Source organism: Hemiscyllium ocellatum, chromosome 10, assembly GCF_020745735.1.
Source record: "Hemiscyllium ocellatum isolate sHemOce1 chromosome 10, sHemOce1.pat.X.cur, whole genome shotgun sequence".
NCBI classification, from domain to species: domain Eukaryota; kingdom Metazoa; phylum Chordata; class Chondrichthyes; order Orectolobiformes; family Hemiscylliidae; genus Hemiscyllium; species Hemiscyllium ocellatum.
The window spans coordinates 112,680,527-112,959,890 of record NC_083410.1 but is presented as its reverse complement, the minus strand read 5'-3'; the positions used below and the strand labels follow the sequence as shown (position 1 = coordinate 112,959,890).

General features: G+C 41.0%; 4 protein-coding genes across 7 annotated transcripts in view; 3 read left to right on the top strand and 1 right to left on the bottom strand.

Annotated features, from left to right (window-relative positions):
• ehbp1 (EH domain binding protein 1) overlaps positions 1-46,722 on the top strand; it is a 389,620-nt gene extending 342,898 nt beyond the window's left edge. For all 3 annotated transcript variants that reach the window (XM_060831882.1, XM_060831884.1, XM_060831883.1), the window contains 4 exons: positions 22,200-22,299; positions 25,730-25,803; positions 45,278-45,392; positions 45,602-46,722. In XM_060831882.1, coding sequence (XP_060687865.1) covers positions 22,200-22,299; positions 25,730-25,803; positions 45,278-45,392; positions 45,602-45,692 — 380 coding nt within the window. In that variant the 3' untranslated portion in view covers positions 45,693-46,722. The remainder of the gene's footprint in view (positions 1-22,199; positions 22,300-25,729; positions 25,804-45,277; positions 45,393-45,601) is intronic.
• A 6,574-nt stretch (positions 46,723-53,296) lies between these two features.
• Positions 53,297-55,500, top strand: otx1 (orthodenticle homeobox 1). 2 transcript variants are annotated; one of them, XM_060831118.1, is made up of 3 exons: positions 53,297-53,393; positions 53,562-53,713; positions 54,793-55,500. In XM_060831118.1, the coding sequence occupies exons 1-3, from the start codon at positions 53,297-53,299 to the stop codon at positions 55,498-55,500; spliced, it is 957 nt and encodes a 318-aa protein (XP_060687101.1). The 2 variants fall into 2 exon arrangements, with proteins under 2 accessions (XP_060687101.1, XP_060687100.1); XM_060831117.1 differs by having other exon boundaries at positions 53,297-53,411.
• Positions 55,501-84,854: 29,354 nt separating this feature from the next.
• Positions 84,855-208,854, bottom strand: wdpcp (WD repeat containing planar cell polarity effector). Its single transcript, XM_060831175.1, has 19 exons — positions 208,746-208,854; positions 207,843-207,938; positions 185,299-185,382; positions 181,225-181,269; positions 180,608-180,658; positions 178,879-178,949; positions 178,565-178,624; positions 172,591-172,705; positions 170,885-171,018; positions 156,662-156,853; positions 150,356-150,965; positions 146,096-146,284; positions 142,679-142,802; positions 136,127-136,190; positions 130,759-130,861; positions 97,807-97,963; positions 86,973-87,073; positions 86,309-86,340; positions 84,855-85,090 (listed from the first exon to the last, which is right to left on the bottom strand). Exons 1-19 carry the CDS (start codon positions 208,852-208,854, stop codon positions 85,040-85,042), a joined length of 2,388 nt encoding a protein of 795 aa, XP_060687158.1. The 3' UTR covers positions 84,855-85,039.
• A 19,689-nt stretch (positions 208,855-228,543) lies between these two features.
• Positions 228,544-248,785, top strand: LOC132819550 (malate dehydrogenase, cytoplasmic-like). The gene is made up of 9 exons (XM_060831116.1): positions 228,544-228,633; positions 233,568-233,666; positions 234,432-234,528; positions 235,760-235,935; positions 240,298-240,420; positions 241,649-241,825; positions 243,537-243,650; positions 247,001-247,090; positions 248,460-248,785. Exons 1-9 carry the CDS (start codon positions 228,631-228,633, stop codon positions 248,583-248,585), a joined length of 1,005 nt encoding a protein of 334 aa, XP_060687099.1. The 5' UTR covers positions 228,544-228,630; the 3' UTR covers positions 248,586-248,785.
• The last annotated feature ends 30,579 nt before the right edge of the window (positions 248,786-279,364 follow it).

Here is a 279,364-nt window from a genome sequence, read left to right as displayed (position 1 = left end):
GCACTTTTAGCTAGAAGGTAGTCTTTCCTCTAGCAGATCATATGCTACAAGCAATTCAGAGATATCAGCTGGACCATCCCATTGTTCTAAGCATCTTCAATCATGGAAAATCCCCAGTACCATCAGAATCCAAATAGGTGGCTGTTGTTGCATGTTGATCATAAATCCTTTATTTCTCGCAATCTCACTTTAAAAACTAAAGTCAAAATCTATGAGGAGGTTGCATTGGTTAGAGATCTTTTGGATCCACTCTTGTTAAAGTCAGAATTGGCACCCAATGAGTATAAAGTTTGAGGAAACCCATAACTCATCTAATCTAAATCAAAATGGGAAATCACGTAAGGCACACAAAATTAAGATTTGGATGTTATATTTTTAAGTCACATCTATGATCTAGTATGCTTTTATAAGCATATTAGAATATTATTCTTGAAACACATTTAAATAACCACCTTTTTGAGATTCCACTATGGTGATGAAAGGATAGAAGAGTTGTTGTCTTGGCTTAATTCATCCTAAAAGAACCCTACTTCAGGACACAAATTATGGTACGTATACTAGTAAACTTCTGAAAGTCAGAATCCTAAACAGTGCATTCTGAGAGAGAATACTATTAGTAAGTCAAGCAATGTATGAACATGCCTTACTGTGCTTATGTTTTTTGGATAAACAGAGATTTGACAGATTCACAGAATTGTTGCAGACCAGAAGGAACCAATTCGATGCATCAAGCCTGCAATGGCTGTCCAAATAAACAACTCACTTTGCACTATTATCATCATCCGCCTGTAATCATACATATTCTTCCTTTCCAGATAATTATGTAATTATTTTTAAATGCCTGGACTAAACCTGCCTCCACTCCACTCTCAGGGAGTGCATTCCAGATTCCAGCCACTTATGCTTGAAAAGATTTTTTCTCCTTTTGCTATCAATTTTGAATACCTAAATAAAATCTACTGTTCTCTGAGAACAACAATCCCAAGTTCTCTAATATCTCTTCATTACTGAAGGTTCTTCATACCTGGTACCGGGGCACTGTAGCTTTTTGAAGTTCAAGTACAACAAATCAATACCATTACCCTCTTCAAAATGCTCTTTAGTTAATTCTGCATAATTTTCTGTAAAGGAGACAGAGGGTGATGGTATAGAGGGTTACTTTTTGGTCTGGAGGCCTGTGACCAGCGGTGCCGGGTCCCCTAAGTTTTGTCATTTATATAAATGATTGGGATGTGAATATAGAAGGAATGGTTAGTAAGTTTTCAGCTGACACCAAAATTGCTGGTAGAGCAGACAGTGAAGAAGGTTATCTCAGAGTACAACAGGACCTTGATCAGGTGGGCCAAGGAGTGACAGGTGGAGTTTAATTTAGATAAATGTGAGGTGTGGTATTTTGGTAAGGCAAACCAGGGCAGGACTAATACGTTTAATGGTAGGGTCTGGGGAGTATTGCCAAACAAAGAGACCTTGGGGTGCAGGTTCATAGCTCCTTGAAGGTGGAGTCACAGGTAGGTAGGATAGCGAAGAAGGTGTTTGGTATCCTTGCCTTTATAGATTAGTGCTTTGAGTATAGGAGTGGGGATGTCACGTTGTGGGTGTACAGGACATTGGTTGGGCCAGTTTTGGAATACTACGTTAAATTGTGGTCTCCCTGCCTTATGAAAGATGGTGTTAAACCTGAAAGGATGCAGAAAAGATTTACAAAGATGCTGTCAGGGTTGGAGGGTTTGAGCTGAATATGCTTGGGCTATTTTCCCTAAGAGTGTCGGAGCACGAAGGGTAATCTTATAAAGTTTTGTAAAATCATGAGGGGCATGGACAGGGTGAATAGCCAAGGTCTTTCCTGGGACTGGGGAGTCCAAAACCAGAGAGCATGGGTTTAAGGTGAGAGGGAAAAGATTGAAAAGAGAGTGATGTGTGTACAGAATGAGCTGCCAGAGGAAGTGGTGGAGACTGGTACAATTACAACATTTAATAGGCATATGAATTGAAAGGGTTTAGCAGGATATGGGCCAAACAGGACTAGTCCTGTCAGACAGGACTAGATTAATTTTGGATATCTGGTCAGCATGGACCGGGACTGAAGGATTTGTTTCCATGCTGTACAGCTCCGTGACTCTAAATGCACACTTGCTTTCCTTATTTAATCCATATTTGTCTATTTGACTAATGATTTTGCCCTGAATTATTGTTTCAAAAAGATTCCCCACAGCTAACTAGTCTGTGGTTTTGGTGTGTATCTTTACATTCATTTTTTGAATAAGGGCATAATGTTTCAAATTCTGTAGTCCTATGCCACCAACATTGAGTCTAACGAAGACTGGAAAATTTTGGCCAATGTGTTCACAATTTCCACGCTTGCTGCCCTCAATATCCTTGAATCATCTCATCTGGTCTTAGTACTTTATCAACTTTATGTACATATGAACAGGAGGAGGCCATTCAGTCCCTTAAGCCTGTTCCACCATTCAATGAGATCATGGCTGATCCGTGGCCTATTTCCCTAATAACAACTTTGTTATTCATTGACAGGATGTGGTTGTCACTGGCTAGGCCAGCATTTATTGCCCATTACTAATTTCCCAGAGAACAGTTAAGTGTCAGCCCCCTTGCTGTAGGTCTGGAATCACATGTAAGCCAGACCAGGTAAGGAAGACAGTTTCCTTCCCTATAGGACATTAGTGAAACAGATGGTTTTTTTCTAACAATCAACAATGGTTTTTCATGGTCACCATTAGATTTCTAATTCCAGATATTTTTTATTGAATTCACATTCCACCATCTATCATGTCAGGAGTCGAACCTCAGTTCCTAGAACATTATCGAGGTTTCTGGATCAACACCACAAGGCAAAAACCTTCCCCACAATTTGTCTATATCAGATTTAAAATTAACAACTGAAAAGTCTATCATATATCCCTTCTTCAATGCAAATCCTTCTAGAGTAATAATAATCTCGTCATTCATTGTGACTTGGCTAGTATCTTCATCCTTGGTAAATATGAGTGCAAACTACGAATTTAATGTCTTAGCCATGTCTCCTGCCTCCTTACCTGAATTCTGTTTTCAGTTCCTGATCAGCTCCTTTCCTCCTATACCTCCTTGTGCTATATAGAAGACTTTGGGATTATTTTTTGTTAGCTGACAGTCTCAGTTCATTCTCTCTCTCTCTCTCTCTCACACGCACACGCACACATACACACACTTGCTTTTTCACTTCCTCTCATGTCAAGTTTTGTATTTTTTATAAATAATTTTCCATTTTTGGATGGTCAATTCCCAATTTCCCTTCCCTCTTAGTAGAGACGATTTTGCCAAAATTATCATGACATGTCATATGAAGTCTTAATGACCAAAAAGAAAGCAAACTTTATGTCCTATGGGCAATTTTCATGTTAGGTTGTCTAACTGTATGATATTTCCCACCCTCCTTCCAGTTCAGCCTCTATCTGGAGTTGCAGCAGAACAGACAAATGAAGTTCAAAACTGCATATTTTCCATGTAAAATGATGCAACTCTTTGTGAGCAAATCTTGTGAAGTACTGGCTGGCACTTGTAGATTTTTAAACGCATATTCATAAATCTATATATTGGCAAAGTGTGTCAAATTTTGGGAAAACATTGACAAAGCTTTGTTTTAATATTTATTGCAGCACTGATTTTGAAGAAGGTAGTTTTAAAGCAAGCTGACCATTTTGTCACTGGTCGTTCAGTGTACTTGGATTATGATTTATACATCTTGTTTACTATTCATATTTATTAAGATCTTGGATGACTTTAAAATTTTGTTTTTCTCATAACCCAAGGAAACACTAATTCTCATCGTAGTTTGACTGAAGATTTAAACCAAAGTACGTGAGGTGCATAAAAATGTTCCCTGCTTAGAAATACAAACAGCATAGACAGGCTCTAAGTATATTATCAGGCAAGTTCTTTCAGAAACGTATTGCTAAAGAAGCTTAACATTAATTATTGTAACTTTGGGAAGATTACATCCACACTAGCCTTGTAAGAAGTAGCATACACTTCTTGACCTCGAATGCTACAGCTTTAAGACATAAGAATGGCATTTTACCAACTTTAATGGGATAACCAGTATAATCTTTCAGCAGTAAGGGAAGAAAAAGTGTTCAGAGCATAATACCCTCAGAGTTCTGTTGGAAGCTGTCCGTGATGTCTGTGGTGATCATGCTGCATTTGTCTGCGTTTTTGTATTTAAAAAATTTGAACAAAATTCTACTGAAAACTTCACATTGCCTAGTTTTCTTCTGGGTTGGCAGCTGTAGTCACTTGGTCTTCCAGTAGCACCTGCCTAAAGCTTTCTGTAGACATTCTTTATTTTTGGCTAGATTCATTCCAGTGGGCTCCAGGAATGAAGTAGTGTTTGCCAGGACCATACCTTCAGAAAATCAAGATCTACTGCTATTTCAGAGCAAATAAATCTTTCATCTATCCCCAGTCACAATCCACAAGAAAGGGGAAAAAAAATTATCATTACGTACTACCTCGCGTGGTTTCTGTAGACTGGATTGTCAAACACTTTTTCGCTAAGTCTGGAGCTTCACTGTGGTGAGATATGTAGTATCAGTTATAAGTCTTCCTATAAGCTGTCAGTTTAAGCATCAAACAATTTAATACATCAGTAATTGAAAATCTAAATCTATAATGCCTCCAGCTTTAATTTGCAAGGAATTATTTTAAAGTTATATTTTCTAAAATACAAGATCCCTATTGATAATCTGCAAGTCAGTTTTCAAATATGAAACATTTCTTTTGTGTGTCTATATTTATTTACATGCATGTACCTTTTAACTATAAAGTTTGTTCGGGCAAAATTTATGACTGAACATGAAAAAAATGCACAAAATTGGTTTGAACTCTCAGTTCAGATTCCAAATCAAGTTAAAAATATAAGAAGAAAAAGCCATCCCATCCCCCAAATGTGTAGCCATCTTAGCCATGGTGTCAGGCTTCAAGCATTCTTTAACAATCAGATGAAAAGGGATTTTAGAAGATTAGTGGACGGGATGCTGAAGGCATTGTCATCAAATTTAGAGATGCACAGTATTTACTAAATTTTGGGAGTAATTTCAAAATGATACTTAAAATAAAATGAATTTTAATTCCTAAAGGTTCTTACGTCTGCAAACTGCTACGGTGTAAAATATCCTTACAAGAAATAAATATTCGAGTGAATCGGTACTTTTAATTGTTACATTGTGAGTAAGCGATTGTGTGTGCCATGTTGTGCCAGCATGTGATCTACCAGATTAACATTCTTAAGAGAAGGTTTCCTAGATCAAAACAGTTTGCTTTACTTGCAGGTCTTTGACCATACTGCCATGAATTCAGTTAGGCAATAGTATAATTTAGAAATTTCTTGTTAATGAAAACTTAAGACTGAAAAGATTAAAAGGTTTGAAAGGACAAAAACTGTCAAAATGCAATGATGCTATTATTTGTTAACATTTTAAAAATTAATTCATTTGCTCAGTGTTATGGGCAAAGATAGCCAACATAACCCATTGTTATCCCATAGTTAGTATTTTATTTTCTTTCACTCTCAATTTATTTTTTTAAACAGCTCTTTAAACCTAAACCTATGTTTACTTTTGTTCTTGATAATGACTTAGTAATTAATTTGGTTTAAGATGTGCTTTCTTCTGCATGATTACACTTTGTATTATTTAACAACCCATGTTTTAATTGTGGAACTAGGTACATGTTTTTATTTAAATCCTTTCATTAAAGCAAACAAGACTATTTATTTTAAATGTTGGACGGAGTAATTATCAATGTCCAGGTCTGAAATGATGAGTGATACTAAATTAAGAGTGGAAAAGCGCTTTTCCAGCAACACATTTTCAGCTCTGATCTCCAGCATCTGCAGACCTCACTTTCTCACCTAAATTAAGAGTGGACCAAGTGTCAGGAAGTCAAGCGAGTGTGTGTGTGTGTGTGAGCGAGCGAGAGAGAAACAGGAAGGCAGGTTAGTGGTAGAAAGATGTGACAAGTATGGGCATTGGGATGTTGCAGAAATCTGGGTTCTCATACCAGATGGCTGGTGAAAGCTTCAATCTGATTGCTTGGCTGTCCTGCATCAGATCAATACTATATTTGTGCTCAACATTTGCATCATTACAGGGACTCAAAGTTCTTGAGCAAAGTATAGAAAAATATTAAAACTGTGAAAATTGATAAGACTGGCAATAACTCATTTCCCTATAATTGTGGATTGTCAACTAGTGAAGAGAGAACTTCAATTTACAAATTTCTTTAATCCTAGAACAAAGTGGTTATGTCACAGTTGTTATCGGTGTGTATGCCTCATGCATCATCTATATGGAACGTGTTGGCTGCTAATATCCTCCATGACACCTTCCACGACCAAAAAATGGTTTGAAATGGTTTAACCCCAAACTCCGCAATACATTTTAAAGGAAGAGTACACAGGGGATATTTCAAGGGCTGCAATTTAATCTCAAGTGTTCAGGTGACTGCTTTTTAGCACTTGCAACTTTGAGGTTATCTAAACACCTTGATGAGATTACTGCCATATAATCATTCTGCGTATCCATTATTTTGTATGTAATTAGTTTCTTTAAGATCTAACTAACAATACACGTAATAGACAATTATTCATTTCCTGTATTATAACTATTTTGTCATTGGCTTTTTAAATTTATCTAGTCAAAGATTAACCCAATGTCAGAATGTAGCGGTGATCATAGCAACCCTTTAAAAAGCTTTGTTCAGTTGTAAAGCTGGAGATGGTACATGCTGCTTCTTAATTGGCCACTGTATTGATGTTTTTTTTAACCAGGTTATCACTTAATTGTATTGAATTAGTAACTAGAATGAAGGATGTTCGAAATTACCTGCAATTTTTGATTTCAGCAAAATACTAAAAACTGGAATATGTGGCAGTGTGGATCTTGAGCTTTGTTACCTCTTCTTTTTCAGATGCAAATTCTGACTCTCAGAACTTGGTTTAAATGCAAATGTTTGAAATACTTCCTGGTTATGCCTAGTAAATGCTTGGTAAATTTGTTGCACTACATGTCCCGGAGAGGTAACAGTCAGTAGCTAATGAGAGAGGTGGAGAAAATTATGCAAAGAAAATTGGGACTGTCAACAGACATTGGCATTTCTTTTGTGGAATACTTCTCCTGGTGTTTTCTCACTTGAGATCAGTCATGTTTACTGAAGTGTAGCCCAGTGAATATGAAAGGATGCATTTTATTTTGTTTTCACATTTGGAACCTGTAGAAATGTGAAAGTGACAATTTTGAATACTTACCACCAAGTCCTCATGTGATCATTTTAAATCGTACTTAAGTGTACTTTTAAACATTTAAGAAAAGATTGTTAAAGTAATAATCAAGAAAATTGGAATTCCTAGCATCATTGAGATTACCTTTGTGGCTTAGTAATGTTCCTTTTAAATTAAATTGCACTGATCCCCTTTGATTAATCTAATAACACATCTTGTTAAAGTGCTTTCCAAAATGCCATGCAAGACAAGTGATGTATAGCTATACATTAAACTTATGATTTTTCTCTTTGTAAAACATTTTCAGATATTTAAAATGTGTACTTTGTGACTCTCTATCCCAAGGGCTTCCTGAAACTTTGTGGTATTGAATTGTACATAACTATATGCAAATCTATTTACATGGGAATGGGGTTTTGAAGTCCTTAAAATGGCAAGTAAGTTGAAGACAGGAGCCAAGAAATAAATGAAAATTTGCCTAAATCCATCAAATAATAGAGGTAGTGTTAGGGCTATCCATGGTACTGAGCTAAACAGGGGGATTACTCCTGGGTTTTGCATCAGTTGTTTTCAGCTGGGTGGCCTCACTTGTCAAGACCCCGTTTACAGGAGAACATTCACATGGCACATCAAGAAAAGAGATGCATTTTAATGCCATCAAAGCTCAAAAATCATTCATTAATATATTCTCACTCCTCAATTGTTGATCATTTTTGAAGCATCTGGTCATTAAGACTATAGAAACCAAGATGCAACTAGAACAGGAACATGAACTTTAACAAAGCTGATCAGACCTGTGTGTATTTATAGCATTCAGGATGTTAATGTCCATAATTTCTAAGATAGATACTACAATAGTTAAAATTATCCCTCTTTAGTAACCTGTTGCTACTTTGTTTCTCAAATAAGATTACTGAGAGGTTGATCAGTTATATTTTACTTTAAATAACTTGAGGACAGTAACATTTCAGAACTAGTGACGTTTTGAATGCTGGCAACCTAGCAGAGACAAAATCCTTTTAAACAGCTTGTGAAATGCAACTTTGAAATGGTGCTTTGAGAATGAGCAGATTATGGCTTGCCTGGTGACTCCTTCCAGCTCCCTGGGCAATGAGCTGTTGACATTCTTGCAGGTCATCATCCAAGACAGGAGGGCAACTGCAGGGATTTAACAGATAAATTCATCCAACAAGACCTTTATCCATTTCACTACTATTTTGAAATGTTGTTTGCATGATAGCAGCATCAGTAAAGTCATTTTGTTTATCAAAAGAAACCCGATTTGAGTGGTCAGCAATGCAACTCCTCATAGCTCTTCTTTATGCTTGTCTGATATTGGATGTATAGAGTTCAGGCTGAAACATTCATTTCTGTCCTTGGAAACTTCAGAAATTTAAAGTAGCTTTAGTTCTGAAAACTGCTCCAGTCAAAGAATAATTGGGATGAAATCAATACATAATAAATTTGATCAATATTTTTGCTATCAGCTTATCAATCTTTTGGTTTAATTCAGAATTTTCTGTTTTTAAAAAGAAAATCATAATTATTTGCTGAATACAGAAACTTGCTTAAGGTTTAACAGAGAAGAGACACCCATAGACTGCAGGAAAAACTTCCCATAATGCAGTGTGTAAACTAAAGCTAACAAACACCCTGCTGGGTTGAAAACGCCAAAAGACAAAAGCACAATGAAATAGAGAGCTTACCACCGGCAGCTTTCAAAACGGCAAACTAGGCAAACTATACATCTCCACCGCTCCAATTTTGTCAGAATGCTAATGAGCCAGCTCTGATCTTTACTCGGCTTCCCGTGTTTTCTACATCTTCAAGGACCACATGGCGCTAGCAAAATAAAGACAACTAAATGAGAATTTTGAACACTTTTTGTGTTCAGTCCGAGTGCTTTTCAGTTGACTTGCTCATTGAATATTCTGAACTAAAAAGGCTGCAACAGGGGGTTTAGCTATGAACTTTTTAACTGGGTAAAATTTATACAAAAGTAAATTAGTGTGACAGCGAAAATATGAGAAAAATTTCTGATTAATTTCCACTTCATAATATCAATGACATCTTTGGTTCCACTTATAGTTCTCCTACAAGGGAAGCTGATGAAGAGTGAATGAAGCTTGTGTTCTTCACAGTGAATGTTTAGTGGTTTTTTAATAGCGATGTACTATATAAAGGCACCAGGAAGTACTCTGCATTAGCAATTGAGATCAGTAGTTAATAGGATGATGTCTTTTAGCTTTTGTCACAAGATTATTAGGAAGGATGGATTTTCCATCTCATCATTCTATGCTTTTAAGGGCCTGTTGAACATAAGTGTTAAAATACAGGTTTCTCTGCACTATTTTGTGTATACAGTAAAAGCCTTTTTACAGTTTTACCAGGTGATTTTGTCATTGATCTTTTATCTGCTTCCTTTGCTATATTAATTACTTGAAGGGTTCTACTTTTCACAATAGCCTTGATGATGTGCCTATATACAAAGTAGAAGCAGACCTGAGCATTCACCATTACTTGTCAGCATTTGTATAATGACATTAGACATTACAAGTTTTAATCTCTCTTTGTTTGACTATTAGGGTGATCAAAAGTTAATGCTCAGTAAATTGTAATGAGATTGAAATTATTATACTCTGATAAAATTACAAAGCTTTATAACGTTGATTTTGTTGGAAATTTTGTGGAATATTTTCCTACTGGTTATCGACAGAAATGTTTCAGTTACTCAGGTTTTCAGAATTTTTTCGCAACTGGGGAGAAAAGTATAATAACTAAAGGAGAACTAAGTAAAATTGTTTGCTATGTATGGCTGTTTCAATTTTATGATTTATTTGCTTAAATCATCAGCAACAGTAAGAGGGAAAATTACACATTAGTTTAATTGAAACACCAGTTCGTTGATTTTGTTTTCAAGTTTATCTTTATTAATAATTTTCAAATCAATTCACTGAAAGTAATCAACAGTATATCAAATAAATTGTTGGTGCCATGACAACAATATTGTTGAAGTACTACGTTGGACAGTGTTACATAACTGAAAGAAACAAGTTGGGCAGCTGCATTTAAAGTACTGAGGTCAGAATAATTTCAGGTTTTGTCCAGTTTATCTTTGAGTGCTTGAATAAGTAATAGCATGCGAAAAGGGGCCACCTGATCGTGTATACCAGTAATCATTCCTGTTCATCATGAGGATGCTTTTCCGAGGTAAGAAACATATTTGATATTATTTAAAATATGCTGAGCTATCCTATTGTTCACTGAAAGATACCTTATAGCACAAGGTTCTCAATCCATTTTAGTTATGGTAAGTCTCAAGCTGAAAAAGAGCTGCAAAAGAGACAGCACTTAAGAGCATGTGAAGTGAAATTAAATTAGTACTGTCTTCTAAATCTCTTGCAGCCAAGATTTATTTATTCTAGCTGATGTTATTAGCTGAATCATGTTATCCCTTCGTATGCAAGGAAATGTTGTTTACTAAGGGGAATTACATGCCATTGTCACAGATATTGTAGAATAAAAATGTGACTAGCTGTAGTTACTTTCCTGTAACAATACAGTACTCTGTGATAATACACATTTTGAAGGGTTGAAATAGAGAATCTTGGTAGATGCCTGGATTTTTTTTCACACGTTGCATATCTAGCCAGGGAAAGTTAAACAAGCAAAAATTTGTTATGTTCGTTTTTTGTGTTTTTTTTAAAACACCAACAGAACTAGTTTTAAACAACAAAAGCAGTGTGCTTTCATATCTAATCTCGAGATTAGGTATTGTGACAGAAGCTAAACTGCCTTTTTATGGTGCCAGAATACAACCTTTTTTCTCCCTAACAAGACTGGTCTACCACCATAGCCCACTCAACATAATTAAATCAATCCTTTGTAGTTGCCATTTTCTCCTCTAGTGACAGTGCTAGATCTGATTATATGCTTCATGCATATTCAAAGTGTGATGCTGACAGCTCTTTAATGAGCTCTTACTTAATCAGTAGGAACAATGTCCATCTTGTTCTTTCTTCCCTTAGACATTAGAGGTAGAAACAATCAAGCAAAACTGAAACAAGGCATTCATCTGCAAAATATTGTTCTTTTAAAAGTATGTAAGCCTGCAAAGTTACATTCTGCTCCATAAAATACTGATCGACAAATTGGATTAATATTATTGGATTAAATAACAAATGGTTAGAGTTGAAATGAGAAGCCCTTGTTTTGATCAGACATTAATATTTTGTGTAATTTGATAAATCTGCTAAGTCTTCAGTTGGAGTTATTAATAACAAGATTGATTTATCTTTGGTATTAGTTACTTCCAGTAAGCTGTTTTATTTTGAAACAAAGACTTAAACAAATACATCAATCTTTAAACTAAAAAATGCTTAGTTCTTTTTGGAAATAATCCTGCATGATTATTTTGGTACATTTTTGAATGGACAACTTGCCATCAATACGACATATCCATATGGTAAAAAGAACAGTAAGTGCATTTGAAATGCCTTATTATGGATTCAGAATAATTTCTATTTTTGCCCATGTTTATTTAGAACCATAACTGTGTAGTATTCACAAATACTAGTTTTCCCTCCTCCTCCATTATTGTTTCCTATGTGATATTTTTTCGTTTTTAACTATTTAGGGATTTGTGCTTGTAGGCAAAACATTCCATGTGACTATAGGTACTGTTACATGGATGCAACACATTTTTAAAAGCTATACAATCTTTATATTTTTGCATCAGATGGAATTCCTTATGAAACTCGTTATTTTTAAAATTAAGTTGTTCTATTGAGAACTACTTAGTTCTAATTCTGCATCTTTTCTCTGTCTTTAAGTCTTACATACAAGATTCTTTGTTTGAAGAAGTTCATTAGCTCAAAGAAGTAATAATTGCTGAGTTTGAATAAAATGCTGCAGATTGCAAAGACAATTCGGAATCTCCTACTTGTTACGTATATATCAACTGAAATTCAAAACAAAATCGGGCAAATACGTTGAAATGTAATTTCGTTCTTAAATAAACAAATTGTTTAATGTCCAATATTTATAATCAACTTTGCTTTGACGAATGTATTTGAAATATTTGATTGATTTCATGATCGACATTAAATTATGTGTGTGATTAACAAATTAACTGTTGTTGACTGTGACTCCACCAGCATAACACAGCTGGCAGGATTAGTGTTAATGTTTGATCTAATTTATTTCCTTCTTCATGTGGCAGTCATATGCAAGACCTAATTTATTGATTTGTGTAGTTTAAAATGAGCTGCTTTGCTGACAGATATTGATATCATTACTTCTATGGTTTCCTGCAAAAGTAAATTATCTGCATTTCCTTAATAATATTCAATATTATTCAGGGTAGGCTTCCCCAGTGAAGTATTCATTAGCTAATGGTACTGAATTCTCTCAGGTAAAGCATTTTTAGTGTTTGAAAATTAAATCAATTTAAAATTGATTATTTTCTAGTGTCTCTTTGCTACACAGCTTTCTTAAACTGTTTTTATATAGGAGTAAGACATAGTTGCCTTTTCTCTCCAGTGTTACAGACAGATTGTTGGAACTCCTCTATTCAATAGCCGTGTCTATAATGAGGAGAAAGTCATGTAAAATGACAGAGATATTTGTATGTACATTTTTGAGTTCTGAATTCCATAATGACCTTCCACAATTGGCCTTTATGAACCAGTTGTGTTGGTGGAGACAGGATTGGGAGAACTGTAATGTAAGTAGTTTTAAAGTAGTAATTTTAAAATTGGTGTCAGTGGAGATGTCCTTACATCTCATCTTATTAGTCTACTTTTTTTCACTTTACAAAATTCTGACCTTTCACTTTTTTAAAAACCCTGAAAGAGTACCTAACTGGTGCAGTTGTTTAAAAAATTGACTTTTCCCCACTGAGATCATAATTTGAATTAATCAAAGATTGATTGGATGGAAATGTTTTCTCTTTGCTGGGCCCCATGTGTAATGTCTTTCAGCAGTTTCAACAAATAGTGTCCAATAACACAAATTACTCTTAACACAAAATGGAAGCCTCAAGATGTTATTATACAACAAACTTTAGATTGGTACTTGGTGGTTTCTAGTGCTCTTTGATGATAAAGCTATAAGCTGTAGTATAAGAGGAACTGATTTCAAACAAAGAGCAAGATCTCTCTCTTCCTGGGAGTCTTAAACTGCTGTCCAGTGCCAGCTCAGTTATGAGCAAAGCAGCATTGTACCAATGCTGGAGTTATAGTTAAATATTCCCGACTTTGGGGTGGGGGAATCTTTCTCATGCACATTATCTAAACTTCAATAATTAAACAAATTATTTCAAATGGAAAAATGCTCTATTCTGGAAGGCTGATATTCTTCAGTTAGACAAGAAGTGAATAAGTAAGTAGAAACCTCTCTGTTGACAATGCAAGTCATTGAGTGATGTTGCAATTCGTAGGCACTTATTCTGATGAATGGTCAGCATCCATTGTCTATTTATTGTGGCGCTGGAAAAATTAAGTGTTATGTCATAGATTAAGAGCAAATTCATTTAATCTTAGAACTGTAAGAAATTGTTATCTAAGAAATGTAAGGTTTCAAATGTAATATCAGAGCATTTAGAAATGCATGATATGACCAAACAGAGTCAGCATGGCTTCATGAAGAATTCTTTCAGGATCTAACGGACAGTATAGATAAAGGTGCAACAGTAGATGTAATACATTTGGATTTTCAAAAGGTGCCTGATGAGGTGTCGCACATTAGGCTTTTTCATAAGAAGAGTACTTAGTGTTGGAGGAAGTATTTAGTATGGCTACAAGATCAGCTAGCTCATAGAAGACAGAGTTAGAGTAAGGAGACACTTTCAGTCTGGCAAGCTATAACTGGTATTGTGCCGTGGTGGTCAATGGTGGGGCCACAATTATTTACAACATCTACTAGTCGCCTTGGTGAGGATAATGAATGAACTGTCACCAAGACTGCAAATAAACCAAAAATAGATAGGAAGACAAGGAGTGAGGATGTCACAGAGTCTGCAGAGGGATAGAGACAGGTTATGTGAGTGAGCAAAAACTTGGCTGATGGAATACAGTGTGAGAAATGTGGGATTATGCATTCTGGCAGAAAGAATAAAGGATCTTAATATTATGTAATAGAGAAAGACTGCTGAAAGCTACAGAACAAAGGAATTTGGGAGTTCTTGTTCATGAATCTCAAAAAGCTAGCATCTAAATTCATAATAAGGAATAGGAACGGCAAGTGGACTGTTGGCCTTTATTTCAAAGGGAATGAAGTATAAAAGTAGGGAGGTTTTGCTAAAACTTGCAAGGCACTAGTCAGACCATAGTTGGAATATTGTGAAAGATTTTGAACCCATTATCTAAGGAAAGATTGGAGGCAGTCCAGAGGAGATTCATCAAGCTGATAAGTTATTGGGGATTACCTTATGAGGCAAGATTGAGTGGATTGGTCATGTACTCATTGGAATTTAGAAGAATGAGAGGTGATGTTATTCAAGCTTTTAAGGTTTTTAGACAACTTAACAGGGTAGATGTGGCGGGGATCCAAGATGGCAGCAATCTAATCGGTCTGCTGTGCTGGGTTCTGCACCATAACCAAAGTAAAGTGGTGCTCTTACCCTGCCCCAATCCCCCACTAGCCATCTATAAGAAAAATCGGGAAAATAAAGTAAAATAAAACCCCCAGAACCTTTTTAAATACTGATCTTAACAGTTTGAGAAGAAGATGAAGACGAATAAAGGTAAGGGAGTGCGAGGATCGCAGCAAGAGGGACACTCCCCTACAGTGCTGAGCACACCCTTGGCCATGGACCCGACTCCCACAGTGGCACCTTTGTACCCATTGGAGCAACAATACTTAGATCTAAGTGTTTGTAAGACTCAGAGAGAAAATCGAGTCGGTGGTGGAACCGATCTCTGCCATGCTACAAAAGTATGAGCAGGAGATCCAAATGCTTGATTGACACTTTGAAGCGTTTGAACAAAGCACCGCAGCGTCGGAGATTGTGGCGGAGAATTCGGAGGGGAGGATCCAAATGCTGAAAAGCCAAGTTTGGCCTGGTCCAATAGGACCCAATGACCTCAAGAATCGAGGTTGAGGGAAGAACTTATGGATAAATGGGCTCCTGAAATGTCAAGAAGATGAGAACCTGGTCAGCTTCCTGGACCAGTGGGTCCACAGCTTCTGGGGCTGAGAATCGTGTCAGGCCGGATGCATGTGGAGCGGGCCCACCAGATTGCAATGCACAGGTCCGGGTCGTATCAGCATCCCTGCCCGGTCCTAGAGCGACTCCAGTGTTACAAGGACAAGCAAATGATAATGGAAGCCTCCAGAAGGCTGGGAAAAGACTCGCAGGCCCTAGTGTACAGGGGTTGAACATTATGTTCTTTCAAGACTTCTCTGGGGTTGTAATCAAGAAGAGGAAGTCTTTTGATGAAGTCAGGAAGAGGTTGAGAGACCTGAATATCCAATACACTGTGACGTACCCAGCTGTACTGCGCTTCGAACCATGGAGGTCTGTTTAAAACTGTCACTCAGCAGACAAAGCAAGGGACTTCCTAGACTCTTTGAAATAGTCTGGGTCAGAGAAAACTATGGAATGTTACACCCCTTACTCTCTTGGTTGTTGGGTTAATATGCTTGGCATTGCTTTGATGTAAAATTCCTTTTTTTTACTAATTCCTGTTATTCCCTTCCTCCTTCTGGGTATGGGGTGGTTATCGCTTTTTTAAAAGACAAATGGGGTTAAATATGGAGTTGTTTCCATTAGGCGAGGAGACTAGGACTTGTAGGCACAGCCTTAGAATTAGAGGGGGTCAATTTAGAACAGAAATGAGACATTTCTTCAGCCAGAGAGTGATGGTCTGTGGAATTCATTGCCACAGAGTGCAGTGGAAGCTGGGACATTGGGTGTCTTCAAGGCAGAGATTGATAAATTCTTGATCTCGCAAGGAATTAAGGGCTACAGGGAGAGTGAGGGTAAGTGGATTTGAAATGTCCGTCAGCCATGATTAAATGGCAGAGTGGTCTCGATGGACGAATGGCCTTGCTTCCACTCCTATGTCTTATGGATCCGGTATCCCTTCTTTTCGGATTGCCGAATCTGCCTTCACTAGATGAACGCGGGAAGAGATTATTCAATGTTCTCATGTATTGTGCACGGAAGAATATTTTAATGGAGCTGGACCTCGGAAACCACCCCAGGTCTCATGGGTGGCATAGATTAGTGATGGAGCACCACCCTCTGGATTTTCTTACAAATGTGATGCACCAGAAAATGAAACTATTTTGTAAGACGTGGTGGCCCTTCTTAAATTACATAGACATGGACTTGTCAGCCATATTGACCAGGGCCTATGTATAGCTGTGAATGCCAAATTTGGCAGTACAGTGGCCTTAGCAGGGGAGGAAGCTTGAATAACTGCGGATATAATAACTGATGTTCCTATGGACGGGAGCCTTGGTGGGTGCATTAGATGTGGAATTTAATGTAAGTTAATTTAAGTTGACTTTATTTCATTTGACCTAATCTAAGTTAAGTTAGTCTAGTATAACTATGAGCCCACTGACTTCTACAGCTACCTAGACTACACCTCCTCCCACCCTGCCTCCTCAAACATTTCATCCCTTATTCCCAATTCCTTGGCCTCCACTACATTTGTTCCCAGGATGACCAATTCCACCTCAGAAAGTCCCAGATGACCTCCTCCTTCCACAATCGCAACTTCCCTTCCCACATGGTTGACGATGCCCTCCAGCACATTTCGTCCACTTTACGCACCACCATCCTTGAACCCCACCCCTCCCAATGCAACAAGGACAGAACCCCTGGTCCTCACCTTCCAGCCCACCAACCTCCGCATGCATCACATCATCCTCTGCCACTTCTGCCATCTTCAAACGGGCCCCACCACCAAAGATATATTTCCCTCCCCACACCTACCAGCATTCCAGAAAGACCATTCCCTCAGTGACTCCCTCATCAGGTCCACACCCCCCACCAGCACACACCCCACTCCTGGCATCTTTTCCTGCTATTGCAGGAAGTTCAAAACCTGTGCCCACACCACTCCCCTCACCTCTGTCCAGGGCCCCGAGGGATCCTTCCACATCCATCAGAAATTTACCTGTACCTCTACCAATGTCTACTGCATCCATTGTACCTGGTGTGGTCTCCTCTACGTTGGGGCACAAGAACACCTTGCGAATTGTTTCAGAGAACATCTCTGGGACGCCCAGACCCACCAACCCACCGCACCATGGCTGAACACTTCAACTCCCTGTCCCACTCCATCAAGGTCATGCACGTCCTGGGCCGCATCCACCGCCAAACCGTTACCACCCGACACCTGGAGGAGGAACGCCTCATATTCTGCCTTGGGACCTTCAACCACGTGGGATAAATGTGGGTTTCAACAGCTTCCTCTCTTCCCCTCTCCCAAATTATTCCAGTCCCAAACCTCCAAATCGGTACCACCCTCCAGACCAGTCCATCACTGTTCCTTCTGACCTATCACCTTCTACCTCACCTTCATCCACCTATCACTTTCTCATCTACCTTCCCCAACATCCCCAGCCCCACCCCTTCCCATTTATCTCTTACCCCAATCCACAAGCCTCATTCCTGATGAAGGGCTTATGCCCAAAATGTCGATTTTCCTACTCTTCAGATGCTGCCTGACCTGCTGTGCTTTTCCAGCATAGAACATAGAACATTACAGTGCAGTACAGGCCCTTCGGCCCTCAATGTTGCACCACCCTGTCATACTAATCTGAAGCTCATCCCACCCACACTATTCCATGTACGTCCATATGCTTGTCCAATGATGACTTAAATGCACTTAAACTTGGCGTATCTACTACCGTTGCAGGCAAAGCATTCCATGTCTCTATTAAGTCACCTCTCAACCTTCTTCTCTCTAACGAGAACAGCCTCAATGCCCTCAGCCTTTCCTCATAAGACATTCCTTCCATACCAGGCAATGTCCTAGTAAATCTCCTCTGCACCCTTTCCAAAGCTTCCACATCCTTCTTATAATGCGGTGACCAGAACTGTACACAATACACCAAGTGTGGCCGTATCAGAGCTTTGTACAGCTGCAGCATAACCTCCTGGTTCCGGAACTCGATCCCTCTGATAATAAAGGCCAAAACACTGTATGCCTTCTTAACAATCCTGTCAATCTGGGTGGCAACTTTCAGGATCTGTGTACATGGACAGCGAGATCTCTTTGCTCATCCGCACTCCCAAGAATCTTACCATTAGCCCAGTACTTTGCATTCCGATTACTCCGGCCAAAGTGTAAACTCCATTTGGCACCTCTCAGCCCAGCTCTGCATCCTATCTATGTCTCTCTGCAACCTACTACATCTTTCGTCACTATCCACAACTCCACTGACCTTAGTGTTGTCCGCAAATTTACTAACCCACCCTTCTAAGCCCTCACCCAGGTCATTTATAATAATGACGAACAGCAGTGGTCCCAACACCGACCCTTGCGGTACACCGCTAGTAACTGGGCACCAAGATGAACGTGTTCCATCAACTACAACTCTCTGTTATCTTTCAGCAAGCCAATTACTGATCCAAACTGCTATGTCTCCCACAATCCCATTCCTCCACATTTTGTTTAATAGCCTACTGTGGGGAACCTTGTCTAACGCCTTGCTGAAATCCATACACACTTCATCAACTGGTTTACTCTCATCTATCTGTTTGGTCACATTGTCAAAAAACTCAATAAGATTCGTTAGGCACGACCTACCCTTCACAAAACCGTGCTGACTGTCCCTGATCAGGTTATTCTAGATGGTTATAAATCCTATCTCTTTTCACCTTTTCCAACACTTTACCAACAACTGAAGTGAGACTCACTGGTCTGTAATTACCAGGGTTGTCTCTACTACCCTTTTTGAACAAGGGAACCACATTTGCTATCCTCCAGTCCTCAGGCACTATTCCTGTAGACAACGATGATTTGAAGATCAATGCCAAAGGCTCGGCAATCTCTTCCCAGAGGATCCTAGGATAGATCCCATCGGGCCCAGGGGACTTGTCTATTTTCACATTCTGCAGTATTTCTAATACCTCTTCCTTGTGAACCTCAATCTCTTCTAGTCTAGATGCAAGTGTCTCTGTATCTTTCTTGCCAACATTTTCATTTTCTAGAGTGAACACTGTCGAAAAATATTTATTTAGTGCTTCCCCTATCTCCTCTGACTCAACACATAACTTCCCACTATTATCCTTGATAGGCCCTACTTTAACTCTCGTCATTCTTTTATTCCTGACATACCTATGGAAAGCCTTAGGGTTAACCCTGATCCTAAAGCCAACAACTTCTCATCTCCCCTCCTGGCACTTCTGAGCTCTCTCTTTTTAGGTCTTTCCTGACTTCCTTGTAACCCTCAAGCTCCCTAACTGAGTTTTCACATTTTGTCCTAAGCCGCCTCCTCCTTCTTGACCAGGGATTCCACTTCCTTAGTAAACCATGGTTCACGCGTTATATCTTCCTCCCTGCCTGACAGGTACATGCTTATCTAGGACACACAGGAGCTATTCCTTGAATAAGCTCCACATTTTTAATGTGTTCATCCCCCCTGCAGTTTCCTTCCCCATTCTACACTTCCTAAATCTTTCCTAATTGCATCGTAGTTTCCCTTCCCCCAGCTGTAACTCCTGCTCGGTGGAGTACACGTTCCATCACTAAAATAAACCTGACAGAATTGTGATCGTTGAGTCCAAAGTGCTCACCTACTTCCAAATCTATCACCTGGCCAGGCTCGTTACCCAGTACTAAATCTAAAGTGGCTTTGCCCCTTGTAGACCTGTCTACATACTGTGTCAGGGAGCCCTCCTGCACACACTGGACAAAAACTGATCCATCGATGGTACTCATACTGTAGTGATTCCAGTCAATATTTGGATAGTTGAAGTCCCCCATGACAACTACCCTGCCTCTCTCACTGCTATCGAGAATCATAGGAAACACATTTTCGACTCTGATCTCCAACATCTGCAGTCCTCACTTTCTCCTAGTCTAATATAATTTAAGGTAATTTAAACTAATTTGTTAAGTTCAATTATTTATCGAATTGTAACATGGAAAGATTGTTTGTGATAGTTTTCATTTGTTTTGTAGAATAGTAGGCAGTTTATTGTTAATGGTTTAACAAAAGATTGTTATACTATCTTTTCTACATTTATAATTTTGTAAAAAATGAAAACCTTTTTCAATAAAAAAAACAGGATGGAGGCGGTGAGGGTGTTTTCCCTCGGATAGTCTAAGACAAGAAGGCATAATCTCAGAATAAGGGATCACATGTTTAAGACAGAGATGAGAAGGAATTTCTTCTCAGAGTTGTGAATCTATGGAATTCTTTTCATCAGAGAGTTGCTGACTGGGTCATTAATGTAATCAAAGCTGAGATGGATTTTACTAAGATAATCAAGTGTTGGGGAAATGTAGGTAAGTAAATGGAGTTGAGGATTATCAGCTCAGTCACTATCTCATTGATAGCAGGGCAGATTCGATGGTCTGAATGGTATACTTTTGCTTCTATCTTTATTGCTTCCAGATGTGCAGTACTATCTTGTACAGGCAAAGATTAAAATCTTTTGCTCTCATGTTTTTAGATTTTCCCTGCTATGTGTCCAACTGCTTAGAGTCTAGATTAACTGTTTAAGTAATTTACTTTTGCCCATAATAGCTCTGCATTTTGAAGTATTTGTATAATGTTCCACTGGGAATGTACTTAATTCATGGTGAAACGCTGTTCTTAATGTCCAGAATTTAACACTGGTGAATTTGTCTCATTTATTTTGCCGGATACCTATTGTTATGTTCTTCTCTCTCTCTTTCTAATTTAATTAACCCTCTCTCTCTGATGCAATGGTAAAAGCTATATGAGATAACTTCTGATGAAATGTTAAAAACCTGAAATGTTAACTGTTTCTCTCATGACGGATGCTATCAGCCTTGTTGAGTCTTTCCTGTATTTTCTTTTTTATCTCTCATTTCTTGTGTTGGCAGTATTTTGCTTTAATGTAGTGTTGGGAGCCCTTCTGCTGTTTTGCTGCATCAATAACATTTTAGAGGAAAACTTTCATCAAATACAGAATTTTGATTAGTTTTTCCTAGTAATGCAACTATATTTAGTCTGTGCCCCAGTTTGTAAACAGGATAACTTGCCAACGATTCCTCTTTGAAGTTGTTATACAGATATTGGAGAGAACAGGATTATGCTTTGCTATGTTGCATATCAATGTGCCCAGTAATCCATCAGTATCTAATGCCATAGCTCCATATGAGTAATTGCTACTTGGGTAAAGCAATGGCTATAAAATCACACCAAACATGGAGCCAAACCTTGAAGGGAGAAGAGGGATATGTGTCAGTGAGGGTGGAAGAGAGAACCAAACATGTGAAAGTATCTGGTACCATGTTATAGATTGGGAATTTGAATTCATAAATAGAAATAATGATAATTTACCAGCTGTATATCTGGGTTAGACTGCTGTACTGAACATCTGGAGCAAAATGTAAACACATCCAATGGGCAGAAATGCAAATTTCTTCAAGCAGTGAAAATACCATGCCAACAATGGAAATATCCACCAGCTAGAACTTGCTGCTGTGCTAACCAGCAGTGCTTGGAGATCAGTGTGATGTGGTTCACAACAAGGGATGACAAAAAAAAGTGAATGGAAGTGATAGTAAGGATCATCCAACTTCTGTCTATTAGCTTTCCAACAATGCCCTGGAAATCAAAAATACTGTTTAGACATAACTCTGGATTTAATTTTTGAAATATAATTGTTGTATTATCTTCTTTGATTAAGTTTCGTTCCCAGCTGGAAGATTGTTGGAATGGTTGTGATTTTTTTTAGGCTTTTGTATAATTCTATTCCTCCACTTTCCAGGAAACAATAAAGAGAAGGAAGAAGCTATGATGCAGGAGTGGTTTGTGTTGGTGAATAAGAAGAATGCCCTCATACGGCGACAGAACCAACTTTCACTTCTGTAAGTGCAAATGAAACTAAGCTCATTTGTTTGAGGAATCTGTGGATGTGCCATATTGGATGTAGAAGTATAATTCAAGACTTTAGAGATAAAGAGCAGTGACCGAAGTTTTGAAAGATGTGGGAAACATGCTTATACATAGCAGCAATACAAAGCTGAGGACAGCACGTTTGGTCAGGTAGGCTTTGAGGAGGCGGGTGGTATCTTCATGATTTAGGGGTAGCATATAAAGTCTGGAAGGGAGTGAACAATAAATAAAGGCAGACAGGAGCGTGGTAGACTGGAACAAAAAAATTGAGGCGTAGATATGGCAGAAGCAGCAGAATGGTTGATCTGCTTTGGGACATGAAGACATGTGGTTGGTGAGGGGAGGGGTGTGGTTTGGGGGTTTGGTTGTATGGATGTGTCCCCACATGCTGATGTATGGGGAAGGACATGGCTAAGCCATATTTGACAACAATAACCAGAGTAAATGCTTATCAAGTGTGTTAAAGTTCACAGACTGGCTGTTTGACTAATGGAGATGGTGAACATGGGAAATGGATCAAATGGAAATAAAGAAGGGAAAAGAATTTTTTTTATATATCAGTGGAAGTGTTTGTATCATCATGGGTAAACCAGACTCAGGATAATGATTGTGATGGATTCAATGGATCATTTTGTTGCCAGGATGAGAAAGATGTTAATATGATTGGGGCTTGGCAGAAGCATCAGGATAAGAAGGGAAGAGGAATCTTGAAAAGCTTAAGGAGGACTTTGGTAATCAAAGCGCTGAATAATGTAGTTCCAAAGGTAGGCCATTGGGTCGAAGCATTGATGAGAAGGGAGATCAAGAGGACACCCAAGTGTGAGAAAGTGACTAAGAAGTGGGTTGAAATTCCCAAGGTCAAGCTCCCCTTGGTTTAAGAATAGGGAACAGAAAGGAGGTAGAAGATTTCATTAACAAGATGTCTGTCATGCCTGGGGTGGGCAGTTACATTAGTAGGACATAAGGAATGGAGATGTCTAAAGTGTCTAAATGTGGTAAAGAATTAGGGGAAAGATCAAAGTGTGACTTGTAGGAAAATGTTATTCAAGCAAGGTGATTATTGGTGTGGTAGGTGGTGTAACATTACACCAAGAGACAGTGTTGGCACGATTGATTTCATTACATCGAGATGTTAATGCTTTCCTCCTGAAAAAAGTAATGTATGGGAAGGCTGTAGATATTTTTCATCAACTAGTTCAATGTGTTATGACACCTCGTGAGTAGGTGGAACTTGAACGCGGCCTCCTGGTCCAGAAGTAGGGACACTACTGCTGTGCCACAAGCAGCGCACCTTTATGGGAGGGCTGTATCATACATAGGAACAACATAGGAATAAGGAGTGGCAGTAGGAAATTCAGCCATTGGAGCCTACTCCGTCATTATACGTGATCATAGCTGATCTTATCCTGGTCTCAATGCTGATTTTCTGCCTGCTCTCCCATTTTATCCCACTTTTCATCAGAAACATATCTATTTTTTTCTTGAATCTGTTGATTAAATCTGCCATCACTGCACTCCAGCAGTGAGTTCCAAAGATTCACAATTCCTGCAAGAAAGCAGGTAATCTGCAAAACGAAGAACGTCTGGCTTGGAATTCACTGGATATGAGATGGTGGTAGTTGGAAGGTATGGGTATTAAGCCAAGAGATGGAAGATATCACAGTTCAGTCACATCATATGAGACTTGATTCATAAACATGATAGTCCTAAATTAGAATGGCTCAGTGGTTAGCACTACTGCCTCACAGCGCCAGAGACCCGGATTCGATTCCAACCTCGAGACTGTGTGGAATTTGCACATTCTCCCCGTGTCTGCGTGGGTTTCCTCCGGGTGCTCTCCGATTTCCTCCACAATCCGAAGATGTGCAGGTCAGGTGAATTGGCCGTGCTAAATTGCCCGTTGTGTTTAGGTGCATTCGTTAGAGATAACTATGGGTCTGGATGGGTTACTCTACTCTTCAGAGGGTCAGTGTGGACTTGTTGGGCTGAAGAGCCTGCTTCCATACTGTGGGGAATCTAATCAAATCATTTGGGGGCTTCTTTAAACAATATGCCTTTTACTAATTTTTTTTCAGAAAAAGTCTATAAATTAATCAATCTATTAAATTTAATTCAATCTCTAGCCTAATTAGGATTTCAATTTGATTTCTGCTTTAATAAGATAAGTATCATAATTACATAAAATCATCCCAATAGCTGCAAGTCTTTTGGTTCTTTCTAAAATTGTGAAATTTGTTCTTCTTAAATTATCCTTTGCCCAATATCAAAGAATATGGTGAGCAGCGGGGAAAAGTGAAGTTGAAGCAGAAGATCAGCCGTGATCCTATTGAATGGCAGAGAAGACTTGAACAGCCATATGGTCTAATCCTGGTCCCATTTCTTATGGTGGTCATCTTTGAAGTTCTGTTTAATGTGACTTTGCCAATGATACTGAACATCAGAAATTCTGTTCGAAATTTTGTTGCCTGTATTGTGCACATCTGGAAATCTGCACTTCAAGACTTCAGCCATGGCTTAGATATCTCTAACTATTTTAATAAGATACCAACTTATATGCTTTCACTAAAGCTGCATTCATAATGACCAGGTATCTCTTTAAATAGCATTATCTGCCAAGCTGTCTTCCACCCTTTCTTCCATTCACTCAGGATTTATTCGTCATCCATTTTTTTTACTGTATCCCACTCAAATCTCCTCAATCACTGAAGATTCCTTCAAGGAATTTATTTCCATAATTCAAATTGTAGATATAACATAGTCCCCATAACAGCTCTTAACTAAATCATCTTCATCTGAGGATTGAACCCTGTTCTCCTATCAAGGATGTTATCCTTATGCTGAACAAAGTTAAAACGTGCCTTTCAACTTTCTTCTTTCTTTATTTCAAACCTGAGTTGTCAATTCTGTAATCTTGCCTGCTCAAGACTCACTGCATTTCCTCCCACTTGATCTCAGCAGTCACTCTTGAAGTTTCAGGTTTTTATAGCACTGACTTGGCAATGCCTAATTCTTGCTACCAGTTTGCCTTTCTTCTCCTAGTTTCAACCTGTGAGTTTGAATGTACAAATTGATTTGTTTTAACCAACATATTTCACGACTAATCAGATCCCACCTAAAGATAAGAAAAATCTAAAGTCTATCTAGTGAAATTGTATTCTGTCCTAAGTAGTTACGTTGAATTTACATTAATGCAAATGACATACTGTATGAAATACAGTGCACTTTTTAACTGCATAAACTAGCATACGATCAGTGAAGGTTTGTGTATCAATTATTTGGAGTAGATTAAAGGTTTCAGAAAAGACAATAGTAGGTTTCAGTAATCAATGAATCTTAAAGGTTGCTTTTAGTCAGTAATGATTTGTTAATTACTGTATTGATGAACTTTTTTGACTTGCCTAGGGAAAAAGAGCATGATCTTGAGAGACGTTTTGAGCTGCTAAATCGAGAATTACGAGCTATGCTTGCAATAGAAGGTGAGTGATTAGTGGTTATTTATCAAATTGTTCAAAATTATTCCGTTTCCTTTTCAAATTCTTAATTTCAAAATTTTGAATAAGTCAACAACTCTTAAATTTTCCTTGTCGAAATGCTCTTCATGGCAAACTCAGTATCTGACTTGCAAAGAAACTGTGTGCACTTTATTTAAAATTTAAATTTGAATTAATATTGTTGAAAATCGTAATAGCGAACTCTTCGAATAATTGTAATATTCTAGATGTTCACATGGGCCCCTGTTATTTTCCCTCTGGACTTGTGGTTATGTCAGGGATAAAAATGTGTTTAGAAATCCTGCAAGTTCTTGTCTTTCCCAAGTTAAATGCCACCTGGTATTGATTGCGACTTTGCCTGCAAAATAAAACAATTACAATCAATGCCAATTAATTCTACTGCTCAGTATTGACCTTGTTAGGCTTTGACTGAGTACAATTATGTCGTACTTCACCTGATAAGATGTCTGAGCCATTATAAATCAATTCTAATTTATTTCCCAGGTTCTGCCACTGGCATATATTTGTTCTGGAATTGGTTCATTTCAGTATTTCACCGTCCATTTTGCTAGCTAATGTGCTGTTACCAAGAGTGAATTCATGATAACAATTTCTTTATAAACCCAAAAGGAACAATTTTTTGGGGTGTGGAAAGATATATATCACACACTGTGCATTTTCTCAGAACATTATGATCAGAAACTCATGCAAGTTAGTCCCTCCCTCCCCCCCCCCCAATGAATTGCATGCATAATCAATTGGTCATTGTCCAACTTGTTAAAGTGTTTATTGCAAGTAACAAATTATCGGTTGTGCCAATTGTTAATCTGTTCAAAGAATAGTGTTGGAGAAATGGTATAAAATTATACAATGATGGAGAAGTGAGAATGAATTACTTTTGATTTGTCCAGTGCATCTTTTCTCCCGTGATGTCATTTGTAGGGGAACAAACATGTACAAGTAAAGCTCTACTATTGCTACAAATTTGCATTTGTGGTGAATTTACAGCGGATTCAGCTCAAAGCATCCAGAATAAACAATCAGGAGTTATTCTCTGTAATCGTAGATAAGAGTAAAAACTCCCACATCATTTCTTGTATTATTGGACTGAAATTTGGAGATTAACATCAGGGAGCTATAAACAACATGATCCAAATCTCTGACTGGATTTAGCCTAGAAAAACTGATGGTGCATGCATTGGCACACAATTTATTATCTCCTAAGGGATAACAATTCAAATCGTCCTGCCTCAAGCTGCATAATCAAAATGACAATTATATTCCTTAGCATGTATTTAGGAAATTATTAATCTGAATTACTGATTTTGCTAAACTTTTTAATTTTATCCAAAAGAATTGTACTCATTTTTAGACAATGTATTTAATAAATAGAAGCGAAATAAATTGTTCCTTTCTTCGCTGAACTTTAAAATAAATTTTGGTGTTCTGCTGCTTTGAGAATCATGAATATATCATCTTGGTTAATGTTTACATAGAACGATATAAATAGCATTCATTGTGTAAAAAAAAATGAAATGATCAGTCTTCCCAGTTTCAGTCCCAAGGGTTTTCCAGTTCTGCCAATAGTACAGTGACCACTGATGACATGATGGTGAAAAAGACTTGTGCAGTCAGTGGTCCCATTCAAATCCATGTTTTCCAGACAAGTATGCTGATTTTTCAGTCTGTTGATGACAGAGTAGAGTAGACAGTTCAGCTTTCAGCTAAATGTGCAGAGCTCATTGATAGTATGGGAAGGCAGTTTTATCAAACTGTTTTTGTCCTATTGATGTCAGTAAGATGTAAGCACTTGTTAGTGGGATCACTGACCATCGTGTTGGTTATGTGTGGACAGTTTCACCTTGACCACTTTTCAAAAGTTATGTGGATGCTTTGTAATCTCTGGATGGTCAGTATTCTGTATGTGCTGTAGCAAACAAGAAACTGTGGTGGAAATTTGAACAGCCAATGCTGAAATATACATTGCCATTCAGCTTGCACACTGTGATGAGATCAATAGGCCTATCAAATATTGGAACGTGTAGATAGAATAAGGTTAAATGTGATACCCAATCACTTTCATTGCAATGGATTCAATTGCAATTTGCATTACAGCATAGGATGCACTTAATTTGGAGTAAGGTCTCATCCTATTGTGAAGGATTTTGACTGAAGTTTCCATTTGTATCATATTAGTTCTGAAAGAGAGTGCAATATATTGTTGCATTCAAGTTCGTGCCCTTTTTGTAATTATATAAATCGCTTAAACTGGAGCTAGATAGATTTCACACAATATATGAAAGATTGCACCTGTTTCTAAGAGATTTACTCAGTCAAGCTTTATTTTCAATGTTTCTCATTTTATAATCAAGTTAAATTCATATGTTTGTTTAAAAAATAAACTTAAACTCACCCGGAAATAGTTTCCTGTCCTTTGTATATAGCATAAAATAGTTGTTAAAAGACTGTCCAGATCTGACCTGCTCCATCTACTGTCAGTCAGATTATTACAAATATCTTCCAACATTTAAATCTTGGTTTCTCCCCACTTTGTCTTAGAGGCAGTACAGACCATGATGTGGTCAGTGAAGGCAAATAAAGTCACGGGAATTCTAATTAAAATGCTCCATATAAATTAAAGGAATCCACCTTATAAACTAAAGTATTTGTATAAAGTCCCTAAATGAAAGCTTGTAGATTTTTTAAATGTCAACTAGTTTTTGCTGGCAGCATTCATTTAATTGTGCGTCTAGTCAGATCATGATGTTTTATGTCTGGATTGAAATAAAAATTAAATGTGGTATTCTGATCTAAAGCAATCTACTGACAACATTTTAACACAAAAAATTAGCATGGTATATGGAGGATATTTGAAAACTGTCTCTGTTCAAAACGTAATATTATCTACATAATTATATCACAGCAATATCAAATGTATGTTTTTGCCGTTTTGGACATCAGTAAATACCTATCATTGGTCTTGAGTACTGCTCACGTTTTGTTTATACATGGCCTAAGGATAGTCTCTAAAACATTCTGTTTTTTATTGTTAACTCACGAAATGGATCTTACTCTGGATTTTGCACTGCTTTATTCATTCTCAGTTTGTAGTTTGAAGTGCAAGCTCTTCTAAAAGGATTTATGCATAGGTTCACTATTTTTGTAGTTACGGTTTATATGATAAGCTTTTTTATATTTAAAATCAATATGTAATCCTGTGAAGGAGCTTATCCCCCTAAAACCCCATTTGTAAATCTATTTTAGCTTTGTTGCACGGTGCAGCCACAGTATTCCAGAGATTGATTAGGTCCAGCAGTAGAATCCTATCAAATGGACGCTCTGATGATGCTGCACACACTTTCTGGAACGCTAGTTGACTGGGACTGAAGATAAGACCAGATTGCAATCCCCAGTGCATCATTCACAACAAAATGTTAATTTTCAGAAATTTACAGCCTAATTCATTGAAACAACAAATTCTAAAATACAGCATCCAGTTGTTTGTACTTTTAGTTAGTATAAAATAGTAAAGTCAACCATTGACTTTGATTCTATGATATTGTCAACAATATTTTATTTAGTCAATTAAAAATCAACATAAAAATTATCATTTGGATACATATGTGTAAATTCATTTCCATTTTACTTTGAGGGAATTTTATTTTGGAATTTGTATCGAGTTTGTATCTGCTTATTTATGTTAAGCTTTCTCTTTTTAAATTTTAATTGATGTTTTAAATTAATGGGAAGTATGCCAATAGGAAGTAATTTTTGATAAATGTTAAGTTTTTTCATAGTCCATTGTTATATAATGAGCCTTCAATTCACATTATAGAACAACAAATTGCATGGATTACACCAGCTATTCTTATTCTGTTGCCTAAGTAGCAAAATATAAAGTTTATGCATATTACTCTTTTCAGATTAAAGCTGACTTCATTAAGGTATAGTTACTGTCTACAGGGGTGGGTGGCAAGGAAAGAATGATGGAGATAGAGGTATGTTTATTCACGATGGTCTAGCCATCATTGTGTGGGCCAGGCTTGATGGATCAGCTGGTCTTTTCATGCCTGTGAGCTCATACCTGTCACACAACAGGTGAGGTTTATGCTGAACATTCAGTTGTAATTACACTCTTTTCATGTTCTTTGGATACTCTGTCTTTTAACCATTCTACCCTTGAGTACTGAAGGCGTTGACTTGCCTAGTGACATGTTTCTGGTGGCAACTTTGGTAACTAGCCTGCATCTCCCCTCTGAAAGTTTGGGTGGTGAATATTGGCTGGTTTTCCTATAATTAAGGATCATTGCAATCAAGCTTTAAGCTGTCTCAATATTAGATATCCAATTTCTAGCAGGTAGATTTATTCAATTGTCTATGATTGTAACAGGCTTTCAAAGGAGAGGCCATTGTAAAGTAATAAGATCATGATGTGAATTTCTTACAAAAAGTATGTTGCATCCTCAATCTGTTCACATTGAAAGTTGGAATTTTTATTATTGTATTATTCAAGGTGTGTTGTAGAACATTACTAAGTATTTTGTCCATGCTCTACATGAGTCAGCCCTGTTTTATTTTTCATTTTACTAGTAAAATGCTCAAAAGCTATGTTTAAACTTAAAAACGTCCCTGAACTTAATCAAATAATGGAAATTTTCTGTATCGAAACCTGTGATTCAGTATATGGGTAGATTTTACAGAGTAGTTGGAATACAAGTGAATAGGCCTGGTTAAACTAATGCTCTTCAGTGTCATGTTTGTTAGAATAGTTGTACAAGTAACATCTCAAGGCACTGGATCAATGAAGGGTCCTGACCCGAAATGTCAACTTGTCTTCTCCTCTGATGCTGTCTGACCTGCGATGCTTTACCAGTTCCACACTTTATCAATGCTGCCTGCGCAAGATCCTGCAAATCCACTGGGAAGAAAGAAGCAGTAATACCAGCGTCCTCGACTAAGCCAACATCCCCAGCATCAAGGCACTGACCACCCTTGATTGGCTGCGATGTGCTGGGCACATCGTCCACATGGCCAATATGAGACTCTCAAGCAGATGCTCTCCTCCCAGCTCCAAAATGGCAGGCAATCCCCAGGAAACGCTTCAGGGAGACCCACAAGGCCCCACTGGGGAAGTACAGCATTCCCCTGACACCTGGGGATCACTGGCCTGAGACCATCCAAAGTGGAGGAGGACCATCCAGGAAGGCGTTGAGACCATGTCCTGAAAAGGTGAAAGCCAGGCGAAAATAGTGAAATGTGCGCACTGCCACGGAAACATCCCACCCACCCCTTTCTATGACCCCCACCTGCCCCAAGTATTAACTGAGCCTGCAGAAGCCACATCGGATTATACAGACATGTACAGATTCACCCTGAGAGTGGAAAAGAATGTGAGGGACCACTGATGATGGTGATTATGATATCATGTAAATTAGAGCATAATAACCATAGACCTTTGATTATGTGCAGCTTAGTTATGGGTGACATAGTGGCTCAGTGGTTAGCACTCACAGCGCCAGGGACCCAGGTACAATTCCAGCCTCGGGCAACTGTCTATGTGGAATTTGCACATTCTCCCCGTGTCTGCGTGGCTTTCCTGTGGGTGCTCTGGTTTCCTTCCACAGTCAAAGATGTGTAGGTTAGGTGAATTAGCCATGGGATATACAGAGTTACAGGGATAGGGTTAGGGGATAGATCTGAATGGGATGCTCTTTGGAGAGTTGGTATGGACTCAATGGGCCAAATGGCCTATTTCCACACTGTAGGGATTCTGTGATTTTAGTGTAGCACAGGTATACCAAGTGGCGAAGCTTCAAGCCTTCCCAGTGGCTGACAATTTACATATTTGCCTGTACATTATTTCATTCCCTTCCCTCATTATGAAGGTGTTTTTGTCTGCTAACTTCCTCTGAAGTACTGTTACAATCTGAGTGGTTATAATAGAATTATACATTTTTTTTGTTTTCTTCAGTCACAACTTAATTTGCAGTGACTTAAATAAGTTAGTTTGGTTAATTGATCTCCATCCACGTGGGCTTACAGTATTGTCAAGAAAATACTGGAGAAATCGATGGAACTAAAAGCTGTCAATTTCCCTGGACTTGGTAGCTCACATTCTAGAATTTTAAAAGAGGTCACTGCAAGATAGTGGACGCGTTGATTATGATTTTCCAGACTTCTCTAGATTCTAAAATTTTTTTTTGGTTTTAGTGATCAACATGTTTGGACATGTTATAGCAAAGCCCTATGGCAGCTTGGATTTGAGCCTGGGCCTTTGGCACAGAGGATGCTAAAGAGAGCTCCCTTTGATCCCTATTGTTATTGTGTATAGATATTATTAATCAGCTTGTATGGACATGTTATTACACACCTCTGGAGCAAGTGGGACTTTACCCTAAGTCTCCTAGCTCACAGATGGGGACACTGCCCTCCCTCCCTCCCTTGATACCTGTTATTAGTTTGTATGTGAGTTTGAGTGTTAAATGATTTTGTGCATTGGATATTAATTGAGAACTCACTTGTACTCCAATATATAGGCGAGGCTGTTGTGACATAGTGGTAATGTCCCTTCCTCTGGGCCAGAAGGTCTAGGTTCCTGTCATTGAGGTATGTCTGAGCATGGTTTTTTAAAATGTATCTAGGAACAGGCTGTAACTCAGGTTAGGATTGGAAGTGCATAATATTAATGTATGCCTTTGTAAATAAACATTTGGCAGAGAATAAAGACCAGCCTCCCACATATCCTTACCTCCTGGCAGCATTTACCCTAATAAACCCTTCAGAATTTGAATAATTTCACTGATCAATGCTTATTCTGCTGCTAAGTTCTTAAGAATGGTTCCTTGCACACAACCTCTCCACACATGACAACTGTTTTCCCAGGAAGCAATCTGGTGAATCTTCATGACACCCACTCTAAGATATGTAGATATTTCCTCAGCTAGAATGACTGATAGTTTACACTCCAGGTATCATCTCACTAAAGCCTTTTACAATTTCAACATGACCTCCTTACTCTAACCCTTTATGATAAAGAACAATGTACAATTACCCTTTGGCTGTATTACCAACATGCTCACTGTGATTCACATAGAACTCCCACATCCCTCTCTGTGCACCACTTCTTCTTTTAAAAAATATTCTGTTCCACTAATCAATATTGATATGTGCAAATGAACTGTGTGTTTTGACAGTGGGTCACATGGGTCAGAAATATCTCAAGTTTGATTCCTATCTGGGCAGTATTTACTGACCTCAATCTGGGTAACAGAGAGGTTGACATAATTGGGCTCAGCATTCATTGGCTAACAAGTTAGCAGTTACTTCAGGTTTCTGGTTTTTTTGTGTGATGTGGAGATGTCGGTGTTGGACTGGGGTGGACAAAGTTAAAAATCACACAATACCAGGCTAAAGTCCAACAGGTTTATTTGGAAGTACTAGTTTTCAGAGCACTGCTCCTTCATCAGGTGGTTGTGATCCCATTCCCTGACAAAAGAGCAGCGCTCCAAAAGCTTGAAATTCCAAATAAACCTGTTGGACTATAACCTGGTATTCTATGATTTTTTGCTTTTTTTTAAGTGTGCATGGCAGATAAGAACTGGGTTAGTCTGGCTGTGATCTTCTCCCCTATCCCCTTTACAGAATAACTCCTTCATGGTTACTAACAAAACTAGCATACGAACAATGATTTGTCTCACGTATCAGAAAAAACGAAGAGCTTGTGGGTCTGAACCCCTGTTTAAATCACTGCATTCAGGATATATGAGATGCATAAAAATCGGAAGGAAAAGGAAATAATCATTTTAGTTTCATAAATTATATGAAAAGGAAAACGAACATATAGTGTTCATTTCTATGGCTGTGTTCATTCTTAGAGGGGATTTGAGGAAAATGTTTTCATCCAGAAGCTGATGGATATCTAGAACTCTCTGCTGAAAGGGCTGGAGAGAGAGGAGCCCTCACAATATTTAAGAATTATTTAATTGAACACTTCAAATGTCATTGGATACAAGGCTGCAGGCCAACTGCTGGAAAATGCGATTCGAGTAACTCTGATCTTGATGACCGGCATGGAGATGATGGGATGAATTGCTCATCTACATGTCCTAATGCTTTCAGGGATCTGTGGAAATGCACACCAAGATCTCATTGATCCTCTGTGATTCCTAGAGCTCTGCCATTCAACGTGTACTCCCTTTCCTTGTTAATCTTCCTAAGCTCCAGGGGACAAAGAAATCCTAGCCTACCTAGCCTCTCCTTAACTCAATCCCTCCAGTCCAGCAACGTCCTTGTACATCTTTTCTGCACCCTCTCTCAAGTCTAAGAATATCCTTCCTATAGATGTGTGACCAGAATTGTATGCAGTTTTCTAAAAGTAGCCTCACCAATGTCCTTTACAGCCAAGACATGATGTCCCACTCCTATACTAAGTGCTTTGACCAATGAAGTACGCGTGCCAAGCACCACCTTCACCCCCCTGTATACCTGCAACTCTGCTTCCAAGGAACTATGCACTTGCACCTCTAGGTCCTTTTGTTCAGCAACATTTCCCAGTCCTTGAACATTTTTAAGGCAAAGGTAGGTAGATTCTTGTTAATTAAGTGAGTGAAAGGCAGGAATATGGATTTGACATTACAGTCAGATCAGCCATCATCTTATTGAATAGTGGAACAGGCTTGAGGGACTGAATTGACTACACTGCTCCTAATTCATCTATAATGCATTTAACAAATATTATTCAAGGCATCGAGGTGATTTCCATTACTCCTCTTCAGAATAGTGCCAAAAGATATTTTACATTTGCATGAAAGAATAGGTGATGGCTCCGTTTAATGTCTCATATGGAACAGTGTACCTCTGACTGACCATTGCTCCCTCAGTACTGCACTGAAGTGTCAGTCTGAATGATGTATGCAAGTTTCCAGAGTAGGAATTTATTCCACAACCTTCTGACTGAGTGCTGTACTGAACTATGGTTATTTTTGGCCACTACCAGACTCTCTTCCTCCACGTATTGACTAGAGGAGATTGCCACTGCTGCCACAAGGCCCACTGCCAATTTCCTGTTGGCAGTGATGGAGATATTGGCAGTAACCCAGAGGGTATGGCAGCTTGCCAAGTGGCACTTCCATGCCAGTATCTATGTGTACTGGGCATAGACAAGGTGACCGGCAGTTAGCTTGCGGTGGGATAGGGTGAGGTATGGGTCAGTGGTAGGTTTAAGCATAATGAGTTTGGGATAGGGACAAGATGACTTTGTTCCATTTTTCACTGATTTCTTACTTGATTGTTTCTGTGATTAGCTCGGGTTACAGGTTAAAGGCATGATGTGACGGTATTGAAAGACTTTTTTTTGTGGATCAGTGCCTGAACATAAGTTAGTTTAAAAGAGGGGAAAGGGAATGTATTTGAAGAAAATATTATCAGCATGTAAGTAAAACATTGAGTTGAAAACAGGGGTATTGTTGCAGGCTAGGAATGATTTTAACTATTTACCTGTCTACAAACCTCTCTTATTATTCCTCCATTCCTTGTACACTTGGGGGAATTTCCAAATTTTAAGTCATATGATGCTAACTGGAGATCTGTTACGTCATGTCTCCCAGCCAGATGACAGCTGCTAAAACTGACGTATGCAGTGGTGGCAGCAGGTGACACTCTCTGTGCTGGGGACAGATTGAAATCCTTCCCATTTTTGAAGGTAAGCTCTGGAGCTTCAACCATTGCAATCAAACTCAACACACATGTCAGTGAAACAATACTAGCTTGAAGACTTAATACTGAGAATCTCCAGCAGGCTGCACTGTGCATGTTCTGTATTTGAGCATTTTAGGAAATGTATTACATTTATGAGATTGGATGGAGTCCATGGAAAGTGTGTCTGCTTTCAATGTATTATAACCCCATAACTTGAATGCGCTGGAGTAATCACATCAAAATACTTTGAGTAAGTTTACACAAAGATCTTACAACTATTATGTTAAAAATTAAGATGGTTCATGAAAGACATTCAATAAAACAAGTGAAATTGCTTCAACATTGTCGACATGTTCAGAGCAAGTATTTACTTACTATTCCTTTCAGAAATGCTGAATATATTGATGCCTGTGAAAGCAAATATTCAAGTTCAGCAGCTTGTCCAAATTAAATTAGAAATATTCAAAAAGCTGAGATTTACCTCTGGTTTGGTGGCTTGCTGGAGACAAACTAGCACAGAGCCTTATAGACAGGAACGTTATGAAACCAGGAAGAAAAGCAACATGAAAGGTCTAGTAAAATACAACTCTTGAAAAGGAACCTGTACATATTGGCCGTGCTCTAACATGACTCAGACAGTGTTCTGTTTTCAGTATTTGAAATATCCTGTTTGCTCAACCTGGATAGATGCAGAGAGGGTTTAATGGTTGCGTTAAAGACAGAAATATGAGACTAATTAATAAAGAAGTGAAGTATCAGGAAGGAAGCACTTTTTGCTTTCTATTTCATATTTTCTTGCATTTTATTTTTTTATTTAGGTTTTTAATCAGTAATAGGTTGAAACATTATGGGTGGCAGACAGGAAAGTGAAGCTGAGGCCAGGCTGAGATCAGCTATGATTGTACTATATGGCAGAGCAGGCTTGGGGGGGCTGAATTGTCTTTTCTGCTCCTTGTTCTTATGTTCTTATTACTAATTTGTTTATTGCACCATCATAGTTTTGGTATGATGAGAGTAATTAATTGTCACAGGTCTTTACCCTGTGGGGTGTGATAATATCTCAATCTATCCACTTATCTAATGTTCTTCAAGTTAATTTTAATAAAACATACATTTCTAAGTGTAAATACATCAATATATTTTCCACTATCACTAAATATTCTGCAGGTTAATGTAAGTAATTGAATTAATTGGTATATCAACACCAAGTGCTGTTTTTACTATGGCAGCAATATTGTGTGGAAAAGATGAGCAGAGGCGAGGGTTCATTTGAGGTTAGTGGTGGTTTAAACTACTTTGGCAGAGGGATGATGTAAGAGGCAAGGAGGAAGTACAATATGGTGGTGGTATACAACAAGCATAGAAAAAAATCAAGTCAGTCTGGATGGCAGAGCTTTTATATGGTTAAAGTACAAAGGAATATGGAAAGGCTGAATTGCATTTATTTTAATGCAAGGAGTGTTATGAGTAAGGCAGATGAATCAACGGTGTTGACTAACATGGGGATATGATATTAATGCTTTCAGAGATATTTTAAGTGTGGACAGGAGTGGTAGCTCAATATTCCAGGGAGATGAGGTGTTGCTGTGTATAAAAGAGGAGGTAGTGTCGCAATAATGTCAGAGTCAATTACTGCAGTAGAAGGGGCATCAAAGAACATTACAGCACAGGACAGGCCCTTCTGCCCTCCAAGCCTGCGCTGATACAGTTTGCCCTTCCATGCTAAAACTATGTTCACTTACAGGACCCGTATCCCTCTGTTCCCTTCCTACTCATGTGTTTGTCCAGGTGCTTCTTGAATGTTGCTATTGTGTCTGCTTCCACCCCCACCACCAGCAACACATTCCAGGCTCTCACTGCCCTGTATGTGAAAAGCTTGCCTCATCTCTTTTAAACATCCTCCCTCGGACCTTGAACCAGTGTTCGCTGGTAATTGACCCTTCCACCCTGGGAAAAAGCCTCATACTTTCCACTCTATCCATGCCATTCATGATCTTATAAACTTCTGTTAGATCACTCCTCAACTTCCTGCATTCTGGTAAAACAAATCTTTCTCCATAACTAAAATCTTCCAGACCAAGCAACATCCTGGCAAACCTTTTCTGTACCCTCTCCAAAGCATCTATATCCTTCTGATAGTGTGGTGACCAGAACTGCATGCAATATTCCAAGTATGGCTGAACTAAAGTTTTATAAAGCTGCAGCATAACATGCGAATGCTTATACACTGCCATTTCCAGTTGAAGACAAACATGCCATCAGCCTTTTTTAACTACCTTATCTACCTGTGATGCCACCTTCAGCTGCACACCCAGATCCCTCTGCGTATCAATACTCCTAAGGGTTCTGCCGTTCACTGTATAATTTCCACCCGTATTTGACCTTCCAAAACGCATCACCTCACCTTTGTCCGGACTAAACTCAAACTGCATTATCTGCGATGGTTCCTTAACTGAGCTATATGGGTAGTACCAAAAACAAAAAGGGGACAATCACATTGATGGGAATGTATCTTAGACCCCTCAAACTGTCAGGGAGACATAGGAGGAAAGGTGTGGACAAATTTCAGAGAAGTGTAAAAATAAGCAGGTAATATTAGGAGAGGATTTAAACCTCCTGAATAAAGTCTGGGATGGACAAAGTATGAAAGGCTTAAAATGTATCCAAGAAAAGCTTTAAGCCAATGTTTAGCAAGTCGTACAAGGGAAGGAGTGATGCTCAACTCATTTTAGAGAACAAAGCTAAACAAGTGATTGGAGCAGTTTGATGATAGTACCCATAACTCAGCAAGATAGAGAATCATGAAAAAGGACAAAGATGAACCAAAACTAAAGTTTCTGAATTGGGGAAAGGCCAATTTTAGTATAAAAAGGCAGGATCTGGCCAAAGTGGATTGGAACTTTGTACAGTTCTGGCCGCCCTTCCATAGGAAGGATATTATTAAATCAGGGTGAATAGCCAAGGTCTTCTTTCTAGGATGGGCTAGTCCAAAACTAGAGGCCATAGATTTAAGGTGAGACAGGAAAGATTTAAAAAGGACTTGTCAGATAAGTTTTTCACACACACTGAGCTGCCAGAGGAACTGGTGGAGGCAGGTACACATACAATACTTGAGGGGCATCTGGAAGGGCATATGAATAGCAAAGGTTTAGAGGGATAAATGCTGGCAAATGCTGGCAAATGGGCGCAAGTCAGATTGGGATATCTGGTCAATGCAGATGAGTTGGACCAAAGAGTTATATGACTCAATGAATCTGCTTCCAACACCTCTGTAGAAAGATAATTCCAAAGATACTCGACCCTCTGAAAGGAAAGAAATGTTCACTTTAGTTCTGTTTAAAACGGGCGATCCTGATTATTTAACTGTGACCTCCTAGCTCTAGATTCTCCTGTAAGAGGAAACATCTTTCCACATCTTCCCTGTCAAGACCCCTCAGATGTTTCAATCAAGTTGTCTCATGCATTTCAGAATTCCAATGGATACATGCTTAGCCTGTCCCACATTTCCTTATTAGACAGTCCATTCATTCCAGATATTAATCCAGTAAACCTTCTCTGAACTGCTTTCAACGCATTTACCTCCTTCCTTAAATAATGTGACCAAACCTGCAGGTAGTATTGCAGAAGTGGTCTCATTAGCTTCCTGTATAACTGAAGCATAATCTTGTTACATGCTGCAGTCATGATCATGTTGTTTCTGGGAACTTGCTGGACCAACAGTGGCTGTATTACCGAATTATCAAAAAAGGTGCTTATTGACTGTAAAGTGCTTCAGTCATCCTAAGGCTGTGGAAGGGACAATCTTTCTTTCTCTTTCATATTGACTGTTTAATACCAACTACATTAGGCCTCAGTGAGGGCAGAACTGCTCAGCTTCAGGTGCTACTGAACTTTACCCTGAACAACTGCCAGAATTCTCCTCTTTGTGCGTGACAGATTCTGCCTCTGGTGCAGTCATCACCTGAAAGGGAACCTTCCATCCTGTATCCCAACCTGGGAAAATGGGTTTCAGTTGCAGTTAGATCACAGCATTGAAGGTGTAAGGCTATGGGTCAAGTGCTGGAAAGTGAGATAGGATAGTGAGGCAGTTGTTTTAGACTGGTGTAGGCTCGATTAACTGAATGACTTTTTCCTGTGCTGTAGGCCTTTATGACTGAAGATGCAGCCCTCGACATCAGCAGCCAATTCCTCCATTCAGAATATTACAATTAAACTTGAAGTTTCCTATCGGAAGGATGTTGTGAAACTTGAAAGGGTTCAGAAAAGATTTACAAGGATGTTGCAAGGGTTGGAGGATCTGAGCTACAGGGAGAGACTGAACAGGCTGAGGCTGTTTTCTCTGGAGCATCGGAGGCTGAGGGTGATCTTATAGAGGTTTATAAAATCATGAGTGGCATGGATAGGATAAATAGACAAAGACTATTTCCTGGGTGGGAGAGTCTAGAACTTGAGGGCATAAATTTAGGGTGAGAGGGGAAAGATTTAAAAGAGATCTAAGGGGCAACTTTTTCATGCAGAGGGGGTGGTATGTGTGTAGAATGGGCTGTCAGGAAGTGGTGGAGGCTGGTACAATTACAACATTTAAAAGGCACCTGGATGGGTATATGAATAGGAAGGGTTTGGAGGGATATGGGCCAGGTGCTGGTAGGTGGGACTAGATTGGGTTGGGATATCTGGTTGGCATGGACAGGTTGGACTGAAGGGCCTGTTTCCATGCTGTACGTCTCTGTGACTCTCTGACTGTATTCATCTTTATTCTCTTCTTTTTGTGGCATTATTCTATGTTTCACACCGTAGTTATCCTCAAAACTCTCAGGGCACTCATGGCTATAACTTTCTATTTCTGTACTAATTAATTATTAGAAGCCCTTTTTGCCGTATGTATCAAACACCTGATCCAAAAAGTTATAACTTACACATACGATTTAATTCTTTGAGCTAACTTATTATCTTTGAGTTAACCTTTTCCAGTTAGTCTGAGTGTTTTCTCTACATCCTCCTTGATGACAGTCACTCTCCTCTTGTTACCATATCTCCTGGAATTAAAGATCAATCTCCAGGTCACTGCTCAGTACAACCCTGGAGAAAAATCTCCTCATTGATACAAGCTGTTATCTTCGTCATGTGTTCCTTGAACATTTCACTTTCCAAGACATAAAAATGACGGGATGAACACAACTTTTTGGCTGACAACCGTACGTCAGACAATTGGGGAATGAGTCTTTTTAACTTTCCCGTCAGTGTAGGAGGGCAGTGCATCACGGGGATGGTGGATTTCCTGACCAATGCAGGGTGAGGATGGGAGCTATCAGGTATTGAAATTCCCAGGAATAGATTTGATTACAGCTGGCAGCCCTGATCTCTGTAACCTACCTCTTACTGTCTTGCCTCCTAATATCGACATCTCCAGATTTTCATACAGAGAGATGTCCAAGCATCAAGAACAGGCCATTCACGCTCTCTAACTGCTCTGCCATTCGGTTAAATCGTGGCTGATCTAATTGTCACCTCAAATCGACATTTCCGCCTATCCCTGATATCCTTTCCCCCTTTTGATTAACAACACCCTGTCCACCTCTGCCTTAAACATCTTCAGGGACTTCAGCGTTCCACCACCTTCAGGATTAGTCTTCCAACGCTTCAAGGCACTTTTGAGAGAGAAACAAATCACTTCCACTTTGTTTTAAATGTACGAACCCTGGTTTTAAAACTGCAACCCCTATTTCTAGATTCTCGCGGCTTCTCTATATCCCCCTTGTCAAGATCTCTCAAGATCTTATGTTTCAGTGAAGTCACCTCTTTTTCTTCTGAGGGGGGACAGGCCGAATCTGTCCGACCTTTGATCGGAAGAAAACAACAGTTCAACAGGTGACTGCGAGTTAAAGTTTATTAAATATTATTTGACTATTTCACTGGATGCAGGTACCAATGATAACGCCAACGTTTATTGGCGATCCCTCTGAACCGAGGCGGCTTTCGGGTTGTTTCCCAGAGACCATGTATTTTTGGTCTGATGATAGGTTTCCTTACCTCAGGGCGATAGTGAATGAGGTGGATTTTTGGACAGTCCCTTGCTGATACCCGCCTGATATATTTGAAAAAAAACTCTAATCAACCTGTTCAGAGATATAGACCTATGGAGCAAGTAGGGTTTAATCCCAGGCCTCCTAGTCCACAGGAACGGCACTACCGCTGTGCCACAGGAACATTGCAGATGTATTTCCCCTCCCCACCCCAAGCTGGGATTGAATCTCTGTCTCCCCTTTCTTCATTTGGGCCTTAGATTGTCCGTGCATGAGACAATCTTTCATTTAGCCACGTTCAAGTGTTGAGTATTTCTAAGTGAGTCGATCTGGCCAGAATGCTGCCTGGCTCCAAGCTCGGAGTGACTCGGCTGTCACCTTTGTGGGCAGATGTATCTAAATTCTCAACTTGTAAATCCAGTGAAAAGCATGAGTCCCGCAGGACAGGCCAGCTCGCAGAGAGCTGCTGAGCGGGTTTGTTGTCTCCTGTGTATTCTGCCTGTGCTGGGGGAGCTTGCTGTTGTTTGTAATGGCGCATTCTTGTGTTGCCTGTGAGGATTGACATGGTAACGGTGATGGGGATTGTTGGATTTATCTGAATGCAGCAGCCGTGTGAGTTTAACTCAGAGCCTAGGGCACTGCTGAGCACTAAATGCGAAGAGATTGCACACTCTGTTTGGGAAGTCGAGAGGGGGTTTGTTTCGTTACTTTTGTGTCTTTCCATGTGAAGCTGGTCTGCAGCTCCCCCCTCTCCCCCCCTCACCCCAACCCCACCCCCAGTATTTACTTTCCTAATGAGATGGGCGGTCCCTGCCGCAGAGTGACAGCTCCAACCACACTCTTCCGCCAGCATCGCTCCCTCCTTCACTCCCTCTTTTACAGCCTATCCCTCTCCCAAATATCCCGCTCCCTCCTCCCCCTCCTCCCTCCTCTCCCTCCCTCCTCTCCCTCCTCCCTCCTCCCTCCTCTCCCTCCCTCCTCTCCCTCCTCCCTCCTCTCCCTCCTCCCTCCTCTCCCTCCTCCCTCCTCTCCCTCCTCCCTCCTCTCCCTCCTCCCTCCTCCCTCCTCTCCCTCCTCCCTCCTCCCTCCTCTCCCTCCCCCTTCTCCCTCCTCTCCCTCCCCCTTCTCCCTCCTCTCCCTCCTCTCCCTCCTCCCCCACCTCCCCTCCTCCCTCCTCTCCCTCCTCCCTCCTCTCCCTCCTCCCTCCTCTCCCTCCTCTCCCTCCTCTCCCTCCTCCCCCACCTCCCCTCCTCCCTCCTCTCCCTCCTCCCTCCTCTCCCTCTCCCTCCTCTCCCTCTCCCTCCTCTCCCTCTCCCTCTCCCTTTCCCTCGCCCTCTCCCTTTCCCTCTCCCCCTCCCCTCCCCCTCCCTCTCCCCCTCCCCCTCCCTCTCCCTCTCCCTCTCCCTCTCCCCCTCCCTCTCCCTCTCCCCTCCCCTTCCCCTCCCCCTCCCCCTCCCTCTCCCCTCCCCCTCCCCCTCCCTCTCCCCTCCCCTTCCCCTCCCCCTCCCCCCTCCCCCCCCTCCCCCTCCCCCTCCACCTCCCCCCTCCCCCCTCCCCTCCCCTGCCCTCCCCTCCCCTCCTCCCCCTCCCCTCCCCTCCTCCCCCTCCCCTCCCCTCCCCTCCTCCCCCTCCCCTGCCCTCCCCTCCCCTGCCCTCCCCTCCCCTCCCCTCCCCTCCCCTCCCCTCCCCTCCCCTGCCCTGCCCTCCCCTCCCCTCCCCTGCCCTCCCCTGCCCTCCCCTGCCCTCCCCTCCCCTCCCCTCCCCTCCCCTCCCCTGCCCTGCCCTGCCCTCCCCTCCCCTCCCCTCCCCTCCCCTCCCCTCCCCTCCCCTCCCCTCCCCTCCCCTGCCCTCCCCTGCCCTCCCCTCCCCTGCCCTCCCCTCCCCTCCCCTCCCCTCCCCTCCCCTCCCCTGCCCTCCCCTCCCCTCCGCTGCCCTCCCCTGCCCTCCCCTGCCCTGCCCTACCCTGCCCTGCCCTCCCCTGCCCTCCCCTCCCCTCCCTTGCCCTCCCCTCCCCTGCCCTCCCCTCCCCTCCCTTGCCCTCCCCTGCCCTCCCCTCCCCTCCGCTGCCCTCCCCTCCCCTCCGCTGCCCTCCCCTGCCCTGCCCTCCCCTCCCTTGCCCTCCCCTGCCCTGCCCTCCCCTCCCTTGCCCTCCCCTGCCCTGCCCTCCCCTCCCGTGCCCTCCCCTGCCCTGCCCTCCCCTCCCCTGCCCTCCCCTGCCCTGCCCTCCCCTCCCTTGCCCTCCCCTGCCCTGCCCTCCCCTCCCTTGCCCTGCCCTCCCCTCCCTTGCCCTGCCCTCCCCTCCCCTGCCCTCTCCTGCCCTCCCCTGCCCTGCCCTCCCCTCCCCTCCCCTCCCCTCCCCTCCCCTCCCCTCCCCTCCCCTCCCCTCCCCTCCCCTGCCCTGCCCTCCCCTCCCCTGCCCTGCCCTCTCTCCCTCTCCCTCTCCCTCCCTCTCCCTCCCTCTCCCTCCCTCTCCCTCCCTCACTGCATATCTTTCTGTATGTCTCACTCTGCCTTTGGGAGCTGTAACCTTTGTGTTGAGAAAGGGCAGTTACATCAGTGACCATCGGAATCCCTTGGAAGCGGCACCTGGAGATGCATTCTCTTTATTAACTCGAATCTCAGCGGCTCCTTGACTCCACTTTCAGAGCCTTCCCAGAAACACAACCAAAAACAGAAGTTGCTGGACAGTCCTCAGGATATGAAACATTCACTCGGATTTCTCTCCACAGATGCTGCCAGATCTGCTGAGCTTTTCCAGCAACTTCTGTTTTTGTCCGTTTCTGAAATCCAGTATCCATAGTTATTTCGGATTGTATTCAGAAGCTCCCCCTCGCCCCTGTGATCGCTGCTAAAGTTTAGCCGATTCCAATAAAGTGTGTGTTGACCCAAACTTTGTGAAGAGTTCCTGAAATTCACCTGCGATTATCTCTTCAACCCTGACCCTCTTTGGGAAGTGGCTTTGGTGGAGTTTTACTATTTTGAAGGGATAGCAGGGGTGTAATCTGTGGATTGGCCTCAATATTGCATCCCATGAGCGTTCTCCCTCCCTCCCTCATCCACCTTTCTTACCCCTCCCCTCACTCTCCCTACCCCTCCCCTCACTCTCCCTATCCCTCACCTCACTCTCCCTACCCCTCACTCCCCCACCCCTCACTCCCCCACCCCTCACTCCCCCTCCCCTCACCTCACTCTCCCTACCCCTCACTCCCCCACCCCTCACCTCACTCTCCCTGCCCCTCACCTCACTCTCCCTATCCCTCACCTCACTCCTCCTACCCCTCACCTCACTCTCCCTACCCCTCACTCCCTCACTCCCCCTACCCCTCCCCTCACTCCCCCAACCCCTCCCCTCACTCCCCCAACCCTTCACCTCTCTCTACCGCATCTTCCCCTCTCCATCCCCCCAAAAATCACAAGCAGCTGAAATTCGTTGGTGTGTAGTGCCCGGAATCACAAATAAAGTCAAAATGCCCGTCACTCCCTTCACCCTGGAGCCGGGGTTTGGGTAAAAAGGATGGGGGTTAAAAATTGAGGATGACACCAAATAAACAACTAAATCTGAAAGAACCCTGACCCGGTTTCCAGCGCCAGTCTGTCAGTGTCTGTACTTTTGGTGTTGGCATCTTTAGTTTTCACTTGGTGACCCGCTAACGTAGCCACCTTCACAACCAGGTTAGGGTCTGGAACTGGGAGCAGGACTAACAGACATGGAGAGTAACTGATTCCTGTTGTGTTTTCAGACTGGCAGAAAACAGAAGCTCAAAAAAGACGTGAGCAGCTCTTGCTGGATGAGCTAGTTATTCTGGTCAACAAACGAGACGCACTTGTCCGAGATTTAGATGCACAGGAAAAACAGTAAGTTACTAAATTGAAAGAAAAGTAACTTTGTCAACATGAAAACCAGTTCTTTCAGCTGCACGCTATCTTCAAACTTTCCTGGTTGAATAGTGCTCAGTATGTAATCCTGCCCAATCTAGTTAGTTTTTGAAGGTTGTGTTGATTAATTGTAAACTGTAAAACTCTGAGTGTCTGAATTCCTGATGAAGCCTATCTGTGTGTTCTAGGGCGGAGGAAGAAGATGAACATTTGGAACGAACGCTCGAACAAAATAAAGGGAAAATTGTCAAGAAAGAAGATAAGTGTCTCCTTCAGTGAGAGAGATACACAGGAGATCTCCCATCGTTTAGAACACACCTTCACTCTCATTTTAATAAAGTCTCTGATGGATTTGAATGATATCATGTTTTATGTAGATCGTAAACTGTTGTAATGTTTTCTGTTCAGAGCATTTAATCGTCCCAAGGCCGCGAGTCCGTGTATATGGCTGCATTATTATGTCGTTTTTATGAAATTGTATTTTGTAAAAAAAAAGAAAGCCGCGTGTAATTGTTTATTTGTAACAGTGACATTTAATATTTTATCAGTTACATTTGGGAAGCATTCTCTCTTAGAGGAGGATGAGAAAAACAACACCAAATCGCTGCGAATGGAGCAGGACTGTTCCTAATTGTTTCTTATTAACACTGACTCGACTTTCTGATGATGGGACTGATCTGCCTGAAATGGACATTGGATCAGTTTTCAGAGACTGTAACCCGGGCGGGGGAACGGGTTGAGCGGCTTTTCCAAAATCACTATCAGTTGAGAAAAGGATAAACCTCTACAAGAAACAATCTCTAAAGTTCGGGATGTTTGAGCTTGCTAGTCGCTGCATTTTCATTATCTAGGTTTATTTCCATTGAATATTTCAAAGTTCCATTGGAGCTAAAAAAAAGTCCGATTTTTAAAATATAAATAGTTGGCTTTTACTGGGCGGCCATGTTGTAAATGATATTATCTGAAGTTAGATTTAGTTTAAACTCAGAAAAGGGCTGATAACCTCGCACCGGCTGGTGCAGTCGGTTCATAGTCTGGTGTTTTCTACATTGTGTATTGATGACCCTGGACAGCGCGAGTTGCTTGTTTGAGCTTCAGGAATTTTGCTAAAACGTTTTTGTTTGGCTCGAAAATGCTTGTTGTTTGTCTTCCGAAAGCAAAAGCAGTTCTTTAGAAGATCGGAATCATTTTCAGTAATTTTCTCTGCACCAATCCGCCGTCAGCTGAAGCTGCTGCTTGAAGGAAGAAATATTTCTGTTTATTTATTCCAGGACCATCTCTGAATCTTGAATAAAAAGTGAACTTTGAAGCATTTCATGTGGACAGAATTTGTTGTTTTACCTTTTTGATGTTGATACAGAGTTGCGCTTTCTACACGGAGTTATTTACACAATTTGTTTTCAACATGAACAGCTACAGCAAAGTGATTTGTATTGGGACATAATTCACTTCCAATTGAAACTATTTAATGCAGAAATAAAAGTGTTCCTTCATTTCAACTAAACTACTCTTAAGTTTTAACGATTCCACGTCAGCATTTCCATTCTGGTCGATAAAAGCTGGATGTCCAGAGCATGCTCGAGTCTGAAAAGATGCCAATGAAGCATCTCCCGTGGGCAAGGACTGCACAGCAGTTTTACCGAGAACTCCTCCCGACAGTGACCCCCATTAGTTCAGAAACTTGGGCCGGGAGGGTCACAAACTCAAAATCGAAAATACAAATCTTTGTTCAAAATCCCACCCAAACCCTGACGTTCGTTTTCCAGTGGGACCTGGCTGGATTACTCCTCCAAGTCCTGCAGTTTCCTCATGTGCAAGTGAGCTCACAGCGAGAATATCTGCAGCGACTGACTCTCTTTCTAATGTTTTAATATCTGCCAGTCTCTGCCTGTTGCAGCAATTTATTAATATCGCACTGACAACGACATCTTTAAAGCAATTAAACGGATTCTGTGTTTTTGTTTGTAATGAGCTAATAAATATTCGAAGCTGAACTGGACAGCTTGATCAGTGGCTGATGTTCCCTCTTTATAATCGTCTCTAAATGAACTCGATGTCTTTCATTCTCAAACCCTGCAGCTGTCAACCAGGAAATGGACCAAGCATCAAGCTAAGTTTTAAAGTGTGAATCTTGATGTTGTTTAGCGCTGTCACAGGAATGCTGAAAAGACTTTTCTGTTGGAGATTTTTTCCTAAAACAATCTGATAGGATACATTCCTTATCCTACACCAATCACATCAACTCGAGATTGCAGCTGTTCGGAGTAACTCCGTGCGCACATTCCAAATGATTACTCTGTTACTCCCGAGTTTAATCGGCACCAAAGATTTGGGGTTTTCTGTAAAGGTGTAACTTTGAAATGATTTTCCTGTGAAGTGATTGCAGTAACCCTAAAGCGCCTGCCGCCCATACACTTTGTAACATTGTAGAACAATACTTTCAACTCAGGACGCAAATCATTTAAAATCTCTTTAATGTGAACCCCATCGGTGATTATTTCTCGCGCATTCTGAGACCATGTCACACATTAACATCCTCCGAAGACTCATGAGGACAGTATCTTTTTAAAATTTTGATTAAAGCGTAGACTATTAATTTGATTACGAGAAGGCAGAAATAATTTTACAGACACTTCTGGTTAGGACCAGAACTTTTAGTCCGAATTTAATGAATGAAGACTTTCTGTTACGATCACCACCAGCTCATCCGAGCCGCCGCCAACTGTTATCGACGTCCCCACGAATTACATTTATTTGCTGATATTTTTAGTTTGTGTCTAGTTTTCCAGGACAGCTCTGTACCCTTTGGTCGAGCCTGTCACCTTAATCCATGCAAAAGCAGACTTTAAGGGACAAGCACAAATCAAACAAGCTACACAAGTTTCATTGGCAGGGTTTTTAACATCAGATATAACCGTGCAGCGAAAGCGACATCCATGTTTCATGTCAAATATGTCTGAACCAAAATAAGAATTTTATTTTACAAAAGCTGCGATGCCAGCCATCAAAACACAGGCATCATTTCACCCACAAAATTGGCGCTAATTATTCAAACTTCCAACTGCATCGTAAGCATAATGTTGCACTGGAAAATCCTAAATCATTCCCAAATTCCTATATTTCATTCATTCACCGCCTGGAATTATTTACAGTTAATAGTCGTCATCTTTTCTGTTCTTACCTGTTTATTCCTGACCGCCCACAGTCAGCAGCAGATTTTCCCAAACTCTCTGAAAGGGCTAAACAGAACAGAGGACTGCAGTTTGAAAACTTTCCCGTCCTTCACCTGGTGAATGAGGAGTTGATGAAGGGATTTAGTCGCGATCGAGACTGAAACAGTCTCTTGTGAATTTTACATCTGGGCTCTTTGAAGGATTTAAATGCGACTGTAGGTGATGATCACTGGGATTTCAATTCCCCCCTTTTCCACAGAGACAGTTACACAATCCCAGATATGATTCCCATTCCTGTCTAAAACAAGTTAAACCAAGTGTGGCCGCTACAATCGGCCGGCCGTTCCGCTCCGATACCACATTATCCCCCATTTTTAGTTTTGTCTGTATCAGATCTTCCGCAATCTTTGACTTTTACTTTTGATGCAACAACACACATCTCTCTCTCACACACACACACACACACACACACCCCTGCCCCAAACTAAGGTTTCAGTCTCGGCTGTAAGAAAATTCGCCTGCAATTTCGGATTAGACAAATACTCTTATTACAAAGGTTACTGCTACTTGATACCATAATACTTAACACAGGCTTGATCAGCGCATCTTAAACAGAGACTTCATACAAGAAAAACAATCGGTAAATCACTGGTATTGCTCCAGCAGTAAACTCGATTGTGTTTCACCGGCCAAATTAGCAGGATGTTTTGTTTCCTTAATGCTAGTTAAAAAACAGGATTTTAAAAATGCATATCTTCTAAGTATGATTCAAACAGCGCAATACAACCCAAGGTTTAGATACAGTGCAGTACAATCCTGGCTGAGAACATGATTATTCCAAATAGTAAAACACAAAGTATAGTTCTGTTATCAGTTCAGTTAATGGAACAATAGGAGAACAGCCCGAAACTGTGCAGGCGGTGTACAGAATGAATTAATAATGTTCATGTGATCTTTTCCGAAGGCATGACTTTATTTTTACGTTTAGCAAATACTGATGTTAATCCCGAACAATTTCTAATTATTTCGAACGGTTGGTTGGGCCTTTCTTGCTCATGGTAACGAGATCTTATTATTATCATGGAAATTGCCTGCCTCAGTGTAAAATTATGTTCCTTGAAGTTTTCACTTCTCAAACACAAGCGGAAAAAAAACCAAAACAAAAAAAACTTCTTGAAAAGTGCATTATTTGGTGAGTTGGAACTGAATTGACCGCCGGTTCTTTTGTCAGGAACGGTGCTGGTGTCGATGACTTTAGTGAACTATTGGGAAAGTCCTTGTAAAATCTGCCTTTGATGAGCTACTCCGTAAAGGAAAAAATGTAATTTCGTGTCTGGCGGTGGGTTTCTTTGAACATTAGCTCGCTTTCAGCTCCCGCTTCAATTAGAATGAGTTGATTTTCTGTGAACAACAAAAGAGTGGCCAAAGCCTTATTAAGGTCTTCAGAAGAACTCACCGAGCTTTTCAAAAACAGTTAAAGAAACACTGTGCCCCTCCATGATATTCTGTTACCGTATGTTATTTGTTCACTAAAGAAAGGTGACGCTTGTAAAGTGGTTTCTTTGATAACCAGCAGCCGACAGTACTTCTCTAATTCATTTATTTCCCGCGTCGGCGTACTTTTTCTTTAGAAATTTCGATTAAAGGCAGTCTGCCCCATTAAAGTTTACGCTGACTATTCCGAAATGTAAAACTAAATGGGGATTAGGCCGTCATCAATATTCATGAGAACGTACAATTTCAAACACAAAAAAACTCGACATTTTTAGGAGTAATTATTTTAAAACTACAACTTGAAATTCCGAACATATTAAAAATCCGGCCATTGCTATTGCTGCCAAAGCCCGAAACTTGAGAAAGAGAGATCTCCTGGTTAAAACATTCGTTTACGTTAAACTAAGTTTAAAATATTCTCAACGGATCCCTTCCCAGAACATTGGGAGAACCCAGCCCGATGCTGATGTCTCAATAGAGGTGGATACATTTCCTTTATTTCATTATTGTCACAGAGAACTTCTAAGGAAAATGATGTGGACAGTCCGGTTTAGTTTCTCGCAGGCGATGTCTGGTGTACAACAATTCTGTGCATTTCGCCCACATTTCCTCAGGATTGAGAAACAAGATACTGAATCGCTGCCAGTTACTCTGATGTGAGGTGACAGAAAACCCAGTTTATGAATGTTCTCTGAATTGTTTCGCCTGACAACAACCTGCTGAATGTCCACAGCAATAATTACCTGCTGTAATTAACTAGTGTCCGCTCGGGTTTCTTAATGAATAACTTTGCAGCTTGTACCGAATTTACGAGTTCATTGTAGCTGACAGATTGTGACTGATTACTTCCAGAAGAGCTTTTTACCAAACGATGGGCAAGTGTATTCCTCCTCTGGGAAAGTAGTGCCCGGGTGTCACCTGGAGACGAGCTGTCAATCATGGCCAAGTCGCTGGGTGATTGGTGAAGGGCGGATCATTGTCGGGCAGTTCCGCCAGAGCAGCGCTCACTTAGAGAAGGCAGCAGCGGCTGGAGCGCAGTGATCAGTCTCCATTGAGTCAGGTACAAACTCTCAACAACCTGCAACTTTCGCTTCTCCAGCCTTTTTGCCTCGCTGCAAAGTTTCTTACTTTGCTGTTTGTTTCGTTTCTGGGTTTATTTTGTTGGGGGCTGAATGGGTAGTTTATTTTAGTCCCACGCGCTCTAAGCTAACCTTGTGTCATGTTGTGTTGCAGAATAGACAGGCTGCTGCTTTCATTTACTGAGTTCCTGTCTCCGGGCCTGCTCTAAAAGCTCCTCAGGTGAGTCTGAGACTTTGCCGTATTCATTCATGTTTTTTTTTAAAAGTCTCAACGAATTAACGTGAGGCAAAGGAGTTTTTTTTAGTTTGAAACTGAACTTCCGACTGTGAACTAACTTGGAGCTGCTCAACTACAACTGGCTGTAGTTAACTTTGAAAATTTTGTGTTTGTGTTGTTAACTAATTCAATTTTGTAGCTGACCCGACTCCTCCTAAAGTGCTTGGATCGTTTAATTTGTTTCATTTTCTCACTGAAAATTACAGCTGCAGCGTCCAAGGGCCGATTGAAAAGCTTGAATCCACTTTAGCGGCTAATTGGAGAGGCGTGTTTTGCGTTTTTTTTGTTCATTTATTTTGCTGATAAGGTTCCTCTTTAAATTGTCTCCCCCGAGGTCTAATCTAAATTGTAATTGACTTAATTTGCACACAGCTATCGCCTTTTAAATGAGAGCACGGTTTTATCTGGGTCCCGTGGAGGTGAAAATTCAGTTTAGGAAACTGTTGATTGAGAATCGCTGCAATTCCGGCGGCTGGTTAATTTCCCCAGTAAGTGGCCTGATGTTATCGTCACCGTGTGGAGTATGACTTCTATTAAAATGTCAACATTGAATATTCAGGGTCGATCTAATTGTTTTTTTAAATTGGCGGCTGCTTTTTTTGCAAAGAGCTAGTAGCCTTTCCCTTTAGTTAACAACCGATTCTTCAAGGTTTTTTTTAAAAAAAACCTCTTCCAAGTGAAATGGTCACCTGTTTTTCCAAGCTCCAGTGTCAGACGATAGGAACGAGTTTAATTCATGAAACTTGAACAGAAATATTTATCATTTTGGTTTAGAGTCATTGATTTTTTTATATATAAAAGAAAACCACTCTTTCCCTGAGGCACAATCTGCAGGAGATTTCACGATCGTATTTTAAACGGGGGCTGAGGACAGGAAGGCAGTTTGAAAACTTAGATTGAAATGCATTTTAATGAAGACAAACTTCTTGCAACCTCAGCTTTATCACGAGCCTAAAATTTCATTAGTGTCCGATTTTTTAACTGTAAAACCGTTCCAGTTTAAGCACGAATTGATTTTAGAACTTTCGTGGGAACGGCTGTAGTGCTTTGTCGGTGATAAATGGAAAATTGAAGTCCCTGTTTGTAGCTCGATTAAACCCCGTTCTCATTAGTTCATCAGGACGTGGCGACATGAATAATTCTTTTAATCGCCAACCATCCGCCGGTTTCAATACTGGACAATATTCACTTCCAAACGAGTGGTGTTGGCTGTAATGTTGGGCCTTTCTCTCACTCGTGATACTGAGACATCTTTAAATTTAAATATTTTTAAATGTAAACGAGCTGGTGAATTTTGACCGTCCCTCGGCCGTGAAACATTGTGGCCAACTGTGTGCCCCTACGCGGTAGAGCTGAGTTTGAATTTCTTTTCCTGTAATTTCAAACTTTTATTTCGCCTAGAACTTGAGTATTGTACGAGTTGTTACTTTTTTAACAGGATCGTGTTGGCCAGCAGCTTAATTTTAAGAATAATCAATCCGGCCGTTTTAAATTCACTTGACAATTTCCACTCCTAATGAATTAGTGACCTGTTCGGTTAACGTCAAGAAAAGGCCGAAATCGAACCATTTTGTAAGTTTCTGGATTTATTTTTCGAAATGCTAATTTCCGGTTAAATTGCCAAGTCAGATCTAATGCTTGTTTATGATATTACAGAATGCTTTAATTTTTTTTGGGAGTGGGTTTTTTTAATAGGCGCTTAGAATCTGAAAGCAACGAAAAGAGACCATTATTTTTCAGCCGAAATCTACATCTTTTTCTCTTTAGCAAACCCGGGAGGAGACCAGGCTCGGCCTTTTGGGAGGGTCCCCAGGACCAGCCGCACTTTCTCTGGTTTGGGGGAGATTACCGCTCGTTAGTATGATGTCATACCTCAAGCAGACTCCGTACGGGATGAACGGGCTCGGTCTGAGTGGTCCCGGAATGGAGTTACTCCATCACTCAGTGGGATATCCTGGTAAGGGGCCGAATGTTCGCACACGGTGCTGCCTCCCGGTTCGTGTGCACTTTTTTTTAAACCAAACCCAGTGGTTTAAAGTGAATTTGCACCAGCGCTCGGAGGGTGTGGGGTTGTGGTTGTGGGGAGATTGAGGGTTTAGTTTAGTTTTTGTTGTTTTGTTTGTAGCGGCCCCACGGAAACAGCGGCGGGAACGGACCACCTTCACCCGCTCCCAGCTCGATGTGTTGGAGGCTCTGTTTGCGAAAACTCGTTACCCTGACATCTTCATGAGGGAAGAAGTGGCGTTAAAAATTAACCTTCCCGAATCCCGAGTACAGGTGGGTCCCAACCTGCGATTGGAGTTTTATCCCTCACTTCCATCCCCACAGCCCAGAGACTTAATTCCTCCAGTAACCAACCGGCAGAGACAGAAGGTGGTTTCTGTCAAACACTCAGGTAACATCTGAAACATTAAAATCGTGAAATGCCGAGCGGCCTGGAAACTGTCCCTCTTTCCAACAAAGTGGATTAAGGATTGGCTTTGGGGGTGACGGCGGCTTTAAAAAAAAATCAGTCAAGATTCTGTTGTAATAACTTCAAAGATCGGAAATTGAGGGAAATGTGAAAATACACACTTGTAACGATTCAAATTCTCTCTCACATCACTTGGAGACATAAAACGGCGTCTGAGTTTAAACTCCCGGGTTTTTTTATTGAAAGCTCTGGGCTATTTGAGTTATTCCGGGCAAATTCCCGGTTGGAAACTGGCCACGTATTTTTCGCGACTTAACGAAAGATCCGTAATCCCTTAAAAATCAAACTTCACATTTCCTTGGAATGAGAGAATCTGTTTTTGAAACAGTTTAAAATTCCCAATCTTTCTCCTGGCGCCTCGTTCATTTGATTTCAATCGCTCTCATTACTAACCGCGCGGGGTTAAAATGTTAGTTTGATCCAATTGGTTTAGAATCAACGAAAATGAGTGAAGTTTTTGGCTTAAAAACGGGGCAATTATCAACATTCCCCCCAACCTTTGAAGAGGAACCCAGTCCCTGGAAGAACCTGGTTCTGGGGAGGAAGCCGCTGGAGAAACTGCAGTTTTGGGTTTTCCCTTTTTGTACAAAAATGGAGCAATTGGAAAGACTTTTCAAAAACGCTCCGTGATTTAGTGAAAATGGAAATTCGCTTTTCCTGCTCTTTGTAAAAGTTTAAATCCCCCCAAACCGCGAGTTTCCTTCCATCGCCTTTTATTCTAAAACCCGGGCTGGCGGGTGGAGTAAGTGGCAGCGACTTCCCTCTTTAACCGGAGGGAGGGGACCATCTCTCCCCGGGAGGGGCTGGGTGGGTGCGGGGGTAGTTCTCAGTCTGACCCCTCTCTCTGTGCTCTCTCCCCTCTTCCCCCCGGCTCTGTCTCCAGGTTTGGTTTAAGAACCGCCGAGCTAAGTGCCGCCAGCAGCAGCAGAACGGGAGCAGCAAGGCGCGGCCTCCTAAGAAGAAATGTTCCCCGGGCCGGGAGAGCAGCGGCTCGGACAGCAGCGGGCAGTTCACGCCCCCGGCCGCCTCCAGCTCCTCGGCCAGTGGCCCCGGCACCAACTCAAACCCGGCCTCTGTGCTCAGCACACCGGCGGCGGCAGCGTCCATCTGGAGCCCGGCGTCCATCTCCCCGGGAGCAGCGGCCGCCCCGGAGCCCCTCAGCGCCGCCGGTGCCTCGTGTATGCAGCGCTGTCCGTCCGGCTCCAGCGGCGCCTACCCTCTGCCTTACGGCCAGAGCAGCGGCTACAGCCAGGCCTACCCCACCTCGTCTTCCTACTTCAGCGGCGTGGACTGCAGCTCGTACCTGTCACCCATGCACTCTCACCACCCGCACCACCCTCACCACCAACTCTCTGCCCACGGCACCACTGGCCTCAGCCCCATGAGCAGTTCCCCAATGCCAGGGCACCACCTCAGTCAGAGCCCAGCTCACCATCCTCACCAGGGCTACAGCGGGCCAGGACTGGCCTTCAACTCCGCTGACTGTCTGGATTATAAAGAGCAGGCCACGTCCTGGAAACTCAACTTCAACACCACTGACTGTTTGGATTATAAAGAGCAGGCTCCCTCCTGGAAGTTCCAAGTTTTGTGAAACTGTTTCCCGCTCCAGCCTGGAGCCTTTTAATCGCTCTCCAACCCAATTTTCCGAACTTGTTGCTCCTCTGTTCTGATTTGATGGGGAGAGCAGACTGGGACTTCACGTTGTTAACTGTTTGCTGGGTTCACTTCCATTCTCGGTGTTGGCAGTCAGAGCTGGTGTCTGTTTTAATTGGATCATGCTGAGTGTAGGTGTTTGAGACCGAACCAATCTCATTGTCATGTCCTAGGATGCAACATAATTGTACAACCCAAACCTGCTCAAACCTTTCAATAAAGTGTATTGAATGAAATGTCCAGTGGAAATAGGCAATTTTTGACCTATACAACTTCTTTTAAACGAATTGAATTCGTTTCCTTTTTCTCCGAAAGGAGGAAAAATTAACGAATTCAACCCTGGTTCATGTCCCTTAGTTTTAATTAAAACTAAAGTGCCAGTGAAGTATGGTATGGAGATGTTTGTCTCGATGTTGGTCTCTGGTTGTTGTAGTTGGGAGGGGTGGGTGGGTGGGGAGGGCACATCTTGTAAGTGATGGTGCCGCTGGGTTTTTTTGGTCAGTAAATGGAGCTTATTTTGTGAATTAAACATTTCCTCAGTGCAGTGTCTGACAGTCTCCAAGGCCCGGCTATTCTGTAGGAGACAGAGGATAGAGCCCACGTTGGATACATGAGGTTAATCCCCAAATCTATCGCATTTACGTGGGCTTTTCAAATTGCCTTGTTAAAGTTTTGGAAAAAGCTGCAAAGTAACTTCTGCGATTTCAATAAAGTTCAGTTCCTTCCTGCTACTTAAAACATTCCGCCGCCCGTTTACGGACTCGTTATTGTAACAAAGTAACTAAAACAGAATTTAAAAACCCATCCATTCCGTTGCTGATGAGTCGTACGAACTAATATATTCTAACCGCTTCGAGCTGGTATCGGGTTTGGATCGAGTTGTGACCAAAATGTTTCAATAATTTAATGTAGCACTTTGAACATATTTGTTTTATTTCTACCGAATACGGAAAAAAAAACTGAAAATGATGCATCGAAGATACAAAAGTCGCTGGATGAAGTTCCTATCGGGTTTAAATACATTCCCAATCTGGAGGCGGGGTGTGTGTGGACGGAGAAACAGCGTTTCTGAGGCGGCCATTCGATTGGAAACGTTCACAGCCGCTGAGTTTCTCCAGCAGCTTCTGTTCGGCTCTCTCCCCTCCGCTGTTTTTTATTTAAATATTTTACACATTAAGCACTTTCCTCCATAAGCAAAGAGCGCGGTTACCACCGTCTCGGGTCTAACAATTAAACATTCTCCGATTTAAATTTTGAGAACACCGATCTTAAGCTCAAATTAGTCTTTTAAAACGAAACCTGGACGTGACCTAGTAAATGGAAGGAGATACAGGTGTAAAAACCTAATGAGTGAAAAGGACAGGTCCATTTGACTCACTGTTTTATAAACTCGCTTTACGCCTTTTCCTTCCACACTGAGTGGTGGTGAGGTGCTGCGTGTGACTGGGTTCATTGATGTTAATCGGAAAATATGACACGCAATTTGGTAAGTGACATAATGTTTGAGCAAAGTTACTCGATTTTGTTTTGTCACCAGATTTTGCAGCAAGTCATGGAAGGAGCAATAAAATATACATTTCTAAAGTTGAAATGAAAGCTTGTTTATGCTAATTTAATCACAGATCAGTAAATCGCTAGAAATCAGCTTAAGACTAAGGATAGTTTCTTTATACAAAGTATGTAAAGTCTATCCATTTATGTAATGGATACATCTGGTTTACTGCAGCTCTGTTTAAGTACAGGAGTCATTATGTTAAACGCCAGTATGTTTTTCTTTGCAAGATGCTTTGGGTTTTACTTTGGCCAGTGCTCTATTTCCTTCCCTCCATCTCGTTGGTGCGAAGAGTTGATTTGGGATGGGACAATTCTGGTTTGTAGATGGAGAATTAGATTAAGCAAAAGATGCTATAAACGTCACCAAATAAGATTTCATCTCGCTACAATTAATTATGTTCTGCTGATCAGGAATCCAGCGTACGGAATCAGGAGTCTGGCGAATACCAACTTGCTTCTGTGTTGCTCAGGTAACTTTGAGAATGTCTCCACCCTGTCAGCTGATGCTATCGCTGCAGCATTAGTTCCTCCTTTCAGTCCGTTTGGAAAGTCGGTTTGGATGTTGGTTTTGACGGTGGCATTGTTTAATCTGCAATTTGTGCTTCATTTTTAATATTGTCAGAGACTTCGGTGTAATACATTTCAAGAGTAAATGTTTTCAAGTATTTTCGTCACTTCCCATTCCAGCATTCAATAAACAGTCACCGTCTGAATTAGGACACAGACCTTCACTGTTCTCATTCTCAAACAAGGTAATGGGGAAAATATCGAGCGAGTTACGTTGGTCGATCAATTTTGAACAGATTTTTTAAATACCTGCAAATTTTCTGAGGAACATGAAATAGATTAGGGCAGTGGGAGGCCATTTAACACCTTGAACATGCTCCACCATTAAGTTGTGATTGCTCTGTTAATGGACGCTTTGTGCCTTCTCAATCCTTCAGTTTGCTTAATAAATTATTTGCTTCTGCCTTAAATATCTTTAAAGACTCAACTTTTGCTGCCTTTTGAGTGAGTTCCAAAGATTCCCTCAATCCTCCTCCTCTTACGTGGGTGATCCCTTAACTATTTTAATCAGTGACGTTTTAGAGTTCCAGTTTCTCCTAAAGGGAATGTTTCCACTGTTTACTGTCATTTTGATTTATGTTTCAAATGTGCCTCTCTCAAACTCCATAAGATTAAACCTAGTCTGTCCACCATTTCCTCATAAGACAAGCTGTTATTCTGTCTTATCAGAACTGCTTCCCTCATACTTTTTTTTTAAAGACCAATAACATCCAATGAACTGTATAACTGAAGCATCACCTTCAACCGCTGAATGCCATACTGTGGCTGCATCCTGATCTTTTTATGCACAAGGTCTCATCCTTTTGCACCTTGGCGGTCTCTCGCCATTTAGGTGACTTGCCAAAAGGGATGATTTTCCCAAATTATATACACTTGTCAGATTTTTGCTCACTCTTGATCTATATCCCTTTTTGTAGCCTCCTTTATGTTCCATTCTCCACTTGCCTTCCTATTTATCCTTTTGGCAAATTTAGTGACAACACTGTCCTTTCCCGGTACCTTCTTTAAAATGTAATAAAGAAAATTGAGGGCCCACCAATGATTTCTGTGGCATGTCACTTGTTGCATTTTGGCAAGCAGAAATATTCCATCTATACTTTCCATTTCCTGTCTGCCAGTCTTCTATCTATGTCAATGTTTTACCCATACATCATTAACATACCCATTAACATACGTCATTAACTTGTGCATTTAATCTGGACATGGCACCTTTTTTTGTCAATCTAAATCCAAGTTCAATACCACCTCAAAGGCTCCAATAGATTTACTATACGTGATTTTACTTCACATGTTCACTCTGCCTGATTACGAGAATTTATCCAAGTGCTCTGCTGGGACATCCTTATGGCCAAAATTAATCTATCTACCCTGCAGTTTCCTGCTTTCTATCTTCTCTTATAATGCATAAAAAGTCATTATTATTATTTATACCTAGCTTTCTCTCAAACTCTAATTTTCTCTGCTACATTCTTTACATATTTCGTCCAGGTGCCTGACCTGCCAACCATCTTTGTACGATTATATGTTGCTTCAGTTTAATTTTAATTTTTTTATGGTCGATCTTCCCTTTTTTAGAAATTTCTGTATAGATCTTGTGTATCTTTTAATATCTATCTATCCCTGTATTTCTGGCTTATCCTGACTTGCCAGTTCCACTTAAGTTCTGCTCTCGTTGCCTCAGCTGCCCTTAAGTTTCAAATACCAGCCATGGATGCACACTTCCCTTCATGGAAACTGTGAAACTCCATAATGTTTACACCTCATCACACCTTCACTGATTTGTAGGGGGCACTCGGCTCATCAAGTCTGTACTGTTCGAGATAGTTAGTTAATTAGCCAGTTTTGAGAAGGTTTGTAGCTCAGGTTGAGGTTCTGGATGTAGTTTTATTCACTGAGCTGGAAGGTTTGTTCCCAGATGTTTTGTCACTATCTTCAGTGAGCCTCCTGACACCACTTTGTCAGAAGGTAGTTAATTACTATAAACAATATCATAATTTTCCAATGCTATAAAATTTATGAATAGAGCTTTAGATGTCTTCAAGTTCAGGAACTAATTTCTCTGAAATATATGTAATGCATGTTACACTTTGTGTAATTGTGTGCAAATACTTAATGTTTTAGCATGGTGCTGCATAGAAGCATTTCTATTGCTTTAAGTGTCACTGAGCTTAATAGAATTACCAAAAGCTTCAAAGGGAAACTTGAGGAAAATGAGCTGAGAAGTGGCCCCAGAATTTGGTATCTAAGCAATTGAGAGAATGGTCATGGATGGAGAAATAGGAATCAGGTGTCCAAGGCCGGAGAGTGAGTGCTGATATCTTGGGTTGAGGGGCTGGGAGGGGTGGGGGACAGGACTGTAGGTAGACTTAAATAATGGTGAGAAGATGTTGCTTATTGGGGGGTGGGTGGGCCTGTGGTCAGGAGACATGGCAGTGATGGGAATGGAACCTGCAGAGTTTGTTCCTGTACAACTTTAGTTTAAAGGGGAGGCTGGGTAGCAGGCACAAGTCACTGGGCTTGAATACACCAACAAAGATCCAGAGAGGCTTCAGTAGCAGGTGAATGGAGACTGGGTGAAGTCAAGAGACATTAGAGGTTGGAATAGGTACTCTCTGTAACTGGGTATGAATGAAGTTGGAAGCTCTCCTTCAATCAAATGTGACACAACTGGTTATAGTTTGGATTATTGCTGGGGAAGGGAATACAGTTTAAAATGAGGATCACAAATAATGGCATTAGTTTTTCCAATTTAATTGGAATCTTCTGTTCATTTAACACTAAACACTAGATAAATGGTTTGATAGTTTAGGAACAAGTGGAGGAGTTGAGCTGGGTGCCCATCTTCAAATGAGGACTAACTGTGCCTTCAGATATCACCAAGTGGCATTGTGTAGATTTTAAAAAGCCAAGCCCAACAAATCTGTTGGGGATACTGAACATTAGAGGTGCAGGAAGAGAATCCACTGCAAGTGACTCTGCCTATGGAGCCAGGTGAAAGTCTTGTCTTGCTCAGTGCCAGCAGAGGGGGTTAGGAAGAACTATATCGTTACTGTCAAATCCTACAGATAGTCACCTTTGCTTCCTTGTCCTATCACCGTTTTGGGATGTTGTTTGTGAATTTGGCTGTTCTGTTACCCTGGCAGGTGTAGTCTCCCGATGAAAGGATCCTGATTTTAGATTCAGTACAAGTTGGGAAGAGATTTAAAAGGTAACAACATCTTGAAGGACTTTGAAGAGCAGACAGATTGAGTGTGGGACAGCTTTCTTTTCAATACAGAATAATGGCAGTTTTAATAGCAATCTAAGAGTAGAGTATCATTTGGCTAACACTGAACTCTGGAGCAGTTGAACTGCTCCCATCAATATTGCTCAACTTGGGTACCAGTAGTTTTGAAGTATTGAACTTGTTAGCTTTTCATTTGGCTTTATTATATTAAGGCTTGAGTTGTTCTGCATATATTGGATTGTTTTTGCTTCACTTCATGAGGTTTTAAATAGTCTGGGGCATAGTTTTCCTACTGTACAGCATGAAGGAATGCCATGCCTTTTCACCATTTAAAGGCGGTAGCATTGTTCTTCCAGTTTGCTCAAACAAACCAGTTCCACAATCCTCCTTGAGCAAATTTTTGAGCAATATTTGTAACCACTTCATTCCTGCCTGCAATTGCTTCATGCCCTACAAATTGCAATGTTTAGGTATGTAGAAATCTTTGGTCAAGGTGCAGTTTGTCCAATCATTTGATTTTTACAGAATGAAAACTTACTTTTCTTAAAGTAATAGATCAAACCATTTGTGATTGAGGTTTGGTTAGTAACTGTACCTGTAGGTTTAGTATTCATCTGATTCAAAGGGTTTTTATTGCAAAAGACAATGCATACAAACCTACATCAGATCAATTGCGCCTGTGCCTAGAACCAAGGATGGATCCAAACCAGTACTAGCCTTGTTTCCAACTATTATAATTACTTTTGTCTCTGATCCCCCAAGCTGATTTATAATGAAGAATTTGCCCTGGATTTTTTCTGATAAATGTATTACACAATCGGAAACTTGCAACAAGGAGTGACGGGACTCGAGGTGATCATAAACTTGCTGGAAGTACACCTAGTTGAGCGATTTATCAAATTTGGCTAATTTTTTTTCAAACTTATACTTTTAGCCACTTTACCCAAGTGACAACTCAAGTCAATAACTTGATTTGTGACCCAATGATTTGAGTTTGTAAAATTAAACACTAGTTTTTTTTGGATAAATGTTCTTTGTTTGCAGATGCAATATGTCTGTTGAACTTTGTCCTTGCAGAAAAATATAGACGGTCATCTGGAGTAGAGGTGAGGAGTCCTGAAAGGCCCAAAAATGAATTATCTCCTTGAATGGTTTCACTTTGTGATTGTGCTGCAAGTCTGTGCTGTGCTTAGCTTTCATAATCTTTTTCCTCCCAAAGAGAATTTCATGTTCCAGCCAGTCTAGGAAATATCTGCCCAGAGGAAGGGAGGGATTAAAAATAACCCAGCTATCACTGCTGTCTTTATACCACACCTAATTCAGGAATAACAGCAAAGGGAGGAGGGGTGGGGGGGATATGATTTTTTTTGCCTCTTTCTTGCAGTAATGCCAATACTACTACCTTTCCTAAACTGAATAGGCAGTAGTGGATCTGCTTCTTGGCTGATTGACCTACACCCTTTCACTTCAGTTTACCCACTGTGTGGTTAGATGAAAAACTAGTTCTGAGGAATTTCTCCCATGGAACTAGCAGCTTTTTGCACTCTATACTACGAACAAAGAATGGCACTGCACAGGAACAGGCCCTTTGACCCATCAAGATTGCTGATATATACCTTTTCTAAATGAAAAACCTTTTTGCTTTTTAATGTGGTCTGTATCCAGCAGCCATACGGACACATACAGACACACCTTAACTATGAGGACAGATTTTAAATAGCAACATTTAACACCTTCAAACATCTTAGGAAACTTTCTGCAACGTCTCAAACCTTCATATCCTCCTTGGTGTGGTGATCAGCACTGTATGCAATCATCATAAAGATGCCTAACTATAGGTCATACAGCTGCAACATAGTATAGGGTATAAAATTGGCAGGTCCTGGCCAATTTGAGATCTATCTTGATGACCTTATCCCACTTGTGTTGCCAATTTCAGGGAGCTCTATGCCTAGATCCCTATGCTATTGCCATTGACAGTAAAAGTGCCCTCCTGCATTAAATCTTCCAAAATGAGTAACCTTACATTTTGTCTGGATTCAACTTCACCTGCCATTCCTCTGTCCAACACTCCAGTCTATCCCTTTTCGTATTGTATCCTCTGGAAATCCTTCTCACTTACTGATGCCATCCCAATCTGTTGTCTGCAACAGGCCACCTGTAGTCTCCTCCTTCAAGTCATTTAGTAGAAGCAACAATGATCCTTGCAGAGCCCCACTAGTGGCATAAATATACCACTATAAGTGCTGGAGGAAACATCACAGAAGCGCTTCACAGGAGGCTCCCAAGCACTGAGGATGTCACCTAGACAGTGGATGAAACGTCTGCAACACAAATTCCCAGCTCGGTGAACATGACCACAACGTATTCTCTAATTTCCCTACCACTGATGTTAGGCACACTGGCCCCTAATTTTCTGCATTATCCTGGATACCCTGAAACAAAGGAACGACATTGCTTATTTTCTGGTCCACTGAGATCTCTCGTGACTAAAGAGGACACAAATCTTTTGAGATCCAACAATTTCCTCACTCGCCTCCCTCAGCATTCTGGGATAGAACCTATTGTGTCTTGGTGACTTGTCTATCTTATTGCTATTTTTTTTGGAAAAAAAAACTCAATCCCACTTATATATTGACCAGCCCCAAATTATCTCTCCTCACATGATTCACCACTCCTATGTCCTTTTTTTGTTTATGAATAGCCATGCAAATTATTCATTAAGGATCTTGCTTACATCCAGAATCTGGCCCCCCTTCCCCTTCTCCATTGTCTCCACCCCCCCCAACACATACATACCACAACACACGCTTGGTTGTCTTTTGTCCATGAGTAGGCCTACTCTTTTTTTCCTCACTCCTCTTGCTCATACCACCTCGGGATTGTTCTTTTTTAATCATGTTTGCCAAGGATATTTCACAGCCTCCTAATTCCTTGTTAGTTAGTTCCTGCTATCTTTGTATTCTTTTGAGGCCTCTGTCTTCAGTTTGCTAAACCTTGTATATGTCTCCCTTTTTTTTGTTCCTTTTTGACTAAATGCAAGAATTTGCTGCTTCATTGTATTACCCCCAATTTTAAAATACAAATGTTCTGTTTTTATCAGCTTGGGGAATAGGTCCACACTATGGGAGTGTAAACAGCTCCCATTGGACTTCCTTTGCATGCTTCCACTAGGTGTTGTAACTATAAACAAACGCTGGGTAAGTTGATCTCATCAAGGAGCATTCCTTTGTGTTGAAGGTAGAACATTTTTTTCCTCTCTCCAAATTGTCGATGCATGTGTTTTTCCTGCTTTGCAAACCTTCTCTGACTGCTAGCCACAAAGTGAGAAATGAACAAGTCAAAGTTAGGTCTCACCTCAGTTATATATTGCAAAATATATAGATTCTGCTAAATGCATAAATATATTTCACTGGTGTGAAATATATCATAATGAATTATTAATTTTAATCTTTCAAAATATAAATTAGCCTGGCAATGAATCAACGTAATAAATACCTTTTTTATTCAGATGTTGAAATTTGACACCAAAAAAAATTTGCCTTAATTTGTTTGGACTCTAATTGTGCTTTCCCTTCTGCGTGCTGAATGCTTCGACAAAAGTTATTTAACTTTTATATGTTTTCTTTGTATTACTCTGCTATCAGACCCTGAAGGGGACAATGCATTATACTGATTGGCTGCTAATAGTTTTTAATTGACTTGGTTATAATGATTTATAGAAAAGTTATGAAAACATTTTTTAAGCTTGAACTCTCATTTGGTTTCTTGTATTTAAATTATTTTAACTTAGCTCACCTCCCAAATTAAATTAAGGCTGTTCAATAAAATCACAAGGTTTTGTTTGGTATACCCATTGATTTCTAATACTGAAACTAAGATGTTCAGTGCTGCTTATTGTGTTGAATACTTTGGAACAGTCTCCTGTCCTTCCTAATCTCAAACTGTCAATCTTCACCCTACCCCGCTCCCCCCACCATTTTCTCTCCCATTTTTGGACTGGGGTGGCCAGAGTTTAAAAATAACACAATGCCAGGTTATAGATAAACAGGTTTATTTGGAAGTATTAGCTTTCAGAGTCCTGTTCCTTCACCAGCTACCTGATGAAGGAGCAGCGGTCCGAAAGCTAGTGCTTCCAAATAAACCTTTTAGACTATAACCTGGTGTTGTGAAAGCTTTTTTTGATTCAGCCAGTGCAGGAGCAATGGGCCAACTGGTAGCCTCCTGAAGTCTAACAGATAATTCAAAAGCATCATTCAGCTTATTTTCTCCGTCCCATTATGAGCACAGTGGACACTGTCTCTTCAATTTGTGAAATTGTCTCATGGAGTCCAGAGCCCAATCATCATCATAAACAACTATATTGGTCCTGTGCCTGTTAGCAGGTTGTTATCCAATCATTAATGCCAACAATTTAATTTGATCAGCTGAGCTCACAATGGAGATCCTTCTGTGGTATTAGGAGTTCCTGGTTGGGTCCCTTTTCCCCGTCTTCAGGTACAGGATCTCTTTGCAATGCTCACATCAACTGGGAAAAGCATTCTGTTCGTCAAGTAAATGCAAGTAAGAACTCAACACTGCTTGTGAATACTTGCTACTCAGTTTACTATGAAGGAAAGTGACTTGGTTAATGCCCTTGAATAAAGCCAGTCCCTGATTTAATCGACTGAGTCATCAGAGGAAGGAGAGTTTTAATTCTTTTCATAAATGGATTAGTGGGTGAGAAATCCAGTCTCTCTCATATTTTTTTGGAAGAGGTAACCAAGAACATTGAAGGCAGTTGTGGATGTTGTCAAACAACTCTGTCCATATAGACAAGGTTCCACTGGTAGACTGGTTAGCAAGGTTAGACCAAATGGAATTCAGGGAGAACTAATCATTTGGATACAAAATTGGCTGAAGGATTTTTTTATTGGACTGGAGGCCTTTAACCAGCAGTGTGTCCACTGCTCTGTCATTTTATATAAACTATTTGGATGTGAACATAGGAGGTATGGTTGGTCAGTTTGCAGATGACACCAAACTTGGTGGTGTAGTGAACAGTGAAGGTTATCTTGGAATACAATGGGCTGAGCAGTGACAGATGGAGTTTTAGATAAATATGAGGTGTTACATTTTGGAAAGGCAAAATAGGATAGGACTTATACACCCTGCCCAGATAGGGTCCTGGAGAATGAACCAGCAGCCCAAGGGCTCTTGTTCAGAAACATCCTTCCTTGAAGGTGGAATTGCAGGTAGACAGGATATGAAAAAAGTATTTAGCATGATTGCCTGTATTGGTCAGTTTGTGGAATATAGGAATTAGGATATCACTGGTTATGCCACTTTTTGATCACTGTGTTCAATTCTGTTCTTCCTGCTATAAGATGTTGTGAAATTTGAAAGGGTTCAGAAAAGATTTACAAAGATTTTGCCAGGATTGGAAGATTTAACAAGGAATCATTGGACTAAAAAGGGTCATGAAATAGCCTTAGCGAGCAGAATTAAGGAGAATCCCAAAGCATTTTATTCTTTATAAGTAATGGGTAACTAGAGAGAGGATTAGTCCACTAAAGGAAAATGAAGGAAGGCTGTGTGTCAAATCTGAGAGAATGGGTGAGATTCTGAATGATTACTTTGCATCAGTGTTCACTGAGGAGAGGAAAATGATAAAGGTTGAGATTAGAGATAGAAGTTTGATTAGTCTGGATCATGTTGACATAAGTAGGGAAGATGTGTTGGGTAGACTAGAGGTTATTAAGGTGAACAAATCCCCAGGACTGGATGGGAGGTGAGAGAGGAAATAGCTGGGCCTTGACAAGTATTTTTGTGGCATCCTTAAATAAAGGTGAGGTGCCAGAGGACTGGAAGGTTGCTCATGTTGTTCCCCCCTTGTACAAGAAGGGTAGTAAGGATATGCTGGGAACTACAGACCAGTGAGCCTGAGGTCAATGGTGGGAAAGTTGCTGGAGAAGGTACTGAGGGATAGGATCTATTTTATATTTAGAAAAGAAGGGCTCATCAGTATTAGGCAACATGGTTTTGTGTGAGGGAGGTCGTGCCTTACCAACTTAGAGTTCTTTGAGGAAGTGACCAAATTGATATATGAAGGAAGAGGTGTTGATGTCATATACATGGACTTTAGTAAGGCGTTTGATAAGGTTCCCCATTGTAGACTAATAGAGAAAGTGAAGTCCCATGGTGTGCAGGGTGTTCTAGCTAGGTGGATAAAGAACTGGTTGAGCAACAGAAGACAGGGAGTAGTAGTTGAAGGGAGTTTTTTGAAATGGAGAAAGTGGTGTTCCACAGGGGTCAGTGCCAGGGCCACTGTTGTTTGTAATATAAATAAAAGATCTGGAAGTGGGCACTATTGGTATGATCAGCAAGTTTGCATATGACACTAAGATTGGTGGAGTAGCAGAAAGCATATGGGACTGTCAAAGTATACAGCAGAATATAGATAGACTGGGGAGTTGGGTGGAGAAGTGACGGATGGAGTTCAATCCAGACAAATGTGAGGTGATTGTGTTTAGGCAAGTCTAATTCTAGAGCGAATTATACAATGAACGGAAGAGCCTTGGGAAAAGCTGATGAGCAGAGAGATCTGGGAGTGCAGGTCCATTGTACCCTGAAGGTTGCTGCACAGGTGGATAGAGTGGTCAAGAAGGTATATAGTGTGCTCGCCTTCATTGGGCGGAGTATTGAGTATAAGAGCTGGCAGGTCATGTTAAAATTGTACAAGACATTGGTTTGGCCACATCTAGAAGACTGTACAGTTCTGGTTGCCACCTTACCAAAAGGATGTGGGCACTTTGGAGAGGGTGCAGAGAAGGTTGACTATCCAAGACCCCTTTCCCAGGGTCGGGGAATCCGAAACTAAATGGCATAGGTTTAGGGTAAGAGGGGAAAGATGTAAAAGGGACCTAGGGGGGCAACGTTCTATTATGCAGGATATTGCATGTATGGACTGCCAAAGAAAATGGAGGCTGGTACAACTACAACACTTTAAAAGGCATCTGGATGAATAGGAAGGGTTTGGAGGGATGTCAGCTAAACATTGGCAAATGGGACTGGATTAATTTGGGGTCTGTTTCTGAGCTGCATATCTCTATGACTGTGTTCAGCAGATACAGGTATTTACAAACAATACTCTGATAAATGGGCTAGGGTGTAGCTAGTATAGTGTAAATTATCACTGAATCCACACGCTGTTTAACTAAATTTAACTGTTCTACTTCTATTATAAATCTGGCATTTGGGAATGCAAATGCCATCTGTAACATTTTTATACTTTTGGGTTCAGTTGGCTGGCTTGTGATGCACTGATGTTGACACCATAGCTTCCATTCCAACCATGAAGGACTCCTTCTCGACCTCTCCACTAGCCTGAAGCGTGGTGACCTTTGGCTAAACCATCACCCATTGTCTGAGTGTCCCTATGGTCTGATAGGACTATGGTGATTTTACCCACTTAAAGATTGAAATTGATCACTGTAGTGTCAACATTGTATTCTTTGACAATCAAGTTTTGAAGAAAACAACATTTAGCTGTATCACCCCATCCAATTTTTCAGACTTTAAAAGCCTGCTAATGTACCTTTTTTTTAACCGTCTCGGGCGAAGATATTGATGGTCAAGCACTGCACAAAAGGATAAATTTTCCAATGGTTTTTTTTTTGTGGTGTACTTAGAAGGTACTATTGTCTTTAAACGGGGTCAGTGATGGGCTATGTTATAAATAGAGTCAGACACAGTGAATGCTTCAAAGTGAAAGTAAAATGAATATCGGTTTGCATAAAGATACCAGTCCCCAATGTCCTTGGGGCATTTTGGAAGGATGGTAGGTTGCTAATGATGTCTGCTGCTGAAATTAATGGGGGTCTCCTGATTTGTTTCACAGGCTCATCCTGAGGACAATGAGAAGCTGGCAGGATTTCAGCATCTGTTTCCTCCAGTACCAGCTTCCTGTGATGTTCTGGTGTTGAACTGTAGTGAATTCTCACCACCGGCTTGAGATTCTGTTGTTAGTTTCCAGGAATGGAGAACTTTTAAATATCTTGTATACAAGGAACCATGACATTGGACGGTTCTGTAGAATACAAGGTGTTTGTAATTGCAGTGCTCTGGTGCTTGTAACTTGAAATGTTGCACACAGGATAACATTCAACCCACCAACTGCACCAACTCTCCAAATGAGTTTCAGGATCTAGTGCCTTTCTCTCCACCTCCTTGAACCTTGGGTGGTCATAAAATGGAAATAATACTTTCCCTCAAATGCAATTTTTGAGGAAAACCTATTTTAAAAGATGCACATTTTTGGCCATTCCTAATACCCTCACTGCATAAAGGTGATTTTTAATTTCATAATTTAAAATAGTTGAGCTCTGCATTCATTAGATCTCAAGCTGCATTAAGACACTTCCAGACTTCTATATAAAACTGAAGTTGAATCACTCCTGGGATCAACTCCAGGTGCTATTTGGGATGTTGTAGGTAGACTTTTTTTTTTACTGCCAACGATCCTTGTGCGTAATGATCTGTATTACAGATTCTGGATGTAGAAGGAGATCCATTTGATCACTTCAGGAGAAGTGGTTAAAGCTTGAACAGTAATGAAATAGGAAATAAATCTCCATAACACAACACATGACAAGTAGGAGTAGACCCGGTTTTTAATTCCCTGCTCACACAATCCAAGGTTTCCACTTTAGCTACTCATTTTTTTAAATGTAGCCATAGAAACTTTTGCTGTTTGTTTTTATATTTCTTGCCAATTTACTTTCTGAACCCAATTTCTCTTTCTTTCTATATTAGCTCTTTTGTCATCTGCTACTGGTTCCAAAAGAAAATCCCAATTCTCTGACCTACCATTGGTTTTTCCCTTAGTTTTGATTGGATACTCTCTTGATCATTGTGGCTTTTTATATAAAAAAAAGGTTGGTTTATTCTTTAAGTTGTTTTTTCGCTGGAATAAGTTCTTGCTGAGTGTATTGAAATAACTGCTGAAATGTCTGCCACTGCTCTTCCATCTGCCACCTTCTCTTTATTCTATTTTCCAAGCTTGCCTGAGACCATTCTTTCTTCTTACCTCTCCAATTGCTCTTATTTAAGTTGAGGGCAGTTGTCTGAGCCTGAGCTCCTCTCCCTCGGACTGAATTTGAAATTCTACACTAAACATTATTCCCTACAGGACCCATAACAATAAGATCTCTTATTAATGCTACTTCATTATACATTATTAGATCTAAAAGCACCTGCTCCTGGGTAGGATCTGCAACAAACTGGTCTAAGAAACGTACATTGATACATTCCAAAGACTGATTCCAAATCCTGATTTGCTGTATCAGCACTCCCCATGAATTGTCCTACCTGCCTATCTTCTTTTCCACCTATCTCTCTCTTTCACCCCCCCCCCCCCCAACTCACCTATTGTACTCTATGCTACTTTCTCCCCATCCCCATCCTTCTCTCACTTATCTCTCCACCCTTCAGGCTCTCTGCCTGTATTCCTGATGAAAGGCTTTTGCCCAAAACGTTGATTTTATTGCTCCTCTGGTACTGCTGTGCTTTCCCAGCACCACTCTAATCTAGACCCTGTATCTATATCACTGCACTGAAACATTCCTTAATTAACACTGCTTCCCCCAGCTACTTCTCCTTTTGTCTATTTTTCTGGACATTTAAGACCCTTGAATATTGAGTTCCCAGTTTTGGTCACCCTGTAACTATGTCTCCATAATACCTATTAGTCATCTACTTCATTTATTTTTATTTGTGTAGACACTCCTCTACCTTGTTATAGATGGCAGTACAGTGGCTCAGTGGTTAGCACTGCTGCGTCACAGCGCCAGGGACCTCAGTTCAATTCCCACCTCGGGCAACTGTCTGTCTCTGTGTCTGCGTGGGTTTCCTCCCACAGTCCAAAGATGTGCGGGTCAGGTAAATTAGCCAAGCTAAATTGCCCATGGTGTTAAGTGCATTAGTCAGGGGTAAATGTAGGGGAATGGGTCTGGGTGGGTTGCTCTTCGGAGGGTCGATGTGGACTTGTTGGGCTGAAGGGCCCGTTTCCACACTGCAGGGGATCTGATTTCTTAACTTAAGGCTCTTTATCTAGCATTTTGACTTCTCGCTATCTGTTTTGGCTTTGAGTATTATTCTGTTTAATTTCTTTTTTTGTGCTGTACCTGTGAACACTTGTTGTTCATCTGTTCATTACCTTGCACATCTGCTCACTTGTTTCTTTTTAAAATTTTAAACTTCCCTCAATCAAACCCTCCTCCTTGACACTGCGCAACACCCCCCCCCCCACACACAACTGTGCAACACCCACCCCCCACCCCCAATCACTAATTGATTTAATGTTAAGTGTATTTCCTGAATGTACTCCCTTCAGTTGTAACATCTCTTGAATTAAACCATTTGGCCAAATATGAGACATGGCAGAAATATCCAAAAATCTTCTGTTTCCCTGTAATGTCAGACAGGTAGAAGCATATTGAAGGGTATTAATCTCCCACTGCTTGTCCACTCTGAGACCATCCTCCCAATTGAATAATTCTTCTAAACCTGTGAAATCAGCAATTTCATCTAATTTCTCAGTCACAAACATAATATGTGAGGGGCACAAACATAATATTGAGTGGTACATTTTCTTTACTCATGGGTTCAGCAAATGCTCTTTGCGACCTAATGAAGTATCCTCTCCTTGAGTTGTTGCTCAATAATTTGACTTTGGAGTTGGTTGGGACACTTCAACATCCTGTAGAATTTTGAGTGAAACATTCTACTGAACGGTTTGGTTTCTGATGTACAGACAACTTCTTCCTCTGGGACAATGGTGAAGTCTAATTTTCTGATATGCCACTTTGGAAGATTGGCAAATCTTTAGCAGGACTTATACACTTAATGGTAAGGTCCTAGGGAGTGTTGCTGAACAAAGAGACCTTGGAGTGCATATTCATAGCTCCTTGAAAGTGGAATCATGAGAAGATAAGATAGTGAAGGTGGCGTTTGGTATGCTCTCACTTATTGGCTAGAGTATGGAACATGGGGATTGGGAGGTCACGTTGTGGCTGTATAGGACATTGGTTAGGCCACTTTTGGAATATTGTGTGCAATTTTGGTCTCCTTCCTATCAGAAAGATGTTGTGAAACTTGAAAGGGTTCAGAAAAGATTTACAAAAATGTTGCCAGGGTTGGAGGATCTGAGCTATAGGGAGAGGCTGAATAGGCTGGGGCTGTTTTTCCTGGAGCGTCTGAGGCTGAGGGGTGACCTTAGAGGTTATAAAATCATAAAGGGCATGGATAGGGTAAATAGACAGTCTTTTTCCTTGGGTGTGTTGAGTCCAGAACTAGAGGGTGTAGGTTTAGGCTGAGGAGGGAAAGATATAAGAGAGACCTGAGGGGCAACTTTTTCATGCAGTGTGTGGTGCGTGTACGGAATGAGCTGCCAGAGAAAGTGGTGGAGGCTGGTACAATTACACCATTTAAGAGGAGTTTGGATGGGTATATGAATAGGAAGGGATTGGAGGGATATGGGCCAATTGCTGGCAGATGGGACTAGATGGGGTTGGGATATTTGATTGGCTTGAACTGAGGGGTCTGTTTCCGTGCTGTACATCTGTGATTCTACAACTCTCGATGAATGAATGGATTTGGGTTTTCTTCTGAAGATATTAATCTTGCAGTTGTTTCAACAGTAGTTTTTGACTGTTTTTCTCAAGTTATTTACCTGAAAGTTATTTTTGTCAATGTAACTGCTTTTACAGTTGTTTTAAAGTTCTTTGATCACATCAATTACACTAAATGTTGAATCTTCACGTTTTCTAAATATTGTAATTTTCATTTCTGGATAATGAATTCAAATAAAATTTATTCTCAAGCATTTTGTTTTTGAAGTTATTTGTTGTTTCCCTTTGGCATTTGTCCCAATATATGAAATACACAAACAGTAGTGTTTTTGGTAATGTACATGTTCTATATGACCAAGTAATTACATGAATCTTTAAATTTTTAGTGGGTGATCACTATATTATTTTTAAATATGTGTGCAGCACTGTTTGCGTCTCTCCACATGTACATAAGGGTTTATAGGGAAGCCTTAATGTAGAGGTTGGCTCTTGGCTTCTCCTGAACCTGGTTTAGCAAGGACAACTCTTGCTGTGGTAATTGAAAAGTTCACCATTCAATGACTGATGGGTTTGTCACATGGAATTTGTTTGTGGATTACTATGGTCTCTGTTCTGTGGTACAAAGCAACACTTGTGAAGGAATAAGCTGTTCACTGATACCCAGTTCAAGTTCTGCTAGAGTCATTCAACTCTTGACCTCATTACAATTTTTGTTCAAACATGGAGAAGGAGCTGAATTCCTGAGGTAAGGTGGCAGTGTCTGCACTTCATATCAAGACTGCTTTTGATTGCGTAGTATCAAGTAACCTGCAGCAAAACTGGTGTCAATGGGAATGGGGGGAACTCTCTGGTTGCAGTCACACTTGTGGAAAGGAAGATGACTATGGGCTATTGGAAGCCAGTTATTAGAGTTCCAGGACAACTCTGCAGGAGTTGATAGGCCCACTCACCTTCAGCTGACCTTCCCTCCATAATCAGTTTGAAGTGGGGATGTTCACTGATGATTGTATAATGTTCAGCACCATTCGTGACTCTTCAGATACTGAAATGGTCCCTTTTTATATATCCAACAAGATCTGGATAACATCCAGGCTTGGGCAGAAAGAGCAGCAAGTAACACTCATGTCAAACAAATGCCAGGTATCACCAATGCCATTACAAATAACCATCTTCAACAAGAATGAGGTGGTGGTGATATAGTGGTAATGTCACTGACCTACTAAGCTAGAACCCAGGCTAATGTTCTGAGCATAGGGGTTCAACTCCCACAATGGGCAAATGGTGAAATTTAAATTCAAAAGAAGTGTTCTAATAGTGATCACGAAGTGAGTTTTGTAAAAACCCATCTGATTCATTAGATTTCCTTCCCTGAAGGATGCTATCTTCCTTATCTGATCTGGTCCACACGGACTCCTAACTCGTGCTTTTTAAGATTAGATTACTTAGATTAGATTAGATTAGATTACTTACAGTGTGGAAACAGGCCCTTCGGCCCAACAAGTCCACACCGACCCGCCGAAGCGCAACCCACCCATACCCCTACATTTACCCCTTACCTAACACTACGGGCAATTTAGCATGGCCAATTCACTTGACCTGCACATCTTTGGACTGTGGGAGGAAACCGGAGCACCCGGAGGAAACCCACGCAGACACTGGGAGAACGTGCAAATTCCACACAGTCAGTCGCCTGAGTCGGGAATTGAACCCGGGTCTCAGGCGCTGTGAGGCAGCAGTGCTAACCACTGTGCCACCGTGCCATGCTGTATTTGACTCTGACTGCTCTCTGGGCATTTCAGGATAGGCAATAAATTCTGATCAAAACCTATATCCCAGTATAAAATAAAAAGAGAATCACCACCTTTAATGTTCAATGGCATTGAGATCACCAAATTCCCCACTATTAACATCTTGCCATTGACCAGAAAATGGACTAAGCTAGACATACAAGTTCAGAGGCTAGGAATCCTGCAGCCAGTAAGTCACCTCCTATTTCCATAAAGCCTGCCCATTATCTACAAAGCACTACACAGGAGCAAATGCCTTCCATTTGCCTGGATGGATGCAGCTCCAACAAACACTCAAGAAGCTTGAACTGCACCAGGACAAATCAGCCCATGTTTGCTTGAGACTCTATCCATCACTTTGAATCGTAACTCCCTTCACCACCTATGTACAGTATGCACCAGTTATAGGTGCACTGCAGTAACTCACCAAGGTTCTCTGACAGCACAAGGTCAAGGGTAGAAATGCATGGAGCACCACAATGTAAAAGTTCCCCTCTGAGCCACACACCATTCTGACTTGGAAATATATTGCTGTTCCTTCAGTGTCAGTGGGTTACAATCCTGGAACTCCCTTCCTGAACACCACAATGGGCATTCCTTCACCCAAAGAGTGCAGTAGTTCCAGAAGTAGCTCACCTCCACCTTCTTTGCAATTAGAGATGTCCGCTAAGTACTGATCTAGACAGTGAAACACACCTCCTATTTGTGAGCCAACAAAATGTTCTACACAAACTTTCACTTTTTGGTGACTTGTAAAACTGTGGTGCCAAAGTGAAACTTTTCTCCTGAACTGAAATCTGATTCTGAGCTGAACACTGAAAAGTGGGCCTGATCTGTTTTCTTTGTGTCATAAATGTTCAACTTCATAAACAACAGTTCATCAGTTAACACCACAGGTATTCTACTGGGCACTCAACTCAAATGCCTTCTTCAAAGTGATTTATTTCATTCACCATTCCAGATGATTTTCTGACCTTTTCTACTTTAAAATAAATTACATTCACAGTTATATTCCCTGTAAGTTTACCTGCCACTGTGCAGATCTCCAAGGGCTATAGCCAATGTGTTGCCACACTGATCATGTGCATCAAGTAATTGCTTCACAGAATGAAACCCATGAATTTTACCTCTGCATTAAACCCCACCTTCCCAAATGATGGTAATATATCATACACCTTTATCACTCCATAAAATGAATAAAGTACTGGCTTTGGTTTTACCTTTGCTTTTCTCTGGTGCTTTTGACGCCAACTTTCTGACATTCAGAGCGTCTCTAGAAATAGATATAAAAGCAGACACTGTAAATCTGAAAGTCAAACATCAAGTACTGGAGAAACTCAGTGGGTCTGTTAGCAGCTGTGGAGAGAGAAAAAGAGTTAACGTTTCAAATCCGATATGACACTTCTACAGTACAGACCAGTTCTGAAAGAAGAGTCATATTGGATTTGAAATGTTAATTCTGTTTTTCTCTCTCTCCAGCGATGCCAATGAAAGAGCATCCAATAAAGCCTATATTTCTTTCAGATAACACCTGACCTGTTGAATATTTCCAGTATTTCAGCATTTCAGGACATGCAGCATTTTTCTTTTGTGTTGTTGCCTTTGTTATTGCTTTGTTCGGATAACGTGGATCAAGAAGCAGGAGTATTCATCAGCTTGGTTTGAAAAGTAAACCTACTTATAGGGTTCATCATTGGTTGCATCAATGCTGAGAGATTCTTTAGATTTATTTCCATTTGAAGTTTACTTTTCAGGCAAGATCCGACTACTAGTGGTCAATCATCTGATACTATATTCCTCAGGCAAATTACCAAGAGTTTGTGACAAATCAATATAATCAGTGAGTTCTGTAGCTCAGGTTTCTGTTTCCCTGACTGTGGCCAACAAACACTTGACAACCACATTCCTTGAACTGAATGAAGACAACAATGAAACAACACATTATTTTCCCCTGCTCTGTACTTCACTGTCATCAACGGTTTGCAAAAACACCTTTATCAATTAAAGTGTGGTAGAGTTACTTTCTCCTTGGCTGAAGGTTTTGACATTATTTGACCACTGCATGAGTAAAAACTGTACTTATAATTGATTCCATTAGCATCTGGGGAAATGTACTTCTGACACTGATTATAATTAGCACTGAGAACTGGCTGTTTCCCCAACTGTTTACCCAGAAGGCAGAGAAAAGCTGCAGATTCCAGAAACAAATCAATTATTTGATTTTGTAAGTGCAGTTTTCACAGTTTGTCTGATTTTTTTTGATTTTGGTACCTCTGTTTTGACAGCACCATATTCTCTTCCTCAAAGATTTTAAACCATAACTACAAATCTCATCTGCTGGTTTTCTGTGACTGGTCTTATCTTTGATGATTTTGTCAATTACCAAAGTATCCTAACCCTGGGTGACCTTAATTTCCTCAAGCTAAGCTTTGGGAGGTGTGAGCCATCAACTATTGCTGCCCTTGAATCTATTGCCCCTTTCTCATTGGCCACTGTTCTAGGCTGAATGAAACTGCTCATTAGCTGTTGCAACTTGTGGTGGACTTTGAATCTACATCATCTTCATTGCACAGACTGCCTATTTCACACTGCCCATTTCCTCCCTCCTGTTCCATCTGCTACTAAGTTTCCCTCTTCAGTTTTGTTTAGCACCTCCAGTTGATGTCATCCACTCTCCACTATCCATCAGTGTTATGTTTTATTGTCATGTGTATTCAAATACAGTGAAAAGTTTATAAGTTGCTATTCTCAGTGCCAACTTAGGTATAAAGTTACTTTAGTACATCATCTTAGGTACAAAGTAGAAAAAATGAAGAAATAAGGTTAAAACTTAAACTTTACAGTTCTTCTTAGCATAAAGTCAACAAAATAAGGAATGACAGTCCTTCTTTAGGCACAGGCCTGCAGATGTTCCATGTCAGGCTTCCCTACAAGGGCTCGATTCTCGCCTTCAATGCTGTGCTCGCTCTAATCCTCACACTGGGCCCACACTCCTCGACAATGCCATCTCATCATGAGAGGTCGGTCTGCCTCGCCAGACACCTTGCTGCAGTCTGCCATCTTAGCTCACCCGCTGCCTCCCCACTGATCGCCAGAGTCAATGTAAATGCATTCCAAATCCTGCTACACCAAAGGTATCCAGCTTTGTCACAGGTCAGTGGGAATCTGGATATCATGGATGAGATGGGTTTTGATGAAGGAGGTAATATTTTTATCCAGGTGTATTTTGATATTCCGAGCACAAACAGCTTCAGTGAAATTAAGACAGTTTTTATTTACTCATGCCACAGTTTTCATCAAGGTTGTGTGTCAGATTCTGTGCACTAAATTTCCCTTTAATGTCCCAGAAGATAATTTGTAGCTGACAATAAAAATCAAAACCAGAAACAATGCTAACAAAATGGCCCAAAATAGAATATTTTTAAGTAGAGTCCAGATTATTATTCCTCAACACCATACTCATCATATTAAAGTGCATATCACTTTTTGTCTCAAATTAAAGCCTCACATATGGTCTCTTTAGGATGCAGGTGACTCGGAGATGGCAAACTTAGCAATGGAAGCCCACAGTGCTCTCAGGCCACTGCACCAATGTCCCCTCGGAGGACGGCCAGTGTCAATATGTAATCAGCCTTCTTAGCAGAGTCTGAAAGGGTAAATCTGTTTTCAGTAGCAGTAGTAACAGGATAGGTCAGAGTCAGCATGGATTTATGAAGGGGAAATCATGCTTGAAGAATCTTCTGGAATTTTTTGAGGATGTAACTCTGAAGATGGACGAGGGAGATTCAGTAGATGTAGTGTACCTGGACTTTCGGAAAGCTTTTGATAAAGTCCCACATAGGAGGTTAGTGAGCAAAATTAGGGCGCATGGTATTGGGGGCTAAGTACTAACTTGGATTAAAAGTTGGTTGGCTGATAGGAAACAAAGAGTAGTGATAAACAGCTCCATTTCGTAATGGCAGGCAGTGACCAGTGGGGTACCGCAGGGATCAGTGCTGGGACCGCAGCTTTTTACAATATATGTTAATGGTATAGAAGATGGTATTAATAATAACATTAGCAAATTTGCTGATGATACTAAGCTGGGTGTCAGGGTGAAATGTGAGGAGGATGTTAGGAGATTACAGGGTGACCTGGACAGGTTAGGTGTGTGGGCAGATACAGTTTAATGTGGATAAATGTATGGTTATCCACTTTGGTGGCAAGAACACGAAGGCAGATTACTACCTCAATGGAATCAATTTAGGTAAAGGGGCAGTGCAAAGAGATCTGGGTGTTCTTGTACACCAGTCAATGAAGGTAAGCATGCAGGTACAGCAGGTAGTGAAGAAGGCTAATAGCATGCTGGCCTTCATAACAAGAGGAATTGAGTATAGAAGCAAAGAGGTTCTTCTGCAGCTGTACAGGGCCCTGGTGAGACCACACCTGGAGTACTATGTGCAGTTCTGGTCTCCAAATTTAAGGAAAGACATTCTGGCTATTGAGGGAGTGCAGCGTAGGTTCACAAGGTCAATTCCTGGAATTGCGGGACAACCTTATGCTGAAAGACTGGAGCGACTGGGCTTGTATACCCTTGAGTTTAGAAGACTGAGAAGGGATCTGATAGAGACATATAAGATTATTAAAGGATTGGACACTCTGGAGGCAGGAAACATGTTTCCGCTGATGGGTGAGTGCCGAACCAGAGGATAAAGCTTAAAAATACGGGGTAGACCATTTAGGACAGAGATGAGGAGAAACTTTTTCACCCAGAGAGTAGTGGCTGTGTGGAATGCTCTGCCCCAGAGGGCAGTGGAGGCCCAGTCTCTGGCTTAATTTAAGAAAGAGTTGGATAGAGCTCTCAAGGATAGTGGAATCAAGGGTTATGGAGATAAGGCAGGTACAGGATACTGATTAAGGATGATCAGCCATGATCATATTGAATGGTGGTGCAGGCTCGAAGGGCAGAATAGCCTACTCCTGCATCTATTGTCTATTGTTTCCAAATTCACCAGTACACCATTGTACTGATAATTAAAGTGGTTCTAAGCTTGAGTCCTGTCTGCGCTCTGAAGGTACGCTGTGTAATTTTAACAGGTTAAACATTAGCGGTATGCCAGTGCAGTAAACAATGGCTGACTGATAACATTCCCAACTTCACAGCAGAATATACAGGTTTGAGCATTCTTCAGGCAATCCCATGATTTGACACATTTGTGTCAATTCTGGCTCAGTTAGTACAGGGCACTAAGCAGCACAGGTCAGAAAAGTTAATGGTTTGATCCTTGCTCAGTATGGATTTAGGACATCTTAAGCACGATGGCAGTGGGTCAGCAGAATTATCTCAGAATCCCTGAACGAGGGAAGGGGGAAATTGGTTTTGGGCTTTGTTCCTTATTGCTCTCCACATCGGTCAGCATTCCAACACCTAAGCAACATCCTTTCTGCAAATTGCACTTATATGTGTGTTCACCTTTCAGTCATCACAACCCGATCTCCGGGGAGATTGGTGCAGTGGCCTGAGAGCATTATAGGCTTCCATTGCCAAGTTTGCCATCTCAGAGTCACCTTCACCCTAAAGAGACCATATGTGAAGCTGTTAGTTCCAGACAAAAAGCGATTATGCACTTTAATGTGATGAGTATAGTGTTGAGGAATAATGGAAAGCAAGATTTTCTGGACTCTACTTCAAAACATTCTATTTTGGACCATTTTGTTAGCATTGTTTCTAGTTTTGATTTCTATCGTCAGCTACAAAGAATCTTCTGGGACTTGAAGGAGAAATTTCATCAATTACATCTGCAAACATACATCTCAGCTCTTCTCATTACAGATGCTGACTAACATGTTGCAAAAGTCCTATATTACTGATTTGCAGCATTTGCAGTTTTCTTACGACAGTATTTATTGTGGGTGTTATATTTTAATATTTAGCAAGTTATATAGTACAGTACATTCAAATCCATCATTGGTTTCATACAAGACATTTTTACCATACTTTATATGAAAAGGATTCAGATGTCACACAATAACATAATATCAAAACATTAAACAGGTTTGATAATATCATAGGCACTGGGATATTAACAGAGAGCTTAAAAAAATATTGTAAGGACACTCATTGAAGTCCGTCATGTATGTTATGACTATATATATAACATACTCCGGTGTTTAGAAATTTGGAATAAATGGAACTAAATGAACACAAGAACTTTGAGAAATGAAATAATTTTGATCTTATGCAGATTTTTCACATCAATTTATGCATTTTAAACTCAAATCCTCTTAACGTATAAAGCAAAGAAAAATGCTATGCACGAAGGATTATACACCACTGATTGATGCTAGATTAATCCCTCATGCAGGCCATCATCAGTTTTGACAGAAGCCATGAGTGAAGTGGACAAAAATAGTTCTTGTAGATAAAGCATGTATTTCATGTTTAAAGTCAAGGCATTGCTACAAGCTGCTTATTCTGAAAATGCAACAAGAACTTTACTGCAGCAAAGAAAAGGTATGGTTTTCAATATAACCTGAATTCAAATTCAACAGAAAAGAATAGTGGTATTTCTAATGACAACCTTGTTTCTAAACACTGCAATAAGAAAATAGTTAAAACAAAGATAGACAGATATATTGGGGAGGGGGATATAAGAGGTCTACAAAGATATCAAGATGGAGAATGGAAAAAAATTCTGTCTGTAAAAGCTGTTCCTTTTTTGAGGCATTTTAAGTGTTGGAGCTGATTTCCTCTAATTCCAGGAGCAGTAATTGCTGTTTTATAAGCTGTTGCATTGTTTTGGAAAAAAAATCAAAGCAACGGCACTTTATAAAAAAGAGGAAGCAAGACAAAGGCAGAAACCACATGGTCAGTGAATCTGCACAGCTACTGCCTTTACTGTTTGAGTTCAAGTATCTCTAGACATCGGAATGTATCTAAGAAAAATTAACAAACAGCAAAATTCCCAGCTGACTTTGGAGGAACCTGTGTGGGTGAGCTCACAGCATGGGAGCAAGTGCATAGTTTTTTAGTGTAATTGTGCTGTTCTTTTTTCTTTCTCTTAAGAAGCAAATATGGCCTTTAGAAGACTAATATGCTGTTCCTGTCAGATGTGGGAGATTAGGTAGAATTTCTATGTTACCAAGGATTATGTGTTTGGTTGGGAATTCCAATAGATTGCAATGTCTCCAGATCGCAGTGGAGGAACACTGGGATCTTGGCGTCCATGTACGTAGATCCCTCAAAGTTGCCACCCAAGTGGATAGGGTTGTTAAGCAGGCATATGGTGTTTTGGCTTTCATTAACAGGTGGATTGAGGTTTTGCTTCAGCTCTATAAAACCCTGGCTAGACCACACTTGGAATATTGCATCCAGTTCTGGTCCCCTCATTATAGGAAGGATGTAGATGCTTTAGAGAGGGTGCATAGAATATTTACCAGGATGTTGCCTGGATTGGAGGGCTTGTCTTATGAAAAGAGGTTGCGTGAGCTTGGGCTTTTCACACCCGAGAGATGGAAGAGAAGGGATTTGATAGAGGCGTACAAGGTAAGAGGCATAGATAGAGTAGATAGCCACAGTCTTTTCTCCAGGGCAGAAGTGGCTGTTACGAAGGGTCATAATTTTAACGTAATTGGAGGAAGATATAGCGGAGAGTCAGAGGTAGGTTCTTTACACAGAGAGTAGTGGGTGCATGGAATGTACTGCCAGCGGTGGTAGTAGAGTCAGAGACATTAGGGACATTTAAGTGACTGCTGGACAAGCCCATGGATGGCAGTAAATTGAGGGGTGTGTAGGTTAGGTTGGTCTTAGATTAAGATAAATGCTTGGCACAACATCGTGGGCCAGAGATCCTACAGTGTGCTGTACTGTTCTATGTTCTATTGCATCAATCGGTTGGACTAGCAGTTAGAGGCAGAGGAATTTACAGGAGCCGGGGTGTGATAGATGGCAGTTATAAGGGAGAAAAACTATAGACAGAGTCAGGTAGATGGGTTGCCTCCAAGAAAGGTAGGAGAAGGAAGCATATAGTGCAGGTGTCACCTGTCACTATCCCCATATCAAAGAAGTATGCTGCTTTGGAACACATAGCGGATAATGGACTCTCAGGAGAATGTAACACGAATAGCCTGGTTTCTGGTACCAAAAGTGGCTCTAATGTAACGAGGAGTATGTCAGGTTCCAAGTGATCAACTATGATAGGGGAGTCTTTAGTCAGGGGCACAGACAGTTGCTTTTGCAGCCGACAGCAAGAAATCCGACTGGTGTGTTGCCTCCCTGGTGCAAGGATCAAGGCCATCTTGGAGAGGGTGCAGAATATTCTCAAAAGGGACAGGGACCAGCAGGAGGTCCTTGCACACATTGGAACTAATGGCCTTGGAAGGGTAAAGGATGAGATTCTGAAGGGAGAATATAAGAAATTAGGCAGGAATTTTAAAAGAAGGTCCTTAACATCTGGATTACTCCTTGTTCTATGAGGAAGTGAGAATAGGAACAGGAGGTTAGAGCACTGGACTGCATGGCTGAGGAGCTGGTGCAGGGAAGAAGGGTTCACATTTTTGAATCACTGAAATCTTTTCTGGGGTAGAAGTGGCCTAAGAAGGATGGATTGCACCTATACTGACAGAGATTTTATAGAGCTGCTTGGGAGGACATAAACTAGAAAGGTGGGAGGGAGGGTTGGGGGGACACGGGGGATAGTGAGGAAAGAGATCAGTCTAAGACTGGTTTGGTTGGGAAAAGGATAAAGTCAAACAGTCAGGGTAGGCAGGAACATAGCAGAGAACAAGATGGACTGATAAATTAAATTTCATTTATTTCAATGCAAAAGGCCTACCAGGAAAGGCAGATGAACTCAGGGCATAATCGGGAACATGGAATTGGGATAACATAGCAATTATAAAGTCATGGTTCAGGGATGGACAGGACTGTCAGCTTAATGTTCCAGGATAAAAATACTATAGGAAGGATAGAAAGGAGGGCAAGAGAAGAGTGGGACTGGCATTTTTGATAAGGGATAACATAATGGCTGCACTTAAGAAGGATATGTCCAGGGAAGTTATTTGGGTGGAACTCAGAAGTAAGAAAGAGATGTTCTCCTTATTGGGATTGTACTATAGACCACCCCCCCACATCCAAAATAGTCAGTGGGAAATTGAGAAACAAATTTATAAGAAATCTCAGTTAGCCATAAGAATAATAGAGTGGTTATGATGCATGTATGGAATGAGCTGCTGGAGGAAGTGATGGAAGCTGGTACAATTACATTTAAAAGGCATCTGGAAGGTATATGGATAGGAAGGGTTTAGAGGGATATGGGCAAAATGCAGGCAAATGGGACTAGAGTAATTTAGAATATCTGGTTGGTATGGACAAGTTGGACCGAAGGGTCTATTTCTGTACTGTTCATCTCTATGACTCTACAACAAGCAAGTTGGTAAAAAAAACTTGACAGATATGGTATAATGTGGGAAAATGTGCACTAGTCCATTCAGACAGGAAGATTAGAAAACCATTTAAATGGAGAAAGATTGCTGAGCTCTATGGCACAGAGGGATCTGGGCAGTCTGGTATGTGAATCAAAAAAAGTTGGTGTGCAAGGACAGCAAATAATCAGAAAGGCAAATGGAATGTTGCTATTTTTGCAAGAAGAATGGAATATGTAAGTAGGGATATTCTGCTACAGTTGTATTGGATATTGGTGAAACCACAGCTGGGCACTTTGTACCATTTTGATCACCTTATTGAAGGGAGGGTATAATTACAGTACAAGTAGTTCCGAGGAAGTTCAACTGACTGATTTCTAGAATGGGGTTATCTCACAAAGAAAGTTTGGACAAGCAAGAGTTCAGAAGAATGACAGCTAATCTTACTGAAACAACCAAGAAGCTGAGAGGACTTGACAAGGTAGATGCTGGAAGGATGTATTCCCCCCTACGGGAGACATGGGAACTAGGGGACACATTTAAAAAATAAGGGGCTTCCCAATTATGATGGAAATGGAGAAGGATTTTTTTCTCTTTGATGGCAGTTTGTCTATGGAATTTTCTTCCCCAGACAGTGGAGGAGACTGGGTCATTGAATATTTTTAAGATCAAGTTAGACAGATTCTTGATTATCAAGGGAAAGTCGAATTGACGTCACAATTAGATCAGCCATGATCTTATTGAATGGTGGAGCAGGCATGAAGGGCTGAATGTGCCTACTCCTGCTTCTAATTTGTACATAACAAAATGTTAACATTGTGAACAAAAGATAAATGGATAATGAAAGGATATAAATTCCTTCACATTTGAAGTCACGATCAAATAAATTCTGTCCATTATGAACTTTATTCATATTCCAAACAATGATCAACAAAACCTTTGCCATTTTCTGATTAATGTGAATCCAAATCTTGCAGTTCTTTTTCTGGGGATATACAGAGAATTTACTGAATGAAGTGGAAGTAATTCAACCATAGCAGTGTAATGAAATAACTTTTACCTTATATAAGATATATTTAAAAACTCATCTAAAAGTGTACCAAATAAGCAGGTCTGTTATCAATATAACCACAGGATAGAAGCAATGGAAGATTAAGAATAAAAGATTTTTTCAGCTTTTTGGAGTTGGTGCAACATTTTCTGCATTACCTGGACTTTTTGATAATATTTATACAATGGAAACAGTGAGATCCTTTTTAATAGACAAACGTAATGGTAATTAAATAGTATCACTCTTTGTCTACCATGTAATTTAGAAACCAAAACTGCATTTCACACTAGGCCAAAGTGTACCACTTTCAGAGTGCTGCTGTTTTCAGAGCGCTGCAAAGGAAGAACACATTTTAAATAAGCCTGAAAACTGAAAAATTAATTAATATTAATGTTCAACTACATTACAGTAATTGGTACCTTAATAAACATTAATAAGAAGTTCCCAAATAATCCACACAGCTCATTTGCACCAAATCTAATAAAAATGATCATACGGCTTCAAAGGTTTGAAGGTATCAGTCTTATCCAGCGTCTGTGTGATGCAATGTACACTTAGAATCGCATTTAGCACTGAGATGGTGTATGCAATGCTGAAGAACTCAATTCCCAGTTTGGCCAATTTCCAGTATTAGGAGTGGCTACCTACTTAGGATCATTTCTAAAACATGGTTTCAGAGGAGCCCAAAGTTTTACTACAGTCAGTGGGATTTCAGACTAGGGGAAAATGATATGGGTGGATTTGTTGTACTTGGGAATTGGATCAGGAATGAATTGAGTGACACTGTCACTGTTGGGCCAATGTGCACCCAACAGAACTTTGCTTTTAAGTGAAAATGACATTATTATTGCATTCTATAAATGTACCAAGCTCATTTGGTTGTGAAAGAGATTTCAATTTTTTTTGATACAATCAAATTGTCAATGTTCAACAATGTCAATGCAAGTTCTCCTGCAGCTTGCCATTTTTCCAAAATAGATTTCAAATGTAAATGTAACAGAGATAGAATGAAATTAAATTTAATTTTTCCAAACAAATATGTTTTAGTAATCATATATCTGGCAATAATCTACAAAAAACGAACATATTCAACTCGGGAAACAAAAACTTCAATTGACTCTATTAGTTCTGATCTAAACAAATGAAACAAATGATTACTTCTCAGTTTAATGGGAGAAACTGTAGGCTACTGAGCCCATTCAGTACGTAGATATGCGTATAGATTAGGCAGAGTAAGATTTAGAGTGATCTCATGTTTAAGTAAAAATGGACAGACTGCATAATGCAAGTTTTTGAGCTATTTAAGTATGTTTTATAAAGATACTCATATAAAATTACTATCTATTACAAAGAACTCTAAAAGCATTGCTAAAATGAAGATAGAGATAAAAGGTTGCCCTTAAAGTAACTGATGCCCATGAACAATATTAAAACAAAATAATTAGAGTTCGTTACAAAAGTTGAGTGCTGCTGGACTTGAAATCGACTTGAAATGTTTTTATTTAAATGATTTTCTTGCAAATATACAAAATTTAAAAAAAAATACTTACCTGTGGGTCTCCTTCTCCATCAAAATTATTCCCTTAAAAATACACAAGGCATTAAAGTTATCTTCATACTGCATTATTTTAGCATTGCATGACATATATAAATTAATGGCTATTACATTTGAAAACAAATGCACTAGTTGTAATTAAATGAAAATACTAATAGCTTTAATTGCAAGGATTGAAAACCGAGAAGTTATTGTGGTGTCGCCACTAAAATATCAAAATTCACTGGAGTGCAAAATGATTATTACTCAGAATTAAAATGAAATTACACAGGAATTAAAAGCCTACAATACATTTAAAATGTTTTAAATTCTAACTTGATAAAGTTAAAAATCACACAACACCAGGTGGTTCATCACCTGATGAAGGAGCATCGCTCCGAAAGGTAGTCTGCTTCCAATTAAACCTGTTGGACTATAACCTGGTGTTGTGTGATTTTTAACTTTGTACACCCCAGTCCAACACCGGCATCTCCAAATCATAACTTGATAGATGTTTTGATAAATATATTACTGTTACCCTGTGAATATTTCTAATTTTTTTTTTCTTTTCATTCTTTCATTCTTTTTATTCTTTCAAACAACTAATCACAAAACTTTCAGGCGTGAGGGCATGTTTGTTTACCAATCTTTTGTTGTAGCTTTTTATATCACTCTTTTACCTGTCTGGTTCCAAACCAAAGGGTCAGCTGTCAGGGCTGCAGCATAGGTATTAAACCCAAGTTCACTCCCTATGTCACCGGTCATGTTATGGCATGAAGACCTGAATAGGATAGAATCAGAAAACAGCACTGAAGTCAGTCTTGTTTATTTACATCAATTAAAGTATCTAGCTGTCTGTATAATTCACCAGTTCAAAACTGCACTCCTTTTCATCTGAAGGCTTTCTGTTTACATCTTAAGCACTGGTTTGAAAGGTCCATTACCCTTTTGATTATTGAATAGGTGCCAGTTACTCTACATTTTAGCCTTGGGTTCTCATCTTTCAAGTAGCCAAGAGTTTTGTCAAAAAGAATGGTTTGAGGTTTTATCTATTACAATCTAACAAAAGAATGGAATGTATATTAAAAGCACTGTCCTGATACTGGAATGCAAACAGTGAAGGACAATAAACTTCACTCCATCTTTGAGATAATTTCTGCGTCAACATCAGACTTCACAGTGATGAGTAGGGTGCCTCGCTAAACCAATACTGTAGAGATGAAGAAAACTCAAAAAGCAGTACAGAAACACGTTGATGTGCAGTTTGGTGTCCAGGCAAATTAATGATTTATAAATTGAAAGTATCAAAGTATCAACCTTGAATTTTAAGTTGATATGGCAGTTCTTAAATTCATGAAATATTGACATTGATTATAAAAATAGGCTGTGAAAATAGAAAACACAAGAAAGTATTATCCTGGTGTTATCAAACTTAGATTTTGATCAAAAAATTGTCAAAGATTTAAAATCCCTGGCATGGGTTGAAGCTCAAACAGGAAATGTTTTGGATTATTAGATGATCTTTTTTATTCAGAATCAGCAGTTCTACAGCTCTAACTAGATGATATAATTTTGGAAAATTTTTTAAAAGTTCTAGAAATTGGAGCATTGTAGGAGTTGATCCCCATGCCTAAATGGATGGGTCTTCTGTGACTCCCTTAACAAATCTGGTAAACATGAAGAGCAGTTGGAATTTGGGAGGGTGGAGATTGTCCCTTCAAGGACTGCCTTAGGCCATTCGTAGACCTGATTTTACTGAACAGGGCAACCCTATACTGTAAAAAATGAGGTCTGCAGATGCTGGAGATCACAGCTGCAAATGTGTTGCTGGTCAAAGCACAGCAGGTTAGGCAGCATCTCAGGAATAGAGAATTCGATGTTTCGAGCATAAGCCCTTCATCAGGAATAGGAGAGAGAGAACCAAGCAGGCTAAGATAAAAGGTAGGGAGGAGGGACTAGGGGGAGGGGTAGTCCCTCCTCCCTACCTGTTATCTTAGCCTGCTTGGCTGTCTCTCTCCTATTCCTGATGAAGGGCTTATGCTCGAAACGTCGAATTCTCTATTCCTGAGATGCTGCCTAACCTGCTGTGCTTTGACCAGCAACACATTTGCAACCCTATACTGTAGAAGACCTCAAATAGACATTGGACTCATCAATTGAATATGCACAGTTCCAGATGTAGACCCTGGTTGCCTTTTCTTGTGCTTACTCCAATATAATGGAGCAGTGAGCTTCCCCCCTGCAATATGAGGCTTTTTAAGGCCATTAAACACAGTCCGCCTAGTGGGACCTCTAGGCATAACTACCTGATAACCAGGCCCAGATGAATTTCAGAAATTTTCCCAACTTTTTCTTTGGATCATTTAATGGAATGAAGCACATCTAGCATTAGTACTTAGCAATAGAAGTAGTCTCATCATGGATATGTAGAGATACTACACACTTTTAAATAACAGTATAAACAGAAATCCCACACAGAGCTCAGTAGCTTCTAAATCTGGGTCTTCCTCATGTTAAACAAATACATTTTTCTGCCTATTCCTAAACCTTGCTGTCAGTTTTTATTCTGAGCAGTACATGTTGATGCCTTTTTGCATTTACGACCGCAATGAACTTGACTGATATCAAGCTTTGTTTTAATGGCTGACTGTTGACAAATGATAAAGATCTGATAGCAATAAAGCTACTTTTTGTTGTTCAAATCTTTCTGTAAACTGAAACTTAGGACCTGCTGCTCTGATTTATCCTCTGACTGTGAAATGATTATGCTCTTCATCAGCTTTCCGTCAGCCAAATGAAGCTTCAAAAATGTTGCTGCTCCATCACCATAAGCTTTACTGGCTAGACAGAAGAGACAATGAAACTTCACCTGAAGCCAGATAGGCTGGGGGTTAAAAAAAATGGACTGTTTTCTTCACAGCCCCATTATCTTTGCTGTAGCATCTTGATCAGCTTTCTAAGACACTGTTACTAATACTGCCCAATGTTGTAAACTGCTTTTTCTTTTGACAGTCAAATTGCTTTATCCTTCTTACTTTGTGTTTTAAACAGTTTAAGCTAATCCATCCTCTCAGTCAATGGGCCCTTTCAAATTGACTGAATTTGGTAGGAAGAGGATAGATATATCTGCATTTTTCAGAGCTTTGATACTTTTACAGTCACCCTTCTGAAAGCTTCATCTTTTGTAAAACAATTTAAATCTATGAATAAACTGCAATTTCACAAGATATTACACTCACAGAACATTATATGTCAGAAAAAGCTGTCATAATGCAAACGTTCTGGATGCATCAGATTTATCTTATTGATAAGTAATTTTGCTAGTCACAGCAAATAAACCTGCAGCTTTAAGACATTAGATTGGAGCATTTTCAGTTCCCACCTAGCTATAAATTGCCTCAGAAAGTAGAGCATCTTCATCTCATGCTCTGAGATGTGGTTGGTCTGAAAAGAGATGTATTTTGTTTGAACTGTGCTTTTCCTGTTGACTGAAAACTATCAGATGGACAAATTGCCATTATGGATTGCAGAATCACAGAATTGTCACAGCACAGAAAGAGGCTGTTTGGCCCATTACACCAGTACCGAGTCCATTCCCCCCAGCTTCTGCCCAGAATTCAGCACAGGTTTCCTCATTAGGAAACAGTATAATTTCTTTTTGAATGCTTCAATTGAAACTGCTTCCACCCTCTCAAGCAGTGATTGCAAAGCTTAACCACTTGTTGCACAAAAAGATTTATTATGTCACTTTAATAAAAAATATTCTTGGTATGCAGACATTTTTGGTTAGGTCAGCAATTATTAATCATATCTAAATGCCTTTGAGAAGTTAGTGATGCATAAAAAATTGTACATTTGAATTTTTAAAAAGTCTTTGATACAGTAAACTTATGATCAAATGAGAACTGAATGGACAGTGAGGTTAAAAAATGGAATGGGGGCTACAGGTAGTTACAGTCTAGAATTGGTGGGAAGTGGCAATCCGTGGGACTGATGCTGAGGCCATTGGTCATGATTACATCAATGATTTAAATTCAGGAATTAAAAGCATAACTTCAAAATTTGTGAATGACACAGAATTGAATTGTGTAGTTAATACAAAGGAGGAATGTGACAAAATGATGGAAAACCATCTTGATACATGTGAGGGTCTGCACTTTTGCAGAAAGAATAATATTTTTGGAAAACAGATGTTTAAACGGGCCAGAGAGAGGGATTGGATAATGTAGATATACAAATCAATAAGTGATTTAACATTGTTCTTTTTATGGCTTTAGCAATCAAAGTATTTATAGAGGGAGAGAGAAGCAATATTATTTAAATCTGCAATCTAGGGATATGGATTACTATAACCGGTCTGTTTCCATCTTCTAAAACTGGATATTAAAGCACTGGAAAAAATGCAAAAAAATCTTAATAGAATAATAGCAGAACTGAATGATCATAACTGTCGGGACAAAATTGACATGATAGGCCTCTTTTCTCTAGAAAATGGAAGACTTGGGGTTAAATAAAAATAAAGTACTGTAGATGCTAGAGATTGAAATAAAGACAAAGTGTTTGGAGAAGCTCAGCAGAGCAGTATCAATGGAGAGTGAAACAGAGTTAATGTTTAGCATCTAATATGAGTTTGTTCCAAAGTAGAGTGGGCAAGACCAGAACTTGGGGCCCTAAATATAAGATAATCATTAATAAATCCAATAGAGTCTTCAGAAAAAAAAACTTATTTATACAGACAGCAGGTACAGTATTGAATTCACTACCACAGTTCAGTTGAACAGCAAAGGAACAATCAAGGGGAAGCTTGCTAATACACAAGAGGGAAAGGAATAGAAGGATCTACTAATAGGATTCAGTAAAGATGGGTAAACACCACTACGGGCCTGTTAAATTGGAGGGCTTACTTCTGTACTCTAAATACTTTATAATACTTTGTAAATGAACAGATTTACAGTATAGATTATGTTAATGTTCAACATTCATCCGATAGGTGCAGTACTCTCTCAGTCTCATGGTGAAATGTCATCCTAAGTTTTCTGCTCAGGTTTCTTGAGTAGGACTTGAACCTCTACCTGTGTGGCTCAAATGTAGTTTCCACTCCACCAAGGACATGCAAGCCCTGGGCCTCCTCCATGGCCAAATTCTAGCTACTCAATGCCTGGAGGAAAAACACCACATCTTCCACCTTGCGACCCTCCAACCACACGGGATCAATGTCGATTTCACCAGTTTCCTCATCGCCCCTCCCTCCAACCTTATCCCAGATTCAACCCTCTTTAACTATCCTACCTATCCTTCATCCTTCCCACTTTCCACTCCGAACTATCACCATCATCCCAACCCTTCATCTACCTATCGCATTCCCAGCTACCTTCCCCTCGCCCCACTCTCTCCCATTTATCTCTCAGCATTCCTGGACCCCTCCACATTCCTGACGAAGAGCATCAACTCTCTTGCTCCTTGGATGCTGCCTGACCAGCTGTTCTTTTCCAGCACCACACTTTTTGATTCAGACATAGTGAACCAAGGGTAACACAGAACTATTAAATAGATCTATAACTCTGCCTGGGCATAAAGCCATCATTGCGGAGTTACCATCCATTATGGCAACAGCTCAATTATAGTTGATTTCATTGAAGTGAAAATTGGGCTACTTTGACAACATGATCAATATGTAATACTGGTTTCAGGCTCAGATGAATTTGTTTACATTTAGATGCTGTCAGCCAAAACATATGGCTAGATTTTAAACTTTCAATCTGGATTTACAGCATTGTTCTTGTGGAAATGCTTAAAATAAGCCATGACCCGACTGGAGTAGATACTGCGACGTCCAATCCAGGTTTTAATTAATCTCTATTTCTGAACAAGTGAGTGATTCTTGTAAAAAATGCAATCATTTACATTTAGGCAGAGGCAAAGAAAAGCTCAAATGTTTTTGAATACTAGCCTCAGGAAGATCTTGAATGACAGGTATAGAAAGGAAACACCATCATTGGCACAGCAGTTAAACTACATTCTCCTCACTCTGAATTGAAATGTTTCTAGTTCATAGGCAACTTATTATTCACAGAATTAACATTAAACCATCTTGCAAAGCAGCTTTATTATTTTGAATGTATTTTAACTGTTCACTAGCTATCAGTCACTTTAAGAATATTGTAGAATCCTGATCTATTTGACTGAGCAGTTTTGTGTCATAAAGGATTCTTTATGAACTGATTACAGTGGGTTTAACCAGGTCAACTCGACAGGCTCAGAAGACTTTTGAACCTATTCTAACCAAATTGTTACTTAGTGATACAGGTCTTGGGTATTGCTGTAAAAGGGACTGCTGTTGAAGATTTACATCCTGCACTCATCAGGATAGATCACAAGAATACCCTTCCTCAAAAGGAACAAGTTGTATTAAAAATGAGAAGTCGGTGCTGATTGGTGGGCAAGTGAACTCTGATTGGTCGAGTATTGCCATGGCGAATATACCAGGGAATGGCTGTGCATTAAGCTTCTGATTGGTTTAAAAAGATGTAATGTGTGCCTATGTTCTTTATTTGCAAAGGATGGGTCATGTGTGTGAGCATATGCAGCCTATGGCACATGTAATTATTTATACTGCGAGTTGGATTGAGTACTAGAATAATCCTTAACACAGTTAGAATTGGATAGCAAGTGTTTTCCAAGCAAGAAATCACATCTAACTTGGTCACTACATTCTGAGTTTTGCCAGTACAGGCCGGGTGATTGCAGAATTATATAAGTGGCGAATATAGTTGCTATTGCAAAGTAGCAAAGTGAAATGGCTAGCTTTGCACATTGTTCACATTTTTGAGACACTTAACCCTTCCAAAATAATCAGAAGTAAAGTGGGCACTTCTCAGAAACCTGAAATTGCAGGCAGGCTTGGTCCGTTCATGGGTTTGCATGATATACAGTGGGCAATGATCTGATCAGGGAGGCTACAATCCTGCAGGATGTCCATTTCAGTATCAAGCTTGCATGATGAACAAATAGCTCCAATCCTACTTACAAGATCGATGGTGAGGCCAATCACATAGCCCATGGAACTATATGAATCCAGCGCATTAATTAACCAGTGTAGTTGGGCTTGTTATAGACAGTTAAAAATCACACAACACCAGGCTATAGTCCAACAGGTTTAATTGGAAGCACTAGCTTTCGGAGCGACGCTCCTTCATCAGGTGGTTATGGAGGACACAAGTGTAAGGCACAGATTTATAGCAAAAGTTTACAGTGCGATGTAACTGAAATTATACATTGAAAAATACCTTGATTCTCTGTTGAGTCTTTCATCTGTTTGAATACCATAATAGTTTCACTTCTTTCATGTGTAAATCATAAAATTTTTTAAAAAAAGTTGCATTCTCAGGTTAAATGTAACAATTGGTGATAGCTAGACAATATGTTGAAGGTGTTAGCCCCCTCTGTTCTCTGTCTGTGCCATAATGTTTAGATTGATTCTAATCTAAAACAGTGAGATAACAGAATTTTACATGAATTCATGTGGTTTTTGAGCAAAGTACAATGTGACGGGCACCTGGAAGTACTCAGGGATGCCCTCATAAGAACGGGATATGATGCTCAACTCATCGACTGCCAGTTCTGACGTGCCACAGCACGGAACCGTAATGACCTCCTCAGGAGACAGATATGTGCTGCAACTGACAGGGTACCCTTCGTTGTTCAGTACTTCCCAGGAACTGAAAAACTACGCCATGTTCTTTGTGCCCTGCAACACATTATCAATGAGGATGAGCACCTCGCCAAGACCTTCCCCACACCTCCACTGCTCGCCTTTAAACATCCGCCAAACCTCAAACAGATCATTGTTCGTAGCAAGCTGCTCGGCTTTCAGGACAACTCCATACAACCTGTAGGCGCTGCGAGACGTGTCAGAGTGTGTGGACATTGATACCACCATTACACGTGGGGACACCTCCTACCATGTACGTGGCAGGTACTCATGTGACTCAGCCAACGTTGTCTATCTTATACATTGCAGGCAAGGATGCCCTGAGGCATGGAACAATGGGGAAACCGACCAAAGGCTACGGCAACGGATGAATGGGTACTGCACAACAAATAACAGACAGAAGGGTTCCCTCCCAGTTAGGGAACACTTCAGTGGTCCAGGACATTCAACCTCGGACCTTCGGGTGACCATCCTCCAAGGCGGACTTCGGGACAGGCAGCAGCGAAAGGTGGCCGAGCAGACACTGATAACTAAGTTCCATACCTATAGGGAGGGCCTCAACCGGGACCTTGGGTTCATGTCACACTACAGGTGACCACCATTGCACTATAAACACACACAGGCACTCCTATGCACACACACATACACACGGACACTCATATAGACAGACATTCACACACATCCTTACAGACACACACACTCCCACACTCACACAAGCATCCTCTCAGAGACTTAAGACACTCTACACTCACATGTACACTGTCTCTCACACTCACAACCCCCCAAGCCAGCCAGCCAGCCAGCCAGCCAGACACACACACACACACACACACACATTTTTTTGTGGGGTGAATTTGTACTTGCAGAGTTACATTGTACTTCGCTCAAAAACTGCATAAATTCATGTAAAACTCTGTCATCTCACTTTTTAGATTAGAATCAGTCTAAACATTATGGCATTGACAGAAAACACGGGGGCTAACATCTTCAACATATTGTCTAGCTAACACCAATTGTTACAGTTAAGCTGAGAATGCAACTTTTTAAAAAACGTTTTGTGATTTACACATGAAAGAAGTGAAACTATCATGGTATTTGAACAGATGAAAGACTCAACAGACAATCAAGGAATTTTTAACGTATAATTTCAATTACATCACACTGTGAACTTCTGCTGCAAATTCTGTGCCTTACAATTGTATCCTCCACAATCACCTGATGAAGGAGCAGCGCTCCAAAAGCTAGTGCTTCCAATTAAACCTGTTGGACTGTATCCTGGTGTTGTGCGATTTTTACTTTGTACACCCAGTTCAACACCGACATCTCCAAATCATTGTTATAGACAGGGATGGAAGGCCCAATAAGGCACATCAAGCAGAGCTGCATACGTCAGGAGATTACTTCAGGCTAAAATAGCCAAACATTTTGAGTCTAAACTGAGACAAATATCATGGATGCATTCACAAGGAAACTAGATAAACACTAGAGGGTGGATAGCTTAGAAGGATGCATTGACAGAGCCCGAGAAGCACACCAATGTCAGGAAAAATGCAGACTACAGAACATTTCTTTGTACATAGTTTTGTTTTCTTTTCACAAAAGAATTTTGATCAAACGAATCAAACAACCACGAGGAAACTGCAATCGCAATATGGATGTCAAAGTTCACAAGCACCATCTGTTCCTAAAAGATAATACATAAATAACAATACTGTACAATGGTTCCAACACAGATCCTTTCCCAGTGAAAACAGGCATCATCAGAACAGGAATAGGCCATTCAGCCCCTTGAGCCTGTTCTGTATGTCATTCTGTATGTCACATATTGTGCATCATTACACCAACATTATACTCAATCTTCCTTGTAGCAGTGCAGGTTTCCCTCAGGTGTGGTAATAACTTATTGCACTGACAGGACTTTCTGTTCTCAACCAGTTGAAGACCACAATCAGGACACTAACACTTCTGTAAACAGAGCTACAAATAGCTTGAGGATGAGGAACCTGCTGGTGCTCACTTTAAGAACTACAATAAAATTGCTGAGTTCGCTGAAATCTGAGAGCATGGGACTTACCCTGAGCACTGGAAGATGAAAGTCCTGAGCTAACTCACACCACAATGCCTTCAATCGGGATTCATGCCTAAGTGTTGGAGAATGTCCCTCATTTCCCTTATCTTTGAAACTAAAAGCTTATATGAATGAAGAGATCCAATGTGCTAACTCAGCCGATGGTGAATTGTATATGAAGAATAATACAGGACAGAACAGGCCCTTCAGCCCTCCAGGCCTGTGCCACTACATTTTGCCCTTTCATGCTAAAACTGTCTTCACTTACAGGATCTGCATTCCTGTCCATGTACTCGTTCAGGTGCTTCTTGAATGCTGCTATTCTGTCTGCTTCCACCACCTTCCCTGGCAGCGCATTCCAGGTACTTACCACCCTTTGTGTGAAAAATGTACCTCTCTCATTTCTTTTAAACTGCCGCCCTGCCCCACACCATCCCACCCCCGGAACCTTGAACTTTTGTCTGCTAGTAACTGAGCCCTCTACCTTGGGAAAAAGTTTCATCATTTCCAATCTGTCTATGCCATTCACAACCTTACAAACCTCTATCAGGTTCCTCAACCTCTTGAGTTTCAGTGAAAACAAACCCAGTCAATCCAGCCTTTCTTCACGTTTTCTGCACCATCTCCAAAGCATCCACTTCCTTCTGGTAGTATGGTGACCAGAAGTGAATGCAATATTCCAAATGTGCCCTAACTAAAGTTCTATAAAGCTGTGACATGACCAAACTACCCTTATACTCAATGCCCCTTCCAATGAAGGCAAGTATGCCACAGATCTTTAGTTGAACAGGTTTTTGAGAATCAGACACTAAACTCAAAGATTATCTGGTCCTCCCCAGACTCCTCCACTGTGCTGAAGCTTGGATATTTTATAGATTCTATATCAAAGTCCTCGGACAACACCATTAATGCTGCTTTAGCAGGAGCTTTCAAATCAAGTGGGAGGACAAAACAGCAAAGATGGGAATTCTACAAGACACAGACAAGTCAAGTATAGAGGACATGCTAATCACCCTTTAGATGAGATGGAGCAAACATCTAGTCAGAATATCAGTTACAAGACTGCTCAAACAGGAGTTCCTCTCAAAGCTAGTTCAGGGAGCCAGTTCACATGGGAACCAAAGGTTCAAAAATGATCTCACTCTATAATATACAAGGGAGGCAGATGCCTAATCACAGCCAAAACGGCAAATCATCGAAAAGAGTATCAAGAGTTTCCAATCAACAAGAGCAAATGGCCAGAGAGAACAGAGAGAGATGGTAAAAGGAGGAAGATACTCAAGTCAACAGATTCCCCACCCCCATCTCTAACATGTCCTCACTGTGGGTGGGCCTGTAAGACTCACAAAGGGAATCTTGACAACCTACAAACCCACAGTCAAAACTGATATTTCATTTCTACCCAGCCATCTGCAAGAACAAATCATCCTTGGCACAGGGATACCTAACAGAGATAGAAATATTCAGTGCACTCCAAAAATAAATCATCAAAATACCCTGGACAAGTTGTAGCTTTAGAATTTTTGTATTTTTCTAAGAACTGGAAAAGTGGATGGGTGGACTGGCATCACACACTATAGGGAGAAAGTGAGGACTGGAGATCAGAGTTAAGAATGTGGTGCTAGAAAAGTACAGCAGATCAAGCAGCATCCGAGGAGCAGGAGAGTCGACGTTTCAAGCATAAGCTTCATGATGAAGAGCTTATCACTCACTATAGTGCAGTCATATTTCTTACTTTTCAGTAGGATTGTTCTGTGCACCAAACTGTAATGAATGGTTGCTGCTGCAGTTGTTTGATCCTGAAGAAAGATTCCTGCTCTTAAATGATGCAGAGGGCAGTGCTGCCTTGTCTCCTATCAGAGGATCTCCTCCATGTAAGCACTCCAGAGTTTCTGTGAATACAGAAAATTATAAAATTTAGGTTTAACTTAAAGCACAAATAGAAACAGAAAATATTGGAATTATTCAGAAGACCAGACAGCATCTGTTGAGAGTGAAACCAAGATAATGTCTCAGGTTAATAGAAAACATTAGAACCATACCTGGTTTTAAACATGTAGCAAGTTCAGACAAAGGCAATGAAAAGGGAAGAGGAATCAAATGTGAGAAAAGATTGACGATAGGGTAGAAGGCAGATGAAATTAAATAATGATCGTGGAAGGTGAAATACAAAGGCAATGGAACACGTACAGAAACAAAAGACAGATCTAGACAAGCTGCGAATGATAATTGTTAAATGATTACCAGCATGTGCTGCTGAAAAATATATAGAGGAATCACATTGTGAGGACGGAAAGCCAAGTTAGAGGGTGTTATGGACTAAAAATATTTAGATTAAATTAAGCAAATGGAGATATTTTAGAAGTGGCTGATAAAGATCATAACTAAAAGTGCTTTCTAAAATAATGAGTTTTTAGTTTTCTTTAACTAAAGAACTATATCATGCTCTTAAATTGATTGCATTTTAATGTGAGAATACTAATAAGTAGTGCTACAATCACTTGAACATCGTTGAAAGGAAAATCACTTTTCACTTAGTACAAATGCAAGGATATACTACAGGAAAAACACGTGTGCTGATTGGTTGACAACCAGACACTAATTAGCAATGGCAACATTTTGGTCAATGTGAGGTGACTTCCCAAATCAGCACCCTTTATTTCCTGTAGCAGAAACTGTTGTGGTAATTTGAAATTTGGCATTCTTGCATTTAACTTGAAGACGGCAAAATGAAAAGTTTTGGTAACGTTTTTCTTCCCAGCAACAGTAGTAATAGAACAATAGATTAATTCTTCATATTGACATATCTGACAGATTTAAGCATAAGTAAACAGATCAAACATTCTCTCACTGTATCTCTAATAAAAATTAAGATTTTTGTTACCTTCAGGTTTTTAAGAAGTATTTTAAAACAAAGGACAAATCATAAGATTTGAATTAATATTAATAAATGATTAAGTCTTCTGTCTTGAAATTGAAACATTAAAGATATTTTCAGTCCCATATACACTACACTATTCCCCTTAAGAAAATGACTGTAAATATTTGTTAAGTAAACTCTTTGCATATTGTGAAATGTTTGAATTATACCATAATTGAGGTATATTTATTTTGTGCTTGCCATCCTTATTGTATAGGAATACCTGAGATGTACAAACTAGGAAATTCCTAGGTTCAAACTGCTATAAAACAGTGGCACTGAGTTAGGTAGTGGAAGCCACAGAAATTGGCTTCAGGTTAGGAACATGGGACTGGGATATCATAGCAATTACAGAAACGTGGCTCAGGGATGGGCAGGACTAGCAGTTTAATGTTCCAGGATACAAATGCTACAGGAAGGATAGAAAGGGAGGCAAAAGAGGAGGGGGAGTGGAGTTTTTCATAAGGGATAGCATTACAACTATGCTGAGGGAGGATATTCCTGAAATACATCCAGGAAGTTATTTGGGTGGAACTGAGAAATAAGAAAGGGATGATCACCTTATTGGGAGTGTATTGTAGACCCCTTAATAGTCAGAGGGAAATTGAGAAACACCCTTGTAAGGAGATCTCAGCGATCTGTAAGAATAATAGGGTAGTTATGGTAGGGGATTTTAACTTTCCAAACATAGACTGGGACTGCCATAGTGTTAAGGGTTTAGATGGAGAGGAATTTGTTAAGTGTGTACAAGACAATTTTCTGACTCAGTATGTGGATGTACCTACTAGAGAAGGTGCAAAACCTGATCTACTCTTGGGAAATAAGGCAGGGCAGGTGACTGTGGTGTCAGTGGGGGAGCACTTTGGGGCCAGCGACCATAATTCCATTAGTTTTAAAGAAGTGATGGAAAAGGATAGACTAGATCTAAAAGTTGGAGTTCTAAATTGGAGAAAGGCCAATTTTGACGGTATTAGGCAAGAACTTTCAAAAGCTGATTGGGCACAGATGTTCGCAGATAAAGGGACGGCTGGAAAATGGGAAGTCTTCAGAAATGAGATAATGAAAATCCAGAGAAAGTATATTCCTGTTAGGGTGAAAGGAAAGGCTGGTAGGTATAGGGAATGCTGGATGACTAAAGACATTGAGGGTTTGATTAAGAAAATGAAGGAAGCATACATCAGGTAAAGACAGGATAGATCAAGTGAATCCTTAGAAGAGTATAAAGGCAGTAGGAGTACACTTAAGAGGGAAATTAGGAGGGCAAACAGGGAACATGAGATAACTTTGGTAAATAGAGTTGAGGAGAATCCAAAAGGTTTTTACAAATACATTAAGGACCAAAGGGTAACTAGGGAGAGAATAGGGCCCCTCAAAGATCAGCAAGGTGGCCTTTGTGTGGATTTGCAGGAGATGAGGGAGATACTAAATGAGTATTTTGCATCAGTAGTTACTGTGAAAAGGATATAGAATGTAGAGAAATAGATGGTGACATCTTGAATAAATGTCCATATTATAGAGGAGGAAGTGCTGGATGTCTTGAAACACATAAAAGTGAATAAATCCCCAGGACCTGATCAGGTGTACCCTAGAACTTTGTGGGAAGCTAGGGAAGTGATTACTGGGCCTCTAATTGAGATATTTGTATCATTGACAGTCACAGGTGAAGTGTCAGAAGACTGGGATAGTCAACATGACTTGGTGTGGGAAATCATGTCTCACAAACTGGTTTTTTGAAGAAGTAACAAAGAGGATTGATGAGGGCAGAGCGGTAGATGTGATCTATATGGACTTCAGTAAGGTAAAAGCAATGACTGCAGATGCTGGAAACCAGATTCTGGATTAGTGGTGCTGGAAGAGCACAGCAGTTCAGGCAGCATCCAAGGTGCAATGAAATTGACGTTTTGGGCAAAAGCCCTTCATCAGGAACAAAGGCTGTGAGCCTGAAGCGTGGAGAGATAAGCTATAGGAGGGTGGGGGTGGGCAGAAAGTAGCATAGAGTACAATAGGTGAGTGGGGGAGGGGATGAAGGTGATAGGTCAGGGAGGAGAGGTTGGAGTGGATAGATGGAAAAAGAGACAGGCAGGTAGAACAAGTCATGGTGACAGTGCTGAGCTGGAAGTTAGGAACTAGGATGAGGTGGGGGAAGGGGAAATGAGGAAACTGTTGAAGTCTACATTGATGCCCTGGGGTTGAAGTGTTCTGAGGCGGAAGATGAGGTGTTCTTCCTCCAGGCGTCTGGTGGTGAGGGAGCAGCGGTGAAGGAGGCCCAGGACCTCGATGTCCTCGGCAGAGTGGGAGGGGGAGTTGAAATGTTGGGCCACGGGGTGGTGTGGTTGATTGGTGCGGGTGTCCCGGAGATGTTCCCTAAAGCACTCTGCTAGGAGCCGCCCAGTCTCCCCAATGTAGAGGAGACCGCTTCGGGAGCAACGGATACAATAAATGATATTGGTGGACGTGCAGGTAAAACTTTGATGGATGTGGAAGGCTCCTTTAGGGCCTTGGATAGAGGTGAGGGTGGAGGTATGGGCACAGGTTTTACAGTTCCTGCGGTGGCAGGGGAAAGTGCCAGGATGGGAGGGTGGGTTGTAGGGGGGTGTGGACCTTACCAGGTAGTCACGGAGGGAATGGTCTTTGCGGAAGGCAGAAAGGGGTGGGGAGGGAAATATATCCCTGGTGGTGGGGTCTTTTTGGAGGTGGCGAAAATGTCAGCAGATTATTTGGTTTATGCGAAGGTTTGTAGGGTGGAAGGTAAGCACCAAGGGCATTCTGTCCTTGTTACGGTTGGAGGGTTGGGGTCTGAGGGCGGAGGTGCGGGATGTGGACGAGATGCGTTGGAGGGCACTTTAACCACGTGGTAAGGGAAATTGCGGTCTCTAAAGAAGGAGGCCACCTGGTGTGTTCTATCGTGGAACTGGTCCTCCTGGGAGCAGATAGGGTGGAGGCAGAGGAATTGGGAATACGGGATGGCAGAGGTGTAATCCAGGTAGCTGTGGGAGTCGGTAGGTTTGTAAAAAATGTCAGTGTCAAGTCGGTTGTCATTAATGGAGATGGAGAGGTCCAAGAAGGGGAGGGAGGTGTCAGAGATAGTCCAGATAAATTTAGGGTCAGGGTGGAATGTGTTGGTGAAGTTGATGAATTGCTCAACCTCCTCACGGGAGCACGAGGTGGCGCCAATGCAGTCATCAATGTAGCGGAGGAAGAGGTGGGGAGTGGTGCCGGTGTAATTACGGAAGATCAACTGTTCTACGTAGCCAACAAAGGGACTGGCATAGCTGGGGCCCATACGTGTCCCATGGCTACCCCTTTTGTCTGGAGGAAGTGGGAGGATTCGAAGGTGAAACTGTTAAGGGTGAGGACCAGTTCGGCCAAACGAATGAGCGTGTCGGTGGAAGGGTACTGTTGGGGACATCTGGAGAGGAAGAAATGGAGGGCTTGGAGGCCCTGGTCATGGTGGATGGAGGTGTAGAGGGATTGGATATCCATGGTGAAGATGAGGCATTGGGGGCTGGGGAAACAGAAGTCCTGGAGGAGGTGGAGGGCGTGGGTGGTGTCTTGAACGCGTGTGGGGAGTTCCTGGACTAGGGGGGATAGGACAACGTCGAGGTAGGTAGAGATGAGTTCAGTGGGGCCGGAGCATGCTGAGACAATGGGTCGGCCAGGGTGGTCAGGCTTGTGGATCTTGGGAAGGAGGTAGAACCGGGCAGTGCAGGGGGATTCCCGGACTATGAGGTTGGAAGCTGTGGGAGGGAGGTCTCCTGAGGTGATGAGGTTCTGTATGGTCTGGGAGATAATGGTTTGGTGATGGGGGGGTGGGGTCATGGTCGAGGGGGCAGTAGGAAGAGGTGTCCTCAAGTTGGCGTTTGGCTTCAGCGGTGTAGAGGTCAGTGCGCCAGACTACCACTGTGCCCCCTTTATCTGCTGGCTTGATGGTGAGGTTGGGATTGGAGCAGAGGGATTGGAGGGCTGCGCGTTGTGAGGGTGAGAGGTTAGAGTGGGGGAGGGGGGTAGACAGGTTAAGGCGGTTAATGTCCCGGCGGCAGTTGGAAATGAAGAGATCGAGGGCAGGTAATAGGCCAGCGCGGGGTGTCCAGGTGGATGGAGTGTGTTGGTGGTGGGTGAAGGGGTCCTCGGAAGGTGGGCGGGAATCCTGATTGTGAAAGTAAGCTCGGAGGTGGAGGCGATGGAAGAATTGTTCGACGTCACGGTGTGTATTAAATTCATTGATGCATGGAGGGGGATGAAGGTGAGTCCTTTGCTGAGGACTGATCGTTTGTCCTCAGTGAGGGGGAGGTCTGGAGGGATGGTGAAAACTCGGCAGGGCTGGGAGCTGGGATCTGGTGTGGGTGTGGAGCTGGGAGTGGAGCCAGTAACTGAAGTGGGTGTGATGGTGGAGGGAATGGGGGTGGAGTCATGAGCAGGGATAGTGTTTCCCTCGGGGTTCTGGGGGGTGGGGATAGTGACAGTGGGGTCTGTGGGGGACGTCAGCAGAATGCAGGTGTGTGGCGCTGGTGGGGGCGGAAGTGGTGGTGACCACGGCAGTAGGGACGGCGGAAGTCATTGAGCGTGTGGCATCAGCGATGATGTGAGGGGCGGACGTGATGTCATGTGTGATACATGGGGAATTGTGAGGGGCGGAAGTGGTTATGGGAGTGGCCGTGATGAGGGCGGAAGTGGCATCATCAGCGTGGGGGTGGTAGCTGCATCAGCCGCATGGCTAATAGCGTCTGAGTTGTTTCCATGGCCGGGGGAATCTTGTGGAATGTTTGAGGAGTGCTGGTTATGGAGGTGGGTAGATTGAAGTTTGTTGTACTTACAGTTTTTGATGTTTGAAATGGAATTGAAATACTATTTGTTGAGAGTATGAATTCTCCTGAGGATGTAGTACAGAGTGGGTCCTTTGCAATTCTGAGAGAGTGTGGCCCTCAGCTGAGGCAGGGCTGACTGTAGAGAGTCTCCTGAGGATGTAGTACAGAGTGGGTCCTTTGCAATTCTGAGAGAGTGTGGCCCTCAGCTGAGGCAGGGCTGACTGTAGAGAGTCTCCTGAGGATGTAGTACAGAGTGGGTCCTTTGCAATTCTGAGAGAGTGTGGCCCTCAGCTGAGGCAGGGCTGACTGTAGAGAGTCTCCTGAGGATGTAGTACAGAGTGGGTCCTTTGCAATTCTGAGAGAGTGTGGCCCTCAGCTGAGGCAGGGCTGACTGTAGAGAGTCTCCTGAGGATGTATTACAGAGTGGGTCCTTTGCAATTCTGAGACTCCTGAGGATGTAGTACAGAGTCACTTCAGTCAGGCATTCGACAAGATTCCACACGGGAGACTGGTTAGCAAGGTTAGATCTCATGGAATACAGGGAGAACTCGCCATTTGGATACAGAACTGGCTCAAAAGGTAGAAGACAGGGGGTGGTGGTGGAGGGTTGTTTTTCAGACTGTAGGTCTGTGACCAGTGGAGTGCCACAAGTATTGGTGCTGGGTCCTCTACTTTTCATCATTTACAGAAATGATTTGGATGCATAAGAGGTACAGTTAGTAAGTTTGCTGATGACACAAAATTGGAGGTGTAGTGGATAGCGAAGAAGGTTACCTTAGATTACAACAGGATCTTGATCAGATGGGCCAATGGGCTGAGGAGTGGCAGACATGAGTTTAATTCAGATAAATATGAGGTGCTGCATTTTGGGAAAGCAAATCTTAGCAGGACTTATACACTTAATGGTAAGGTCCTAGGGAGTGTTGCTGAACAAAGATACCTTGGACTGCAGCTTCATAGCTCCTTGAAAGTGGAGTCACAGGTAGATAGATAGTGAAAAAGGCTTTTGGTATGCTTTCCTTTATTGGTCAGAGTATTGAGTACAGGAGTTGGGAGGTCATGTTGTGGCTGTACAGGACATTGGTTAGGTCACTGTTGGAATATTGCGTGCAATTCTGGTCAGGGTTCAGAAAAGATTTACAAGGATGTTGCCAGCATTGGAAGATCTGAGCTACAGGGAGAGGCTGAACAGGCTGGGGCTGTTTTCCCTGGAGCATCAGAGGCTGAGGTCTGACCTTATGAGGGTTTACAAAATTATGAAGGGAATGGATAGGATAAATAGACAAAGTCTTTTCCCTAAAGTGGGAGAGTCCAGAAATAGACAGCATAGTTTTAGGGTGAAAGGGGAAAGATATAAAAGAGACCTAAGGGGCAATCTTTTCACGCAGAGGGCGATATGTGTATGAAATGAGCTGCCAGAGGAACTGGTGGAGGCTAGTAGAATTACAACAAGGCGTTTAGAGGGGTATTTGAATAGAAAGGTTTGGAGGGATATGGACTGGGTACTAGCAGGTGGGATTACACTAGGTTGGAATATCTGGTCAGCATGCACGATTGGACTGAAAGGTCTGTTTCCGTACTGTACATCTCTATGACTCTATGACTGGGGGAAGAAAGGAAAATTTGGCAAAGTTCCTGTCCTCTATTTCCTTTGAATGACCCTACTGCTCTGCCAGGTGTATTTATTTTCTAGTCGACCTGTCAGAGGTTTCTTACACAACTCTGGACCAGGTGGTTCTTGAACTTGGGTTTCGTGGCTCAGAGTTAGGGACATTATCAAGCACTACAAGAGTCCCTTCTTGCTAGGCATACAGTGAGGATTCAATTTAACTCAGCTGTAATGTTCGTATATAGGAATATGCTGTTGACACTCGATGTCTAGGATCAACACATTCCAAATGGACTTTTACAATTGATACAATTGGGTACCTGATCCCCAAGGAAACCATACCCCTGCAAGAAGTAAATGCTTTCAGGAAAAAAAGGCAGGGGTCAGTCTAAAGGGGAAGGACTAGAAAAAACACTGTGTGGTGCACAGGTATGATGTACGGGTCACTCTGCGGTCTAGGTGTGAAGTAAATCAAGATAAATGTTACACGGGGTCCATCTGAAATGTAGTATCAATTTTGTAACAGGCCGTTTCAAACCAGGACTTAGGAGACATTGGTGAATAAAACAAAACTGCCCGCGATCTCGGAATATGACTCAATGGTAATGAAACATGGCAGAGTACTGGGAGTTTCAGTTTGCATCTGATGGTGCTATATGTGACTCTCACATACAGGTAAAATAAACATGCTGCAAATACGTGAATTAAACGCTGTTAAAATGTTTATAATGTCATACCTGGCTTCACATGTAATATGCAAATTTCTATACACCTAGGCATAGGTTTCTGTCAATGTTAATACTCCCCCACTTGTTTGGAATGTGCTACATTATTCAGAAATACAATTGTAGTACAAGAAGTTACGTCAGCATAGATTGCTAGAGGCTTACATTTTATTTGAAGCAAATCAGAGCTTTTTGACTTTGATGATGGTTTTCTGGCAGTCTAGAGTCCTGTTAAACTAGTTATGACTCACTGTACTGATGGTACTTAATCTACGAAAGGGGCTTGGAATCTCGCAGGACTCAGTTATCTGCCACGGTTTGATAAAATTCATGAAATCCCATCTTAAGGTACAGTTTTACATCCACTTTAACCAGAAGTGCAATTGGGCAGCAGCAATAAACAAGGTGAGAGAGTCAAAGCTACTTCAAATTGTACTGCAGGAAATGCAGAAGACTCTCAGAGCTCCCTATTTTCATCACCACAAACAGCACCATCCTGTGACCAATCTGAGAACCACCAAACTCTCAGAACAACAAACAACAGAGGTCCAATGTTTTTCCAATTGGGTTCCCAGAGATGCTTTTCTAAATTGTGAGGTAAATTACAACATTGCTGCAGACAATTCAAGCACAATTATTTTGACATGTATATGGTTTATATCACACATTTTTGAAAGGAATTCAGAAGATAATTAAACAGGAAAACATTAATTAAGATTAGTAAAAATAAAAATTACATACATGCGACGCCGAAGAATTTTGTTTTGTGTTGTTCCGTTAATTGGTGGTTAAATGTGGTAGGCAATAAGGAGTGTCAAAGTTTAATGACTGAATGAGAATAGAAAATTCATGAAGCATATGCAATATAGGAAAAAAAAATCAGAAAATGCTGGTGCAATCAAGTTAATTTGGAAATACAATTGTACATTTTCAAAATAAAAGTGAAAAGAATTAGCCTATATCCTGATGCACAAATGTACCTCTTAATGTAGTATCACATTATGCAGAATATGAATGTCCCAGGTCTGAATGTGCTAAGTTAGCTGATCTCAGAATATGACCAGGAAGATATTTGGAAACATTTCTGATCTGAGAAAAATCATAAACCAACTACTTTGACTATCCCTGATCGGTATGTAATGATTCTTCCTGAAAACAGCATTTGTGAATTTTAAAAATGTTATTCTTAATACATGGGATGTAGTCATCGTTGGCTAGGCCAGCCTTCTTGAACTGCCACAGTCCATAGTGCTGAAGGTAGACCCACAAATTCCTTAGGGAAGGAATTCCAGTCTTTTGATTCAACAACATTGAAGGAACAGTGATACATTTCAATGTCAGGATGGTGATTGGCTCAGAAGGCAACTTGCAGGAGATGATGCTCCCTTCTGTCTCATGCCCTTGTTCTTCCAGATGAAAGTGGTTATGAATTTGGAAGATGCTGCCAGAGGAGCCCTTGGGTAATTTCTGCAGTGTATCCTGTAGTTAGTACATACTGCTGCACCAAACATCAGTGGTGGAGGGAGTGGATGTTTGGGATGTGGTGCAAATCAAGCGGACTGCTTTGTCCTGGGTGATATCAAGCTTTGAGCGTTGTTGGAGCTGCACTCATCCAGGCAAGTGGGTAGTATTCCATCACACTTCTAACTTGTGCCTTGGAAGTCTAGCCACATTTTATGTATGGCAAATGCAGTTGACATTCTGGTCAATGGTAACCCCTCAGGACGTTGTTAGTAGGGCAATTCAGTGATAGTAATGCCACTGAATGTCAAGGGGTAATGGTTAGATTCTCACTTGTTGGAGATGATCACTTGCTGGCACATATTTGGTGCAAATGTTACTTGCAACTTTTCAGCCCAAGATTGGATATTGTACAGGTCTCACTGTATTTGAACATGGACCGCTTCAGTATCCAAGGAGCGACAAATGGTGCTGAACATTGTGCAATCATCAGAGAAAATCCCCACTTCTGACCTTATGATGTAGGAAAAGTCATTAATGAAGCAACAGAAGATGGTTGGGTCTAGGACACTACCCTGAAGAATTCCTGCAGAGATCTCCAGTAGCTGAGATGATTGACCTCCAACAATCACAGCAATCTTCCTTTGTGCCAGATGTAACAGCAGCCAGCAGAGAGTTTTCCCAATTCTCATTTACCCTAGTTTTGTTAGGATTCCTTGATACCTTATTAGGTCAAATACAGCCTTGATATCAGGGTCAGTCACTTTCACCTTATCTCTGGAATTCAGCTCTTTCGTCCATTTTTAAACAAATGCTGTAATGAGGTCAGGAGCTGAGTGGTCCTGGCAGAACCCCAATTGGGCATCACTGAGCAGGTGCTGCTCAACTGCACTGATGACATGTTCCATCGCCTTACTGATGATCGAGAGTAGACTGATGAGGCAGTAAGTGACCACTTGGATTTGGGCTACATTTTGTGTAAAACACATACCTGAGCCACTAGCTTATGGTGTTTGCATATTCTCACCGTGTCTGGATGGGTTTCCTCTGTGTGCTCCAGTTTCCTCCCATAGTCCAAAGATGTGCAGGTTAGGTGGATTATCCATGGGAAATGCAGGGTTACAGGGATAGGGTAGGGGATGGATCTGGGCAGGATGCTGCTTGGAGGCTTGGTGGATTTGATAGGCCAAATGGCCTGCTTCCACACTGTATGGATTCTATGATTTAAGCATTTCTTGTTATCATGGAAAGTGAATCAAGTTGATTACAAACTGTGATGCTGAGGATCTCTGGAGGAGGCTGTTTTGGATCACCCACTTGGCACTTCTGGCTGAAGATTGTTTTGTGATTCAGCCTTATGTTTTGCACTGAATGTTGTGCTCCCCCCTTATGAGGATGGGATAAATTTGAGATCCTCCTCTTCAGTGAGCTGTTTTGTTGTCCACACTATTTATGGCAGGATATATCAGGACTGCTGTGTTTACTTAGAACTAATCTGTTCTGGCATCACTTAGATTTGTCTATCTTTTGGTGCTTATGCTGTTTGGTGTGCAATTAGCCCCGATGTATAGCTTCATCAGGTCAAAACCTCATTTTTAGTATGCCTGATGCTGCTCCTTCCCTTTCCAATGAACCAGTATGGATCCCCTGGCTTGATGGCAATGGTAGGGTGGGGAACATGCTAGGTCATGAGGTTGCTGATTTTGTTGGATTACAATTCTGCTGCAGAGCCACAGCATCTATGGATGCCTAGTGTTGAGTTGCTAGATCTGTTCAAAATTAATTCTATTTATTTCAGTGAAAGTACCACATACATGCTGGATGGTATTCTCAATGTGATGATGGGACTTTGTCTCCACAAGAACTGTGTGATGATCTCTCTTACCAACACTTCATGGACAGATGCATCTGTGGCAGGCATCTGACACTTGAATGTTGTTTGAAACATAGAAAGTAGGAGCAGGAGTTAGCCATTTGGCCCTTCGAGCCTGCTCGACCATTCGTTATGATCCTATCAAATCATTCAATTAAATAGCCTATTCCTGCTTTACCCCTATCCTTCGATCCCTTTAGTTCCAAGTGCTATATCCAACTCCTTCTGGAAATCATACAATGTTTTGGCTTCAACTGATTTCCGTGGTAGCAATTTCCACAAGCTTACCACTGTCTGGATGAAGAAATTTCTCCACATCTCAGAACATCTTTCTTTAATAAATAAGAATGTTAACTTCTATCCTTAGGAAATCTAATAGAAATCAGGTCAAAATTGGCTAATTATAAACTACTGCTCATCAACACTTCAGGAATAACTTGCTCTGTCTGTCTACTTTTGTGATTAAGGATAATAAATTAAAAATTATGTTAATTGGAGTTACTGTGAATTGCAGTCGGCTGAACACAAAACAGATAATTTCTAATAACTTGCATTCCATGGACGCCACTTGACAGTGATAGTACCATGGATATCAAATATGTCTATATAACGTGAAGTACAAAATGCGCACAAAGCAAAAATCAAGTCTGTTCTTTATGGAGTTTCAACCAGTAGTTATCTTTTTTTATCTCATTTATGGCACAATAGGATTTCTATATCGCCTCCAGAGATTTGAAATTTCATTCTCCCAACACACACATTTTCTGACCCTGCTGAGTGAGAAAGTTTACTGGTTTTACTATAAAACCAAATCTGCGCAATCACATATATTGATAGGATGAATATGTAGAAATTTTAGAATTAATCTATAATTAAATCCTCCCCCCAGAATGCATCCTGGGACTGAAATTCAAACAGTGACCTTCAACTGAAAGTCAACCTTCCAATGATCTAATTCCATTCTTTTCAATTCTTAAAATTTTATTCCTAACACAAAAGATTTTAATTTTTGTGGACATTTGCATCATGATATCAGATTGTGAAAAATGTAAATTTTCCTCCACATAATTTTGATATAGCAAAAACATATAAACTTATCACATTTACTTATTAACATAGTAATAGATGAATGTAGTTGTTATGAACCAGACCAAATCTCAATATATATTTAAAAAAAAGCTTAGACTTTAACCTTCTCTTATTTTAAAGGTAAGTGAAAGGTGTTGCATTCCAGATGCAATTTGATTGGTCAAGCTACTCAACTTTAAGCAAAACACATTTTAGTTTTGCACTACAGTTAAAACACAGACAAAACAAAAACAAAAGAATTGGCGTACCTGTATCTTTATCGCAACACTTAACAAAATTGTGTGTGTATATATAAAAACTACTACTAACTAACTGTTCCAAAATACTAACATCCCATAAACACACCTTTGGCAAAGTCAAATTCAGTAAAATCAATTGTCTCATACGCAATTCTAGCAGCAAGAGAAATAAAGCCTAGCTGTTGAACTGTCAGTCAGTACTAATGTTCCAGAGAAAGGAATCAGAGCTTCCACATCCAGCTTCAAGACCCCAGCAACTGCTGAAGCAAAACTAAAAATCCTATTTCTATGGGAATGTGACTCCACACATTTAGGCTGCTTCTATTCTAACTTTTAAAAAAAACTCAAGGCCTCACAAGCTGTTTATTGGCTTTGAGCATACAGCTCAGAACCTCTGTCCTTTTTTTTAAATGAAGAAAGGTTGATACAAAGTACATCTCTTAAAGTCAAAGCATCATCACATGGTGAACAACTCATGAACGTATTATTAGTTAACTGATAGGATGGGAGATCATTTAAGGACCATTGCAGGATTGTTTTCCTGCTGACCATTGATCAATGTTACTGTCCTGGGAGCAGTCAGATATTCAGCTGGGTAGCTGAATGATCCAATCTTGGCATTAAAATCAAAGTGAGATAGGAACATAGGAGGAATAGGGCATCTAGCCCCTGAGCTTGTTTGCCCGTACGAGATCAGGGCTAATCATTTTGCTCAATGTCGTTTTCCGAAACTATTCCCATACTCATTAATATAAATCTTGAGTATTCCTAAAAGAAAGTCACCTTTTGGTAAAGTTTTTTTTTACCTTTCACTCCTTAACACACTTCACAAGAATATAAATTTATGGGGGAAAACCAGCACTTATACAGCATGACAAGAGAATTGGTTAGCAAAATAGACTTTGATTGGTAGAGGGGTTGTCATAAAGAATGCACCCATTAGTGCTAACTGACAGCTAACTTTATTTATATGTTAAACCAGGCAGGTTGACTCAGATTGGTTTGGGCATTTTCCTGAGAAATGAACCAGTAATTAGCTGTCTCCTATTGAAAATGTGCAATGATGAACAGTTCCTTTCTGTCTACAAATAACTGGGTCCTATGTAACAGTATATGCAGCTTTTTATTACACACAAGTATATGACACTGCAAGCCTGATTAACAAATCTGAATTGATTATCAGTTTAATTCCTTGCACATTCAAGATTATCCAACAAATGTTGTCCAATTGCAGAGTCATGTCGAACAGCAGGCATGTTGTGAGGTTTGTAAGTGCAGGCTGATTGGATACGATCAGTATCTTGGTTGTTGTGAACAGCTAAATGGATGTGCTACTTGACACTAGTGGTCAACAGCCTACATACCTGACATCATGCTGCCAATAAAATTCATAGAACACATTACTCATTCGAATCCTTCTGGAACTGTCTGGAAAGTCAATCCTTTACAAAACCAGGGAAAGTAAAACTTTAAACTCTGAAATGATATGGACCAGCAATGTAAAAAATATTCCATTACCAAACATATATTACAAAAATCAACAATTGGAAATACAAATAAGCAAACATCAGATCATATTCAATTCAGATCATGAATTTTTGCCGGCTTATTTAATCTGAGGGAAGAAAATAACCACATGTAAAACTTTTTAAAATGTCTTGCTTGAGGCTCATTATCTCAATAGTCTTCCTTGTGTTCTACTCATACTGCAGAAGTTAAATAATGTATTTACATGCATATTATCAATGCCTTTCAGCATTTTTACATCTGTGACTGTGACTTTCCCAATCTTTGTATTGACATTAAGTTTTCATAAATTCTGTGCATCTTTTCTCATAAATTAAAAGTTTCACCATTCCTGTCATCACTTTTTCAATCCTTTCAAAAATTCAAACAGGAGAGCAAATACTTCTCTTGATAACTCTAGTAGCACTTAAATAGTTTTCAGCATGAATACTGAAGATAGTTTGATTCAAAATAACTGCCTCAAATTAAATGGATTAGTCATAAGTATAGTGATTAGGGCCAAGATGTAATGTTAGGTGGGCAATGGGAGGGTGATGGCAGGTGAATCCATTTCCTTCCCATTATTGATAGAGTGAAGCCTCAGCATTCACTAATACATAAGCTGCAAATCCTTTATTAAACAAACAAATTAGGAACAGAAGTAGACCACTCAGTCCTTCAAGCCTCATCTGTATTCAGTATGATCATGGCTGTTCTGATTACTTTAAATACTGAACTACTCCGGGCAACCATTTACCCACTTGCTTGTCAAGAATCTACCAACCATCTATGATACAGTTGAACTGAATTAGAAACAATCCTAATTCAAAATCAAAACTGATATTGTTGAATTTAAGGAGATGCTTTATTCTGATGCATCAACAAACTATTGGAGAAGTGAACATTGCATAAGTGCTTTGAAGAAGGACACTACAGCCTTTACCAGATATCTCACAATAAAGTAGCTGGTGCAGTGGGAAGTTCAGGCAGGCAGATGGCTTAAGGGTTGCAACGGTCACAGAATTGACATTGGATATAATGCAAATGTGCTAGCTATGAGGTAATATCAAATCGAACAGCTTACTGGTCCGCGTTGAGGCTATAACTTTGGTCTGCCTTCTGCTGTAAGAAGCTTTAAGAAGGCAATTTATTATATTCATTGCACCTCACATCAACAAATCATTTATTTTGTTCCTGGGATTGCCATGATCCTGGAACTCCAGGGATTAGATTAGACTTACAGTGTGGAAACAGGCCCTTCGGCCCAACAAGTCCACACCGACCCGCCGAAGCGCAACCCACCCATACCCCTACATTATTACCCCTATCTAACACTACGGGCAATTTAGCATGGCCAATTCACCTGACCCGCACATCTTTGGACTGTGGGAGGAAACCGGAGCACCCGGAGGAAACCCACGCAGACACGGGGAGAACGTGCAAACTCCAACACAGTCAGTCGCCTGAGCCAGGAATTGAACCCGGGTCTCAGGCGCTGTGAGGCAGCAGTGCTAACCACTGTGCCACCGTGCTGGATGCTCCTCCAGCAGTACAAATATAAGAACTGCCAGCATTTAATTGCTCTTGAAATGTGGGACTGCCTCCCCTGGGATCTTAATTCTAGCTGAAGGCCTGTTGATGGCCTCACCAGAGTCTGACTGGGGTGTGCTTTGGTCGAACATCCAGAAGAAGCAGCATGTCTCTATCACAGCCTCTCCAGTCAGCTGCAAGATCTCTGCTGCCATAACAGGATCCTGCCCATTGACTGGTTGAAGTGGTGTTTTAGTGCTATTTTGCAAAAGAAAGGCCTTTAGGTTGGACAGTTTAAGTACTCAAAAGACTAATCTGATACGCTGAAGCTTTATGATTTTCTTCACAACATGCAAAATTATGAACATTTACACATTTTTTGCACACATTATTGTATATTGCTTGGAGGTTGAAAGATCTAGGTTGGAACATTTAATAAATGTAAAGTGGTTGAAAACACACTGATGAAATATCATCACTATAATTTGAAAGCTATGTCCCAAGTACAGTGAAGACAGTTATCTCATAATGATTGGGTTTTTAGTGTATGCAATTTAGCTACAACTAAACGCACAGGGCCATGTTCAAAAGGTGTTATGACAAACTACTGACCCTCTTGAGAACTTCAAATTTTGTATGCAATCTTATTTATGTGAACAGAAAACAAACTCCATCATACCAGTATAAATTATCCATCTGGGAATGCGACAGGCATATCTGTATAGAATTCCTTTATTGCAGAATACAGTCCTACTGACAATGTAATTCAAACCCACTGGTTGCAGGTCACACTATACAGATATCAGTCCCAGAGAACATCCGCAACATAACCAAGGCAAACATCATCTTAGACTGGAGGTTGGCTAACTAGGTGCTATTGTTTAAGAAAAGAGGTAGGGACAAGCCATGGAACTATAGACCAGTGAGCCTGATGTTGGTGGTAGACAAGTGGTTGGAAGGAATCCTGAGGGACAGGACATACATATATTTGGAAAAGCAAGGACTGATTAGGGATAGTCAACATGGCTTTGTGCATGGGAAATTATGTCTCATTAAGTTGATTGAGTTTTTTGAAGAAGGAACAAAGAGGATTGATGAGAGCAGAGTGGTAGATGTGATTTATATGGACTTCAGTAAGGCATTCGACAAGGTTCCCCATGGGAGGCTGATTAACAAGGTTAGACCTCACGGAATACAGGGAGAACTAGCCATTTAGATACAGAACTGGCTCAAAGGTAGAAGACAGAGGGTGGTGGTGGAGGGTTGTTTTTCAGACTGGAAGCCTGTGACCAGTGGAGTGCCACAGGGATCGGTGCTGGGTCCTCTACTTTTTGTCATTTACATAAATGATTTGGATGCAAGCATAAAAGGTACAGTTAGTAAGTTTGCAGATAACACCAAAATTGGAGGTGTAGTGGATAGCAAAGAGGGCAGATTACAACAGGATCTGGATCAGATGGGCCAATGGGCTGAGAAGTGGCAGATGGAGTTTAATTCAGATAAATGCAAGGTGCTGCATTTTGGGAAAGCAAATCTTAGCAGAACTTATACACTTAATGGCAAGGTCCTAGGGAGTGTTGCTGAACAAAGAGACCTTGGAGTGCAGGTTCATAGCTCCTTGAAAGTGGAGTCACAGGTAGATAGGATAGTGAAGAAGGCGTTTGGTATGCTTTCCTTTATTGGTCAGAGTATTGAGTACAGGAGTTGGGAGGTCATGTTGCAGCTGTACAGGACATTGCTTAGACCACTGTTGGAATATTGTGTGCAATTCTGGTCTCCTTCCTATTGGAAAGATGTTGTGAAACTTGAATGGGTTCAGAAAAGATTTACAAGGATTTTGGCAGGGTTGGAGGATTTGAGCCTTAGGGAGAGGCTGAACAGACTGGGGCTGTTTTCCCTGGAGCATTGGAGGCTGAGGGGTGACCTTATAGAGGTTTACAAAATTATGAGGGGCATGGATAAGGTAAATAGGCAAAGTATTTTGCCTGGGGTGTAGGAGTCCAGACCTAGAGGGCATAGGTTTAGGGTGAGAGGGGAAAGATATAAAAGAGACCTAAGGGCCAATTTTTGCACACAGAGTGGTGCGTGTATGGAATGAGCTGCCAGAGGAAGTGCTGGAGGCTGGTACAATTGTAACATTTAAGAGGCATTTGGATGGATATATGAATAGGAGGGCTTTGGAAGGAGGGCTAGGTGCTGGCAGGTGGGTCTAGATTGGGTTGGGATATCTGGTCGGTACAGATGGGTTGGACTGAAGGGTCTGTTTCCATGCTGTACATCTCTATGACTCTAATATCGTCAAAATTGGCCTTCCTCTAATTTAGAAGTTCAACTTTTAGATCTGGTCTATCCTTTTCCATGACTACTTTAAAACTAATAGAATTATAGTCGCTGACCCCAAAGTGCTCCCCCACAGACCCCTCAGTCACCTGCCCTGCCTTTTTTCCCCCAAGAGGAGGTCAAGTTTTGCATCTTCTCTCGTAGGTACATCCACAAAAAGAATCAGAAAATTTTCTTGTACACACTTAAATTCTTCTCCATTTAAACCGTTAACACTATGGCCGTCCCAGTCTATGTTTGAAAAGTTAAAATCCCCTACCGTAACCATAAAGTGTCCTCAGCAGGACAATATTGAAGTCAATAGTATCTGCTTGTACAAGAAAAGTTTGTATGCAATTTTTAAAATAAGTCTTCTGGGCTGTGGGTGTCACTAGCTCAGCCAGCATTTGCTGCTCATCCATAATTGCTCTCAGGGCACTTAAGGGTTAACCAGATTTCTGAGAGTTTGGAGTCATATATGGGCCCCGAGTTCAATGACATGACCACTACACCACCACCTCTCCTCAAATACTACGAAATAAACACGAAGGAGACGCTGCCGGAAAAACCCCAGCTTCAAAGAACAGTAAAACATCAGTAAAAGCTCAGCCATCACTATTCCTTGGCAGCTAGATAACTTCTTGCTGATCAGAAACATTTTCTTGTTGCAATTGTAAAACATTCATACTATCAGTCAGACTGGTAACTAGATTATTCTGCTTGTCAAAAATACTCTATTATGACAACAATTATTGAGATAGGGAAGCCTCTGAGGCAGTGGCCAGAAAGAAAAACTATTCTGTCATCTTCAAGGTAAAAGGCAGCATAGATACATGCAGAGCCACCTGTATCCCTCAAGGCTGCCTTGTAGATAGACTCTTCAAAGATTTGAAAACTAGAACACTTCAAACAGATTTCATTCAACACAGCAATCAAATACATAGTCAAGGTACAGGTCTATACGATGCTGCAAAATCACCTATGTTACAGATATTGTTATATGGCATTGGCCAAGTTTTTGATGACTCCATATATTAAATGACAACATAGCATCAATATTGCAAAATTTCCAACTTGAATCAACAGGAAAGTTCTTTTTTCAAGAGAAAATTCTAACAAGTACGTACTTAAAACCTTTTAACTTTTTTTACCTTCCAAAAAAGTTTCCCACTAACGTCTCCTCCTTAGGTTCTGGCATCTACATTAGACCCAGACTGAGACAGTGAGAAACCAACCTTCACAGACCAAAAGGAAACCATCAGTAACTGACTCCCACACAGTAGGAGCAACCAGCTGGTATACAACCCCTGCTTATTGATCAATGGAAAGGTAGAAAACAAGGAAGATCAACTCATCCTCTTGGGGGTGTCCCCTTGCCAAATGTACCAAGAAGGTCAACAACATTTAAAACATACAGAAGTAGACTAAATCCTATTGTTCCCAAGGTACTGTTGTGCTACATGTTAAAGGAATTCCATTAATTCTCAAGTTCTGAGTTCTGAGTAAGGGTCACTCGATTTCTTTTATTAACTCTGATTTCTCTCCACAGATGCTGCCAGACCTGCTGAGCTTTCCTACTAATTAAAGGCTTGCAACATCAATTCTCAAAGAAAGCTTCAACACAATTTGATTTCTTCAAATCTGTCTTTAAATTTTAAATACCAAATATTGCCAGGAATTTCTATCTTGCAAACAAGATACTTTTGATATCACTCAAAATTTTAACAAATTGTTGTCATGACAGCAATAAGGTGAAGAAAATGTATAGGGTTTCTTCAATTCCATGTGATTCGACAAACAAAGTAATGAAGAGAATGTTTGGAAACTGTAACCCTGATAGAGAAGGCATATTTTTGTGCTAATTGTAGCATAGAAACTTTAGTGACACTGACAATAATAGCTGGAGGCAGGGAAGCTTAATGTTTACTTGCCTCGTATACCTGTCTTACTGGGTATTAAGCAATATAGAAGAGTATGAACTTGAGTTCAAGTCCTGAAAATTAACAGGAAATACCTGGAGGCAGTGAAGATAAAAGGGAAGGCTCATTACAAACATGACTTAAATGTATAGCTTGAAACATGATTGACAGATCAGAACTCCTATTTCAGGGTGTTACTAAGGGGACAGTAGACAGTGCACTCTCTAATACAGAACTTAGCAACTGCCCTTCAGTTCCTGAAGTTCCATTGTTGCAGAAACAGACACTTCAACAGAATGGAAGCTTTTTTGCTTGTAGGCATTTAGCTGGATAGCGTGCCACCAATGTAGCAATCTAAAGATGCCAATTTAATTAAAACAGTTTTAAGTGCATTGCCTTTATCAGTTAATGAGAGCTTTCCGTCGTAAATGGGTATGTTTAGCTACACAAATCTAAAAGATGTAAAGTACCTTTTGACATACTGTATGATCAGATATGGGCCAAAGGGAATTTAATAGTTAAACTAGAAAGACAATCAGCATACTGAATACTTTAACCGAAATCATAAAGACTACAAAAGAAGTGCTAAGTAGGTTGAGAACTTCATCACAGGAAAGAGAGAGAGAGAAAAAAAAATCAGAGACACGAGTGACAGAGCTCACTGTAGTAGCTAATCGCACAGTAGAATTCTCAGAGTGTCTACAAGAAGCATCATATCTTCCTAGCATTGAGAATAGGAATTCAGAAGGGACGGGGTGGGGGTCATTGAATGTCCCCTTCAGTACAAGATTGATAATATAGAAGGAGAGATGGATCATATAATATAGAATAACTCTCATTCTTTAATAGAGACTTCTATAAAGATATCAAGATCTTAGTCAAAATTCCATTTTGATCGACATCAGGCCTATTAAGACGTTGCACTGAACTCTTAGACGTGACTTCCACCACACACTAAACTAAACACCCATTTTATCAGGCCTCACTTAAATTGCAATTGTGGTTGGTATTTTGTTGCTGACAATATTAAAATAATGGATTCAGCTTGCATCCTTAATTCATTTTCTAATATGCCAGTGAGATTTTCATAATGACATTTATCAATAATATAATTTGACTTCATGATGATTTCATTGCTTAGAACACATTCAGCACCAAATTGAACATGGAATGAAGTTTTACATTGGGAACAATGCCATATATCCAGCCAAACTGATATTTTAAAAAGATCAATTAAAATAACCATGGTCTCACCACCAGACTTAGAACCACATTAGTATACGGTTGGGAATGAATTTCCAGGTGACCCCATAAAGTTTCATGACATGAGGTCAAGCATGGACAATGAGCACCCTCCAACAACCCTGGCTTCAGGAGATGAACAAATTTAGAAGCATCACTGCTGACCAAGTTGGCCAAGTCCTAGAGGACATTGCTGCTAGAGTTTGCAGCAGATCAGGGAACTAACAAGAGTGAAAAATCTACTCGATTTCATCCTCACCAGTCTTCTTGTTGCAGGTGTATTTGTTCATGATAGAATTGATAGGAGTAACTCCAGAGTGCTTATGAAGGTGAGGTCCTACCTCCACATTGAGGATATGCTCCTTTGGATTGCGTGGCCGTACCAATATGGTGAATAGGTAGATTTCAAACAGATGTGGCAACTCAAAACTAGGCATCTGTAAGGCACTGTGGGCTATCATCAGCAGCAAGACTGTACTCTACCACAGTTGGTACTCTCATGGCCTGTGATACCCTCCAAACTTCCATCATCATCAAGCCAAGGGATCAAATATGGTTCAATGAAGAGTGCAGGAGGATCAGCACCAGGCATGTCTAAAAACAAAGTGTCAAACTGTTGGAGCTACAACACTAGACTATTTGCACATCAGGCAGCAGAGGCAACATATAATAGACAAAGCTAAGTGATCCCACAGCCAACAGATCAAAGCTAAGCACAGAAGTAAAAAAGTATTTGGACGAACACTTGAAATGTCATGACATTCAAGGCTATGGGCCTAGTGCAGAAAAATGTCACTAGTGTAGGTAGTAGTGTATTTTTGGCAGTATAGACTCAATAGATTGACGAGTCTCTTCTGTACTATATTATTCCATCATTTTATGTCCTGTTACATCCATTTGTGAACTGTGCTAGACAAATGACTTATTGGAGGAGATTTCATAAATATGCACGTGCTTAACAATGGGGGATCTGGCACATCAATGCAAAAGAAATGGCTTAACCATTTGTAAGCATTTTCAGTGATCAATCCATTTCTGTCTCCTCCTCAGATCCCTAGCCAAACTGCCTACTTCTGCTCCTATTTCATATGTTTGTAAGTCAGAATTGTGATGGAATATTCTTCAAGTCCCTGGAGTGCAGCTCTAATAGCACTGAAGAAGCTCAACACCAGAACAAAATGGCCTCTTATTTGGTCCTATCTAACAATGTCATCACACTGTTCCTCCACCAGTGCACAGTGGAGCAGTGTGTATGATCGACATGTTGTACTGCAATAATTCACCATGGTTCTTCAGACAGCACCTTTCAAACCCATGATCCCTACCATTGAGAAGGACAAGAACAGCAACCATCCATCAGTACTGCTGAATCCCACCAGATCCCAAAACTCCCTCTCTAAAAGCATTCTGGGTGTGCTCACACCACAGGCTGCAATAGTTCAAGGATGAAACTCATCACCACTTTCTCAGCAACGAGGGACACGTAATAGATGATAGCCTAGACAGTCCACGTCCATTAAACAGATTTTAAAAAGTAATGCCAAGAAAACGATCAGCATTTGGCATAATTTTTCCTTCGAACTGACAAGAACTTCTGGAGTTTGGTGATGTGCAGTTAAATTCAGAAATCCAGAAAGATCTCCAGAGGATACAAGGAAATTCTCCATATTGCAATCAGTTGGGAATCTATAAACTGATGAAAACTTACACTCTTCATCTATTTGTAAAAACCCTTAAAACTTTGCATGCTGTTGAATGAGGTTTAAAAAGTTCATAATCACTCCTGAACACACTTGCTCTGAATAAGTACTTTTATCTTTGCTGAATGTCAAATTTCGCCCAAATTTAAGAAATTCCACATTTTAAAAAAAGTGATATTTTATTTTCTAACTTAATTCCATATGCACATCCCACTTATCAGCAAACATTTAATTCAGAAGGAGAGTTATATCAGACTTGAAATCTGAACTCTGTTTCTCCCTCACAGATGCTGCCAAACGTACTGAGTTTCTCTAGTAATTTCCATTTTTGTTAATGATACACTCCTGTTTTAGACCTGAAAAACCTCTTTCTTCAGTCTTACAACCTAGAACATAGAACATAAAACATGACATCGCAGTACAGGCCCTTCGGCCCTCCATGGTGCACCGCCCTGTGAAACCAATCTGAAGCCCGTCTAACCTACACTATTCCATTCTTGTCCATATGTCTATCCAATGACCGTTTAAATGCCCGTAAAGTTGGCGAGTCTATAACTGTTGTAGGTAGTGCACTCCACACCTCGATTACTCTGAGTAAAGAAACTACCTCTGACACCTGTCCTATATCCATCACCCCTCAATTTGAAGCTATGTCTCCTCGTGCTGGCCATCACCATTCGAGGGAAAAGGCTCTCACTGTTCAACCAATCTATCCCTCTGATTATCTTATATATCTCAATTAAGTCGCCTCTCAACCTTCTTCTCTCTATGAAAACGGTCTCAAGTCCCTCAACCTTTCCTCGTAAGACCTTCCCTCCATACCAAGCAACATCCTAGTAAATCTCCTCTGAACCCTTTCCAAAGCTTCCACATCCTTCCTGTTATGCTGTGACCAGAACTGTACGCAATATTCCAAGTGCAGCCTCACCAGTGTTTTGTACAGCTGCAGCATGACCTCATGGTTCCGAAACTCAATCCCTCTACTAATGCAATTAAAGCTATCACATCGTATGCCTTCTTAACAGCCCTATCAACCTGGGTGGCAACTTTGAGGGATCTACGTACATGGACACCGAGATCTCTCTGCTCATCTACACTACCAAGAATCCTATCATTCTCCCAGTATTTTACATTCCTGTTACTCCTTCCAAAGTAAAACACCTCACACTTTTCTGCATCGAACACCATTTGCCTCCTCTCAGTCCAGCTCTGCACTTATCTCTGTCTATCAGTAACTTACAACATCCTTCAGCACTATCTACAACTGTAGCAACCTTAGTGTCATCTGCAAATTTATTAATCCATCCTTCTACACCCTCATCCAGATCGCTTATAAAAATGACAAACAGCAGTGGACCAAAACAAATCCTTGCGGTACACCATTCATAACGGAATTCCAGGATGAACATTTCCCATCAACCACCACTCTGTCTTCTTTCAGCGAGCCAATTTCAGATCTAAACTGCTAAATTGCCCTCAACCCCATGCCTCCGTATTTTGTGCAGTAGCCTACCATGGGGAACCTTATCAACCACTTTACTGAAGTCCATATAAACCACGTCACTGGCTTTACCGTCATCCACCTGCTTGGTCACCTTTTCAAAGAACTCAATAAAGGTTTGTGAGGCACAACCTACCCTTCACAAAACCGTGTTGACTATCCCTAATCTACTTATTCCTTTTGAGATGATTATAAATCCTATTTCTTGTAACCCTTTCCAACATTTTACCCAAAAGCAAAGTAAGACTCACTGGTCTATAATTACCAGGGCTGTCTCTACTCCCCTTTTTGAACAAGGGAATAACATTTGCTATCCTCCAGTCTTCTGGCACTATTCCTGCAGACATTGACGACAAAAATCAAAGCCAAAGGCTTGGCAGTCTCCTCCCTGGCTTCCCAGAGAATCCTAGGATCAATCCATTTTCACACTTGCCAGAATTTCTAACATCTCCTCCTGTGAACCTCTATCCCATCTAGTCTGTTTCTCAGTATTCTCCTCGACAACATTGTCTTTTTCCAGTGTGAATACTGATGAAAAATATTCATTTATTGCTTCCCCTACCTCCTCTGACTCCACATACAACTTGCCACTACAGTCTTTGATTGCCCCAATTTTACTCTAGTCATTCTTTTTATCCCTTATATACCTATAGAAAGCTTTAGGGTTTTCCCTGATCCTATCCCCAACAATTTCTCATGTCTGAGGTCATCTAAACCTGAACTGTTGGTGCTTTAACTTGAAGCATGTCCTCCTCTCCCCATCAATCCTGTGCTCACTGATCTACACTAGCTTCCAGTTAGACAGCATCTTAAGTTTAAAATTCTTGCCTTGATTTCAAATGATTCCATGTCCTCACTTTTTCCTATATCCATATTCTGCCCTAATCACACAGTCTTCTGAAATACCCACATTCTTTAATTCCATTTTGTTAATGTGATCAGAATTAGGGACCATGCTTTTAGCTGCTTGGGCATTAAGGTGAAGTTTCCTCTTGGGCCTCATGAACTCACTTTTCTCCTCTCAGAAACATCTTAAAATCTTTCATTTTGACCGAACTTTAGGTCATCTGGCTTAATATGTCCATACATGGCTCACTGTCACACTGTTGTAAGATGCTATTGTGAGGCACCTTGGAACAATTCCTTGCATTAAACGCGTTATATAAATTGCCAATGTTATTGCCATGACAAAAGAACCTGATGTTGTGAAATTAGAACACCATGTCTCAGAGATTGCCAGATCTTTGCTGCCAGCCTTTGAAATCAGCGGTGAGAAATGTTTCGCTGTTAACTGCAATATCTAGCCTAAGGTTTTAGAAAATGGAATTCAGTACACTTTTGACATTGGAGCACTCTGGAATGCTGCTGCAACGACACTTTCTGTGCAGTGGCAGGCACATCATTTACAGGCTAGACCAGGTGTACCTCAGGTCTAGTTGCTTTCTTAGCACTAAGTCAACCTCAGAACTATTGTATCTGCCTGAGACAATACAGCAAATGCATTGCACGTGCAGCAGCCAGATGGCTATACCTCAAAATAGAAGAGTATTAGCCCCCTAATAATTCAAGTGGAAGCTGTTGTCAGTCAGGGGTGCCAGTATTCTGAGTCAAGGGCAATGTCCATTATCAATCCAGGGTCTCGGTATGGCCAGCTGTCCTGGGACAGTCAGACTCAAGTGATCCATCTCATTGCAGTGTGGGGTTTGGCCCAGTCAATCCCACTGTTCTGGTATAAACGGTCAAGGGATTTGGGATCATGAGATGGAGAATATGACAGAGTGGTCAGAGATCTGGTAAGTCATCAGTTGGGGTTGCCCACTCAAGACAGTCAGGGGGCTGGGGTCATGGCCAGTCCTGTGGTTTAGCAAAATTAATGCCGGGGTGGGTATTGGCGGAAAATGTTAGGAAGGTGAGAGGATTTAGGAAGCAGAGGGAACAAGGATGGTGAAGGAGCCGTTTATTGTACAAGTCGAAGAGCTGATAGTGAATGAGAGGGGTCTGGCAATAAGTGTATATCACCCTAGTTGCTTCAACATGAGCAACATAATGAAGGGCATGATGAAACTGCAGTGACACGGCTCAGGGGGTAAAGAAGTTGAACTTGCAATTTGAGGAGGTGAGTGAGAACATGTTGGTGTTCAGTAGAGATAGGCTGTCCAGGGAGTGCTATGTGTCAAGCCAGGAAGTCAACGTGCCCAGCATCCGTCCATGATCTGCCAATTGCTAAATGCAACCTACAAACTGAAAAAGGCTGAGACCCCAACCATAGTCGCAGAGTCACAGTTTGCCTGATGATCAGAAATGCAGGCTTTACCTGCAGTACATGAAAGGAATGCATTATAGAACTATGTGGAAGGAGGGCTCTTCTGAGCCTGGAGGCCCTTGCCCTGCAGGTGTGTCAGAACATGTCTGAACAGTTTAATTAAAGTGAAGTAACAAATAATAAAGTGTGAATGTTGGTCACAAGCAATGTTGACCATACCACTGGTCCTTGCAAAATTGCAGACAGACATCACTGTGAAGCAGAAATAATCACATGCAACATTAAAAGAGGCACCTTTGGGGCACAATGCACACAGCTAATGCAAGCCATTTGAGGACGCAAAGGGGCATCAAACTGATTGCCTGTCCACCTGAACTACAGATATAACACTACTGTACCTTTCATGGTGAATTGGCGTTTGCAGTGGAAGGAGTCCATGCTCCTGGTGTTCCTATACTCTACTACTGTCTCTTTGCTACATGACTGGTGATGTATTCATTGGAATAAAATTCAATGTCAAAATGCCACGTTGGATCAACTCATGGCCTTTTTTGTTAGAATGCTCCATGTCCCCGAACGGACCAGCATATTAAGCTTTTACTTTTCAGGGATACAAATGGTGACTGTTCTTGCTGCTAAGGACCTTGTTCTGTTTCTTCTTCTCCCTATACATGGTCTGCACTGACAACTGTGAATGATGGATCCAGCCGCAGAAGATGTGACCATCTCTGTTGCTGCAACTCAATGACAGAAAACACAGGAACAGCAGCAACCTCTAATAGAATGTGAATAGCCTCCCCATGATCAGGCTGCAGCTGACGGGCTCCTTAGGATGTGTGAGAGACACAGGAGGGTCAGAGTCTTTTGTCCTTGATGCTATTTCCTCCAGGTGAGCAAAGTGTAGTGTTGCTGTTGTTGAGGATGTTGTGGGACGTTGTGAATGAACTATGCCAGCTACTGTTGTGAAAGCTGCTACAAATACAACATTCTGGAGAATTCCTATGCTCCTGCTGCATGTTACACAATTTTGAGTAACAAAGTACTATTATCATTGAGGCTCTAGTACATTAAGAGGAGCAGGAGAAATTAATGAAGCCATGGAACAAGAGCCATGACTGCAAAATCACTTGTACATTATTAAATTGAAAACAACATAGCTTGAAAATATAGTCACAATACCTGAATGTCTTTCTGTAACTTCTCATGACATCTATAAACATGCCTTCATCCACAGCACCTTAAGTCCTTCAAGCTAACCACAAATATCATATTACTGCTTGATTAAACTTGTAAGCAAAAATGGGCGGGAGTACTCTCTGTAAACACAACAGGACACCATATCTTTCATCTCAAACCATGTCATGTGCAACTATTTACTGTCTGCTTTATTGCTTCCGCTTGACAACAGTATGTTTTGCTTGCACTTTTAAACCAGTTTTCTACTTTGTTTAGGTGCTATTTCAGTCAGAGACTTACATTCCAAGTGGAAAAGGGAAGCATACATAAGGTTCAGGCAGCTAAGAACAGTATGGGCCCTGGAGGAATCAAGCAGGCTAAAAGGGGTAATGAAATAGCTTTAGCAAGCAGAATTAAGGAGAATCCCAAAGCATTTTATTCTCATATAAGAAGCAAGCAGGTAACTAGAGAAAGCAGGTCCAGTAAAGGATAATGAAGGAAGGCTGTGTGTCAAACCTGAGAGAATGGGTGAGATTCTGAATGATTATTTTGCATCAGTGTTCACTGAGGAGAGGAACATGAATCTTGAGATTAGAGATAGAAGTTTGAATAGTCTGGATCATGTTGACATAAGTAGGGAAGATGTGTTGGGCAGGCTAGAGGTTATTAAGGTGGACAGATCCCCAGGACTGGATGGGATCTATCCCAGGTCGCTGAGGGAGGCGAGAGAGGAAATAGCTGGGGCCCTGACAGATATCTTTGTGGCATCCTTAAGTATGGGTGAGGTGCCGGAGGACTGAAAGGTTGCTCATGTTGTCCCCCTGTACAAGAAGGGTAGTAGGGATATGCTGGGTAACTACAAACCAGAGAGCCTGACATCAGTGGTGGGAAAGTTGCTGGAGGGATGGGATTTATTTATATTTAGAAAAGAATGGGCTTATCAGTGATATGCAACATGGTTTTGTGCGGAGGAGATCGTGCCTTACCAACTTAATAGTGTTCTTCGAGGAAGTGACCAAGTTGATAGATGAAGGAAGGGGTATTGATATCATATACATGGACTTTAGTAAGGCGTTTGATAAGGTTCCCCATTGTAGACTAATAGAGAAAGTGAAGTCACATGATGTGCAGGGTGTTCTAGCTAGGTGGATAAAGAACTGGTTGAGCAACAGGAGACAGAGAGTAGTAGTTGAAGGGAGTTTCTCTAAATGGAGAAAGGTGACCAGTGGTGTTCCACAGGGATCAGTGTTGGGGCCACTGTTGGTTGTAATATACATAAATGATCTGGAAGAGGACGCTGTTGGTACGATCAGCAAGTTTGCAGATGACACGAAGATTGGCGGAGCAGCAGAAAGCAGAAGGGACTGTTAAAGAATACAGGAGGGCATAGATAGACTGGAGAGTTGGGCAGAAAGTGGCAGCTGGATTTCAATCCAGACAAAATGTGAGGTGATGCATTTAGGCAAGATTAATCCTAGAGTGAATTATACAATGAACGGAAGAGCCTTGGGAAAAGTTGATGGACAGAGAGATCTTGGAGTTCAGGTCCATTGTACCCTGAAGGTTGATGCACAGGTGGATAGAGTGGTCAAGAAGGCATTGAGTATGCTTGCCTTCACTGGACGGGTATTGAGTATAAGAGCTGGCAAGTCATGTTAAAATTGTACAGGATGTTGGTTTGGCTGCATTTAGAATACTGTGTACAGTTCTGGTCACCACATTACCAAAAGAATGTGGACGCTTTGCAGAAGGCGCAGAGAAGGTTTATGAGGATGTTGCCTGTATGGAAGGTGCTAGCTATGAAGAGAGGTTGAGTAGGTTAGGTTTATTTTCATTAGAAAACAGGAAATTGAGGGGGGACCTGATTGAGGTTTACAAAACCATGAAGGGTACAGACAGGGTGGATAGAGACAAGCTTTATCCCAGGGTGAAGGATTCCATAACGAGAGGTCACGTTTTCAGGGTGAGAGGTGAAAAGTTTAAGGGGGATACACGCGACAAGTACTTCACACAGAGGGTGGGGGGTGTCTGGAACGCATTGCCAGCAGAGGTGGTAGAGGCAGGCACGGTAGATTCATTTAAGATGCATCTGGATAGATGCATGGGTAGGTGGGGAGCAGAGGGATACAGATGCTTAGGAATTGGGCGACGGTTTAGACAGTAGATTTGGATCGGCTCAGGCTTGGAGGGCCTGTTTCTGGGCTGTAACTTTTCTCTGTTCATGCAAAAAGTACAGAATTGAGGGAGACCTGCTCTCCTCAAAAATAAACTGTTCCTACATGCTTACTGACTTGCACAACCTTGTCTCAAAACAACAGATTGATTCCCCACCTCAAAACGAATGACCTTCCAATCTTTGATGTTTGTCATGCTGGGGAATATGGATATATGGATATATAGACACACACACACACACACACACACACACACACTCTCCCATGGCGTCACCTCTGGCCACGCACAAACCTCATCAGAAAATCTAGGTAACACAGTTGTGGAATAACAACCTTGAGAAATATCCCTCTAAACCCTTCCTATTCATGTACCCACCTAAATGCCTTTTAAATATTGTAATTGATCCAGCCTCCAGCACTTCCTCTGGCAGTTCATTCCACATGCACACCACCCTCTGTGTGAAAAGGTTGAACCTTAGGTCCCTTTTAAATCTTTCCCTTCTCCCCTTAAAACCTATGCCCACTAGCTTTGGGCTCCCCTACCTTAGGAAAAAGACCTTGGCTATTCACCCTATCTATGATTCGATTCTCTCTATAGCGAGAAAGCAGCCCTGTAACCCAATAGGATGAGGGCGACTTTACCTTTTAGCCTAAGTTATGATTTCATGTGGAAAGGATGCACACAGAAAGCCTTCTGCAGAAGAGAACATTGGTCTCGTTAAACAGAATGGATTTATTACATACTACATAATGGCTAGTTACACTAGATCTGAGTTGCATGATAGTCTCTTGTGAGTTCTCAAGCTATGCTTAAGAGTGAGTACATATTACTGTTTAATTCCATGGATTTAACAGTTGAACAACTCAAACACGTGAGTTCCTCCTCGGAACAGTCTTTTCTATCCTGGTGGATGGAGCTTATCTCATGAAGTGAGTTCAGCCTTTCAACTGCCTTATACAACAGAGGGAAGCAACCTTTATGGCACGGAGTTTACAGTATTAGGAGATTGAGAAGGAATCAGTGTTCTATTAAAACCAGCAATGGTCAACAGGCGTGACTCAAAATACTAGTATGCAACAAATTGTCCAAAATGGAATGATAATGCTTTTGAAATTACACATGACATAGAAGGAGTGGAAGGAGAAGGTGGTGATATTGATTATGCAAAGGCAACAGTGTAGATGAGGGTAATGCAGTTGGTATATTTATATAGATTTCAGCAAATCCCACATGGGAAACTGAAAAGATAAAAGCACATGGGATCCATGGTAACTTGGCAAGTTAGAGAGAAGGTTTAGGGGACACCTGTCAGACCTATATAAGATTAGCAATAAGGAGGCACACTTTTAAAGGTGGAAGACAGGAGTTTAGAGGGTATTTTAGGAAAAATATTTTCACCCAGAAGGTGATGGGGATCTGGAATGCACTGCCTGGTAGAATAGTTGAGCTGGGTAGCCTCATAACCTTTAAAATGTAGTTGGGTGAGCACTTTAAATATCATGACATTTAAGGCTCTGGATCAAATGTTGGAAAGTGAGTAGTGTAAATTTAACATAATTTTGGTGGTACAGACTCAATGGGCTGAAGGGTCTCTTCTGTATTCTATGATTCTATGAAATATACTCACAACAATAGTTAAGTCATAGACTCATTCAATCGTGTGGTTTTGGATAATGGATGCAATCCATATTGTGGGGGGTGGCTTGGTTAAAAAAATTACCCAGCTTACTTAAATAATAAGAACTAAAATAAACTTAAAGAATTTCAGAATTCTATCTGCTTCAGTTTGGGATGACAAAATGCTGAAATTACTCAAAAGAGTGGTGACTCCCTGTCAAATAGCTGGGCTAAATCAATTTCTCAGCACAGACACATTGTCAAAAGAAATACCTTTACTGTCATGAAAAAAGCTTAAATGAAACTTCACCTGGCACAGAAAAAGGGAAGTGTTTTGGAAAGTCAGTGGATTTATGGCTTATACAACTGGACAATATTGTATTTTTTTAAACAAGATCTTTTCTCGGTGATAAGAAATATTAAGTGGGTATTATTGGCATCAGGTGATATTGCAGTGGTAAGGTTAAACTTCAAGACAAGGGCAACAATTTTAAATGGATCACAGTGAATTTTGTTGAGTGCTGAAGAAGCAGACAGTCCCTTGAATTGGGTTTAACATTAAGGAGACAGATTCCATCACAAGAAAACCCTTTCTAGTTCCGCTGAGATTGTAAAATTTAGTTGTGTTGTGACTTCATGAGATCTTTGTTATTAAAGTGTAGCATTTGATTCCTTGAAGAGAACTTTCAGCTTCTAACCAATGTGCATTTCCCATTGCAATTATTTTATTTATATACTATAATGTAATAATATTAAATACGGAGATTAGGATGGTATAAACCAGTGAATAAAACACAAATTTACTAACTTAAATGATGGCTACATAAATGTTTATAGCGTTCACAATGCAATACAGTACACAACTGCAAATTCAAATCAGATAAATCTTTTTCAAGAATCTTCAAAATCAATTAACTGCCAACTCCGATCAATATTGCTGGAGCTATATTTGAGGCATTTTTAAATGGGATTGATCTAAATAAAAATACCTCATCATTTACAAAGAATTAACTCTTACCAACTTCGGCTGTTATTGATTCTGCATTAATCTCATTAGCTTTCTTCTTAGCCACTTCAGCCAGTGCCAACTCACCCTTATCCAAAGCCACATAATATATATCCTGTTGAATTCAAACCAAAACAGTGAACATATCAGTAAATCCCAAATGTGTTATGTTGTTTATTACACTTTGCTTCAATCCACACGGAGAAGACAAGTTTTAAAACTAAAGTTTCTAAAATAGTGCTCATTTAGGAAGGAAGGTTCAATAATGTTCTATGTGACAGTGTTAACACAAATTCTTTTCAAGATTACATTGGTGCTGGAAAAGTACAGCAGGTCAGGCAGCATCCGATGAGCAGGAAAATCGACGTTTTGGGCAAAAGCCATTCATCAGGAATGAAGCAGGGAGCCTTCGTGGTGGAGAGATAAATGGGAGGGGGACCTGACCACACCCCTCTAACAACCCACCCTCCCCTCACGACACCTTCCTCTGCCACTGCATGAATTGTGAAACCTCTCCCACAGCTCCCCCCTCACCTCCATCCAAGGCCCCAAAGAAGCCTTCCACATCCAAAGTTTCACCTGCACATTCACCAATACCATTTATTGTATCCGTTGCTCTCGATGCAGTCTCCTCTACAATGGGGAGACTGGATGCCTTCTTGCAGAGCGCTTTAGGGAACATCTCCGGGACACCCACCCCAACGAAACCCACTTTCCATGGCCGAACATTTCAACTCCCCCTCCCACTCTGCCGAGGACTTGCAGGTCCTGGGCCTCCTTCACCGCCACTCTCTCACCACCTGACACCTGGAGGAAGAACGCCTCATCTTCTGCTTCAGAACACTTCAACCCCAGGGCATCAATATGAACTCCACCAGTTTTCTCATTTCCCCTCCCCCCACCTTACCCCAGTTCCAACCTTCCAGCTCAGCACCGCCCTGTCTCACCTGTCAATCTTCCTTCCCGCCTATCTGTTCCACCCTCCCATCTGACCTATCACCTTCACCCCCACCTCCATCCACTGACTGCACTCTCAGCTACCTTCTCCCCAGCCCCATCCCCCTCCCATTTATCTCTCCTCCCTGGAGGCTTCCTGCCTTCATCCCTGATTAAGGGCTTTTGCCCGAAACATCGATTTTCCTGCTCCTCGGATGCTGCCTGATCTGCTGTGCTTTTCCAGCACCATTCTAATCTTGACTCTGATCTCAGTATTTGCAGTTCTCACTTTCGCCAAATTATTATGTTAAGTACAGAAATACAATAATTTTCCAATTGCTTTTTTAGCTTTGTGATAGAAAAACGGTGCAAATTCAGAATGCAAACAATAGAAACTTTATCATGCAGTGAATGGTTAGGGTTTAGAATGCTCTGCCTATGTGTGTGGAAATTGGTTCAAATGGGAATTGTATTATTATATGAAAGGGAAGAATGTGCAGGGTTACAGGGAAAAGCTAGAGGAAGTGACATTAGATGTCCTTCTCATCTGGAGGGCAGCATGGAGAGGGCGGCACGGTGGCTCAATGGTTAACACTGCTACCTCACAGCACCAGGTTCGAATCCAGCCTTAGGCGCCTGACTGTGTGGAGTTTGCACATTCTCCCAGTGTCTGTGTGGGTTTCCTCTGGGTGCTCCGGTTTCCTCCCACAATCAAAAGATGTGCAGATCAGGTGAATTGGTCATGCTAAATTGCCCACTAGTGTTAGTGTTAGGAGGGAAATGGTTCTGGGTAGGTTACTCTTTGGAGGGTCAGTGTGGACTGGTTGGGCCGAAGGGCCTGTTTCCACACTGTAAGGAATCTAATCTAAAAAGTGGGTTAAATGATCAGGTTCTGAGATTCACCTTGTTGAGTATGTGGACTGGACAGATTTGTTTGATGTCCTTGGCTTGTTGGACAATGTCAAAGACCCAAACCTGAAAGTTTGAGTTTGCTGACTGCTATATTGGCAGTTTTATGGGCTCTGTATCAATATTGCACTTGTTTAGCACCTAACTTGAGAAAAGTCTCGGACAACTCTTTTCAGTGTTACAGACCACTACCCAGTCAGAACAGCATCAAGTTAGAAGATTGGGAAACCAGATCAATGCAGGCTGCAAATTCAGCATAAAAACTACAAAATGCAGATGATAATTATAAACCTCACTAGATATCCACAATCCGAATATACGCATTAACTAGTTAGGCAAATATGCACAATACAATATAATTCTTCCCTATAAACAATCTTACATTACATAAGGGTTTTGCACCATCAGGTTCAACTTATAATTCTTTTTTCCCTGTTAAATTCACATATTCAACTTCAAGATTCAAAAGAGGCAGCTCCATTTTTAGATATTAAAGGCTTCATGAATATGGGGAGAAAGCATATACCTAGCATTGAGTTAAAGGATTAATCATGATCATATTGAATGTTGAGTAGGTTTGATGGGCTAAGTGGCCTTCTCCTACTCCATGTTTCTTTGTTTCTATATAGGGATGTGTTCTATCTGTATACTCTGTATTCAGGTATATAGGCAAAGTTAAATAACTGAAACCTGTATGGTTGTCTCAAAAGCACCTCATCCATCTTCAGCAAATCACAATCTTAAGTTTCATTGTTCTCAATCTTTGTGGTTGAAGTAGATTGTGGGCAAATCCCTCCGGACTCTCATCACCATAGAACTTTCCTATGCTGTTGCTGCCAAATATCCATGACTGGAGAATGAACTGGTTTAGTCTTCCCACCAATTCATCAAATCGCCTGCTTTATATCTGTGCTCTGCTGACTAGTGATCTTATGGCAGCTTGGGTTGGAGGGCAGTTTTTCAGGTATAACATCCAAGGCTGTAGTGACCTTGACAACTATTGGCTGTGCTTGTATGGATAGAGGTCAGAATTAGATAGATACTAATGTAATTCACTGATAACACCCCCTCTTATAAAGTGCAATTTTGTGGCCCTGAGTAATCATGGAGAACAAGTGAAATTAAATATTCCATCATTCTGCATATTGATGGTGTAACAAATCTCCTATGTCATTGGCTGACACAACCTAATTGAAAGTAATTGACTTTACATTATGGATGAGATTCCAATCTCTGCACTGACCTAGAAGTCTTTCACTCCTACTACACAACTAGAGTTCTAAAACTAAAATTCCAACCCTCAGACAGACTATTCAGGCAAACAGGCTTATATTAGTGTTTATCGTTCAGGTTTGTTCGAGTTCCATGAAGGCACCCAGTTCCCTTGGCTCTGTATCCATTTTCTTCAAATAGTCCATAAGACCATAAGACATAGGAGTGGAAGTAAGGCTATTCGGCCCATCGAGTCCACTCCGCCATTCAATCATGGCTGATGGGCATTTCAACTCCACTTACCAGCGTTCTCCCCATAGCCTTTAACTCCTCGAGACAACAAGAATCTATCAACCTCTGCCTTGAAGATATTTAGCATCCCGGCCTCCACTGCACTCTGCGGCAATGAATTCCACAGGCCCACCACCCTCTAGCTGTAGAAATGTCTCCGCATTTCTGTTCTGAATTGACCCCCTCTAATTCTAAGGCTGTGTCCACAGGTCCTAGTCTCCTCGCCTAATGGAAACAATTTCCTAGCATCCACCCTTTCCAAGCCATGTATTATCTTGTACATCTCTATTAAGTCTCCCCTTAATCTTCTAAACTCCAATGAATACAATCCCAGGATCCTCAGCTGTTCCTCATACGTTAGACCTACCATTCCAGGGATCATCCGTGTGTTTATTTCACATTTGCCATGTTAAGTTTGAAGATGCTGAAATAAAATTGATGTTTATAATAACATATTGCTCTCTGTATGAGGTGGAAGGATAACAATATATTGTCCTGCACCTTTAGACCAATCTTCATCTACCATTATTTGGAGGTATCGGTGATGGACTGGGATGGACACAGTTAAAAATCACACAACACCAGATTATAGTCTAACAGGTTTATTTGGAAGCACTAGCTTTCAAAGCGCTCCTTCTTCATCAGGCGGTTGTGGAGCAGAATCATAAGACACAGAATTTATAGCAATTCTGTGCTGGAAAACTACTGCCTCCATATTAATCTGTCGGACTGTAATCTGGTGTTGTATGATTTTTAACTTTATCTACAAAGTAAGCCCTTAATTTAAATCATGTCACTTAGAATAAAATTTTATGACTTTGCCATAGCTAAAGGGGATAGATTAAGACACATTACACAAGTTGAATCTTTCATTTCTAACGTTAGGTTTAAAATGTCATGGCAGATGCTGAGCAGCCCATGTTCAACCTAATCTTTTAGTGTAAATGTAGGTGATACAAGAGAACTCCTAGAGAGAAAGTGGCAATAAAAGTGAATAAATCAGCAAAAACAAATAGCAATTAAGAAACAAATAACCCTTTCAATTTGTGGTGTTTCAATACCAACAGCAAGCTGGCTTACTTTCCAAGCAGGAAGCCATGAGGGTAGCTTTGAGTACAGGTAGTTAGATGACAGAAACATTTTACACTAAATTGAATGATAATTATAAAAATAACCAAAAGTCAATTAACAAAGATTTGTTCCTATTCTCTTCGAATCTCTTATTTCCCCAAGATACACAGGAGAATTTGAAGAATTAACAGTAACTTTTTTTTAAATTGCAGGAAAGCCTGTACAATGTCTTTATTAGCACCAGGCACTTAAAGATTCCCCTCCCCCTGCCTTTTCTTTTCATGCTTTTATATACAATCAAAGCTCTGGTCCAGAAGATACATGCTGAGAGATTTAGCAAAGTGCTTTGTCCACCCATCCTCACTGTGGCATTGTGGTGCAAGATCTCTGGAAACAAGGATCACATGCTGGGTTTCACACAAGATGTTCTGGGCAGGTTAATTTTACTTCTGTAGCTAATTAAATGGGAGGACCAAAAGAAGTGTTAAGTGTCAATTCCTTTGAGTTTGTACTTTAACTTTCATGTATGAAAAGTACCTGCAGAAGCTTTCATAATTTGTCAGAGTAGCATAAGCTTTCAGATTCCTAAGCATGTTCCATCCATGGTATTTTGGTTCTTGCAGCTGTACTTCTTTTTTGGGAGTGGATTACAAATATCATGCCCATTAGATTGAAAGGTGAAATCCACATGCATTACCCATTTAAAAAAAAGATAAAAGTTCTGAATGTCTGATTGCTATCTGCAAAATACAAAACAGTCCCAAGGCTATAGTGAGAAATTGTCAAAAAGTAAAAAAAAAGGACACAGTAGAACTACTGACCAGTTCTACAATGGCTGTGAGTGCATCTGTCTTTCCTTCAGTCTAGTTGTCACCAATTTGCTTTAAAAAGCACAAATACTAACAATAGCACCAGATTTGGAACAAGCAAACAGCACAGAAATGTTTAGGAAATGACTCACCATGAAGAGATCTCGAGCACCTATATCTATCGCCAGCAGAAAAGCTTTTTCAAACCGTTGGTACCTGTCCAAATCGAAACAATTATTAGAAATGTTAACTACCATTTGCAGAATTTCAGCAACATCCAAGACAGTGAGGTAATACAAATTGAAGTTTTGTAACACTGATGTTCAGAATAACCTAGCAGTTCAAATGAATGAAATTAATACACAGTCACGTTCCACAGAGCATGCTGTCAAATGAACATTCTTATACATTAAGAGCAAAAAAAAAACTACTCAGTCCTTAAGCCTGCTCTGTCATTCAATAAAATCATGGCTGATCGGAGTATTCCAATTTCTCACCTATCCCAATAATCTTTTGTCCTCTTGTTTATCAAGCATCTACCTACCTTCAACCTAAAAATATTCAAGACTCTGTTTCCCAAGAGCTGGTGGAAGCAGAGTTCCAAAGACCCTCAGTCATCTGCAGACAAAGATTCTCCTTATCTCTCTATTAAATGGGTGACTCTTTATTTTTAATCAGTGACTTCTTCCTGATTCTCATCCTTTCCACACTCACCTATGAAGACCCCTCATGATTTTATGTTTCAATCAGGTTGCCTCTTACTCTTCTGAACTTCAGCAGATACAAGCTAAGCCTGTCTAACTTATCTCAAAAGACACTCTGCTCGTTCCAGGTAGAAATCTCGTAAACCTTCTCTGTACTGTTCCAAGTAACAATATCAAGAGATATGGGGAAAGCACAAGAATATGGTGTTGTGATAGATAAAAAGAACAAAAGCAATAATCTAAAATGGCAGAGCCAATTCAAGACAATTTCAGTTGAACCAATTCAACCACACTCAGGGCTAAACGGCCTACTGCTGTTCCTATTTTCTCACATATTTATATCCTCTCTTAAATAAGATGACAACATTGTATACAGTATTCCAGATGGAATCGGCACCATTGGCCCGTACTTAAGTATGAGGCTTAGTTAGCCCAGTTGACTGGATGGTTGCTTTAGGATACATAATTATGCCAACTGCATAGATTCAATTCCTGCACTGACTGAGACTATTATGATGGAATCTCCTTCTCACCCAGAGGCATGGTGACCCTCAGGTTAAACCAGCACCACTTATTTCTCTCTAATGGAGGCAATTCTATCGTCTGGTAAGACTAGGGTGACTAGGACACACACATCACCCTAATAATCAGAGTTCTGCAATCACTCACTATTTAAAAATAATGCTTCATTTTTACACTTTCTGCCAAAGTAGACAATTTCACATCTTTCCACATTATATTGCATTTGTCAGCTCTTTGTCCACTCACTTAACCGATTTAAGTCACTTTTTAAGTCTCTTGTCCTCTTCACAACTTACATTCCTACTTATGTTTTATTATATGCAAATTTAGAAAACATGCTTTTGATCCTTTCATCCATACAAGTTGTAAATAACTGAAATCAAGCACTGATCCCTGTGAAACAACATTCAATATACTTTGTCAACCAGAAAATAATCTTTTATGCCTCTTGTTTCCTGTTAATCAGACAATCTTCTATCCATGCCAAAATACCACCTACACCATAACTTTTATTTTCCATAATAACCTTTCATGTGGCACCTTAACAAATGCATTCTGGAAACCCACATACAGTACATCTAATGGTTCTCCTTTATTCAAGTTACTTCCTTAAATGATACTATTACATTGGTTAAATATGAGCTCGCTTTCACAAAACCATGTTGACTCTGTCTGGTTACCTTTAACTTTAAGTATTCTGTTACAGTATATTTAATAACAGCTTCTAACATTTTCCTTAGAACACACATTAAGTTAAATGGACAAAATAATCCTGTTTTCTAGTTCCCTCCTTTTTGAATAAAGGAATTGAGATTGTTATTTTATATGCAAAAGGCACCTTCCCTGAATCCAGAGCAGTTGGGAAAATGAAAATCTATGCATTAACTATCTCACTCGTCACTTTTTTTAAGCTTTCAGAATGAAACCCACCAGGACCTAGAGCCCAGCACACAGCTCCAACAATTTGCTCAATATCACTTCTCTGGTGATTGTAATTTTACTGAGTTCCTCCCTCCTTAACATTTCCTTACACTGCACTGTTGTTATAGAAGCAAGAAGCTATTGTGGAAGCTGATACTGAACAATCTTGCATCCATGTTGCTTTACAAACACTTGTGATATCATGGCCTTGACAAATGTGAGTATGGCAAGATTTTGAATTGTATGTTGTAGCTTCAAGATACACTAATGAGGTATGAATGTGCATTGCAAGTATTGTAATATGGAGCTCAATTTCTGCCAGTGGGTGAGAAACAGGAGCTAAGTCTAGCTTTGGATCAGAAAGCTGCTTCTAATAAAAGATAGAAGTTTAGAGTTTCATGGGAACGAGACCTTAATTAGTACTGTGACAGTTTTCCTGAAACAGACGAACTGTGGAATTTGAGTACACACAATTACAAAATTATTGGTGTCTAGAGGAGGAGTTCTGCCAAAGTCTTCCATTACACCAGAAGAAAAGAAGATGTCATGGTGGAGATGGAGAAGTGACACCGATGGCAGGATGGACATAAGAACATAAGAAATAGGAGCAGGAGTTGACCATCCAGTCCATCAAGCCTGCTCCGCCATTCAATAAGATCATGGCTGATCCTTTCACAGTCTCAGCTGCACTTACCCACCCTCTCAACATAACCTTACTGCCTTTACTGTTCAAAACTATTTATCTTTGCCTTAAAAACAATGTAGTTTCAACTACTTCACCAGGCAGGGAATTCCCAGATTCACAACCCTCCTCAACTCAGTCCTAAATCGGCACCTCCATAATTTGAGGCTATGCCCCCTAGTTCTAGTTTCACCTGTCAGTGGAAGCAACCTCCCTGCTTCTATCCTAGAGAAAGCTGTAAAATTATGGAGGGGAATAAACCCCTCTCATTCTTCTAAATTCAAATGAGTACAGTCCCAAGCTATTCAATCTCTCCGCTTAAGGCAACCTTCCCAATTCCGGAATCAACCTAGTGAACCTCTTCTGCACCCCTTCTAGTGCCAATATATCCTTTCTCAAGTAAGGAGACCAAAATTGTGCACAGTACTCCAGAAGTGGCCTCACCAGCACCCTATACAGCTGCAGCATAACTTCCCTATTTTTAAACCCCAACCCTCTAGCAATGAAGGACAATATTCCATTTGCCTTCTTAATTACCAGCTGCACCTGCAACCTCAACTTCTTGTGATGACATTTTGTGGAACTTGCTTCATTGATGCCAACCTGGATCTATTAATGTTGGAGGCCATTGGGGAGGGGAAGGAGATCAGAGTGTGGCAAGGGCACTTTTGTTGTTAGGTATCATGTCCCTCTGTATTCCCCATTCTTTTACCTCCTACTCCTCTTATAAATAGCTACTTCCTTTTAGTGCGTCCAGGAGTTCTCAAAGTCCTCACCTTCTCAGAGTGCTGAGCTAAGGAGAGCACAGCAGACCACCACAATGACTGAAATCATATAAAAGGAGGGATTCAAGGGCACTACTCAACCAATTCACACACTAGAATCACATTTCAGAATGGCTGATCTGCTGAGCAGGTGAAATTGAATGCAACACCTTTATACATTTATCTTAGGATTCCTAGTTCCTACATTGCATCTCCGAGAGGACCCATCCATGCATTTTGGGAGTTGGAGGCAACCTGGAGAGGTTGAAAGAGTAGCAGTACACACGGAGGAAGCTCTTGACGTGGTCACAGATCAGCTCAACATTGAAGGAGTGGAAACCCTTCCTCTTATAGAGTCATACAGCATGGAAACAGACCCTTCGGTCCAACCAGTCAATGCCAAATATAATTCCAAACTAAACTAGTCCCACCTGTCTGCTCCTGGCCCATATCCCTCCAAACCTTTCCTATTCACTTCCTTATCCAATTGCCTTTTAAACATTGTAATTGCACCCAATTCAACCACTCCCTCAGGAAGTTCATTCCACATATGAAACATCCTCTGTGTAAAAAGTTTGCCCCTCATATCTTTTTTAAATCTCCCTCTTCTCACCTTAAAATTGTGCCCCCAATCTTGAAATCCTCCATCCTAGGGAACAGACACCTACCATTAACTCCATCTATACCCCTCATTATTTTATCAACTATTAGGTCACCAATCAACCTCCTACACTGCAGTGAAAAAAGTCCCAGCTTAAATAGCCTTTCTTTAAAACTAAACCTTCCATACCCGGCAACATCCTGGTAAATCTCTTCTGAATCTTCTCCTGCTTAGTAATAACCTTCCTATAATTGAGTAACCAGAACTTGAGACAATATTCCAGAAGAGGTCTCACAAATCCAGCAATGGATATGAAAGCCAATGTCACTGTCCTTGCCAGACTTTGTTGCTCAATGAATGTGCTCTTCAGCTCTGGAAAACAGAGCATTAGTGAACATGAACTGCACTCTTGTGCAGCAGGTTTTCAGATATGGCTAAATACATAGTAGCATTGAACCTCTTTGCTTTTGGCTCTTTGATGGTCACTGGCAATACATGGTACTTAGCACTGTGAGGTATAAGGCCTTCACAGTGACATGGTCTGTGGCCACCTGCAAGGATGAAGATTTGCAGTCTCCTGTGGCACTGGCCCTGGTCACTTCTGGGTAGCTCCATCTTTGTTGATCAGATTAGATTACCTACAGTGTGGAAACAGGGCCTTCGGCCCAACAAGTCCACACTGACCCTCTGAAGAGCAACCCACCCAGACCCATTCCCTTACATTTACCTCTTCACCTAACACTACGGGCAATTTTGCATGGCCAATTCACCTAACCTGCACATTTTTGGACTGTGGGAGGAAACCCACGCAGACACGGGGAGAATATGCAAACTCCACACAGACTGTTGCCTGAGGCGGGAATTGAACCCGGGTTTCTGGCGCTGTGAGGCAGCAGTGCTAACCACTGTGCTGACCCTTTTTTTTCTTTACAGTGTGGAAACAGGGCCTTCGGCCCTACAAGTCCACACCGACCTGCTGAAGTGCAACCCACCCAGACCCATTCCCCTATATTAACCCCTTCACCTAACATTACAGGCAATTTAGCATGGCCAATTCACCTAATTGTGCCCTCCTCAAGCTCAGGGTACGATCTGCCATTTGAAGAGAGCTTCTTCTAATTGTCACTGGGCCCCAAAATCTAACGTTCATGCCCCCATTGCTAACTGAACCTTCCTTCTGGGCAGGTGGCCACCCATTGTCCTTGGCTGCTTTGTTCCATGATCTTCTGTCTGTAATGTGGGAGAAGGGCCAACCCTATTCAAGCTCAGAGCAATTGCACAACTTCCTTAAAGTTGTGCTGCGTCAAGGATACCCCCTCATCAATGCAGATTCCTGTTCCACTCTACTCTGCACTACTCATTATATTTGGCATGATCAATACTTTGAAATTGACATGGTGTCCAGCTGTGTTAATTTCTGCTCCCCTCTCCCATTTCTCTCTTTTTCTCAGCGGTGGTGCAGAGAGTAGAGAGAGAGCCAGAATTCAGCTCACAATACATTGCCATTATGCCAACTTCATCCAAGATCCTCAGACAATATCTTTCAAACCCATTAGAAGGGCAGCAGATACATGGGTATCCCACCACCACCATAAATCACACAAATGAATGTTTTTGAAATCTGTTCTAATACTATACAATCTTCCCTTGTCAAATTCTTTTTAAGTGTGCTGCTTTACCTACTTCCAAGACTTGCAAACATTGTCCCGAACACTAGCCTTGATGCCCATCACCAATTTCAGTCATACAGTGATGTCCTCTTCAGGAGATGCCCTGAAGTCTTGAAGAGGGTTCACACACCTCGTGGTGGTACATCTAGTCATCATCCAATAAAATGATGCTGCATTACTCCATCACTACCCTAAAGAATAAGCCTTCGCATTACTCTTCCTTTCACTTTCTTAATACACGACATTTAACTCTCTCTATGCTTGATAAAATTGGACTACTATTCATGTACCGCCTATTGTATGCAGCTCCTTATCCTTTAAGACTGCAAATCCCTTTATCTAGACTTGGTGACTAGACTTTCCACAACCCCATTAGGTTTAGTTCCTTCACAGGGTCAAATTACACATGCAGTTATAAATAATTATTTAAATAGGCTAATATGAGGAAATTTAGGACCAGTATTTCAAGCACTACAAGCTAGCTTTGGTTTGGTGATGTGGCACAAAAGCTTAGTGTAAGGACTGGAAAATCTGCTGTCATCAGAAACTGGGAAAATATATAATTCATGTTTGACCGGAAGTTTTTAAACTGGAACCAATGAACGCCTAGCAACTCTTCAATAACAGTGAGAGATTTGCTGGACCTCCAACACAGCTGGGTGAGTACTATATAAATTGAAACATACTGCAAATGTTAAAATATTAAATGATCCACATGACTCTATAACTCACATTATAAAAGGTGAAATCGGTATTTTGTGGTTCAACTTATTATTTCTATCTACAAGTGTTTACGAAAATAACAAGAATGAACAACAAGAAGAAACAGTGATTATTCACCTGAGCAGATGGTGAAAAAAACGCCTGGCATACCGGCTGATTGGATCCCTGTATTCTAACACAACTGTATCCATCAAGGGTCTTGTAGGGGCATAAAATGTTCCGAGACTTGCTTCAAGTTGTGCTGCAGAATTAAAGTACTGTATCATTTAAAAAATAGCCTTGCAACATGACCATCAAAATCACTGCCATAGTCTTGTGCTTCAAGTAACATATACCCTTTGTGGTGACTTACTTCATCAATTTTTTTAATACTTGGTGAGAGTCAGAAATCAAAGCTGATTTTGTTGCCCTAATAAGTAAGGCAATAATTGACCCCTGTGCTGAATCTCCAGTAACTTTTACCACCTTATTAGTGTGGCAGATAAATTTAAAAAGGCACAATAATTGGGGTGGCATGGTGGCTCAGTGGTTAGCATTGCAGCCTCTTAGCACCAGGGACCTGAGTTCGATTCCAGCCATGGGCGACTGTCTGTGTGGAGTTTATACATTCTCCCTGTCTCTGCATGGGTTTCCTCCAGGTGCTCATTTCCTCCCACCATCCAAAGATGTGCAGGTTAGGTGAATTGGCCACACTAAATTGCCCATAGTGTTCAGGAATGTGTAGGTTAGGTGCATTAGTCAGAGGTAGAAGATTGGGTTTGGGTGGGATACTCTTCGGGGGGTCGGTGTGGATCTGTTGGGCCAAAGGGCCTGTTTCCACAGTGTAGGGATTCTCATTCTAATCCGAAATTATACATTCTCCAATTTTACTTTGAATTTAATAAACTAATTAAGATTTAAATGAAAGGTTGAAAGCCTAATAATAGAAGTTTCAATAACATATGTAAACATCTCTGGGCTATTATTTTGTATATTATTTGGTTTCCTTAAGTTCAATTGATGCTCAAAATGAAAACAATTTGTTTCAATCAGCTGGTTCAGTGAGAAGCATTCACACCTTAGGCAGAAAGTTATGGATTCAAATCCCACTTGAAGACCTTAGAAGAAAAGTCAAGGCTGACACTGCAGTACAGGACATTATGAACTTTAAAATTGCATTTTAAAAGAAATGGCTAGTGAGAAAGCTGATGCATTGGGTTTAAGTTTGTTGTCTTCTTATCTTGTTGATGAAACTGTGATGGATCTATAAATGCATTTCTAACAGCCTGATAGTAAACAACAATTAGCATCGCCCTTGGCAGGTAAGCATCACAAAGACCTAAAATGGCTCCTGGTCTTCAGTGTCCTGCCTCAACGACTACCGCCCCATTGCATTAACACCCATCATTATGAAGTGTTTCAAGAGATTTGTGATGAAGCATATTAAGACCCTGATGCCTCCCTCACTGGGCACCCTGCAGTTCCCGTATCGTCAGTGGTTAGTACTGCTGCCTCACAGCACCAGGGTTCCAGGTTCAATTCCAGCCTTGGGCAACTGTCTGTGTGGAGTTTGCATATTCTCCCTGTGTCTGTGTGGGTTTCCTCCAGATGCTCCGGTTTCCTCCCACATTCCAAAGATGTGCAGGTCAGGTGAATTGGCCATGTTAAATTATCCATAGTGTTAGGTGCGTTAGTCAGAGGGAAATGGGTCTGGGTGGGTTACTCTTTGGAGGGTCGGTGTGGACTTGTTGGGCTGAAGGGCCTGTTTCCACACTGTAGGGAATCGAAATCTAAATCTAAAAACAAATGATGCCATCTCCACCACCCTCCAGCTGGCCCTTACCCACCTGGACAAGAAGGACATCTACCTCAGATTACTGTTCATAAACCTCAGTTCTGCATTTAATACTATCATTCCTCAGCAACTGATTAGAAGGTTGAGTCTGCTGGGCTTGAATACCTCCCTCTGTAACTGGATCCTGGACTTCTTGACTGGGAGACCTCAGTCAGTCTGGATTGGGAACAGCATCTCCAACACCATCACACTGAGCACAAGGGGCACCCCAGGGCTGTGTGCTCAGTCCACTGCTGTTCACCATGCTGACACACGACCGTATAGCAATGCATGGCTCAAATCATATCATTAGGCTCACTGATGACACAACAGTAATGAATCTCATTAGCAGGAATGATGAGTCAGCACACAGGGAGGAGGTACAGCGGCAAACAGACTGGTGCAGAATCAACAACCTGTCTCTGAACGCGGACAAAACAAAAGAGATGGTTGTTGACTTCAGGAGGGCACAGAGTGACCACTCTCTGCTGGATATTGACGTCTCCCCCGTGGAGACTGTGAACAGCACAAAATTTCTTGGCACCCACCTGGCGGAAAATCTCATCTGATCCTTCAACACCAGCTCCATAGCCAAGAAAGCCCAGCAGAGTCTCCACTTTCTGCGCAGGCTGAAGAAAGCCCACCTCCCACACCCCCATCCTCACCACATTCTACATAGCGTTCATTGAGAGTAACCTGAGCAGCTGCAATCCTGTGAAGTGCTTTTGGAAATTTTACTACATGTGAAACATTATACACTACAACTTGGACAGCTCTTAGTAGTAGTGTTCATACTTCTGAGCCAGAAGGCCCAGGTTCAAGTCCTGTTTGCCTGAGGTGTATATAACATCACTGACAGTTTAATAAAAACAAATTGTTATTTCTGTAGCTTATTTATTTAGCAAATGTAAATTCCCTGACTCAAGTGATTTACTCCTCATTTGCTGAGTTTAAGGTTTGTGATTTTGTCTGTAAAGCGGATAGTCTTCGGTAATGTGCTGAATCATCATTCCCTCCACAAGTTCATAAAGTGTTTATCCCAATGCCCCACTGGTGGAAGTTGACTGAGCAGGGGTCTGGGGCTTGTCTTAATCCTATTTAGCAAGGCCCCCTCTCATTATGCAAGTTCAAAGCCTGCCATTTGCCAGAGAGTGTTCGTCATAAGGAACTTGTTAATGACTTGCTGTGTTTTCCATTCCTTGATCCAAAGCACATTAGCTGTGAGATCTTGTTCAGGAACATCGCTCCGTACTGGTCCCCCCAAGATTGAATGTGGACTGCAGGTCATCTTGGAGTGGATAAGTGAAGTGAAGCATAGATGGTTTCAACCAGCTTGTGAGATACGTGGGAGAGTGATGTCTACAAGGTCAGGAAACTGGAAGGGGCATTGAGCACAGCAACCAATCATAATGCATGCATGTGTGATGACTGATGAGAGATTGTGCACAATGCTCTGTTGTGGAGTCTGATAGGGTGTGGAGGTCTGGAGAATTGTGGCAGCAGCACCCTACAATGATTTAGCAAGTTTGGTTTAGTTAGGTTGTTGCTGAGCTCACATCAAATGAATTTATTGGCATGAATGAGTTTCAAGCCTCTGCTTTAATAATTAAAAGACTCCTATTCAGTAGCTATTAAAGCCTTCTGGCATGTGAAGAGGAAGTCAACAGATTTAAACAACTTGAGATCACTATGACGAAAGTAAGATTTTGAACATATCCTACCTTCTCTTTCTGGTGAAAGTTTTTGTTTAAGGAGGTGATCCACAAGGGCAATGAGGCAAGTGTAGCACTGGGAGCCCACAGTGTTCCAGTTCATGCCATACAAAATATTAATAGCCTCATCGATTTGTTCATAACGAATATACTGATGGATGAGTTCAGTGGGTCTCAGCTTTCCTCTAAATATGGTACCTGTCAGAAGAAGAAAATGTACATGTGAGGTAAGAAAAGTTATGGAACAAATTTGGGTTATTATAAAGGTTTCAGTTTGATGCTAATTTGAGGTAAAGCACCAAATTAAATACTACAGGACCAGGCAATCATGTCAGTCACTAATCTCTTGACAACTAGGTCATGAACAAAAGGGGTTAATTATTTAGATGTTGATGGATGCTGAGCAATCATTTGATCTTAGTAACAAGGAGTGACTAATCAGCACATTGCGTAATCTTGTAACTATGGAGGAAGAGCAGTATTCACTGGCACTTGTGGTCTTGTGACTTGTAACAAGGCAATGTTATGGCCGGGGGTGGTGGGGTAGTGCAGAAGAAAGCTGTCATTACATTTTTAGAATGTTTAAGACAATTGGATACCAGAAATCAGTAAAAGTGAGAGACATTAATTGTAGATGTCAATACTCTTCCATCTGGGTGCTTGACCTCTTGTGGGTGGTGAGCTTCCAAATGACCTACACAGGAGAATGAAGTGACAGACAACTCATTGCCTAATTGATTTAAGAACAGTGCTTAGGGAAGCAGTCCAATTAAAATTACAAGCTGGCAATTAGCAGCTAGAGCTCTAAATCCCCTCTCTCAGCCTGCTGGCAATAAAAGTAAAATGAAATGTGCTTGCAATATGAAGTAAAATCTGCAGATTTCTGGGAAGCAGGCATGAGTCAAACCACAAGGGACAGCGAGAAAGCTTTGCAGGTTCCAAGAAAAAGCAGTATGCCTCACAGGTAACCAGGTAATTTACCGTTTTTCTAATGGGCAGCATCTTAAAATGGATCAAACAGGCAATTGTAATTAATGGAATGCCTCAGAACACAATACAGCTGCCCATAATAGCCTTTGGCAAGGTAAAAGGGGAATATTGTGATAAAAAGTTAACTTTTAAAAAATTGAGTTCAAAAGAAGTAATGAAAGACAATACTGGAATACATTTTGTAGAGCTCGGAGTGAATCACTACATAGCTCATTTCGAATTTTCAGTATCAAATCATATTGATAGTAAAAAAGCTGCTCCCAATCTAATGGTGTTCATCGATATTGTGAAATCATGACATGTGTGCAGAAAACTACCTTATTCTACAGTTATTAAAAATACTTTTAACATTATACTTGGGGGCCATCCAATATGGAATGATTTGAGATGGGCTTGTTATTTGCTTGTTCACCACCCCTTCTCAAGTCTGCCCTTTGAAAGCTGAATTCCAGAAGACCACACTGGCTTGCTTCCTACAATTGAGGGTGTCATATCACTGCATGCAAATAAGTCAAGCATTAACTCTGTAAATCAATCTAACTGAATGTTGGCATGTGAAACCTCATGTCTCTACCAGAGTGTACAGACAGGCAAGTACTTGTATGAATTTGTACTTTAGCAGTCCAAATGCCAGAGTAATAAATTCTTATACTGAGCACGCTATTACAATACTGAAACAGGCCACTCATCCTAAAAGCTTCTACCAATATTTATCCACCACTGGAGCAAATGTTTCTAATAACATTATTCCTCATTTTGTTTCAAAATCTCTCATTGACCAATCTGATCTTACACTGTTCCTTGTCTGTCGAACTAAGCAGGGTTGTGTGACCTCCCAATTCTCTGGAGTTGGTGATAGCCTGAGCACAGTCAGCATGAACATCATGCATCAAATGGCCTCCTCTGGTTTTAAGCCATATTTGAATCATATAGGAGAAACTTGCAATAACTCCATAAAGGCCGGTATCCTGTCACCAAATCATCCTTTATTTACATGCGGAAAGTCCTTGACACTGATCCTGCTCCCTCAGTGCCCTGATGTCTGACATTGTTATTTTTTCTCTCTTTTCCCCCGCACTACTGCCTGAAAGTGGCAGTGCTTATTTTCCCTCAGCACACATGTCGTGTTTGTGCAGGTGTCAGACATAGTGAAAAATAAGGAATGTGTTCATCTTTATTTATATTCCACCACCAGGAAGAAAGGAACCACCGGAGTGGCCAGTGACAAGCAGTACCCTTCTTAAAGAGCAATGCTGCGTGATCAAACAGTGAAGGGGAGGGCAGGGATTAAGTCAAAATAGTGTTGGAGGGGGACATTTGTATTTATCTTTTTTTTAAACTTTTGCAGTGGAAACAGGCCTGGGTGCGGGTGGGCCCAGGCAGAAGTAGTTACAGCAGGCCCCAGATGTAGGTAGGCCCAGGCAGGAGTAGCAATGAGGGAAGGTCCAGGCTCCAGTAGTAGGAGCAGGCCCAAGCTGTAGCAGCCTCAGCAGCAGCGGTGATAGTAAGAAGCTGCCTGCGCAGCTGAACACAGCTTCACATAAGCAAAAAAAAAAGCCAGAAAACAAACAAACAACAAATAATCTCAATAAACAATAAAAGAAAAAAACCAAAGAACTTCAAAATAAACTCCTCCTTAACGCAAGGACACAGAATCAGTCTCCTCTCCTCTTCTAACAGAGGGAAAAAAGCAGAGTCCTTCATTCCCACAATGATCCAGCTCCCTCAGAGTTTAAATAGAGCACTATTAAACACTGAACTTTAACTCATGGCAGTACAACTTGCAATCCACACAAATGGCAGAGTGGGATTCAAACCCACGCCTCCTTAGAGACTGGAGCCGCTTGGCCACGCTACCAGGGTGCGATGGCCAGGAATTGAACCCGGATCAACTGCATGGAAGGCAGCAATGCTCGCCAGTATACCACCATCACGACATTCCTATTTATATCTGTCTGACAGGGCTCCCAGATTGAACCATATTAACAGCCGCAATCAGGTAATACGTTTTCCATGAGGTCCACCTGGCTGATCTCATTATAATCAAGTTAAACTTTAAAAAACGTTGGAGAGAAATATCTAACTTTGTGTTTTAATAAATTAGTAGGACTAGTAAACAAGTAGATTATTCTTTCATTTTGAAACACATCATACCTAATCACTTCTGTGACATAAAAGTTTCAGGAAATCCATAGTCAATTCTTCATAAATTTGACTAGCTTATTGAAAAATTGATAATCCATTCCTGATCATGACATTATAAATTGGACATTTTACACACTTATTAAACTGCTTTAATGTCTTTCCATATGTACAACATTACGACTGACTGAACCATTTAATTCTTTTTGCAAATTATTAAAAATATGTATTATACAATGGCCTAGATTTTGAGATGATAATGACAGCAAAAACAATCAGTATTTACCATAATCAAATCATTGAAACAGAAATTTCTGGAGTCTGTGGAATGTGGAAAATGGAAAACGAAGTTTTTGGAAGCTGTCAGTGATTGTACCCTTGCCCAGAATGTATGTTGTGAAGTCCTCCACAGTAAACAAACACTGAATCAACCAGACTTTCACTTACTTTATTTGTCTGGCTGTAAAAATCTTTGAAAAATGTATAGTTTTTTGAATCATGTTAAATGAGATTTTAATCATGTACTAACTTAAAATTTACTACTAATTATCCTTACTGGCCCTGAAAAATCAATTTTATATTTGAGGAATGTTAAATATCATTACTATAATTTTTTAAAAGGGCCTTTTATTTCAAATATATCATTTTCGTCTTAATCCAATTATAAGCATTTATTTCACTATTTGAAAACATAGTTTAAGAGCAAAAGAATTCAACTTTATGGATTCCTGAATGTGAGAATAATTCTACTTAATTTGCTTCTTACTCTGCTGGTTGACATTACGACTACTAATGTCTGCAGAACCCTCTGACCTGGTACCAGATTCAAAACTATTCACAACAAAGAAGAAATAGACATCCAAGTTACCTAAAGCATTGTGAGTAGCTTTCAACAACACTAGCAGTGATTGTTGTTGCTTTGCCATTGACTGTGAAACCAAGGCCATTGTGTACAAGTATATTTCACAATATGAATGTGAAGATGCCAGTTAATTGAGGATATGATATGGATCACAGATTTGAAATTTAAACAAATAAATTAAAAGAAACTGAAGAACTTTATAAACTTTTTATGCACTTCATAAAAAAAATTACTGAGGACTGAACAAATATACTGAAATGTGGCAAAGAGCTTACCTAGTTTCAAACAAAGTACTCCAACAGGCCCTTTATCAAATCTCAAAAACATGCGATCATGTAAATCGAGGCTGTCACTACTTGAAGGAATGACCTGGGAAACTGTCCACTGAATCTGTGCCAATCTACTTGTTATCGCAAAATGCTGGTTGAGTTGAAGTTTGGTCACAGGTTTTATGTCCTCTGCTAACAACTGCATCTTCATTGGTGACAGTGCCATATCATAACACTGAATTTCACCTTGATAGCTGCTCACCATAATTAGTGCACCATCAGGGTGCCATGCTATCAAAGAAGGCATCAGATCAGCTTGAGCTAGTAAAGTTACCCTGCGATGAGCATCATATAAAATCAGTGAAGAATCCTCACAACCTAAAGCAAGCTTGTCTTCTATAATATTTCTGCTGCAGCAAATGGCTTTGGATCTCAATGGGATGCTAATGACTGCCACGCGCTGTAATTTATTCCGAGTACACTCATAGATGCAGCTGTCTGCCATTGGCTCTTTGTCTTGGCCGACAAAGCATTCTACTGTGTGGACCTGATATGGCTGATTAATACTGAAACCAGCATCAAGTGGATCACCTTCTGTGCGGATGAAGCTTAAAATCTGAAAAGGAAGAGAAACAGTACACAAATTAAACACAATGAATAGTTAGTATCATTCTGAACAGTTGCTGCTATATTATCCCTACTTATACATTTAGGAATCAGAAGACAACTTATTGGAAAATATAGTATTTGTGTTTGTAAAATAATGCGTAATATTTAAAAACATTCAGACACCAATGGCTGGATTTTCCTAATGTCATCAAAACAATCATGTGGCAGAATGTCCAATTGACATCCAAACACATTTTTGAGAAGGATGTAATCTAAAATGTAAGGTGGCTTTACAGTGAACATCCTACTTTGAAAAGGATATGCACTGCTAGGCAGAAAATAAATCAGATTTGTGGCAGCAATTAAAAGTTTTAGCAGCTGCCAACTGCGCATGCATGCATAAGAGCTGCAACTGAAGTTTGAAAAGCAATAATAAAAAGAGCAATGTGGGAGATTGTGGGAAAGTTGATGGGGTAAGACCTGCAAATAACAAAGTCTACAGGTTCTCAGAAATAATGCTGGTAAAGATAATGGCAAGAAGAAAATGGTTCTAGTAGACAAGGAGTCATTTGCTAGGGAGCCTGGTGGTTTGTGGCATTGACTGTTTCTACTTCAACAAAAAGGGCTATTTTGTGCCAGAAAGATAGAATATTGTTGAAAGCATTACTCCTCCTCTCACCACATCCAGCAGCATGTAATGTAAAAGAAAGAACAATGTGTAGTAAGCACTAGAGCCCCCTCCATCCCACCTCTTCCATGCATTCATCTCCTGTTATATCATTCAACTTTCACATTTTCTGTAAAATTAAGTACAAGGTGAAGAGACAACTCCATTGTCTGCAGCTAATATCGTCTCCTTGTACTGGAATATTATTGGATAGCTCGCCCAAAGACATGTACCCCAAATATGGGAAACAAATGCCACATGTTAAATTCTTTATGGCATGCCTCGATCTTTGTGTTCTTTGCAAGGGAAAGACCTACACACATTCCAACATGGAGGAAAAGTTGCTTCAGATCTCTCAAATGGACATTAAGAGAAGGTTCTGCAACTTAGAAACAGACTCAGTGGCAAGATTGGAGGACAGCTGTCAGATTCAGGTTGGAAATGGAACTGGCCACATCCAGAGCTTGTTCTTTCTGTAGAAAATCTCAAGACTCAAAATGCATAATGTTATTGCTTAGTCACACCTTAAGTCAGAAAGCACCTTCTTGAAATTAATGCTCTTTTTGAGCCTCAAGTGCAGAACATACAAGTAACCTGACACATAAGTCCAGGGTTGATACTTCCTCCACCAGATTCCCCCACTTTGTCTTGCACATCATTTAAACACCAGCTCAAACTGGGGACAGATTGCTACTGAAACAGTGAAAATCTCTGGGTCAATCATGCTGGATCTATAAATACCATTTTTGTCTGGATTTTTTACAGTTTAAATCTACATCTGTTGATGAAGTTAGTAGGGTGACTCAACCCTACCCCCTTTGGGAATCCAGTTACCTGGATGAAGATAATGGCAACCTCTTGATTTATTTGGTTCTTGCAGATAAGAGTACATTTACAAACACCTTGAGGGCAGCATTCATGACATATTTAATGTAATGATAACTGTCAGCTAACTAATATGACAAAGACAAAATGGAAATGACATCACAGATACAGGCTGTGGCCCCCACCAGGACACCCTGTTGTCTGTCCTCCAAACGTGCCCTTAATTATTATGATCCCCAGCTGTTTTCATATCCCTTTATTGCTTTTTTCTTCATCCATTTATTTAATCTATTCTTAAATGTTAAAATGGGACAAACCTATTATCATAGTATCATGGACTCAGATTTGTAAGGCCATTCAGCCTGTCAAGTCTGTCTCATCTGTTTGCAAGAGAAATGTAGCTAATTATTTTTTAAGGGCAACTTAAAATGTGCAGTAATGGCTGATACCATGATAAACAGCTTTACCAAATCATTACATAATTTCCTGTTCTAATTAAAATAGTCCAATTTTTAAATACTTTTCTCTGTATTTATGCTTGTTCACACCAGGCAGCATTTAAATCAATCTATCCTGAACTTTTTTTTTGCCTCAACATCTTTCTTATTGTGTAGATCCAAAACTGGACACTTTGCTCCAACTGTAGTCTAAATAAGGTTGTGTACATTCAATATTACACCACGATTGCTATACTTTATGCTTCCTGCCATAATTTCTAACATTCTTCTTATCCTCTTGAGATGTTGCCTTTAAACATCTTAGGAAGCTTAAACTCCAAATCCCATTCAAAGCAGCTTCAATTTTCTTTTATAAACTAAAACATGGTAACCCTTTCTCTTGGATTCAGGGCAAGACAGTCACTGACATAAATCTCCAGACTCTCTGTTGACTGTAATAGTCAAAGGTAAATTAATTTACAGATCAGCCCTGGGCATTGGTTATCTAGTTAATACATTTAGGTACTGCAAACTGAGAGATTCAGATGATACCCTCTATAGCAGAGGAGACATTAGCAAACGTATTAAGAGCTGTGGAAATATTGAGAAGCAACAGTCAAAGTACATCTTGATGGTAAAACAAGTAACAAGTCCTGATCCAGGAGATTATTATCATTTGCTGGCCCTCAATTTAAGTATGATGTCTCCTCAAGATTGGGAATTTTTGCCATTGGTCTTTACATTAACGGGTCTTCATCAGTCCTTCAAGTACACTTCAATGGCTCTGAAAAGAGCAGTCCCATTAGATATTACTGGCAGGGTAAGCATTGGGGTAGTGAGTGTGTTAAAAAGACATTGGGGCTCTATTGCAACACAGCGTTTTCTTTATTCATGAGACCTCTTCCCATTAGTCTAGTTGATGTAGTTTATATTTATTTCAGAAAAGCATTTGACAAGGTCCCATATGAGGGTCTGATAAGAAGGTAAAAATACATGGGATCCAGGGAAACCTCGCAAGTTGCATCCAAAATTAGCTTAGCAACAGGAGATAAAGGATGGTGGTAGAAGGCTGTTTCTGTGACTGGAGGCCAGTTTCCAATGGCATAACATAGGGATCAGTGCTGGGTCCTTATTGTTTGTGATATATATATCTATAAAATGGGGGTGTGAAAATAAGTTTGTGCATGACACCAAGATTCACCAGGTACATGATAATAGGAAGAAAATCTTAGGCTATAGGAGAATATGAGTGGCAGATGGAATTTAACCTTGACAAATGTAAGGTAATGCACTTTAGAAGAAAGAACAAGATAGGGGAGTACTCAATGATGACAAGTGATGAGATAGCTCATGGCGCAGTGGTTAGCACTACTGCCTCACAGCACGAGGGACATGGGTTTGATTCCAGCCTTGTGCAATTTCCAATGTGGAGTCTGTACATTCTCCCCATCTGCTTGGATTTCCTCTAGGCACTCCAACTGTTCAAAGATATGCAGCTTTGGTGGATTGGCCATGCTAAACATTGCCTTATAGTCTCCAGGGATGTACAGGCAAGGTGGTTTAGCTAATGGTTAGCTAAGGATACCTCATGAACTTTTAAAAAAAATACTTGGATGAGAACTTGAAATGTCTTAACATTCAAGGCTCTGGGGAAAGTGCTGGAAAGTGGGACTACAGTACATTTGGAATAGTTTTTGTTGGAGCAGACCTGATGGGCTGAAGGGCATTTTCAGTAATGTCTGAATTTATGGTTAAGATTGATCCCATATTGAGCAGGATGCATGGTAAAGCGATTTAAACTTTTATTTGAAGTAGTGGCACTGCTGAGACATCACAGGTGAGGAAATGCTCGGATAACTGGGCCCATGTCAGCAAGGGGGTTAGAGGGGAAATAGTAGAAAAGAGTATGGGAAAGATGAAGAAAGTAAAAGTAAAAAGGAACTGCACCTCCACCTTCTCAAGAGCAACTAGAGATGATCAACAAATGGGCTGGCCAGCGACACCCACATCCCAGGAATTAATAAAAACAGACTAAAAGGTGGTTGACAAGGATCTAAAAGGAGGAAGAGAAGAAGAGAGGGACTTGTGTGCAATGGAAGACAATATAAGATTTGAGTTTTGTGGTTCTAATGCCCAAGATTCTGATGCATGCTGCATGTATTGTGCTGGTCACTGTCTCCTGGCAATCACAAAAGGCCTTCAAAAAGATTCAATTCTGCTTTAAAACTGTGCATAGTCCCTTTGAAGACAAACACAACATTTGCTTCACATTTACTGTTAAGTGGCTGAAATTGTTTAGTTGCTCCCTTCATCTTCTGTCAGCAGCCCTTAAAAATGAAAATCTTATTGAAAGTATTAAAATTAGGTTAACGTGAGAGGCTCCTGTGGGGACAATAAATCAGCTATTGGCGGGTCCTGCTGTGTTCAGCTATACGCCTGAAAATCTACACCATTATTAAAAACATATATTGGTTGTCTTAAATCTTTTTACCTTTACAAATTAACTTTCTGCAAAAAACTATTAAAATCTCTAAGCAGGGCTTAATCTTCAGTGTTGTGAAAAACAACAAACAACTTCAGCATATTAAAGCAAATTTTTATCATAGAACTGTTTATTACGGAGTGATTTAGAATTTAAAAGTAACTGCATAGAAGTGTTGAGAAAGCAGTTACTGATTCATGTATCAGTCTAAGCCTCAAATTGTTTCATCTCCCTTATTGTTAAAGAAGAGAATGAGAAAGGAAGTAAGAGTGAAAACAATTGTGGTAAAACAAATGCCTATAGCAAGGCAATTATTGATTGAAAGTATGCAGCTTCAACAAATATCTGTGCAAAACCATTTAAAATATATCTACATTAAGAGCAGAATACTGGGATGTCACTGGTTCTGATTCACGTTATTTCAAAGAAAGGACAATATAATTGATTATATTCTTTCAATGGAGTAATTACCATTAATGCTGTCTCTAAAAAAAAATCCAATAAAATGAAGCATGTCAAATTGCAATGTTTAAGAAATAGCCTGTGTGTTTCAATTTTATACATCCTTTGCATGGCCACTGCAAGAAAGTCCATGAAATCATAAACTAAAGCAAATAACAAGCTTCAAATGGAACACTCTGAGGAGAAAATTAGCTTAACTTGCAAGTTGAAAATGAATAAAGAAAATGTATAAGTCAGATTGCTATGATTGAAGTTTCTGAAGAAAACTGAGACTTGATTTACTTCATGGTGTGATAACCAAAGTAGCTAGTTTTCTCAATGTTGCAGACAAAAATCACAAACATCACCTTAATTAGAGGTGAACAGCAAATCCATTTCATATTTTAATAATATTGTACATGCATCCGAGTTGCAAACAGAACTTTACTTGCAATTTCTTCTACATGTAATATAAAACAGAATTAAATAAATACAAAGTCCTGAGTTAGGAAAGGAAGCAGATTCATATCTGTCAAACTCCGTTCCTAATGATGCACGTTACAAATGGAGAGATAAGTCCTAATTAGTCTGATGGCCCCAACATAAAATTGGGCAAATGAGTATTAGCTTATAAAATGGAATGTGCACCTGACACTCAGATACAGGGGTTTCATTCAGGCAACTAGAGTGGGGAACAAAATAAAGAAAAAAAAGTTAGGAAATTTCCCAATGTACCCTGCATAAAAGGCCTTAACAAAGAGTACAATTGACTTGGTAAAATGGGGAAACAAAGATCACATAATATAAATTATGTTCAATTCACTGTAATTCTGGATAATGAACTATTTTACCTCAATTCGGCCATTTGTGCAACTCAACAACACCATATTAGCTCTGTCGCTTTCACTGGATATTGGAGACCAAGGCCAGGCATCCCCATGAACCGTTTTCCACCAGCAGATCACCATATCCTGTATATAATTAATAGCTAAACAATGTTCTACCCTTCGTCCTGTAGGGCCTGGTAAATTGATGTAAGAAATCTATAAAGAAACAGAACTATCATGTTAAAACCACTGGATTGTACGGAAATAGTCTGCATAATAAAATGGTTCCTGATTTCACTTTGTTTCAATATAATTAATCTTATTTTACTAGCTATCTAACCCATGAGCTGGGTCTTGTGATTAGGTTGGTAGTGTTCCTGCCTCTGAGCCAAAAGATCTGGGTTCAAGTCCCACTCCAGGACTTGATGGCTGAGGAAGGTGTGTTCATAACACTGTCAAACTGGCTGAGCAGCAACCCATAGATCCTTCCCAACATGACCAATGGTAGGGAGTTAAGGGGAGGGATTCCTGCTTTGCCATGTGATAGAAAGAAAGTGGAACCTCTCACATTACTGTCCATAGCTCTCAGCTACAAAAGGCACAGCAAGGTATATGTTGCCACAGCAACTTGGACTCTTTGGGGACCCAGTTGGCTGAGTTGACTGGCAGCTGTTGTGAATCAGATTAATGCTAACAGCACGGGGTTTGATCCCCTTTCCCTAACCCTACTTTGCCCTACCCCTGGTGATTGCAGCACTGTGGGTTGGCCCTGCGCTTGGGCAGAGAACTCAAGAAGAAGATCCCAGATAAAAGAAAAGAGGATAATGTATAAAAAACTTTAAATCTCCATTGTTAGGGAAGCATATGGTAGCTGTACTGAATTGGCAAGTGTTCTGATATTACAATATAGTGACAGAATTAGCAGTACATTTAAAATTATAATTTTCAGTTTTTCTCCTGTACCCCTATAAAAAAAGGTTGTCAGCACAACATTATTAAAATACAAAAATTGTATCATCTACATGTCATATAAGAAATTGTGCTGTAACCTACCTAAGGAATTAATAGAGTTTGATAGCAAGAAGAAATACAATTTTGCTATTTCTGGTCAGCAATAATCAAACCATTTTCTGAGGATTAGCCATACAGCTAAGCTCACTGGACCAGCCACTCATGAAGGGCAGGGGTTCCCCTTATCAGGAAAATGCTTCTGGAGCCAGTTTCACTATGGGATAGATTGCTTTTATATTCCTGTCTGGGAAGCAACAAAGGATCCCAGTAATGCGATAATGCCAGAGTGCGCACGGTGTTAAGAACCCGCTCCATTTATGTATTGTCGTTAGCAAATAATCACGCTCATCCAAATTGTGATCTCACCACTTGTCTCAGGCCATTATAGCAGGGTTAAGGTTGAAAATCCTTTGCTGCATTTATGCAGTTAAACAGAGGCCTTCTCTATTTGCAGTCATAATATTATTGCTCTCAAACTCCTTGAATGAACGTCAAAAAAGGTGCTACAAATTGTAGAAAAACTTCTGATGCTGTCCACCTCCCCAGACTTTTCAAAGCTTTCAACTCATAAGGTTAGTTATCTCAACCATTTTACTGTTCATTTCTTACATAGATTTTATCCCAATTGCTTGAATTTTCTCGACACAATAAATGTTCATTGTGCTTTCCACCTATCAGTCACAAGAAGGATTAGCATGATTGCATCTCCATAAACTACCAATTAGTCAAGTCCAAAAATGCATTAACATTCTCCAGTTTAAAAGTATAGGTTTAATTACTAAAAATGTGAAAAGTCATATTATATCAAGACAACTTTGACAAAATATTACACACAGTTTTAATCTTTATTTAAGCTCCTAAATGGCTAGAGTATTAAAATTGTTTTTTATTACACAATATGAGCAAATAAGTAATTCTACACCTGGCAACATTTGTATCCAAGGAACTAATTAAAAAAAAAACTCTCTCTGCCCTTGGACTGCTTCAGGTCAGTCATGCAGTTTGTCCAACATCTAGCATTGGCAGAGCATCAATTTCTCCCAATTATATACTGGCAAGTTGAAGCCACCTTGACTCTGCCATCTCAGTTCATCTGCTGCTGAAACCCTCATTCTTGCTTTTGACTTACAGTCACAGAATCAGAGCTTCATAGAATGGAAAATGGCTCTTCGACCCATCGTGTCCATGATAGTCATCAGGCCACTACCTATCCTAATTCCATTCCAGCACTTGGCCTTGTATGGTTTGGCTCTTCTAATGTTCATCAAAATATTTTTGAAATGTTGTGATGGTCCCTACTTCTAGCACCCTTTCAGGTGAGAGTTCTGGATACCCATTACCCCCAGATCACAAAATTCTTCCTTAAATCCCCTCTAAACCTCCTGCCCTTTACCTCAAATTTATGCCCCAATTGTTCAGCCATCTAATAAAAGGAAAGGTTTATTCCTATCATTCTGTACACTTCAATCAGGTCCTGCTCAACCTTTATTGCTCTAAGGAGAACAATCTCAGCCTATCTAGTCTCTCTTCATCGCTCCAACACAGGCAACATCCAGGGAATCTCTTCTACACCAACTTTTGTGTAATGATATCCTTCCTATAGTGTGGTGACCAAAACTGTACACAATACTTCAGCTGGAGCTTAACTAATGTCATATGCAGCTTCTTCATAACCTCCTTGCTCTTGTATTTAGTACCTTGACTAATAAAGGCAAATATCCGATATGTCTCCTTCACCACTTTATCCACCCATCCTGTTGCCTTCAAGGACTTGATTCACTGGGCTTCCTAGAGCCCCATCATTTATCATATACTCCCTCATCTTGTTAGTCCTCCAAAAATGCATCACCTCTCACTTTTCAGGATTAAAATTGATTTGCTATTGTTCAGCCCATCTGACCAGTCCATCTACACTGTAGCTTAAAGCTTTCCCTCTCACTATTTACCACACAACCAATTTTTGTATCATTTGTAAACTTACTGATTAAACCTTCTGTATTCATGTCTAGATCGTTAAGGATTTTGAGATGATTTGATTTATTATTGTCACATGTTCTGAGATATACTGAAAAGTATTGTGTTGTGTGCTAACCAGACAAATCATAGCTTACATAAGTACATTAGGGTAATAGGACAGGATGCAGAATATAGTGTTAGAGCTACAGAGAAGATACAGAGAAAGATCGGCTCTAATATAGGAGAGGTTCATTCATAAACCTGATTAAAAATCACACAATACCATGTTATAGTTCAACAGGGTTTATTTGAAGTACTAGCTTTCAGAGCGACACTCCTTCATCAGGTAACTAGTGGGGCAGGATCATAAGGCACAGCATTTAGAGCAGAAGATCACTGTGTCATACAATATATTGTTCAATATAATGTTTTAATTGGATGACACGGTGATCTTTTGCTATAATTCTGTGTCTTATGATCCTGCCCCACTAGTTACCTGATGAAGGAGCAGCGCTCTGAAAGCTTGTACTTCCAAATAAACCTGTTGGACTATAACCCGATGTTGTGCAATTTTTAACTTTGTCCACCCCAGTCGAACACCATCATAAACCTGATAACAGTGGGGAAGAAGCTGTTCTTAAATTTATTGGTACGTTTCAAACTTTTGCATCTTCTGCCTGATGGAAGAGAGTGGAAGAGAATACAACCAAGGTGGGAGGGCTCTTTGGTTATGCAGACAGGAAGTGTAGACAGAGTCAATGGAAGGTACACAAAAAGCATCAAGGATCCAGCATTGAACCCTGTGATACACCACTGGACACAAGTCACAGAAGCAATTTTCAACTATCACTCTTGCCTCTCCAAGTGAGATTAATTGCTACAGAACCTTTTTGTATTCCCTACCACTGATGTTAGACTTGATTATTTCAATCCATCATTGGCTGTCCCTTAGGTCGCCTGGTCCCTGTGCTCCCGAATTCCCTCCCAAACCTCCAACTGTTTTTCCACTTTAAGCTGTTCTTTAAACCCATGTTTTCTACTAATTCCCTTGTGGTTTCAAGTTTTGATAACACCTGTGAAATGGCATGGAACATTAATGGACTTGTGTAAATTCAAGCTGCTAAGGCTGTTGGTGATAACTAATATGAAACAACATAACTGCTCATTTTTACAGAGGCCCAAGGAATTATGGCATATAGTACATACTTGTAGACTCCCTTTCTCTCATATCCCTGTGTTAGTTACTCAAGAAAAAGAGCTTGGAAAATGAACTAGATACTATACATCTCAACAAATACTAGCTGCTGTCCTGTGGTGAGTCAGTGTTTTGTGATTTCAAGGTGACTGCTCCCTTGGCAGTGTGAGACCACAGGAGGGATGCACTTTTGGAATACTGCATTCAATTCTTGTATCCCTGCTATAGGAAAGATATTGTGAATCTTGAAACTTCAAAAAAGACTTACAAGGATGTTACCAGGTTGGAGGGTTTGAGTTATAGAGAGAGGCTGAATAGACTGGGGCTATTTTCCCTGGAAAATCAGAGGCTGAGGAGTGACATGATCAAAGTTTATAAAATCATGAGGGGCATGGATAGGTCTTTTTTTTCCCCCCAGGATAGGGGTGTCCAAAACTAGAGGACATGAGTTTAAGGTGAGGGGGAAATATTTAAAAGGGACCTATGGAACAACAGGTGGTGCGAGTGTGGAATGAGCTGCTGGCAAGGTGGTGGAGGTGGATACAATTGTAACATTTAAAAGGCATCTGGATGGGTACATGAATAGGAAGGGTTGAGAGGATAATGGGCCAAAGGCTGTGGCCCGGAGTGGTGGTCTGGAGTGATCTCCCAACCTCATGATCCTCAAGATGAAGCCCGGCGCGGTCTGGAGCCAGAGCCCGGTGTGGATTGGAAGCTAGGTGTCAATGTGGAATGGGTTGGAAGACTGTTGTTCTGGACTTGTAATTCTCCATTTTCAAAGATCTTGTGATTAAAGAAGCTGGATCTGGGTACCTTTGTATCTAAGATGTTGCTGTAAGTAAGTGACATATAAACTTTTCACTGTACCAATTGAGTATATGCAACAATAAAGCTAATTCATTAATTCATTCAAATGGGACTAGATTAATTAAGGATATCTGGTTGGCATGGACGAGTTGACCCAATTGGTCTGTTTTCATGATGTATATCTCTATAGCTATGACTATCTTGTTGGTGAAGGAGAGATGGCACCGAAGGGTGGTGATTTTTGTTCCAGATGTTGCTGTGCAGTGAAGGGGACTCAAGCCTGGCCACCAGGCCTCCGGCAGCACACTTAACAAGACGGGTTATAAAGCTGAACATTTTTTCTTTATTTTTCTGTGTTTTATCATGGTGCCCAAGAATGGTGATACTATTCAAAACTTTTCACTGTATTTTGGAATAAATAAATCAGATAAATAAATAAATCAAATCAAATCTCCATAACAAAAGATTTGGAAAGCAATTTTAAAAAGATCTTATCTGAGACAATGGCCTCACAGGCACAACTAAATAGGATGTAATTTTACTGTCACTGGTTGGGTGCTAACCTGGCAGGATGGAATGCCAGTCTGTTGTAAAACCAGCTTAATTTTCATCCTGGTGCAATTGTTTAGGTTCCATGGTAGACCAGGCATCAGGAATCTCACTCAAAAAGTAAAATGGGCAATTTCAGCCTAATAAAATGATGTTCCGGGATTATAAGAACACTTGTAATACATGATAGTATTTAACAAAACTCCAATTGTTGAATGACAATTAAAATAACAATCCAACTTTTTGAGTCCTCTGCCCAAAGACAGGTCCGACCCACTGTGCCATGTGCCTCAACTTCCACCGTGGGTGGGGCAAGTCACAAAATAACCTCAGCCAGGAAAAGGATTGAACTCCAGTTGTTGGCATGAATCTGATCCACAACCAAATGAGGCTGCAGGTTCCCCAAGCTGGATTATAAATAAATCCAAAAGAATAAATTCTGCTTTTAATACAATTTCATTGTTGATTCTTGCTCTCACAATAATAATGCCCAAGGAAACATTACTGGAGGTTGGAACCATCACTGTCGTAACATATACCACAATGTCTCAGGGATGCACCTCAACTGCAAGAATCTACTAATTAAGCAAATTTTGAAGAACACAGCAAGCCAGGCAGCATCAGGAGGTGGAGAAGTCGACATTTCAGATGTAACTCTTATTCAATACTGGGGATAGGTGTAGGGGGCAGCTGGTGAAGTGAAGATTGGTGAAGACAGGCAGATGGTACAACCTGGTTGGTCAATAGGAGGAACTAGTGCGATGCTGGAAAAGCATAGTAGGTCAGGCAGCATCTGAGGAGCAGGAAAATCGACATTTCAAGCAAAAATCCTTCATCAGGAAGGGCTTTTGCCCAAAACGTTGATTTTCCTGCTTCTCGGGTGCTGCCTGACTTGCTGTGCTTTTCCAGCACCACACTCTTGACTCTAATCTCCAGCATCTGTAGTACTCACTTTCACCCAATGGGAGGAATGAATCCAGTTGGTGGCTGGGAGGAATGGAAGGGAGGGGGAGGGGGATGGAAAGGAAGGTTACTTGAAATTGGAGAACTCAATACTGAGTACTCCAGGTTGTAGGCTGCCTGGGTCAAAAATAACGTGTTCTTCTTCCACTTTGCGGTTTGGTTTGTTGTGGCAATGGAGGAGGTCAAGAATGGTCATGTTGGAAAGGGAGTGGGCAGTGACTGGGAGGACACAGACCTGCAGGCCCAGGTGAGTTGCTTGGTGAACCCAAGTTTACATTTGGCCGCTCCGATGTAAAGAAGACCGCATCGGGAGCACCTAATACAGTAAACTAGATTGGAAGAGAGGCAGTTGAATCTCTATCTCACCTGGAAGGATTTTCTGGGACCCTTGGCGGAGGTGAGGGGATTGGTGTGCTGGCAGGTTTTGCATCTTTTCCAGTTGCAGGTGACTTTAGGGTACCTGGGGCTTTAGGGGTGGTTCATTGGGAGAGTGGCACAAACCAAGGACTGTTGAAGGGAATGGTCCTTGCAGGAGGCAGAGAGGGGTGGGTAGGGGAAGATATTCTTGAAGGTGGGGTCCACTGGTGTTATTAAAAGTGTTTAAGGATGATGCGTTGGATGCGAGACTGGTGGGGTGGTAGGTGAGGACAAAGGGACCTCTGTCTTTATCGTGTTTGGAAAACGGGGGTTTAGAGCAGTGGAGCAGGGAATGGAGGTGGTGTGGTGGAGGACTGCCTGGATGACAGAGGGAGGAAAAGCACGTTATTTGAAATAGGTGGACATCCGGGATGCTTGGGAATGGAATGTCTCCTCATCTGAGCAGATATGGTGGAGGCGGAGGAACTGGGAAAATGGGATGGAGTTCTTGCAGGATACCGAGTGGCAGGAGGTGTAGTCCAGGTAGTTATGGGAGTCTGTGGATTTGTAGTAAACATCCATCTGGAGGTTGTCACCGGAGGTGGAAGTGGAGAGGTCAAGAAAGGGAACGGAGGTGTCCGAGATGGACCAAGTGAATTTGAGGCTGAGGTGGGGTGTGGGACACCCCCGTCGAATGCAATAAAGACAGAGTCCCCCTTGTCCTCACCTACCACCCTACCAGTCCCTGCATCCAATGCATCATCCTTAAACACACCCGCCAACTCCAACTAGACCCCATCACCAAGAACATCTGCCCCTCCCCATCCCTCTCTGCCTTCCGCAAGGACCATTCCCATCGACAATCCTTGGTTTGGGCCACTCTCCTCACTGACTGCAACCGGAAAAGATGCAAAACCTGCCGATACACTACCCCCTCACCTCCATCCAGGGCCTCCAACAGTTCTTCCAAGTGAGACAGAGTTTCACCTGCTTTTCTTTCAACCTAGGTTACTGCATTAGGAGCTCCCGATGTGGTCTTCTCTACATCAGGGAGAGCAAACATAAACTTAGGGAATGATTCACCAAGCATCTCAGCTGGACTCACAGGGCCAGACCTCACAGTCACTGCCCATTTTAATTCCCCTTCCACTCCCTTTCCAACATGACCATCCTTGACCTCCTCCATTGCCAAAACGAACCAAACCACAAATTGGAGGAACAACACCTCATCTTCCACCTGGGCAGCCTACAGCCCGGAGGACTCAAGATTGAGTTCTCCATTATCAAATGACCTCCCTTCCCATTCCCTGACTCTCTTCCTAGCTCCTCCCCCCTCCCTTCCACTTCTCTCTGCTACCAACTGGATTCATTCCTCCCATTGACCAACCAGGTTGTACCATCTCCCTGTCTTCTCCTATCCACACTTCACCACACTGCCCTCACCACATCCTTTATCTGCAGCTCCCCCTATACCCATCCCCAGTCCTGAGGAAAGGTTATACCCAAAATGTCAACCTCACCACCTCCTGATGCTGCCTGGCTTGCTGTGTTCGTCCAGCCTCCTACTTGTTAACTTTGGATTCCAGCATCTGCAGTTTTTTTTTGTCTCTAATTAAGGGATTTTGACATATATATTGTCAATGGTGGAAGGAGGTTCTGCAGAAGGAATTTGAACAATTAACAGTCAAATTAAAAAGCAGAATTTCCAAGGTGATAATCTCTGGATTACTACTTGAGCCACAGGCAAACTGGCATAGAGTAAATAAATATATTATTTACTGCAGAGGGCTGTGGAGACTGAGTAATTAAATATAATCAAGGCTGAGACAGACAAATTTCTAATTAGTAAGGAGATCGAGATTACTGGGAAAAGGCAGGAAAATAGATTTAAGGATTATCAGGTCACACTGATCTCAATGAATGATGGAGCAGACTCTATGGGTTGAATGGCGTTCTTCTGTTCCTACATTTTGTGGTCTTATTATCTCTCAGTATTAATATAAAAGTTTCTCAGCTTTGCTTAAAGATGCACATTTATCTTTCTGCTACTTTAAGAAAATCCATTGAAAATAAATGGATTTTATTTCTATCAAAATTGCTGACAAAAAAAAAATACAAATTATGAGGGGAGCTGTCTATAATTCTAGTAGGTAGCTGTTGCTCCTGATGCTACTGCTGAGATTTGAAGACCTGTCAATCCTCGGATTGGCTCGCAGCTCTTAGAGGTAGGATTTTTTTTCTTTAAATGACGAGTACTCCAATGGCAGCTTTTTAGTTGCCTAATTGTCTTTGAATCAATGAAGGCATCTAAAAATCAGCATGACTGACCATCCTGCACCCGAACCTCCTGCTGGGGTGGCCTTTATTTCATATTTTTGAAAGAGTCTGCACATTCAAATCTTTGAATTTTTTGCATGGGGATTGTCTCCTCTTTCTGATTGTCCATTGCTCCAGTCTGGACAGTCGTCAAATTGTTGCAGCAACCCTCACCAACCTTGCTTTAATATTCTAGATAACAGCTCACCTATGACCTTCCCCTCCCACAGTCTGCACAGCAGCGTCTAACCACCACAGCCATTTGGTTAAGCTAGAAAAAGTGACTAGTTTCCAGACACTGAATCCAAATGATAGTGGGTAATCTCACTTCACCTCCCTCACTGTGACCGCTGCTTATAAACAACCAGTAAAATGGCTCAACCCAAGAAATGGTACTCTGACAAGGTACTGGAAACAATGGCATTCTTGGGATTCTAGAGGCAAGAAAACTTCAACATCTTCAGAAGGGATAAAAACATCTTTTAAAAACTTTCAATCTAAGCCACTAAATAAAGCATTAATATTATCCAAGATCCATTAAATATGCAGCCATCTTCATTTGTGAAGTTCCTAGAATGATTCAAGGGAATTTTCATAAATCAATAATACTTTGATGGAATCCATGAGCGGGAAAGCACAGGTCTCCTTGGTCATACATGTGATTGTTAAATTCATCTCCTTTGCATCAGATCAGCAACTGCATCCAGAGGTCTGGCACCTGGAAGCGCTCCCCATCCCCTGAAATGCCTTGCTACACACCCTGCACTGCAGTGATAGTGGACTGCCCATACCAAAATGTCAGCTGCAAGGACACAAGTTGGATCCTTTGTATAACATCTAACTTGGAATAGCCAGCGTCATTCCTCCACTTGCCCCTTGTAACCCTGCACATTCTTCCTTTTCAGATAGTAATCCAAGACCTCTTGAATGTCCAGGGTGACCAGTCTACACCAATCAGGCAATCTATTCTAGATCCAAACTTCTGTGAAGATATCTTCTTCTGACAATACCTTAAAATGGCCTCTTGTTTTTGATCACCCAGCATTTTGGTGAAACATTTATCCCATCTAGCCTGTTCCAATTACACACATTTTGAAAATCTCTCTCAATTCTCTTCCCAACCTTCTCTTCTCCAAAGGTTCAACTTCTCCAATCTATGGAACTGAAGTGCCCCATCTTCCACATCATCTCATGATTTTCTGTACCTTTTCTAATACCTTCAGAAATGGAAACAATATACCAGTTGAATCTGAACTCGTGTTTAATACAAGCTTAGCCACTCTACGTAGCTATTAATTCCACTTTACTGATGTATGCACATATACACCCAGGTTTGACTGCCCTTGCATTCCCTTTAGAATTGTGCCCTTTGTTTTATATTATCTTTTAATTTCCTACAAAAATTAATTTACCTATATTAACATTCATCAGTCAGCTTTTTGTGACATTCCAGCATTCTGCTCCTAATGTAGAGTAGATATTTTTAAATAGTTTTGCTCAGATATTTGTTGGAGCTGCATACTTTCATCATGCCTTGCTATATGCATTTGGTTTACCACAGTTGTTTTCACTCTTATCTCCTTTCTCATTCCCTTCTTTAACAATAAGGGAGATTGAGCAAATTTGAGGTTTAGACTGATACATGAATCAGTAGCTGCTTTCTCAACACTTCTATGCAGTTACTTTTAAATTCTAAATCACTCCGTAATAAACTGTTCCATGACAAAAATAGGCTTTAAAATGCCAAAGTTGTTCTGTTGTTTTTCGCACTACTGAAGATTAAGTCCTGCTAAGAGAGTTTAATTTTTTTTGCAAAAAGTTAATTTGTAAAAGAGGTCAAAGGATTTAAGACAACCAATCTATGTTTTTAATAATGGTGTAGATTTTCAGGGGAAAGCTGGACACAGCAGGACCTGCCAATAGCTGGTTTGTAAAAAACATTGTCCCCTCAGGAACCTCTCGTGTTATCCTAATTTTAATACTTTCAATAAGATTTTCACTTTTCACTCTCTGCTGACAGAGAATCAAGGGAGCATCTAGACAGTTCCAGCCATTTAATAGTAAATGGCCTTGTGAAGCAAATGTTGTGTTTGTCTTCAAAAGGACTATGCACAGTTTCAAAGCAGAATTGAATCTTTTTGAAGACCTCTTGTGATTGCCAGGAGGCAGTGACCAGCACAATACTGTAGCATGCATCAGAATCTTGGGCATTAAAGAACCACAAAACTCAAAATAGGAGAAAGTGAGGACTGCAGATGCTGGAGATCAGAGCTGAAAAATGTGTTGCTGGAAAAGCGCAGCAAGTCAGGCAGCATCCAAGGAGCAGGAGACTTGAACGTAGATTCTCCTGCTCCTTGGATGCTGCCTGACCTGCTGCGCTTTTTCAGCAACACATTTTTCAGTACAAAACTCAAATCCTATATTGTCTTCCATTGCACACAAGTTCCTTTCTTCTTTCTTCTCTTCCTCCTCTTAGGTCCTTGCCAACCTTTTAGTCTGTTTTTATTCATTCCTGGGATATGGGTGTCACTGGTCAGCCCATTTGTTGATCAACTCTAGTTGCTCTTGAGAAGATGGTGGTGCAGTTCCTTTTTACTTTTACTTTTTTCATCTTCCCAACACCCTTTGCTGCCACTTCCCTTCCAAACCCCTTTGCTGGGGTTATACACCTAGCATTGGGCCCAGTTATTCTAGCACTTTCCATCAATCTCTGTATGTACTTTTGAAGTTATACAGTACCTCACTCAAAGCTCAAAATACTTCCAGGTTTCATATAATCTGCAAATTTTGAAGTTGTGCCTTGCCACAAAGGTCTAAGCCATTAATGTACAGGAAGAGCAAAGGTCTGAGCAATGACCTTGGGAACTCTGTTATAAACATTTACCCACAGACAGAAAAGCCGCAGAGGCTGGAATCCAACGGAGATAGGCAGGCGGCTGGAGGAACACAGCAAGCCAGGCAGCATCGGGAGGTGGAGAAATCGACATTTAGGTTACAACCCTTCTTCAGGACTGGCGGTGGGGGTAGGGCGAGCTGCTGATCCCCATCCCCACTTCCATTCCTGAAGATGGTTTACACCCGAAACGTCGACTTCTCACCTCCTGATGCTACCTGGCTTGTTGTTTTCCTCCAGCCGCCTGTTCATAAATCTTCATTCAGTCAAAAACATCCATTTACTACTACTCTATTTCCCGTTACCTCAGGTAGTCTTATAATCATGTTGCTGCTGTCTCTTTTATTCCATGATCTTTTACTTTACACACAGGTGTATTGTACATGATTTATCAAATAGCAGTTGAAAATCCATGTTCATCACATCCGTCTAAGAGTTGCCTCTAATTGACATCTGGTTGTGCTCAGATCTTTATTTACCTTTCTTGTCCATAGCGCTTACTAGTACAAGGTGGTAAAGGAATAACCACCAAAAAATCAGAAATAGCACATACCTGAGTAACAAGAGGTAGTTTATTAGATAATACTAAGTTAATAGGTTAATTAGAGATTTCTAACTACAGTAACGCTAAGAGGCATGGTTTTCTCCCAAGAGATAGCATCTAGGTCTATTTACATGGGTGTGCACTGTACAGCGACTAATCATAAACTAGAACTAATTAGTGCCTCAAAGGGACAATTATTTATATATCAGTAGGCAAAGCAATTCCAAAGCTTTGGAGTTGACCCTTTCAAGCCAACAACATTATATATCTCCCCCAAGCAATGCACCCTCCCCCCCTTGTTTAACACACAATACAATGGTTTAGCAAGTATATCAAGTTTACCATTATCCCCAAAAGAATCACAGATGAGGTGCAGCAGGAGGCCAATCGGCCCACCATATCAGCACTGGTTCTCTAAGCATTTTAACTTACTGCCAATCTTCTTCTTATTCCTTGTAACTATGCATATTGTTTATAAGTAAATCATCAATCCACTCTTGACCCAATCTCCAGGCAGCACAGTCCTAACTACTTGTGTGAAAACACTGTTTACTCACCTCACATTTGCTTCTTTTGTAAAACACTTTAAAACTGTGCTCTCTGGTTCTTGATCCATTTATGAGCAGGCACAATTTCTCCCTATCTACCATTATTTACGAAGCCTAAAAAATGCTTTAACAGCTCTTTCCACATGCCCTGTCACCTTTAATGGCTTCTGTGCACTCAGGTCTTTGTAGTCTTGCATACCCTTGAGAATAGTATCTGTCATTATGTACTGTCTCTCCATGTTCTTTTCATCAAAAATAAATTTTAAATAATGACTCCTTTTGAAGGTGTGGTTGGCAATAAAAATAAAAGTCATTTGGATCAAAATAGTGCTTGGTTTCACTGAACCTGACTAGTTTCTACCTTTCCCCTGCTTCTCAGCCCAGAATAATGACCAATAAGTTTGTTTTATCATCTTCGCTTCTAGGACTTACCTTGAACATAACATTGACTGTTTCTTTCCTGGATATTGACAATGATCTCTTCCTTCCTCGCTTGATTGAAACTCTTTTTACATATGTTTTCTCTGGTTTGGGCTGATTGAGGCTTATGGAAAATGTTGCTCTGCTGCTCGAGTTGTTGCACCAGAAATGACTGATAACTAACAACAAACTAGAGCTGACTAGCACTTCGCACAAAGACGAAGACAATCATTTATCTTTCAGTGGGCAGAATTTCTCAGTTAACCCTCTCAAGCCAACTGCCTTTTACAACATCAGCAACAGTGCGCTTATCAAAAATCTGTCAGCTCACCTAAAGCCTCCACCATTAGTTGAACAGTATAAGCCCCAAACAGAACCATACTAAGTTTCCTTAATTAAGTTGTCCAAGTGACTATTAATTTTGTCCTGAATTATTATTTCTAGATGTTTTCCCACCAGTGATGCTAAATGAAAGCTAAGTTACCGATTTCTCTGCTTATGCAATGTGATAAAGCCAAGTTCAAATGAGGAAATAGCAAAGATTTCTCACATTGCTTTAAGGCAAATAATGCTGTGGCAGGACTCTTCCCCAGTGATTTTGACCAATGCTCACTCAGTCTGATAGTGCATAGAGAATAAAATTAATGAGGTCAAAATAGATAAAATTCTGTAGAATAATAAAACACACCTTAAGATCGGAAGAGGATAGCTTTTCAATTCTTCTCTCAACATCTGGAGAATTCTGTTTCTTTGTAAATTGAACAAAGCAAAGTTTGCTGGACTCCAGAAAAGTTACGATCATAAAATTGTCTGCAAGTACAGCTAAACAAGCAAAAGAAAGTTAAACAATGAGATCCATTAGTTTTCTATACTTGGGCTTTTTGACAGTCTGACTCCTCCAAAATCTGATTCCAGATATTTGTTAAAAGTTTTATTGATCTTAGAAACTGACTGTCAGTTTCCTTGCAATATAGCCATTATCCTTGCTGATACTTACATTAGCTGGTAGTGTTTAAAAGAAATACTGAAGGCAAGAATTAGTCGTTGGCAGTTGTCAAAAATGGAGACCAGTGAAGAGGCAACTTATTTTAGTTCCACTTGTGATGAATGCAATGCCAGGAAAAATTAATCTCCACTTCCCAGCAAATAATTACTTGATATCTATCATCATATTCACACTACTACAGTTTAGTGTACTGAACAACATCTTGATTATTAATCAAGCTCCAGAAAAGAATATTTATTAGAGAAGCACCCTACTGAAACTTTACTCCACACCAATAACTAGAAAAATATTATCCACAGCTAGATCTACGCCATTGAGATTCGTATAGTGACACAGAACATATTTGCTCAAAGGGGAAATGCAAACTTCTTCTCAGTTGCTATTATATTTTTTCACAGGGAGAACACTGTTCATTACATTTCATCAATTGTTGATTAAAAAATGGCACAAGATTCTTGTACTTGAGCCAGGTGCCATAGTGTTACACCATATAAAATCCTTTGCCAAAATCAGAGGTTAAAAAGCAAACATTTTGAAACATACAAGACACAAAAATGCAAATGCAAGTAATGAGAGCCTTCAACAACATGAAGATGCTAGAAAAGTTTGGATTGCTCTGCTTAAAGCAGAGTAATTTAAGGAGAAATTCAATAGAACCATTCAAATTTGTGAGGGGTTTTGAAAGGCAAATAAAAAGGAACATAATAACTGGAGCATCACAAAACACAGGTTTAAATTAATTGGGAAAAAAAATCTGTTCTTATATTAGTCTTTTATATCTAAACAAAATAAGTTGCAGATATTGTAAAACAGTTCTTCAAAACTAACATTCTTTTTTTTCTTGCAAATTCTTCCAAAATAAAGGCACACTTTGTTTCAATGAACCAATGCTTTGAAAGTGCAATTGTACAAACATATTTAAATAGTTCATCAAACAAAAATCAAAATAGCCTTAGACAACTTAAAAAGGTTTCTCCAAAAGCAGTTCCTATTAATCTCAATTTAAGTAGCTTTTTTTGCATATCATATGTAATACAAGGAACTAAGTGCAAAAGTAGTAAAACTGTGTTTACAGTACACAAAAACTGGATTTAAAGACCTTAATGTTCCAGAATCTGCTTTTATTAATGTGGCTACAAGGAGTATTATTGAAGAAAGGTGAAACTTTTTGAAATTTATTTAATACATGTTGAAAATAAGATCTGGAAGCTCTCTATACAAAAGTATATTCATAATTTACAACTGAAAGGTTGTAACTATAACAATGCATGTAGTTACTTGTTGCTTTTACAAATCCCAAGTGAGACTAATTAGTAAATCTGTTGTCACATCATTTTTCAACTGTCACTGTTATTTTAGACATTTGATTTTCATGTGGATACAATTACCATCATAGATGGTGTCAGAGATGAATCTCCCCACTAAGGTCCTGTCGATCATGGCTTTCTCCAGATGTGGCCCAGATAGGCTTAATGACACCAGCACACCTGAACTGAAGAAAAACTGAAAGAGACAGGACATGATGCTAAGTATATTAGTTGAAGGCCGATGGTGAAAAATGCATTCTTTATCACCAAAGTTCCATTAAAGATTTTCAAAGTTAGATTAGCATTAACACAACAGTTGTTTTTATGCTATGATTTTAGGAACACAGAAGTAGTCCATTCAGCCCATCAAGGTTGATCCACCATTTTAAATCATCAATCTCATTGCCACAGCCCCACAATATCCCCAAACCACTTGACATCATTAGTAACTATAAATCTATCAATCTCTGTCTTAAACCTGCTCAATGACTGAGCTGCCACAGCCTTCTAGGAGAATTCCAAAGATTCACTACTCTGAGTGAAGAAATTCCTGCTCATCTCATTCCTAAACGCTTAGGGAAACATTTTTTTCTGTATTCCCCCATGCTTACCCACTTCAGACTTTTGTAATTTGCTATGAAGTCACGTTTTATTTCTCTAAACTCAACAGAATTTAAGCCCAGTCTTTTAAATCACTCCTCATATGACAATCCTATCATCCCAGGAATCAGCTTGGTAAACCTCCATTGTACTCCCCTAAGTGTTCCCTTCCTTTGAGAAGGTGACCAGAACTGCTCTCAGTACTCCAGGTATGATCACACCAGTGCCCTGTACAATTGAAACGGGACTTTTGCTCCTGCACTCAAATTCTCTTGAAATAAACTTAACATATTGTTTGCGCTCTGAATTCCTTGCTGTACCTGCACATTAGCTTTCAGTAAGGACACCAACTTGCATTTGAAGATCAATGTTTTACAATCTCTCACCTTGAAGAAATACACTGCATCTTTGTTCCTCTCCCAAAATGGATAACCTCATACTTATTCACATTATATTCTACCTGCCATGCTCTTACCCATTCACTCAGTCTGTCTTTATCTTCTTGAAGCCTCTTTGCATCCGAATCACAACTCACTCAGTTTTCTGTCATCCACAAACTTGGAAATTTAAACCCTGAATCCAAACCACTGACACATACTGGAACAGTCCGGGCCCAAGTACTGATCCTTAAAGTTCTCCCCTGCTCACAGCCTGCTGACTGTGAGCATGATTCATTTATTCCTTCTCTATGCTTTCACCAACCTCAATCCATGTGAGTATATTACTCCCAATCCCGCATGCTTTAATTCTGTTCACTAATCTCCTGTGTGGAACCTATTCAAAAAGCTTCAGAAGTTCCAAATATAACACATCCACCCCAACCCAGCCTAACCCTATTCAATCTGCTAATAACATCCTCAAAATCAAACAGGATTCAAAACATGATTTTCACTTCATAAATCCATGCTGACTCTGCCCATTTGGCTAATTATGTTTTAAACCCCCTGTAATCAGATGCTTTCTGTTATGTTCTAGGAATTTCTCTCCAACTGCTATTAGGACAACAGGTCCATAGTTCCTTGCTTCCTCTCTTCTTCCTTTGTGAAACAGTAGGGTGACATTGCAACCTTCTCATCTGCAGGCAACTTTGTACAATTAATAGAATTTTGAAAAATGGTCACCTATGCACCCACTATCTCTGCAGCAATCTCTTTCAATAATCTAGGGTGAAGACTTTTGGGTCCCAGGGATAAATCAACTTTCGTCCTATTAATTTCTTAGACTACTTTTTTGTGAAAATAATTACTTTTGATTCCTCATTCCTACTGAAAACTTGGACCCCAATTAAATCAGGGAGAATTATTGTATCTTCCTCTATAAAGACAGACTAAAGTACTTAACCAGCTTGTAAAAATGTGGACTGCAGATGCTGGAAACCAGAGTCTAGATTAGAGTGGTGCTGGAAAAGCACAGCAGGTCAGGCAGTATCCGAGTAGGAGCAGGAAAATCGACATTTCGGGCAAAAACCCTTCATAGAGGCAGGGTTCCTGCAGAGTGGAGAGATAAATGAGAGGGGGGTGTGGGGTGGGGAGAAAGTAGCAAAGAGTACAATGGGTGAATGGGAGTGGGGATGAAGGTGACAGGTAGGAGAGGAGGGTGGAGTGGAGAGATGGAAAGGAAGGTAGGCAGGTAGGACAGGTCATGAAGGCAGTGCTGAGCTGGAAGATTGGAGCTGGGGTGAGGTCGGGGAAGGGGAAATGAGGAAACTGGTGAAATCCATATTGATGCCACGGGGTTGCGGTGTCAGAGGCGGAAGATGAGGCGTTCTTCCTCCAGGCGTTGGGTGGTGAGGGAATGGTGGTGGAGGAGGTCTAGGACCTGCATGTCCTCGGCAGAGTGAGAGGGCGAGTTGAAATGTTGGGCCATAGGACGGTGGTTGATTGGTGCGGATGTCCCGAAGATGTTCCCTAAAGCGCTCTGCTAGGAGGCGCCCATTCTCCCCAATGTAGAGGAGACCGCATTGGGAGCAACGGATACAATGAATGATATCGGTGGATGTGCAGGTAAAACTTTGATGGAAGGTTTGATGGATATGGAAGGCTCCTTTGGAGCCTTGGATGGAGGTGAGGGAGGAGATGTGGGTACAGGTTTTGCAATTCCTGTGGTGGCAGGGGAAGGTGGGTCGTTGGGGGCGTGGACCTGACCAAGTAGTCACGGAGGGAACGGTCTTGGCGGAAGGCGGAAAGGGGTGGGGAGGGAAAAATATCCCTGGTGGTGGGGTCCGTTTGGAGGTGACAGAAATGTCGGCGGATGATTTGGGTCTATGCGAAGGTTGGGAGGGTGGAAGGTGAGCACCAGGGGGGGTTCTGTCCTTGTTACGGTTTGAGGGGTGGGGTTTGAGGGCGGAGGGCCAGAATGTGGACGAGATGTGTTGGAGGGCATCTTTAACCACGTGGGAAGGGAAATTGTGGTCTCTATAGAAGGAGGCCATCTGGTGTGTTCTGTGGTGGAACTGGTCCTCCTGGGAGCAGATAAGGTGGAGGCGGAGGAATTGGGAATGCAGGATGCCATTTTTGCAGGAGGTAGAGTGGGAAGAGGTGTAATCCAGGTAGCTGTGGGAGTCAGTGGGTTTGTAAAGAATGTCAGTGTCAAGTCGGTTGTCATTAATGGAGATGGAGAGGTCCAGGAAGGGGAGGGAGGTGTCAGAGATGGTCTAGGTGAATTTAAGGTCGGGGTGGCATGGGTTGGTGAAGTTGATGAATTGCTCAAGCTCCTCACAGGAGCAGTCATCAATGTCGTGGAGGAAGAGGTGGGAGAGTGGTGCCGGTGTAACTACGGATGATGGACTGTTCTACGTAGCCAACAAAGAGACAGGCATAGCTGGGGCCAATACGGGTGCCCACGGCTACCCCTTTGGTCTGGAGGAAGTGGGAGGATTTGAAGGAGAAATTGTTAAGGGTGTGGACCAGTTCAGCCAAACAAATGAGTGTGTTGGTGGAAGGGTACTGTTGGGAACGTCGGGAGAGGAAGAAATGGAGGGCTTGGAGGTACTTAACTAGCTTGTCTGCCATTTCTCTATTTCCTATCATAAACTGAGCTGTCTCTTCCATAATAGACCCATATTTGTCTTAGCTAATCTTTTCCTTTTCAAGAAGCTTCTACAATCAGATATGTTTCTGGTTTATTTACATTCATATTCTATTTTCTCCATCTTTACCAATTTCTCGGTCCTCCTTTGTTGAATTCTAAAATTCCTCCAATTCTCAGGCTGACAACTTTTTTTGGCACATTTATAAGCCTCCTCTTTTGACCTACTCCTCTAAATTGTCTTGTTATTCATAGATCTCTCACTTTTCCTGCTGGGTATTTTTGCCTTAAAGAAAGTATTTTTTTGAAAAATACACACTAACTCTTTTAGAGATTTCTACCAATTATCAAACTTTTAATATATTTTTCCAATTTGCTACAGTCAAATTGCTCCATTTAACTTAATTATTGCCCAAGTTCAGATTCAAACTGAAAATGTGGCGGAGGAATCCATATCTAGGGCAAAACAGAAATTACTGGAGAAACTCAGATGGTCTAGCAGGATCTGTGAAGAGAAAGGGTCAATTTCTATATTGTTTCATTTTTTCAGTACGTACTGTTCTTTGTTTTATGTTCCAAATCTGGGCTTCATTCTTAAATTTTAAATATTGAAATAGACTAAAAGTGATTAAAATTTATTGGTCAAAGGATTACAAAAAGGAACACCACAGATAGAGGCATACCATCCTGCACACCTCAGCCAGATCTTTGATAAAGGAATCATATCAGCCTAATCTCCTGCTCTTTCCACATAACTCTATAAAGTTTTATCCTGAAATATTTCAAAGTCATTATTGAATTTGTCCCCACCATCCTTTCAGAGAATGCATTTCAGATCAAAACAACCTGTTGAACAAAGAACTATTACCTTATATCAGTTTACCTTCTGATGTACAACTCCAAGACTGCATATGCTGTCTCAGCCTTCACAATGGCCTTATCCACATCCACCCTATATTTAGCTCCTTATGTCAAAGGAAGTAGAGCTGGTCACTTCTCATGCTGATAAATTCCTGCTTGCCTCAATTCATTGGGACCTTGCAGCAATGAAGAACCCAATCTCACTGAAATTATTTTAACACTTGCAGTGCTATTTAAATATAACTGTTTAAATTTTAATAAGCAAGATTTCTGTTCGTCCTTTCCCCAAAACCTTTCATTTTCAATTAAACAGCATTTTACAAATTCTCCATTCTCATTAAATTTTAAGTATTTGCTCAGGTACATAATTTATTTCCTTAGTCTTCTTTCCTCTCAAACTGGTTTTATTTTTCTCAGTTATGCACGACTTTATGTGATACTATCATCCCTCTCCATTATATCCAGGACAAAGCAGCCACTTGATTGGCACTCATACACCACCATCAACATTCAGTTGCTCATCTACTGACACACAATGACAGCAGTGTGGACCATCTGCAAGATATATACAGCATTAACTTACCCCTTCTCCTTCAATAGCTATTCCCAAACCTACAAACTCTACCACCTAGAAGAAGGGCAGCAGACACATAGGAACTCATTCATCTCCAAGCCATTCACTATCCTGACTTGGAAATATATCCTTGTGCCTTCCTCATTTCTGGGTAAAAATATGCCATTTTTTCGGGAACAGTTCTAAAGAAGGGTCACTTGATCCAAAATGTTAACTCTGTTTTCTCTTCAACATCCTGAAGATGTTGACCTGAAATCTTGACTTCTCCACCTCCTGATGTTGCCTGGCTTGCTGTGTTCTGTCAGTTTCCTGCCAGACCTGTTGAGTTTTTCCAGCATTTCTGATTTTGTTTCTAATTTTCAGCACCCACAGTTCTTTGGCTTTTTGTCAACATAGATTCCTGGGGAACTTCACCAGTAACTTTCCCTCAGCCTGAAAGATATCCTTTGAACATTACTCTCTATTTCCCATCACAAGACAGTTTTGTAACCATAGTGCTATTTACCAGTTTATTAACTATAATATTTCTCGCAAGTAGGTTTGTGCGGCACAGTGTCAACCTCCTTCTCAAAGTCCACGTGGACCACATCAACAGCATTTCTCTCATCAACCTTATAAAGACTCTTCAAAAGACTCTAGCAAGTTAGTTTAAACCTGTGTTTCCTCTAGAATTCCATGGTAGTTCTTCCTAACCAACAAACTGAAAATAATTTAACCTTCTGAAGCAAACAGCTGTATTAGCTCTTGTAGAGTCAGGAAATGGTTTTCGAATTAAAGTTCAATATAATTTATTGCAACATTAAAAAATATATTTGCATACCTTTAACCTCTGTATCATGTATATAAATTATCTGGATAGTTTAAGTGAGATGAAGCAGAAGAGACATTGTCATCTATATTTCATGTCATGATATATAATACATTATTTGTAGATGTAAAAGACAGAAAGGTTCAGTTAAACTACCAAGCCAAGGTTATCATTGAAGTGTATACCTGACCGAAGTTCTTGTCCTTCCATTTGCTCAGCACACAACGGCTACACTGCAGTAGCTCCTGAAGGACAAGAAACACACAGATGGCTATGTCAGATACATGCATTGTCACCAATGGGTAAAGTGTTTCTGATTTCCAATCATAAGAGATTAGCCTACTTCAAAAACAAAGATGCAACTGTTTCGGAACATGCCACTGCACTAGAGGCTGGTTATGATCTCCATGTAGGCTGATCCTTTACAAAAATTAAGGTTGCTGAAAGATGAATGAAGGGGTATAATTGTTTACTGTCAATTTTGTAACTAGGAAGGTACCTCAAACTCCTTGAGGGTGTCTCGAAGTTTATCTGGGCGTCTATTCTTGGGTGTCCACAAGTATTCACGAGCTGACAAAGAAAAAATGAACATAGTTTTTTGTTAATAAAGTGAGTATTCTATTATGCAATTTACTTAATTCATTTTATTACGGCAGCAATAGTGATCAATCTGAACTTGACAATGACAACCAGTACCTAAAGTCACAATAAAAAGTCAAGTTATCAAATGAAATGAGTGAATAAAAACAACATTGGTATATATAAATCAGAAGCAGGAGCAGGCCAGTCAGCCCCTTGAGGCTGCTCTGCCATTTGTTAAGATCATGGCTGTTTAGAGTGTGGCTTCAAGAACACTTCCTTCTTACCCCCATACCCTTTCACCTCCTTGTTAATCAGAGATCTCTCTGCCTTAAAAATATTCAATGACCTGTCACCACCGCTCTCTGGGGAACAGAGATCCACACATACACAATCTTCTGACAGGAAACAAATTCTCCTCATCTTCAACAAGTACACCAATGGGAGTAACCACGGAACAGATTTAAATAAATGGCAGAACAAACCCCAGCAAAATTAGGATTTGTTTGAAAACACAATGAATTGTGATCTGGAATCCACTAGCTAAAAGCTTAGAAGCAGGTGCAATAGCCATTTTCTAAAGTGAATTGGATAAATACTTGAAGAGACAAATATTACAAGCAATGGAAAAAGCTGGACAGTGAGACTAAAAGCTGACAGAGGAACAATGAGCTGAATGGCCTCCTTCTGTTCTCTACAATCCTATGAATCAATGCCAAAGCAATCTAGAAATTAATAAAGCGCTGTGCAGCTGGAAAATTAGTTTTAGATGTAATGCGCAAGACAGACTTCAGGGGGCAAACAATACACTTTTATTTGGAATTGGAAACTTAAGAACTATCTATTTGTATCCAAAATTAAGGTAAGACTACAAATTTAGTGAATGCATGGTCTTGAGAGCGTGCGCCTCAAAGGTGCCTCACACCTATGTTACAGTATCCTGCCAGTCAGTAAATGCTGCCTATGGTGAAGAGGCTTGTGGCAAAACCAAGCTGAAATAGATTGAGACCTAATTTGTTTCTTAACAATGAGTTTCAGGCAACAGTTGAGTCCAGATACAAATTCCCAACACTCTTTTGGTAACAGTTTTTGTTGAATTCTCTATCGAAATTGTTAGTGACATTCATCATGAATTAAGGAATATGATTTTGATATACTTATATATTAAATTTTGTTAATTGGAATGAGTGAAAGTAGTCATGGACTGCTTAAAACTATTAAATAGAATTCAATTTTATTTATTATTGTTAGTCATTTTATTATAAAAATGTTTGCTTTTTTTTGAAAGAAATTATTAAGATTGACAAATCACGTACCCCATAGATTCGTTGGTTTTACTTTACTCAGGAAGATATTCAGAAAAAATGGGATTAATAAAGACATGGCTTGTGTACTTAGTATGATCACTGACATACATGATTTACGGTAATATTCTGTTACCGAGGAGAACAGGAAGACTATACAGCTAGCATTCAGTGCATTTTTGTCAGCACTTTGCTTTATTCTAAGAAGCTGCTGAGCCTCATGGAGACAAGGCATGATAACTATGCAGAGGAACCGGATTCATAATTGTCAGAAATGGTGAATACATATTTACTTCAATTATTAAGATCTTAAATAACATTCTGTCATACTACTCCATTACTTACCCTCTGTCATATGCTGCTTCGCTTCCAGGTAACAGCAGTCTGTTGGTGACACTTAAGGGATTCAAAACGAGAAAAATGAAAATAACATACGATAGTGCAAGTTATCAGCAAACCTTTGCAGCTAAAATAGGGACTGATGTATAATGTTATATTACTATGAATCTCAAATGCCGTATAGAAGCAGAGACTGACTGTCACCAGCAATGTAGGGTCAGTATCATAATCACCGAGAAGGAAGTGAAATTTGACATTGAGAATGTATTATTTGGCTAGTAATGAGGTGATTGTTTGTTAAACACCAACTAATTCACGACTGCACTTTTTGCATTTGCACCAAAGTTGAATTTTACTCCCAAAAGGATTTTAACACAGACCTCTATTTTAATAGTCTTAAATGGAAGGACATTAAATGTAGCAAATAGTCTTCCAGGGTTAATAAATTTTGAGTCACTCAGTAAATGGCATAAAGACTCTATTCTCTGTATTCATATCAGTTGGATTTTGATGCCCTCTGCTGGAATTTTGGTGCATACATATGGAGTTTAGTATTTCACTATTTTTGGATAATTTACATTTTTATCACAGTTACTGATATATAAATGACAGTATAAACCCACCTGCGTCTCTCTTATCATAATATTGATAGGTGCCAATATCTGTATCTGTTGTACAGTTTGAGAAAAAAAAATGTAAAGACCTGTCAAAGTTTTTTGGAATTAAATATTATTTTGATATTATAAAGGTCAAACATCCCAGATGATTTCATTTGCATGTAATAAAAGTAATACATAACTTTTAAAATCAGCTTCCAAACACAGATACATTCACAGGAAATGAGAGCTTTTTAATGTTAACTCGTTGAAACTCCTATACAGGCCAAAATTTGAACATTCACTACTCATGTGAACTTTGCAATCACTGAAGTTCTTCGACAGGGCTAACTTTAAACAACTAGTGTGTAGCGACCAGAACCATAAAGACTCCAGGACACAGACTTGCTCAAACAACTAAGAGTGCTTCGATTAACATCACATCCACATTTTTTTTTCAAAATGTCATTTTGAGAAATTATACAAATCTGACTGATGCAACTGTTCCTTAGTGTGGTATTTTCTCATTTTTAAAGCTTTTCATTTTCTTTTTCTGTCTTCACTGTTCCAAGGAAGCTGAAATAAAATCCATCTGAAATTCTAGGTCAATAACCAAATAAATATTCTGCACTACTAGAATCATAGAATGATAGAATTCCTACAGTGTGGAAGCAGGTCATTTGGCCCATAGGTTCCACACCAACCTTGCAAACAGCATTCCACCCAGACCCAACCCTCCACTCTATCCCTGTAACCTAGCCTGCACATCCCTGGACACTATGGCCAATTTAGAAACAAAAACAGAAGTTGCTGGAAAAGCTCAGCAGGTCTAGCAGCATCTGTGCAGAGAAATCAAAGTTAAACATTTCAGGTCCAGGTGACCTTTCAATTTAGCATGGCCAATCCACCTAACCTGCACATCTTTGGACTGTGGGAGAAAACACACACAGACATGGGAAGAATGTACAAGATCCACACAGACAGTCACCCAAGGGTGGAACTGACTCAGATCCCTGACACTGTGAGGCAGCAGTGCTAACTGCTGAGCTAAGTGGCAACTTTCTCAAGTGGATGATATCTTAAACAAATCTTGATGAGCTTTATTGATTAGAAAATCCTAGCTTTGCTTTTTAGTTGTGCTAACTAACTGATCTCACCAAGTGAAAGGATTGTTTCACAGCTGGTATCAGTACTCTCAGTGAAAATAAAAAAAACCTACCATTGTTCCCACTCCTAATTACTATCCAAGAGTTATGGATCAGACTAAATCGCCTCAAAGTACATTAAGAAGATAGCCGAGACACCAACTTTTTTTTATTTTTAAAGGTATTGTGTTTCGGATGCAATTCAACTGGTCAAACTACTGGGATTGAAGCAAAACACACTTAATTCTTATACTATACTCAAAACACAAACAAAAGAAAGAATAACAAAACTCTCTTGGAAAACTTAACAGAATAACAGATTATTTAACTAGTAAACAGCAACTATTCCATTAGCCTGCTTGGCTACTCTCTCTTATTCCTGATGAAGGGCTTGTGCTCGAAACGTCGAATTCTCTATTCCTGAGATGCTGCCTGGCCTGCTGTGCTTTGACCAGCAACACATTTGCAGCTGTGATCTCCAGCATCTGCAGACCTCATTTTTTACTCGAAGATTTTAACCTACTGCGAATCCTCTTACAAGGATGCCTTCCTTGAAGAAGCTCTCTTCCTCCCTCTACAAGGATTTCAGTGAGTCCCTCTCTCACTGCACCCCCCAGGTCCTCATTTCCCCTCCCCCCACCTTGTCTCAGTCGGTTCCCTCAACTCAGCACCGCCCTCCTAACCTGCAATCCTCTTCCTGACCTGTCCGCCCCCACCCCACTCCGGCCTATCACCCTCACCTTGACCTCCTTCCACCTATCCCACCTCCATCGCCCCTCCCCCTAGTCCCTCCTCCCTACCTTTTATCTTAGCCTGCTTGGCTACTCTCTCTTATTCCTGATGAAGGGCTTGTGCTCGAAACATCGAATTCTCTATTCCTGAGATGCTGCCTGGCCTGCTGTGCTTTGACCAGCAACACATTTGCAGCTGTGATCTCCAGCATCTGCAGACCTCATTTTTTACTCTCATTAAACACACCCTTGGCAAAGGCAAATGCAGTAATTCAGACCGTCTCACATGCAATTCTTGTAGCAGAGAGGACTCCAGCTGTTAGCTGTAACTGAGAGAAGAATAACAGCTTCAAGGCCCTAGCAATTGCTGAAAACTAAAACTTCTGATACTGTTGGAGCTTGACCCCACTTACTCATGCCTCTTCTGTCGGGAAAAACAAAGTTAGCCATATTGCTAGGCTCAGTGCAGACACCTTGGCTCCAAGTTTATAATACTTGCTTTCACAAGTAAAATGTGTTTGTTTGGTTTGGACATTGAAACATACTCTATTGAGAGTCAGTGACTTATGGGAGATTTCCACATAGAGAGAGAGAAAGAATTGGGGAATATATTAGCAAATTGAAAAATATTTGATATTTCTATATATTGAATATGAATGCAGATTCTATATGGTGTCAACAACCCAGAAAAAATGATATAAGTTGATCAAAGCTTCACACTTTCTTTTAAATGCAACAGTAAAGCTTTTAATTAAAATGGTGTTACCTAGAATCGTACAGCATGCAAACAGATCCTTTGGCCCATCTCATCCATGTTGACCAGGTTTCCTAAACTGAACTAGTCCCATCTGCCTACGTTGGGCCCAAACCCCTCTAAACCTTTCCTATCCATGTACCTGTCCAAGTGTCTTTTAAATGTTGTAATTATACTCACCTCTACCACTTCCTCTGGCAGCTCATTCCATATACACATCACCCTCTGTGTGAAAATGTTGCCCTTCAAGTCACTTTTAAAGCTTCCCCTCTCATCTCAAACCAATGCCTTCTAGTTTTGGACTCCTTGCCCCTGGGGAAAAGACCTTTGCTATTCATCTTATTCATGGTCCTCATGATTTTATAAACTTTTATAAGGTTACCCCTCAATATGCTATACTCTGGGGAAAAAGTCCCAGCCTATCCAGCCTCTCCTTATAACTCAAAGTGTGCAGTTTTGGTAACATTCCTGTATATCTTTCTTGCACTCTTTCCAGTTTAATAACATTCTTCCTATAGCAGGGTGAACACAATTGTATGCAGTACTCCAGTTGTGGCATTACCGATGCCCTATACAGCTGGAACATGACGTCCCAACTCCTGCTCTGACTGATGAAGCCAAGCATTTAAGTGTCTACTTCACCATCCTGGCTACCTGTGACGCCACTTTCAAGGAATTATGAACCTGTACCCCTAGGTTCCTCAATCCAACAACACTCCCCAGTGCCCTACCACTAACTGTGCAAGTCCCACTCTGATTTGTCTTGCCAAAATGCAACACCTCTCAATTATCTAAATTAAACTCTGTCTTCCATTCCTTGGCCCACTGGCCCAACTGATCAAGATCCCTTTGTATTCTTACATAACTTTCTTTACTGTCCACTATACCAACATTTTTGGTGTAATCTGCAAAATTACTAACCATGCCTCCTATATTTTCATGCAAATCATTTATATAAATGACGAACAACAGTGGATCCAGCACTGATCCTTGTGGCACATTGCTAGTCACAGGCCTCCAGTCTGAATAACAACCCGCTGTATCTAAGCTCATATTACACTTGTAGTAAAGAAGACAATACTGTTCACCAGTTGAGTGGCCATTATGCGTAATGCTCTAATAGCTCAATAAACTTAAATCAACATTTAGATTTCTTATTGTAAAAATTGCAAAAACACAGATGCAAACTGCATTAAGAGTTACAATTTCTAACTGCATTTCTGCTACAGCACTTTATTATAATTTGGTTTTTTAAATATTTCAGTATAAAATATACCAGTGTACTTAAATATAAATTCAATTTAAATGAACACATAATAGATAATGCATTATGTTAATAGCAATGCAAAAACCATTATCACATAACGCTTCTTATATATGTACGAATGGTAATTTTTGTTGTATTTCAATGGAAGGGAGAAAATGATTTAACTAAAAAACAGTTACAAAATTTAGGAAAGACTTCAATTACCCTTGACTTGTAAGGTATTCTTCATAGACCACAGGTGCAGCTCAGTCAGGCAGACAGACATCTGATGGCAGCTGGAGCTCAGCTCTGTCAAAGAAACAACACCATGTGTGAAAATTAATTAGCTTCCATTAAGCATAAAATTAAACTTCTCTGCAAGTAGAATTGCAAAATGGTCCCTCATGAACTATATTTTAAGATGAAAATGTGTCAACAATGCATTAGCTTAAAAAGAGTAGAAAAGGAACAGCAGTTTATTCTGCCCACCCCACAGGACATGCTATTATGAGCTAGGTATACAAGGAAACCCCAGAAGGCAGCACTGTTTGAGAAACCCATTAACCAATGGCTCAAATTCCATATACTGTCTTTATAAATATTTGCATTTGGGAGAGACTGAAAATTTATTGATTTCACACTTTTAATTGACAGTGTGGCCACCCGCAAGAAACCATTCTTTAAATTTGACTCTGACATGCTTTCTTAAATATTGGAAATAAGTCTGGAGGAAAGACTAATGAAAAATGAAACTTCAGATATTTACTATAACCCAACTTTGTGTGTCACTTGTGGCACAGTGTAGTGATAGAAGCAGTTTTCTAACATAACAGCAAACAGGTGTATTTTCAATCCTTCAGCCACTTAGTTGCACTACTATGAAACAAAAAGTTGGGCTGGATGACCTGTTTTAAACCTGTACTTTCCATATAATTCTACATAATAAAAGTTAGTCAATACAATGGGAGATTTGTGGTGCTTTTTTGGAAGTAGCACCACAGAAACCTTTTTTTTTACCCACTACTTAACATCCTTCGGTTAATCCATATGCTAGAATTCCTTGGAGTGTTTTTTATTGCACTTCCAAATCCATTTAAAACAAATGAGTTAGCAACCATACAAATATAGCACAGGCCCCTAGACATGTCACTTTCACAAAAATAGTTTGCATTTAGTGGAACAAATCCAGACTTAGAATTGGAACATTTTCTTAAAAAAAAATCACAAAGGATGCTATACCATAGCGTAAAATCACACATATAAAATCTTCACGGTCAGCTAGATAGTATAGATTACAACTCAAAGTTCCAAGCTATAAATTTCCATGAACATGTTTTACATTAGTACCCTTTTTTGCAACAGGGTAACAAAAGTTACATACAGTCTACATAAAATAAAGTAAATAAACATGTTTTCTAACTCACAGAATACACTGGGTTGAAACTTTGAAAAGGAGACTGTAAATTACCTGGATTTGCCTCACAATTGCAGACTGGAGAGACTCTTGCACTATGATTCCAACTTGACATCCTCTTCCAAGCAAGAAAGACTTTGATGTCAAGTTATTCTTTTAATCAGTAAACAGAGATCTAGGATGATAGCCTTTTAGAACACTTAAGAAGATCAGGTCAATATCCCCATATCATTTTAAAATTAACTTTTTAGAACTCTTTAATTTTATTTAAACCTTTTCCCCCCTTGATACAATCAATGACTTTCAAGTTTAATAATAGCTGAAAGAAAAGATGTTATCAAGATTTGATTGCAATGATTTTTGCTGTATTTATGAAATGGGGAAGTGACTGAGAAAAGGAAATGTAACAGATTATGCTGCCATGACCTTTTGAATATTTTTAGGCCATTCTCCCCTTGTGTAAAGAACAGATGTTACTTCAGCCATAGCTGCAGAAAATGTCATTACTGCCTCTCACCATATTTTGTGACAGGTTGACCTGAAGCGGGATTGATGTGTCAATAGTCTTTTTTTAAGTTGTAACCACAATCCAGAGCCAAACCCTTTGATAATACACAGCCTATAAAAAAACTGACAGGTCTTTAGCACAAATGAATATTTCCTCAGCTGAAGAGAAACAGCTGAGAAAATCAGCCCTACAATTCAAAACTACAACTAGCTTGTCTTGAGAAGAGGAATGGACATAATGTCACCTTTTTTCTGTAAAATCATCACAGGATATTTGCAAGAACAAAGTTACAAATAAGACAATTTGCCTGTCCCGGCAGAAAATCCTGTAATAATATGCACACAAGACAATCAACAAGAAAAAGGTCACAACACTCATCAAAGTAGGCATCAAGTTCTTGACACTCAGATCAATATTTCCATGATCATGGTTATCTTATAAGAATTTTGTTTGGAAGTTTTAAATTTAAGATTTTTATATCATAACCTTTTTACAACAATGAAATCACTTCCTCAGTTTTGCTTACTATAAATTATATTCTTATAACTTAAGCTTTTAGGCTTTGTAAAAGATTTAAATGCATAGCATTTGTAGCATTAATGAGGGAAATATTAATTCCATAAATGTTCTATGTAGAACTATATTTCCATTTATTTTCTCACTTGGTGCTATCAGGTGCCCAATGAATAGACAATAGGAGCAGAAATAGCTAACTCTTCAACTATACCAAGAAAAAAACCAAACCATTTTACTAATGGCACCAAGAATATCTAACCCTTAAAGACATCCTAACTTTCATCATGACATGTCTACCAGTAGCTCTCAAAAACATAAAATAAATCGATAATTTTGGCAATATTTGTTGATACTGATAGAAATAAATCAGGCAAATCTTTCGAGATATAAAATCTGCAATACTACAAACAAAATAATGCAAATTATGAATATGATTCAGATAGAAAATCAAAAATTAGATGAAATAAATCAGTAAGGGAGCAGTTGCATTCATTTGTAACTGAACAAAGATGAAAATACAGGGAAAATGAACATATAATTGTGTATAATGAAAAGGAAAATATATAAACTGTAAACAAAAATAAGTGTAAATGTGGAAGAGTTTGGCTGTCTTACAGTAATCTAGATAAGATCATCCAAGACACTTTTACGGAACTGTTGTAAATGTTATCAGACTCCTGAAAAGTTGGATAGGAGTCCTGAAGTCTGACAATTATCCATTCAGGGGAAATGCAATTAGTTTATTGTACACCTGAAACAACCTCTGTTCTCTTGAGAGAGAATGAATCCCTATCAGATTTTTTGACAAGCTGTCAACCACATGCAAGAAACTCCACACCCTACTTATTACAGCAGTATGCTTATTATCTTTCTTGGCATTTCATTTAAAAGTCATGTGTAAACTTGCTTACAGCTTGCAATAAAGTAAATCCTGCATACAAGTGCTCTCCCAATACTGGAATAAAAAACAAAATCTCTGTCCTACTGATCAAAATCTCTTTCTAATTCTGTCGTATCTCAGAATAAACCATCCTTAATGAAATAGTCATATGAATTTGGCTTTTGACAATAAAAAATGTAGTAGTGTGGAAATATATTCAAATACAGTATTATTTCAGCAAAGAATATAAATACATAACAAGCTCAATGGAGTGGCATGAAATTGACCAGTAGGTTCCAGAACAATTCAAGATTAGGGACGAAGCTCAGGAGTCGGGAGTGTGGTGCTGGAAAAGCACAGCAGGTCAGGCAGCATCTTGGGAGCAGGAGAATTGATGATTAGGACATAAGCCCTTCATCAGGAATGAGGCTTGTGAGCCAAGGAGTAGAGATAAATGGGAAGGGGGTGGGTCTGGGAGGGGGGGGAAGGTAGCTGACAGTGCAATAGATAGACAAAGAGGTAAAAACAATGACTGCAGATGCTGGAAACCAGATTCTGGATCAGTGGTGCTGGAAGACACAGCAGTTCAGGCAGCATCCGAGGAGCAGCGAAATCAACGTTTCGGGCAAAAGCCCTTCATCAGGACTGCTGTGCTCTTCCAGCACCACTGATCCAGAAATAGATAGACAAAGGAGAGGGTAGTGGTGATAGATTGGAGAGGAGGGTGGAGTGGGTAGGTGGGAAGGAAGATAGACAGGTAGGACAGGTCATGAGGGTGGTGTCAATTTGAAAAGTTGGATCTGGGAAAAGGTGGGGGGAGGGGAAATGAGGAAACTGGTGAAATTCACATTAATCCCATGTGGTTGGAGGGTCCCAAGGCGGAAGTGAATGTGGTTCAAGACATTATCCATGGGATACACAACTATATCCCAGCCCTTGAAGGATATGCAACATTGTGATCTGGACAATTTCAGGCAATGAATTGATGCTGCTACCTTCCAGTGGGATATCAGCATTCTAGTAGCATCTGCTTGGTTCCTTGATTTTACCAAGTACAGGTAGCTCCACATTTAGAAAGTCAAAATGCTTTCAGAGTCAAAGTTGCTTTCTGAACAGTATATCATGTTTGATGAATTTGTAAGAGTTCTTTGGAGATGTAATAAGCAAACTGGCTTATGGAGATCCTGTAGATGCAGTAAATCTGGACTTCTAGAAAGCATCTGATGAGGGCCTACACAAAAGTCACACAAGGGAAGATCCCATTATGTTAGGGCAGTTTACTATCTTGGATAGAGGACTGGCTCACCACAGAAAACAGAGTCATGATAAATGTTTTTTTTCTAGATTAGCAAGCTACAACTAATTGGGTACCACAGAGTTCGGTCTTCGGGTTCCAAATATTTACAATCAATATTAATGATTTGGATGAAGGGATAGAAGGTAATATAGCCAAATTTGCAAATCTACTAAAATAGGTGGGAAAGTAAGTTGAAATAAGAAATTTACAAAGGGAAATCGATAGATTAGGGGAATGGGCCAAAATCTGGCAGATGGAGTTTATAGCAGCTAAGTGTGAGGTGATCCATTTTGGTCAAAAGAATAGAAAGGCAACTTATTATCTAACTGGAAATAAACTGCAGAGTGATTTAGTGGAGAGAGATCTGGTTGTCCCCATGCAGGAGTCACAGAAAACTAGAATTAAGGTACAGCAGGTATTAAGGAGTGCAAATGGAATTTTGGCATTTATTGTGAAAGGAACAGAGAATAAAAGTGGAGAAGTGCTGCTTCAACTGCACAAGACCGCACCTGGAGAGCAGCATACAATTTTGGCCCCTTGAGAAAGCATGTAGTTGCATAAGAGGTAATGCCGAGGAGAATCACTAATTTGATTCCAGAGGCAAGAGGCTTTGTTTTATGAGGAGTGATTGAGCAGTTCAGGCCTATATTCTAGAGTTTAGAAGAATGAGAGGAGATTTAATTGAGATAAAAAAGATACTAAAGGAGAATGACAAAGTAGATACATAGAGGATGATTCCACTTGTGGGGCAATCTAAAACAGCACGGTGGCCCAGTGGTTGGCATTGTTGCCTCACAGCGCCAAGAACCCGGGTTCGATTCCCACCTCGGGTGACTGTCCATGTGGAGTTTACACATTCTCCCGATGTCTGTATGCGTTTACTCCGGTTTCCTCTCACAATCCAAAGATACGCAAGTTAGGTGAATTGGACATGCCAAATTTTCCATAGTGTCCAGGGATGTGTCGGTGCATTAGTGTGGGATAAATGTTGAGTACTCAGAGAATGGGTATGGGTGGGATTATCTGCAGAGGGTCAGTGTAGACTCGTTGGGCTGAAGGGCCTATTTCCACACTGTAGGGATTCTATTCTATAGTTTGAGGATGAGAGGTATCAGATTTAGATGTAATGAAATTAACAGAAATGAGGAGAAATTACTTCTATCAAAGGGTCATGAATCTGTGGAAATCACTACCTCAGAGTGTGGTGGATGCTGGGACATGTAGTAAATTTGAGGAGATAGAAGATCTTTTATTTGTAATGATTTAAAGAGTTATGGAGAATGGGCAGGAAAGTTGGAGCTAAGGCTGAGATGAGATCAGCCACGATCTAATGAATGGCAAAGTAGGCTTGAGGAGCTGAAATACCTACTCCTGCTCCTATTTCTTATGTTCACATCACTGACATCTTTTATTTCATGGACCATGCCATTTTTGAGGATTTCCCTGTTGACTTATTCTGTACAAGGATCTTACTGCAACACAGGGAGAAAGTGAGGACTGCAGATGTTGGAGTACCAGAGTTGAAAAATGTGGTGCTGGAAAAACACAGAATCCTGCTCCTCGGATGCTGCCTGGCCTGCTGTGTTTCTCTAGCACCACACTTTTCAACTCTTACTGCAACACAGCTGAGAAATGACTGTACTTCATGCATGAATGGCAATCAGCCTCTTTGGCGGGACAATTTTCACACGTGCTTACTTTCCACCATGCTGATAAGTTAGCCGGGTGGTTGATGTACTCCTCCTAATTTCTACAATCACCTCTCTGGTTTAAATGTTACATTTGATGGAGTCATCTTTGGGATATCACTTCCATCACCCCAAATCCATTAGGTTTACTTCCTGATCTCAGCTTGTCTGCTCAGGTAAAATACCTTTGTTAATGTTAAAAACATCCCTCAACTGAAAGTGGTCAAAGAATGCTTCATCAACACCTCCTGTAACAATTCTGCCTTTGATTCGTTCTTCTTTTAAGCTGCAATACTCACAGTTCTCAGCATATCTGGAGAGATTATTAAGTATTAATACTTCCACCTTATCACTGAGTACATTTATTAAATTCAGCTCATTTAAACATAAGCATTTTTCCACTGATTGAAGTAAGCATCAAATGTTTTTATTACCTCCTTGTGTGTTGCTGTTTCTCAGACGACCTCTTGCCTGACTACGATATTATTTGCACAACTACTCATTACACTCAATGGCATATTGAGCTGATCGTTGGCTCAGCTTTCCTGTGAGATCAGATGCAGCACAAGTAAATCTTGAGTACCAACTCAGCAACGGTTCTGCTTGATTGGAACCCATGGCCTGCTTGAAGTTTTCCAGTAATACTAGAGACCTCTCCTCATTGCTCTTTCACTTGTTGCTGCTGTATAATATTCTTGGTCTTGCTTTACTGCTAAAAGAATATTTACACAGTCCGCTGAGGTAATGAAAACATTAACATCTTATTGTGACTTCAATTTGTCATAAGGCTTCAAAGACTAGCAAAATGATGTGACATTGCATCATTTCTTCTGAAGATGCATTCTGCCCCCATTAACACATCATAGTGCCTTCATTTCAGGATTGAACTCCATCTGCCACTTCTCTGCCCAACTCTCCAGTCTATCTATATTCTCCTGTATTCTTTGACAGTCTGCCACTCCATCAATCTTCGTGTCATCTACAAACTTACTGATCAAACCACCAATGCCTATTCCAGTTCATTTATGTATATCACAAACAACAGTGGCTCCAGCACCGATCCCTGTGGAAACCACGAAGATGCACTCTCACTTACTTAATGTCTGATGTTAGGCTAACATCCTGTTGATGAACAGTTTCTCCCTCCCTCCACTCTTGAAAAGTTGTGAAACATTTGCTGCCTGCCAATTTGATGGGGCTGTTGCCAAATCTATTGAATTTTGGGAAATGGCCTCCAGTCTGAAAAACTATCCTTCACCACCACCCTCTGTCTTCTATCTTTAAGCCAGTTCTGTATCCAAATGGCTAGTTCTCCCTGTATTCCGTGAGATCTAATCTCGCTAATCAATCTCCCATGGGGAACCTTGTTGAACACCCTTCTTAAACAGTGGCACCACGTTAGCCAACCTTCTGTCTTCCAGCACCTCACCTGTGACTATCGATGATACAAATATCTCAGCAAGCAACATTTAGGGGGCATTTGGATGGATATGTGGTTGGGGGGAGGTTGGAGGGAGATGAGCTGGGTGCTGGCAGGTGGGACTGGATGGGGATGGGATATGTGGTCGGCATGGACGGGTTGGACCGAAGGGTCTGTTTCCATGCTGTATATCGCCATGACTCTATGACTCTATTTCAGAAAGACTGGAGGGACAAGCCTGGGAACTATAAATCTGTGAGCCTGACTTCAGTGGTGAAAGTGATTATTGCATGATGCCGGATATGAGAGTCAAGATTAGAGTGGTGCTGGAAAAGTACAGCAAGTCAGGCAGTATTCAAGGAGCAGGAAGATCGACCTTTTGGGCAAAAGCCCTTCATCAGAAATTGAATCCGAAGGTGATTCTGAAAGATAGGATTTACATGCACACAAAACAACAGGGACAAATCAGGGATATACCAATGCAGAAGAAAAGGTGCAATTTCAAGAATGTAAGAGGTTAAAACAGCATTAGATTATTAAAACTTACAACAGTGATGTTGTGACAGGTGGATATCCAAGGGAGAGGAATTTGAAAGTTTAAGATCCAACTAGCGAGGGATACAAGTATTTACCATGGATTGATGGTGAGGTAGAAAGACTGGTGAGTGGTGGAACTTTTTTCATAGGATATGGTAGTCAAAGACCAGAGACCAAATTTATTGCCTATCCCAAATTACCCTTGAGCTGAGTGGCTTGCCTCATGTTGATTTTGGGGTGCATGATCACAGTATAGGAAATCAAAGAGTTGTAGCAATTTTCTGATAATTTGAGTTTATTAGGAAGCAGCAATTTAGATGATACACCAGTTAATTCGGCAAAAAAAGTATATGACTGACAAAATAATTCAGTGATCTTAAATTTGTCCTGTAGAACGGAGGAACAGGAGTAGTAGTTTTGAAGGGGAAAAGGTCTTTGCTTTCGTTATTCCCTCAGGTTGATGTGAAGGAACTCATCTCCCAAGAAGGTGGTATCATTTCCCTGGATTTTCTTGCTTGTATCTGTATCTTTTTACCTATCCCTACTGATATACTTATTTTAGGTGCAGGCCATCCCTGCTGTGTCAATCACTTGTCTAAGCTCTTTCGGTCAATGACTATGAGCAGTTACTCATGATGCCAGGATGACCAGTGTCCCCTTGCCCATCACAATTTAAAGGCTAGTTTCATTCCTCCCACAAACAAAAGTTGATGATTTCCAAAATGTTGAACTCACAACAGGATAGTGTGGTGCACAATAAATCTTTCCCTTATGCCTGTATAAGGCTAGCTACCACTGTAAAACAGTTAAATGAGATTTCATGCTACACAGAAAATACCAAATAAGGAACATTGGGTGAACACAGTTTTAAAGGGACCCCAATTTCCAACACCAGATCATTTCAGAAGGTAGTTAACCATATCTGGATTCACATGTAGGCCAGATCAGATAAAGACAGCAGATTTCCTTCCCTAAAGGACATCAGTGTACTACATTAGTTTTTATGCTAATCAATTGCAGTTTCGTGATACCATCACTGAGAATAGCTTTCAATTATAAAATTATTAACTGAATTTTATTTTCACAGTGGCGGTGGTGGCAGGGAATGGAATTGAATCTCCATCTCTAGAGCAGTAGCCTGGACATCTAGATTTGTTAGTCCAGTGACATTTGTACTATGCTACCATGTCCCCCTAAATTAAGACTGTATGGGCAGTCACAGGACATGACAGTGGTCATCCTTGCATCATGGATATGGTCTGAGATGAACTTGCTGATGAAAAAGATCTCAAAAACATAAAAGGCAATTAGAGGAAGAGAAGTTTAGTGGGATGCAGTTTATGTGAACAGTGAGAGAGTATTCAAAACTGTGCAAAGAAATTCAAGGAGATCTAGGTATTTAAAGTGCAGGTCAAAAGATTTAGGTATTATGGGAAGACAAAATTTACATCTAAGTGAGGAAGTCAGCATGGGATTTGGGAAGCTGGCACATAATGAGGATCCCTCGTTATTGGGATTGCAATTTGTAATTAATGGAATTTATAAATTGGTTTGATTTCTTTGCACCCTTTTCTAGGTTTGTAATTTATTTTACTGCTGAAGACCTTGTATGCATGAGGACACCGTAAGTATGGAAAATGTCTTCTTTTACTGCTTTAGGTTTTTTGAACATTAAATGTAGTGTGAAACTTTCACGGTATAATCTTCAATTATCTTGTGCATACTCTGACATTGTGTTCTGCAAAATGTTAAACCCCTCGGGATGTTGGGTCGAGCTTTTGGTAAAAAAAAACTCGAGCAACTATAAATTTAACTGTCACAAGTAGGGTTTTCAGTTAGAATGAAACAATCCCTGGAGCTTCTGAGACAAACTCTCAGATCTAGTCTCTGAGCCCTCCTCAATCCATCCCATTTCACAGACAGTACTTAAAATGCAAAACAACACAAATTCCACGATGATACAATTTTTCACTTGGAAATATAAATTTCCTTAGTCCCCTACTCATCCCCAATCACTACTCATCCATATTTCTTCTTGAATACCTCCTAAGAACTTTCTATCTCAAACAACTTCACAACTGAAAGAATGCAGGCTTAGATTTCACTTGCAGCTCGAAAATCTTGTATCTATTGTCATGACACAAATGCATATGTAAATATTTTATTCACTACATACAATCACAAAGTGGAAGTTAAATCTATTACTAAAATAATTAGCTTTATTGGCAGATTTTGAGCCAATATCAAAAATGACTATTAGCTAAACAATTCAAACTGCCAGCTATTCACCAAAAATCCAGTTCACTTTGGGCTGCAAATTCATCAGCACTTTTAACAGTCCGTCTACTGAGACTAGTTATAATTAAACTTTTAACTAATAATTAGTTTGTCATTTAGGGAAAAAAAGGTAGTTTATAACCATAATTTAAAAATATATTATTAGCCAAGGTATCCCATATAAGCATTTAAGATCAACTGTTGATTTAGATAAAACAAAGAAATGCAGATGATGGAAACCTGAAACAAAAGCCGAAAGTGCTGGAAAAACGCAGCATCTGTAAAGAGAAAATAGAGTTAGTATTCCAAGACCAGTGACCCATTGTTAGAAGGTTTAACTCTTTTCTCTCTATGGAAGCTTGCCAGACCTGCAGTTTTTCTCCTGCACACTTTTTTTTTGTGTAGCTGGCTGAGAAGGAAGGGGCAATTGGACCATAGCACAACATCATATTCAGTCCACACCTTGAAATCAGACATTCAGCCCTTACTTTTTGCATTGTCATCACAAAACTTATATTTATACATAAAACAGAATTGTTTAATTGAAATCTTTGAATAATTCATTTTTAGGTAGAAACAATGGCTGAATTGTCGGAAGTAGACTCACATGTTACAAAAGAATTTTTGTTTTTGTTTAAAAAGGAGAGCATGTTAATTAAAATACCAAAATGACATGAAGGCAGTGACTAATATTGCGAAAAAGGATGGTGAAATGTTCAATACGACACAAAAATTAACCCCAGGAGAAGGCTGCATTTGTTGTGAAAGATCTACATTTAATAAGGACTTCTAAAGTTGTTATGGATACACTCTTTGAAAGACAACCACTGACAAGCAGAAAAAAGGCAGGATTACCAACATCCAGATGAACGAATTTAAGTGAACATTATTCACAAAAACGGCAAGCATCATGTGTACAGTGTGTCAATCACTGACAACATTAGTGAAGTCCAACACTCAATATACAACTGATACTCCAGGCAAATGCAATGCTCTGCAAAAACAGTCAAAGCAAGGTGGACGGGAAAAGTTAAAGCTTCATAGGATACAAGACCTGCACAACAAAGGTCAGGGTGGGTGTGAAAAGTTGAAAAGTTCATATCAAATGATAGAAAGGGCCTTGAGGCTAAACAGGAGATGCAAGAACAAGGTGAAAAAGATGAAATTTCAGCAACAGAGTTAAAAGAAAAATATTAGTTTCAAATTTCTACATGTAACAGTTAAAAATCAATTACATTTCTAGTACAGTCAAATTCATAATCAAATTAGAACACTATACAAAGCATTATTTGCTATTAAATCGAAATCCTGTTTTGCATCAGGTCAACTTTTTTTCAAACTTGCCACAACCAGCATAACAATTTGGTGTTAGTAGATATTCTGCTGATTAGTAATGTCAATAGCATACTGAGCCACAAGGTCATTATTTGCTAAAACAACTTCATATTTTTAAACTTAATGTGATATGAGTAAATGCTCATTTGATGCTGCATCATAGATTACTGTGGTTCAGCAGACAGTGATCATGAGGTAAATTTAAATAAATTAATCATGTGACTAGATTCACTCTCACATTTTCCATCATAAATTCCCATAGCCATATTTACAAGGAAAAATGTCTATGAAAACTTGTCACACTGTAATTACTCCTTCTCATCTGCGGCTGCACCACTCCAGCAATTCAACTTGGAATACAGAGAAATGTCTATGTGCCAATCCTTTGTTTACTGAATTATCATATGGCTTCCTAATTTAACCATAAGTAACAACTTAAATTCAAAATATAATAAAACTATCGACAGAATTTTAGACTTTAAAATGGGGAAATAATTATATACACAAGCCATGGGGTCTAGTTAGCTCCTGCTCTCAAATCCCAACTCAGATGGAAATATAATCTGAACTCAGTGCTGATGCTACAGGATTCTGATTAGTTATACATTAAGATTTGTGTTAAATGCAAGTTTTCTGTTGTGCAACATTTCTTACAGACAATAAGATGTAGGAGCAGAAATAATCAGTCATTCAGCTTGAGTCTGTTCTGCCATTCAATGAAATCATCTGATGATCCTTAGTTTTACTTTCTTACCTTTCCCCTATAATTATAGATACGGACTTAAAAAAAAACTCAGCCTTGAATAAACTTAATGATCCAGTCTTCATAGCCATCTGCCATAAAATAATTCCATAGATTCACAGTCCTCTGAGAGGATAAATCTTCATTTGTTTTAAATGGGCAATAACGATGTTACTTTGAGATTATGCTCTTAGATCTTTCCTTATGTCAGGGGGGCGAACTAGCACTGTATTCCAGTTGTGGTCTAACTAGAACAGAATAGAATATAATAGAATGGTACAGGTAAACAACTCTTTATCTGAAATCCCTAAATCCGAAAAGCTCCGAATGTTTCTATGTAAAGTTTTTTTCTCATTAAAAAGATTGTTTGGCATGCAGTTAACCCAACTCCACACCCACTTGATGCATGTCACTCAGATGTGATGTGGGTGGGTGTGGCCCAGCACCAGCATGCCTCAATTCTGTCTCAGAGTCCGTAGTACTCAGAGTGAGGGTCTGCTGTTCGGTAAGACTTTTTAAAATTTCACTGTCAAACTGTCACTTATTCTGAAATTCGAAAAATTCCAAATTCCATAAACCAGTTGGTCTTGAGCTTTTCGGATAAAAGATTGTATACCTATAATTTATTGTCACTTGTATATTTACAAAAAAAATACAGTGAGAAGTGTCTAAGTCATCATACTCTGGCACCTATATAAATAACAAATCATTTATAAGAAAAGTGCTCTGCATAATTTTAGCACATCGTCCCCATTTTTATACTCCATTCTCAGAGGCCAACATTCCATTTGCAATCCCTATTACCCGCTGAACTTATATGCTAGCTTTTTGTGATACAAGAACTTTCAAATCGCTGCTGTAGCTTTCTGCAGTCTTTCTCCATTTAAACAACAGTTAGCTCCTCTATTCTTCCTGTAACAGTGTGTGACCTCAAAGTTTTGCCCAGCCAAGTTTTTGCCCATTTGGTTAACCTGTCGATATTCTTCCTCAGACTTTGTGTGTCAACCTTATCACTTACTTTTGTGTCACTTCTCATTTTCCACAGGCTGGTTCAAAGTGAAACAGCTGCAAAAATGAAATGTAGCAACAGTTTAAGTATGAATCAAAAGTACAGAATGCTTTGAGGATGAGGAGAAAAACTCGTACGGATTTGTTTGTTTCTCCTGGGCAGTTAGAGAACCATGCAATAAAAATTAACAAAATCAAAAATTTTTGCAAAATTATGTCTTTTTGAGAAAATCATTTAATATTTGCTTGATTGGTTCCTCCTCAATCACGACATTTACCTCCAGAGCACCATGGATGCATCTTGGACCAACAGAAATAACAAATTGCCACATTTACATCAACAGGCATTTCTTCTCATCCCTCATAGAAACATAAAAAAAAGAGTAAGTCATTTGGCCCTTTGAGCCTATTTCACCTTTTCACCCATATCCTTTGATCCCTTTAGCCCAAGTGCTCTATCCAACTCCTTCTCGAAATCAAACAATATTTTAGCCTTGGCTACTTTCTTTAGTAGTGAATTTCATAGACTCACCACTCTTGGGTGAAGAAGAAATATTTCCTTATCTCTGCCATCACAAAACACAAGAGTAGCAATGTTGTGTATAAGAGCAGGAACATCTTGCTGCAAGAGTACACAGCCTTGGTGAGACCGCGCTTGAAGGATTATGTGCAGTACATATCTGAGGAAGGATGTTCTGGCTTGGAGAGAATGCAACAAAGGGTTATCAGACTTTACAATGTAAGCCATTTGGGACTGAGATGAGAAGAAATTTCTTCACCCAGAGAGTATAAGCTTTTGGAATTCTCTGTGGCAGAATGTTTTCAAGAAGTTAGACATAGTTTTTAATGGCAAAAGTGATTACAGGATATGAGATGAAAGCAGGAACAGAGTAAAGAGTTGGATGTCTGTCCTCAGGGTAGAGGATGACTTGTTTCCTTAGGGGGCAGCTGTGTTCCCCAATGATTGTATAGTCCAATCCTGGAGATAAAGACTGCTACAGGTGGGGCAGTTGGTGTTTCTTGAGCCAGTTGGATGACACACTTTTGATTCTGTGCGCTCTTTCTGTTGCTTATGCTTGGCTACCAAGTAGCTTCACAGATGCTTTGTCTCCAGTTTCTAGGGAAAGCAATTCTCACCTGACAGAGTGTGGCAATGTTGCATTTTTTTTCAAGAAAAGCTTTCAGGGCGTTCTTGTAGTATTTCCTCTGCTCTCCTAGTGATCATTTACTATTGTAGTGCTTGGAGAACAACACTTGTTTAGGGAGTCTGGTGTTGGGCAAACTGGTCTTGCGTGACCAATGCCTCAATACTAGGGATATTGGCTTGGGAGGGCACACATTGGTATGTCTATTCTGCCAATGGATTTGCAGGATTTTGCAAAGGCAGTACTGCTGATAACTTTCCAGGGATTTGAGGTGTATACGGTTCATGTTTCTGATACATACAGGAGGGTGGGGATCAAGGCTGCTCGATAGACCATAAGCTTGGCGCTGGGTTTGAGGTTTTGGGTTTTGAATACTCTGTTCCTCAGTTGCCTGATGGCTGCATTGGCATATTGCCTACACTGACAGGAGGCTCCCAAGGTATGAGAAATGATAATTGTCAGGGGCTTGCTGTGGATTTTGATTGTCAGGGGCAGTGTTGTGCGGCAGGAGTGGGACAGTACAGAACTTTTATTTTCTGGATATTTAGTCTGAGGCCCACTCACTCATGCCTTGGTGAATGTGTTGATGGTTTGCAGCTCAGTGTCATTGCACACACCTGCCGGTGTCATCTGTTGTCTGCAGCCTGATGATGACAGACGGGTGGATTTGGTTGTGATCTGGAGGCAAAGGTTTAATAGTTTCGCATTTATCCTGTAGAAGAACTCCACTCTGGCAGGGAGCTTCGCAGAGATGGGGTGGAAGGTTGCAGTGAAGAAGATGGAGAAGATGTTGGTATAATGAAATGGCACTGCTTGACCCTAGTTTGCACTGATATTGGGTCCATGATGGTGAGGATCACAGTTTGCATGTCGATATGAAGAGGTGAAGAGTGGTGATGAATTTCTGCAAGCAGTCAAACTTGAAGAGGATATTCCACAATTCTCACAATTGACTGAATCGAAGGCCACATACAGAGGTCGGTACTGTTCCCTGCACTTGGATTTGTTGTGCACTGAAACTTGTGACCATTGTGCCTCTTTGTAGGGTCACACAGCACAGAAACTGACCTTTTGGTCCTAGTTGTCCTTGCTGACCAAGTTTCTCAAACTAAACTAGTGCCTGCAATTGGTCTAGATCCCTCTAATCCTTCCCTATTCATGTATCTATCCAAAATTTCTTTTAAATATTATAAGTATACTTGAATATACCATTTCCTCTGGCAGTTCATTCCACATACAAACCATCATAATGTGAAAAAATGCCTCTCAGTCCCTCTTAAATCACTCGCCTCTCACTTTTAAAAAAGCCCTCTTGTTTTGAACTCATTCACCCCAGAGAAAAGACCTATTCACCCTATATGTGCCCTTCAAATTTTATAAACCTCTATATGATCACTCCTCAACCTCCTGCACTCCAGTGAAAAAAGTCCCAGCCTATACCACAAACTCTCCAGTCCCAGCAATATTATGGTAAATCTTTTCTGAACCCTCTCCAATTTAATATCCTTCCAAAGCAGTGCGATCAGAACTGTACACAGTATTCCAGAAGAAGCCTCACCAATGTCCTATACAACTTCAACATGATGGCTTAACTGCTATGTACAAAGGTCTGAGTGATAAAGGCAAGCGTGTTTAATGCCTTCTTCACCAATCGGTCTACCTGCGATGCAAACTTCAAAGAATTATGTTGATACTCGTAGAGGAGCTTTTCAGCTACAGGGAGATGATTGAGGAGGATTCTCATAATGACCATTCCTATGAAATTTCTTTGTAATTTCCAGTCAGATCTGTCTTCTTTGTCAGATATCATAATTGTGACCATTTTCAAGATTTTCCAGTATGCTCACTTCCTCCCAGATAAGTTTAATGTGATCACGGATTTGTGTCACAGTGTCTGTTCGACATATTTTAGCATTTCAGCAGGGATTTCATCATCATATTAAATGATGGAGCAGGATTAAAGGGCCAAACGGCCTACTCCTGATCCTAATCCTATTTTCCGTGTTTCTTTCATTTCCAAGTCCCACACACTATGTATCCCATTACTTAATATTAGCACCAAAAACATGCACTCCTTCACTCAATACATTGTGAAAGCTTGATTACTACAAAGATTATAGCAGCATCATCATCATCTTAGAGCAATGAATGACATAACTCCTGCATCACAGATATTAAAAACAAATGAAAATAACCTGACAGTCTTAGTTGTTCCAGAAATCCTGGTTTTTCATGTGACATTTCTCTTCAGAGCTGCAGCTCGGTTGGCTAAAATTTCTACAGTGTGAGCATATGCATTGTTTATAATTTTGCACGAGGCATAACATGGCAAAATGCATCTCATAGACCTGATAGTATCTGGTTGATAATGTCCTTAAATTAATGTGAATAAAATCTGGATCATTAGTTTCAAAAATTTTATTCGCTATTTATTTTGTACATTTTTTTAAAAGAGCAAGTGTTTGCATACGTAAAAGAAAAAGGAGTGTATAAAAAAAGATAACTGAACAACAACTCAAAAGTAAAAGTATACTCATTATATAGTTGAGACAACTCCATTTGTGTTCAAATTTATTAAAAATCTGTTTTTTTCTCTTCTATTTGGAGTCATGTGTTGTGGATTTGAGAGGCCGTCATTAACTTCCACCATGCATGCAGGACAGATTCCAATTAAAGATTACATCATTTGTTCTTTTGGGACGTACAAATAATGCAAATAAAAGACTATTGTGTTACAAAAGTAATAGAGGTTGCTCCCTGGATAATACATCAAATTTCACAAAATTTGAAACTAACCACACTTTTATGGGGTGATAACCTTTGTGGTAATGGAACATTCAATGTCATATGTACAGCCTCATTGCTGGGGATAAGGCAGCTCCTAGGGTGACTGGCTAGTGGAAAAAGGTCTGGATCCTCACTTGATGGTGTCTTCTTTCCAGCAGGGAATTAGTCAAGCGTCTTTTCTCCCTTCTGATAAAAACACCCCATTAGTCAAATGCTTTTTCATAGATATGACTTAGGTGGTAGTTCTTCTTCGGGGTAGCCTGAAAGGATCCTATTGCGTAGATACATGACGGTATTGTAAACTTTACATAAATAGGAAGGTCCTTAAAGTCAATCCAGAACAAATAGTACAAACTCTCATACTCCTTATAGGTCTGCTCAGACATACTGTTAGGATTCCAGCTGATGGTATGAAAAGAAGAACGAAGAGCATATGTAGGCAATTGAACCCTTCAATGCTGCTCAGATGCGATCATATCAGCCTCAACTTTCCTGCCTGTTCTTCATTATTTTTTAGCCCGTTACTTATTAAAAAGCTGCCTATCTCCTCCTCAAAGTTACTCAGTGTCCCAGCACCAACTGCATTCTGGGTTAGTGACCCTTTGAGAGAAGCAATTTCTCATTGATTTTAAATCTGCCATGCCTAAACGTAAAACAATAACCTCTCATTCTAGATTTCCTAAACATCCACTCTACATTTATTTTGTCAATCCCCTTCAGCACTTTATATACCTCAATTAGATTTCCTCTCATTCTTTTAAACTGCTTAACCTCTCCTCATAAGACAAGTTTTCCATCACTGGAATTAATCCAGTGAACCTCCTCTGAACTGATTCAAATGCAATTATATCCTTCAAGTAGGGGGACCAAAACCCTACGCAGTACTCCAGATGCAGCCTCACCAATGCCTTACACAATTGCAACACTTCCCTGCTTTTAAACTCCATTCCTTTAGCAACAAATGCCAAAATTCATTTGCCCTCCTTACTATCTGCTGTACCTGCATGAGATCTCTCTGCAACAAGACACTCTCAAATTTCTCTCCGTTTACATAAGTTGCCTTTCTATTCTTCTGACCAGAATGGTTAACCTTACATTTATCCATGTTAAGCTTCATCTGCCAAATTTTAGCCCATTTACCTAACCTATCCATATCCATTTATAAATTTCTTATTTACTTATTGCAACTCACTTTCCCACCTATTTTAGTGTCACCTACAAATTTGGCTATAGCATATTTATCCTGCATCTCAGTCACTAATATAGATTGTAAATAGTTGGGGTCTTGAGGACTGAACCCTGTGGTACTCCACTAATTGCAGCTTGCCAACAAGGAAAAGACCCATTTATTCTGACTCTCTGCTTGCTAGTGGTAATCCAATCCTCTATCCAAACTAATATGTTGCCCCTAACCCTATGTGATCATACCTTGTCTATTAACCTTTTGTGCCTTCTAGAAGTTCAGTTATGCTACATCTGCAGATTCCCCAATATCCACTTTGCTTGTTACATCGTTCTCTAATTTGCTTGAATTCTTCAAATGCTATAAACTCTTCCTAATAATTGACAGATCCCAGAGTGAAACCCAGCTTCACTGATCAAAAAAGTTTTACATTAGCAGTTTGACTTCTGTGGTGGTGAATTACTGAACATATTCACACAAAGCTGCCGATATTCTTTTAACAAAACATGCATAAAAGAGAAAAAAGCTAATATATATTATATACATTTTAAAAATGTATACAGTCACAAAGTCATAGGGTCAGAGCATGGAAACAGACCCTTTAGCTCAACTTGTCAACACCAACCAGATATCCCAATCCGACCTAGTCCCATTTATCAGCATTTGGCCCATATTCCTCTCAACCTTTCTTATTTATATATCCATCCAGATGCCTTTTAAATATTGTAATTGTACCCACCTCCACTACTTCCTCTGGCAGCTTGTTCCATACATGTATCACCCTCTGCGTGAAAAAGTTACTCCTCAGATCCTTTATAAACCTTTCCCCTCTTACCTTAAACCTACACCCTCTCGTTTTGAACTCCTCCACCCTAGGAAAAAGACTTTGGCACCTGTCCATGTCCTTCATGATTTTATACACCTCTAAAAGGTCACCTCTTAACAGCAAAAACAATTATTTTTCCCATTAATACCCTTTAGTGTTTCTCAATCCCATTGAAATCTTATTCCTCCATTAACTTTTTAATTTCTTATTTAAATGACTCTTCTTATTTCTGGACTGCTGAAGCCATAAAGTCATAGACATGTACAGGACAGAAACAGACCCTTCGGTCCAACTCATCCATGCCGACCAGATATCCTAACCTCATCTACTCCATTTGCCAGCATTTGACCTATAGTTCTCTAAACCCAAACTATTCATATACCCATCCAGATGCCTCTTAAATGCTGTAATTGTACAGACCCAATGACTTCCTCTGGCAGCTCATTCCATACATGCACCACACTCTGCGTGAAAAAGTTGTCCCCTTGGTCCTTTTTATTTCTTTCCCCTCTCATCCTAAACCTATGCTCTCTAGTTCTCAACTCTCCCACCCCAGGGAAAAGACCTTATCTATTTATCCTATCCATGCCTCGCATGAATGTATAAACCTCTATAAGGTCACCCCTCAGCCTCCGACGCTCCAGGGAAAACAGCCCCACCTTTTTCAGCCTCGCCCTATAGCTCAAATCCTCCAACCCCGGCAACATTCTTGTAAATCTTTTCTAAACCCTTATAGGTGTCACAACATCCTCTCAGTAGGAAGGAGAACAGAATTGTATGCAATTTTCCAGAAGTGGCCTAACCAATGTCCTGTACATCCACAACATGACCTCCCAACTCCTATCTAAATGGTCTGCCCAATAAAGGAAAGTCTACCATCACCTTCTTCACTATTCTATCTACCTGCAATTCTACTTTCAAGGAACTATGAACCTGCACTCCAAAGTCTCTTGCAACTGAAGACATGCTTCCAGCTCTGGCAGCTGGGAGATGTCTATAAACTAAACTCTCATTGGCTGGAGATTTAGCGAGTTTTGAGAAGATTTGTAGCTCAGGTCGAGGTTCTGCATGTAGGTTTGCTCACAGAGCTAGAAAGTTTATTTTCAGATGTTTCGTCACCATACTAGGTAACATCTTCAGTGAGCCTCCAGACAAAGCACTGCTGATGATTCCTGCTTTCAACTTATATGTTTGGGTTTCTTTGGGTTGGTGATGTCATTTCCTGTTCTTTTTCTCGACAGTTGGTAAATCGGGTCCAAGTCAACGTGTTTGTTGATTGATTTCCAGTTGGAATGCCATGCTTCTAGGAATTCTTCTGCGGTCTCTGGCTTGTTCTAGTCGAAGTGGTGTCCTTCCTCATCGTATGTAAGGATACTAGTGAGAGAGGGTCATGTTGTTTTGTGGCTAGTTGATGTTCATGTATCCTGGAGGCTAGTTTTCTGCCTGTTTGTCCAATGTAGTGTTTGTGACAGTCCTTGCATGGTATCTTGTAAATGACATTAGTTTTGCTTGTTGTCTATACAGGGTCTTTCAAGTTCATTAGCTGCTGTTTTAGTGTGTTGGTGAGTTTGTAGGCTACCATGATGCCAAGGGGTCGGGGTAGTCTGGTAGTCATTACCAAGATGTCTTTGCTGTAGGGGAGAGTGGCTAGGATTTCTGGACGCGTTTTGTCTGCTTGTTTGGGTTTATTGCTGAGAAATCAGCGGACTATGTTCATTGGGTACCCATTCTTTTTGAATACACTGCATAAGTGATTTTCCTCTGCTCTGCGTAGTTCCTCTGTGCTGCAGTGTGTGGTGGCTAGTTGAACTAATGTTCTGATGTACTTTCGCTTGTGGCTGGTGGGGTGATTGCTTCTGTAGTTCAATATTTGGTCCATGTATGTATTTTCCTGTAGACACTGGTTTGAAGTTCCTCATTGGCTGTTCACTCTACTGTGACCTCTAGGAATGGCAGTTTGTTGTTCACTAAAGAAGAGGCAATTAACTTCCCAAGTTGAGGCATTTAACTAAAATCACATGATTTCTTGAAAATCATAGGCAGAATCTTATAACAGTCTCAGTGACATGGGCTATGACAGTGTTTGTGGCAGAACAGGACAAGAAGTCTGACAAGGCTTAACTCAATATTGGGAGCATCTCACTCCAGCTTGTGTACTTTTGATAAGTGAGGTTCTCACTCAGGAGCTTGAGTTGCTTTTAAGGCTGATTATTGCTTTGATGGCCTAACTCACTGCATTAATGTTCAGTTCCTGTTTCTAAATGTGCCAAACACACAAGGTGTCAAGAAAACTAGTCATGGAAATGACTGTGTATCTGGTGACTTTAGTTCCTTGCTTGCTCCAAAGGACTTCCATGTTGTTCAGGACTAAACAGCATCCCAGGGAACAATCAATGCACACCAGCAGTATGCACTGTTCATCTGCAGACACTGGTATCTGGCTTTTGCTAACCCCTCACAACCATCAAGGCACTCTCTGATACATCTACAAGGTGCTCTGGAAGCACAGCCTTACACTGACAACTAGTATTGAAAGCTTACAGCAGCAGCACAGAATGTGCAGGAACAGGCACCTAGCTCATAGATTGAATCAGTTTGCATCACAGGGCTCCTCATTTGATCGCTACCTGCATGCTTGCACCATCCATGCTTTTCTTGGCTGTGGCAATTAGCACAATCACATAAAACCAGGTAGTATGCATGAGTCAGCAGTCCTCAGTCAAGGAGGTGGATATCTGCTATATGACAGTGTGCTGTGTCAATCTCACATTTGCACCATATGCCAGCAGTTTATGCAGCAAACTGCCAAGTGCAGCAAGCAAACAGCCATGTCTCAAAGTGTATGACAATACCAGGCATAGTCATCTCATATGCCAGTGGTTCCTCTTGCTTTCACGTGGGGTAAGTGACTCGACGGGAGAGGAAGGGGGCTTCCAAGACTCACCAATGTGAGTCTTGTTCCTCTTGCTTTCACTTTCAACAGCAGAGTCTGACATAGACATTGAAAGCAATACATCATGTAAGGCCATGAAGTTATGCTTCATGCTGCAACTGTTACATTTGGCGCTACACAGAAAGACAAACAACCAGATGCAAGATCAAAGTAGTATCATTTATAGAAAAGCGCCAAATTATGTACATTGCATTGTCACCTGTGGCAAGGTGCTGCAGTTTCTGGGCAATGAAGGCCACTGTGTCCAACATACCTGTTGGCTCCTTCTCCTCCCTGTGGATATGGACAAAGCCACTGATTGCCGGCACTAGTGTCCTCTCCTGCCTAAGGTTGAACAGGTGCCTGGATACTGGCAGTCCTCAGAGTTTTCTTCCTCAGCCAGTTGTGAAGTGCTCACCAGATTATGGCCCCACATTGAAGCACGCACGCAGGAAGCAACCTTGCCAATGCCTCCTACGAGGGCTTGGTGTTCTAGAGCTTGAACCAGTGGTTTCTGGGGGAGTTGCGTATTTCACAACAGAGTGAACAAGATGCTGGTGGTAACTGCAAGTCAAAAGGGAAAGAAGGCCAATGGTTAGAAATGGTATGAAATTAATGATTGATTGTCAGAGAGAGAGCAGGGTTACTCTAAGAGTTATAGTGGAATGAAAAATTGGTACTTACTCAGTGATCCTGCAGGAGTGATTCCAGTCTTTTCCTGAGAAGGCCAAGATTCTTTCCTCACAGTGGGTGAGAAGCCTAATATCTGCTACCCTTTCACCTCCACGGGACACTTGCTACCCTGTTATGGGCTGTAATAAAAGATGGAAGGAATTGAGTGAGATGACAGTGGCTGGCATGGCTGCTAGTGCTGATACAAGTGGATGACAGCTGGTGAGGTATCCTAAGATGGTAAGGAGGCAGTCCAGAAGCCATATAGAGTTAGTGGTGTGGGAAGTTCAGCAGAGGTGGAGAGAATGTGAACAGGTGAATGAAGGAAGATGATGTTGCAGGCAATAGCAAAAGTGGCAGAGCTTGAGCTCTGGTGTGAATTGGGTGCAATAGCAGAGAGAAGAAGGGCACTTATCCTGACCATTTGCCATTGACCTTCCTACAACACTGCTGGCTACTCCTAAGCACCATCGAGACAGCACTGATTCAGTTTGTGACCTTGTACCATGCTGCCAGTGTCTGGTGATGCTGCTTCCTCTGTTAAATCCTACAGGAAGGAGACCTGTCACCTTTGCATCACCCTCCAGGTTCCTGTTAGAGAACTGCAGTGTCATCGTTCCTTTCTCCAACATCTTCACAAAACATACTTGAATGAGTAAGGTAGCTTTGGAAGGTGAGGGCCCATGGTGTTCGAGGTGAGCTACTGGCATGGATTGAGGATTGGCTGTCTGACAGGAGCAGAGAATTGGGATAAAAGGCTCTTTCTCGGAACGGCAGCTGATGACAAGTGGGGTCCCGCAGGGTTCAGTGTTGAGGCCTCAGCTGTTCACTTTATATATTAATGATCTGGATGAAGGGACTGGGGGCATTCTGGCGAAGTTTGCCAATGATACAAAGTTAGGCGGAAAGGCAGGTAGTACTGAGGAGGTGGGGAGGCTGCAGACAGGTTTAAATGGTTTAGAAGAGTGGTCCAGGAAATGGCTGATGAAATTCAACGCGAGCAAGTGTGATGTCTTGCACTTTGGAAAAAAGAATACAGCCAGGGACAATTTTTTAAACGGTGAGAAAATTCATAAAGCCAAAGTACAAAGGGATCTGGGAGTGCTAGTCCAGGATGCACTAAAGGTTATTTGCAGGTTGAGTCCGTGATTAAGAAAGCAAATGTAATGTTGTCATTTATCTCAAGAGGGTTGGAATATAAAAGCAGTGATGTGCTACTGAGACTTTATAAAGCTCTAGTTAGGCCCCATTTAGAATACTGTGTTGTTTTGGTTCCCACACCTCAGGGAGGACATACTGGCACTGGAATGTGTCCAGCGGAGATTCACACAGATGATCCCTGGAATGGTAGGCCTAACATAGGGTGATTGGCCGAGGATCCTGGAAATGTATTCATTAGAGTTCAGAAGGTTATGGGGAGATCCAATAGAAACTTACAAGATAATACATGGCTTAGAAAGGGTAGACGCTGGGAAGTTGTTTCTGTTAGACGGGGAGATTAGGCTCCTTGAGCACAGCCTTAAAATTAGAGGGGGTCAATTCAGAACAGAAATGCAGAGACATTTCTTCAGCCAGAGAGTGGTGGGCCTGTGGAATTCATTGCCACGGTGTGCAGTGGAGGCCAGGATGTTGGGGGTCTTCGAGGCAGAGATTGATAAATTCTTGGTCTCTTAAGGAATTAAGGGCTACAGGGAGAGTGTGAGTAAATGGAATAGAAATGCCCATCAGCCGTGATTAAAGGACAGAGTGGACTCAATGGGCCGAATGGCCTTGCTTCCACTCCTATGTCTTATGGTTTTATGGAATTCCAATGCTCATCCAGATGCACAGTGGCCTATTAAAAGATGGTGCAGGTACAAGGACTGCTGGGTTTGTCGGCAAATATCTTTTGAGTGACGAGTTATTCTGAGTAAGGTGCACAATAAGATGAGGATGGAATCAGACGTGGTGGACACCATAGTGGTGGTGTAGGTGGTTTATGAAACATGTTCAGTAAAATATGGTGAGAAATCTCACTACGTATCACAGTAGGAGTCCCTCCAAAAGAAAACTCAGTACAACATGCACTTAGCATAATAAACATAAAGTGAAGCCCTATGTCTTTAGTTCATTGTTCCAAATGACTTTCTGGCCTGTTAAATACAAGTAAGTCATTTTCACAGATCAGAAATCAAAATCTATTTTACCTCTTTAAAAAACAAATTCCAAAATGATAATATATCTTAAAGCTTAATCACAATACAATCACTGATAGGTGCACTTTATTTGCATGAAGTTTAAAAATTGTCATAAAATTTGTTTTCTAGATCATGAATAAAACAAAGTTGCATTATTTTTCAAAATTAAACTTCATTAATTACTCAAAACCAGCAAAATTCTTGCTATTATGCATGTCATAAATAACTACTTTTCAAAAAAATACTCTGTTTTGTTATGAACAAAGTAACTGTAGGTGCATCAGATCTACTTTGACACATAATTGCTTTATTCCTAAGGCGTTTTGTCAGCTTTCCACCGATAATATGAGAGTAGGCTCAGAATGTCATTATCAGCACTAAGCACTCTGAGGCGACTACACTGTCACGCAACCACTGCACTGCTTTTTCCACACTAGTAATTATAGCTTTGATCAAGTCCTAAATTGCCAAATTACTGCAGCAATTTAAAATTCTAATGATTTGGTGCTCCATATTCAGCAATGTGACCTAATTTTGCAAACTTTATGCTTTAAACTAACTCCAGAGAATAGGAGATTCTGGGTTTTAAATTCTCAAAACATGAAGAAGAATTTTCACTTAAGGGTGGTGCCAAGAGTAAGACCTGGAAACTAATGCACACAGTTGACACAAAATCAGATGCAAGCCTAGCAATTTTCCAGATATTTTAGATTAGACTTACAGTGTGGAAACAGGCCCTTCGGCCCAACAAGTCCACACCGACCCGCCGAAGCGCAACCCACCCATACCCCTACATTTACCCCTTACCTAACACTACGGGCAATTTAGCTTGGCCAATTCACCTAACCCGCACATCTTTGTGACTGTGGGAGGAAACCGGAGCACCCGGAGGAAACCCACGCAGACACGGGGAGAACGTGCAAACTCCACACAGTCAGTCGCCTGAGTCGGGAATTGAACCCGGGTCTACAGGCACTGTGAGGCAGCAGTGCTAACCACTGTGCCACCGTGCCGCCCACATCTACACAAACACCCTTCAAAGGCTATTTGCTGTACCACTTTTAGTTTGCAACTCTAAGCAATCACTGCCATGCAGGTTCAAAATAGCATGGCCCAAAGCAAATCTTATTCTGGGCAAAAGTCCTCATTCTATTGCCAGAATTCTCTGGATGTACCCTGGACCACCAGAGGCAGCCAATCCACATTTACAGAAACGTGAGCCAGCAGGAGGGGTTGGTGGCGGGGGGTGGGGGGGAGAATCCACAGTTGGGTGACAGTTGGACTGGAAGTGGGGATGGAAAGAGGAGGATGTCAGAATGGGTCAACAATTAGATGATTTGCCCTGTTTGCAACAGAGAAACAATGCCATCGACAACTGTGATCAGCCCAATCTCCTGATGCTTTGTAGTTATTTGAACTATGAAAAATAACTGAAATCACAATGAACTGATTCAGCAGGCATGTTGAAAACTGTATTAGACTATTATATACATCAGCTCCGCTTATTTACACACTATACACTGTGATAATAATAGATGTGAGGAAGAAAAGACTTCCCATAGCATTTTTGTATAGTATTTAGAGTATACATTAAGCAAAATTAAGTTGGAGACTGAATAGGTTTTTCTGCCTTTTAATGAATGCATTTTTCATAGAGTGGCAAGAGAATAGTGAAAATTGCAACTGACAAGTAATTTCTGGAAATAGTGCTATGACATTGAGATCCTGTGCCCTGTCTTGACTTCACTATGTGGACTGGCAGCAGGGATTACCAAGCTCCCAACTGCAGGAGAAAGGATGTGAAACGAGAAGGCATGGGCCTCTTGCTGAGATATTTGTATCATCGATAGTCACAGGTGAGGTACCGAAAGACTGGAAGTTGGCAAACGTGGTGACACTCTTTGAGAAAGGTGGTAAGGACAAGCCAGGAAACTATAGACTAATGAGCCTGACGTCAGTGGTGGGCAAGTTGTTGGAGAGAATCCTGAGGGACAGGATGTACATGTATTTGGAAAGGGAAGGACTAACATGGTCAACATGGCTTTATGCGTGGGAATTCATGCCTCACAAACTTGATTGAGTTTTTTCAAGAAGTAACAAAGAGGATTAATGAGGGCAGAGCAGTAGATCTATATGGACTTCAGTAAGGCGTTTGACAAGGTGCCACATGGAAGACTAGTGAGCAAGGTTAGATCTCATGGAATACAGGAAGAACTCACCACTTGGATACAGAACTGGCTCAAAAGTAGAAGACAGAGGGTGGTGGAGGGTTGTTTTTCAGACTGGAGGCCTGTGACCAGTGGAGTGCCACAAGGATCGGTGCTGGGTCCTCTACTTTTTGTCATTTACATAAATGATTTGGATGTGAGCATAAGAGGTACAGTCAGTAAGTTTGCAGATGTTTCTGTGCTGTACATCTCTATGACTATGACTCTAATTGTTTTCTGCCTTTGAGAACTGAACCAAACTTGACAACCAAATGGAACATCAAAACTCCTTCATTACTGGATATCAAATATAGACAACACATCTTAGAACCATTAGCAGTTGTAAAGAATTTAAACTATTTTGTGGCATGCTCAAATCTGGACATTTGTGCTAGCTCACATATTGACAATAGGTGCAGGAGTAAGCCATTCTGCCCTTCGAGCCAGCACCACCATTCATTATGATCATGGCTGATCATCCTCAATCAGTATCCTGTTCCTGCCTTACCCCCATAACCCTTGATTCCACTATCCTTAACAGCTCTATCCAACTCTTTCTTGAAAATATCCAGAGACTTGGCCTCCACAGCCTTCTGAGGCAGAGCATTCCACACTCACCACTCTCTGGGTGAAGAAGTTTCTCCTCAACTCTGTTCTAAATGGCCTACCCCTTATTTTTAAGCTTTATCCTCTGGTTCGGCACTCACCCATCAGCGGAAACATGTTTCCTGCCTCCAGAGTGTCCAATCCTTTCATAATCTTATATGTCTCAATCAGATCCCCTCTCAGTCTTCTAAACTCAAGCGTACACAAGCCCAGTCGCTCCAATCTTTCAACGTAAGATAATCGCGCCATTCCAGGAATTGACCTCGTGAACCTACGCTGCACTCCCTCAATAGCCAGAATGTCTTTCCTCAAATTTGGAGACCAAAACTGCATACAATATTCCAGGTGTGGTCTCACCAGGGCCCTGTACAGCTGCAGAAGAACCTCTTTGCTTCTATACTCAATTCCTCTTGAAGGCCAGCATGCTATTAGCTTTCTTCTCTGCCTGCTGTACCTGCATGCTTGCTTTCATTGACTGATGTACAAGAACACCCAGATCTCTCTGTACTGCCCCTTTACCTAACTTGACTCCATTTAGGTAGTAATCTGCCTGTTCTTGCCACCAAAGTGGATCACAAATACATTTATCAACATTAAACTGCATCTGCCATGCATCTGTCCACTCACCTAGCCTGTCCAGGTCACCCTGTAATCTCCTAACATCCTCCTCACACTTCACCCTGACACCCAGCTTTGTAACATCAGTAAATTTGCTAATATTACATTTAATACCATCATCTATATCATTAATGTATATTGTAAAAAGCTGCGGTCCCAACACTGATCCCTGCGGTACCCCATTGGTCACAGCCTGCCATTCCGAAATGGAGCCGTTTATCACTAGTCTTTGTTTCCTGTCAGCCAACCAATTTTCAATCCAAGTCAGTATTTTGCCCCCAATACCATGCGCCCTAATTTTGCTCACTAACCTCCTGTGTTGGACTTTATCAAAGACTTTCTGAAAGTCCAGGTACACTGGATCTCCCTTGTCCATCTTCAGAGTAACATCCTCAAAGAAATTCCAGAAGATTAGTCAAGTATGATTTCCCCTTCATAAATCCATGTTGACTCTGACCTATCCTGTTACTGCTATCCAAAACTGAACTGATCCTGCATCTTCTGCATTATACCCAGAAATACCTGCCATTGTTGCTCCACTGCCATCCCTGTTAGGGTGTTGCACCATTGAACTTTGGCCTGCTCCTCCCTCATAGCTCCATAGTTCCCTTTATTTAATGGATATTGTCACTTCCGATTGTACCCTCTCCTTTTCAAATTGCAGATTAAAGCTTATTGTACTATGGTCGCTACCTCCTAATGGCTCCTTCACTTCGAGGTCCCTGATCAAATCCGGTTCATTGCACAACACCAGATCCAGAATTGCCTTCTCCCTGGTAGGCTCCAGCACCAGTTGTTCTAAGAATCCATCTCGGAGGCACTCTGCAAACTCCCTTTCTTGGGGTCCAGTACCATCCTGATTCTCCCAGTCTATCTGCATGTTGAAATCCCCCATAACAACAGTAGTAATATTGAATACTGAGCTGAAAAATGACAAAGCACAGTGAAATTTCAGCTGATTTCACTATATGGAAATTTAAACAGCAGCGTCTCCAACCACTGATGCACAGAAATGTTGATGTCAGCAACAATCTCCTTAAATGGCACGACACATGGAGAGAATGCATAGAATCTTCCATCTAATACAATTTTATCAAATTATGGGATTCATAACTTTGAGTAAAGTTTTTTTTTGTAGGAGAAAGCCAAGAATATTGAAATGAAAAAAATAAACAAATGACATTTGTAAAATAACGCAATCCATTTTGTGAGAACTTTCACTTCGATCTTTCATGAAAATGAAAATCTACCTTTTATCAAAGTTAAAAATCTCACAATACCAGGTTATAGTCCAAAAGGTTTATTTGGAAGCACACTAGCTTTCGGAGTGTCACTCCTTCATCAGGTGGTAGTGGAGGACACAATCCTAACACACAGAATTTATAGCAAAACTTTACAGTGTGATGTAACTGAAATTATACATTGAAAAATTGATTGTTAAGCTGTCCGGTTCTCAGGACAACTCCATACAACCCTGTCACAGTAGGTGCTGCAAGACGTGTCAGAGTGTGGACATAGATACCACCATTACCCGTGGGGACACCTCCCACTTTGTACATGGCAGGTACTCATGTGACTCAGCCAACGTTGTCTATCTTATACATTGCAGGCAAGGATGCCCTGAGGCATGGTACATTGGGGAAACCGAGCAAAGGCTACGGATGAATGGGCACCGCACAACAATCAACAGACAGGAATGGTCCCTCCCAATTGGGGAATACTTCAGCAGTCCAGGACATTCGACGTCAGACCTTCGGGTGACCATCCTCCAAGGCGGACTTCGGGACAGGCAACAGCGAAAGGTGGCCAAGCAGACACTGATAGCTAAGTTCGGTACCCATAGGGAGGGCCTCAACCGGGACCTTGGGTTCATGTCACATTACAGGTGACCACCATTGCACTATACACAGACACTCCTACACACACATAAAGGCATTCCTATACACACAGACACACATATACACAGATACGCACACAGACACCCACACACACCCTTACAGACACACAAAAACTCCCACACTCTCACATGCACCCCCTCACAGACTTAAGATACTCTACACTCACTACACATACACTTTCTAACACTCAGACAGACAGCCAAAGACACACAGAGACAGCCAAAGACCCACATGCACACATATATTTTGTGGGGTGAATTTGTACTTGCAGGGTTACATCATACTTAGCTCAAAAACCACACGCATTCATGTAAAACTCTGTTATCTCACTTTTTAGATTAGAATCAATCTAAACATCATGGCATAGACAGAGAACACAGGGGGCTAACACCTTCAACATATTGTCTAGCTATCACCCATTGTTAACAGCTAACCTGAGAATGCAACTTTTTTTTAAAAAAGGTTTTGTGATTTACACATGAAAGAAGTGAAACTATCATGGTATTCAAACAGATGAAAGAATTAACAGACAATCAATTTTTCAATGTATAATTTCAGTTACATCACACTGTAAATTTTTGCTATAAATTCTGTGTGTTAGGATTGAGCCCTCCACAATCACCTGATGAAGGAGCGACGCTTCGAAAGTTAGTGTGCTTCCAATTAAACCTGATGAAGGGCTTATGCTCGAAACGTCGAATTCTCTATTCCTGAGATGCTGCCTGGCCTGCTGTGCTTTGACCAGCAACACATTTGCAGCTGTGATCTCCAGCATCTGCAGACCTCATTTTTTATTCCAATTAAACCTGTTGGACAATAACCTGGTATTGTGTGATTTTCAACTTTGTACACCCCAGTCCAACACTGGCATCTCCAAATCATACCTTTTATCAAGGAATTGCACGAGCTATTTCCAAAATTACTAGCTTTAAGTTTTATATGAAATAATAGGTCATAGGTCAAAAAGTGACAATGCAATGTGGAAGAGAATAAAAGAATAAAATTAATAATTGGCAAATTTAAAAAATCCTGCTGAATGGACTGAATCATAATTGTTATTCAATTGTAATGATATTTACATCTGTCTATAATAAAACAATGAACTGGTGGAGAGCTGAAACAAAAAAAAACAAATTGCTGGTAAAATTCAAGTCTGGCAGCATCTGTGGACAGACAGCAGAATTCGCATTTCCAGTCTGGTGACTCTTCATCAGAACACCTCTCTCACCAACAACACTTTTGCCTTTCTAAAGTCGTTTGCATCAGATACCATAAAACGAGCTGCTGGCAGAATTCAATGACAAGTGCTATAAATGGAATTACATAGATCAGCACTTGATTTTTCATTAATAAAAGTAACTTTCTATTAATCTGTTTAATCCTTACAACGGAGTCTCATTTATACAGGAGAAAACTATCATTATTACACTACTGCATTAATTGCACGGAATGATCCATTTGTAATCTTTGTTGTTTGCATTAAGACCATAAGACATAGGGGTGGAAGTAAGGCCATTCGGCCCACCGAGTCCACTCCACTATTCAATCATGGCTGATGGGCATTTCAACTCCACTTACCCGTATTCTCCCCGTAGCCCTTAATTCCTTGTGACATCAAGAATTTATCAATTGAAGACATTTGGCGTCCCAGTGTCCACTGCACTCTGCAGCAATGAATTCCACAGGCCCACCACTCTCTGGCTGAAGAAATGTCTCCACATTTCTGTTCTGAATTGACCCCCTCTAATTCTCAGGCTGTGCCCCCGGGTCCTAGTCTCCTCGCCTAACAGAAGCAATTTCCTAGCGTCCACCCTTTCCAAGCCATGTATTATCTTGTAAGTTTCTATTAGATCTCCCTTTAATCTTCTAAACTCCAATGAATACAATCCCAGGATTCTCAACCGTTCCTCATATGTTAGACCTACCATTCCAGGGATCATCCGTGAGAATCTCCGCAGGACACGCTCCAGTGCCAGTATGTCCTTCCTGAGGTGTGTGGACCAAAACTGGACACAGTACTCCAAATGGGGCCTAACCAGAGCTTTATAAAGTCTCAGTAGCACAACAATGCTTTTATATTCCAACCCTCTTGAGATAAATGACAACATTGCATTCGCTTTCTTAATCATGGACTCAACCTGCATGTTTACCTTTAGAGAATCCTCAGCTAGCACTCCCAGATCCCTTTGTACTTTGGCTTTACAAATTTTCTCACCGTTTAGAAAGTAGTCCATGCTTGTATACTTTTCTCCAAAGTGCAAGACCTCGCATTTGCTCACATTGAATTCCATCAGCCATTTCCTGGACCACTCTCCCAAACTGTCTAGATCCGTCTGCAGCCTCCCCACTTCCTCAGTACTACCTGTCTGTCCACCTAACTTCGTATCATTGGCAAACTTCGCTAGAATGCCCCCAGTCCCTTCATCCAGATCATTAATATATAACGTGAACAGCTGCGGCCCCAACACTGAACCCTGTGGGACACCGCTCGTCACCGGCTGCCATTCCGAAAAACTCTATTATCATAGAGTTTCTCAGCATTCAGCATGCAATAGATACAGAACCACTTTATTACAATAAGTATCAACACACACTTCAACAAATATTTTACTGACTACAGGCATCCTCTAGTCATGAAAGGCACTATGTAAATGCAATTCTGTCTTTCATGAGGGATTTATCCATTTTCCATGAAGCCCTGTAATGGTTGCATAAATACAAGAGATTTAAGAAACCTTAGCACAGTTGTTACAGATAGTAACTTCTTTTATGTTCAACTCATTTTAAAATCATATTTGTATTGCACCTAATGGAGAGGGCAAGCGAGCAGCAGGACCGGGACAATAGACAGGAACAATTATGATCAATTTGATCTAGTTTCTGATTTCCTCTGTTAAATTCTTCTTTCTCTTATCTCTGTCTAGGATTGCATCAGACAGTCTGACTGTGATAGAAAAGTAATATATGGGAAATTGCAGGAATATGCAAATGCCTAATATTCTATGTCACAACACTCCAGTCCCACCAACATAGTGAATCATCTGTATAACCATTATCTCAGGAGTAGCCTACTGATTCAAAACTTTGTCAAGGGAATATTGATGGCTTTATTTGGATACAACTTTCACCAAATTGTAATTTCCACAACCTGACCAGACTTCTTCATTGTTAATTTTTTTAAAAAGGTGAGATTTGCTGCCCTCCTGTGGCTGCTTCATCACTAACATTTCCAGAATTCTGGGGCATTTAGAGATAAAAGATCCCATGGCCATAATGACTGGAAATAGGTTCCAAAACAAAATACTATTGTGCAAATTCATGCTACCAATGCTTCAATATATTACAGTATTATTTAAAATCTCAACTGATCATTAAACTCAAAGTCAGATTGGAGTTATACAATTGTGTCTTTCAAATGAAGGAGGCAAGATTTAAGGGCAGACACAAAGTTTTCAAAATTACATCCCAATGCCTCAGACTGTTAAGCTAGGTAATCACAAGTAAAAGTGGAAAATTGTGCATGACGAAGAGACAAGTTTGGAGAGTTATAACAATTTTCATGTACAACTTCTGCGAGGATTACGTTTGATTAATTTCAGTCCTTTGCTGGATATAAAAGGTCATTTGGATTTGTTTTGAATTAAGTGCCTATCCCCGCTTTCCACCAAGAAAGGGCGGGAAGGTTTAACGGGGATGTGAGGAAAGCTTTTTTTTCATCCATTGGGTGGTGGGAATCTGGAACTTTCTGATTGGTAGAGGCAGAAGCCCTCAATCTTCAAGTATTATTTACACATGCATTAGGATGCCAAGGTATACAAGGCTATGGGCTGAGAGCTGGAAAATTGGATTCAAATACTTAGGGGCTTGTCTTTGGCACAGAATTGAAGGGCTTTTTTTTTGTGCTGTAGGCCTCTATGGCTCTATGGAGACCAAACCTGCAAACAATACTCCAGGTGGGGTCTCACCAAGGCCCTGCAAAGTGCAGCAAGGCATGCCTGCTCCTGTACTCAAATCTTGTTTCTCTGAATGCCAAAATACCAATTGTCTTCTTGATTTCCTGCTGCACCTGCATGTTTACTTTCAGCAACTAGTATATAAGGGCATCCTGATCTCATTGCACCTCTCCCTTTCCCAACCTGCTGTTATTCAGGTAACAATCTGCCTTCCTGTTTTTGCTACCAAAATGGATATACTCACATATATCCACATTATACCACATCTGTCATGCTTTTGCCCACTCACTCAACTTCTTCAAATCACAGTGAAACATCTCCGTATTCTCCTCGCAGTTCACCCTCCCACCCAGCTGTGGTCTTCTGAAAACTTGGGGATATTATTTAGTTCCTTCATCAAAACCATTAATATAGATTGTGAATAGCTGCACTCTAAGCACTGATCCCTGCGGTACTCCACTAGTCACTTGCTTGCCACTTGGAAAACTACCCGGTTATTCTTACTTTTCGTTTGTTGACTGCCAAACAATTCTCTACCCATGTCAGTACATTAACCCCATTCTCATGCACTTTAATTTTACATGCTAATCCCTTAGTAGGACCTTATCAAATGCCTTCTGGAAGTCCACGTAAACCCTACTCTCAACACTACTAGTTACATCCTTAAAAATTAAATTTAAATCTGTTCCAAGTTCATCCCAGTTAGCACAGTGATAGTGCCATTCAACATACTGATGAAAGGAATGTACTGGCCTTGGAGGGAGGGGGGAAGATGGTGGGGATTCACTAGATTGATTCCAGAGTTGAGGGGGTTGGCTTATGAGGACAGGCTGAGTAGACTGGGATTATGTCCATTGGAATTCAGAAGAATGTGGGGGTATCTTATAGAAACATTAAATTATGAAGGGAATTGATAAAATACAAAGAGATAGGACATTTCCTCTGGTAGGTGAAACTAGGACAAGAGGGCATGGCCTCAAGATTAGAGGAAGCAAGTTTAGAACTGAACTGAGAAGAATTTCTTCACCCAGAGGGTTGTTAACCTATGGAATTCCTTGCCCAGGGAAATAGTTGATGCTACTTCAATAATCACTTTGTAAGCTAACAGATACTTTTTCAAAAAATACAGGAATTAAGGGACACGACGAAAATGCGATGAGGAGCTGAGACCATGGAGAAGATTAGCCATGACATTATTGAATGGCAGAGAGGGCTCAAAGGGCCGGACAGCCTACTCCAGCTCCTAGTTCTTATGTTCTACCTGACATCAAAGTCTCCAACCCAGAGTATATCCTGTGCCCTCACCAGCCTCAGTACCAAATGGTATTAAAAATGAAAGTCATGATTTGGAGATGCTAGTGTTGGATTGGGGTGTACAAAGTTAAAAATCACACAACACCAGGTTATAGTCCAACAGGTTTAATTGGAAGCACTAACTTTCGGAGCGTCGCTCCTTCATCAGGTGATAGTGGAGGACTCAATTCTAACACACAGAATTTATAGCAAAAATTTACAGTGTGATGTAACTGAAATTATACATTGAAAAATTGATTGTCTGTTAAGTCTTTCATCTGTCTGAATAATGATAGTTTCACTTCTTTCATGTGTAAATCACAAAACCTTTTTGTTAAAAGTTACATTCTCAGGTTAGCTGTAACAATGGGTGTTAGCTAGACAATATGTTGAAGGTGTTAGTCCCCTGTGTTCTCTGTCTGTGCCATGATGTTTAGATTGATTCTAATCTAAAAAGTGAGATAACAGAGTTTTACATAAATTCATGCAGTTTTTGAGCAAAGTAAAATGTAACTCTGCAAGTGCAAATTCACCCCGCAATATATATGTTTGCATGTGGGTCTTTGTCTGTGTGTGTGTGTCTGGGTTAGGGATTGAGAGTGTGAGAGAGAGTGTATATGTGTGTGTAGTGAGTGTAAAGTGTCTTAAGTCTGTGAGGGGCTGCATGTGAGTGTGGGAGTGCTTGTGCGTGTCTGGGGTGAGGGGTTGGGAGTGTCTGTGAAAGAGAGTGTATGTGTGTGTGCTTGAGTGTAGAGTAGTCTAAGTCTCTTAGACAGGTGCCTACCCTGTCACGATAGGCGCTGCAAGACGTTTCAGAGTGTGGAGATATATACCACCATTACACATGGGGACACCTCCCACCTTGTACATGGCAGGTACTGAAGTGACTCAGCCAACATTGTCTATCTTACATGTTGCAGGCAAGGATGCTCAGGGACATGGTACATTGGGGAAACCGAGCAAAGGCTACGACAACAGATGAATGGGCACCGCACAACAATCAACAGACAGGAATGTTCCCTTCCAGTTGGGGAACACTTGAGTGGTCCAGGACATTCGGGTGACCTCAGACCTTCAGGTGACCATCCTTCAAGGCGGACTTTGGGACAGGCTGCAGCGAAAAGTGGCTGAGCAGAGGCTGATAGCTAAGTTCGGTACCCACAGGGAGGAGAAAGTGAGGACTGCAGATGCTGGAAATCAGAGCTGAAAATGTGTTGCTGGAAAAACGCAGCAGGTCAGGCAGCATCCAAGGAGCAGGAGATTCGACGTTTCGGGCATGAGCCTTCTTCAGGAATCTGAATTCCTGAAGAGCTCATGCCCGAAATGTCGAATCTCCAGCTCCTTGGATGCTGCCTGACCTGCTGCGCTTTTCCAGCAACACATTTTCAACCCATTGGGAGGGCATCAACCAGGACCTTGAGTTCATGTCACATTACAGGAGACCACCATTGCACCATACACACACACTCACAGAGGCACTCCTATACACATACACATGGACACACATATACACAGACACCCACACCTACCCTTACAGACACACACACTCCCACACTCACTCAGGCATCCTCTCAGAGACTTAGACCATCTACACTCATGCACACACACACATACACACACTCTCATGATTTGGAGATGTTGGTGTTGGACTGGGGTGTACAAAGTTAAAAATCACACAACACCAGGTTATAGTCCAACAGGTTTAATTGGAAGCACACTAGCTTTCGGAGCAACGCTCCTTCACCTAGTGTGGTTCCAATTAAACCTGTTGGACTATAACCTGATGTTGTGTGATTTTTAACTCTCACAGACACGCACACACACTCACACATGCACCCCCTCACAGACTTAAGACACTCTGCACTCACTACACACACACACACACACACACACACACACACACACACAAAGACCCACATGCACACATATATTTCGTGGGGTGAATTTGTTCCTGCAGAGTTACATTGTACTTTGCTCAAAAACTGCATGAATTCATGTAAAACTCTGTTATCTCACTTTTTAGATTAGAATCAATCTAAACATCATGGCATAGACAGAGAACACAGGGGGCTAACACCTTCAACATATTGTCTAGCTAACACCCATTGTTACAGCCAACCTGAGAATGCAACTTTTAAAAAAAAGGTTTTGTGATTTACACATGGAAGTGAAATTATCATGGTATTCAAACAGATGAAAGACTCAACAGACAATCAAGGTATTTTTCAATGTATAATTTCAGTTACATCATTGTAAAGTTTTGCTATAAATTCTGTGTTTTAAGATTGAGTCCTCCACTATCACCTGATGAAGGAGTGACGCTCCGAAAGCTAATGCGCTTCCATTAAACCTGTTGGACTAGAACCTGATGTTGTGTGATTTTTAACTTTTAAAAATGGAAGAGTACTGATTTATCGGTTGGGACAGTGGGGTGGAATATGTCGATGCTAATCAGCAGGTTTCCTTGTCTGTGGTTGGCCTAACACCATGAGACTTCATGAACTTTTGCAAGAGTATTATAATAACTTAATAGCCGTGATGGCAGGAAGCCAGTAGGTAAATTCCCTCTTGACAATTAACAATGGAGCAGTATGTTGGTAGACTGAGTTGTATACCTAGTCTGCTTGGAACTTGTGTTGTACAAAGACAAGGGAATAGTAACAATGTATAGAGATGAAAACGAGCAGTGAAGTGCAGGATGATGTAGTGTTTGAGTCAACAATGTCTTGAAGCTACGATTCTAGTACCCAATCCATAATGGAGAGGTAGGGTGCCTATAACGGTGAACATGAGTCTAATCACTGTGCCACTAAGATTAGATTCCCTACAGTATGGAAACAGGCTCTTCAGCCCAACAAGTCCACACCGACCCGCCGAAGAGTAACCCACCCAGACCCATTCCCCACATTTACCCCTGACTAATGCACCTAACACCAGGGCAATTTAGCATGGCCAATTCACCTGACCTGCATACCTTTGTGATTGTGGGAGGAAACCAGAGCACCCAGAGGAAGCCCATGGAGACACGGGGAGAACGTGCAAACTCCACACAGACAGTCGCCCGAGGCTGGAATCGAACCCGGGTCCCTGGCGCTGTAGGCAGCAGTGCTAACCACCGAGCCACTGTACTGCGCATAAGGTGGTGAGGTAGGAATATGGCATAAGTACAGGTAGTTTTCCTATAACGCTGTAGATGCATTCCAGTGAAACTTCGCTTAACAGAAAAATTGTTGTGGTTCTGTTCGCCGAGCTGGGAGTTTTTGTTGCAAACGTTTCGTCCCCTTTCTAGGTGACATCTTCAGTGCTTGGGAGTCTCCTGTGAAGCGCTTCTGTGCTGATTCCACCGGCATTTATAGTGGTTTGAATCTGCCGCTTCCAGTTGTCAGCTGCTGTCCGCTGCAGTGGCCGGTATATAGGGTCTAGTTCGATGTGTCTGTTGATCGAATTCATGGATGAGTGCCATGCTTCTAGGAATTCCCTGGCTGTTCTCTGTTTGGCCTGCCCTATAATAGTGGTGTTGTCCCAATCGAATTCATGTTGTTTGTCATCTGAGTGTACGGTTACTAGGGATAACTGGTCGTGTCATTTCGTGGCTAGTTGGTGTTCATGGATGCGGGTTGTTAGCTGTCTTCCTGTTTATCCTATGTAGTGTTTTGTGCAGTCCTTGCATGGGATTTTGTACACTACGTTGGTCTTGCTCATGCTGGGTATCGGGTCCTTTGTCCTGGTGAGTTGTTGTCTGAGGGTGGCTGCTGGTTTGTGTGCTGTTATGAGTCCTAGTGGTCGCAGCAGTCTGGCTGTCAGTTCAGAAATGTTCCTGATGTATGGTAGTGTGGCATCCACAAATTCTATCAACAAACACATCGACCTAGACCCAATATACCGGCCACTGCAGCGGACAGCAACTGACAACCGGAAGCAGCAGAGACACACCACTATGAGTGCCGGAGGAATCAGCACAGAAGCGTTTCACAGGAGGCTCCCAAGCACTGAGGATGTCACCTAGAAAGGGGACGAAACGTTTGCAACAAAAACTCCCAGCTCGGCGAACAGAACCACAACAACGAGCACCCGAGCTACAAATCTTCTCACAAACTTTGATCCAGTAATCAACTAACTAAAAAAGAGGATAGACTGCATATTCATTCAAGACAGAACAATACTGACAGGACTTTCCTATTGTTAGCCAAAACACAGATTGTCAAAATTCAATGGCCAGACTGAAGACTATTAAAAGATAAACAGAAAAAGTTCAGGCCTAGAACATCAAACACTACATCATCCTACAATTCATTGCTTATTTTTCATCTCAATGCTTTATTACTATTCCCTTGCCTTTGCACAACATAATTTTCAACTGACTAGATATACAACTCAATCTACCAACATACTGCTCCATTGTTAATTGTCAAGATGGAATTTACCGATTGGCTTCCTTCCCTACGTTGTTGTCAAGTTATTTTAATGCTCTTGCAATATTTCTATATATATCTATTCAACACTAAAGGTACCAAACATGTTGATACAGTTCTAACAAAGGATTTCTACGTTAACTAATCTTTTCTCTTTTGAAATTATGGAGCTGATGTGTATTTGTAGTATTTCTGTTTTATAAATATACCAGTTTGATCTTTTAAGAAAGAAAATCTTTGAATCCTGTATTTTGCTCACTCTGCAAGCACCAGAAAAATAATTACTTTGTTTAGTCCTGCAGTGACATGTACAGTACAAAATTAACAAAGGCTCATTGGCTATGCTCTATAACTGTGAATGATTAAATATTCTTAACTCCCTCTATATGTTAACCTTTGTAACTTTTGAAAGCACCTGTTATGAAAACTAAGAAAATAAGAGTAAAATGTACAATAAATATCTATAACTTGTTGATTTTGTTACAGATTTTGTATTGCCATTAATAGTTTTTACACAAATAAAAACATGGATAAAGTCAGATGGAATAGAATTATTTTTGGATTTTATTTGCATAGTAAAAACTATATCACTATCCTTTATTACTCAATGAAACTATCTTTAGCATGCATTAAAATATTTCTTCTGAACAAGAGATCAGAGATGCTATGCATTTTATTTCAAACTTTTAAACAGAACACAAAATCTACAGACTTCATTCTAAAAAAGGATGCCTTATTATGTGTAAAGAAATATATAAAATCCATATTTTCAGAACCAATTTCAAAACAAGAAAACAAGTTCAATCAAATCTAAACATTTAAAATTTCACAATATATTTGATTAAAGAGAATCATTATAGTGCATGGACATTATAGCTTAGTATCCTTCCAGTCTACTTTCAGATTCAATTTACTTCTTTTTAAACCTAAAGCAGTAATTTAAAAATAAATACTCAACAGACATTATCAAAAGACAATTAGCAAGTGCTGATGGGAACTTGAACTTGGAGCGTCTGGCCTCGAGGTAAGGATGCTACCAACTATCCCACAATACATAGAATATAAAACGAAGAACTGTGGATACCTGAAATCTGAAACAAAACCAGAAATAGGTGAAGAAATTCAGCAGGTCTGGCAGCATCTGGGGACAGAAAGCAAGGTCAATATTTTTGGTCCAGTAACTCTTCTTTAGACCAAGTTTGGACCTCTAGAATTTCTCCAGTTATCTCTGTGTTTTTCTACTTCACAAAACATCCTGCTGTTCAACTGACATGGCAATCAGATATTAAATAAGTGGGATCACTTAAAATTCACTGTTATATATCACTCCTCAAAAAGAAAAAATATATTTTAACTGAATAGAATATGACTACAAAATTGCAAAACTCTTCTATGTGATTTATGGGAATGATTTAAGGAGTTAGAGTGAGGCTTTGTTCATTAACTGCTGGAGTATAAACACAAATTTGTAATAAACTACAGGCTGTGTGTTCTGTGCATCAATTCTAATAAAGCCTTGAATAATTGTATTTCAACATTAGTGCTACTGCTTGAATTATCACTACTTTCAAATATTGTTCCAGTTCTCAATGCTTAATACAGGAATCAAAGACTTTCAAAAAAAAACTAGCTACTTCTAATTAATGACTTTAATTTATTCTTTTAAAACATCAATTTGTGCATTAGGGAATTAAGTGGCCAGATTTCTAATGAGTTTACCAGCCCATAGAATCCCAGCATTAAGTTGGAAGGATGTGTTGATCATGATTTCCACAGCAATGACTTTTCTCTTGAGAAAACTGTGATTGGATTTATTATTATTACATGTATCGAGATACAGTGAAAAACAGTGTTTCATATTTGAGCTATAGGGAGAGGCTGAACAGGCTGGGGCTGTTTTCCTTGGAGCGATGGAGGCTGAGAGGTGGCCTTATAGAGGTTTACAAAATTATGAGGGGCATGGATAGGATAAATAGACAAAATCTTTTCCCCAAGGTCAAGGAATCCAGAATTAGAGGGCATAGGTTGAGGGTGAGAGGGGAAAGATGTAAAAGAGACCTAAGGGGCAACGTTTTCACGCAAAGGGTGGTACGTGTATGGAATGAGCTGCCAGAGGATGTAGTGGAGGCTGGTACAATTGCAACATTTAAAAGGCACTTGATGGGTATATGAATAGGAAGGGTTTGGAGGGACATGGGCCGGGTGCTGGCAGGTGGGACTAGATTGGGTTGGAATATCTGGTCAACATGGACGGGTTGGACCAAAAGGTCAGTTTCCATGCTGTACATCTCTATGACGTTATGTCTCTATTGTGCTAACCAGACAAATCCACGTTTAAGCAATTACTTCAGGGTAATTGAAGAGGAAAGAACCTAGTGGGAGAAAACCAAGAGGGCACATCATGGGCAGAACTTCAAGTTCCAATTAAGCATTTAATGTCCTGTACTCAGTAACGGGTTCAACAATTTCAGATGACGGTTGATATTCTATCCTCCTTGTACATGACCAGGCTATCGCTGATGGAGGGATGAAGCTCTTCACCACCTCGAGGGGACCAGCTTCCCCACAGGGTGGTGGCGACATGCCTGAGGACCTGAGACCGTTATTAACTGCTTTCTGGAAGAGGGGGAAGGCCACCTCCCCGGGCTCCACTGTCCTTGACCCCCTGCAGATACTAGACACACACGATCACACCAAACCCTTTAGCCAGGAGATCTTTACCTCTCACAGCCGCACTGCTCTCCGTCTCTTAGCAACCACGTATATCATCCCTTCCGGGGCAACCGGAAACACACCTTTCCCCAGACTGTCTACAATCCATCCGCCCGTTATATAAAGCATAACCACATTGTGAAGACAACCAGCCGTTCGCGAAGCACACATGTACTATTATAACAAAGATAATAAATAAATAATACCAACGCCAATTGCTTTTACTCCTTGAAAGTTTTAAGGATGGTTAATTGAGCATTGGCACTGTTTGCTCTCCATGACCGGATGCGCACTTTGCGGAGGGTTACTGAGTGTGAGACGGCCGTACGGCGCGATGCATGGTGGATATTGTAGTCCAACCGTTTCGAAGATATCAGGATGTTACCGTTATTTCAACGGAAACAAGACTACATCCCCCAGGGCGCAACGCGCGGAAACGTGGTAGGGTCATGTGACCGTCATCCAGCATTTGGCGGTCGATAGACAGCAGCGAAGGTCAACCTGCAGCAGCAAAATGGTCAGTATCTGTCTCAGTGTTTATAGATGTCAGCTATTATTTGTTGTACAATGGTCAGTGTCTTAGTTGCTGTTGTATATTGCATACAGTATTTCTCAATGTAATTTGGACCTGGTTTGTGTTATTTCTTTGCTGTAAACCTTTAGCTTTTTAAAATTAACTAGATATCTAGGCCACTGCGATAGGTAGGCATTAACTAATGGGTAGTTCATGATTTAGAAATAGCTCCCTCTGGCTCAGTAACGTGAAATACTTTGTTTCAGTTTGCAAGCTAAAACACCAAACTAAAAATACATTGGGTTTCTGAGTTTTCACTGAGATGTTGATGGTTAATGTGTTGCCTGGAATGGAGAATAGGTTGTACGAGGATAGGTTGAGAGTGCTAGGCCTTTTCTTATTGGAACAGCGAAGGATGAGAGGTGACTTGATAGAGGTTTATAAGATGATCACCCCTGGGTACAACAGAGATTACAAGGGGACATAAATTTAAGGTGAAGGGTGGAAGGTTTAGGGGAGATGACAAGGGTAGGTTCTTTACCCAGAGAGTGGTGGGGGCATGGAATGTGCTGCCTGTGGGAATGGCAGAGTCAGAATCATTGGTGACCTTTAAGCGGCAATTGGATAGATACATGTATAGGTGCTTAAACTATGACAAATGTTCGGTACAACAGCGTGGGTCGAAGGACCTGTTCTGTGCTGTATTGTTCGATGTTCTATGTGTGCTATTTAATCTTCAGTTAAGAATTAGATTCTGTATATGATGCGCAATATTCACCTCCAAGGTCAGCTGAATAGGAATGCTACAAGGTCCCCTCAAATCTGCTGGATGTGAAAACAAGGCTATTTTGTCTGACTTTGGACAGTGAGTTATACAGGTGGGGTCAAGTTTTTAATTTGCGTGTGGGAATAGTCTGGTGTACAATTGGTGAATCAGGTGATAAGTCCAGTGCCATTTGCAACTATGCTGAATTGCCTAGGTAGGTTAACTTTAACTGCAAGGATGATGCATGGCATGCCAAATGTGTCCAATTTCCAGAATTGTTTTTAGACAGCTAGTTTTGAGAATGTGTATCTTTTGAGAAACTAATGATTGCATAAGCATCCATGATTTTCAAAGTAGAACATGTTGTTAAATGGAGGATCCTTGTACTGAGAAAGGAAGTGTTATAAACTGGCAATAGACTTAAGAGATTTTTTCACATTAGGAGAGAATTTGATATTAAGAGAGTTATTTTGAAGTAGGAAGCAAAAAGCATGTCGGTTTAGTTAGCAAAGAGATCAGAGTCAGATTTGTATCTTGATTCTAACTGTAACTGGCTGTAATTATCTTTGAAGTAAAAAATGAGGTCTGCAGATGCTGGAGATCACAGCTGCAAATGTGTTGCTGGTCAAAGCACAGCAGGCCAGGCAGCATCTCAGGAATAGAGAATTCGACGTTTCGAGCATAAGCCCTTCATCAGGAATAAGAGAGAGAGAGCCAAGCAGGCTAAGATAAAAGGTAGGGAGGAGGGACTAGGGGGAGGGGCGATAGAGGTGGGATAGGTGGAAGGAGGTCAAGGTGAGGGTGATAGGCCGGAGTGGGGTGGGGGCGGAGAGGTCAGGAAGAGGATTGCAGGTTAGGAGGGCGGTGCTGAGTTGAGGATTATCTTGATGAAAGGCCTATGTAAGGCTTGGATGAAATGATTTCTGACTATCTGTATACCTTGCTTTCAATGGAAGATTCCTTCTGAGAGTTATGAAGGTGTGGTCGAAATGGAAACACAATGACCTCAAGATTTGTTTCTTTTTGTGTAACTATTGTGGTTCTTTTGTCAATGTTGATTTTGGATGTCGTCATCAAGGTGCACCAAGTCTTGATATTCAAAACACAACTGCCTACAGGTTACAGAAATAATTTCGATACGGTTTCTGCAATTTGGTATTATTCACATAATTTGTGTGGGCAGTGAGTTGAAGATAGACAGGTAGGAGGCTGGAAAAACACAGCAAGCCAGGCAGCATCAGGAAGTGGAGAAGTCAACATTTTCAGGTGTATAACTTCTTCAGGTCGGGGTTTGGGTGTATGGGGAGTTGCAGATAAAGGGGCCAGCGGGGGCAGGGTAGTCAAGTCGGGATAGTGGAGATAGGTGAAGACAGGTAGAGGTATGACCTGGTAGGTCAATGGGAGGAATGAATCCAGATGGTGGAAGGGAACTCAGTGTTGAGTTCTCCAGGCTGTAGGCTGCTCAAGTGGAAGATGAGGCGGTGTCCCTCCGATTTGCGGTGTGCTTCATTGCAGTAATGGAGGAGGCCCCAGCTCCTCTTCTGTTAAATTGATGACTGCATGAGTGCAGGACGCTGAACTGAAGCAGTTCACCAACTTCACCTGCAATTTCCACCCACCCTCAAATTCACTTGGTCCATCTTGGACACCTACCTCCCCTTTCTGGACCTCACCACCTCTGTCTCTGGCGACAGTCTCCAGACAGATATTTACAACCAACCCACAGACTCCTATAAATACCACGACTACACCACCTCCCACCCAGTATCTTGCAAGAACTTCATCCCATTCTCCCAACTCACCCGCTGCATCTGCTCAGGTGAGAAGACATTCCACTTGTGAGCATCCCGGCTGCTCACCTATTTTGAGCAACGTGCTTTTCCTCCCTCAGTCATCCAGACAGCCCTCCACGCATCACCTCCAGTTTCCGTTCCACTGCTCTTAAATCCCCTCCTCTTCACAACGCAATAAAGACAAAGTCCCCCTTGTCATCACCTACCATCAGTTTCCACATCCAACACGTCATCCTTAAATGCTTCTGCCAACTGCAAATAGATCCCCCCCCCCCCCCGCCCAAAGAACATCTTCCCCTCTCTGCCTTCTGCAAGGACTGTTCCCATCAACAATCCTTGGTTTGAGCACCCTCCTCACCAACCATCCCTGAACCCCCCAGGTACCTTCCCTTGTAACCGGAAAAGATGCAAAATCTGTTGATACACTACCCCCCCCCCTCACCTCCACCAAGTGCCCCAAACAGTTCTTCCAGGTGAGACAGAAGATCACCTGCCTCCCTTCCAACCTAGCTTACTGCATCAGGTGTGGTCTTCTCTACATCTGGGAGACCGAATAGAAACTTGGGGAACAGTTCGCTAAGTATCTCAGCTGGGCCCACAAGCACCGACCAGACCTCCCAGTCACTGCCCAATTTAATTTTCCTACCCACTTCCTTTCTGAAATGACCATCCTTTGCCTCCATTGTTGCAATGAAGCACACTGCAAATTGGATGAACAACACCTCTTCCGCCTCAGCAGCCAACAGCCCGGAGGACTCAATGTTGAGTTCTCTAATTTCAAATAACCTCCCTCCCCATCCCCTGGCTCTCTTCCCTGCCCCTCCCTCTTCTTCCACCCCTCTCAGCCACCAACTGGATTCATTCCTTCCATTGGCCAACCAGCTTGTACCCTCTACCTGTCTTCATCTATCCCCACTTCACCACCCTGCCCCCGCCACCCCGTTATCTGTAGCCCCCTCCACATCCAACCCCAGTCCTGAAGAAGGGTTACACCCAAAATGTCGACTTCTCCACCTCCTAATGCTGCATGGCTTGCTATATTCTTCCAGCCTCCTGCCTATCTATTTTGGATTCCAGCATCTGCAGTGTCTTTTTTTGGTCTCTTGTGAGTTGAAGGTGGCAGTTCCTAACCTACAGAATGAGTATTTTTTCTAATTAGCAAGGTTAATATACTGCACATGCAAAAGCAGAATAGTCAAGCAACATACTCTGAAGATAATTTTGGGGTGGCATGGTGGCTCAGTGGTTAGCACTGCTGCCTCACGGCACCAGGGTCCCAGGTTCGATTCCTTGGGTGACTGTCTGTGTGGAATTTGCACATTCTCCCAGTGTTTGAGTGGGTTTCCTCCCACAACCCAAAGATGTGCAGGTCAAGTGAATTGGCTGTGCTAAATTGCCCATAGTGTTAGTTACATTAGTCAGAGGGAATGTGACTGTGTGGATTACTCTTCAGAGGGTCAGTGTAGACTTGTTGGGCTGAAGGGCCTGTTTCCACATTGTAGGAAATCTAATCTAAAAAAGCCAAGCTTTGTCATGTGAGGAAATGTAATAAGAGCGCAGTAAGGTACTTCATGATTTAGCAGAAGATATATGCTGTTTCTGCACACTTTCTTTTCCTTCAGGTTCACTAAGGCACATCGTTGCATGTCCTCCTGTAATTTGACTGTGGAAATATTCCTCTGACCAAACACCTCCCCACACCGAATCAATACTGGATATCAACTAATTGGGGAGATTTTTGTAAAGGTGGAGTGTGGTAGTGGATGGGATTGTTGAGTTGATGTATTTTCCACTGAGCTGGTGTTGAAACACATTGAGTAATGTGATACAGTCGTGTCTCCTCTGTCTGTCAAATGACCTTGGACAATGTTGCTGCTGAAATGCAACTAAGAAAACACACACATTGTTGTTATAAGGTCAATTTCCTTCATAAAAATATGATCTTTTAGTCATTCTATTTTAACACATGGTGATTTTGTTTCAAGGTCCTAGAAATAACGAATAGTTTTTCAGAGAAATTAATTTCACTAGTCTGAATGCCAGCTGTTTTCAAAGCTAATTCGTCAAGATTTTATGTTAGCTTTAATACTCTTTTATGCACGTGGCTACACAGAAATTCATTCTGATACAGATTTGGAGATGAGTTTAATTACTCAAAGATTTATTTAAATGTTTGTAAACATTTTGCGCTCGTAGATAAAGTCAGGCCTCTAATACTGAAGCTTAATAGATTGTTTATTTGAAATGGATACTGTGGTGGAAGAAAGCTTAATTTACTGGAACCTACAGATAGGGTAAGCTTTGAAAAATTGTACGTAATTTTTTAATGTGTCTCTGAAACATTCACAGTTTCCCATTGTTCGATTTTTCTCTCCCAGGCAGAGCCGATTAAAGTTCTTGTGACCGGTGCTGCTGGTCAGATTGCCTATTCACTTATCTACAATATTGCAAAGGGGGATGTTTTTGGAAATGACCAGGTAATGTTTACCGTATTTAAAAATATATATAAACAGTCGAATAAACAATCAGTCTTTTCATTTGTTTTATTAAAATAGTGGAGTGTTGCAATAATTAGTTTTGTTTGGGAAACTTGGTTAATATGGATGAGTTGGACCAATGGGTCTGTTTCCATGCTGTATGACTTTAGCACCACAGTGTTCATAAATTTTATTTTTTTTAAGAAGCTGCTTGGTAATACTAGGAGAGAACAAAAGGCAGTAATCAGATAAAGCAAATTGACTCAGATGACTTGCTAGTTTCTGCAGCGTTCAGGGAACCTGAGCGTGTATCTACTGCTGGCAATCTGTTAATCAGTTGACAGCTTTTCCACCACAAGGTAATGGTTTTCTTTTTGCTTTTGCTCCCACGCCGACCCCCTCAAAGGGAAGGCAAAGCTATAAATTAGTTTGCATCTCTCCCTCACCAGGGGTACTGTAGTCACTGAATCTTAAGAATATTGCACCAATTAATGGGTTGTGAAGTTTAATACAGGTAGCAATGGATGAGAATTAGAAATAGCTTCTTTACCTGCACAGCTATGAAATTGTCTTGTGTTCAAAGGTTTATCTTGAAACGGACAAGAATGTGTGCATTTTTGTGTGGACCATGAATCCTCATTGAAAAATACCAAAAGAGTATTGTCTCCAAGTAAAATAATTCTTCTAAAGTGTAATGGGTAATGTGGAGTGACAAAGTGTCTATGTAGTGTAGTACTGAATTATGTTTTAATATAATTCCCAAAGCCCATCATCCTCGTGCTGCTCGATATTGCACCAATGATGTCAGTACTAGATGGTGTTGTGATGGAAATCCGGGATTGTGCTTTTCAACTGGTCTGTGGTAAGTAACTAAACTGGATGTTACTTTCCAATTGAAATTGAGTCTTGTTTATGCTCTTCATTCCCTTTTTTCTACTTGAAGTAACTTGTTTAACTCTCTGTACAATGCATATTTAGTGTAATGCACATTTAATCTGAGCTTCCTTCACATTGACATCTCCATCGTTTCAGCTGTCAGTTGAAATTTTGCTGAACTGAAAGTTGGTGAGAGCTAGAATTTTAAACACTAATTGTGCAACTGGGATTTGAATTCTGATTGTAGATCTGTTAGGCTATTTGGGAATTTGTTGGAATAACTCTTGTACAATGATTGTCCCATGTTTATCGATCTTTAATACAAGGTCAGATGTGATTGTCCAATCAGTATTCATTGCACATCGGCATTTCACAACTACTGATCGAGAGAGATTTGATGCACAGCTTTTGTTGATTTTATTTACTTGTGCCAAGTAGCTAAAAACTACGTGTTTTCCTGTGACATTACAATCTGGAACTGCTTATTTGGAAGAGAAAAAACTGTTCAAGCTTAGGAACAGATTGTAACTATTAGGTCAGAAGGAATCTGCCATACATTAAACGTGGGTTGCAGACCATCTGAATCAAAGCTGTGGGTTTTATTTTTAAAATTCTTAGTTTTGTTTCCCTTTTTTGATTGATTGATTGTTCCTGACACACATCACTGACCATGCTTTTTCAATATTCTTCATTTTTGATTGTCAAGTGAGTATTTATAGGTGACTTGGACATGTACAATCCTGTTAAAACCTCATCTTGCAGCTGTCACTGAAAGGTAGTTCGGGTTGGAAATGACTTTTTCTCCCTGTCCAGGCCCTGAAGCTAATTGTAACGTGTTACTTGTTACTAATGTTCCGCCGTGATCATATTGAATGGTACAACAGCTTCCAAGAAATAAGCTATTCAGCCTTTCTCTGGCCCCTCAACTCAAATCAAACCAACCTGGAATTACTCTGGAAATTATGCTTCAAGTAACTTAATACGTTAGGAGTGCATTTTTAAAAATTAATTTCTGAGAGGTGGGATGTCAAGCTAAATTGGCATTCATCACCTGTGTCTAATTGCCCTGGTAATGGTGGTGACGAGTTGCTGCCTTGAACTACTGCAGGCCTTGGCGTGTAGGGACATCTACAATGCTGTTTAGAGGGAGGTTCCAGGGATTCGACTGACTGCATGGGGAGCAATCATATTGCTCTTACTTTATATGTTCCTTACAGAAATCATTGCAACTGACAAAGAGGAAGAAGCTTTCAAGGACATTGATGTTGCGATTCTGGTGGGCTCTATGCCAAGACGGGAGGGCATGGAAAGGAAGGACCTGCTCCAAGCTAATGCCAAGATATTCAAATCCCAGGGATATTCTTTGGACAAGTTTGCCAAGAAGTCAGTCAAGGTGACAAAGCCTTGGAATTTGTTAAATGCCACCATCTCCATACTGTGTATTTGATTTGGGCTAGTAACTTTTTGCCATTTTCTTCTTAATCTTCCCAAATTCAGGAGAGGTTCCTAAGGAACAGGAAGTAGCAAAGTCAAAAAATGCTGTTAAACAAAACACTCTGGGAGTTATAAAGCTCACCAACTGTCAGAAAAATTGAGTTAATATAGGAAACTAGTGGATGGCATAGGATTAATATAGGGGTCCAGTGAATGAGCGTTTGGAAAGTAGAAAGAAAATTCTAGAACTTTTCAACACCTCTGGGGAAAGGAATCAAGCAAGCATTTCAGGCTAATGACCTTTTGTGAGAATATTTGAGCTTATTTCCGATCCAGCATCCACTGTACTTCTATTTCTGTATTTGGATATTATAACTTGTTAGAGACCTTATTTAAACAAAGATTAATATTTATATACTTGGATTCTCCTGATGGTTCTTGAGGAAAGAGTTTTCAAAAGTGAAAATAGGCTAATTGATAGCAGAGGGCAGACAGTTGGCTTAGAAGGTCTGACTGAAGTCTTACAGACTAGAATGAGATTGAGGGGGGTACTCCGTGGATCACTTTTGGGACTGAAGCTATGTTTGAAATAAATCAATCCAGTGACGATTGGAAATAAAGCATGCCAAGTTCATTTTAATAAAAGGTGAATAAATTAAATAAATGAGACAGAAATAATGTAACAGGTCCCAAAACACTTGATTGTTGGAATTATGAAGTATAAACTCAAATTGCTTAGAGAGAAACTGTGAACTCTTCATGTCAGTAACCTTTCATCAGAACCATCTGGTCATTTTTGTCAAATATTAAGATTTTCTCTCAAGATGCTTCCTTGATTCAGAAGGCCAGGGATTATTGGAGCTGTCTTTGACAGATGCAGTTTATTACTATGTAATTCGATGGAATCAAAAAAAAATTGAATAAAGAGATCACCTAAACTAGGAGCAGAAGTAGGGTATTCAGCCATTCAAACCTTCTCTGTCATTCGATAAGCCTGTGGCTGATCTGCTTGTGTACTAAATTCCATGTTGCTATCTACCTCCATTAGCTTCAGGTTCTTGTTAGGCAGGGAAATTGATCAATTCTTTAAAAATATGTCATGACTCTGCCTCCTCCATCTTCAATAGAGAGTTTCAAAATCTCGGGGTGGGGAGGGGGAGAGGGAAAGTTCCTCCTCTCTCTTTTTTTTTCCCAAAGTAGATTCCAGAGTACTTAAGGAAGTGGCTGTAAAATAGTGGATGCATTGGTGGTCATCTTCAGTATTCTATAGTCCTTACAGATTGGATGGTAGCTAATGTTCAACATTCAAAAAGGGAGATCAAGAGAAAACAGGGAAAGGGTCTGTTTCCATGCTGTACAACTCTATGACTCTTATCAGTAAGGCTAATATCGATCTTGGGGAAAATTCACAAATTCCATTATCAAAGACTTTCTGGCAGAACATTTGGAGAGCAGTGGCAGGATCAGCATAGATATACGATGGGGAAAGTGGAGAGGCAATGGCCTCGTGTTGTCACTTGCTTAGTAATTTTAGGACTTAGCTCATGGGAACTTGTGCTCCAATCCTGTGGTTGCACATGGTAGAATTTTGGGGTGGCATGGTGGCTTAGTGGTTAGCACTGCCTCACAGCACCAGAGACTCAGGTTCAACACCAGCCTTGGGTGAGTGTCTGTCTGTGTGGAGTTTGCACATTCTCCCCATGTCTACGTGGGTTTCTCCAGATGCTCCGGTTTCCCCTCAGTCCAAAGATGTGCAGATGAATTGAGAAATGTTAAATTGCCCATAGTGTTAGGTGTATTAATTGGAGAGAAATGGGTCTCTTGCGGGTTACTCTTCAGAGGGTCGGTGTGGACTTGTTGGGCCGAAGGGTCTGTTTCCATACTGTAGGGAATCTAATCTAAAAGAAATCTGACAAATTTGTTGGAATTCTGTGAAGATCTAACTAATAAATCGATGTAGTATATTTGGACTTTCGAAAGTGTTTGACAAAGTTCCACTTAAGAGATTATTATGCAAGAGTAGAACACATAAGATTGGGGAATTGTATTGAGATGGATTTTAAAAAGTGGTTGGCAGAGAGGAAATAGAAGGAATAATGGGACCGTTTCAAATTAACAGACAGTAACTAACTAATTGGGTGCCACAAGGATTGGTGCTGGAAACCAGCTATTCACAGTATATATTAATGAATTAAATGAGGGAACAAAAAGTAACATTTCAAAGTTTGCAGATGATACCAACTTGTGTGGGAGGGTGAACTGTGACATGATGCGGAGATCCCTCAGCATGATTCAGACAAGTTGGGCGAGTGGGCAAATCAATGGCAGATGCAGTACAATTTGGATAAATGTGAGGTTATTAACTCTGGAAGCAAAAACAAGAAGGCAGATTAGTATCTGGCTGTAAATTGGGAGAGGGGTGTCCGCACTGGGACTGGGGTGTCCTTGTGCACCAGTTGCTGAAGGTAAGCATACAGGTGGTAAAGAATGTAAATGGTATGTTGGCCTTCGTTGAGAGTTATCGAGTACAGGAGCAGGGATGTGTTGTTTCAGTTATACAGGGCCTTCATGAGACCATACCTAGAGTATTGTGTGCAATTTTAGTCTGCTTTTCTGAGGAAGGATGCTCTCTTATTCTCGAGGGAGAGCAGTGAAAGTTAACAAGACTGATTCCAGGGGTGGCAGGCCCGATGTATGAGGAGAGATTGACTGACTGATTAGGTTAGGATTACTTTCACTGGGGTTCAGATGAATGAGGGAGGATCTCATTCTGTAAATTCTAACAGGACTAGACAGGGTAGGTGCAGAGAGGGTGTTCCCAGTGGTGGGTGGGTCCAGAACCACAGGTAACAGTCTGAGGGTTTGGGGTAGATCATTTAGCCTGGAGATGAGCGATTTCTTCAACCAAACATGGTGAGCCTGTGGAATTCATTACCACTGGAAGTAGCTGATACCAAAATGAATGTATTCAAGAGGCAGCTAGATATAGCACTTGGAGCAAAGGGATCAAAGGTTATGGAGAGAAAGCAGGATTAGGCTTTTCCTACTCAGTGAGCTTGAGTAGGCTGTCGAGTCAGATGATCAGCAGTGAACGTGGTGAATGGCAGAGCAGGCTTGAAGGGCTGAATGGTCTCCTCTTGCTCCTATTTTCTATGTTTCAATGTTAAAAGGGTGACCCGTGTCTTCAGTGTTCCTTGTTCTTTCCTCATCCAGATTGTCAGATCTATTCAGGATCTTATAAACTTTATTCAAATCACCCCATGCTGTTCTGAATTCCATATTTTCATTATAAGGTGATCTCTTCCCAGGTATTAATCTAATAAGCCACCTGTGAGTCCCTTTTTAACCACTTAAATTTGAGTAAACTTCTTGAAATATGTCCTTCGCTTGTCTATTAAATTTAGATACCTACTAACGTTAATACACCTGCTTGCTCAAGGCCACTGTGTAGGAAAAGACATATTTGTTAACTTGTACAAGGTATTAAGGTCTATGTTGTGGTTCTGTTGGCCGAGCTGGGAGTTTGTGTTGCAGACGTTTCGTCCCCTGTCTAGGTGACATCCTCAGTGCTTGGGAACCTCCTGTGAAGCGCTTCTGTGATGTTTCCTCCGGCATTTATAGTGACTTGTCTCTGCCGCTTCCGGTTATCAGTTCCAGCTGTCTGCTGCAGTGGCCGGTATATTGGGTCCAGGTCGATGTGTTTGTTGATTGAATCAGTGGATGAATGCCATGCCTCTAGGAATTCCCTGGCTGTTCTGTTTGCCTTGTCCTATAATAGTAGTGTTATCCCAGTCAAACTCATGTTGCTTGTCATCTGAGTGTGTGGCTACTAAGGATAGCTGGTCGTGTTGTTTCGTGGCTAGTTGGTGTTCATGGATGCGGATCGTTAGCTGTCTTCCTGTTTGTCCTGTATTAAGGTCTATGCCTAGTACAGCAAGACTTAAAAAAAAACTTGATGTATTTCCAGAAGAGTTAAATTTACAAAAGTACTATTGGGTCACATTTTTAAAAATATTGTAAGGTTTCATTCACCTCATTTGGGGGCTGTGCAATCTTTAGAGAGCTGAGCAGTGCCAATATGTTCTAAGGTCAGGTTTGTAGGCAAGGTAGCAGAGAGCTTCAAACCACAAACTTCCAACTGTTTACAAGTAAAGAATCATTTCACCTGCAGTCAAAACGTGTGCAAGTCCTTTGCTCATTTTGCCGAAATCTACAATGTATGTGTGTAACATTTGGCCCGATGAAACAAATCATGTGGTTACTGTTTATCTTACTGGAGCTTTTACTGGTACAGTATAATAAATCAAATCATTTCTTGCAGGTTCTTGTTGTGGGCAACCCAGCCAATACCAATTGTTTGACTGCAATTAAGTGTGCCCCATCCATTCCGAAAGAGAACTTCTCTTGTCTGACTCGCTTAGATCATAACCGAGCAAAAGCTCAGGTATGTCTCACCTCTGCTTTTAAAATGTGGTTTGTTGGAGAGCTTCACTTAGGGTGGGGCTTGTCTCTACAGTTACATTTTATAACTTGCCAATATTCAAATGTCTACAGTTCTGCTTTTAATCTTTGACAAAGTTTCTGATTATATGGACAAAGGCAAAGCCTCACTGTCTCTCAATTTTGTACAAGGTTAGTCGTCATTTTGAAGTAATATCCGAGGATGGTATTAACAATTTGAATGTTCTCTAGTGGAACAGTTTGCAAATTTCCAAAAAGTGATGAGTTAGTGATGGTGATTTTAGATTACAGGAAGATGTTGAGATAGGCAAATGGTGTTTAACCTTGATAAATGTAAGGTAATATTTGGCAGAAGAAACGAGTATTTAATGATTGGTAGGACACTCTGTAGCTTAGAACAGAGGGATCTTGGGGTAATTGTTCACAGACCCCTGAAATCAGCAGAGTATGTGAACAGGATAGTTCAGGAGGCATATGGGGCATCTGCTTTCATCAGTGTGGCATAGAGTATAAGAGCAAGGAGGTAATGTTGGAGTTATACAGTGTGTTGGTCAGGTCCCAGCTGGAGTAGTGTGTGCATTCTAGTCACCTCACAACAGGAAGGATGAGCGGCTACGGAGGAGATTCACCAGGATGTGACCTTGGGTGGACCAATGATGCTTTGAAGAGAAACTAGATAAGCTTGGATTGTTTTCTTTAGAGCAGGAAAGACTGAGGGGGGTACATGATTGAAGTGTATAAGATTGAGGGGTACGGACAGGGTGAATAGAGAGCATCTGCTCCCCCTTGGTTGAGAAGTTGATCTCCCTAGTTTTAGGGTAAAAGGTAGGAGATTTGGAGAAAAAGCTTCACTCAGCAGGTGGTGGGAATCTGGAATGCATTGCCTGGGAAGATAATGGAGGCTGGAAACCTTACAACCTTTATATAAAAAAAAATTTGGATGGGCACTTTGAATATCATAACACTAACAGATATAGGACAAGTGTAGGAAATTGGGGTTAGTGCCCTTTTTAATGGTGGTTATGTTGGTGCAGACTCTAGGTCAAGGGGCATTTCTGTGCTGGGTGAATTTGAATCTGAGATTGAATTTAGACCAAATAAGCAGTATGATAAATAATTTAAAGATTGCAGAATAATTTTATCTTAGTTTATTTAAGTAAATTGTTTCTTCTCTTTAACTGGATTTATTACAAATTAAGCTTTGCATTTAGGTTGCATTCAAACTGGGAGTGCCTTCCAGTGATGTGAAGAATGTTATCATCTGGGGCAATCATTCTTCAACTCAGTATCCAGATGTTACTCATGCTACTGTCAAAGTTAAAGGGAAGGAAATGAGTATCTATGATGCTGTTAAGGATGATACCTGGCTGAAGGGTGACTTTATCACTGTAAGTAACTTCAGAACTCGTTTTCAAAATGTTTATTGTGAAGACCTTCCAATTTCTTTTGTGGTTTTTCAAAGACACACATTCACTTTGATGAAGTTTACTTAAAACTGACAGTGCTGTGGATATTATGACTGGGTTATTTTGTGCAGAGCAAGGTTTTGATCTCCTATTGAATAATCTTGCCAGACTGTCCTTACGGTGGTCGTTGTATTTGACAGGAGATGTCAGCTGGCCACCTGCATTGGTCTTAGCAGCTGAAATCTGTTTTGTCTTCTCCAATGCAAACTTTCACCAAGTATTATTTGTGTGAATGTGTACCTGACACTGGTAACTCAATATAGTATAGGATCTAAGTTGGCTGCTTTCCTAATCTGTATCATTCTAAACTTGGCACAAAAACAATCTTATTTTGACTGCAAAAGCAAAAATGCTGCAAATGTTGGAATCATCAAAGAATGTCAGAAATACTTGATCGATCTGCCAGCATTGCTGGAGAGCTACAGTTAATGCTTCCCGTCTCCACATGAAACATTTATCCCTCTTGTCGTCTTTTGCCATCCCTTCAAATATTGGGAGAAAGTGAGGATTGCTAGTGCTGGAGATCAGAGTTGTGTGATGCTGGAAAAGCACAGCAGGTCAGGCAGCATCCGAGGAGCAGGAGAATCGACGTTTCTGGCATAAGCCCTTCATCAACCCTTCGAATATTGCCCAAACTGCTAAGCATTCTGGGCAATATTTCTCATTTTGACAGTTCCTGACTCGTGCTTGTGTGCAACTTAAGAAATCGGAATTGGGAAGAGCTAAGGAATATTCCCATTGATTTCTGAACAGATGAAGAACATCAGAAACCATGTCAGAACTGTGTTTTCTCAGGCAAAGGATACTTAGAAGTACCATTAACCGAAGCACTCTACATTTACTAAGCTATTATAGGTAAATGTTCACTTTAAATTCCAACCAACACAGTGCAGCAATGTTTCACAGGCAGTTCCACAGCACACAGGATGTCACCTAGGAAGGGGACAAAACATCTGCAAACCAAATTTCCAGCATGGTGAACATGTTGACTTTACATTTGAATTTGAATTCTGTGACTGAACAGAAACTGCAATCTGTTCTTTGAATGCTACACTAAATGCAGCAAACGTCTTCCCAGAGGTCATGAAAAATGAATAACTTAAAAATAACAATGTTTCCTTCTGTCCAGAAACATGTTGTGGGACAGATTTTGCATTTTGATTTTAAATAGAGCACCAAATGGTTTTTATCAGATCCCTCAACATTGTTGTCTTCATGTATTTGTAACTGTATGTTGCTAATGTTTTGTTCATGTGACATTGTCCATTCACCAGAGGTTGATTGTGGTTCAAAACAATGTTTGTTTGTGGCTTAATTTCAAATTAATCATTTCGATGTCAGGCTTGAGCTTCCTTGTTTTAAAAAATGTACAGTTCACAAATATTTGTGTAAAATGATTTCCTGTGCTTAGTTTTCTAAATATTTGTTGCCATCTCGTTGTTTTCTCTGTTGTTCGTGGACTTGCATGTATTTAGTTTCTTACGGTAGACATTGTGACGTGCCCCAGCATTGCCACAGCCCATCAGAACTTTCCAGAAGGAGTGAAGCAGAAGAAAGTGATTCCTGGCATTGCACACAACCTGCTGCATGTAACCAGTTGGAAAACTAAACCTTTTTTTGTTTCTGCCAACAGACTGTGCAGCAGCGTGGAGCTGCAGTGATTAAGGCACGGAAACTCTCAAGTGCAATGTCTGCTGCTAAGGCCATTTCTGATCACATGAGGACCCTCTGGTTTGGTACTGCTGAGGTATGTTAACGAATTACTTGAACTTGGCTACCTTTACACTAACTCTGACTCCCAGGATTGAATGATCTGTTGGATATGCCATCAATTTAAAATGCTCTGTCTCTGTTTAGATGGTTTATTTTCTGCTTCCACCCACACTAACTAACAAGCTTATTCCCCAGTTTACACCTTGCTACTTGGGTATCATTGCAAATATTATTCCCATTGGGGAAAGTGAGTTTCCATGCTGACTGCAGATGCTGGAGGTCAGAGTCTGGATTAGAGTGGTGCTGGAAAAGCACAGCAGGTCAGGCAGCATCCGAGGAGCGACAGAATCGACATTTCGGGCATAAGCCCTTTGTCAGGAACCCTTCATTATTCCCGTGTAGTGTAAAATCTAATCCTGTTGCTTTGTAAAACAGTCATAAAGGAAGCCAACCCTTCGGATCAACTTGTCCATGTCGACCACCTTTTCCAAACTAAACTAGTCACGTTTGCCTGCCTATGGCCCGTATCTCTCTCAACTTTTCCTATTCATGTACCTAACCAAATGACCTTTAAATGTTGTAGCTACCTGCATCTTCCATTTTCTCTGGCAGTTCATTCCACAAAGGAATCATCCTTTGTATGGAAAAAATTGCTGCTCACCTCTTTTCTTAAATCTTCCTCCCCTCACTTTAAAATTATGCCCTCTCGTTTTTAACGTCCCAACACTTTGCTATTCACCTATCTATGCCTCTCATGATTTTATTAACCTCTTAAAAGGTGACCCCCTCAACCTCCCCACGCTCCAGTGAAAAAAGGTCTCTGCTTATCCAGTCTGTTCTTATAATTCCAACCCTCCAGTCCCAGTAATATCTTAGTGTATCTTTGCATCCTCTACAATTTAATATCCTTCCTATTGCAAGGCAGCCAGTACTGCACACCGCACTCCAAAAGTGGCCTCTCCAACATCCTGTACAACCGCAACATGTGTCCCACCTCCTATACCTAGTTCTGAGGAAGGGTGACTGGACCCAAAACATTTAACTCTGATTTCTCTCCCGATCTGCTCAGCCTTTCCAGCAATTTCTGGTTTTGTTCCTACACTCTGGCCTGAGCAATGAAGGCAAGTGTGCCTTCTGTATGACCCTGTCTACCTGAGACCCAATTTTCAATGAACAATGTGGAGAGATTATCTGGGGAGTGGGGGTTTAGGGTAAACCCCTGTGTTGAACTCCATGGAAAGTGTGGGGGAAGAGAGAGAGAGAGGGCAGGAGATCAGTTATTTGGAGACTGTGCCTGGGCTCCCATCCATGTCCAGGACTGCTCTTGGCAGCATTTCAGTGAACAGAGTTCACTTTTAATCACTGTAAACAAAAGACATGATCAGTGTTGGAAACACATCTTTGATGTAAAGGTTCTATCTCTGGATAACTGATATTCAGATAATCAAGGTTCCTCTGTATACCACCAATTTTGGTGTCATCCACAAACTTATTAACCGTGCTTCCTATATTCTCATCCAAATTGTTTTTGGTCGTTTATATAAACAATGGATACAGCACCAATTCCTGTGGAACACTGGCCACTGGCTTCCAGTCCAAGAAACAACCCTCCGTCTCCTACAGCAAATCAATTTTGTATCCAGTTTGCAAGTTCTCCCTGAAATCCACGTGATCTCCTTTTACTAAATTGAAGAAACTGAGGACTGCAGATCAGAGTCGAGTGTGTTGTGCTGGAAAAGCACAGCCAGTCAAGCAGCATCCGAGGAGCAGGAGAATCAACGTTTCGGGCATAAGCTCTTCATAAGCCTCATTCCTGATGAAGAGCTTATGCCCAAAACATTGACTCTCCTGCTCCTCAGATGCTGCCTGACCTGCAGTACTTTTTCAGCACCACACTCGCAGCTTTACTAACTAGTCTACCATGCAGAACTTTGTCACAGCCTTCACTAAAGTCTGTGTAGACAAACAACTCAGCCCTAATCTATCATCTTCGTCACATCCTCAAGAAACTTAATCAAGCTTTGCGAGACATGATTTCCTACACAAAAATCATGCTAACTTTCCCTAAATTAGTCCTTGTCTCTCCAAATGGATGTAAATTCTGTTCCTCAGAATCCCTTCCAACAACTTGCCCACTGCTAACATTAGTCTCACTGGTTTATAGGCTATAGGCAAATGCCTGGGAACTTTCTTAAAGGCACATCAGTAACCAATCTCCAGTCTTCTGACACTTCACCTGTGGCTGTCGATGATACAAATATCTCTGCTAGGGGTGTTGCAATTTCTTCCCCAGCTTTCCCCAATGTCCTTGGATACATTTGATTAGGTCCTAGAGATTTTATCTACCTTTAAGATCTCCAACGCCTCTTCTGTAATGTGGACTGTTTTCAAGACATCAATATTTATTTCCCCAAGTTCCCAAGCTTCCATGACTTTCTCTACAGTAAATATTGAAGCAAAATATTTGTTTGATATCTCTTCCCATCGCCTGTAGTTCCACATGTAGGTGACCTCATTGATCTTTAAGGGGCCCTATTCTCTTCCTAGTTGGTCTTTTGCCCTTAATATACATGTAGAATCTGTTTTGGATTATCCTTAACCTTATTTGCCAAAGTTATCTTGTGTCCTTTTTTGGTCTCCTGATTTCCCTCTTAAGAATGCCCCTACTCCCCTTATATTTTTCAAGAGATTCACTTGATCCCAGTTGTCTGTACCTGATATACACCACTATCTTATTCTTGACCAGAAGCTCAATATCTCTCTCCATTAATTATTTCCAACACCTACCAACCTTACCCATCACTCTAACAGGAACCTAACCCCTCTGAATTCTGTCTCACTTGCCAGACATCCCTTTACCTGCAAACAGCTGTACTCTGAGATCACCACCAGTCCACTCTGCCGCCACCTATTTTGGTGTCATTTGCAAACTAGCTAACATACCTCCTATGTTCACATCCAAATCCTTTAATAGGGCGTGGTTGGCAACATGGGACTTTCTATGTTCAGTCTTTCCTGTCGGACCTCTAGCATGGAGTAAATGAAGTTTAATTTCAGTCTTACCTCGTTCTTTGCCAAACTCTTCTCTGCTTTGACTATTAGACTTGCTCCCCTTATCTACTGTGGCAACCTCAGCCTTTACTTTTATGTCACCATCGCTTTGGCTGTCCCTGCAACCCATCCATACACGTGCATGGCACACGCCACACGCACAGCACATGCACACACCCGCATCTGAATATAGCCACACTCGAGGTAGGTAGGAAACGCTGATTCTTCCTTCACCTTCTGAAGAAGGGTCGGTGGGCTTGAAATGTTAACTCTGCTTTCTCTGTGAGTTGAGCTCTGCAGTTTTTTGTTTTATCTGACTTTTCTTTTGTACAGGATGAATGGGTTTCCATGGGAGTGATTTCTGATGGAAACCCATATGGTGTTCCCGATGACCTGGTTTTTTCGTTCCCAGTGCAAATCAAGGTAAGCTGTTAAGCAACATGTTGCCCTTTGTTAAATGTCTCTGCACCATTGGGAAATTTCATCTGTTTTAATTAAATATTTCATGGGGGGGGGCAGATGGACATGAAGTATTTACATCAATACTTTAGTCATTCAGAACCCCAGGCAAATGTTCCAGGGACTCCGTACAGCAGCAACTTGATGAATTTAGATTCCATTCATAACATTGAAACTGAAAACTAATCAAGTAGTGACATGTTGTAAACTCCCATTTGGATGACTCGTTCCCTTGTTACAACACAGACAACCAAGTGAAATCAGCCTCCCTACCTCTGTATTTGAAACACAATAAAATTAAAATACTCGCTGACCCCAATGGTACCTAAACAGACTTTTTGAAAAACCAATACAAGACACCAGATTTGTAGCTTCAAGAGATTTAACAAGTTAATGATATAGTATCTTTAGCAGAGCAAAGTTGAGCAATAAGGTAATCTAATTAACATCTATGACTTAAGCCCAATCTTCTTTTGATTCTAGTCCCTCCCCAAATTCAAAAGATGTATACACGGTTAATGTTTACTCCATGATCTGTAATCTCGGACACAAGGGATTGTATCTTGCTTGGTTTCTCATGACACTGATGCCTGTAAATATCTTCCAATAGGTTCAAGAATATTCATGTTATACTTAACTGAAAATCTTTTCTCCAGACTTCCAATATCTTGATAATAAGAGGACATCCATCGGGTAATTAAATCTTTCACCGGTACCATCCTTCTGACTAAAACACAATTCAAAAGCAATTCAAGCTTTGGTTTCTCTTTGTCAGACTGATCAGCATTAGTCTATATCCAAACATCTGTTGATCATAATTCATCCACCAACTGAAATGTTTATAGACTTTTCTCTGTAAACAGGAATCATTATGCAGTTACCTTCCAGGCTGGCCTCCTGAACAAACTTAGTTGTTTAGTTTTTTTTAAAAGTAAGTGCCTGAAGTTCACAGTCCAATGGTTGCTATCAACTGAGTTTACAGCTCCAAACTAAAAATGATAAAGGACAAAGATGATAAATTATTGAGTGTTCTAAAAATCCTTTAGGGAGGGAAATCTTCTATCTTTACCAGTCTGACCCACGTATAAGTTCAGACCCACAGCAACCTGGCTGATGTTTTAGCTGCCCTCTGAAATGGCCAACTGGCCACTCAGTTCGAGTGCAGTTTCAGACGAGCAACAAATGCCAGCCTTGCCAAGGCTCCCAGATCCCATGAAAGAACAAAGGGAAAAAAAGTATCATAACTGCACAGTGGCTGATCTTAGAGATACTGTATGAAATATTTTTTACTGTCTTTAAATGGGGTTTACTAATCATCTGCCTTTTGTTCCAGAATAAAACTTGGAATATTGTGCAATGTCTGAAAATCAGTGACTTCTCCTGTGAAAAGCTGAAAGTTACTGCCAAAGAGCTGCTTGAGGAGAAAGAAACAGCGTCTGAGTTTCTGTCAAGTGTTTGAGAAGACTGTCTAACCTAAATACTGTAATCACTGTTTGTCCCGTGTTGGTGGTAAAATGAATCAACCTGTTTTGATTCTGTTATCTATATAATCTCACAAAGAAATTTGTGCTGCATTGTCACGATTAATATTCAGTGAGTATGCAATAATGTACTAGGTAGGGAAGGTATAAACATAATAAAATACATGCCAGTAACTTACACTTTGTTTTTGCATTCCTTGAGCAGTTTTGCACCAGAATCTGGTTAAAAATTACAAGAGACGTGTAGAAAAATATCCTGGTATTCACTACATGGGCTCTCCTTGCATATCTTAATTACTGCTTTCAATCAATCTTCCAGTGGAGTTGCTTTACAAAAATAATTTTGGCCTCAAACTGCAGAGTTTGTAACACTCTGCAAATGTTATCGAACATCACAATGACACTATCGTAGTGTGATTCTGCAGGTTTCTGTAGTTGGTTCCCTGTGAATCTTGTCAGGTTCCTCCAGAACCTGAAAATTCTTGATTGAAGGTTTTTTTTTCCCCCCCCCCCCACTTTGGAACGTTGGTGAGAGTGTATTTATCTGGAAACAATAAACTGCAACTTTTGAAATTAAACAAGACTCTGGAGATACACAGCAAGATAGGGAAACAGATTTGCCTTACTCTGGCCAGATCTGTGGAACAAAGATTTCAATGTGCCGGAGAGTGGCAGATGTAATTTCCTTTAAATAAATGTAAGGCGCTGCATCTTGGGAAAGCCAAATGAGGGCAGGACACAGCCATCTGTAAGAATAATAGGGTGGTTATGGTCGGGGATTTTAACTTAGACTGGGACTGCCATAGTGTTAAGGGTTTAGATGGAGAGGAATTTAAGTGTGTACAAGACAATTTTCTGACTCAGTATGTGGATGTACCTACTAGAGAAGATGCAAACCTTGACCTACTGTTGGGGAAATAAGGCAGGGCAGGTGACTGAGGTGTCAGTGGGGGAGCGCTTTGGGGCCAGCGACCATAATTCTATTAGATTTAAAATAATGATGGAAAAGGATAGACCAGATCTAAAAGTTGAAGTTCTAAACTGGAGAAAGGCCAATTTTGACGGTATTAGGCAAGAACTTTCGAAAGGTGATTGGAGGCAGATGTTCGCAGGTAAAGGGACGGCTGGAAAATGGGAAGCCTTCAGAAATGAGATAACAAGAATCCAGAGAAAGTATATTCCTGTCAGGGTGAAAGGGAAGGCTGGTAGGTATAGGGAATGCTGGATGACTAAAGAAATTGAGGGTTTAATTAAAAAGGAGGAAGCATATGTAAGATATAGACAGGATCGATCGACTGAATCCTTAGAGTAAAGAGGAAGTAGGAGTATACTTGAGGGAAATCAGGAGGTCAGAAAGGGGACATGAGATAGTTTTGGATTCTCCTCGATTGTATTTGCCAGAGTTTTTTTACAAATACGTTAAGGACGAGGGTTACTAGAGAGAGAATAGGGCCCCTCAAAGATCAGCAAGGCGGCCTTTGTGTGGAGCTGCAGAAAATGGGGGAGATACTAAATGAATATTTTGCATCCGTATTTACTGTGGAAAAGGATATGGAAGATATAGACTGTAGGGAAATAGATGGTGACATCTTGCAAACTGTCGAGATGACCGAGGAGGAAGTGCTGGATGTCTTGAAATGGTTAAAGGTGAATAAATCCAGGACCCGAGAACTCTGGGAAGCTAGAGAAGTGATTGCTGGGTGTCTTGCTGAGATATTAGTATCATCGATAGTCACAGGTGAGGTGCCGAAAGACTGAAGGTTAGCTAATGTGCCACTGTTTAAGAAGGGTGGTAAGGACAAGCCAGGGAACTATAGACCAGTGAGCCTGATGTCGGTAGTGGGCAAGTTGTTGGAGGGAATCCTGAGGGACCGGATGTACATATATTTGGAAAGTCAAGGACTGATTAGGGATAGTCAACATGGTTTTGTGTGTGGGAAATCATGTCTCACAACTTGATTGAGTTTTTTGAGGAAGTAACAAAGAGGATTGATGAGGGCAGAGCAGTAGATGTGATCTATATGGACTTCAGTAAGACGTTCGACAAGGTTCCCCATGGTAGACTGGTCAGCAAGATTCGATCTCATGGAATACAGGGAGAACTAGCCATTTGGATACAGAACTGGCTCAAAGGTAGAAGACAGAGGGAGGTGGTGGAGAGTTGTTTTTCAGACTGGAGGCCTGTGACCAGTGGAGTGCCACAAGGATGGGTGCTGGGTCCTCTACTTTTTGTCATTTACATAAATGATTTGGATGCAATAAGAAGTACAGTTCGTAAGTTTGCAGATGACATCAAAATTGGAGGTGTAATGGACAGCGAAGAGGGTTACCTCAGATTACAACAGGATTTTGACCAGATGGGCCAATGGGCTGAGAAGTGGCAGATGGAGTTTAATTCAGATAAATGCGAGGTGCTGCATTTTGGGAAAGTAAATCTTAGCAGGACTTATACACTTATTGGTAAGGTCCTAGGGAGTGTTGCTGAACAAAGATACTTTGGAGTGCAGGTTCATAGCTGCCTGAAAGTGGAGTCGCAGGAAGATAGGATAGTGAAGGTGGTGTTTGGTCAGAGTATCGAGTACAGGAGTTGGGAGGTCGTGTTGCTGCTGTATAGAACATTAGTTAGGCCACTGTTGGAATATTGTGTGCAATTCTGATCTCCTTCCTATCGGAAAGATGTTGTGAAACTTGAAATAGTTCAGAAAAGATTTACAAGGATGTTGCCAGGGTTGGAGGATCTGAGCTACAGGGAGAGTCTGAACAGGCTGGAGTTGTTTTCTCTGGAGCGTTAGAGGCTGAGGGGTGACTTTATAGAGGTTTACAAAATTATGAGGGGCATGGATAGGGTATATAGGCAAAGTCTTTTCCCTGGGGTCGGGGAGTCCAGAACTAGAGGGCTTAAATTTAGGGTGAGAGGGAAAAGATATAAAAGAGACCTAAGGGGCAACCTTTTCACACAGAGGGTGGTACGTGGATGGAATGAGCTGCCAGAGGAAGTGGTGGAGGCTGGTACAATTGCAACATTTAACAGGCATTTGGATGGGTATATGAATAGGAAGGGTTTGGAGGGATATGGGCCAGTTGCTGGCAAGTGGGACTAGATTGGATTGGGATATCTGGTAGGCATGGACAGATTGGACCGAAGGGTCTGTTTCCATGTTGTACATCTTGATGACTCTGTATATACTTAAGGGTAAGATACCTGGGGAATGTTGCTGAACCATGAGACTTTGGAGTGCAGGTCCATTGTTCCTTGAAAGTGGAGTTGAGGTAGATAGGATAGTGAAGGTGGCATTTGGTATGCTTTCCCTTATTGGTAGAGCATTGAGTAAAGGAGTTGGAAGATCATGTGCAGCTGTACAGGACATTATTTAGGCCACTTTTGGAATATTGAGTGTATTTCTGGTCTCCCTGCTATCAGAAGAATGTTGTGAAACTTTGAAGGGTTCAGAAAGGATTTACAAGAATGTTCTTAGGGTTGGAGGGTCTGAGCTATATGGGGGGGTTTGAATAGGCTGGGGCTGGTTTCCCTGGAGTGTCAGAGGCTGAGGGGTGACTTTATAGAGATTTATAAAATCACGTAGGGCACAGATAGAGTAAGTGGACAAGGCCTTTTCCCTGGGGCGGGGGATTCCAGAAATAGAGGGCATAGATTTAAAGTGAGAGGGGAAAGATTTAAAGGGACCTAAGAGGCAACTTTTTCACACAGAGGGTGGTGTGTGTACGGAATGAACTGACAGAGGAACCTGTGGAGGTTAGTACAATTGCAACATTTAAAAGGCATCTGGATGGATATATGAATATGTAAGGTTTAGAGGAATATGGGCCAAGTGCTGGCAAATGGAACTAGATGAGTTTAGGATATCTGGTTGGCTTGGACAGTTGGGCCGAAGGGTCTGTTTCTGTGCTGTACAGCTCCATGACACTAAATGCTGTCAGATCTGTTGGATTTCTCCAGCAGTACCCTTCATGGGGTTAAACCTTCGTTTCTCCTATATATTTCACAATGGAATTTTCATTGTGGAAATACATTTTAAAGAATTGCCTGGATTTTTTGGGCAGTCAAGTACAATAATGTTTTGAGAATGGCAGTATCTGTACTAAAGAGAACCAGCCAAAAGGGGAATTGGTCACCTTATTTTGCAGCACATGATTGAGTTCTGCATAATGTGTTTCAGATGGCGTAGTGATACTGTCAGTGGACTAGTACGCAGCAGTCCCAGGACACAACTTCAAATCTCCCCATGTCAGCTGGAATTTAAATTCAGTTTAATTTATCTGGACTATATATATGAGATGGCCTGGGGGGTAGAAACGGGCGGTGCGGGGTTGTGGGACTATGAGGTTGGAGGCAGTGGATGGGAGATCCCCTGAGGTGATGAGGTTATGGATGGTCTGCGAGATGATGGTTTGGTGGTGGGAGGTGGGGTCATGGTCAAGGGGGCAGTAGGAGGTGTCCGCGAGCTGGCGTTTAGCCTCAGTGGTGTAAAGATCGGTGCGCCAATAGATGGAGTCAGATTCCTGAAGAAGGGCTCATGCCCGAAACGTCAATTCTCCTAGATGCTGCCTGACCTGCTGCGCTTTTCCAGCAACACATTTTCAGCTATAAATATGAGATGGCCTGGTACGATGCTTGGTTCATGGAAAACAAACGCTGGTCTTGATGGGGATGACACCTACCATGAATGACACTTTTAAAATTCCTATTTGAGCTGAAATTTTCAGCCAGTTGCTGAACGTATATTTTCTAACCCTGACTGAATAATTTGACCAACACCGTGCTTAGACATTGACACGCAATTCCTCCTGTGGGTTCAAAATGGTGTAGACCTGTTCATTGCCTGTACAAACATCCAAAGTAGAAAGTAAAACAATAGTTTATAGTTAGTAGAATATTTGACTAAAATGATCCATTTGAGTATTTCTGCCTAAGTTTTCTTTTATGGTTATCTTAGCCTCTGTCAAAAGTCTGTTTATATTTTTATCCAATGACCCAGATTTCCTGATGTAGAAACTCTCCAGCTCTTAGAGTTTGGATGGGACTGACTTGGATAGGGAAAGAAACCAACTCTTGGGCAAAATACACTGACTCCCAGTGTACAACTATACTTGTTATTTTCTGACGACTGTGTGGCCAAACTCAGCTCTAACTCAGTTTACAAATTTGCAACCTGAGTGGGTTGAATCTCAAACAAATCCACACCCCCCACCAACCCAACCTCCACCCCCGGCACCTTCCCCTGCAACCGCAGGAAATGTAAAACTTGCGCCCACACCTCCACACTCACTTCCCTCCAAGGCCCCAAGGGATCCTTCCATATCCGCCACAAGTTCACCTGTACCTCCACACACATCATCTATTGCATCCGCTGCACCCGATGTGGCCTCCTCTATATTGGTGAGACAGGCCGCTTACTTGCGGAACGCTTCAGAGAACACCTCCGGGCCGCCCGAACCAACCAACCCAATCACCCCGTGGCTCAACACTTTAACTCTCCCTCCCACTCCACCGAGGACATGCAGGTCCTTGGACTCCTCCACCGGCAGAACACAACAACACGACGGCTGGAGGAGGAGCGCCTCATCTTCCGCCTGGGAACCCTCCAACCACAAGGTATGAATTCAGATTTCTCCAGTTTCCTCATTTCCCCTCCCCCCACCTTGTCTCAGTCGGTTCCCTCAACTCAGCACCGCCCTCCTAACCTGCAATCCTCTTCCTGACCTCTCCGCCCCCACCCCACTCCGGCCTATCACCCTCACCTTGACCTCCTTCCACCTATCCCACCTCCATCGCCCTTCCCCCAAGTCCCTCCTCCCTACCTTTTATCTTAGCCTGCTTGGCTCTCTCTCATTCCTGATGAAGGGCTTATGCTCGAAACGTCGAATTCTCTATTCCTGAGATGCTGCCTGGCCTGCTGTGCTTTGACCAGCAACACATTTGCAGCTGTGATCTCCAGCATCTGCAGACCTCATTTTTTACTCAATGACAAGACAGCCAACTTAGAGGCATGGTATAAAAACATGTCAGCAAAATGAAGGCACTGGTCATTGACTTCAGGAAGTGGAGTGGAGAACACAGTCCTGTCTATGTCAATGGTGCTGAGGTGGAGGTAGTCAGAGCTTCAATTTCCTCAGAGTAACTATCACTAACAATGTGTCCTCGTCCATCCACGTTGACACTACGGTCGAGAAAGCTACACCAAAGCCTCTACTTCCTCAGGAGGCTAAGGAAATTTGGCATGTCTGCAACGACTCTCACTAATTTTTATAGAACACCATAGAAAGTATCCTTGTAGAGGGAAGTATCCTATCTGGATGTACCCCAGCTTAGTCTGGCAACTGCTCTGCCCAAGAAGACAAGAAATGATAGCTGTGACACAGCCGAGTCCACCATGGAAACCAGCCTTCCTTCCATTGACTCCATCTATACTCTCTTCTGCCTCAGGAAAGCAGCCAACAAAATCAAAGACCCCTCCCACCCTGGTTATTAGATTAGATTAGATTACTTACAGTGTGGAAACAGGCCCTTCGGCCCAACAAGTCCACACCGACCCGCCGAAGCGCAACCCACCCATACCCCTACATTTACCCCTTACCTAACACTAGGGGCAATTTAGCATGGCCAATTCACCTAACCCGCACATCTTTGGACTGTGGGAGGAAACCGGAGCACCCGGAGGAAACCCATGCAGACACGGGGAGAACGTGCAAACTCCACACAGTCAGTCGCCTGAGGCGGGAATTGAACCCGGGTCTCAGGCGCTGTGAGGCAGCAGTGCTAACCACTGTGCCACCGTGCCGCCCACATGGTTATACTCTTCCATCTTCTGACAGATTTCAGAACAGCTTCCTCCCTGCTGTTATCAGAATTATGAATGGACCTCTCATATATTCGAGTTTATCTTTTTCTGCACCTTCTCTGAAGCTATAACACTTTTTTCTCCATTCTGTTCTATTACTCTGATGTACTTAGGTAAAATGATTTGTCTGATTAGGACCATCTCAGTACGTACATGATAAACCAAAATCAATCACCCTCTGTAATCCTAGCAGTTGCCTCCTCTACCTCCCTTAACAATCATCCCTTGATTCCCTGGTTGCTCTGTCAACACCCCAACTAACACTGACCCACCTAACCCACACTAGACTCTCTCCAACTTAACTTCAAACTCCACTTAACCCCTTACTCATAAGAAGCAGACATGCCTTCAGTCCAGACCCTTTGATTCCAATGGGAGGACCTGAACTCAGTCAGATGTGAAAGATTCCCTAGAAAATCACTCCTGAGAGGAGTTAATATGAAAGACTCCCAATCATAAAGCAGGCCTTCAATAGTGTACTTAGGTGTTAGCCTGCATATGGGTTCAATTCTTCGGGATATGAATGTTTAAAATAGACAGTGTTTCCACTCAACCAAAATGGATACCTGAAAAATAAAGTTGATATTAAGTATTTTCAAAAAGGAAAGGTTGTGACTAGACACATTGTTGCAGAAATTTGCAGAATTTCATAGAATCCTGACAGTATGGAAACAGGCCATTTGACCCAACAAGTCCATACCGACCCTCTGAAGAGTATCCTACCCAGATTTTTTTCCAGCACCACACTCTCGACTCTGATCTCCCGCATCTGCAATACTCACTTTTGCCATCCCCCTATCCTATTTCTAAAGCACCTAACCTACACATCCCCGAACACGATGGGCAATTTAGCACTGCCAATTCTCCAGACCTGCACATCTTTGGATTAGAACATAGAACAATACAGCACAGAACAGGCCCTTCGGCCCACGATGTTGTGCTGAACATCTATCCTAGATTAAGCACCCATCCATGTACCTATCCAATTGCCGCTTAAAGGTCGCCAATGATTCTGACTCTACCACTCCCACGGGCAGCGCATTCCATGCCCCCACCACTCTCTGGGTAAAGAACCCACCCCTGACATCTCCCCTATACCTTCCTCCCTTCACCTTAAATTTATGTCCCCTTGTAACACTCTGTTGTACCCGGGGAAAAAGTTTCTGACTGTCTACTCTATCTATTCCTCTGATCATCTTATAAACCTCTATCAAGTCACCCCTCATCCTTCGCCGTTCCAACGAGAAAAGGCCGAGAACTCTCAATCTATCCTCGTACGACCTATTCTCCATTCCAGGCAACATCCTGGTAAATCTTCTCTGCACCCTCTCCAAAGCTTCCACATCTTTCCTAAAGTGAGGCGACCAGAACTGCACACAGTACTCCAAATGTGGCCTAACCAAGGTCCTGTACAGCTGCAACATCACTTCACGACTCTTGAATTCAATCCCTCTGCTAATGAACGCTAATACACCATAGGCCTTCTTACAAGCTCTATCCACCTGAGTGGCAACTTTCAAAGGTCTATGTACATAGACCCCAAGATCCCTCTGTTCATCCACCTGACTAAGAACCCTACCGTTAACCCTGTATTCCGCATTCTTATTTGTTCTTCCAAAATGGACAACCTCACACTTGGCAGGGTTGAACTCCATCTGCCACTCCTCAGCCCAGCTCTGCATCATATCTAAGTCCCTTTGCAGCCGACAACAGCCCTCCTCACTGTCCACAACTCCACCAATCTTCATATCATCTGCAAATTTACTGACCCACCCTTCGACTCCCTCATCCAAGTCATTAATAAAAATTACAAACAGAAACAAAAGGTTGGCTCGAGGGATTACTTTCAATAGATCGCAGCGAGGTAGCTGCTCTGCTACTTAAGAAACCCTGAGCCAGAATCAGGTCATCTACGAATGATTTAGCACCAGGTTCCCCATGAACATGAGGTGCAAGTAAAGGAGCGGGGCAGCGCCCATACGGCCGCACTCCAGACCAGAATCGAATGGCAATATGCACCGACCGGAGTCGGTTATCCTAGGCCAACCAGTGATTCACGGCGCTAGGGTATCGTTACATTTAGGCAGGATTCTGACTTAGAGGCGTTCAGTCATAATCCCACAGATGGTAGCTTCGCACCATTGGCTCCTCAGCCAAGCACATACACCAAATGTCTGAATCTGCGGTTCCTCTCGTACTGAGCAGGATTACTATTGCAACAAAATTGTGGGAGGAAACTCATGCAGACACGGGGAGAATTTGAAAACTCCACATTTAAAGGTGACTTTAAATTGGAGAACTCAAGGTAGGATGCCCAGGCAGAAGATGAGGTGTTCCTCCAATATGCGGTTTGATTCACTGTGTCAATGGAGGAGGCCCAGGATGGAAACAGAGTGGGAAGGGGAATTAAAATGGGCAGTGCCTGGGAGGTCGATCGGCTCCTGTGGGCCAGGCTGAGGTGTTCTGCCAAACGTGCCCTGAGTTTATGTTTGGTCTCCCCGACTTAGGGAAGACCACATCGCTGTCAGGCAGCACTATTAACCAGAGCCACCGTGCCCTTTTGCATGACATTACAGATTAACCCACCAACAGTGCCTTTAACCAAAGTTGATGACCTCCTCATAGCAATACAGCTGAGATTTGCAAACTCGATGCATGGGATTTAAACTTCAAAATGGTCCCTTGATGTGTAGCACTGAAATACATTTATTCTCAACGTGCAATTTATTTGGAAATGCAATGTGCAAGAAGGTGAAGCCATCCACACAGTAACCACTAGATGGGGATCATGTGCTACTTTAAACTCAAACAGTGAGCATTCCAATCACTACAGAAAAGTTAATTTATACATGTTAACGTAGCTCTGGCACAAATCAGTTGACAAATAATTTGTGTTGGGAAAGAATAATGTCTACATGTCAATTTCTAATGTATCAAGATTATTTTCTCTTGCTGCCGCTGAGTGATGCATGAGTTGGCTGTTTTGACTGCAACAAGACGGAATGTTTAATTCTGTGTATTTGGTAAGTTAGGGGATTTTAAGAGTTAATCTCTTTCTGGAATCTCGTCCAAGTTGCATTTAACTGCAAGAGTAATTTACCTCTGTGTTAGTAACAAAGCGGCTCCCCTGCGGAGAGTTAGTTAAAGGCACCGTGCATTTTAAATCATTCCCATCACTCACCCAGAGAATTGTTGTAAATAGACAATTTTTTCTCTGTTTTATGGGAAAGTGTGTAGCGGAGTTTCCGAGGGGTCAGTTTTGAGACCCTTGCTTTTCCGGATGTATATTAATGATCTAGACTTTGCTGTAAGTGACACAATTTCAACATTGACAGACGATAAAAACTTGATACAAAGCATTGTGAACTGAGGCCAGTGTAAAAATTCAAAAGGACATTGACAACTTGATGCAATGGCCAGATATGTGGCAGATGAAGATGCAGAGAAATGTGAGGTTTTTGTTTTTTATGAAAAGGACACAGAGTTAGCATAAAATAAACGGAGTATTCTAAAGTCAATGTGGGAATACCCAGGGCATGAATGTATATGTGCATAAAAATGGCAGAACAGGTTGAGATGGTGGTTAATAAAGTATAGAGTATCCTGAACGTTATTAATAGGAGTAAAGAGTGTAAAAGCTAGCTAAGTGTGAAACTAGGATAGAATACACAAATTTCAGTTGGAGTATTGCAAGCAGTTTCTGAGAACCACACTTTAGAAATGATGTGAAGACATTCAAAAAGGTACAGAAAACAATTACAACAATAATTCTGAGGATGCAAAACTTTAGTTATGTAGATAGACAGCAGAACTTTGTTTTCTTTTCGCTAAATGAGATTAAGAGGGGATTTAATGGAAGTATTCAAAGTCCTGAGTGTCTACAGAATAGATAGGGAGAAAATGTTTACATTGATGAAAGGATTAAGAACGAGAGGTCACAGATTGAAAGTAATTGATAAAGGAAGCAAAAAACTGAAATGAGGAAACACCTTTTCATCCAGCAAGTGGAATGTGCTGCTTTTGAATGTGATGGAGGTAGCTTCAATGGAGACATTCTGGAGGGATTTGAATTGTTAGATTGGCACTAGATAAAACTTTTAAGGTTTTCGCGAAGAGCAGTTGTTCAGGTTGTGAGTGAGGGAGCTGGTTAGCTTGTCAAGTTGCTGGGTTATCGTGCAGACATTCCATTACCATGTTGGTTAACATCATCAGCATGACCCCCATGGAGCACTGTTGTTCTGTCCCATTTGGTTTTTATGTGGTTCTGCTCTGTTGGGGGTATGTGTCACTTCTGAGTCTTCTCTGCGGTGTTTGTACACTGGGTCTATCTGTTGATCGCCTTTTTGTTAGAAAGCCAGGCTTCGGAGAACTCTTGCATGTCTCTGGTTGGCTTGTCCTAGAATGGTTACCTTGTCATAATTGATTTAATGGCCTCTTGGTCTGTGTGTACAGAAACGAGGGAGAGTGGATCATGCTGTTTATATGTCAGTCGTGTTTGTGAAATTGGATGGCTAGTTTTCTTCCTGTTTGTCCAATGTAGTGCTTGTTGTAGTTGTTGCAGGGGATTTTGTATACCACATTCTGCATGCTGTGGGTATGGGGTCCTATCTCCTGGTAAGTAGTTGGTGTAGTGTTAGTTGGTGTGCTCCCATAATACCTAGTGGTTGTAACAGCTTTGCAGAGGGAATGGTGGCCAATGTGTTGGTAAGCACAGTGTCGTCTTGGCATTGTCTAGTGACCAGGCATCGGCGGACGAAGCTGATGGGGTATCCGTTGTTAGCAAAGACTTTGTGTAAGAGTTCTTCCTCTTCCTTGCACAGTTCTGGTATGTTGCAGTGTGTCTTGGCTCTTTTGAATAGTGTCCCGACACAGCTCTGTTTATGGACATTGGGATGATTGCTGTTGTAGTTGAGGATCTGGTCCGTATGGGTGGGTTTCCTGGATACTTTGGTTGTAAATCCTCCATTGGGCATCCATTCTACCATGACATCCAGGAAAGGGAGTTGGTTGTTGTTGTTCTTTTCCTCCCTAGTGAGCCTGATACTGGTGAGTATATTGTTAATGAGGTGGTGTGTTTCCTCCAGTCTTGTACATTTGATGACGACAAATGTGTTGTCCATGTATTGTATCCATAGTTGGATCAGAGGAAGGGCTGAGTTTTCTAGTCCCTGCATGACTGCTTCTGCTATTAGTCCTGAGATGGAAGAGCCCATCAGTGTGTCGTTGATTTGTCGGTACACCTGGTCAATGGTATACAAAATCCATTGCAACTGCAACAAGCACTACATCAGTCAAACAGGAAGAAAACTAGCCATCTGGCTTCACGAACACCAACTGGCAACTAAACTACATGATCCACTCTTCCTCATCTCCATACACACAGACCAGGAGAGCCATCAATTCGCTATGACAAAGTAACCATTTTAGGACAAGCCAACCAGAGACACCTCAGAGAATTTTTGGAAACCTGGCTTCTACCAAAAAGGCTATCAACAAACCCAGAGATAGATAGATCCACTGAACAAACCGCTGCAGAGAAGACATGGTTAAAAATCACAAAACACCAGGGTATAGTCCAACAGGTTTATTTGGAAGCACTAACTTTTGGAGCGCTGCTCCTTCATCAGGTAGTTGGTGGGGCAGGATCTTAGGATACAGAATATATAGTAAAAGGTCAAGTGTTGTACAACTGATGGCGTACTGTTAGTTGGTGTGCTAACAAACCTGGATTGCTGTGAAGTCTTTAATCACTTAGAATGGGATGCAGGTTTCGATTGATTAATGTGTAAACCCCAGAACTTTTTTCAAGTCTCAGGCCTGAGCTAGCTTGAGGTTTTATTAAAAAAAGGTGACATCTCAGCTCAGACAATACATTAAAGGTGTGAGGTTAGAGTCTGTCTGTATCCCAATCTTGAGTCAGACTGGTTCTACTTCCAAAGTAGGAATTTATAAAATGGCACATGGACTGACTGTCTACAGACTGTGTTTTTTTTAACAAAATAGAATGTATCTGTGTTGTCCATCTCACACGCTGCAGGCATGGTATACAGTATTGGCAAGTCCAGACAGACGCTCCAATATCAGATGAATGGACACAATGCAACAATGCCAGACAGGAATGTTTCCTCAGAGTCGGGGACCACCTCAACAATCAAGGACATTTGGCCTTGGATCTTTAGGTGACCATCCTCTATGGCAGACTGCGATACACAGCAACGCAAAGTGGCCGAGCAGAGGCTGATAGCCATGTTCGGTACCTATGAGGATGGCCTCAGCTGAGATCTTGGGTTCATACACACACACACACACACACACACACACACACACACACAAACACAGAGTCTCCCTCTCTCTGCCTCACACGCGCATGCACACACGCATATAGGTCTATGGGGTGAATTTACATTTGCAGATTTGTGTTTGCAGATATATTCTATTTTGTTCAAAAAGCAACCAATGTATAGGCAGTTAGTCCGTGTGATATTTTATAAATTCCTACCTTGGAAATAGAACCAGTCTAACTCAAGGTTGTGATACAGACAGATTCACATCTTTAATGTTTTGTCTGAGCTGAGATGTCACTTTTCTTTTTGTAAAACCTTATAAGTTATCTCGGGCCTGAGACTTAAAAGAAGTTCTGGGATTTACACATTAATCAATTAAAACCTGCATTAAAAATCCCACAACACCAGGTTATAGTCCAACAGGTTTATTTGGAAGCACTAGCTTTTGGAGCACTGCTCCTTCAACAGGTGGTTGTGACCTGGACTATAACCTGGTGTTGTATGATTTTTAACTTTCTCCCCCCCAGTCCAACACCAGCATCTCCAAATCATGATCCCCATTCTAAGTGATTAAAGACTTCACAGCAATCTAGGTTTGTTCAATACATTGCATCAGCTGTACAACACTTTGATCTTTTCCTATAAATTCTGTGTCCTATGATCTTGCTCCACTAGTTACCTGATGAAGGAGCAGTGCTCTGAAAGCTTGTACTTCCAAATAAACCTGTTGGACTATAATCTGGTGTTGTGTGATTTTTGAATCAGAAATTAACAAGAGCAACATCTTATGTTTAAACAGCAACTTTCAATCAGTAAAATGTCCAACAGAGCTTCACAGAAACGTCAAACAAAATTTAACTTGGGTTACATAAATGGGATATCAGGGAACCCACTCTATCTCAGGCTCTGTCTCTTTCATTCTTTTTTTAAATCTCTGTTTCTCCCATTCTGAGGCTGTGTCCAGTAAGGGTATACTTCACATCCGGGGGAAACATCCTTTCTAAAATGACTATGCCAACCCCTTTAAGAATTTTCTAAACTTCCATCAGATCACCTTTCATTCTTCTACATTACAGAGAATGTAAGCTCAAGCTCTCCTCATAGGACAGTCCCACCATCCCAGAAATCAGTCTGGTCCATAAGACCATAAGACATAGGAGTGGAAGTAAGGCCATTCGGCCCATCGAGTCCACTCCGCCATTCAATCATGGCTGATGTGCATGTCAACTCCACTAACCAGCGTTCTCCCCGTAGCCCTTAATTCCTTGTGACAGCAAGAATATATCAATCTAGAATTGGTCAATCCTAACTACAGGCCATCTATGGCATGTATTTCCTTCTTTAACGAGGGTGACCAGTATTCTGGTGCAGTTTCACCAATGTTCTATAAACTTGAAACAGGACTTCTTAGTTTCTGTATCCTGGTTCTCTTGTGATAAAGGGAACATATCATTTCCTTTAAAATTACCTGCTGCTCGAGTAATAATCTTAATTATTACAGAAATCATCTTAAACTATGAAATCTTGTGACATCCATAAAGTTTTAACTCGAAATTCAAATTTCTTTTTTAGAAGTTTTATATAGAGTCATAGAGATGAACAGCACGGAAAGACCCTTCAGTCCAACCCGTCCATGCTGACCAGATATCCCAACCCAATCTAGTCTCACTTGTCAGCACTTGGCCCATATCCCTCCAAACCCTTCCTATTCATATACACATCCAAATGCCTCTTAAATGTTGCAATTGTACCAGCCTCCACAACTTCCTCTGGCAGCTCATTCCACACAGGTACCACTCTCTGAGTGAAAAAGTTGCCTCTTAGGTCTCTTTTATATCTTTCCCCTCACTCTAAACCTCTGCCCTCTGGTTCTGGACTCTCCCACCCTAGGGAAAAGACTTTGTTTATTTATCCTATCCATACCCCTCATGATTTTCTAAACCTCCATAAGGTCACCCCTTAGCCTCCGGCGCTCCAGAGAAAACAGCCCCAGCCTATTCAACTTCTCCTATAGCTCAAATCCTCCAACCCTGACAATATCCTTGTAAATCTTTTCTGAACCCTTTCAAATTTCACAACATCTTTCTGATAGGAAGGAGACCAGAATTGCACGCAATATTCCAACAGTGGCCTAACCAATGTCCTGTACAGCCGTAACATGAAACCCAACTCCTGTACTCAATACTCTTACCAATAAAGGAAAGCATACCAAACACCTTCTTCACTATCCTATCTATCTGTGACTCCACTTTCAAGGAGCTATGAACCTGCACTTCAAGGTCTCTTTGTTCAGCTATACTCCCCAGGACCTTACCATTAAGTGTATAAATCCTGCTAAGATTTGCTTTCCCAAAATGCAGCAACTCACATTTATCTGAATTAAACTCCATCTACCACTGCTCAGCCCACTGGCCCATCTGATCAAAATCCTGTCGTAATCTGAGGTAACCTTCTTCGCTGTCCACTACACCTCCAATTTTGGTGCCATCTGCAAACTTACTAACTGTACCTCTTATGCTCATATCTAAATCATTTATATAAATGATGAAAAGTAGTGGACCCAGCATCGATCCTTGTGGCACTCCACTGGTCACAGGCCTCCAGTCTACTGTAAAGGGATCATACAGGATGTAGAAATCAATAGGAGGAAACAATTTAGAGTTTCCTCCTATTGATTTATAGAGTTATAGCTGGGGGCAGGGAAATTATGATGCAGTGAGGCATGACTTAGGATGTGTGGATTGGAAAAACAGGCTTCAAGAGAAGAACACTAATGAGATGTGGGGATTGTTCAAGGAGCAGCTACTGCGTGTCCTCGATAGGTATGTACCAGTCAGGCATGGTGTAAAGGGCCTTGTGAGGCAGCCGTGGTTTAGTAAGGAATTGGAGTCCCTTGTGAAAGGGAAGAAGGCGGCATATGTAAAGATGAGGCGTGAAGGTTCAGTAGGGGCGATTGAGAGTTATAAGGTAGCCAGGAAGGAGCTAAAGAGGGAGCTAAGAGAAGCGAGAAGGGGACATGAAAAGTCTTTAGCTGGTAGGATTAGGGAAAACCCAAAGGCTTTCTATAGGTATGTCAAGAATAAAAGGATGACTAGGGTAGGTATCGGTCCAGTCAAGGATAGTAGTGGGAAGTTGTGTGTGGAGGCGGAGGAGATTGGAGAGACATTAAATCAGTACTTTTCATCAGTATTCACTCAGGAACAGGACACTGTTGCTGATGTGAATATGGAATCACAAATAATTAGAATGGATGCCCTGGAAATATGCAGGGAAGAGGTTTTGGGAATATTGGAAAGGATGAATATAGATAAGTCTCCTGGGCCTGATGGCATTTACCCCAGGATCCTATGGGAAGCTAGGGAGGAGATAGCAGAGCCATTGGCCTGGATTTTTATGTCGTCATTGTCAACGGGAATAGTACCAGAGGACTGGAGGAAAGCGAATGTGGTCCCATTGTTCAAGAAAGGGAGTAGGGATAGCCCTAGTAACTATAGGCCAGTGAGTCTGACTTCAGTGGTGGGCAAAGTCTTAGAGAGAATGGTAAGGGATAAGATTTATGAACATCTGGGTAGGAATAACGTGATCAGGGATAGCCAGCATGGTTTTGTGAAGGGCAGGTCGTGCCTCACAAACCTTATTGAGTTCTTTGAGAAGGTGACTAAGGAAGTGGATGAGGGTAAAGCAGTAGATGTTGTGTATATGGATTTTAGTAAGGCATTCGATAAGGTTCCCCATGGTAGGCTAATGCTAAAACTACGGAGGTATGGCATTGAGGATACATTAGAGGTTTGGATTAGGAATTGGCTGGCTGGAAGGAGACAGAGGGTAGTAGTTGATGGATTATGTTCATCTTGGAGCGCAGTTACTAGCGGTGTACCACAAGGATCTGTTTTGGGACCATTGCTTTTTGTTATCTTTATAAATGATCTAGAGGAAGGACTTGAAAGCTGGGTAAGCAAGTTTGCGGATGACACAAAAGTCGGTGGAGTTGTGGATAGTGAGGAAGGAAGTGGTAGGTTACAGCGGGATATAGATAAGTTGCAGAGCTGGGCGGAAATGTGGCAAATGGAATTCAATGTAGCTAAGTGCGAAGTCGTTCACTTTGGTAGGAATAACAAGATGATGGATTACTGGGCTAATGGTAGGCTACTTGGTAGTGTGGATGAGCAGAGGGATCTTGGTGTCCATGTACACAGATCTCTGAAAGTTGCCACCCAGGTAAATAGTGCTGTGAGGAAGGCATATGGTGTACTGGGCTTTATTGGCAGAGGAATTGAGTTCCGGAGTCCTGAGGTCATGTTGCAGTTGTATAAGACTCTGGTGAGGCCTCATCTGGAGTATTGTGTGCAGTTTTGGTCGCCATACTATAGGAAGGATGTGGAAGCTTTAGAACGAGTGCAGAGGAGGTTTACCAGGATGTTGCCTGGAATGGTAGGAAAATCTTATGAGGAAAGGCTGAGGCACTTGGGGCTGTTCTCATTGGAGAAGAGAAGGTTTAGGGGAGATCTGATAGAAGTGTATAAGATGATTAGGGGTTTAGATAGGGTAGATACTAAGAACCTTTTACCGCTAATGGAGTCAGGTGTTACTAGGGGACATAGCTTTAAATTAAGGGGTGGTAGGTATAGGACAGATGTTAGGGGTAGATTCTTCACACAGCGGGTTGTGAGTTCATGGAATGCCCTGCCCGTATCAGTGGTGAACTCTCCTTCTTTATGGTCATTTAAGCGGGCATTGGATAGGCATTTGGAAGTTATTGGGCTAGTATAGGTTAGGTAGGATTCGGTCGGCGCAACATCGAGGGCCGAAGGGCCTGTACTGCGCTGTATCCTTCTATGTTCTATGTTCTATGTTCTAATTTAGGGTCAGAATTACAGAACAGAGGGCCAGATAGCTGAAAGTAAGGCCACCAATAATGGAGCAACTATTAAGAACAATTTGCTTCACAGTTATTCACCTTATTTACCCTTATCCAATAAAAATTGGCAGGGTTTAGCAGAATGACCATCTAAGGATGTCCAAATAGACAATAGACAATAGGTGCAGGAGTAGGCCATTCTGCCCTTCGAGCCTGCACCGCCATTCAATATGATCATGGCTCATCATTCCTAATTAGTATCCTCTTCCTGCCTTATCTCCATAACCCTTGATTCCACTATCTTTGAGAGCTCTATCCAACTCTTTCTTAAATGAATCCAGAGACTGGGCCTCCACTGCCCTCTGGGGCAGAGCATTCCACACAGCCACCACTCTCTGGGTGAAGAAGTTTCTCCTCATCTCTGTCCTAAATGGTCTACCCCGTATTTTTTTAAGCTGTGTCCTCTGGTTAGGCACTCACCCATCAGCGGAAACATGTTTCCTGCTGCCAGAGTGTCCAATCCTTTCATAATCTTATATGTCTCAATCAGATCCCCTCTCGGTCTTCTAAACTCAAGGGTATACAAGCCCAGTCACTTCAGTCTTTCAATGTAAGGTAATCCCGCCATTCCCAGGAATTGACCTTGTGAACCTACGATGCATTCCCTCAATAGCCAGAATGTCTTTCCTCAAATTTGGAGACCAGAACTGCACACAGTATTCCAGGTGTGGTCTCACCAGGGCCCTGTACAGCTGGAGAAGCACTTCTTTGCTTCTATATTCAATTTCTCTTGTTATGAAGGCCAGCATGCTATTAGCCTTTGTCACTACCTGCTGTACCTGCATGCTTGCCTTCATTGACTGGTGTACAAGAACGCCCAGATCTCTCTGTACTGCCCCTTTACCTAAATTGATTCCATTGAGGTAGTAATCTGCCTTCCTGTTCTTGCCACCAAAGTGGATAACCATACATTTATCCACATTAAACTGCATCTGCCATGCATCTGCCCACTCACCTAACTTGTCCAGGTCACCCTGTAATCTCCTAACATCCTCCTCACATTTCACCCTGCCACCCAGCTTTGTATCATCAGCAAATTTGCTAATGTTATTGCTGATACCATCTTCTATATCATTAACATATATTGTAAAAAGCTGCGGTCCCAGCACGGATCTCTACTGTACCCCACTAGTCACTGCTTGCCATTCCGAAATGGAGCCGTTTATCACTACCCTTTGTTTCCTATCAGCCAACCAATTTTCAATCCAATCTAGTACTTTGCCCCCAATACCATGCGCCCTAATTTTGCTCACTAACCTCCTGTGTGGGACTTTATCAAAAGCTTTCTGAAAGTCCAGGTACACTACATCTACTGGATCTCCCTTGTCCATCTTCAGAGTTACATCCTCAAAAAATTCAAGAAGATTAGTCAAGTATGATTGGCCCTTCATAAATCCATGCTGACTCTGTCCTGTTACTACTATCCAGATGTGCTGTAATTTCATCCTTTATAGTAGACTCCAGCATCTTTCCCACCACTGAGGTCAGACTAACTGGTCTATAATTTCCTGCTTTCTCTCTCCCAGCTTTCTTAAAAAGTGGTACGAGGAGATCCAAGATGGCGGCGACTCAGCAAGTCTGAGTTTACAGTGCTCTTCCCAAAACCTGGGTAAAGTGAGTTACTCAGCCCCACCACACTTACCAAACCACCCAAAAACATTTTCTAACCTTAATTAGCTGTTTATTATTATATTTACGCAGTTTAATATTAAGTGGATAATGAGTAAACCAAAGGGATCCCGCAGCTCTCAGAAAACAAAGACCCCTCCCCCACCCTCCTCTCCTCCTCCGGCTGCAGCTGATGTAAAAACAGGCCTTGAAGAGATGATTGCCAGGCTGGAAACGACACTCGTCAATTTCATCGCAGAATCCAGACAGAGATGGAATGCATTCGAAGAAAAGCTGCAGAAACACAGCGAGGCTCTCGAGGAATTACAGGGCCGAGTGGAGGGGGCGGAGCTAAAGGCCACGACCTCCGAGGCTGCAGCACAAACAGCTGCAGAACAGGTGCCAGCTCTGGAGCAGAGAGTCCGGGCCTTTGAAATCTACATGGATGACCTGGATAATAGAAATCGGAGAAAGAATATCCGTCTTCTGGGCCTCCCTGAACAAGAAGAGAAGGGACAGTTAGTAGTATTTCTGGAGCGATGGCTGCCCCAGCTTTTAAACCTGGGGGCTGAAACTGACCGGGTAAGGGTGGAGTGGGCCTACCGGGTCGCAGTACGCGGATCTGGCCCAAACCAGCGCCCACGCCCGGTCCTGTTCCGGCTGCAGAGTTATAGGGAGAGGCAGATACTCCTGGATGCCTCCAGAAATCTTGGAAAGGATCCTAAAGCTATGATTCATGAAGGATCCAAGATTATGTTATTTCAGGACTTCTCCCCGGCTTTGGCACGAAGGAGGAAGGCGTTTGATGAGGTGAAGAAATGTCTAAGGAACTTAAATATTCAATACACCTTACGTTACCCAGCGACGTTATGCTTTACCCACGAAGGATCCGAGTATAATTTTAGATCACCAGAAGAGGCTAAGGAACTTTTAGACTCGTTTAAATAAATCGTAAGAGACAATTTATGTTGGCTTGCCTCTTCCACACTCCGTGGGGAGAAGTGGATACTTTACTCTACTTTACTTTTGCTTCTGGGAGCAGGGTTGTCTTCCTTTGCTATTTTATGTTATTATACTTAACTGTAATGTGTTGGAGTTGTAATTTTATAGTTATGTGTGTTTGTACGTGGCATTGATGCTATCAGATATACTCAGGTATGGGTGGGGAGGGGTGGGGGTGGGGCGCTCACTGTTAACTCTAGCTCGGTATTATATCTAAATCCTATTAAGGAGCGCCCGGGTCAAGGGTGGGACACTGTTTGGGGGAGGATATGGTGGACCTTTAGAAAGGAAGTAAGGCCCCCTGAGAACAAGGGGGAGGATCTCCATTCAAACATGTTTTTTTTTGTTCTTATTGTTTGGAAATAGTTTCCTTTTTATTATACTGTTATGAGTGTATTAGAGAACATTTTCTCTTGTTTGAAGGATGTAAGTGACTCAACTATACACTCTGGATAATTGTGGATTAGATTAGTAGTTAACTGAGTTTCATTGTTTTTCTTTCTTCTTTAGTATCATTCCTTTGAATTTTGATGATTATATATTTAAGATCTATTTTTATATTAATGTTTGTGCTTGAAAGTTTTGTTTATTTTTGTAAATCTGTCAAAATATTAAATTTCTAATAAAAATATCTTTAAAAAAAAAGTGGTACAACATTAGCCACCTTCCAATCCTCAGGAACCGACCCCGAATCTATCGAACTCTAGAAAATAATCACCAACGCATCCACGATTTCCCGAGCCACCTCCTTCAGTCCCCTGGGATGTAGACCATCAGGCCCCGGAGACTTATCAACCTTCAGACCTAACAATCTCTCCAACACCAATTCCTGGCAAATATAGATTCCTTTAAGTTCAGGTCCTCAGCCACTGTTACCTCAGGGAGATTGCTTGTGTCTTCCCTAGTGAACACAGATCTGAAGTACCCATTTAATTCTTCTGCCATTTCTTTGTTCCCCGTCATATATTCCCCTGTTTCCGTCTTCAAGGGCCCAATTTTAGTCCTAACCATTTTTTTGCCTTTCACATACTTAAAAAAGCTTTTACTATCCTCCTTTATATTATTGGCCAGTTTACCTTCGTACCTCATTTTTCCTCTGCGTATTTCCTTCTTAGTAATCCTCTGTTGCTCTTTAAAAGCTTCCCAGTCCTCAGTTTTCCCACTTATCTTTGCTATGTGATACTTTTTCTCTTTTAACTTTATATGTTTCTTAACTTCTCTCGTCAGCCACGGCCGCCCACGCCTCCTCCTGGGATCTTTCTTCCTTTTTGGAATGAACTGATCCTGCATCTTCTGCATTATACACAGAAATATCTGCCATTGTTCCTCCATGGTCATCCCTACTAAGGTATTGCACCACTGAACTTTGGCCAGCTCCTCCCTCATAGCTCCATAGTTCTCTTTATTCAACAGAAGTACTGTCACTTCCGACTGTATCCTCTCGCTCTCAAATATGTCGTGATTGTTGCAGGAGTTTGAGCAGTTGATCCAGAACGACTTCCAGGAATATAGGAATGTTGTACTCCATTCTCACTGGGCCCACTATATGCCCCTCACTTATTGGCAATAAGAGCTTACAGTATTTGGAACAGGAGCACTCCAGCTGTTGGTGATGTACTGTATATGTGGAGATTGTTGCATGATAGTAACTGGTCAATCATTAACTTCCCTGGTGCATACCAGCTCTGTCTGTTTCAACTACCACAGAAATGACTCAGTTTCATTTGTCAGACAATTATTTTGAAAGCATCTTGACTCCAAACAAGTCCAGCTATTTCCCAAAATTAAAGGAAGTTGGTTTTTAGAATGCAATCAAATGTAGATTTGTACCTTCCTAAATGAGTGGCTGGAATCAGAAACACCGCACTATCTGTGTCCTGTGAACATATGTGTGTGTGTTGGCAATATCTCATTCAAATCAAACTTCTAAACATGCCCTTTTGGAACCTTTGAATTGTCATTGAACTAATCATTAGACCAAGACTTGAGTTTCAAGTGTTTGGGTGTTCCCAAGAGTCCTTACGAATATCACAGGTATTTTTAAATCATACCTGTACACAAGCATTGACCCATCAGAAATCAGGAATTTGGGGTTAAACCTATGACATTCTATTTTATTTATTCCTGGTGTGGGTGTGGCTGGGACGTTTCCTCTCCTGCCTAATCCAACCATGCAAGACGTTTTACCTGTTATTATTCACGCCTCTGATAGTTTTTCATTTTAGTTTGAGCTTGCTAATTAATAGCAAAATATTAATTGGCAAAATTTCTTCATTTCCTTTCCTGTCACATTCCATCAAAATCAAAATTCTCATCTGTGACATTACTGGAAATGTCAAGAAACAGTTACCTTAACACTGACTTGACCCATTATGCACAATTATTGTAATATCTGCAAACAGACAAAATGAAGGCAGGAGTAAACCATCCAGCACCCACCATCATATATGCACTCACCCACACCCCAGCTGGCTCTGCCAATCAGTTGGATCATTGTTGATTTTTAAAATTCATTCATGGGATGTGGGCGTTGCCAGCTGGACCTGCATTTCTTGCCCATCCCTATTCCCCCGGAGAAGGTCGAGGTGAGCTGCCTCCTTGAACCGCTGTAGTCCACCTGCTGTGGGTTGACCCACAAAGCCATTAAGGAGGAAATTCCAAGATTTTGACCCAGCAACAGTGAAGGAACAGCGATATATTTCTAAGTCAGGATGATGAATGACTTGGAGAGGAATTTGCAGGGGGGATAGGGGTGTTGTTCCCATATATCTGCTGCCATTGTCCTTCTGGATAGAGGTGGTCGTGGGTTTGGAGGTGCTGTCTCAAGATCTTTGGTGGATTTCTGCAGTGCATCTTGTAGATGGTACACACTGCAGCTAGTGGCATCGGTGGTGGAGGGTTGTGAGGGATGTTTATGGTTGTGGTGCCAATCAAGCGTGGGCTGCTTTGTCCTGGATGGTGTCAAGCTTCTTGAATGTTGTTGAGCTGTACCCATCCAGGGAATAGACAATAGGTGCAGGAGTAGGCCATTCAGCCCTTCGAGCCTGCACCGCCATTCAATATGATCATGGCTGATCATTCCTAATCAGTATCCGCTCCCTGCCTTATCTCCATAACCCTTGATTCCACTATCTTTGAGAGCTCTATCCAACTCTTTCTTAAATGAATCCAGAGACTGGGCCTCCACTGCCCTCTGGGGCAGAGCATTCCACACAGCAACCACAGCCACCAATGGAGTATTCCATTACACTCCTGACTTTGGGGAGTCAGGAGGTGAGCACTTACACCCTCAGCTCCCTGAATGTGTCACACTGACTAACTACAACCCCCTCCCTGAAGTACAGCTGTGAAGCAGCCCCCACAGAATTTAGTTGCAACAATAGAGAGCCTTTCACCCAGGCTCAAAATAAACTGAAGAAATTGCCATGGAAAATACCACCAGAGATATTTTTAATGTTGGCAAAGAAAGGCCTTGTCATCTTCAAAGGGTTATTAATGGAACAGAAGGTCAATATTCTGAGATCAGATGTTTAACATGCCAGGCAGTTTGCATGGCTCCCCTTTGAGAGAGTGCTGCAGGTTTTAGGTTGGAGCGTCTATTAGATGAAGTCTGGCAGACTTTGGGTCTCAGTGTTCCATTTACTGGAACAAGATACATTTTGACTTCAATTGTGTGTTTATTTCAATAATATGAAATAAACACATAATTGAAGTCAAAATCACAAGAACAAACACTGAAAATGTATTAATTAATAATTAATTCCAATAACAAACACATTTGTTATTGACAGTAAGATAATCGATAGATGTGAGTTAGACTGACTTTCCTATTTGATTAAAGCTGTGACATTGTTTTCTGGAGCTGTTTGATTTCTTCAGGGTAGTTTTATTTAATTACTAATTTGTTTTCATGTAGCACCTTTTATATAATAATATGCTCCAATTTATAACTGCCAACTAAATTTGATGTAAACACCTTACTGATGAAGGAGTTACATGCAGTTTGGGATGGTTTCGGGGAGTGGTGTTAAATTAAACACAAGGGGTGGAAACTCTGTGAAATCACAGAATGGCAAAGAATTGAATGCAGTGTAGAATGTTTGGTTGATGAATTGCGTTCCTACACACTGATGCAATAACATGATGGTTATACATTCCAGTTGGTTTTACTAACCACTGGAGGATAGGTGTGGTGGCTAAATGAACACAGTGGTAGGTTTCATTGGAAACTGTCCAGCTGGATCACAAGACAAAGGGTGTAATTAGTTCACTATCAGGAGATGGTGCTACATTTAATTAATTCCACGATTGCCTACATCATTACAAAACAATTGGAGGGGCTCTTCTGGTATAGCAGTAGTTCTAATTCTAAACTAGGAGGCCTACTCCAGAGGAGTGCCATAACATCTCTGAACAGGTTGATTAGAAAATATCTTACAAAATGACTTGTATGTCACAGTACCTTGCCTATTCACTAACTTTTTCACAAAACAAAAAGATACAAATAACTTTGTTATCCTTCAGGAGGGTCATGATCTGGCTGAAATGACTAAATTCCCAACGAGTATTCCCCCCACAGGTTTTGGAAGATTGACTGTCAGTTTCAACACAAACTTCTTGCCCAATGTGAATGTGACTCCAAATAGGGAGAAACCAATGGATTGAAAATAGGTGAAGACTCTGTTCACATTAAAGATCAAATGTCAGAAAAGACACTTGGAATTACAGATTGTTTCAATTACAATCTATGGGGGAAATGCTGTAAAATAGGATGTGACTAAATTAATATTTGATCATTCATGTGGACACGAGGGCCAAAGGGCCTTTTGCCATGCTGAGATTTAGATTAGATTAGACTTACAGTGTGGAAACAGGCCCTTCGGCCCAACAAGTCCACATTGACCCGCCGAAGCGCAACCCACCTATACCCCTACATTTACCCCTTACCTAACACTACGGGCAATTTAGCATGGCCAATTCACCTGACCCACACATCTTTGGACTGTGGGAGGAAACCGGAGCACCCGGAGGAAACCCACACAGACACGGGGAGAACGTGCAAACTCCACACAGTCAGTCGCCTGAGTCGGGAATTGAACCCGGGTCTCAGGCCCTGTGAGGCAGCAGTGCTAACCACTGTGCCACCGTGCTACCCATTTAATCTTCCTCAAAGTGCCAGTCAAATCAATGTGCTTTCCAGGGGGAGTTTCTAATTCCAAGAGGACCCTGAAGTGATCAGGATATGACAGGGGCAGGAATGATTGTTTGATGTTCCAGGGTTTAGATGTTTCAAAAGGAATAAGGGGGTGGGGGGAGGTAAAGGAGGTGGAGGAATGGCATTGCTATTCAGGGATAGTATCACAGCTCAGAAAGGGAGGTCGTTGAGGAGGGTTTGTCTATGGAGTCAGTATGAATGGAAATCAGAAACAGGAAAGGAGTAGTCACTTTCTTGGGAGTTTTTTTTACAGGCCCCCCAATAGTACAGAGACACGGAGAAGCAGATTGGGAGGCAGAATTTGGAAAGGTGCAGACGTAACAGGGTTGTTGTCATGGGTGACTTTAACTTCCCTAATCTTAATTGGAATCTCTTTAGTTCAAGTAGTATGAATGGAGCAGTTTTTGTCAGGCGTGTTCAGGAAGGATTCCTAATACAATATGTAGATAGGCTGACTAGAGGGGAGGCCATGTTGGATTTGCTGCTTGGCACAAACCATGTGAGGTGTCAGATCTCTCAGTGGGAGAGCATTTTGGTGATAGTGATCATAACTCTCTGACCTTTACTAATACTCATGGAGAGGGATAGGAACAGATGGTATGGGAAAGGGGAGAAGGAATTACAATGCTAATAGGCAGGAACTGGGACACCTGAATTGGGAACATATGTTTTCAGGGAAATGCATGACAGAAATGTGGAGGTTGTTTAGGGAACACTTGTTGATAAGGTTGGACAGGTTTGTCCCACTGAGGCAAGGAAGGGACGCTAGGTTGAAAGAACCTTGGGTGACAAGAGATGTGGAACATCTACTCAAGAGGAAGAAGGAAGCTTACGTAGAATTGAGGCGGCAAGGATCAAACAGGGTTACAAAATAGCCAGGAAGGAACTGAAGCATGGACGTAGGAGAGGTAAAAGGGGGGAAATGAAAAAGCCTTGATAGTTAGGATTAATGAAAACGCTAAGGTATTCTACATTTACGAGATGAACAAGGGACATGTCTCACAAACCTTATTGAATTCTCTGAGAATGTGACAAAAACACATCGATGAAGGTGGAGCAGTGGATGTGGTGTACATGGATTTTAGCAAGGCATTTTATAAGATTCCCCATGATAGACTCATTCAGAAAGTAAGGTGGCATGGAATGCAGGGAAATCTGGCTGTCTGAATACAGAATAGGCTGGCCCATAGAAGACAGAGGGTGGTAGTAGATGGAAAGTATTCAGCTTAGAGCTTTGTGACCAATGGTGTTCTGCAGGGATTGGTTTTGGGATCTCTGCTCTTTGTATTTCTATAAATGACTTGGATGAGGAAATAAAAGGGTGGGTTAGTAAGTTTGACGATGACACAGATTGGAGTTGTGGATAGTAGAGAGGGCTGTTCTAGGTTGCAACGAGACACTGACAGGATGCAGAACTAGGCTAATAAATGGAAGATGGAGTTTAACCTGGAAAAATGAGAAGTGTTGGAATTTGGAAGGTTGAATTTGAATGCAGAATATAGGGCCAAAGGAAGCATTGTGGAGGAACAGAGAGATCTTGGGGACTATGTCCATAGATCCCTCAAAGTTGCCACTCAAGTTATTGGATTGTTAAGAAGGTATTTTTGAGTTGTTTTTATTAGCAGGGGGATTGTGAGTAACAGCTGCGAGGTTATACTGCAGTTCTGGTTAGGCCACACTTGGAATATTGTGTTAAGTTCTGGTTGCCTCATTATAGGAAGCTTGAGAGAGGAGATTTATCAGGATGCTGTCTGGACTGGAGGGCATGTCTTATGAAAATAGGTTGAGGTGCTATAGCTTTTCTCATTGGAGTGAAGAAGGATGAGAGATGACTTGATAGATTAGATTACTTATAGTGTGGAAACAGGCCCTTCGGCCCAACAAGTCCACACCGACATTCTGAAGAGCAACCCACCCAGACCCATTCCCCTACACCTAACACTATGGGCAATTCAGCATGGCCAATTCACCTAAATTGCACATTTTTTGACTGTGGGAGGAAACCGGAGCACCCGGAGGAAACCCAGGGAGAATGTGCAAACTCCACACAGACAGTTACTTGAGGCGGGAATTGAACCCAGGTCTCTGGCGCTGTGAGGCAGCAGTGCTAACCACTAAGCCACCAGGCCCACCCGTAAAGGTGTACAAGATGTTGAAAGTCATATATTGGACAGGCATAGACGTTGTGCCATGGCAGAAATGTCTATCACAAGGGGACATAATTTTAAGTGATTGGAGGAAGGTTTAGGGTAGATGTCAGAGGTCGGTCCTCTACACAAAGAGTGGTCGGTGCATGAAATGCCAGCAGTGGTAGTGCAGTCAGATACATTAGGAACAATTAGCGACTCTTGGATAGGCACATGGAAGATAGTAGAATGAAGAGTATGTAGGTTAGTCTGATCTTAGAGTAGGATAGGCCAACACAACATCGAGGGCCGTTCTATGATCACAGGTGGGTTGCAATGCAGTAGAAATAGATGGAGTAGTGGGCCATTTGGCTTTTGGAGCCTGTTCCCATTCAATAAGATCCTGTCTGACCTGATTACTCCACATTCCTGCTTACTCTGGATAACCTTTAATTCTAAACTCAACACGATTCTACCTACTTCTGCTTTAAAAATATTCAAGCATTCCACCATCTTTAGAAGAAAATAGTTCCAAAGACTCATGACCCTCTGTCAGAAAACTAATTCTCATCTCCATTGTAAATAGAGGACCCTCAGTGATTCCTAATTCTGGATTTTCTCACAAGAGGATTTAACATCACAACTTGATTTACAGGGACAAGTGATCAAAGCTTTTTTTTTGGCAGATGATTAATGCATGTGGCAGCTCCGATTCCCAAGTTGGATTGCTTCTGAAGGGCACAACAAAACAGGCAGAGCATCTGAGTAAATAGCATTCTTTGGAAGAACATAGTGTCATTTTACAGAAGGCTCAAGGACAGTGAAATATCTTAAGCAATACCCCAGATTCCACTAATCACAATTTCAGATCCTGTCACACCTCAGTGATTAAGGAAATATTGTACTTGGTTCTGAATTAGTAGAGTAAGGATTGCTAGCAGAAAAAAACTCTGGTTATAATGTATCACGTAGCTAAGCAGGTGACAGAGCCGTCAGTTCAGGTCTCCAAATGGATGATTTTTTTGTTTTGATTTTTGTTTTGTTCCTGCCAATTGACAAATCACAGGGCAAGGAATCTTTCAAAAGGATTTATGTATATATATCTCTCCACACTCCCATTGTGAAACTTTCCTTTAAATTGAACCTCATGTAAATTGTGTGTCTGAATAAGTTTCCTTAAATGAATGTGCAGGGTGCTCTTGTGGTCGCTACACCTGGACTTGGAGACCTGGGTTCAAATCCCACCTGTTCCAGATGTGTGTAATAACATTTCTCAACAGGTTGAATATAAAATATTTAACATCAATGTGCTGATTCTCCCCTTCGTCTGTAATAATAACCTGTGTGTAAACTCACCTGCAGATCTTGTGTATAGGTTCAAAAAGCACTTCATTAGATGATGGCCACGGCCACAGAGGTGTGTCAGACAATGCTCAGACAGATGGTAATATATAAATTAAGTCAATTTAAAAAGACTGTCTTTACACTGTATTTTGCTCTTAATTTTCTTAGAAATTCAGTTACATAGGTTTGTATTTACATCAATCATTACATTATAATTATATTGACATTGGAATTTGTGCTTCCCATCTCAAGACAATGTTTCTTTCTCTCATTCAAACAACAATCCAGAAGAGTAGGCTGTTCAAGCCTGCTCTTCCATTCAACAAGATCAAAGCTAAAATGCTTTCAATGTCAACTGTTTTCATAGAGACTTACAAAATTCTAACAGGACTAGACAGGGTAGATGAAAGGAAGATGTTCCTGATGGCAATGTATCCAGAATCAGGGGTCACAGTCTGAGGACCATTTAGGACAGAGATGAGGAGACATGAGGAGTGGTGAACCTGTGGAATTCATTACCACGGGAAGTAGTTGGTGCCAAAAAATTGAATGTATTCAAGAGGTGGCTAGATGTAACACTTGGTGTAAAGGGATAAAAGGTTATGGGGAGAAAGCAGGATTAAGCTATTGACTTTGACGATCAGCTATGATTGTGATGAATGGTGAAGCAGGCTCGAAGGGCTGAATGGCCTCCTCCTGCTCCTATCTTCTATGTTTCTACATTACTGCCTAACAAAGATATTCGCTTATCCACATGATCATTAAGAATCTATCTATCTTGGCCTAAGAACAAAATGTTAAAGGTTCTGCATCGACTGACTTTTGAGGAAGGGAATTCCAAAGAATCCCAATCCTCTGAGAGAAGATGTTTCCTCATCTCCATCTTAATTGAATTAGCTTTATTGTCACTTACTCAAATGAGGACAGTAAAACATTTATAAGTCATCATTTATAGCAGCATCTTAGGTAGAAAGGTACCTAGGTACAGCTTCTTTAGTTACAAGATCTTAGGAAATAGAGAAATAAAAAGTCCAGCTTTGCAGAAATAATAGTTCAGGACAATGGTCTTCCAACCCCAGACCACACTGTCACCTAGACTCCAGTCCACACCAAGCCTTGGCTCCTTATTAAGTGTCCCTTTATTTTTAATCTCTGACCCCTAGTTCTAGATTCTTTAACAAAAGGAAGCATTCTTTCCACATCTACACTTTCAAGTTCCCTCAGGAGCTTATCCTTATCCTAACTAGGGCAGAACTATACCTAAGATTGAATAAACAGTACAATACTGGTTTCATTCAATGCATACACTGGTGCACTAATATAATATTTTAAAAGAATGTTTAACTTTGAATTTCTAAAACGTGATGTAACATAAGAAACAGTCTTTCATTGAACTCTCC

Bases quoted from the DNA above. Each gene is read 5' to 3' on its own strand.
- LOC132819550 (XM_060831116.1), top strand. The intron at 235,936-240,297 runs GTGACAAAGCCT...CATTTCTTGCAG, and splicing joins TTGCCAAGAAGTCAGTCAAG to GTTCTTGTTGTGGGCAACCC. The intron at 240,421-241,648 runs GTATGTCTCACC...CTTTGCATTTAG, and splicing joins ATAACCGAGCAAAAGCTCAG to GTTGCATTCAAACTGGGAGT.
- otx1 (XM_060831117.1), top strand. From the start codon at position 53,297: ATGATGTCATACCTCAAGCAGACTCCGTACGGGATGAACGGGCTCGGT. The intron at 53,412-53,561 runs GCACACGGTGCT...TTTTGTTTGTAG, and splicing joins TGGTAAGGGGCCGAATGTTC to CGGCCCCACGGAAACAGCGG. The intron at 53,714-54,792 runs GTGGGTCCCAAC...CTCTGTCTCCAG, and splicing joins TTCCCGAATCCCGAGTACAG to GTTTGGTTTAAGAACCGCCG.
- wdpcp (XM_060831175.1), bottom strand. From the start codon at position 208,854: ATGACACTGCAGTTCTCTAACAGGAACCTGGAGGGTGATGCAAAGGTG. The intron at 185,383-207,842 runs GTATGTTGGACA...TTTCTTTGACAG, and splicing joins GGAGGAGAAGGAGCCAACAG to AGCTGAGCTCCAGCTGCCAT. The intron at 142,803-146,095 runs GTAGGATATGTT...TTAATTCTGCAG, and splicing joins ACTTTCACCAGAAAGAGAAG to CACAACTTGAAGCAAGTCTC.